Below are 282,448 nucleotides of genomic sequence, written 5' to 3' on the forward strand. Positions count from 1 at the left end.
ACCGAACAGGAGCAGAATAGTATTTCCGCAAGAACACTGACAATCTTACATGAGATCGTCAGTGTTCTTGCGGAAATTCAAGCGGCCAGTGTAGACAGCTGGCAAGTTTTTCTGCAAAAGCAGCTGCTTTTGCGGAAAAACTTGCCAGTCTAGACGCAGCCAGGGGTTGTACCATTTGACTGGAGAATTGCTAATATAGTTCCTATTTTAAGAAAGGGGAAAAAAGTGTCCTGGGTTACTACAGGCCTGTTAGTTTGACATCTGTAGTATGCAAGGTCTTGGAAAAAATTTTGAAGGAGAAAGGAGTTAGGGACATTGAGATTAATGGCAATTGGGACAAATTACACTGTTTTACAAAAGGTAGATCGTACCAAACCAACCTGATCTCCTTCTTTGAGAAAATAACAGATTTTTTAGATAAAGGAAATGTAGTGGCTCTATTCTACCTCGATTTTAGTAAGGCATTTGATATAGTACCACATGGGGAATTACTGGTGAAATTGGAAAAATGGGGATCAATATGAAAATTGAGAGGTGGATAAGCAACTGGTTAAAAGGAAGACTACCGCGGGTCATACTGAAAGGTGAACTGTCAGGTTGGAGGGAGGTTACTAGCGGAGTTCCTCAGGGATCAGTTTTGGGACTAACTTATTTAATCTTTTTATTACTAACCTCGGTACCAAAAGTGGGAGTGTGCTAATAAAGTTTGCGGATAACACAAAGTTGGGAGGTATTGCCAGTTCAGTAAAGGATTGGGATATCATACAGGAAGATCTGGATGATCTTGTAAATTGGAGTAATAGCAATAGGATGAAATTTAATAGTGAGAAGTGTAAGGTTATGCATTTAGGGATTAATAACAAGAATTTTAGTTATAAGATTAGTTATAACATCAGTTAGAAGTGACGGAAGAGGAGAAGGACCTCGGAGTCCTGGTTGATCACAGGATGACTATGAGCTGCCAATGTGACATGGCTGTGAAAAAGGCTAATACGGTCTTGGGATGCATTAGGCGAGGTATTTCCAGTAGAGATAAGGAGGTGTTAGTGCCGTTATACAAGGCATTGGTGAGACCTCATTTGGAATACTGTGTGCAGTTCTGGTCTCCCATGTTTAAGAAGGATGAATTCAAACTGGAACAGGTACAAAGAAGGGCCACTAGGATGATTTGAGGAATGGAAAACCTGTCTTATGAAAGGAGACTTTGAAGTAGGAATAAGATCCTCCGGAAAAGGGCGCTTTTTCCAGAGGATCCGGGCCAGTGTAGACGCTCTTTTCCGGCTTTTCTAAAAGCCGGAAAAAAGCGGCGGACATTTTTATTTAAATGCCGCGGGGGATATTTAAATCCCCCGCGGATTTCCCTATTGTGATCGCTGAAATTAACATGCCCCTTCCGGAAAAGGGGCCAGTGTAGACGTAGCCAAGGAGCTTGGCTTGTTTACCTTAACCAAAAGAAGGCTGAGGGGAGATATGATTGCTCTCTTTAAATATATTAGAGGGATAAATACCAGAGAGGGAGAGGAATTATTTAAGCTCAATAGCAATGTGGACACAAGAACAAATGGATATAAACTGGCTATCAGGAAGTTTAGACTCAAAATTAGACGAAAGTTTCTAACCATTAGAGGAGTGAAGTTCTGGAACAGCCTTCCAAGGGAAGTAGTGGGGGCAAAAGACCTATCTGGCTTTAAGATTAAGCTAGATGGGTTTATGAATGGGATGGTTTGATGGGATAACATGATCTTGGCAACTAATTGACCTTTCACTATTGGTGGTAAATACGCCAATGGTGGGATGATAGGAATGACTATAGAGAACTTTTCCTGGGTGTCTGGCTTGTGAGTCTTGCCCACATGCTCAGGGTTCAGCTGATCGCCATATTTGGGATCAGGAAGGAATTTTCCTCCAGGGTTGATTGGCTGAGGCCCTGGAGGTTTTTCACCTTCCTCCTTAGCATGGGCCATGGATCATTTGCTGGAGGATTCTCTACATCTTGGGGTCTTTAAACCATCATTTGAGGACTTCAATATAGGTGAGAGGATTATTCCAGGAGTGGGTGGGTGAGATTCTGTGGCCTGCACTGTGCAGGGGGTCAGACTAGATGATCATAATGGTCCCTTCTGACCTTAAAGTCTGTCTATGAGTCTGTTTATGCACCAGGAATAGAATTATTTACTTCATTCCAATCGGTGACAGCCACTTGAGAGCAAGTCTTTGGTTATCTGGTGTTTTCCTTAAAACCCCAACTCCTGGGGTTAGCTGAGAATTGAATTTTTAAGTCTCTAGCCCAGGTGGAAAAAAGAAAAAATGGGACCCCCCCCCCCCCAAACCCGAACGATGCACGCTCCGCAGATGCCAGCCTCGTGGTAACGGAGCACTTGGGTAGGGAGGGAGGCTCCACAAAAGCCCACCGAGGCCTCAGGTCCCCCACGCTGCTGTCTGCGGGGCCAGGGGCGCAGGACCCCAGAATTGCTCGCGGACGAGCCCACGGGCGGAAGGGAAACCGGATCCCTTTGCTTAGCGGCGGGGGTGACATGCGCAAGCCGCGCCCCATCAGCTCTGCCCCTTTAAGAGCAGGCTCCGCCGCGTGTCCTCCTGTACGCACGCGCGGGCGGGCAGCCTTTGGATCCTCTGGTGTTCGGGAGGCCGGCGGCGGCGAGGAGCGCTGGGTGCGGGAGCAATGGGGCTCGGATCGAACTCCTCCGTGCGGGGTAGGCGCGCGGCAGCTTGCGGGCGGGGGCGCAGCGGGATGTTGTCTCCTGGCTGCTCGCCGCCCCCTTCCGCTTGAATTGCTGTGCTCGGGCTCCCCTTGCTCTCACCTTGAGGCCCTTCCCGCTCTGGCGGGGGTGTGTCTGGACCGGGTCCTCCCCACCTTCCAGGAGGGGCCTGGCCGGAATCCCCTCTCCTCTCTTGCGGGGCACTGCAGTAGCTGCGTGGTTGGGTGGCGGTGCGGTGCAGCGTGGCGGTGCACGGAAGTGCTGGCCGAGCCGCAGGCAAGGGATCTCCTTGGCAGAAGCCTCTCGATGACTGCGAAGATGGGGCTTTCCTGAGACGTGCAGTGACCTTCAGATGCTCTTGTGTAGCTGGTACCTTCGTGCAAGCGTGTATCCAAGTTTCTGGTCTTTATTAGCTTTAAAAAAAAAAATAACCTAGCACAATGGCCTCATCCCTGGCTCTGAGGTCTGGTTTTGTGAGTTTATAATGGTATGCAGAAGCCTCGGGATCTGTCCTTGCTTGTTGTACGTGCGGTGTAAACAAAGCAAACTACCTCTCTTTTACACACCCACCAGTGCTTCCAAGCAGCCCTTTGATGGGAGTTCTTATTAAAGAATCCTTATGAGTGTATGTTTTCTGCTCCCCCTTTCCTCTGCCCATTTGCCTTGTAGTGTATGCTTGGCTTTTCTCTTGAAAACTTAGTGATTGACTTTATCTTGAAAGTTCCAGACGACTTAGTAGTTAAACACACAATTTTAAATTACAAAGTTTGGTGGCATTTCTGTAGCATTTAAAAGCACTAATCTATTAATGACCACTCATAACTAGGTTGCTACCTAAATAGTCATGTTTTAAAGTAATGCAGCAGAAAGGTGCATTAAATCTATAAACATAGTAACCAGTGCCTACCACTGTGGGTTATTGACTGGTACTGCAGTTGCTCAAAAACACTTTCTAAAAGTGAGTAACTCAGTAGTGGGGGGAGGGGAGGGAAAGCTTGTATAACCTTGGCTGTAGGGGCTCATGTGACTGAGTAGCATTTTGATGAGCAGCCAAGTAAAGGTATTTTACTGAGAGTTATAAAATGGTTACATAATAGGTCTAAAATTTGGGAGTAAGCTGAAAGGCTTCTGTAAATCCTTTAAAACTATTGTATAGTCTAGCCTGACTTAACAGTTTTAAATTTTTTATGTAGATACATAAGTGTCTACAGGCATTTAAAACTAATTGTGAGATGCAGGGTTTTAGGGTTTTTTTTGGGAGGCTTTGAAATCCTGCTTAACGGCATGGCAGAAAATTTAACTTAAAAATTTTGACTTTCAGTAGTCTGACTTGCTTAAACTAGCCTTTACAAGTGGACTTGTTCTTGTTTAGCATCTAGCATTGGCTGTGTTAAGTAGGATGGTGCAACTCTTAAAATTAACCAAAAAACAGGACTATGTATATAGTCCTGTTTTTTGTTTCAGCTAGACTAGACTAACACGGCTACATCTCTACTACTATTCTAAAATGAACCACCCTGTCGACTCAGTTTGAGTCTTCTTCCCCCATTACTCCCCTCTAGCCTCTAATAATCATGACAATAAACTGGGAGGTGGTAGCGGTGATAAGAGCTAGCATAATTATTCTGAGAATAAAGTGGTGAAGTTCATGGTAGCAGCATTTAAAACTATGCTAACAAATACTTGTTTTTTGGTGGGGAGAGAGGTATGGAGAATGGCTTGGGGGAGAAATACATTGAGGCTACGTCTAGACTGGCATGATTTTCCGCAAAAGTTTTTCCATTAAAAGCATTTGCGGAAAAGAGCATCTAGATTGGCATGGATGCTTTTCCGTAAAAACACTTTTTGCAGAAAAGCGTCCATGCCAATCTAGATGCGGTTTTGCACAAGAAAGCCCCGATCGCCATTTTTATCATTGGGGCTTTTTTGCGCAAAACAGTTTTTAGCTGTCTACACTGGTCCTCTTGCGCAAAAACACTTCTGGAAAAGGGCTTTTGCCCGAACGGGAACGTCAAAGCATTTGCGCAAGAAGCACTGATATCAGACAGTAGAACATCACTGCTTTCGTGCAAAATCAAGTGGCCAGTGTAGACCGCTGGCAAGCTTTTGCACAAAAGCAATTGCTTTTGCAGAAAAACATGCCAGTCTAGACGCAGCCTGAGTAATGTTCTCACTAACTTTTCTAACCGTGTGCAGAATAAGTTATGTACACCACTAATAGAAGTATGTGCTGCCAGCTCTTATCAGCATAATACCCGGAAGGGTGGAACCTCAGCCTCCCCTGGGCAGCTGCCCTAGTGTTCAGCTTATTCTATTACATAGAAAGTAAATTCTCCATCTGGAAAGATGAATAGTGCTAAATATACAACCATTTCCAAATGTAATGTTGGTGATCTAGGTTTGTCTCTTCTTTTAGAAGCTTTAGTAAGTTGTATCCAAATTTCTATTATGTTCAGAGGCTGTAGCCAAAAAATAGTTGTGCTGGCTAGGCAATTTTTAATGGGGGTCCACTCCAAGATTGAGTGGTCAAGGGCTGTGCTTCTGTGGAGGGGTATGTGGGGCCTGGGACAGCAGGTAGGGTGTATAAGGGATTTTGGGTGAAGGAACGGGGTTATCTGGGTTAGGGGTTTGAGGAGCTGGGTCCAGGAGGGGCTTGAGGTGCAGGAGAGGATTCTGTTCTGGAAGATGGGTGTAGAAGGGAGTAGAGGGTCTGAGGGAGTTGTGACATGGTGGGGAGAAGGGGTACAGAGTTTGGTGATGGCCTGGGACAGGTAGTTTTGGGGGGTGGGGGGAGAGAAGGGTGGCTCCCAGGCAGCAGCTTCGCAGGCACCCTACCTGTGTGCTAGGTCAGCTGTTCCATGTGGTTCTGCTCTAGCACAGGGAGGAGAGAGTAAGAAGGATTCATTAGCTGTCCCTGCCTTCAGCAAAATTTCTCCCTGCCTAGTTTGTAGAGCAATTAGCAGCTTGCTTTTGAAAGCAGCAGTTGCAGCTGCTCTATAGTAAGGGTGCTGGAGAGGTGAATATGGGCCGGATTCAGCCAGCAAGCTGCCTCTTGCCCACCTGTTCCATGATGACTACAACAATGACCAGTTGCAGAATCTATTGTGCAATGGGTTCTTCATCACAATGGGTATCACCATCTGTAACTATCTAATTAGTTCCTGTTTGTGCATAATCAAACTAATTTCTGAATGTGTGGAATGCAGTGAGCATAGAATGAGCATAGTGAGTACATTTAATGATATCAACATGATACTTCAGGAATGTCAAATTTGGCTCTTGAGGGTGAATATGGCTTTCACTACACTGACAAGTGCTAGCAAAACTTCTGTCGGGAAGGGGAGAGGGTGTAACAAAACCCATATTACTGGGTGATGCTTACTGGTTCTGGTTAACCAGTGGGGACTAGAGCAGTTCCCTACCTTCCTGAGGCACAGGCTGCTCCAACTCTATGGGAGTCCACTGTGAACTAGAGATGTAGATGAAATGATTAGCTGATAAGTCTGTGTATCAGTAGGGCTCTCAAGTGATTAAAAAATTTAATCACAATAAATCACAAGATTAATTGTACGCGCCTCCCTTTTGAAACACTGCTGTGGCATTTCAATGGGGCAGCTCTGCATTGAGTCCAGGATCAGCTAGAGTCCCCAGCTGACCCTGGGGCTCCATGAAGTGCTGTCCTTTTGAAGTGCTGTAGTGGTGCACTGCCTCTTTGATGCAACAGGGAGCCCAGGATCAGCTGGAGTGCCTAGCTGATCCCGGGCTCCATGGCTGCCCCTTTAAAACACCGCCTCCACATGGTTCAAAGGGGAACTGGAGCCTGGGGTCAGCTGGGAACTCCCCAACTGACCCTGGGCTCTGTGAGGCATCTCCTCAGAATCTCGGGTCAGTCTCCAGTTGAACTCTGGTTCCACGTGGCACTTCCCTGGAATTTAGGGTCACCCGGGGACTCCCCAGTTGATAATGGGTTCCAGGAAATGCCCTGTGGAGCCTGGGATCAGCTGGGGAATTGCCAGCTGAGCCTGGGCTCCACTGTCCCTTGAAACATGCAGAGGCTTCCTTCCCTGGCTCAGCTGTGAGGCAGCTAGCCCTTTGAAACACTGCTTCTGCGAGGGCAGCAAGGCTAAAAACCAGCTTTCCTTGCAGGCCTGTTGTGCTGTGGGATAGAGGCAGCAGCCTCTGTCTAACATGGGGATCTGAGCTCCTGGATCCAACTCAAGCTAGAATTGAGCTGGGCCACCCACCCACCTGGCTCCAAATATGCTTTAAATGCAGAGCTGCAGTAGGAGTAGGTCTTGAACCGGTTGCAAGCTGGGACTGAGCCAGGCTGCTAGCCAGCCTACTAAAAAATGTACTGGGAAGGGGGAGGGGAGTATGTGTAATCTAGAGCATTAGCAAAGGCTTATCGGTTTATCGACTACACTATTGTATCCCTAATGCTGGCTCCATGGAGCCGCCTGCTCCCCCTGTTGCTGCCTTCCAGGTATTCAGGGGCAGCAGTGTGGGGTGGGAGCAGCTGCTGCTGAATAGCCATCTTCCACTGTGAGTTGCTGCTCCATGGCATGCTGGCATAGCCTCTGTCCATGGGAAGCTGGGGGGGAGTGGCCCCTCAGGCTGCTGCTACCCTACCTCTGTTGGAGGCAGAAGCATGAGGTGGCATGGGGCTGCAAGTACATTTGCTTCCTGTCAGCTTTGCCTTGCCCCCCAGGGGCTATTGAATAAATGTATAACCACTAAAATTTGATGCAGTTACACAATTAGTCAATTAATCGACATCAACATCCTACCGTGACTAGGGGATGCTCTAGTGTCGAGAGTAGCCTCTGTCTTTAGTGAACCTGGGTGCTCCGTAGGCAGGATCTATCCTGGCTGGGCCAGACCAGCTTTTGCCTGTGATTAGGGCAGCCATGGCCAACCTTAACTCCCCACCCCCTGGCTTCCCTATGCTTACTGGGTCGGAGCTGTAGGGTTTTAAAAATGGTGCCCAAGATGGTGGCTGTCTTCAATTTTTAATATTTTTTTTCTCAATTCTGGTGCAGCTCCTTGCATTTTTTTCCACTGCTGTTTTGGCTCTTTTTTTAAATGGGTTTGCCACTCCAGGATTAGGGTGTGTGTGGTGAACTGCAGGCAGGGGCTAGGTTGGAGCAACCCCCTGTGGCTGCCCCCTTTTAAAGTAGTTATCTGGTTTAAACCATGGTATCAAACATGCTAGCATGTGGCTATTTGGCTGGCTGTGTGTGATTAGTTCACTGTAGCAGTAGTTCCTATTTCAGAACTGATTGCACACCATGGGGTTAAACAATGGTTAACCAATTAAACAGTATTTTTACATCCCTTCTCCACACCCAGTGCTTCAGTCAGCCAGGGTATGGGAAGCCCTCACTCCTGTCACCATAGCTATTGCTACTCATTAGGTGTGGCTTAATTATGCCTGTGGGAGAGCTTAGTTAAGAACAGTTATGGAAAAACTCTTCAGCCCCTTCGGCAATTGCAGTGAAAGATGCCTCTGAGCTGCTGCTCCTGTTAACAGGGACCAGATACTGAAGGAAGGGGGGGGAGGGGGGAAGAAGAAGGCAGGTTGTACAAAGCAGATGCTCATAGCCCTATGTGGATACAGAATTGGTGTCTGCCTCTGCAAAAATGATCCACAGCTATCTGCTTCCATATCTGTGGATGTTAATGTCCATGGATTTGCAGGACTTTACAAATGTGCAAGAGGAACTGGGCTCTTCACAAAGATCATTAAGAAGGGTGTAGTAAAAAGTCCCACAATAGAGATGGGGATGTCAGGAATATGTGTAAGCATGTTTTATTCTCTGATTAGAATGAGTGTTGCCTACTGTATCATGTGATGGGTATGGCTTGCTGAAATTCCTAATATGAGGTGGCTTATGGCATAGTCAAGTGTCTTTTTAAATCTGTTTTTAAATAGACCCTTGTAGGCCTCAGATGCACATCTGCTTTATAGATGAGCAGTTGAGTTACAGGTTTTATATCTACAATAGGAGAAGATCTTCCCGCAAACTGTTATGCTGCTTTGTATAGAGAGAGAGAGACACCTGCTGTTTCTAGGGACGGGTGTTATGGCAACGAGGCAGGAGAATTCTGTGACAGTTGGGCAGAAACTTACAGTGCTGTCAAGTAGAAGACGAGGCAAAACCTGAAAGCAGGATTTTTTTTAAAAAGGATTAATTACAGAGAAGGAAAATGATATCAAGTGAGACAGAGTGCAAAGACTTAGATGCAGAGATGAGCATAAGATGACAAAAGTGAGAAATGGGGAGAAACCTTTATCTAAATAGTTTCTTTGAGAAATGCAAGACCTTGGTACTGTAAAAGGTTCATGCTTTTAAGTGGGGATTTAATCTTTGAGTTTTATTTCAATTCCCTTAACTGTAACTTAAAATTATAATAGGAAACAAGTTCCTTTTATGCTGAGCATACAGTGGCTAACAATGTATTTAAGAGAATACTGTAAACCAGTTATAATAAAAATTTGACTACCTTGAAAATTTGGGTGGAGCTCCTTTCATTATTCATGTGGTCTTGAGGACTCTTAAACCTTTTCTATTAAGTTATTTAGTTATTTTTAAAGGAACCATTTTTGCTCAACCTAAAAACAGTGCTGATGTCACTATGCTGATGTCGATATTGCTAATTAACAAATGCTTGTAGCAGAGCTGTGTTTACATCAGTGATGTAGATGTCTGAACAACAAATGAATGGAAAGCCATGTGAATTCAATTTCCTCTATGGGCTTCTTGCATTTCTCCTTTAATAGAAAGGTACAAACTAGGTAGATATTAAAGTAAAACTGCTTTATTCCCATAACCCTAAACATGCCTAGTCCTGTGGCACCTTAGAAACAAACAGAAAATACAGGATCATAAGCTTTTGTGGGTAAAATCCACTTCATCTGAGTAGAAGTGCAAATAACAGAAACCAAGACATATCATATTAAAAGCAGCTACCTATCAATTGTAGGTCCTGTAATAGCAAAGCAAATTAAGTGGGCTTGATGTTTTGTTCATAGCTTTTGGTGTGAAAATGCCAATAGCTTTGTAGTGGGTTAACAAGTTAATGTCTTTATTCAAGCCCAGGGAAAGTGTCTAATTGGTAAATGAATTTGAGTTCAGCAGTCCCTCTCTAATTGGGTAGTGAAATGCCTTGTAAAAGAATAGCTACTTTTAAATCCATGGTTGAGTGTCCAGGCAGGTTAAAATGGTTCTCTACAGGTTTCTGTTACCATTCTACTTGTCCATTTATCCTTTGTTGCAGAGACTGTCCAGTTTGGCCAATATACATGGCAGGGGGCATTGCTGGCATATTTCACATAGAGGATGTACAGTTGTATGGGCCTCTGATGTGGTGGCAGGTGGTGATGGGGCAGGAGGTTGGGTGTAGTGGGGGGTTCAGGAAGCAGGCTCTGGTTGGGTACCGTGTAACTGAGACTGCTTACAGGTGGTGGAGCAATGGAGTTAAGACAGGGTTACTCCTGCCATGGCCCTGCACCACTCCTGAAAGCAGCTGGCATGTACAGCAATGGCTCCATGGTGCCATGTGAGCCCCTCCTTTATTGGAACTGAGCCCACAGCTTGTACTGGCCATGGTTCTCTGTTACTGAGCATTGGGAGCTGCAGGAGTGGTGCCAGCAGGCAAAGACTGCTTGTGGAGACCCCCAGCTCTGCCTTTCTCAGGATCTGCAAGGACATGCCTGCCACTTTGAGTAACAATTACAATAGGGATAATTACTCCAGCCATGACAAGTTAGGCATTTTAGGACTCACTACTCATTTCTCATGCTTACAATTAATTCTGAGAATTATCAAATGCACAGACCAATCAAAAACAAAAAACACACTTCACAAACAGTAAAAGTAACAACCCCCCCACATATGTTGGGTCTGGAGATGAGAATGGACTGTGTATTTGTGTGACATTTGCATCACCAAGCTCCCTTCATTCCCTTCTCTCTGTGGAGATAGAGTTCAAAAGTGAGGGGAGGAGGGACACCTTGACATCAGTGCCCCTTTTCTCCTTTCCACACCTGCACAGCAAGCAGGAGGCTTCCAGGTGTCAGCTCCAAGGCAGAGGGCAGGAGGAGCATGACAATGGGTGGAAGGGCAACTGAAGTGCCAGCACTTGATAGTTTCCTGGCCAGACCAGTCAAGATCACCTGTCAGGCTCCAAGATCTACCAGTAGATCCCGATCTACTGGCTGCCCACCACTGTAGACAATGGATAATCTGTGTCCTGGATGGAAGCTAGCGATATGTAGGTAGGAATAGTGGTCCATAGGTTTCCAGTACAGTACAGGGTGGTGTTGACAATACAAATAAATGATGGCCACATAGTGTCAAGGTGTGGATCTCTTCTGTGGACTGGTCCAGGTTGGGGTTGATAGTGGGGTGGAAAATAGTCTCCATCCTGTAGGTTTATATGAGGATGTCATCAAAGTAGCATAAGCAGAGGAAAGGTGCTAGGGAACAGGAGCTGAGGAAACATTGTTCTAGTCAGCCATAAAAGTATTGGCCTATTGTGAGGCTGTGTAGGTATCTATAGTAGTGCAGCTGATGTAAAGATATAAATTGTCCCCCAAATTGGAAATAGTTGTATGTGAGGACAAAGTCACATAGCTCAGGCACCAGGTGTGCTGTGGTATCAGGGAGTGTTCCTTTCAAAGCCTTGTGTCAATAAGTAGAACTGCCCTTTAAGCACAAATATGACTCTGGTTTGAATTTCAACCTTTGAATGATACATAATCATTGCCTTTTCTCTTGCTCCAGTTGAATGGATTGCTACAATCTCATTAGCTGCGGGAGCGGCTGCTGTTGGATATCTAGCATACAGAAGATGGCTTTCTAAAGACAAATGCTGCAAAGCACTGGTAAATCTCCATATCCAGAAAGATAACCCCAAGGTAGTCCATGCATTTGATATGGAAGATCTGGGCGACAAAGCTGTGTACTGTCGTTGCTGGAGATCAAAGAAGGTGAGAGCGGGGCGGGGGCGGGGGGGGGGGGGGGGGGAGGAAGAGTTTAATTGCAAGAATCCTCTTAAGCTCTTCTCCGTCTTACTGTTAATATTTCTGTTGAATGAAACAAACTATTCTTAATTGAAATCTAGTGTAGGAGTGAAACCCAGCAGTTACTTCCTAATTTTGTAGAGAACATAATACATCTGCAGTTGTAAAGATTCAGCTTTCTTTTATACTATAAATGGTTTTAATAAAGGAGGGCATTCACACCATGGATTAGGGATGTAAAATCCCATTTAATTGATGAACTGGTGAAATGTAATGTTTCCCCAATTAAAGGGGAGGCAGGTGTGTGTGTGTGTGTGTGTGGGGGGGGGGGGGGGGGCTGCTCCAATGCAGCTGGGCTGGTGTGGGGCTGCCCTACAACAGACAGGGCTCTGGACTGCTCAGGCTAGGCCTGCTGCACACAGGCTGCTATATCCAGCCAGAGCTGTCCCAGCCCAGGCCTGCTGTGGGCAGGGGCTGGAGAAGCCCCCTCCTTGTGGTGGATGGGAAGCTGCTCTAGTCTGAACCAGTTAATCATTCATATCCCTGCCATGGATTTAGCAAAATATCCATATAATTGTAGAGCAGGGGGTTCAATGAGCCACAGAAAATCAGTCAGGAGGTATACCCAAGTGATTGGGGGGGGGGGGGGGGTTTCCCCTGTGGCCCCTGACTGAGAAGGTGAGACACTCCTCACATTCCCTTCACACACCAGAGCTTTGGGCGGCTCAGGCTAGTAGATTTTGTGTGCTCCAGCCCCATGGGGAGACAACACAGGGAAGAGCACTGAAGCACCAGTGCAGGCTCCTCAGTCTTGGGCGGAACCCTGAGCTTTGGGTTGGAATCCAGGAAAGCTAGGGGCTGGATCTGACCCTCAGGCCTTGGGTTCCTCATTCCTGTTCAAGAGGTACCTCCTAGCTGGCAGGATCTTGTAATCACTGCCCTGGGACAGGGACCCAACACATACTAGCTGACAGTACCACTCTCAGTGAATAATTGAGATCTGTCTGCAGGCTTGAAATGTTGTCTGACTCCTGTAGGTAACATTGGAACTAGTGAGGACCCCAGTTTATTTGAGATCAGGCTGTGCATATAGCCAGTGTTTCCCAAATGATGTTCTGAGGAACCTCGGGGTTCTGCTAAGTAAAAATAAGGGTTCAGTGAGAATTCCATTACAATAACATTTTATTTTTTTAAATCATAAAATGTTTAATATTTGTTTTTTTAAATGTTGATCTCAGGACCTTGTTGAGCATTTGGTTATTATTACCTTTACTTATTTGTGGTCTACTTTTTCAGTTCCATATATTAGACTGTTAGGGGTTCCGCAAAATTCTTTTGAGTTTAAAAGGGTTCCATGGCCAAATAAAATTGGGAAACACTGCATATAGCTCTTTAATTGTCTGTTATGCTCAAGGATTCTTTCACCCTTGTGTAAGAGGAGCATGAGGGTTTGGGGAGGAGGGTGCATTGTTTGGGTGCCTGGAGCAGCCAACAGAGAAAAGTAAATGGGAGTAGGATTAGTGGGGTGGGAAATGTCAGAGCTACTGGCTGGGATCTTGTGCTAGGGTAAGTTGCTAGTCCAGGTTGGGCTATAGAGGACAGGACTTTGTCTTCCCTTGCAAAAAACAGTCTAGACTAGATCAGACCCCACTTCGCTGGCTTTGGAAGCTCTGCATCATCCCTTTCCATTTTTGACTCTTTATCACTCTTCCTTCATGGGAGGGAAGCCAGCATAAAAGGTGTTCCTCTGTTTGCCTAACCCCTGTATATCCAGACTCACCTCATACAAAGATGACTCAAACCTCCCCTCTGAACCTGCATCCATACTAAGGATGTTAAAATGGAGTTCTTTGAAATGCCTGTTGACTAGTCAATTTAGGAATGTGGAACTCCACGTACAGTCCTTTGCTGACCCTGGGCTCCATGCTACTGCTGCATGTCACTAGGAGCCCAGGGTCAGCTGGGGACTTGTGAGCTAATCCCGGGCTCCAGGCAGCTGCCCCTTTCAATCACGTGGCAGATGCTGTGCGGTGGCTATCCCTTTGAACCATAAGTCTGGTGCGTGATTCAGAGGGGCAGCTGCAGGGAGCCTGAAGTCAGCTACGGACTCCCTAGCTGACCCTAGGTTCCCTGGGAAATACCAGACATATTTATAGTAATATAATTGCTTAAATATCTCAGTTCACTAAGATGTTTATATTCTTTCTTCTCCCCCATTAAATATCCTCACTGGTGCTGTTTGACCAATAGTAGCAACTTTTTTGAGCACTGGTGTTGGCTGGCTGGTGGTGTCCTCATCACCGCCTTGATATGTTTTCTAAAATGTCAGTGGCTGCCAAAACTTGGTTCAAATTGGGGCTCTGATAGCAACAGTGGAGAGATTTTTATTTTTCTTAAGTCAGTCTTTACATTTATAACAAAATTAAAACCAACTCTTCGTCAAACAAGTTAATCAGGATTCCATCAAACACCAGTGTTTCTTATAACAGAATCCTATTAACATAACTTCAAAGTGTGTTGGAACAGGCATGTCCAGTCTAACTTCCTGAGAAGTGTTGGCAACAGTCACCTAAGAAGCTGACTTTAATGTGTCAATTCAAAAGATAACTGTATTGTCAGGGCTGAAATTCTAACAATAAGCAAGCTTATTTTCCCGATTCTGAAAAATGCTTGCCCTCCCAGATAATGGCTGCAACACAGGTTGTGGTTGGAAGGAAGCCCCTCAGAATGTTTAAGAACATTGACACAAATGTCTGTAACTTGCAGATGCTGCCTTGGTTATGATTTTTAAAAAAGGAATGAGAGCCTGCAGGTCTGGAGTTCTCCCCTGGCTTTTGTGGTTAAATCTAGGTTTCTAATCCTTGATAAGGAGGAGGGGATTACTCTTATATAAAACCATTGTCAGATGAAATTGTGGGTTTTTTTCCCACTTCATTGGTAGCTTTGGGGGGACTTAAAAGGCATTTAATCAAATACTGTGGTGGTTTGAAGTTCTGCTGAGTTAGCCAAAGTGATTTGGTGGTAAAAATGTATTGTGCAGAAATACTAGTATTCTGTAAATCTTGAACTTGGTTTTGGAAAGTTAAATTTGTCACTTGAAGCATTGGTTCTTGTCTTTCTGCACCTATCTTGTTAGAGATTAACAGCCTCTACAAACCATCCTGGAGCAATTAAACAGGGTCTAAGGTACCTTTTGATGGCTATTCTGGTTGGGCACACAAGTCAGCTGTTGGGAGGTGGCTAAATAGCAAAATTGCTATACCTACCTACCTACCAAAGCTCTGCTATGCATTTTCCTGTATGGAGTGTTTTATTTTCTCTGCAGCAAGAAGGAATTTAAAGATTGCTGCTTTACAGAAGTGTGAAACTGTTGAACAATATTATCAGATCTATTCTAGAAACTTCAGAGTCTAGCAAAGTCAATCTTTTTTCCAGTCATCTGAAGTGGGCTGTGCCCACAAGTTCATTATACCATCTACATGTTTTGTTAGTCTATAAAGTGCTACCAGACCATTTGCTTGCTGGTTTTTTTTTCTGTAACTGACTAACTCGGCTACACCCTGAAGCTCCTAGAAAAGTCAGGAATCTCAAAGTCTATAGTGGCAAAATCCCTAGTATAGATGCAGTTACACCAACAAAAGGACTTTTTTTTTTGGGGGGGGGAAGGGAGAAATAGTGAAATGGCATGGCTTACTTGAGTCTTCATTTGGAGATCTGACTAGTTATATGGACAAAAGAACTTGTCAGTATAAACTGTCTCGCCACTAAGTAGGATTTTAACTAGGGATGTAAAAGGTTAACTGGTAAGCCTTACCCTTAACTGGTAGGGGCTAGAGTCACTCTCACCTGCTTGCTTGATCCTGCAGAGCCTCTAGCACATGAGCCATTATGTATCTGTACAGGCAGTCCCCGGGTTACGTACAAGATAGGGACTGTAGGTTTGTTCTTAAGTTGAATCTGTATGTAAGTCGGAACTGGCGTCCAGTTCTGACTTACATACAGATTCAACTTAAGAACCCCAAGTCAGCTGCTGCTGAAACTGATCAGCCGCTGATTCCAGGAAGCCCGGGGCAGAGCAACTGTGCCTCTGGCTTCCTGTAGTCAGTGCTGGTCAGTTTGAGCAACAGCTGACTTGGGGACGACTGGGGCAGAGCAGCTGGGGTGCTGCTGGGTTGGTCCAGTAGTGCCCAGAGTGGCGCTGCGGGACCAACCGGCAGCGCCCCAGCTGCTCTGCTCCAGGGTCCACAACAAAAGCCTGGTCTGCTGGGGGAAGGGGGGCACACTAGCTGCGCCCCCCCAGCAGACCAGGGGAGCAAAGCTGCAGCGGCAGGGTGCCTCGCCTCTGAGGCTTTGCTCTGGCACGGGACCCGCTGCCGCTGTGGCTTTGCTTGCGGTGCCCCTGGTCTGCTGGGGACGGTTCCCAGCAGACCATGGGCACCGGGAGCAGCTTTTCTTGCCCCGGAGGTCGAGGTGGCTGACTGCTGCCTGCAAGCTCCGGGGCGAGAGAGCCCCGTTTGTAAGTGCGGATCCGTGTAAGTCAGACTGCCTGTAACTGCTAAAAAACCTTATTTCTCAACACACTTCTACATCCCTAATTTATACAGATTTGTTCTAGTGTAGGGACAAGGACCTAACAGGTTCTTGTGCAAACATTTGGTAATGTTCATTGCACTCCAGAGCCCTCCTTAGGGAATAGGGAGTTGGATCTTTTTTTTGGGGGGGGGGGGGGTGGAGAGAGGCAGTGTGGTGAGGGTGTTCATTAGGTGAAAAGGAAATTTGAGGCCAGCCTAATCTGTTGTCTTGAATCAGTCTGAGATTGGAGTGCCACAGTGTATTGAGTTGGGGTTCTTTTGATTGTTGTTGCTCCTATGTCTTACACTCAAGTCATTTTAATGAGCATTTACCCCAGGGGTGGGGAAACTAAGGCCCGGAGGCAAGATGAGACCCCCAGCTTGCCTGATCCAGCCCCTGAGGCTCAGGGCTCCCCCAGCATTAGGAGCGTATGCTGGTGCAGACCACACAATCTACTAGCCTGGCCCCCCCAGGTTCCAGTGTGCAAGGGGAAAGTGGGGAGTGTCTGTCTTCTCAGTCTGGGGTCACGTCCATGACGGTTTTTTTGTTTGGCTTCTAACTTGTGTGCGGCCTGTGACTTTCTTTTTCCCCCTCCCCCTCCCAGGGTTCAATGGCGTTCAACCCAAAAAAGGTTCCTTACCCTGCCAAAACAGATTCCTTGAATTGTATCTTTACTGAGTGAGGCTATTTTCATACTTATGGGTTATTTTTTCTCTTTGTTTTTTTTCAGTTTCCATTGTGTGATGGGTCTCACACTAAGCACAATGATGAAACTGGGGACAATGTTGGGCCTCTGATCATCAAGAGAAAGGAAGCATAAACTTGATTGCTTGAGGCCACTATTCGTCACATATGCTTATTAGTAATTGGAGTAAACAAGTTCTGTCTTAGTCACTTCACTGAAGATCTTTGGGTGTGGTATAAAGCAGGCTCCAGCATGTGTATTTCATGGTGCTTGTCTTGTTTTAAACACTACATATGTAAGTTAAATATTTGTGGCTTAAGGCTATTTTTGTTTCAACTGTATGTACACTTTCATTAAGTATGAAATTAAAGTGACAATTAGAATGTACTCAACTGTATGAAGATAATATATTAAACTATTTTCAGATACTTGTGTTCTGCTTTCTACTTAAAGGTAGATTTTCAATAGAACAAGTGTAATTAACAAATTCCTTAGTGAACCATGTTTAATCTGAAATTTACCAAAAAGGCAACTGATACTTGGATGAAAAATGTGAATCCCTTAAAGGCACTAATGGCAGAAAAGAAATCATGGTGCCAAGTGCATGAAATGGAACTGAACACTACCCTCTTCTCCCCCCCCCCCCCCGAAGTAAAGTGCATACAGTGGATAAGAATAGGGTGCGCTCTTCCAAGAGAACAGTCTTAACACTGCTTTGTGTAAGCAAGATGTAATTCTTCTGCTCTGTGCATCATTGATTAGGTCTCAACTAGAGTATTGTATCCAGTTCTGGGTGCCACATTTTAGGAAAGGTTCTTCTCTAGACCTTCTCTAAACAATGATGGAAAGTCTAGAAAACAGACCTATGAGGGAAGATAGGTCCTCTCATCTCTTCCACATGAGACCCAATTTTCTAACAGTTTCCAATACCTGAAAGGCTGTTACACAGAGGGAGAAGAATATTCTGGAACATCTGGTTAAGATAAGAAGCAACAGGCTTAAATTGAAACAAGGGAGGCTTGGGTTGGACTTGAGGAAAAAGTTCCTATCAGAGTGGTTAAGCACTGGAATAAATTGCTAAGGGAGGCTGTGGAATCTCCATTGGAGGATTAAGAGCAGATAAGACAAACGCCTGTCAGGGATGGTCTAGATCAGCAATGGCCAGCCAAAACTAGTGGGTGGGCCAGGTGTGTGGGCCTTGTTTCAGTGGGCTGCATGATTGCAGTGGTGGGCAATCTGCAGTCCACTGGGGTTCCACCTGCAGCCTATGTACCGCTTCCCTGCTACTTCCTCCATATGCAAGGCTCTAGTGTGTGGGAGGCACTTCCTACTCCACCCCCTCCCTCCCAGCACTATTGGAGCACCAGGAATCTGCTGCTTTACACTTTGTTCCTGCTTCTCCCCCTTCCTTCCAGAACGCTAACAGCCATGAACATCAGATTCCTGGCATTCAAGTTATTTGAGGGAGGGGAGAGAACAGGGAACTGAGTGAAAAATGGTGGATTTCTGGCACTCCAAATGCTGGAACAGGGAAGAGTAGGAAGTGGAGGCTCCCAGTATCTAGTGCAGGGGTCGGCTTATGGCATGCAAGTCTATTTCCTGCATGTCCCGAAGGGTGCTCAGCCCCACCTCTCCTTCCCCATGCAGCTGCTGGAGAGCACTCCCTCCTCACTACAGCAAGTTAGGCTGCAGTGGGAGAAGGCGGGGCTGGGGCTGAGGCTGCTCAGCAGCACTTTGGCTGCAACTGGAGGCACTGCAGCAGGCCCCGGAAGCACTGCTGATACAGCCAGGTGGTCTAGGGCTGGCCCCAGAGGCTGAAGGCACCACTGCTGTGGGCATGCAGTCTGGGGCTGGCCCTAGAGATGGTGCTGCTGTAGTCACATGGTCCAGGGTCAATCTGGGACCACATGGTGGCGGCAGCAGCAGCACCTCCAGTCTCCAGAGCCAGCCCCAGACCATGTGGGCCATGGGAGTGGGGCTGTGGCTGTTGCTGCAAGGGGACACCAACCCAGGTAAGGGTCCCCATATGCCCAGACTCCCCACCTGAATCCCCTCATTGTCCTGTAGGATTGTAAGACTAGTCTATTAGTGATATGACTAATCACACTCCCCCTTCCACTTTTTGCTGCCTATTTCTGACTGGAGGGCCACTGGCAACACATGTGGCTGCCCTGCAAGTCAGCAGGGCCAGCTGGAGGTGAGAAGGTGGCCAGGAAGCTGGCAGCAGGGGCTCCAGAAATTTCTCCTGGTCTGGCAAAATCCCTCAGCCAGGACTGGTCAGGGACCGAGGTTGCTGGACTGGGGAGGTACAACTTGTCCTGCATTTGCTTTGGAATTTGTTTCCTGATATTCTGTTCACTTACTAGGGATGAGATGTGGAGTGTGGCTCTAAACATGAACATGTTGAATGGCCATAAAGAATGTAAACAGGGCTGCTGTAAAGCTTTGAAGAAATTGTGTTGTAAAAGTAGTTTTCGTAGCCTGTCAAAAGGTCTGTTGTGTAACTTTCAGACTTGTGGTATGGAGAGCAGTTCTTTTGAATTGGGTATAACTCTGCTTTCTCTTTTTTTTAAAAAAATAAATCCCCACAAAACAAACTACCAGTCCTATAGTGGTTTATGTGCACGAGTGCCTACTCAGCAGAATAGGTGTCATATTTAAAAGTAGGATCAACATAATAGGGAAATGTAACTTGAGCACAATCCTTTTGCTAACACTTTCTCTAGTACAGTACAGGTTCAGCCTCTAATCTGGGATTCCCTAGTCCAGCAATACTTTTGGTCTGGAATTGCTGGTGGCCTAATGGGTGCTCTGAAGTTAGAGCACTCACAGGGGAAAAAATGGTGGTTTTGGGGCCAGGAGAGTAGCCAGCCCAGGCATCCTAGGGGCCATCAGCAGAACCTTAGCAGGCCAGGGAAGCAGAGCACAGGTAGTCACAAAGAGGGGCTGTGAGGGCCAATAAGGTCCCAAGAATGCTAGGGAGATTCAATCTGCACTCCTAAACTGAAAAAAATTAAACTGCCTAGTACCATAGTTCAGAATCTCAATCATTGTAGATGAAACAGGATACAATTAATTTTTTAAAGGTTTACAACTCCACTGTTTAATTTAAAACTTCATTTCCAAGATAGCTATACTTCCTGTAGTTATCAAACCTAATATCTGTTTTAGTGAGGACATAAGGTGTGGGATCTTCCCTTAAGATACTGTGATAAGCACAATTTGTCCTTGCAGACTTATGGAGTAAGTGAATACAGGTCAATTGCCTCTTGTCTGGCACCCTAGGGACCTGACTGATGAGGAATCAGAGAATTTGCCAAACCACTGGATCAATATTGTCTAGCAGTACTGCCAACACTTTCACTGCTTATAGGGTTCTTAGATGACATTAGGGGTAAATTAGAGCTAAATAAAAGCACAGATTACTAAAAGCCAGGGCTGTTGTCTGTCATCAAACTTTACTGGACTGTGGGACACTTGGCCACACCCATAGTAAGTGGACTTCTGGCTAACTAAAATAATGCTGAACCATGGGGCTGTGTTTACACTGGAATGATTTTGCGCAAATACTTTTAACGGAAAAGTTTTTCCGTTAAAAGTATTTGTACAAGAGAGCATCTATACTGGCATGTGCTTTTGCACAAAAGATTTGCTTTTGCACAAAAGCATCCGTGCCAGTGTAGACGCTGTCTTGCGCAAGAAAGCTCCGATGGCCATTTTAGCTATTGGGCTTTCTTGTGTAAGAAATTGATGTTACCTGTCTACACTGGCCTCTTGCGCAAGAACACTTGTGCAAAAGGATTTATCCCTGAGCAGGAGCATCAGAGTATTTGCGCAAGAAGCACTGATTTCATACAGTAGAACATCAGTGTTCTTGCACAAATACTCGCAGCCAGTGTAGACAGGCGGCAAGATTTTGCGCAAAAGCAGCTGCTTTTTGCGCAAAATCTTGCCAATGTAGAGACAGCTTGGATGTTGCCAGACAAGAGAATGCTGGATTAGAGAGGTTCAAATTGTAGTTAGATAAGCAGTAGTTAGTCACTTCTATTTTAGCTGCATATTTTGAGGATATGTCAATATATGATAAAGCTTGGAACAAAGAATACAGAGCTTATAAAAGTTTATATAAATGTAAATTAAATGCTTCAGTACCATAATTATGCATTATGCCAGGGCTACTCAACTTTGGAAGCCCTGGGGGCCACAGTGATACTCATAGCAGTTGCTGAGGGCTGAAACTTAAGTGTGGTTGCATGTATATGCATATGTATGCAAATAGCTTCTTTCACGCTGATGGGCATGAATACAAAGATAAAGGCAAAACTATATAAAACGCAGGCCCCATTTTAAGTCAATTCTGCTGATATTAATAAAATGCAATATTTACCTGATTTCCACTCATATGACAGCACTTTTAATGAGCAATACAGGCAGTCCCCGGGTTATGTACAAGATAGGGACTGTAGGTTTGTTCTTAAGTTGAATTTGTATGTAAGTCAGAACTGGCATCCAGATTCAGCCGCTGTTGAAACTGACCAGCTGCTGACTACAGGAAACATGGGGACCAACCCGGCAGCAACCCAGCTGCTGTACCCCAGGTGTTCCTACGTCAGCCGCTGCTGAAACTGATCAGCGGCTGATTCCAGGAACCCCGGGGCAGAGCTGCTCTGCCCCAGGCTTCCTGGAATCAGCCGCTGATCAGTTTCAACAGCAGTTGAATCTGGACGCCTGGGACAGAGCAGCTGGGGCGCTGCCGGGTAGGTCCCCGCAGCGCCGCACCTCGGCGCTGTGAGGACCAACCCGGCAGCGCCCCAGCTGCTCTGCCCCAGGCGTCGGCGAGAAAAGCCTGGTCTGCTGGGGGGGAGGGGCGCACTAGCTGCGCCTCCCCTTCCCCCCGCAGCAGACCAGGGAGACGCGGAGCAAAGCCGTGGAGGACGCAGGCGGCGGGACCGCGGTGCGTCTCCACGGCTTTGCTCCGCGTCTCCCTGGTCTGCTGGAGTGGGCCCCCCCAGCAGACTAGGGAGACGCGGAGCGGCTTTTCTCACCGCAGAGGACGCGGGCGGCGGGACCGCCCAGACGCACCGTGGTCCCGCCACCCGCGTCCTCTGCAGCGAGAAAAGTCTGGTCTGCTGGGGTGAGGGCGCACTAGCTGCACTCCTCCCCCCCCCCCCCAGAAACCAGGGAGACACGGGTGGCGGGACAGCCCAGACGCGCCGCGGTCCCGCCGCCTGCCTCCTCCGCGGCTTTGCTCCGCTGCCCCCCCCCCCCAGCAGACCAGGAGACGCGGAGCAGCTTTTCTCGCCACGGAGGACGCAGGCGGCGGGACCACGGCGCGTCTGGGCGGTCCTACTGCCCGCGTCCTCCGCGGCGAGGAAAGCTCCGTTCGTATGTAGGGATCCGACATAAGTCGGATCCACGTAACTCGGGGACTGCCTGTAAATGTCCAGGTATTTAACTATTTAAACGCATATCAAGAGAAGACCATTATATTAACTACTTTCTTGTTTTGGCTCCCACCCATAGGCTGTGTGTTGAGACCTGTGTAAACCCAAACTGCACCGTGGGCCACAAATAGACCGCAGGCCACGGGCCACATGTTCAGTAGCCCTGAATTATGAGCTACTGAGGTCCTAACTTGGGTAAATTCTGAAGGAATTCTGTCCAAAGGACAGAATAAGGATTGTAGGATTTGACCCTAAGTTTCTTCTTAGTTTAAATTCAGGGAACTAATAGAGTAGTTGAGAGTTTCATTGAAGCCTGCCATCACTACAATGTTTAAATAACGCTAAATGCATCAATTTTGGATGAAAGAGGTGATATACTCAGTCATAAATACATTTTCAGGTGATGGAATCCTAGATCGTTTCTTTTGGTTTTACAACGTATAAGGGTGTGAAATGTTAGTTTCCTCTTAAGAATTGCATGTATGTGGTAGAAGAGAGTGATAAATCACTTTTTAGATCAGTGAATTGGCAGGATGACGTAGAAAGTTTTTCATACAAGCCTTAAATGTAACGTTTCTAAAATGTGACAATGGTTTGTGCAGATTATAATGTCATAGCTCTTGTGAATTCAGCGCTGAAAGAAAACCTGCTGTGATTGGTGATACAGGTGCAACCTCCCTGGTCCAGCATCCTTGGGACCACTCTCCATGGAGTATGCCGTAGCAGGAGGAGGTCAAGATTTCTCTCCTGGCTGTTGGCTCTGCTCCCCTCCGCTGGGCCCTCTGATTCCCTTCTTCTGTGATGGCCCTGCCCAGGGCTGTGCTCCTGGATGGGGCTGTTTCCCACCTCCTGCCCCAGCAGAGGTTATGCTCCCCACTGCACCGCAGCGTTGCCATTGCGGCTGTGCTTACCACCACAAGCTCTACCCCTGAATCTGGCCATCCAGGGCGCTCTACTCCTGCAATATTGTAGCCAGACAGACCGCCCCCTCCCCCCGTCAAACCAATCTTGCTTGCCCTCTGAGATGTCTGTATACAGGGCAGAGAAGGAACAATAAGAAAATCAGCATAGCCATTAAGCTTTGATCTGCTTTGATGCGAGATCAGGATATGCGAGTGTTCTCTGACTCCGAGTAACGATTAAGGCAATAAACTGAGTTTAAGGCTGCAAGAAGTGCCCGGCTGGCACCCATGTTGATTCGAACACACACAGTCCCTGGGAGAGGAATTTCCCACTGAGAAAAAGAATGCCCAGTACTTCCTATTTAATCCTCTCAACTCTCTCTTACAAGTGTAAATTAAGTTCACAACTCCCTTGTAAGAACTGGTCTCACAAAAGACAGACCAGCACCATTTGGCATCACAGATAAGAAAGAGAAATACGTGACCCAATGGGTATAAAGGTGGGTACAGCAGCACACTCACTTTTGAGTGTCAAACTACCCTCTACCTGCTGGTCGGGTTAGGTGTTTTGACCTCCCGAGGTTCCACGGGGACGCCCACCTCGTATTTTCGTCTTTCCGAGGAATTGAGGGACCGATCCTGGCCTGACACGCTGGGACCGAGCAACGCAGAAGGGTGTAGACGGAGCTTGATCCTGCCTTGAGGGCGGGGGGGCTGGACTCGATGACCTCTCGAGGTCCCTTCCAGTCCTATTATTCTATGATTCTATGATTATACATTTTTATTATGCTCATTAAAGTTGGTGAAATTAGTCCAGATTTACATCACTGTAACTGAAAGTAGCATCTGACTGTTCTTTCTCATTCGGTATATGAGAGACTATTGAAAAGGTTGATTCATCCAGAGTATTGAGGAAATCTGCACTTTGATATACATGGGAAAATATGGAAAACATTGAGGGTTGTTTCTGAGATTAACCCTTTTAATACCTTGAATAATTAACTATACTCTCTTTCTGATGTCACATTGGACTATTCTTGCAAGCATACTGCAGATTTCCTTCTGCGACTGCAATGAATTATGAAACAAAATAATGCTCCTCTTCAGCAATCACAGAAAAGAAAAACAGAATTTTCATGAAAGCTGCAGAAGTGATACATGAATGTGAAAAGTTTTAAAAATCAAGCATATAGCAAAAATCAGTTCAGTAGCTGGAATGTTTTTGCAATTCAGTAAACTGTCAAAAGAAGCTGAATATGAATAAGTTGCTACTACATGACTTCTCAAATAGTTTTCTGTAGCTGGCAAATATTACCTTACATCCGCGTTTCTCAAACTGTGGGTCCCGACCCCCCGGGAAGATCATGAGCAACTTAGAGGGTGGTCGCGGTATCACAAAGTTAGAGAACCCCTGCCTTACATGGACAAAAATAAAAAACATACTGTTTGCTTCTACAAAGCTTGCAAAAAGGTCCAGTCTTTGGGTCCCATCAGATTTCCACTGCAATCAATCTTAAAACTCCTAGGGTGCGTCTAGACTGGCAAGATTTTGCACAAAAGCAGTCCCTTTTGCGCAAAAACTTGCCAGCTATCTACACTGGCCGCTTGAATTTGTGCAAGAGCACTGATGTTCTAATGTAAGAATTCAGTGTTTCTTGCGCAAATACTTTGACGCTCCCGCTCAGGGATAAACCCTCTTGCACAAGAATACTTGCGCAAGAGGGCCAGTGTAGACAGGCACCTTAATTTTTTGTGCAAGAAAGCCCGATGGCTAAAATGGCCATCAGAGCTTTCTTGCACAAAAGCGCGTCTATACTAGGAGTGTCTTAAAGTCATTTTAATGGGCATAATTGACAAGGAAATAAAGAATAGTGAAAATATCTTTCATTAAAATATCAATGTCACAAAACTTCTCTTGCCATGTTTTGGAGTTTGAGACTGGGGTTGGAGTCGATGACCCTCTAAGGTCTCTTCTAACCCTATGATTCTATGAAAAGAAAAAAAATTAAAGAATTTTAATATTTGTAGAATGATTTACTTTTGAAGCATTTGATTTCTACACTACACAAATGTATGGCTTAATTCCTTAAACTGGACTAATCAATCAGTGCTATGGGCTGACATTTACCTTTTGGGTCTTGATCCTGCAAACACATCTATATTTAATTCTACTTCCTTGAGTGAAAGTGAACAACTCACAATAGTAAAGTTAAACATGTATGTTTGCAGGATTGCTAGGTGCCTTACTCAAAAGTATGAAAAGGATTTGAAGAGCAGAATAATATTAGAGAGTTTTTGTCTATTGGTGCAATGTTTGTTGTTTTTTAAATACAAATTTCAAAATACAGATAGTTGCTATTAAATTACTAGAAGAAAAACTGGGATGGATAGAAAATAACATTTCCTTAATAATTAATAAGTTGGACTAAAAAGTCTAATCGTATCACATTACATTCTGTTACCATGTCTGTTACTCTGGGGTATGCTCATTTATTAGGGATACTTATGGGGGATGAGGTTAATCATTCTTTTTGGCTATGTCTATACTGCATGCTTATTTCAAAATAATTTATTTTGAAATAACAGTGTGCGTCTACACCGCAAGCCCATTATTTCAAAATAATTTCAAAATATTGGGCTTCTTACTCTGACTTCCGTAACCCTCATTTCACGAGGAGTAAAGGAAGTCAAAGGAAAGGTGTTCTTCCTTTGACTTCCTGCTGTGTAGACAGCACCAAAATGTGAGTTAAGGTACTTCGACTACGCAATTAATGTAGCTGAAGTTGCATATCTTAACTCAACTTTAGCCCACAGTGTAGACTTGCCCTTGCCTGTGCTCTCATAGGGAACTGCATTCTTCCTACCAATACCCACCAAATGGAGCTCTTCTGCAGGAACTATGTTCCCCAGGACTGGGTTCTTCCTAGCCTAGAATCAGACAAACACACAGACACTCACATCCATTAACAGAGCACCAGTTAATCAACACTCAAAAGCTGACCCCTTGTATGTCCCTGGATTCAGTAGGCTGCGTTGCACAGCAATGCTAAGCTGTGACCCTCATGTGTCCTTGGACTCAGTGGGCTGGGTTTAATAGCATTTTAAGATGCTACCCTCATATGCCCCAGGTTTAGGACCTCCCTTATCCCCACTTTCACACCACAATCACTGTGCTAGTAATCCTCTTGATGAGCAAACCCCACAGGATTTTTGGGTGCTACAAGGATCTTTAGTTTAGGTACAAGAAGCATTGTTGCAGAGGGAATGGGGAAGCCAAAACAACACCCCTGACAGAGAGCAAGTGAGGGGTAGAGAAAAAGAGAGAGAAGCAACCAACTTAACAATGAAAGTTATTTATTTCTAGATAGTAACCATACAAGTGGAGAGAAACAAAAGAGTTACAATATTAAAACTGATTACAAATGTTATGGCTAGCAAACCATAACTGATCACATAAGGCAGAGTCAGGCGGCTATACCTAGAGAGAGGCAGGGTGAGAAATTGCACCACACTGTGAAGCTTGAACTGATCGGGATTCCCAGATGGCGATGGTAGCCGAGGATCCAGAGTGTTCAAGACAGGCAGAGCAGAGCCCGAAGCATGATCAGTCAGGAGAAGATGAAATCCCAAAGGAACTGATGCAGACTTCAGATCCAGATATCAGAACACTTTTCTTGAGCAAGGGTAGGAGTTTTTGTAGGAATGTAACAACAGTTCAAGGGGAACACTGGATTTGTTTATGGGAAAACAGATGGTTCAAAGGAGTATTCTAAAGTTTTGTTTAGGCTAGACAATAGAAACTGATCATTTCTGGCTAGAGGTGATGTTCCTTGAGAAAGCTCATCATGCAATCAGGTAGTTTCAGTATTTTGGATACCAATAGAGGATCTATTACTAAAATTGCTCTGATAATTACTGATCTGGGTGTGAGCAGGCATGGGTTCATTAGCATCCAGAGCAGAGATTTCCCACAGGGCAGTGCTTTTCTGCATTTGATATTCCATAGTTCAGTGTGGTTCTTGCTTTGGAAGTGCTATACTCTATTAGCTGTGTCTAGACTGGCCAGTTTTTCCGGAAAATCAGCCACTTTTCTGGAAAAACTTGCCAGTTGTCTACAGTGGCCGCTTGAATTTCCGCTGAATTTCCTACTGTAAGAAATCAGTGCTTCTTGCGGAAATACTATGCTGCTCCCGTTTGGGCAAAAGTCCCTTTTGCGCAAAAGGGCCAGTGTAGACAGCTGAGATTTGTTTTCCACAAAAAAGCCCCGATCATGAAAATGGCGACTGGGGCTTTTTTGCGCAAAAGTGCGTCTAGATTGGCCACGGACGCTTTTCTGCAAAAAGTGCTTTTGCGGAAAAGCGTCTGTGTCAATCTAGACTCTCTGTTCCGAAAATGCTTTTAACAGAAAACTTTTCCGTTAAAAGCATTTCCAGAAAATCATGCCAGTCTAGACGTAGCCCATTCTGTATGTCAGTATAGATGTCTGTCTGTTCTATCTTTGATGCAGATGAGGATAGGGGTGTTTCCTTAAGTCTGCCACCCTCGTCCGGAGGGGGTTTAGGTGCATCTTCCCCTGCCTTTCTATTGCTTTATGTTTGGTTCAAGCAGAGGCCATATGTATGTGTATTCTCCATGAGTATCATGCCTTGGTTCCCCAAGAACACAGAGCTGACAGGTGATCTTTGTTCACCTCTTTGTTCCCGCAGGCCTGTGTCCTCCGTGAGCATCAAACTCTAGCTCCCCAAGAACACAGCTGGCAAGTAACAACTGTCACTACAGAGATCTAGGATCGGCTGTAGAAACTATCCCTCTATAACAGGGGCTGACAACCTTTCCAAATCAAAGAGCCAAATTACATCAACATTCAGAACAAGTGGTCAATAAAGAGCCAGTATAAGAATGCCCATTTGCATGACTGAAAATATATTTAATATTACAGATAATGGATATGATTAATAATAACATACATGAAACATCCTCACAAGCTTTATTTAATGGGATTTCTGCTGCTGCTGGATGTGGGGGTGCAGGAGTCAGGGTTGGAGTATATGAGGGCCTCAGAACAGGGGATTGGTGTGTGTGGGAGGCGCAGGAGGCAGGGCAGGATGCTGGGGAAGCAGAGTATGTGGAGGGGCTGGATTACCTTACCTGGACAAGGCTGGGCTGCTGCACCCAGGTGGCAGTGGCTAGACAAGGGACAGGATCACCGCAGCCAGATCATGGCCTTCCCTCCAACTGTGCAACAGCAGGAGGGGAGCTGCCATCAGTCCTTCCTGTGGTCAGATGAGGGCAAGACTGCAGGGCCTGCCCCAAGGACAGTATGCTGCAGCCAAATGGGAGCTGGGTCCCGACTGGGGCCTTGTTGCCCAGGCTGCCATTGCTGGAGCCCACACCGAGCCACAGCAGCCAAGCTGTTGCAGCAGTCGCGGGGCTGCCATGGTTGGGCCACTGGGTCTGTCCTGGAGCACAGGGCTGGGGACAGAGCGTGGCAGTCAGATGGGGTCTGGAACCAGGCCGTAATGGTCAGATAGAGGCATCTGCCACCAAAAGCCCTTCTCACTATCCTGGCTGGGTGCGTGCATGTCTTCCCTGTAGCATGCCCTCTGCCAGCCCTTTAAACAAGCAGAGTGCTCCAGCCAGCTCTTGCTGGAGCACAGCTGGTTCTTACCGGGTACACTGCCTTACTTTCACCTCTGGTTAAAGGTGAAATAGATAAAAAAAGACCATCTTGCCATGAGTAATTACATGTTTTTAAAATTTTGAATACATTTTCATTTCATTAATTTAAAAAGTTGCATGTATTTTGGGAATGACAATATTTGGCTCAAGACCTATATGTTGCTGACCCCTGCTCTATGAATTTGGCCAGCAAAACTCAGGCGTACTAGAGACAGGATCAGATCCTCAAAGATATTTAGGCAATTAACTCCTATTGATTTCAATTGGGTTAAGTGACTAAATACCTTTGAGGATGTATGTCAGAATTCTCAGTCCCAAAGGTGGAGGCGAGAGGGGAAAAAGTAAGTGGGCGGGACCAAAAAGGAAATGTGTCTTCTTTGACACAGCTCTGAGACACAGCATTTGGAGAAGAGTTGGAAGGCCCAGGGGGAAATCATATCCAGCAATTCTTAGTCACAAGGAGGTCTTCCTTGAGACTCTATGTTGATGTGAAAACAGCAGACAGGAAAATTATTGGATGTTATTAATTATGTAGCAACACAGTGGTCCAGTGTTTCCCACACAGAACCTTCAGATTTTCCTTCACTAAAAACCTTAAGGAATCATGGAGTTAATGCCTCGTTTTAACAAAAGATGTTTAAAAATCGTTTTGAGAGGATGAAATACAGTACTTCATCTGTGAGACTGACAGATACATAATACACAAATACAACATTTACAATATTCATAGTAGCATAAATTATGTATACTGTACATCACGTTAGCTTTATATAGGTCCTTTCCCAACTGTGGATCCTCATGCCTATGCAGAACACCATTGCTTTCGGTGATCTGTATCAGTTACCAGGAACGGGTCTATATTTTACAGTCAATACCATCTTCTGTGATCTAATTAGATGCCACAAGCTAGGCAGGACTGGACTAAATCACTACTTACACAGAATACCTTGAAGAAACATTCTGATGCCACAGGATATGGCACTGCTGTCAGATGTATTTTTCACTTTGAGTTGGTGCTGAACAAATGAATCATCATTGGTTGATTCATGGGGACATGATGCTGCTGGAGGTGTTATATTTTTATGAGATATAAAGCAAATGGCTCTGAGCCATCTGTGGGCATTAAAGACCTTATAGCACTTTTCATAAGAATATATTTGTCATGTCATATCAGTGTCTTAGGCCAAAATCCAATTCAAATAATATGCCTACCTAGAATCCCTCCTGCTCTTCTACTTAGGAATGTGGTTCTTTGCTTCCTATCCTAAATTATCATGTAATCTTAGACTTGCTGCTTATTTATAATGTCACCTGAAAGCAAGAACGTGCATCCATGCGGCAGTGCTGTAGCTGGCATTACAAGGTATTTATGTGCCAGACATGCTAAACATTTGTATGACCCTTCATGCTTTGACCACCATTCCTGAGAACTTGCTTCCATGCTGATGAGTTATGGCTGATAATTATCCGAAACATTGCAGAGTGGCACATGTTCATTTTTGTCATGAATCAGATGCTATCAACAGAAGATTGATTTTCTTTTTGGGTGGCTTGGGTTCTATAGTTTCTGCACCCAAGTGTTGCTCTTTTAAGACTTCTGACAGCAAGTTCCACACCCTTTACCTCTCAGCTTTTAAAAGGCATATGAATTTTTAGCATATCTGGCATGTAAGTACCTTGCAATGTGGGCTCTGAAAGTGCCCTGGAAATGCCTGTTCTCATTTTCAAATAAGAAATAAATAAGAAATTGGAAGCATTATCTCTTGTAATGTAAACAAATCTGCCTTAGCAATTGACTAATTGGATTTGTAGGATCTTTATATTGTTTTGTTTTTGACTGTAGCCATGTAATAACAAAAATCCACATTTGTAAGTTGCACTTTCATGATAAAGGAATTGCACTGCAGTACTTGTATGAAGTACATTGAAATTTACTATTTATTTTTTTTACAATACAGATATTTGTAATCAACATAGTGAGCACTGTACACTTTGTATTCTGTGTTGTAACTGAAATATATTTGAAAATATAGAAAAATACCCCAAAATATAATACATTTCAACTGGTATTCTATTACTTTAACAGTGCAATTAATTATTTTAATCAAGTTAATTAGTTTTGAGTTAATCACTTGAGTTGTGGTTGACAGCCCTAGTTCCTAGATTTAATATTCCTTATTAGCACTAGGGATGTTAAAATGCAACTAATTGATTAGTTGACTAGTTGATGGAATTTCCATAAAGTACTCGACTAGTCGATAGGCACTTCCGCATTCCTCCTTTAAAATGTACAAGAGTCCCCGCCGGGGCTCTTATGTATTTCAAAGCCATGGAGCCTGGGGTCAATGGGGGACCCAGCACCTCCCTTCCCCCAGTTTTCCAGCCAGAGCTGGGGAAGGCTGGGGCTGTGTGCCCTGCCCCACGTGCCATCCAGGGAAGGCTGGGGCCATGTACTGCCCCATCATCCTCATGTTCTGGCAGGGTGAGGAAGGCTGGAGATGCATGCTGCCTGTTTTCCAACACTGTGCTCCACCTGGGACTGGCTCTTATGGTCAATGTTGAGTGAAATCAGCATGCACCTCACTTCATGTGTTCTTGTTTTATGTGCTTGTCACTTGAGTAATACCAGTATGAAAAAAACTACACCAATGGAATCTGGCAACCCTTCCAGGTGGGCAACAGTAAACAAAATGTGTCACTGGCCACACATAGAACCCTGATGGGCTGCTGCTTGCCTACCACTGGCCCAAACACTAGGCCCACTATACCAGCATAACCTTTCCCTTGAAGACATGGTGTAAGTCTACATATAGAAACAATAGTTAGCAGCCTTTGCCTACCATAAGGAATGTGAGAGAAGAACATGCGCATCAGTGCCCTACAACTGAATTTAGCTGGTGGCAGCCGGAGTCTGGTTTTACAACACTCAGTTCAATTGGCAGAGGAGTAGGTTTACCTAAATTCACCTACGAAGCAGATAGGAATGTTGGCATATAGTCAAGTAAATGATTAACCAATAAGCCTAGGCATATCAATTAATCCTATCTACTACATGCACTCCCCCCACCTGCTGCCTCTGTATCAGGGCAGCAGGCAGCTGATCTGCAAAGGGAGTTAGTTTTTAAACTGGCTCCCCTCACAGATCAGCTCTCCATGGGCAGTGAGCCATATGGGCTCGTGGTGCCCATGCTCCAGCAATATCCAGAGCCGGGGCCCTGCTCCAACAATATTTGGAGCTGTGTCTCTCAGGCCCTGCTTAGAGCAGGCCCCATCCTTCCCACGTGTCCTCCCACCCCAGCCCTAGAGCGTCTCTGCCCCGGCCCCGGATCGTCCCTGCCGTGTACAACTTTCACTCAGCTCCCTCTTGCCAGCTGCTGCTGCCATGTGCAGCGTGCTCAAACAGGTGGGCGGGGAGACGCTGGGTGTGACATGATGTGACGACCCGTGACTTTAAAAGTGCTTGGCGGCACGTCACACCACGCAGCTAAGTTGCGGGTTCAGAGTCCAGGAACTTCTGGGGCGGAGCGCAGACTCTGGTCCCGCAAAGTGGAAGGCAGAAGTTAGGAGAGGGGCAGGGGAAGGGAGAAAACTAGGGGAAGGGCTGGGAGAGGAATGGGCGTGAACAGAGTGGGAGGAGAGAGGGGGAAGAAAGGGGAAGGCACCAAAGGGACAGGATAGAGGAGAGACAAATGCCAGGGGGCCAAGTGCAGACAATGAGGAAAAGGGCAGAAGGGGAGGTGTCAGTGGGAGAGGGACAGGGTGATGCGGAGAGGGTAAGGGCATTGGAGACTGGAGGGGGTGGTGCTGGGAGAAGGCTTGATAGAAGGGGTGGGCATGAGGAAGGCAGGGATGGAGCAAATCATATGTAAGGGCACAGAGGGGCATGAGGGAAACAGGGGAAGAGGATGGTGAGGGCATCAGGGAAAAGAGGGCAAAGGGAATAGGGGCAGTGAGGGAAGGGGGAGGCACCAGGAGGGGGCAGGGGTAAGAGAAGGTGCAGGTGCCAGGGGATTCAGGGGGTGAAGCAGAAGAGCAGACACCTGTAGGGGAGGGACCAGCACCAGAGGAGAGAGGCAGGGCAGGTTTGTAGAGGAAGGTGTTAGAAGAGGGGATGAGGAGGGGTAGCTCACATGATCAGAGTGGGGCTACTGGAGGAGTGGGCACAAGGGGGAGAGAAGGGCTGGTGGAGGGGGGCAGGTTGCAGGAGGGCTGAGGGCAGTGAGAAGGGCAGGAGTCAGGACAGCAGAGGAGGGTGAGGGGTTGGGGGGCAGCAGGCACCAAAGGAGCTGATGGAACAAGGGGAGGAGACATGGCAGCAGAGAGAAAAGGTAAAGGTTTAAAAATATTTATTAATAACTTGGGTGCCACAGTGGCACATCCAAACAAGCCACATGAACTCAGTACTGGTGCACAACACAAAATTCATTCTGCTCACGGAAGGAAACTCTTAGGCTATGTCTACACTGTCGTTTTCTTGTGCAAGAAGTCTTGCGCAAGAACACGTTCACACTGCCACGTGCAAGCTGTGCTTTTGCACAAGTGCATCCATGACAGTGTGGACGTGCTCTTGCCCAAGAAAGCTCTGATAGCCATTTTAGCCATAGGTGTTTCTTGCTCAAGAAATCCCTGCCGAGCATCCACGCTGCCCTCTTGCGCAAGACGCCCTCTCTTATCACGCCGTACTGTAAATTTCCTTGTGCAAGAGCAAGCGGGCAGTGTGGATGCTCTGTGGGTTCGTGCGCAAGAGCAGCTGTACTTGCGTAAGAAGCCGCAAGTGCAGACATAGCCTTAGAGGGAACACTTCCCCCAGCATCTCTGCCCCCGAGTTAGTCACACACATTGGGTTAATGCAATTGCAGGATAGCTGCACGAGGGGGGTTTGGTGGGGGCCAAACTAATCCCTGTTTGTAGGAGAATGGTGGGAAAAGCCCTTCTAGAGGGGTGACGTGATACCTTTTCCTTCTGGCCATGTGTCCCTCTTGCCCCGAGCCTGTTACCTCCCGAAGCCTGGCTAACGGGGCACCACCAAAAACTATACAAACCTGCCGCCCATGCAGCTCCCCCCATCTGCCACCTCGGCTAGAGAGGCAGGAGTGGAGTAGTAGGGGAGCCCTAGGAGTGGGGCCGGAGTGACTGGCTGCAGACCCTGTCGAATACTCGTGTAACTGATCATATTTTATGCGGTTACACGACTATTCAATTACACCATCGCTAACATCCCTAGCAGCGGGTCTGCCCACAAGAGCAGTGTCTACCACAGGGCTCCTGGAAGCCAAGGGCGGCAGCAGCAGCTTCTCCGTCCGTCCCCCGTCCCTCCCCAAGGGCCTGGCAGGGGGAAGTCTGCAAGCTCCGGTGCCACCTTTAAGGTCTAATCTCGCTACCGCTCTGTGGCGCTCACCTCGAGGGCCCGGCCCCGCGCTAGTGCCGCGCAGGCTGTCTGCAGGCCGAGGCCTCTCAGTCCTCCGAGCGCGGGCGCCCAGGCAGGCGCTGCCCCGCGGAAGGCTTCTGCAGCAAGTGGCTGTTGCTGGCTAACACCTGGCTCGGAGCCGGCGCAGGAGGCCTCGGTCCGTAGGTTGAGTGCGAGGGGCGCCAGGCGAAGCGATCGCGGGCTCGGGCCGCCGCTCCCCGGCACGCAGGGGGCCGGGCCAGCCTCGAGCGGGGGCGCGGGAGGAGGAGCCGGGCCGGAGCGGGGAAGTATCGCGGTGCTGCCGCCAGTCGCTCGCTGAGCGCTGAGGGAGGGAGCCGGGCTCCCGAGCGGTGCGCGGGGCGATGGGGCCGCGGGCCCGCCCCACCCCTCCCTGCGCTTTCGGCAGCCGGTGAAGCCCGCGTATCCCCCGGGACATGGCAACCGAGCCCCCGCGCCAAGCGCCGCCTCCGCCTGCGGGGCGCCCGGAGAGCGCGCCGCGCCGCGCTGGGGACGGGGAGGAGGCCGAGCCGCTGCGGGGCACCGCGCCCCAGCCGTCCCCTCCCTCAGTCGCGGCAGGCGGGGGCAGGCAGGGGCTGCTGAACGGCTGCGTCCCGCTCTCCCACCAAGTGGCCGGGCACATGTACGGCAAGGATAAAGGGGGTGAGTGCGGCCGAGGCGTGGAGCCCGCCCCTGCCTAGCCGGGGGGCTCACCCTGGGGTGGGGAGCACACCGGGCCCTAGCTCTCGGTCGCGCCCGGGGAAGGGGGCGTGTGTCCGGTTTAATCTCCTTCCCCTTTTCGGTGTCAGTTTGAACTTGGACCCGCTGTTTCGACTGGGTCGTGACCCGTCCCTCCTGCCCCATTCTAGTTAAAGCTCCTCTTAGTTTTCCGTGCGGGTGTAGGATTGGGTTAGCGGCTCTCTGCTTTGCTCAGGTGAGTGGCGTCTCTGGGCTCCCCTTTGGCCTGTTGGGGCGAGTGAGTCCTCGGCGGGGCATGGATCTATCTCCTACCCATACTGTGTGCAGGGATTCCTACTGACGGGTAGGTTCTGAGAGAGGGGAGAAACCTGCATTAATCTACCATCCAAGGGGCCAACAAATGTCAATTGCTCCATAAACAAATACAGGACTATGTAGCACTTTAAAGACTAACAAGATGGTTTATTAGATGATGAGCTTTCGTGGGCCAGACCCACTATGGAATTGCTCCATAGAGATTGTTCTTAACTAAAGGTTGTACAAAATTATAGGAGCAATTGCCTTGGGATTCTCTGGAGCAAAGGGCATGACCATTGATGATTGTTTCTTAGTTCAGGTTTCACTAGGATGCCTGAACAAGAGCGATAAGGAAAACATCTGAGTAAGGTGTAGCTGAATATAATAATGTTATTAATTATGAACAACTAAAGAGAGGTTTAGTTTACATGCAAAAAAGTATCTGTGGTGTAGAAAAAAACGGGGGAGGGGGAGGAATAGTAGGGAAAGAGAAGTACCCATAATCAGTGAAAAACAGGGAACAGTCATCTCTCAATAGCCAAGACTTTATTCACATTAATCACTCCGCTTTAAACAAGTGGTCCCTTTTGATGATGTGTTGGGAAAATTTCTGGGTTAGGCAAAGCAACTTGTCTCTGAGGTAATCTTAAGAGATCCAGCTTAGAAGGCATAAAAGGATCTGTGGGAAATGTCATTGTACATTATTATATAAAAGGAAATGCAAGTTACTAATCCTTTTAGCTGTTAACTGAGAGGAAATGCCTATTTTGGCTGGATGTACATATTAATAAATCCCTAATATTCTGATAGCCTCTTCTTAATTGTCTTCCTCTTCCGTTTTCTGAGATACTTTTTGTGAATATTTATTTTCACTCCACAGTAGGGATAATACTACAGCACTGAAGTTCTGGGTTGCTGGAGAGGAAAAAAATATTAGTTGAACAAAACCCAATCTTAAACTAGATATTAATGTATTCAGGAAAATTGTTACTCTACTGATGTTTTGTCTGTCAACTGAAAAGTAAGTTTAATTTAAATAAAATCTGTTTCTTTGCAATGGTTCACTTTGTAATACAGTTAAATACCTTTTCCATAATAAGCCAGGTCTACACTGGGGATAAGTTTGAATTAAGATTCGTAACTCCCATCTACGTTAATTGCATAGCTGGAATTGACATGTACCTTAATTTGAACTTTGGTGCTGTCTGCACAGCAGGAGGTTGAGGGGAGAAATGCTCCTGTCATCTTCCATTACTCCTCAGAGGAGTAGGAGCACCAGCATCAAGGGGGAAGGGGAGATGCCCTTAACAGGTTCTTACTAGACTTGCTAAATCAAATGCTAGAAAACTGACCTCTGGAGCATAGATATGCATGTAAGTATGGATGTGCCCATTCATTATAAGGTTAAGTTAAGGTGATTTTTTTTTATTCCTTCCCAAAATATGCCAGCATATAAAAACAGTAGCTACTAGAGAGAACTTTGATAACTAATTAAAAAGTTCTTGTTTCTTATATCTATATATACAAGCAACACACAAATTTGTTTGAAAAACATCCATCTGTACCACAAAGCTTACCCATTAGACACACTAATACAGATAGTCTATATATAATAACCACAGTCTTTCTAAATAACATTACATAAGCAACTGCAGCATTCTGGTATGCTTCTACTCTGGTTTAAAATACTCCCAACTTCTTCTTGTTCTTTGAATATGTGTTTTCACTTTCAGAGCAAACACATCCCCAAAAAGACATGTAGGTCCAAGTTCCTCAAAGACATTGTGGAGCCTTGCTTTTACTGGCTACATTGGAAGTTGGGAACCTGAGTGCTTTTGTGGATTTTGGCCTTAGTGCGTAGTATTAATAACGTTCATCCTTGTGAATAGTAGAACACTTTATAACTTTCTGATGTGTATGTAAAGGGAATATTAGGGATGTGAAGGGTTTTTTTTTTTTTTTTTTAAATCAAAGACCCTCTGTATAATGGGAGTGGTTGGCAGTAGGGATGTGAAAATATAATGGTTAACCAATGATACAGAGGCAGCAGCATGGGGCTGCAGGCGGGAGCCAGTATGCATGAGGAGCTGGTGTAAAGCTGGCTTCTGGGAAGCTGATTGCCACCCCATGTTTAATCATGTAACCACTGAAATTTCAGCAGTGACTTGGTTACTTACAAACATTTTAAAGTCCCTACTTGGCAAGTCTTATCTGAGAGTGAGCACAACTTTATGAACAAACTGTAATGGCATTATGATTGTTAAATATAAAATTTCATTTGTATACTAGTTTTGCAGCTTCTCAGCTTGAGTGTTTCTTTTTCATGCATGCAGTGAGCATTATGTTAATCTTGTGAGTCTATCTGAAATTGTCCATACTAGAAATGCTCTGTATGGTAAGAAAGAGTATATGTCGGATTGGGACCCCTGGCATGCCACCTTAGGGCTGAAATTCCACTGAATCAGCTTGTTCGGTCAGCCTGGGCCCCACGCTTGCTGAGCCAGGCCCTAAGGCGTTCTCTAGCAAAGCACACAGGTAGGGCAGAAAATACAGACACTGAGATCAGTTCTGGGAAGAGGCCTTTCTGCAGCACCCAGATGCTCCCTTCCCTTTCTCCCCCCTCGTCCCCCTTGGGATGCAAATACAAAGTTATAAGAAGTTTGTCTCCTCCTTCCATGTGAAGGAAGGTATACATAGCCTCTGGCCTCTTCCCCCCCCCCCCAGTTAGAAATGACATGAACTGGGTTATATTATAAACCAAAAATAAGTTTATTAACTATGAAAAGGTGTATTGTAAGTGGTCAAAGTGGCAGCAAACAGAGCCAAGCTAATTGTGAAGAAAATAATACAAAGAATGCAATCTAAGCTAGATACATTAAATCAGAGAATACTAGGACTCGAAGGGACCTCGAGAGGTCATCGAGTCCAGTCCCCTGTTCTCATGGCAGGACCAAATACTGTCTAGACCATCCCTGATAGACATTTATCTAACCTACTCTTAAATATCTCCACAGATGAAGATTCCACAACCTCCCTGGGCAATTTATTCCAGTGTTTGACCACCCTGACAGAAACTTTTTCCTAATGTCCAACCTAAACCTCCCTTTCTGCAGTTTAAGCCCATTGCTTCTTGTTCTATCCCCAGAGGCCAAGATGAACAAGTTTTCTCCCTCCTCCTTATGACACCCTTTTAGATACCTGAAAACTGCTATCATGTCCCCCCTCAATCTTTTCTTTTCTAAACTAAACAAACCCAATTCCTTCAGCCTTCCCTCATAGGTCATGTTCTCTGGACCTTTAATCATTTTTGTTGCTCTTCTCTGGACCCTCTCCAATTTCTCCACATCTTTCTTGAAATGCGGTGCCCGGAACTGAACACAATACTCCAATTGAGGCCTAACCAGCACAGAGTAGAGCGGAAGAATGACTTCTCGTGTCTTGCTTAAGTAACTAGGTACAAATAATATCTCACCCTAAATGTGGTTCTAATAATCTTCATGCCAGATACCCTTCTATTCTGGGCCCAGTTCTTTCCCCCAGTCTTATTTCCATTAGTTGTTTCCAGCGGTCATCTTGGGTGGGGATTTGCAATAAGGTGGGAATCCTCTGTTTGTAGTGTGACTCCCTCCCCCCCCTTTCCTGAAAAAGTATAAAATTCAAGATGGGTACCAGTATCAGATGACATGGTCACATGTCTCCGTAGGGCCCCTGCTGCAACCATTCTTCACAAGTTGAAAAAGTTCTTTTACAGTTCATTGTTTTTGCTGATGGGCCATCATTGTTATACCCCAAAATCAGGTGGTAGGCTTCACCCAACAATTAACACATTAGTTCGTAACTCCAGCAATGGAATGAAGCATGCATACAAATAGGCAGGGGAGCCACATCTATGCTTTGTCAAGGGGTATGGGGTGTCTCTGCACTACTGGAAGTGGTGGGGCCAAAGACAGCCCCTTCTGGTGGGTCTGCAAATAGGATAATCATATTTAGTTAATCAAACCTTTTCAGTGGTATCTTACATGAGCCATCTTGCATAAAGCATATGTCAGTTATGATTAGGGATGTAAAATCACATTTAATCAATTAACCAGTTAAACATTGGTTAATCGCTTAAATAGGGGTTGGGGAGGGCACTTCAACCTATCTGGGCTGGAGTTGGAGCAGTGGGGCTGCTGTAGCTGGGCTGAAGCACCCTAGCATGTGACAGGTCCTGCTGGGCTGGAGCAGCCCCTTGCCTGTGGGGGGTGGAGAGATGTGGGGAGGGAAACTGGTCCAGCCCTCACTGATTAACTGTAACTGGTAAGCATCATCTGGCAAGGGTGATGTTAACTGGTTAACCATTCACATCCCTAGTTAAGACAAGTTAATAGTATCACAATTTTTTCATAGCACATAGAATGCCACTTCACAGTATTTCCATAATCCAGCACACATGATTTTTTCAGTAACATCTGGTAATGAAAACATCTGGGATTCTGTTTGAGTGCATGGGAATGAGTGATTACTGAATATCACAGGTTAGTGATCTACCAGCCAGGTTGGATTCCATGGCAATGCTAGTTTGAAGAATGTTTGTAGACAGCTATTCTGTTGGTCCCCCTTATTCATGGCAGATTGATGGGACTAATCTGTTGAAAAGTTTCAAACTGAGAAAAGAACTTGTCATCCTATTTTCAGAAGTGATAACAGGTCATGTTCTTGGCCCATCTTTGAAAAGTACTTTTGAGATTCTTTCAAAGGCTCATGTCTTTCTGTTTTTCTACTTAAGAAATAAGCAGAAGTGGTTGGTGTCTTATAAACAGAATGCTCAGACTATTTACATGAAAAATTGTTTTATTTATAATTCCATCAAGGGTCAGTATTACATGTAATGTAAGAATATTTGTGTTTATAACCAAATAAGGTAGCTTTCTTGTTTTGATCATTTGAGCATTTGTAAATGTGCAGAAAGAAAATTCCATTGTTTTCCATCAGTTGAAGTCAGAATTATGATTTCCAGTGTGCTTTACTAATTGTTTATAAATCCATTGAGATATAGATCTTGTACATGAAATGAAACTCTTAACTACATTAGCATGATTCTCAGTGTTTATGTTGTTGCCTGTGTTGTTTTAGGTGGGAAAGTGAAGAATCTTGTCCTTTTGAAATGTGCTAGAACAAAAGTGCTGGAAACTCATTAGACTTACCATTTGTTAGTGGGTTTTAACACTTGGAAGTGTTCTGTATAGTTAAGAATGATTATACTAAACTCTTCACATAATAAACTTCAACATAATCCAAGTGGTAGGCAGTTTAAAAACAAACAAGCAACCCCCCCGAAACAAACCAGCAAAACTATTATATCATAGTTTGTCCTTGAATTTCAATATTACATTTCATTTGTTAATTCAGTATTGCATGTGTATTATTTTGAAAAGTACCTGCCTGGTCTTAAATACTGTATTGTCTAACCTTGATGATAACCTATAGCGCTTATTCTGCCATGGTAACTGATGTTCTGTAGGTAATTTTAATATTGAGAATTAGATTTTTTTTTTAAATGTACCTCTTGCTGTGCTCAAGAGAAGCAAGAATCTTGAAATGGAAAATGGACCATATATAAACCAATATATAAGACCATATATATACCAATATATAAGAATATTTCTTATATTAACTGCTAAAATTGTTTTGTTCACTGCCCCCATTAATACTGTTTTGTCAGCGTTTTCATCTGAATAGCCAAGTGTATGGGATAGAATTGCATGTGGGTTTCTGAGGCCAGCAGACAAGATGTGTCCCATCCTCTGTTCTTTTTGGTATGACATTTCAATGAGTTGTCACCTGCCACCATTACCTAAAAATACCCATGACAAAATAACTAGAAACTGTCAGGAATTATTAGGAAAGCTGATGCAAAAACTTCATGGGCCTCTTCACTGGTCCTTGTCTATTTTACTGCAGAATACTGCTCATTTGTCTAGAATGATGGATCTTCACACATCGCTTGTCAATGTTTGACATCCCCGTGTGTATTGCTATGGACAAAGTATAATCAGTGTTACGCAACCATGGTTTCCTGTACTGGCAGACATCAATCTAATCCCAATTTGTCACAACATGGGAATCATTCTGTTGTCTCATCATATTTGAGGGAACAAGGATCTTCCAATACATGAAGACTTTAATAACATTCTGAGATCTCCAATTAAATTTCAGAAAACCTTTTTTTGGCTTGCAGTGCAAGGGTTTGAAGACTCAACATATTTTTAATCAAAGTTCAATGGCAGGCAGGGTGGAAAAACAACAACTTCCTGAACAAACATCTCATCTAGGATCCAGCCAGAGAATCCTATGGCTTTTCACTCCGTTGGAAAATATGGTCCACTCTGAACTGCATATGCATATCATGTGGCAGGTGGTATCTCCTTCCTCTGTAAATGGAGACAGAGCTACGATCCTACTTGTGACTGTGGAAATGGATGTCAGACTATAGCCTACTTCAAATAGCGTCCAAAATGATCATCTCCTGGTGGTATATCAACTATGTATTCCATATCACCTGAGACAATCAGCTGGATAGCCACTCTAAATATTGACAATTATGTTTTTAAACCATTACACAACCTTTTAGGTAACTTAAGCCCAGGCCATGGAGTGCTTTGATGATAAGGACTGAGGCCTTAAACTTGATCCATAGTTCTGTGGGAAGGTAGTGTAGAGAGCATAGGACAAGTAGGTAGCCCATGTTGCTGAGGGGAAGCTAAGCATTGTTTTGCATTACAATAGACTTCTGATATCTGGAACCTTTGGGACCTAGGTAGTGCCGGACTATCAGGACAGACTATAAGATGGTCTGTCTCTCACTCTCACACTCACTCAGGGTATGTCTACACTACCCCGCTAGTTCGAACTAGCGGGGTAATGTATGCATACCGCACTTGCTAATGAAGCCCGGGATTTGAATTTCCCGGGCTTCATTAGCATAAGCGGGGAGCCGCCATTTTTAAATCCCCGCTGCTTCGAACCCCGTGTAGCGCGGCTACACGGGGCTCGAACTAGGTAGTTCGGACTAGGGTGCCTATTCCGAACTACCGGTACACCTCGTTTCACGAGGAGTACCGGTAGTTCGGAATAGGACCCTAGTCCGAACTACCTAGTTCGAGCCCCGTGTAGCCGCGCTACACGGGGTTCGAAGCAGCGGGGATTTAAAAATGGCGGCTCCCCGCTTATGCTAATGAAGCCCGGGAAATTCAAATCCCGGGCTTCATTAGCAAGTGCGGTATGCATACATTACCCCGCTAGTTCGAACTAGCGGGGTAGTGTAGACATACCCTCACTCTCTCCCACACACAATGCCAGTGGCAAACTGACTCGGTCCCGTCGGGTTTCACTCGGTTCAGCTGCTGCTGCTGCCGCCTTGTGACTCGTTTTTTGCCGAAGCTCACTCGGCTCTTGCCATTTTGGTGCTGGACTATCGGGAGTATTGTACTATTGGAGTTTTTCTGTAGTTGGAGTTTGCTAAGTGCTGAAGTTTTTAGACCCAGATATATTGCATTGCTGTAGTTCAGCTGTAATGACTAAGGCATGAATAGGTGAGGCCAGGTTTTCATATGCTAGGAGGGGATGGAAATTCCTAGCAAATCTGAAATGGACGAAAGCATTCAGTAAGGAATCTAAGGGCATCCCCAGATTGAATAGAGAATTTTGGATGTGAACCTTGAATCACAGAAGACTGCACTCAGCTGTGAATTCCTCAAAATACTTTAGTCTCCGCACTAGAATCACTTCTGTTTTGCTTGGGTTCAGCTTTAGTCAGCTGTTCATCCAAATGTTGATCTCATCCATGCATCTGGGTCATCTTAGTGGGAGTGGTATGGTCGTATGTATTGAAGGATACATAGAGGTGAGTGCCATCAGCATATCACTAGCACAAGAGTCCATGATATCTGAACATCTCACTGAGTTTGTGGTTGCATGTAGGTGTTGAAAAGAATCTTTGAAGAACTGTATAAATAAGGGGGCTAAAGATATGAACAGTTAACCGGTTACTTGCTAAGCATCACCCTTACAGGTAATGCTTACCGTGTACTGGTTAACTGGTACCTGTGAACAGGCCCCCTGCCTGTGGCCCACTCAACAGGGCTGGGAGCATGTGGGTGTGGGAGGAGAAGACAGCTCCACCTGTGCGCTGGGCTGCCGGCTTCTGCTACTGGCCCCCCTGTGGGGGAGATGGTCGGGACTGGGATCCCACTTACTCAGTTACACAAAGATTTAACCAGTTAATTCAGGGGTCAGCAACCTTTCAGAAGTGGCATGACAAGATTTAACTTATTCACTTCTATTTACGGATGTGTGTGCTGGGAGCAGAAGGGGGCAGAGGCAGACTGGGTATGGTGACCATATTTTCTGATCCAGCTGCAGTTAGGGAGAATGGTTCAATTTAAATTATTAAACAGACTAAGCATTTTAACTCTCATGTTAGTTTATCAAACTTCATTTTAAATAAAGTAAAATATTAATTTATGTGAAACACAAAAGGTTTCAATGTTTTCTTTCTTTATGGCAGGGGTGGGGAAGCTTTTTTGTGTCATGAGCCGTAGACCCACAGAAAAATCATTTGGGGACCACGCAAGTGAGAAGCAAAAAAACCTCTTAAAACCCCTCAACCCTCACTGATGTGGCCCACAGCTGAGATACCTCACTCCTCTGGCACGCCAGCTCACAGAGTGTTGGGAAGAGGCAGGGAGGGCAGAGATTCAGGGCTTTCCATAGCTCAGATTTTCTGGAGTTCCTGAGTTAGTGGATTTTGTGGACCCTCTTAGGCTCTGGGGTGGGGACAAAACTAAAGGGTTCAGTGTACGGGATGGGGCTGCCAGTGAGTGGGATAGGGATGCAGGATCTGGGCAGGCGGTGGGGGGCACGAGGGGGTGAGGAGGGCAGGGTCTGGAATAGAGTTTGGTGGCAGGAGAGGGGGTGTGTGGGGGTACGAGAGGGAGTTTCAGGGTGGGAGGAGTTTGGGGAATAACACGGAAAAGGTGAGAGGGTGAGAATGCAGCCAAATAACTATTGGGGGAGGGAAGCACAGAAGTGGGAAGCAAAGGAAAGTGGAGCTTCTGCAAAATAAAAATGTATTCTCCACCCCCCCCCATCTTCCCTCTGCTCTAGCTTTGCTCCCCTCAGCCCCGTGATCTGATCCCCTGCATTGCCCCATCCCCCCTCAGTGCAACCCCTGCCCCCTCCTATTCTGCCCCGCATATCCTCCTTTATACCTCCCTTCCCCCTACAACCACATCCCTGTTCCCCCAGTGTGTACACTAGCAGGGCAGCAGTGCTGGGACTCAGACAGTGCTGGGGTGAAGAGGGTCCGGGGAAGGGATAGAATCAATTCCCTACCCAGTCCTTTGTCAGCTGTAGGCTGCTGCTCTGGGTTGGGGTGGACAGAGCCCAGGGCTGATTTTGGTGCAGTGGAGTCCTGGGGAAGGGGCTCCCAAGCCTGTACACACCCTCTGGGGAGCAGTGCGGTGCAGCCTAGATGCCGGCACCATACGGAGGCGGCAGCAGCTTGTGGGCAGCCTCCCTGCCCTGGATCTGCAGAGCAGCTCCAGCCATACCCTCTCCCGGAGCAGAGCCTGTAGTGAGGGGGAGTGTTAACCCCCTTAGCCCTTGGGAGCTGCACACTCAGGCTGGGCAGGAGCAGCCCCAGGGACACAGAGCCCAGTGCAGGTACATGCCACCCACTCTGCTTGCCAGGCTGCCCCAGCCCTTTTGTGTCCATGCCTCCCCCAACTCCTCTGCTCTTCCAGCAGGAAGCCAGAGCTGGTTCACGTATGTTGTAGGTTGCTGACCCCTGAGTTAATTAACTGGGATTTTACATCCTTAGAGGGGGGACTAGTATTTCCCATCATTACTGTTTTGGGTGTATCCCTACTGGAGGGACTCAAATCTCATCCACTTTATCTCTCCGTCCATTATATTTCATTACCCTGGTGCCTTGTCTCGGGTGAGACCACAGTATCTCATGATCACCAGTGTGAAATGGTCCAGGAGGCTAAGAACGGATGTTCCGTATTCTATTTAATGTCCCTGCACCTCTGGTCACAAACACTCTCAGACCCTGCACCCCATCCTAGGCCCTCCTCTAAGTCAGAATTGTTTCTTGTACCTATGCCGGCTCCCAGTCCCTGAACTCCAGGGGCGGACTGGCAATCAAAATAGGCCTGGGAAATGGGTTGAGAACGGCCCACTTTTTCACATCAAAGAATTTTTTTTAAAATTTACTCTTTGACCCCTATTAGCCACACCCCCTGATTCCCATTAGCCAGGCCTCTGAAGGTAACACTCTCGGGGCAAGACGGACACATGACCAGAAGTAAAAGGTGTCATGTGACCCCTCTCTAAGGACTTTTCCCACTTTCCTCCTACCAATACGGATTAGTTTGGCCCCCACCAAGCTCCCCTCATGCAACTATTCTGCAATTGCATTAACCCAATGTTTGTGACATTAACTCGGGGGCGGAAGGGGTGGAGAGGCTGGGGGAAGTGTTTCCTCTAAGGCTATGTCTACACTCGCAGCTTCTTGCACAGGAACAGTCATTCTTTCGCAAAAACCTGCCTAATGTCTACACTGCACGAGTGTTCTTGTGCAAATAAATTTACAGTATAGTGTTGTAAAACAGGGCTTCTTCCTGAAGAGTTATTTCTCTCTCCACGAGGAATAAGCCTTCTTGTGCAAGAGCTCTTCCACAAGAGGGTAGTGTAAACAGGCAACATGAATTTCTTGCGCAAGAAGCCCTTGTGGTTAAAATGGCCATCAGAGCTTTCTTGCGCAAGAGGGCAACCACGCTGCCATGGATGCTCTTGCACAAAAGCACATGGCAGCATAGACATGTTCTTGTGTAAGATTTTTTGCACAAAGAGCTCTTGAGCAAGAAGCCGCCAGTGTAGACGCAGCCTAAGAATTTCCTCCCATGAGCAGAATGAATTTTGTGTTGTGCATATGGCTTGTTTGGATGTGCCACTGTGGCACCCAAGTTATTGAAAAATATCTTATAAACCTCTACCTTTTCCCTCTGCTGCCATGTCTCCTCCCCTTGCTCCAGCAGCTCCCCTGATGCCTGCTGCCCCCCAACTCCTCACCCTGCTCTGCTGTCCTGACTCCTGCCCTTCTCATTACCCTCAGCACTCCTGAGACCTGCCCCTCTCCACCAGCCCTTCTCTCCCCCTTGTGCCCACTCCTCCAGTAGCCCCACTCTGATCATGTGAGCTACCCCTCCTCATCCCCTCTTCTAATACCTCCCTCTACAAACCTGCCCTGCCTCTCTCCTCTGGTGCTGGTCCCTCCCCTGCAGTTGTCTGCTCTTCTGCTTCACCCCCAGAATCCCCTGGCACGTTCACCTTCCATTACCCTTGTACCTTCCTGGTGCCTCCCACTTCCCTCACTACCCCTGCCCCCTTTGCCTTCTTTTTCCCTGATGCCCACCCCCTCACCATCCTCTGCCCCCATTCCCTTCATGCCCCTGTGCCCTCACATATGACTTGCTCCATCCCTGCCTTCCTCATGCCCATCCCTTCTTTCAAGGCTTCTGCTAGCACCACCTCTTCCTCCCCCTCTAGCCCCCAATGCCCTTACCCTCTCCTCTCCTCTCCTAGCATCACCTTGTCCCCCTTCCCACTTTTCCTCATTGTCTCCACTTTGCCCCCTGGCATTTGTCTCTCCTTTACCCTGTCCCTTGGTGCCTTCCCCTTTCTTCTCCTGACCTGTCCTCCTCCCCCTCAGTACAAGTCCCTTCCTCTCCCACCTCTTCCCCTATTTTTTCCCCTCTCTTCCCCTCCCCCACCTTCTGCCTTCCAGTTTGCGGGGTTGGAGTCTGTGATTGGGCCCCAGAAGTCCTGCAGCCGTGGCCCCAGCTGCTTCCAGGGCTCCAGACTATGTGCCGGGCCTGGAGCTGGGCCACGTGATACGCTCTGGGTCAGGCGGTTTTAAAGTCTTGGGCTGTGACATCATGCCACGCCCGAGTGTCTCCCCTTTCAGCTGTTGCGTGGTGTTTGAGCATGCCACACAGGCACTCTCTTGGCCACACCATGCCCTGTACATAGCCGGCGCTGGGGAATTTAAAGTGCAGGGCTGCGGCGCCCCGTCACAATCCCCCTCCTCTTCCAGTTATTGCCAGCCAGTCCTTCGGAGGATGGCCCACCAGGAAATTCCTGGTATCCCGCCTGGCCAGTCCGCCCCTGGTGCACTCCCTCCTGTACCCCAATCTCCTTCCCTAAGTCACAGCCCCTCATTCACCCAAACCCCCTTCCAGACTCTGCACACCAATCCTCTACCAAACTCTTTTCTGCTCCCAGATCGTGCACCTCTTCCACTAATATCATGGATGCTTACCAAATTTTTGGAAGTACCCTCCCATCAAAAATTATAGCCAGCCCTGGACTGCACTAAAGTGTGACAGTGGCATAGCAGCAGCAATAAAGCTCGGTCACTTCAACCTTTTCTTGCTACCACATATTTTTTATGACAGATTTTTCTTTGAGCTTTAGGCTTGAGTTGTTTGTATGACTCTTTCTTCTGCTGGTGTGATATGTTTTGCCACGTGCTGATAAACATGACATGAGCTTTTTTCATTTATGATACACTCTGCCAGGAACCTACTCTACTCTGAGCCCAAAATGGGTTAACATGTTTTATGGACAATAAAGCCATCAAAGTCACATAAAAGGAGCATTTTGAGTTGCTCCTGAACTGTGAGTCAATTGTCTCTGATGCCACTATCTCTTTCATGTTGTTGAGGTATAGATGTGAATCTGTTGCTGAGCCCCATACCCTTGAAAAAGCAACATGAGCCATTCTGCAAACCAAGAACAACTAGGCATTGGGGCCAGAGGGCTTACCAGCCAAAATCAACAAGTTTGGAGGTGAAGAACTAGTAAAGGAGTTGCACAAGTTTTTACTTCATATCTGGTATTATGAGAAGATTCCAGAACACTTGAGAAACACTGACATGATTACGAGAGGCCCCAGACTTGCGACCACCCAAGTTCTGATTTCCCTGCACTTAAAACCATTTTTGTAAGTGTGGGAGGGGCTGAAACCCCCGACTTAACGTCCTCATCTCACATTTACGACAGGTGCACGGCGCCTATCGTAAATGAGGGTTCGAATTACAATGCCCCCAACTTGCAACATGATTGGTTCCCAGGGAAGCATCGCAAGTCGGGGGCCTCCTTACAATCTTTAAGAAAGGAGATAAGTCAGAGTGTGGAAACACACTAAGTCAATGGCAGAGTGTTCTTCCACCAGTGTATTCCACATTGCGGAGAGGCAGAAGCTTTGTCCATGGGAGAGCATCTCCAGTCAATCTAGAGTGATGTAGACGCTATTGTAAGTCAGTGTAACTTATGTTGGCTTCAGTTACTAGCATAACTGAGTTAGTATAGATAAGCCCACAGAATTAAATAATTTACCATGGTGAATAGCTTCTTGTGGTAGGATATGGCAACCTCAGAGGAGGCTAATAGGAAGGTTCCCTTGGCTTGTAATCAGTCTCAGCATAGGCTTCAAGGAATTTTTGTTTAACTCTGTCTGAATCAGCCTTTGTTTTCTGCCCTCTCCACTCGAGTTTCTGCCTATCATTTTCCATCCAACAGTGCATGTCAGAAAACCAAGGAGATCTGTATGGGCAATGGTAAAGAAGGAGCTGTTTTTTGGGGTAGTGATGGGTTTAGTCACAGAGTTACCCTTGAGACTGTTGAAAATATCTCGGAGCCTTCCTATTTGTCCTATTGTAATGTGGAGGGTGAAGTGGGGGTGGGGCTGGGGTGGGAGTACTTGGAGCCCTGCTGAGAGAGTCTGTTCCCCACACCGGCTAGCAAGAAGTCATACAAGCTATCTCCTTAGGCAGTTCAGTTCTTCTGTGCCACCATCGGTACCACTCTTTCTACAGATAAGAGGTTATGAAAACCAACCTCACCAAATCCAAACATGTTCTTCTGATCCCAAATGACCAGCCACATTCCCAGGTCAATTTACACCTCAGATCATACCCAAAAGAGCTTGCTGTGCCAATCCTTTAGATTCTAAAATCTAAAGATTTATTTTAAAAGAAAGAAGGATGGGATGAGAGTTAACATTAAAGGAATCCAATACATACACAAGTTCTTTGTGCAGGCTTGTAGCACAGATGGAATAATCTGTCTTTAAAACAAGTCTCTGGAATGCATTCTTTTTTAGGATGGGGCATCAGTCTTTCAGGCTTTAGTTCATAGAAGATCCTTCATAGGTGGTCAGCTGGAATGAAGACAGAATTGAAGACAAAATGGAGGAGCCCTCAGGGCCTGCTTTATACCCTTGCCCAGGTGGAGAGAATTCTGTTGATTTTCTTGTGTGAATGTATGTGCCAAGATGGAGCTTGTCACATGAGCAAGTCACCTGTCCATGTATGATTCAGTCCTTTTTAGGCAGCAGGCATCACATGCTGGTCTGTAGGTTCACAGTAAAGCTCATCAGGTGGGTATTGGCACCACCTGAGGTGAATTGTGAGGGACGTACTGATATTCATGTGACTAGCAAACTAGCAATAGGTTGGCCAAGCCTGTTGATGTCTCCTAGAAGCAAATATTTGAAATACAAATATGTGACCATTATTCCTAACTTCAAATACAAAAATGATACATGCATATGAGCAGTTTACCAGAATTGATAGACACCTCGCTTGGTCCACTTTGTACAATATTTGCCATAAAAAGATCACTTCATATGTTTAAAAACTATTTTTGATTAGCAAATGTATAGAAATCATCTTATTAATCCTATATGGTTATCAACAGGGCTTACCAAGCGGCGGCGAGCCCCGCTCGCCAGCCGCGTGGAACTGTACGCTGCGCATATGCTAACTGCGCTGCGCGGCCGTGCCGGGCTAAAATCTACTCGACACGGGCGAGTAGATTACATTAATTGTCAAGCTCTGGTTATCAAAATGGCCTATAATTGAGTCTAGTTTCTGCTTTAGTTTGTAATGTAAAGGAATTTTTAAGGTACTTTTAGCTCATATACTTGGTAGTGTCAGGATGAGGTAAAAAATATTGTACAAGTTAGAATGCCTTTAGTGAAAACTTTATTGATAGTGAAACACACACATTCTTGAATACTTCCATAAAGGAAGCAATCTGGCCATATTCAAATACATACTAATCATTATATTCACATTCTCCTGTGCAGAACAATTACAGGATCAGTAGGATCCTGTGAAATTCACAGGAGCGATAAAACTCGTTTTGTTTCTGAGATTAATTTCAGAAATATTTTGTCTACAAAGGGACCAGTACTCACAGCATGCAGTTAAAAGTTATTTTCTAATGAACGGTTTTTAAGATTAATGCCCAAACACTGCATAGTGTATCAATTAAGGCTGCTACACCCACAATATGCTTAATAAAACATCACTAGAAATGAAATGGGGTCACCATATTAGTGCATTGCAACCTCAATTTTACCCTTGTCTTCCAAACACTTTTTATCAAGCTTCTACTTTCTGCCCTTTTCCTTCTGGCATAGTACCATAAACTCACTTGCATGGGGAGTTATGGAAGACTTCCCTCTTTATTTGTGTAAAGTTAAGATTTTTTTCCCTCCTAAAAATAATTTTCTAACTTAACATACTTTCTACAAGATCATGTCTTCTCCTTTTCCTTAACCCCTCCTACAGGGGTGGCCAACCCGTAACAGGCAAAGAGCCAAGATAGTGGTGGACATAACGCAAAGAGCTAAGGGGAAAAAAGTTGTCAAACAAACAAAAAAAGGACCCTGCCCCTTTAAATGAAATTCCAGTTTGGCTTTTTGGCCACATCAGGCTCCTATCAGCTGGCGCCATCTTGCTTTGCTGCACCGGATGGCTCCCCTGCACTCGGTGAGACCAGGGAACCAGGGGGCCCTTTTTCAGGGGCGGCTTTGTGGGCCATGGAGTACGTTACACGAGCTGCACTTACTGCGGTAAAGAGCCGGGGGATGGCCACCCCTGCCCTAATAAGAGTTTGGTGATTTGGGCTGCGTTTGCTAGCTTCCACTGTTCTGTGTAAAGAATGGGAGGAGTAGTTTTACACTGAGAAGTTGGGCTACTTTTTTGTGTGTGTAATATTTACTAGCTTTTAGGGTTGCCAGATAGTTTCAGAAAAAATACCGAACCAAAAAAAAGGACCCCAAGAGTTATGCCCCCTATCCCAAAATAAACAAAACCCAACACTGCGTGGCACCTTTAAGAAACACATGGTGAGGCTTTTTGGCCCTAACAGGCTGCCGGCGGCTGCCCGCCCTGCGCGGGGCCGGACAGCTCTCCTGCAGAACCCTTTAAGCACTAGGTTACCAGGCTGCCTCCATAATGAGCCGGACAGCCTGGGATTTTCGCCTCCTGGCCAGGAAAAAATCAGAAGGTATCGGACATTTTAGGTGTCCGGTATTTTCTGAATTTTTTTTACCAGATAGGAGGCGAAAATACCAAACTGTCCAGTTCAATACCAGACACCTGGCAACCCTACTAGTTTTAAAAGACAGAATGGTTGCATTCTTTAAACTTAAACAATAAATGATATGTTTGTTTTTCTAGGTATATTGCAGCATCCAGATGGCACAGTCTTGAAGCAATTGCAGCCTCCGCCTCGGGGTCCCAGAGAACAAGAGTTCTACAACAAGGTAAGAACCCTTCATTCTTGTTGAAGGGGGCATGTTGTTTCTGATTCTCTCCCATAGCTGCCTGAAAAAGTTACAGTGGAGTGTCACGGCTTAAGTGATAAGTAATGCATCATCCATACACAATGAAGAGTTTTGTATTCAAATCCTGTTTTCCCGGTGTTGGAAGCTTGAGTGGTGTTGCATTGGCAGAATTGTCAGGACATTTGTGCACTGCCTAGTCTTGTTGTGAGTAGAGTTTCTGCTCTTTGAGTCATGTATGTAGAGCCTTGTGCAGATACAGACTTGGTATCCACATCTGTAGCTGTAAATGAGCTGTGGATATAACCATTGACAACTGCAGATGCAGATACCTGTGGGTATAAAGAGGATATTGGCTTATTTCCAGGACTCTACCTATAAGGACTATCTACAGAGGGCTTTGGGATCATATATTTGTTCCATAAACAACAATTCCACATATAACACTTAAAAAAAAAAACCAGACTAGAAAAACCTACCACCACATCTGTCTACTTTCTGTCACTGCAAAAACACTGTGTCTATTTCAGCTTCTTATTCCTTCATGTTTTTTATATTATGCCTCAAAATACTCTGTTTAGAAATGTAGGATATACGGTCCATCTCCTGTTCCGACTAAGGATGTAAAAGACTAGTCGACTATATAATAAGGTTTTGCTTATTGGATAGCATTTTGACGAATTATCTAGTCGATATCCACCCTCCCTTTGCTGCCTCTATGAGATAGAGGCAGTAAAGGAGGGGTAGGGGAGAAGGGTACTTCAAAGTGATACTGCTGCATAGTGGTGCTGCCACTTTGAAACCCCAAGGCGGCTTTTTAAAGGGGCAGCTGCTGCACAGCTGATCCGCGGATCAGATGTGCGATGGCTGCCCCTTTAAAATGGTGCCTGTGTGCCTTTCGAAAGGGCAGCTGTGGAGTCCGGGGTCACTTGGGGAGTCTCCAGCTGACCCCGGGCTCCACGGCTGCCCCTTTGAAAGGCACAGAGATGGTAGTTTCAAAGGGGAAGCTGCCGCACAGCTGATCAGTGAAGCCATCCAGGAGTCTACAACTCGACGAGCAACACCCTGAGGACAGCACAGAACACTGGGAATGGTAGGAAGTAGCCCAGAGTGGAGGATTATTGCTTATGCAGACATCACCGCTGAAATCCTCCACTGCCAACGGAGCCCTGGACTGGGACCCCCTACCTTCGCACCCCACAACAATCCAGCTCCCTAACATTCTGGGAGGTTTACCTTTGGACTAGGCCTCTAGGCCATTGTGACCCTGAGAGAAGGGAGTGTGTGTGAGATTAGGCCTGCAGAGCCGTATTTACTCTCATAGGGGGAACTGTGTTTGGAAGTAGGCCTGCAGGGCCGTATATACCCTGCTAGAGGGAACTGTACTTTGGGACTAGGCCTGTGAGGTTGTATTTACCCTAATAGAGGGAGTTGTACCTTGGGACTAGGCCTGTGAGGCCATATTCCCTCTGAGAGAGAACTATACTTCAGGACTAGGTCCGCAGAGCCATATATACCCTGCTAGAAGGGACTGTGTTTGGAACAAGGCCAGAAGGCTGTAGGTACGCTGGTAGAGGAACATTTCAGAGGAATTGGGTCTACAGGCTGCATTTGCCCTGTGGAAAGCCTGTAGGCCAGTGTTTCTTAAATTGTGTTCTGCTGCACACTGGTGTGCCGCAAAGCAGTCGGAGGTTTACTGTGAAGAACAACAGAGTTCGAAATGGCTGCATTTAAAGGAGCAGGCGACCTTTTTTTGTCTTAATAACTTTCCCCCTGACCCATTTTTTTTTTTTTTGGTTCAACAAAAAATACTTGGTGTTCCTAATGATTGTTTGGTGTTCCTCGGTCTTAAAAAGTTTAAGAAACACTGCTTTAGGGCAGGGGTTCTCAAACTTTTTGATACTGAGACCCCCTAAAATGCTCATTTAATTTGTGTGACATGCCACCCCCAAGTTGTTAAGCAAAAAAATAAAGGGGGGGGGGAGCCAAAGAAAGCTGTTAAGCAAAAAAAAAAAGCGCTTTAATCACCCCTCCTGCAGTTACTGTGCCGCGCTCCTCCTCCGGGGCTGACACCCCCTCTACACAGCTGTGGGATCCCCGGAAGTGGCAGAATCCCCAGAATTCCTGGAAGTGGCGCGAAGGACCCTGGGGAAGCCAGCAACTGTGATCCCTCCCCCCATAAGTTGGTTGCGGGCCCCCTTGTAAGTGGGTTCTTCCTTGACAGTTTGAGCTGCTCTGAAGAAGCACTGCAAGCGTCCTTGCTGCACAGCACCTGCCCTTTATGCCTGGTGTTTGGTCTGCAGCTCATGGAGAGCTCCCTGATGTCAGGTGGGGGCTGCATCTTGTGCATGTGGCCCTCCTGCAGCCCTCTGGCCACTCCTGACTCACCAGGGGTGCCAGTTCAGATGTGGTGGAGCTGGGAAAGGCACCTTTAACAATTCTAGAGGATGAAATCTCTAGGGATTTGAGTTTTTGTGCTTATTTTGTTTTGTTTGTTTCTTTGCAAATAACGTAGAAATTCGCTGATTTCACAGTATACAGAAATCCTGAAATATTTCCATCAGTAATAATTACATTATTTACAGATAGGGAAAGTAAGAAAAATGCTTCCTGAGCCCTTGTTAGAGTTAAAATTCAATGATATAAACTTCTGAATTGGTCTTGTCACAAATGGACGAGTGAATGATTAGTTAAATCAACAAATCATGTCTGGTGTTAGGATAATTATTTTGTATATCTGGACATATATCTTGACGTGATATGGTGGTTTTTGCTGTTTTGTTGTAGTCCTATTGGTGCCTGGATGAGAGTCACAAGGTGAGTGAAGTAATATCTTTAATTGGATCAAACATGGTTGATGATAGAGACAACCTCAGAGCCCTTCTCCAGGTCTGTGAAGCTCAAAAGGGCTGATATCTCACCAACCAAAACTGTTCCAAAATTATTTAAGAAAAAGATATTACTTTACCCACCTTGTCTCTCCGTTTGGGTTTTAACAGCTTTAAAGGTTGAACTCTTTGCATCTCCACTTCATCATTAAAAAATTATTGGACCTCTCTCCATAATTTCCCAATGACTGTGAAAATTATAAAAAGATGGAAAGCTTAAAACATTACACAAAGTTATAAAACATAGAGTGCATTCCACTAAGCCTTTTTATAAGCCAGAACAGCAGGGGTGTAATTGACTAGAACTTCCTGAATGCGGCTGCCTGCCTCTCGCCGCCTCTCCTCTTCCGCCGCTCGCAGGCTTTGCCTCCCTGCAACAGGAGGGAGGGTTCAGCACACCCCCACCGACCCCTATCCTCTCCTGCCCCCCCTCCAGGCAGTAGAGAGGAAAGGTAAATTGAGAGCCTTTGGCTGTGGATCCAGCCTGGGGCAGTGTAATTGACTAGAAATTTTTAAAACAGCTGCCTGCCTCTCGCTGCCTCTGTGGCTCTGCAGCTTGCAGGCTTTGCCTCCCTGTAACAGGAGGGAGGGTTCAGCACCCCCGCCCACCCGCCAACCCCCTACCCCCTGCCCCAGGCAGTAGAGGGGAAAGGTAGATTGAATATAACATAAGAACGGCCGTACTGGGTCAGACCAAAGGTCCATCTAGCCCAGTATCCTGTCTACCGACAGTGGCCAGCACCAGGTGCCCCAGAGAGGGTGGACCGAAGACAATGATCAAGCGATTTGTCTCCTGCCATCCCTCTCCAGCCTCTGACAAACAGAGGCCAAGGACACCATTTTATCCCCTGGCTAATAGCCTTTTATGGACCTAACCTCCATGAATTTATCCAGCTTCTCTTTAAACTCTATTATAGTCCTAGCCTTCACAGCCTCCTCTGGCAAGGAGTTCCACAGGTTGACTACAGGCTGTGTGAAGAAGAACTTTCTTTTATTAGTTTTAAACCTGCTACCCATTAATTTCATTTGGTGTCCTCTAGTTCTTCTATTATGGGAACTAATAAATAACTTTTCTTTATCAGCCCTCTCCACACCACTCATGATTTTATAGACCTCTATCATATCCCCCCTCAGTCTCCTCTTTTCTAAACTGAAAAGTCCCAGTCGCTTTAACCTCTCCTCATATGGGACCCGTTCCAAACCCCTAATCATTTTAGTTGCCCTTTTCTGAACCCTTTCCAAGGCCAAAATATATTTTTTGAGGTGAGGAGACCACATCTGTACACAGTATTCAAGATGTGGGCGTACCATAGTTTTATACAGGGGCAGTAAGATATTCTGGGTCTTATTTTCTATCCCTTTCCTAATAATTCCCAGCATCCTATTTGCCTTTTTGACCGCCGCTGCACTCTGTGTGGAAGTTTTCAGAGAACTGTCCACGATAACTCCAAGATCTCTTTCCTGATTTGTCGTAGCCAAATTAGCCCCCATTGAGAGCCTGTTGATCCAGGGGCGGCAGTGTAATTGACTAGAACTTCTTGAAGCGGCTGCCTGCCTCTCTCCCCGTCTCTGCTTCCGCGGCTCGCAGGCTTTGCCTTCTAAAATTGCGGAGGGTTCGGCCCTTGCGGCGCTGTTCCCCTCCGACGAGACCCGCCCCTGCCAGAGTACCTCCTGATAGTCCGGCATTTCTGATAATCTGGCACCACCTGGGTCCCAAAGGTGCCGGATTATCGGAAGTCTGCTGTAGCTCCCTCAAATCTGGCACAAGACATATATGGACATGGCTGGATTCTGGTCCTTTTGGGAAAACAGTTTTCTCCTGCTGCCTTCAGATGTGCATTTTACAGCTCAAATAATAGCATTCTGTACTGCAGGTTTGGGATTCAAATCCTGTTGATTCATGTGATAAGCTATTTGTTTCTCATACTGAAGTTGGCTTTTACATTTTTCTTTACTTTAAAATTAAAATGAATAAACTAAGGCAATGTGCACCAGGGGTGGGCAAATACCAGCCTGCGGGCTGGATCTGGTACACCAGATTTAATCCCTTGTGGGCTTCTGCCATTGTATTTACCAGCATCTCTACAGACGTGTGATTGTAGCTCCTGTTGGCTGTGGGTCACTGTTCCTGAGCTGCAGGAAGCGGTGTTTTGGTCTGTGTCACTTCCTTCAGCTCTCATTGGCTGAGAATAGCATTTTGTAATAGCAGGGACACAGGTAAATGTAGTGGCAGTGGCCTGCCAGTGGCTAACTTTGGAGAATTGTCATCATCTTATTGCCCACTCCAGCATACACACAGTCCCATTTAAAAAACATTAGGCTGCAAAGTCAGGTACCTATGCACTGAGAAGTAAGACTTACTGTTTATCATGAAATCTTAATTCTATGCTTGTGTCGGGAGGGTGGAGGAGGGAGGAGAGGAGGTGGCCAGTGGTCCCAGTGAGGTGAATACGGACCCTGGCCTAGGGAGGTTGTGGAATCTCCATCACTGGAGATCTTTAAGAGCAGGTTAGACAGACATCTATCAGGGATGTTCTAGATGGTGCTTGGTCCTGCTATGAGGGCAGGGAACTGGACTCGATGAACTCTCGAGGGTCCTTCCAGTTCTAGTGTTCTATGATTATGCACAGAGCAGCTGCAGGCACTTAAAAGGTTGGCTGCTCTATGCTCTGGATCCTGAGAAAGAAAGAGGGAGGCTTTGCACACTGCCCTGCGCCCAGCAAAATCTCTCCGCTCTCATTGGTCAGTTCGTGCCCAATAGGAGCTGAGAAATTTTTCTGGGGGGCAGGGCAGTGTGAAACTCCCTCCTCCCTGCTGACTGGAGCTGTGTAGATAAGCGCCTTCCAGACAGAGCCTGCCTCTGGAACCCTGACCCCTCCCCCCGCTTAACTACTTGACCCAGGCCACCACGTAAACCCTCTGTATCCCTTTTCCCCCCCCTTCTCTCCCATATCCTGCACCTCATCATACACCCCTCCCCCCAGGCCAGAATCCTCTCCTGCACCCATATCCCATCTCTGACCCTGCACCTCATTTCCACTGCCCCAGGGCACCACCCAAACCCTCTTTACCCCTTTCCCCTCTTTTCTCAGGTAGGGATGTCAATGAGCAGTCGACTAGATGATTAACCAATAAGCCTAGGCTTATCTGTTAATGTATTCAACTACTCGCATTCCCTCCCTTCCTGCCTCTGTATCATAGGCAACGGGGAGGGAGGAAGCAGGAGCCAGTGCTATGGGGAACTGGCTTAAAAGCCATTTTTACCCCAGCACTGGCTCTGCAGTGCTGCCTGCCTGCCCCGTACTGCTGCCTCTATCAGAAGCAGCAGCGCTGGGGGTGGAGCCACAGGAGGCTGCCACAAAGCAGCCTCTTCTCGCAGTGGGCCCTGGCTTGTCACGGGCAGAGGTTGCTTTGCAGCAGCAGCTCCTGTCCATAAGGAGGTGGGGGTGGGGGTGGGGGTGGCGGTTCTGAGCTCCCTGCAAACAGAGGCTGCTCTGTGGAATGTGGAGAAGCATCTGTCCATGGTGAGCTTGGGCCCACTGTGGACAGAGTTTGGTCCCGGGACCAGCATGGACATGTGAATGAGAGCTATCCTGCTAGTGGAAAAGTGCATTGCAATCACGCTGTGGAAGCTGGCTACTTCAGATAGCTTTCACTCGGTTACCAATCAGTCTGGAGGGTGAAAATCGACTATTGGACTCATGCTGACGGAAGTGTGTAGGGCCATCAATCTCATTCTGCTCTGAAAGACTTAGACTCAGGGCAATGTGCATGAAATTGTGGGTGGCTTTGCCCAGATGGGCGTCCCAAACTATGGTGGGGTAATTCCATGCATATTCCCGTTCTGGCACCAGATCATCTAGCCTCTGAGTACATTAAGTGCAAGGGGTATTTCTCCCTGGTCCTACAGGCGCTTGTGAATCACCATGGGTTTTTCATGGATATTAATGTAGAATGGTGTAGAATGGAGCATGATACTCACATGTTTTGGAACACTGTCATGTTCTGGAAGCTGTTAGTGGAGACTTTTTTTCTAGAAGATCACTGTGGTGGAGGTGAAAATTCCCATTGTGGTCCTTGAGGACCCTGCGCAACCCTTAATGCCATGGCTCAAGAAGGCATACATGGGGAGCCTTGACAGCAGCAAGGCACAGTTCAATAACAGGCTGAGCAGGTGCAGAATTAGGGATGTTAAATTTTGATTAATCAGTTAATTGAGTAATTGATGGAATTTCCATCGACTACTTGATTAGTCGATAAGGGGGGCACTTGCTATCCCACTGTGCCTCTCCCTTTGAAATGTTCAAAGCCTCACAGGGCTCTTATACATTTCAAAGGAAGAGAGGCAGTGGGTTCCCCCTGCCTTTCTCCCTCTGAAATGTACAGGAGCTGCCTGCTGCTCCTGTACATTTCAAAGGAGAGAGGCAGTGGGAACTGGTGTTGGCAGGGAGCAAAGCAGTCCCTGCTGGCTTAGGTTCCCCTCTTTGCCTCTTCCTTTGAAATGTACAGGAGCTGCCGAGACTCTTGTATATTTCAAAAGGAAGAGAAGCAGAGGAAACCCACTGCCTCTCTCCCTTTGAAATGTACACGAGCAGCAAGAGGCTCTTGTACATTCCAAAGGGAGAGGAGCAGCAGCGGGACTGGCGTGAATGGGACTATATCAGTCACCGCTCGTGCTGTTTCTCTGCTGTCTCCTGCCCCCATGGAGACGGCACTGGGAAGGGAACTGGCTTTTTAGCCAGCTCTCCCCAGCACCAGCTTGTGCTCCCCCCCTTGCTGCCTCTCTCTGATAGAGGCAGCAAGTGGGGGAGGAGGAAGCTATTAGTCGAATTGTTATTCGACTACCTGATAAACATTTGCTTATTGGGTAGTTGACTAGTTGCTTACATTCCTATGCAGAATGACTTTGGAGTGTGGTTTTGGCCTTTAGAAAGCATGCTGGTGATGTTTGTATGGGAAACTGGATCTGGCTGATGACAACATCCCTATGGCTATCACTGTATGCTTTATTCTCTGTAATATTTACAAAGGGAGGGGTAAAAGCTTCACTCAGAGCTGAACTGCTGAGGCACAGTGCCTAGAAGCCGAGTTTGAACAGCCCAAGGCCAGGGCTATTAGAGGAGCACAGTGTGAGGCCGTAAGGTTCATGGATGTGTTGAGGCAGCAATTTGATGTTGAAGGTCAGTAAAACTTGCGTTGTGCATGGAAGTGTAGTGGCTGTGTTGCTAGGGGGTTACTCTGGTCTGTGCACTGCACTTATTGCTACAGTGACCATAGCTTGGCTAGGGTACACTCGCTTGCTTGTTTTCATGTAATGGAATAAAGTTTGCTTTGAAACTCATCAATTTTATTCATTAAATACTGTCATAAATGTAGGAAACGTGAACCATCAAACATCTGCACAGACGGGGAGAGGCAGGTGGTGAGGCATGTCGTGAAAGTTTCATAGATTTGTATATGTTCAAGTTTCATTTGCAGCTCTGCCATCTGATGTGCTGTGCAAGTGTGGGGGGCTGCAGTTCATCAGAGCTAAACTGCACATGGATGGGTGTTGAATGCATGTGTAGCCTGTGGGTGTCTTCATGGGTGGAGTTTGGGAGGGCAGATGTGGTGTTCGGTAGATGCTGCTCAGTGACAGGATGGTGGCCAAATTGCATTGGTGGTTTTGGAGAGGGTTTATGGAAAACAGTTTAGGGACACTGGCTACAAGGGGGTGCCGGTCGCGAAGCTACTCCATTTGCAGTGCCTGCAGCATGTTCGCTTGCTGCCCTATAATGCTTATGAGCAGGGCTTGCCAAACCGCGGCGAGCCCCGCTTGCCAGCCGCGCTATCCGGCAATCTGCGCATGCGCAGATCGCCCAAACCCGGCTCTTCCAGGTTACAATCTACTCGCATTCACACACACATGCACAAGCACACTTCGTCTTGTTGTTACCAATAGTTGCTCCCCCTAACTACCCTGGCCAGGTGAGTGAGATGTGGGAGGGGTGGAGCCAGGCTTCTGCTGATCCCGATCAATGCTCAGATGTTACAAGATGCCTCATACTTATCCCTCTCATGCAGCCAGTTAGTCATCACCTTGCCTTTTTTAATGCTTCAAAGAGAGTTCTTTCAAGGGCAGGCACTTGCTGCTCAACTCCCAAGGCCTTCTGTATGTCCAGTCATCTTTTCAAAGAGCTCATTTCACAGGTATTGTCCTGGATCTGGCTCCTAGCCTCGCTCCACCCTTGCAACTGCTGCTGGAGGTGCTCACCTTTCAGTCTCCATTCACACCTCATTCATTTCAACAGGGCAATCAAGGAAAGGGGAGAGAGCTATTCTACTCCTAGAAAAAGACATTTTTCTTTGCCTTAACTATTCCTAAGACCTATAGCATAAAGAGCTGGATACAAAGTGTTTATGGGAAAGACTGGATACAAGGTTTCTCTTAATACAAGGATTCTATAAGAAAGCTTAACATAAAGATATATCTAAAAGAACAAGATATGTATATATAAAATCTCTTAATACAAAGTTATATGAGAATGATACATGGTTATATGGAATTTATCCACAGGTGTGACTTGAGGAGAGCACTGGAGTGCTTGATAGTTAATGATGGCTACTAGTTTTCCACAGGCAGTATTTATCCTGGAAAACATTTTGCTTCTTAGGGTGAGCAGGGAAGCGAAGGTGGGTGTTTTACTTGACTGCAGGTTCTGTGGTGGACCATCATGGCTTATCTTTGAGCAGTGCTGGTGTCGTGTCCCCCCATCCTGCTGACAGCACAGTGGCAAGGGAGTGTCAGCCTTCAGGGAATAAAGTCCACATTAGCGTTGCCAGCACATTTGCGCAGACGTCTGGCACAGCAGCTTCATGACACTGTGAGGCAGATTATTGTTAAGTGATTGCATCAATGCTCTGTTGAGCATCTGAGCAGCCCTGTGCTCATAGCAGCAACAGAACCAAACCTCCTCTCTGTAACTCGCTTGAGTGCTTCTGAGACCCAGACCACTTCTCAGATGTGTTGTCTTTAGCCTCCAAGTGCTGCAACTGGCTGGCCTCATTGGGGGTACAAACAGGGGCGTCTGGTAGCCGAGGCAGGGGAAGGCTTTGCCTTCCCAAACAGCCAGGCATGGCCCCGCCCACACTCCACCCCCAGAATGCCTGCTGTAGGTATTCTTGGGGCAGAGTGTTGCTGCCCCCGAGTGTCCGCCCTCCCTGAGCTCTGGTGGAGTTGGAGCCATATGGCCTCCTTCCTTTAGGGATGTTAAATGTCAGTTAATTGAATAGTTGAGTAACCTCATAAATTCTTATTGGTTACTTGACTATTCTGTAGTCCCCAAAGGTGGGGCTGACAGCCAGTGTGCTCAAAGAAGAAGCAGGGGGTGCCAGACAGGAGCTTGTCTCTGAGGGGAGCCAATTTAAAAACCAGCTACCCTCCTGGACCTGTTGCCCTGTGCTGCTGTTTCTGATAAAGAGGCAGCAGTGCGGGGTGGCAGCAGCCCCTGTCTAGGGTGGGTCTGAGCTCCTGGACCTGGCGCAAGCTGGAACTGAGCCTGGCTGCCTGCCCACCTGGCTCCTAATACACTTTAAATGCAGACCACAGCAGGAGTAGGACCTGGACCCATTGCAAGCCAGGAGTGAGACAGTTTGCTGGCTAGCCTGCTAAAAAATGTACTGGCAGGGAGAGAGGAGGAAACTGCATGTAGTTTATAACATTAATCTATAAGCTTTTGCTTATCGATTAATCAACTACACTATTACATCCCTACTCCCTCCATAGTACTCCGGGGTGGCTGGGGCTTTCCCCACCCCCTCTTCCCTTCCCTGTGTTGGAGAGGCGGGGCCTCAGCAGAGGGGGTGGGGCTGGGGGCCTGCCTCCCCCAGCTCTAGCTGCACCTACTGTCCATGGGTATAAAACAGCTCCTGACTGCAAGCATCTGTGGATGCTGAGTCCTTCCCTGGCTCTGGGTCCTCCCCCTCAGCACGCTTGTCTGACTTCCTCCTCCTGGCTCGGTCTGCTGTTAGATGACCCCTGAAGTATCCACGGGGGATATTTGGAGTGGAGGTGTAATTGCCTCTAAGTGTATCATCCAGCTCTTTGTAGTACCTGCAGGTTGTGGGTGCAGCACCGGTGCGGCAGTTTATTTCCCATGCCTTGTGATAGGTGTTTCACAGCTCTTTGAGCCTGCATACAGTGCATCCTGGTCATGGCCCCTTTCAATCCTGCATATTGAAATCTGCTCATAGGTTACATAATTCCTAGGGCTGGAGCACAGCTAGGACTGAACTGCCTTCTCTCCCCAAACACTGATGAGGTCCAGCACCTCAGCATGGCTCCAAGCAGTGGATCTCCTGGTGTGTGGAGCAAGAATGGCCAGCTGAAAAGATGCCCTGAGAACACACCACAGGTCGTTGAGCAAACAGGAAGAGGACTTTCAAATAGAACACAAAAGGCAGGTCTGAGGATTGATCACCTGATAGCAGGCCAGTAGAGTTCAAATAGATGTGCAGACAGGCAAGAACAGAAATTGTGGGAAAGCCCACCACAAGGTGGTACTATGCCATGGTATCCGCATTGTACCCCAGCGCTGTATCCATACTGCAGCAAGCACTATGCTTCTCATTGAGGTGGTTTACATAAAGCATAGCTACTGAGGAGTTAGTGTGAACTAAGTGTCTTGCCAGTGTGAACAACTTGAAAGTTAGTGACGGGCTGATTTACTGTGTAGTAACTTGCCAGTGTAGACTTGGCCTGAGTAAACTGATGATTTTTCAGGGCCCAATTCAAAGTTAAAGAGGTTGATGAGTCAACTTCATTTGCATACCCTCTACTGAAAATGTTTTGCCACCAGTTCTTCAAATTCATTCCTTTAAGAGGAATTGTACAGATAAACCTGAAGGCAGCATTTGGACTTGCATGTGGAAAAAGAAGTGTATTTTGTTCTGACCACCTGCTGATTATGTACTTAAAGTTACTACTGAAAGATTTCCTGAATAGGTCATAAACCGACGTTTAAAAGTATTGTCTAAAATATTTTAAAATCTTGAAAACAAAATCTCTTCCGTAGTCTAAAGCAGTGTGGTACGAGTACCCTTGGGGGTACTCAAGAGAAGTCTGTGGGAGGGGGTACATCAACACAACTGAAATTTGGAGAACTGAATTTTTGTTTAAAGTTTTACAGCGCTTTATTTTTGTACTTTATACACCCAAAATTTTAATTGCCTTCCCAACTACGATTAAGTTCTTTAAACAAATGTGTTGCAATGGTAGAAAAAAATGTGTCTGAATACTAGGTACTGGGGGTACTTATAAATTATTTTTAATGGGTACTTTATAAAGAAAGGTTGAGAAACACTAGTCTAAAGTGTGTGTCATTTCAGCCTGTTTTCAAAATTCCATCATATCTCCAGGTCATCATCTTGGTCTGTGTATAATCAGTGCTGTTCTTAAGGGATGTGATTAGTTAAGTAAGAAAGCTATAAGTGAATTTGAATTTTTGATTCTAAATGCTCATGACCTACTTTTCTTGTCTGGCTTGTCAGATGTAACCCTTCATAGAATTCCAGTTGTCTAATCTTCATGTTTAGTGCTGTGTTTAGAAAAAGACCATATTTTGCCAGTTTCAAGGGAGCCTCAAGCTGCTCCCCCTGTGCCTGCTCAAACAACTATCCTAGCATTTACATGCTCCTCTGTGTGGGAAGTGATGTTAGTGCTTGAAAAATGTGTGCAGAGGTATCTGTGAATGTATGCCGCTTCTTGAAAATGTGGGTTTTTTTATTCTCCATAAACAGTACAAAATATGCGGTTAGTGCCATCACATTTAGCTATGACATGGCTTATGCCATTGTAAACAATTTAATTTTCTGTACTTACTGTATAGAATTGCCTGAACCATCTAGTTCAGTGGTGGGCAACCTGTGGCCTGAGGGCCACTTGAAGCCCATTGGGGTTCTATGTGTGGCCCGCATGCAGGGTTGCCAGACTCCACTGGTTTCCATCCACATAGTTATTTTCCTGCTGCTCTTACTAAAGTGGCATACATGTAAAGCTGTGGTCTCCAATCTTTTTACACCCAAGATCACTTTTTAAGTGACAGAACAAGCCAACGTCTACCGCCCCACCTCTTCCTTGAAGCCCCACCCTCTCTATTCTCCTTCTCTCCATCACTTGCTATCCCCAACCCTTATACTGCTGCTTTTTTTTCTCAATTCTTATGTAGGAAGAGGTTTTTCCAACATTTGGCCTGTCTAGACTGGACCAAATGTCAGAAAAACCCCTTTTTTTGGAAGCCCCCTTATTCTTGTGGAAAGAGGAATATAGGGGTGACCGAAAGATCATGTTTGCTCTCTCACCAAAAGAAGCAGAAGAACAAATGCATCCCTGGATGCAGAAGAGTTTTTCTGGGATATCTCTGGAATCCTGAAAAACTCCTGCAGTCTAGCCGTACCCTCGCTGGGTTGAGACAGGATGTGTAGGCTCTGGGGTGGGAATGAGGGATTTGGGTGTGGGAAGGGGTGAGAAGGGCAAGCGCTGGGAAGAAATCTGGATGCAGGAGAAGGTGGATAAAGGGACGCTGGCCCGGGGAGGGGGCGCCAGGCTGGGCAGTGTTGGGGTCAGATATAGGGTTAGGGTACTAAGCAAGCCACAGACTTCTGGATGTGAGGGTTCAGGAATTTGGGTTGGGGTATGTGAGGGGCTTAGGGCAGGGGGTTCCAGTGTATGATAGGCTCAGATGTAGGGTCTGGGGGAAAGGGGAGTGTAGGAGCGGTATGATGCTGTGGCCAGATGGGGGCTTGGCCCCAATTTGGGGTTTGTTGGCCAGGCTTCATTTTCAAATAAAATACTATGTCAAACACAAAAAGTTTCTGCATTGTCTTTATTGCTGAGAAGGGGAGGGAACCTGTTTTGAGTCAGGGGTCATCAGTTGGGGACACACAAGTGAGATGCAAAAAAACCGTTCCCCTCCCCCCCCAGCTTCACTAATTTGGCCCCAACTGTATTGGTGGGAACAGGGGACAGTACTGGGGAAGGGTGCTAGTATGTGCTTTGGCAGGGGACAGGGTGCCAGTGGGGACAGAGTTCTGTGGCTTGGGACAGGGGAGTGGGGACAGAGTTCTGTGGCTGGGGAGAGGGAACTGGGGGGTGGGGGCAGGGGAGAGGGAACGGGAGTGGGGACAGGGGGCAGGGTGCCAGTGGACGCAGAGAGTCCCCTGAATCTGCCTCCTCCCAGAATTCCCTGCCCCCAGAGGGAAGCTGGCGCGTGCCTCCTCTGTGCCCAACTCTCCCCCGCCTCCCCCCATGGCGCAGGGAAACCCCATGCGTGGCTGCCCCGGGGCCGAAACCCCCCCGTGGCGCAGGGAAGCCTCGCACGCGCCTGCCCCAGGGCCAACCCCCCTGCGGCACAGGAAAACTCCGTGCGTGCCTGCCCCGGGGCTGAAACCCCCGCATGCACGTGCCTCAGGGTCGACTCACCCCTCCTGCGCTGGGGCAGGGAAGTTGCCATGCTCCTCCTCTGGGGCCGACGCTCCCTCCCGCAGTGTGCCCAGCAGAGCAGCCAGCGCACTTCTGGAATCCCTGGAAGTGGCGCTAAGCTGTAGGACTTCTGTCCACCCGTGGGAAGCCGACACTACCTCCATTTTCACTGGAGGTAGGTAGTGGGGCTTCTCGGGAGTGGGGGGGAGAAATGGGGTGGGGCCTGGACGCCTTGCGATCGACTGGTCGAGGCCTCGCGATCGACCTGTTGGTGACCACGGATGTAAAGCAAGGGCACGTGAAGGGAGGCGCCTGTTGATTGCATACAACATTGACTGAGAGAGCTGTGCGCTCCCTCTTCAACTAATCAAAGCACTGCTAGTGTTCAGTCAGCCCATCCTGCAAATTCTAGATACACAAGCACAGTTAGCAAAACTACTCTATCCCAGGAGACAGTCTTGATTTTAAAAAACTTGTGGCCCACTGAGATAAAGAAGGGCCACTCACTAGTCTAGGATGCCCATCGCTGATCTAGTTAGAACCACCAACCAAAGACTTTATTTTTAATACTGATAAGAAAACCCTGTTCCCCACAACATAACATGCTCAAATTACAACCTAGATTACTGCTAATTTATTCTCTGTGTGGTAGGTTTTGTTTAATCTTGCAAAGCGTGAGTGTTTTATTTTGTCAACACGACACTGAAGTTCAAGCAAAAATACAGATTTTGATGGATAATTTTCTGCACTGTAGTAACTTGGATTATAATATCAAAATAGCTATGGTAAGACAGCTACCCTGTACTTAATTTCTCTGCATCGTTTTAGAATGTAAACCTAGAATTACATGATCCACAGTCAAAATAAGGTGTTAGTACTAAACAGTAATATGCATAGTTCATTTAAAGCAGCACTGCATTTCCTGTTGTTGCTTTATTTATCACATGCTGTCCATAGACTGTGAATAGATGGTTGAGAATAGTGTGGGTTGACTTAACCCCTTTCCCGAATATGATTTCACTATTGAAAACATGAGGCTTCAGTGGTTTATTAAATATGTAAAACTTGAAAATACTTCTAGGGTTGATATGTTTCCTGTAACATAATGAACTCTTTTTAATGCAGCAACTCTGTTCTGTACTGAGGTTCTTACTATGACAGATGTTTTTGTGATTACAAATTTAGTATGACTTGTTTTTTAACTACTGTAACATCAATAAATAGCTGAATTTTAGAAGCCAATTTCATAATAATTAAAATCTTCGTTAAAATCCCTTCGTTGCTTGTGATATAGCGGCAGTGGGATGGGAGGGGAATGCAAGTAGTCACCTTGACTATCCGATAAGTCTAGCTTTATCGGGTCGTTGACTATCAGACTACTCTTTTACATCCCTAGATCCTATTTTGAGATGAACAGAAGTAGGGGTGTGTGTGTATAGTTTGTTTATATATTAAGTCCAGGATAAATTAACCATTTAAGCATTCTCTGTACCCTTTACAGCAGAAAGTTCTTATAAAGGGATTCTGCCCATCCTAGGACATTGTTTAAATAGCTGTGGACAGTGTAAAGGACTTCTGATGTGTTTCAAGTAGGCCTGGTTATACACCACAGTTAGTATATCACAAATGAAGCTGGGAACTTTTGTGGAGAAAAGCTGACTGGGTGAATTGTTGAAGGAGAGTGGTGGGAAGAAGGATTTAGTGTGTTTTTTAAATTTGGAGAAGGGGGGCACAGGGAAAAAGGGAAGACTAGCACAAGAGAAGACAGATTTGTGATCTTTTTATGTTTTTCTTAGGTTGTATGCTATTCGGGATAAGGACTGTATGTAGAGATTTTTCCTTATTCTGTTTGGAAAGAGACTGCAGTAGAACCCATAATATACTAGGCAAACTAGTAGATATTACAGTAAAACTCCATTGGTCCGGCATCCAATGCTCCGGCACTCCTGATGGTCCAGCACCATCAGGAACCCGGAAGTGCTCTGGCTGCCAGACAATTGGAGCTGCTCTGCGCCCGGCTTCCCCAATTCAGCCGCTGCTGAAACTGACCAGCAGCTGAATTGGGGAAGCTGGGGTGCTGCCCCTCGGGGTTGAGGGACTAACCCAGCAGCACCCCAGCTGCTCTTGGGGACACCTGGGTAAGAGTAGCTGGAGTGCTGCCAGGTTGGTCCCGTGGCGCTGCGGGACCAACCCGGCAGCACCCCAGCTGCTGTGCCCCAGGCGTCCCCAAGTCAGCTACTGCTGAAACTGAGCTGCTCTGCCCCGGGCTTCCTGGAGTCAGCCGCTGATCAGTTTCAGCAGCAGCTGAATCGGGGACGCCTGGGGCAGAGCAGCTGGGGTGCTGCCAGGTTGGTTACATAGCGCCGCTCCTCGGCGCTGTGGGACCAACCCAGCAGCACCCCATCTGCACTGCCCCAGGTGTCCCCGATTCAGCTGCTCCTGAAACTGACCAGCAGCAGCTGAATCGGGGACGCCTGGGGCAGAGCCGGACTATTGGAAGGGGGGCTATACTGGGTCTGGGGTGGCATCCACCCCACCCCAGACCCCTTATTAGTCCCCCCTTCCGATAGTCCGGCATATCTGATAATCCGGCACTCCCTGGGTCCTAAAGGTGACGGATTATCGGAATTTTACTGTACTAATAAGCTACTATCTGTTTGGTAGTGGGTGTCTTTGTCAAGAACTTCTAAATGGTAAGAGCTAGGACTATCAAATTCAGTATACTGCTTGTGCTTATCATAACTCAAAGTAAGGTAATGGTTTGGTTGTGCCAGGAAAATGGGATGTGCCTGGAATGAGAATGCTTCTCATAAAACAGTACAGAAAAAAGACAGAATCACCAAGCAGGTGAAAGGGGCTTGCTGGGGGTATGCACCCTACCCCTGGTCTGGGACTGGCCCAATCTTGAGCCTTCTGCCCCTCAGGTGTCCTTAAGGTGAGTGGGGTGGACTGCTCCATCTCCCCTCCTCCCCCGATTCATACAGGAACATTGCTGTCTGTTCCCCTTCGTCAGGGAGCAAGATGCAAGTGCAAGTGCACAGTTTGCTGCATTCCTCTCTCTGGCTGGGGAGCTCAAGGGGCAGGCGAAGCTGGACTTGCTCCAGACAGAGGACGTGTTCTGCGTGCCCAGCTTGTACCTGCAGGAGCTGTATCGGCCATGTGGAGGCACTTCTCATCTGGCCCCAAGCTCCTGTGGTAGGAGAGAACTGGGGTTTTCCTCTCTCCCTGGGGCAGCTAGCATACTGAGCCCCACATCCCTAATCCCATCCCAGAGCAATGATTCAAATGAAATATGTATATTTTCATTTTATTTCCCAGAAAAACAATAATTAAGGACCCAAGCAGTGTTGGGTAAACTTTTTTTTTTAAAACATAATCAGATGAGTTAGAAGTACTTTCAGGTATTATACTTACCTCTGATACCTTGCTCCATGGCAGAATACAGACATGCTTGAAGGATCCTGCCAAGAGATCCACTTTGTAAGGTGTGGGTTAGATTTTGTTTTTCAGATATGTCCTAAGTGTAAATCTGTAGTTTGTCTAATATGCTTGCCCCTTGTTAATGTTTTATTATCACATTTTCTTACTCAGGTCAGGTCTTTGTTCAGGTCACTTTTCTTTCCCCTTTCTTGTGAGAATTGTTTTGTTTAATCTTTTTTCTGACTGATTTTAGCTGTTACTTGTAGCAATAGTAATTTTTTTAAAGAACACATTTATGACCGAACTCCTGTTGAAATGGACTGTCTTTTTAATCTAGATTATCCATAAAATGGACTGGATTCTCTGAAAATTACTTAGCAGTGTGGAACTTTAAACATTCTTTTAGAAAGGGAGCTACTGCACACCCTCAGATTATTTTAAAGAAATGTAAATGAGTTTAATTTGTTTGTGTGTTTGGCATGGGTTGCTTTGATTAGAGCTTGAAAAAAATCCATTCCTTTATACTTTCTGGGTGATGGGCAAATCCAGTATCGTTACCTATATTTTTAATGTCATAGGGATTATGTCTGTTGAAATTTATAGCGGAAATGCAAATTTAGCACTCCTTCCTCTCCTTCTTTCAGCCACAGCAGGCACCTGACCAACATGGAATGTATCAAAAAGAACAACACAAACAATCAAAAAAGGTCCCATTTTACCAAACCAAAATGCTAAATTGTGCACACTTCTCTCTCTCAGGAAAGAGAACAAACAACAGACACAGATTTTAATTATGTATTGCTGTACAGGTTGGACCTGACTGGTCCAGCACCCTGGGGACCTGACTGGTCCCGGATGAGGAATTTTTTCGGACCGTGGGAGGTCATTTCAGGCCCCTTGCTGCCGCCACTCCCCTGGACTTCCTGGTGCCCTCCCTTCCCACCCCCCCGCCCAGTCCAGCTGAGCCGTGCACCGGCTACCCCCACCCTCCAACCCAGTTGAACTGTGCGCCAGCTCCTGGACCCCCACCTTCCTGCAGCTCACTGGGACTTTCTGATCCTGGAACATTCCTGGTTGTGCCAGACCATAGATGTTGCCGGACCAGAGAATCCCAGATTTGAGAGGCTCAACCTGTACTTGCAAGCTCTTGAATGAGAGAGCTCACAGAATAGTTTCTGTTTGAATAACTTATACCGGTGGCTATGGGGTAAAAACTTTTTGAAAATGTTTGCCTTGTTGTCATGGACAGACTTGTGTCTCTTGACATGTGTTGGATTTTTTTTTTAAGATTAGCCTGAAAGTAGGTAGTGTTGAGGATCTTTAAAAGATAATAAGTTTGAAGGGAGGGCAGTGAAGGAGAGGAGATTCACTGTTCCAACATGGTGGTGATGGGAAGGAAAGAAGGAGAAATCATGCCAAACTGGATTAGCAAGCTATATAGTACTGCCCAAATATAGTTTAGAAGTGGACATGAAAACCAAAATTTTTTTAAGGGTGGGGTAGTACATAAGCTATGGCTAACAAAGATTTGTTGCTGTTTGCAGTATGCTCTGGAGGTGACGTGATCCCAGTCCGACAGTTTGAGTGTGTCTGGCCAGAATACAGACATACTTGAAGGACCCTGACAAGAGAGCTACATAAGCTATTGGGCCAACTTTTTTTGGGATATGTCTTGAGTAAAAATCTATAGTTTGTTGCAATATTACTAAGCTTCTTAGCAATACCAAGCAAAGCAATGTATCTTTAAGAAAAATGAGAGTTTGAAAGTATTAGAGCAAAGGTGAGGAAACCTCAGTCCAGGAGGCTGGTTGTGGCCCCCAGCTTGCCTGAATCTGGCCTCTTGGCCCAGCAGTGCAGAGCCCACGCTGGTGCTCCAGCCCCCCACCTACACAGCTAGAGCACACAAAATCTATGAAAAGTTGCAACTCCCAAATCTGGGATTCTCTCGTCCAGCAACATCCATGGTCTGGCATGACCACGGATGTTCCTGGATGAGAGAGTTGTGGGGCATAACGTGGGAGCCTGGTGCAGCTCTGGCAGTCTACTAGCAGCAGGGCCACAGCAGCCTGGAAGCTGTCTGCTGCCCGGCAGTGTGGCATGGACCACAGCAGACCAGAAGGGGAAGTCTGGCTGGGCCACATCAGCCCGGGCATCATTGTTGTGAATGGGCTGTCTGCTTCCTGGCATTGGGGCTGGGATTGCAGCCATGACAGCCCAGGAGAGGAAGTTGGCTGTAGCAACCCGGCAGAATCAGTGCAGCCAGGGCCACGTCCCACTTGGCAGTGGGACTGAGGCTGCGGCAGCCCTATCAGCCAATCTGCCATTTGGCAGTGGGGCTGGAGCTGCCAGGCTGGCAGCAGAGTCGGGGCTGAAACTGACCTGCAGACAGTCCAACTGCACTGAAGGAGCCATCAGTGGGGAGACGCAGCAGGCTGAGGGGCTCGTATCGGGGACTTCCTCTTGACCAGAAAATTTCCCTCATCCAGGACCGGTCAGGTCTCGGGGTGCTGGACAAGAAGGTCCAACCTGTAGCCTGCCTCCCGTCTCCTCCAGGCTCTGGTGCACAAGGGAAATGTCAGGAGTGTCTTTCTCCTTCTCAGTCAAGGGCTTCTCACTTTGCTTCTCTCGTGTGTGTGGCCCCCGATTGATTTTTCTGTGGGTCAGCAGCCCCCAACCCAAAAAAGGTTTCCCACGCCCGTATTAGATGCATTCTAAAATCTACTTCCAGAAGTTGTTTTACAAAGTTAAACTAGGGAATTGTCAAATATTAGCTATGGGGTTGGCAACCTCTGGGTGCACAAACTGATTTTCACTGGCATGTGGGGTGGGAGCTCAGCTCCACCCCTCCGCCTACACAGCTGGGAGCTTCTGCTGTGGCTCCAGCCTTAGCTGCGTGGCTGAAGGCTGGAGCATGAGCTCCAAGCTCCCTGCTGGGAGGAGGGGGCAGGAGAAGTGCATGCATGTCCCTGGGGCTGCCTCTGCCCAGCTGGGGCATGCAGCTCCCGGTAACTAAGGGGTCAACCCTCCACCCCTTCCTGGCTACAGGCTTCTTGCTTAGGGAGGAGCAGGGCTGGGCAGTGGGCACACATGGTGTGCCGGTCTGCTCTCTGTGGGCTGTGTGTGGGGTCAGGGAGCCCCTTTGCCAGTGACCCTCTGTGCCTGGCTGGGCTGGAGCCAGTCTTGGGCAGTCTGGGCTCTGCCTGCCCCAGCTGCAGCCCTGGAGCTGTAGGCAGGAGCAGCCCGAGGCCGGCTGCAGCAGCTGGCACTCTAGGCGGGGTGGCACAATCGGCGCCCCTGCCTGCACGGCCGTCAATGGCCATGTTGTCACCACGGGCCAGCCCCGGCGCCACGTGACGTTGTCATCGAGCACCCAGGCCAACGGCACCCTAGGCAGCTGCCTAGCTTGCATAGGCTCACAGGCTGCCTCTGGCTGTAGGCCAGGGGCTGGTCCAGGCAGGCAGGAGACTGCTCTCTCCACCTCTTCTTGCCCCAGCGCTGCTGCCCTCCCAGTGAGCGTGCTGGGGCCACAGGGATGTGGGAGTGGGAGGGGGTGAAAGAGGATGCAGGGGCAGGATGGGTGGGAGCAGTGGTTGCACTGAGGGGCATAGGGCAATGCTGGGGGAGTTCATGGGGCTGAGGGAAGATGTGAGGGGGATACAATTTTACTTTGCAGAAGCCGCACTTTCCTTCACTCCCCACTTCTTTGCCTCCCTCCCCAACTAGCTATTTGACTGCATTATCACCCTCTCATCTCCTGCCTCCAAACTCTCTCTCTTACCCCCTGCCTCCCGCTCCTGCCACCAAACTCCCTTCCAGACCCTGCCCTCCTCACCCTGTCCTGCATTCCTATCCCACTCACTGGCAGCCCTATCCCACTCATTAATGTCTCATTTCTGCTCCCACCCCAGAGCCTAAGGAGGTCCATTAATTTGGGAACCCCAGAAAAGTAAATCTGGTCTTTGGGAAGCCCCGAACCTTAGTCTTCCCTGTCCCTTTCTCTCACTCTGTGGGGGCTGTAGTGCCGGAGGAGTGAGGTGTCTCGGTTGGGGGCCACATCAGTGAGGATTGGGGGGTTTTGGAGGTGGTTTTATTTGCTTCTCACTTGCATGGTCCCCAACTGATTTTTCTGTGGGTCAGCGACTCCCAACCCTAAAAAGGTTCCTCACCGCTGCCATAAATAAAAAACACATTGAAACCTTTTGTGTTGGACATAATATTTTACTTTATTTAAAATCAGGTTTGATAAACTAACATGAGAAAGTTAAAATGCTTAATAATTTAAATTAAACTGTTCTCCCCAGCTGCAGCACTAGCTAAATGGCTTCAGTGTAATTATGTAATTAACAATGATTTTCCATTAGCAACCGGTAGTCTGCGGAATGGTTTGCATTGACCCTGGTGGTCCACAGGGCGCATGGTGGAGAGATCAGGAGAGTGGCAGGTCCAGGGCAGGAGGGTTAAATTTTGGCACGCCACTTAGCTGTTGAATTCAGTAGAAAAATTAATGAAGTATAGGTGTCTTTATCAGAAGAGTAATTGTATATTGTTTATTAGGCACTGCTTTGCCCTGCAAAAAGATTTTACACAGCTGTGAGAAAAGACTATCCTGATACTTTAGTTGCAGTTTTCCTGTAGTCTTAGACACAGGCATCTTTTGCTAGAGTCTAAAGCAGTGGTCCCCAACATTTTGGGGCTGCCGGGCACCTGGGGGCGGGGCTGCTCACGCGCCGTGCGTCCGGGGGCGGGACCACTCACGGGCTACGGGCCTGGGGGTGGGGCCAAGCATGCGCTGTGCACCCGGGGCTGGCGCCGGCATGTGCTGCGACCCCGGGGCAGGGGCCGCCCATATGCCCAGGGCTGGCACCTGCCACACACCTGGGGGCGGGGCCAGCCCAGATTGCTCTGCGGGCGCACATAAATGGCCCGGCGGGTGCCATGGCACCCACAGGCACTGCGTTGGGGATCACTAGTCTAAAGGTTTACATACAACTGTATTTTTTATATTAAAAATAATTATTACATAATTGTTCATGAATATTTATAAACTTAAGTTTTATAATTAACTCCTTTTGTGGTTGAATGACTCTCTTCTGACATTTGTTTACTGGGGTATGTTGAGAAATACTGGAATCATTGGCTAAAAAAAATCTTTTCTGACTTTTGATTTGTAACAAGTGTATTTCTATATTATTATGTGACAAATTATATTACTTAAGAAGTAAAGTCAAGAGTAGGAAATGTTAGCTTTACCATTGCTGTGCAACTTTAATTTCTCCCCTTCCTTTGTGCTTGCAGCTTGTGAACTACATGAGATTGGGGTCCTGTGGGAAATATGGAACAGATCATATAATTAAAGGATGTATCATAATGCATTTGCAGAAAGAAGCAGAATTAAAGTTGCATACACAGCCATCAGTCTGGCATTTCTTTGCTTTTAAGTGCTTGGCTTGACAACCTAACATTCTTAGAAAAAAAATTATTTACAACTGTAACAACATCCCATCACATGTAGGAATCTCTGAACCCTGAACTTCTGCACTATAGCACAGATTGCAACCACTTAATCTAAAGGACAAGCTACAGTAGACAGCAACAGGGGAGTGGTCTTGGTAAGGCTAGTCTTATTCTTTTTAGGGATGTAAGCAACTAGTCAAGTAGTCAACTACCCAATAAGCCTAGCCAGCACCATCTCTGTTGGGGGCAGGGGCGCAGCGGGGAAACTGCAAGTGGGGACTCAGGCAGTCTCCTCCTCTTCTCCCCCTCCACCCCATGCTGGTTCCCACTGCAGCTGTTTCAGCCTTTGAAATGTACAAGAGCCCCACAGGGCTCTTGTACATTTCAAAAGCAGAAGCACAGGAAGGAGCAGGGGGCCAGCAGGGACTCAAGTAGTTCCTCACTCCTCAGTGTTCCCATTGTGGCAGCTCAGGACTCTTGTACATTTCAAAGGCTGAAGCAGCCGCAGTAGGAACTAGCACAAGCGGAGACTGCTCGAGTTCCCGCTGGCCTTGTGTTCCCTGCAGCACCCTCCCCACCTGGCTGCCTCTGAGAGGCAACAAGGGGGTGGGGACAGGAGCTGGTGCTGGGGGGAGCTGGCTTAAAAGCCAGCTCCCCGCAGCACCTCCTCCAGGGTGCTGCCTATCCCCGTGCCCCCACTACCTCTATCAGAGGTGGTGTGTGTGTGGGGAAATAGGGGAGGCTGCTGCAAAGCGGCCCCAGTCTACAGGGGTCACAGAGGGGAGCTACAGTGTGGGTGGCTCCTGGAGCTAGCACCAGCCAGGACTGCTCAGTCCCAGCTCGAGCTGGATTCTGGAGATACTTCTGCTGCGGCTCTGCAGAGTGGTCCTACTGACTAATTATGTAGTTGATAAACATTTTATCTACTATGTGATTAGCTTGATAACTGCATTTTAACATCTTTAAGCAGCTCCTCAAAAGGTATATGGGTAAAAGGTTCTAGAGAAGTGTACCCCCATTTGGTAAAATCTAGGAATTCGCAGAAGAATCCGTGATTCTGTGTCAATCTATGGGCCTGACCCAAAGCCCATTGTTGGCAGCAGAAAGTCTCCCACAGATAAACGAGACTAATTGGCACAATAAATAGCTATCCCGGAGTACTGCCACTCAATACAAAATTAGAGAGCTGGAAAAAACTGGAAAGTTTTTAAAGTGTAATTTAAGTAGTATTTGTGGGAGTGGTAGCTCATGGTTGTTTGCTCACAGCAGGAAAGATTGCAGGTTTTTTATTCTGCAGCACTGCTATGCTTTATTTTCTCCATTTAAGTGTAGACATTGAGGGGGGAAATTAAATTCTACAACTTTTAATTGATTTCATTTTCAGTGTCCTAGTGCTCCAATGTTTGGGTTTCAAACACTGCCCAAGAGTCTTGGTCTAAGCACTATTTTCAGCCTTTTAAAAAAAGTGTTGGAACCTTTTTGTAGTCTATGATTTCATAACTTTGTTTAAAACAAATAAGTTATAGATGCTGGAATTATGGGTCCTGGGGTGCAGCACTCCCTGGCTAGAAGTGATTTCCATGATACACAGGGCTAGCACAACGGCTGCAAGATCTCTAGATTATTCTTGAGCATATTTTTAGAGATCCTTCTAATGAATAACAAAAGAAATGTTCAGATTATGTGTTGTAACTGTGGTCTTTCATCACTAACGTAAATGGCTCTTTAATAAATTTTGGGTTACGAATTGTTCAGATTGGTTTGGGTTTATATGCACTAAAGGATTTCTAGAAATAGCTATGAGGATTAAACTGAAAGGATTTGAGAGAGTAAACATCACTTCAATGAAATTCATGGATGGGACTCAATTTTGTGAGACTCTGCCACCATCAGAAAGGCTGGGTCTACACTGGCATGATTTTGCACAAGAACTCTTTTGCGGAAGAGTTCTTGTGCAAAAACTCTTCCAGAAGAGAGCGTCTACACTGGCATGTGCCTTTGCGCAAGAGCATCCTTGCCAGTGTAGATGCTCTCTTGCGCAAGAAAGCTCTGATGGCCATTTTAACCATAGGGCTTTCTTGTGCAAGAAATTCATATTTCCGGTCTACACTGGCCTCTTGCGTGAGAACAGTTGCACAAGAGGGCTTATTCCTGAGTGGGAGCATCATAATTCTTGTGCAGAAGCCCTGATTTTATACAGTAGAATGTCCGTGTTCTTGCACAAGAACTCGCGGCCAGTGTACACAGGCAGGAAGTTTTGGCGCAAAAGCAGCTGCTTTTGCGCAAGATCACACCAATGTAGACACGGCCAAATATTAAAGTAAGTAAACAGGATCTAAGATGACTTACCATTTGGGGTAATGTAGAGGAGATGTAGCACAGAAGAACACAGCTATTAAATAAAATAGCTTAAGGGAAGCAACAGTTGTTTGTACCTGCATCTACAAAGGAGTAGTAGCTTCTCATAAAGTGTGCTAGGCAGGCCCGCAGATGTGGGAGGGCAGAGAGGGCAGTTGCTCCAGGGCCCAGTGTTTCCAAGGGGCTCAGGACTCCCACCTGCCTGTTGCTGTACTGTCACAGTAAATGAGTGGTATTAGAGTTGCCACATGTCTGGTTTTGAACCTGACAGTCCAGTATTTGAGCTCTCTGTTCAGGAAACAAATTGAGAAAATATAAATGAGAAAATATATATGTCCGGTATTTTCTAAATAAAATGTAATGTAGATTGTGATGTAATGTCAAGTGTGTCCGGTATTTTTATTGAAACCATCTGGCAACCCTAAGTGCTAGAGAAGAAGAAAATTCCATTCCTTTGTAGTAAGCAGTGAACACAGCATGGTTAATGTAGTGTTAACCATCATGCTATTGTATGAGCCTGTTATAGATATCTTAATTGAATTTGGTGTACTTTTGAAATGTATCTGAATATCTTTGGCGGTATTAAAACAATCTAGAAATGCAATTTCACATTCATATGCAAGATCCCCTGTTCAGTTCATATTGAGCATTCTGGACTTAGTGTCTGATTGTGTGTACTCCAGTAGGCACACTGTAATCAAAGGAGAAGATGTCCATTAGCTGCTGATTATTACTTCTGGGCTCTTTCTTATGAACAGGTATTGCTGTCCTTTTGTGCATGAGAATGAGCAATGTTTCCTGAACAATTTTTTGCAGTTAGTGCTTAATTGGGTGACTACTCCAGATCTTCCTCCATTTTGTACCAAATAAATGTTCTTGTTTAGCCCTCCCACCTTCCGATGTAATCATTCAAATGGATACTGAGATCTGTGTTTAAAGAAAAACAAGCACTCTGGATATTTTAAGCGATATTACTATAGATTACAAATAATCTGTATTGTTTCTAGAATCAGGACAGCTTTTTGGAAGCAGATTGACATAGTACCCTTCATGTCTCTCCATTGGTGCTGAAGCAGTAACTCATTGTTTAGAATGATATTAAGATACTTTTTCCATTTTAAAACACAGCTGTTTTATATCTGCTCTTCTTCACAAGCTGATAGACTAGGAAGCCTTCCTTATTCTTAGCATGATTAAGCCCTGTTTTATTTGATCTTGAAGCTGGGATATCCTACTGCATTAGTGTTCTAAATCTATTGAAGTGTATTTTTGGTACCATCCCAAGTTCATGGACATTGACTTACTTTTATGATAGTAATATCAAACTGTGATGCAGATCTTTTAACTCAACATGCTGATCCCGTCTGATCAGAATCATAGATGCTTACTTTATTGGCTAAAATAAATCTTCATTAGTATCATAAAACCAAAGCAGGACAGATAGCTAAACTCTTTTCTGAGTCATTTGTCAACAGATTTGTCATCTCAGTTTGATTTGTGGAAGATTTAGCATCAGTGTGAGCTAGGATAATCCAGATCCAGGTTGAAGTTCCGTAGCTGGATGTGGATAAGGTGAGAATTACCTGAAGTAGGAAATTACTTATTGTAATGAGAGAGCTATTCCCAGTTTCTAACCATATCCATTTTATTCTTCTTATAATTTTCCACTTCTCCACTTCAGGTATTCTCACGTTTTTATCCACATTGACCCTGATTGAATGAGCTCTGTAACACTCCCATATTATCCCTCCTGTCTGTTTATTTTTCTTTCACTTCATGTGCCTGATGAAGTGAGTTGCAAATCACAAATGCTTATGTCATAATAAAATTGTTAGTCTTTAAGGTGCCATTGGACTCCTGGCTTTTGCTGTAACTGACCAATATGGCTACCTCTGAAACCAGTTTGAGAGTGAGAAATTAATACAGGCAGTCCCCGGGTTACGTACAAGATAGGGACTGTAGGTTTGTACTTAAGTCGAATTTGTACTGAAGTCGGAACTGGCATCCAGATTCAGCCGCTGCTGAAACTGACCAGCGGCTGACTACAGGAAGCCCGAGGCAGAGTTTCTCTGCCCCAGGCTTCCTGGAATCAGCTGCTGATCAGTTTCAACAGCAGCTGAATCTGGACGCCTGGGACAGAGCAGCTGGGGCGCTGCCGGGTAGGTCTCCGCAGCGCCGCACCTCAGCGCTGCGGGGACCAACCTGGCAGCACCCCAGGTGCTCTACCCCAGGTGTCCCCAAGTCAGCTGCTGCTGAAACTGATCAGCGGCTGATTCCAGGAAGCCGGGGGCAGAGCAACTCTGCCTCGTGCTTCCTGTAGTCAGCCGCTGGTCAGTTTCAGCAGCGGCTGACTTGGGGACGCCTGGGGCAGAGCAGCTGGGGTGCTGCCGGGTTGGTCCAGTAGCGTCGAGGAGCGGCACTGCGAGACCAACCGGCAGCGCCCCAGCTGCTCTACCACAGGCGTCCCAAGAAAGCCTGGTCTGCTGCGGGGGAGGGGGGGCACTAGCTGACCATGGAGACTCGGGCGACGGGAGCGCCCAGACGCGCCGCGGTCCCGCCGCCCGGGTCCTCCGCGGCTTTGCTCCGCGTCTCCCTGGTCTCCCTGGGACGGGAGTGCCCAGATGCGCCGCGGTCCCGCCCCAGCAGACCAGGGAGACGCGGAGCAGCTTTTCTCGCCCCGGAGGACGAGGGCGGCAGGATCTCGGCACGTTTGGGCGGTCCCGCCGGCCGCATCCTCTGGGGCAAGAAAAGCCCCATTCGTAAGTGCGGATCTGACATAAGTCGGATCCGCGTAACTCGGGGACTGCCTGTACTGCAGAAATATAATAAAGAGCAGAACATTTTTTTGTCAAAATTTTCTTGCTAAATTCTAGAAAAACACAAAAGCGGAGGAACACAGATGTATCTGAATAATGTGTTAAGCCTGTGTAATTTATTCAAATGATGTAGTGGGTTGTTCTGGGGGAAGTGAAGGAATAAATCTGAACTGAATTTGTATTTTAAGCCTGATACAATTTAAAACGGCTAAAATCTGTAGTACTCCTTCAAAATCCAGCATTTAGGGTAGAAGAATGAATTCAGTCTACTCTATACTGACTTTTTAATCCCAACAATTGCAACTTAAATTTGGATAAAACAAGATTAACTATTTTTTGTTCAAGTTAGTTATGGGTTGTAAAACAATGAATATGTGTTCTGCATGTTGGAAGATTACAAATGCCTTTGAATTTCTCTCTCTATATAAAATAGTTGGAAATGTCCTAGAACAGTCTGTTAGAGGTAGCAGTTGTTTGGCTCTTGAAAGTATAAAATGCATAACTTAAAGTTCTATTTGTCTTCTTTTGTTTCAGGTTTATGCTGCTGACTGTTGTGACAGTGTTCTTCTAGAGCTGCGAAAATACTTACCAAAATATTTTGGCAACTGGTCACCACCCACTGCGCCTAATGGTATTGTTTTAATTTTTTGCTAGTTTCCCAAACTTGATAAATTTTCTGGGGAGTTAGTTCAGCAATACCATCCTTTGTGACTTCTCTGTGGCATAATCCTATTCCCTATAATATTGAACCTGACAGTTATTTAAATAGGTACTCTATTTAAGAAGAAATGTCAACGTAGGAAAATATTTTGTCCTATAGATAATCCTGAGTATCTGATTGAGACCAAGATCTGACACTTACAAAAACTTTATTTGTATAACGCTATAAATATGGTGCAATTTTTTCTCTGATCTTTCTGGTGGGTATCTGTGAACAAAGATGCAAATTTCTGTTTTATATTTAAGAAATGAACTTGTGTCCCCCCCCCCCTTTGTCTTTTATCCATATGGGAAGGTAGACCCTCTGGAACAGGACACTGTAAAGCCTATGTAAATCTTTACCAGTTGCACTCTTTTTGTATAACTCTGTTAGATGTTGCTTATGCTCCCTTAGGATAACTTGTTTTCCACTTAAAAGTATAAATTATTCTATATAGAGAAATTCTACTATAATTCCTTTAATGCCTGGTACTGTTTTGATTCACATTAATGACTTCTTGTTTTTGTTTGACAGTATCGCAGAGAGCTTTATTATAGTACCTATACTTTTTAGCCTTCATTTTTTGGTATGGAGTCAGTTCCTTTAGGACTGTCTAGAGTCCTTCTGCTGCAGCACATGGCTTATCTCCTCAGTCATGGATTCCCCTGTTCCCCTTCTTCAGCATGCCAGGCTCTTTTTTCTCTCCTGTTAAAGTGTTCCTGTGAGTCCCTCATGTTTATATGTTTTGCTGTCAAATACCTGGTTCTCTTATCTTGCTGCCAATAACTTTCCACTTTCCAAACACCTGCTCCTTTGTTGAGGGGTTGGAGAATGCTGGTTCTCATAGGCAGGAGCTAGCCCATTGTTTCCACTTGAATGGCTGACTGTAAAGGTTTAACAACTGCTCTGTCTGAGATATGACACAGCCCCTGGAATCCCCATACACAGAGATATTCAAAAAAATCAAATTATTCTTATGACAATTTCTGTAATGTCAACCAGAATTTATAAACTGTACATAGAGAGTGCCAAAATCGTCACTCCTTCTAGAAATGTTCTTTTGGAAAGGGAGTGGGAATAGGAGAGAAGATTGATCTAGTCCAGGGGTTCTCAAACTGGGGGGTTGCCAAGGCTGGTGTTGGCAGGACTCCCTCACCCAGGGCAAAAGTCCTTGGGCTTTAACGTTAGCCTGCCCCTTGGGCAATGGGGCACGGGCAGTCTCCACTTTCAAGCCCTCTTCCTAGGGTTATGTAGTGATTTGTTGTCAGAATGGGATCAAGAAAGTTTGAGAACCACCTGATCTCTACACTCTGCTGAGAATGGTAAATGAGAGTGGGAAAGAACAGTACTATTCAGAGTTGAGATTTTTTGAACAGATCTGGGAGGGACAAACAAATGTTGTTATGAAGGCCAGGAATTAAGCAAGAACAGGTGATAACCAAGATAGGACAGGATGATTTAATTCACTGGTAAAGGGTGGAAATGAGAAGTCTAAGGCTTTTTCTAGCCTCCCGAGTATGCTATTGTACCCCTTATTCTTTATAGAAATATGCCTATGAATAGGAATGAGATCTCAAATATGCTTAATGAAAAACACCTCATACCATATTATTTAAAAAAAGTAATCTGCTGAATATCGATGATGAAATTATCTGAATATTCTGTGTATATGTATGTATCATTCCTGCTTTTGAAGTTACAAATATGAAGTATAAACCTGTTCACTAATCTAGACATGCTAAGCGAGGACCATTAGTAATACTCAAGGAACTTAATGGCCTGGTACTCAGGACAATGATCTCTGAATAGTCCTTGCTTTTTCTGTAAACCTGGACTATTTTTGGTCCTGTCAAGACATATGGTCTGGTAACTTGATGCTCGAGCCCATTTTTAGATGCTGTACTTTCTCATGAGAAGTGTGAAAGTTTAAACGGAACAGAAAGGGTTCCCACATTGGGCAACAGTTAGGTACTTGCAGTAATGAGACAATGGGGAGGTGGTGGCCACAATTCAAGACACCCCTGTTTTGCCATCTAAGATGTCTGCTGCAGCTACCTGGAACTGAACTTTAAGAAGGATCAGACCCTATCAAAGATTATTAGTACTACCATTAGGGTAAGAGATTGCATGTAACAAGTTTTATAGTGCTAAGCTTTTATTATTTATTTTGCTAAGTAACTTATTTGATCTGTCTGCTATCACTTATAACTACTTAAATTTTACTTATTTAATAAAATCACTTTTGTTTATTATTAAAATCAGTGTCAATAATTGTTACCTGGGGGGTGGGAGGAAACCTCTGTCCCTTTTGCTGACAAAACACTGAGGGTGTACATGATACAATGCAACTTTTGTCTGGAAAAATGCCTGGTTTTGGCAATAAAATACTTCCACCCTGAGGAGAGGCTTGACTTTTCCCTATACAGGCAGTCCCTGGGTTACATGCATCTGACTTACATCGGATCTCTACTTACAAACGGGGTGAGGCAACCCCGCACTAGCTGCTTCCCCCCAGCAGACCAGGGAGACGCAGAGCGGCTTTTCTCAGCAGACACTTCAGCTTGAGAATAAAGGACTGAGGGAAGTGAGGTGTGGGAGAATAAAACTGAGCTCTGGAGAAATGTTTGGCTAGTTTCCCCCCTACAATATGTACCAGTTCCGACTTACATACAAATTCAACTTAAGAACAAACCTACAGTCCCTATCTTGTACGTAACCCGGGGACTGCCTGTATGTATATATTGGAAAGAAGCAAGTATCTACACTTGCTTTGATCACTTTGACCTCCACATTGTCCCATCCTAACCTTTTGATCAACAGTTTGAACTCCTCTGTCCTGCAACCGGGTGTACCAACCATCTGCCCTTCGCCTTGGTAAGCCCTGGGAATTTTTGAAATTCCATTTCCTGATGAGTTGGCATGGAGATGTCTCATTGCACCTTTCCAGGTGACAGTGGCAGACTATTACACCAAATGCTCTCCTGCTTGGACCACTGCAGAGCTGTTAGAGCTGATCAGTATATGGGGAGAGGAGCTGTGCAGTTTCAGCTGTGCTTGACCATAGGAATTGGGATATCTGTGGGCAGATTTCTCAAGGCTGTTGTGAAAATGGCTATGATCGGGACATGTGACAATGCAGAGTAAAAATAAAGGAGCTGAGGCATGTGCACCATAAGGTGAGAGGCAAACCATTGCTCTGGTGTTTTGCCTAAGACCTGCCGTTTCTGTAAGGAGATAGACGCTATCCTTGGTGATGAGTGCCTGTCCACCACCAAGAGCCCATGGATACTTTGGAGGACACAGAGGCAACAGAAAGCAGACCTACCAAAATTATTGAAGAGGAGGTGGAATTAGACAAGGATGTGCAGATTCTGGTACAGTCACCTAATAGGGCTGGCTGCCAGGAACTGTTCTCCACTCCTGAGGTGCCTAGCCAGACTCAGCAGTTGCTCTCTGGGAGCAGGAACCAGGAAATGAGACACATGGTAAGTGGCTGTGGTTTGTGTATTGTGAAAGTGGGTATAGGGCAGTGGTTCTCAAACTGTGGTCCGCGGACAACTAGTGGTCGGTGGCTGCCTTCTAGGTGATCTGTGGCTCAAGTTCAGCTCCCCCCTTTCAACCTCCCTCTCTCCGTAGCAGAGAGCCTGCGCTGGTGCTCCAGCCTTGCACACCTGGCTGTGAGGTTGAAGCGCCAGTGCTGGCATCCTTTGGGGGTTGGGGAGGAACCCCGAGCCTCCCCGCTGGATCTGCCTTACGGGGAAGAAGCAGAGCCAGAAGTGGCCTTGCTTCCACTCCCCCTACCCTGGCTGGGGAAACAGCAGCACACTGACATGCTCCCTGGAAGCTTTCCCCACTGCTCCCATTGTCTGGAGTCTGGCCAATGAGAGCAGCAGGAGGCCGTGCCTGAGACACAATGCCTGGGAGTGGCATGGGGTGCAAAAGTAAGTGCCCTTCCGTCCCTCATACTCACACTCCTACTGTGCTCCTGCACCACCCTCCGCCAAGACCCCACGCCCCCAGCCCATTCCTGTACTCTTCCCCTGGCTAGAAACCACACCACCAGCCTGCTCCTGAAGAGGGATATAAGCCACTGCTAGGCATAAACACATTGCATAGTTGAGGAGTCACTCAACTAGTTGCTTGACCCCCCCCCCCCCCCCCGGCCCTGCTGCCTCCATCAGAGAGAGGCAACAAGCGGGATGGAGCAGGAGCCAGTTCTGGGGGGAGCTGAATTAAAAGCCAGTGCCCCCCAGCAGCGTCTCAGCTGGGGGGCCACAGGTGACTCTTGTACATTTCAAAGGGAGAGGTGCAGCAGGAAAGTGAGCAACCCTCCCCCAATCAACTAGTCGATTAATCAAAATTTAACATCCCTACTCCTGAACCCACTCTTGTTCTTTCCCCCTCCCCCTTGGCCAGCCTCCCTAATTCCAGCCTGCTTCTGCACCCACCTCCTGCCAAGTCCTTGCTCCCTCACCCTGTCGTGCACTCACTCCATCCCACTTGCCAGCAGCCCTGTCCTGCACACTGAACCCCTCATTTTTGTCCCCACTCAAGAGACTGTAGGGGAAGGGTCCACAAAATTCTACTAATCCCGGAACCCCAGAAGAGTATAGCTCATAGGAAGCCCTGAACCTCAGTCCTCCCTGTCCCTCCCCTTCACCCAATGGGGCTGGAGTGCCAGAGGAGTGAGGTGTCTCAGTTGGGGGAGGGGAGGTCATATCAGTGAGGATTGAGGGTTTTTTGGTGTGTGTGTGTGTGTGTGTGTGTGTGTGTGTGTGTGTGTGTGTTTTTATTCTCACTTGTGTGGTTTCCAACTGATTTTTTTTCTGTGGGTTAGTTGCCCCGATCAAAAAAGGTTCCTCACTCCTGCCATAATAAAGAAAACATTGAAACCTTTTGTGCTGGACATAAATGTGTTAATTTATCAAACTTCATTTTAAATAATGTAACACGAGAAAGTTAGAGTGCGTAATCTGTTTAATAATTTAATATTTTTTTCTTACTGATTAAATTAAACCATTCTTCCTAGCTGCAGCACTAGCAAGATGGTTCAGGTACAATTATGTAATTAACAGTGAGTTCTTCTTCGGGTAGTCCCCGTGGGTGCTCCACGTCTGGTGTCGGGCTGGTCCCGGCGCCGCGAATCGGAGCTTGCCATAGCTGTGATCGACTGGGTCGCGCATGCGCGAGCAGTCTTCGCGCCTTTGAACAGCCGCGCGCGACCCGGTCCCCGCCAGTTTCTCTCATCCGCCCCTGGTCGCGGACGGAGTTCTATTCATCTCCTCTTACCTCAGCGAAGTCTAAGAAAGAATATAAAATAAAGTGTATTTACTACTTTTTAAAGAAACGAGAAATTAAATAACCCGGGCATGATTAATCTTAAACCGGCGGTTTAGACCGCGACTCCGGTCATTTTCGCCGCAGCCTTAGCCCGTCGGCTCACTAAAAAAAAAAAAAAAAAAAAATGAAGAAGAAATAATAAATTAAAACAATATAGAAATACAAAATAAACTGAAACCTATAAGGAAACGGGAGCAGAAGAACAACCTGCCACAGAGAGGGGCGTAAGACAAGCCCTCTCAGCCTTTTAAAATGCCGGGCTCCCCCGGTTTCAAGAAATGCTCTCTGTGCAGAGAGTCTATGCCGCTCTCAGATGGCCACTCTGCATGTGTCCGCTGCCTTGGGGAGGCACATATTCCCCAAAAGTGCATGCACTGTGCCAAGCTTACCTCTAGAGCCCGCAAGGAGCGGGAAAGGCGGCTAAAAGAAATTTTGTTTGACAAGGCATTGATGCCTTCTACTTCGGCAGGATCCTCTGCCTCAGACCCCACTCTGGAAAAGCGGAGGGCTCCTTCCCCGAGTGCACTTTCCCCAAAGAGGAAGAGAGCCTCTCCTTCTAAGTCCCTGCCAATAGCCCCGCAGCCCCGGGGCAGCGCAGGAGGAAAGCCGGGTGCCTCTGGTTCCAGGGCAGCCCGCGCACCGGCAGCAAAAAAGCCGCCCGGCACGTCAAAGCCGCGGCCACAGCCGGCACCGCAGGAGCCCCTTAAAGGGCCAGCTCCGTCGGCACCCACGCTCCCGGTGCCGACCCCGCCAGCCGCCTCACTCAGCTCTCCTCACAGGGAGCTGTCCTCAGCACCGTGCGCACCGGGAGTGCAGCCTACGGATCAAATGCCTCCTTCATCACACTCCATTGAGTCTGCAACCCTGCAGACCTCTTGTCAGGATCAGCTACCACCTCAGGCTTCTACGGTACCATCCAAGGCAGATGTTCAGGTGTTCTCTCTCTCGCCCTCTCCGGTGACATCCCCTCACCTCTCTACTCATGCTGATCACAATATGGGTCATAGGAAGCATTATAACCGCAGTGTGTCTTCTCATCATCACTACCATAGGGAACGTAGTTGTTTGCACCATAGGCGCTCCAGGTCTCGGTCTCCTTCCAGATACTCGTCACGGCGTTCGTACTATGATAGGCACGGCAGCGCTAGATCCTCGAAACACTCGTCATCTTCACACTCTGTTCGTCATGCCTTGCATTACCGTAGCCGTTATTATGATGAAATTTCTCGCTGTAGTCGGTCGCGATCTCGCTGTAGATCACCATGCTCCTGTCGTTCAATAAGTCCATGTTCCACACATTCTAGACATCAGGAACAGCCCTTGCGGAGGCCTGCATTACCCCCACGATCTCCGACCTCCAGGTCACAGCAGTCAGACCTGGAGGAGGGACAACTTTCTGAGTCAGAACCAGACAAGTCTCCTAATGCTAATTCTTCAGTATCTTCGCCTGTCAAAGCTATAACTCCGGACGAGACGTCACCCCCTGATGATCTAAAAGAGTTCCAAGATCTTTTTAGACGGGTAGCACAATCCGAAGAGGTGCAGATTACTGAGACCCAAGGAAAACAGCATAAACTGTTCAAAAATTTGCACTCGAAACAACAGCGGAGGATTGCCCTACCGATAGATGAAGCCATTATGGAGGTGGCCGAAGGTATCTGGCAAACGCCAACATCAGTGCCACCTACTAACAAGAGAGTGGACAAAAAGTATTTCGTTCCATCAAAAGGTCTGAACTTTCTTTTTAATCACCCCCAGCCTAATTCGTTGATCGTCGATGCAGTCCGCCATAAGGCAAAGACTCCGCAATTTAGAAATTCCCTTCCGGACAAGGACTCTAAAAAGTTGGATTCATTCGGACGTAAGGTCTATTCTTCCTCAACCTTACTCCTCCGCATTGCTAATTACGCTGCGCTCCTATCAAACCATAATTTTGATAACTATTCCAAGCTTCCTGAACTCATGCAACACCTTCCGGACAGTAAGAAACCTCTTCTGAAAGCTATAGTTCAGGAAGGGTTCGCGGCATGCAGAACATCCCTTCAAATCGCTGCGGACGTAGCGGACACCGCAGCGCGAGCCATGGCTTCAGGCATCGCTATGCGTAGAGCCTCATGGTTGTTGTCGGCAGGAGCTCCTAGGGAGTTACAGACCAAAGTCGAGGACTTGCCCTTCGATAAGCAAAAGCTGTTCGCTTCCACAACCGACGAAATTCTACACTAGGGGAAGGACTCACGTACTACCCTCAGAACTTTGGGTATGTACACGCCACCCTTCAGACAAAGGAGATACTATCCATTTCAAAGGAGGTACGACTATTCCTCATATAAGCAACAGCAGCGTGGACCTGAACAGCCTAAATTTCGACAGTGCCCGCAACGCAAACGCCAACAACAACAACAACAAAATCGTCCACCAACCAGACCTGCTCCTAGGCAGCAGGTTTGACTCCCATGCCAAGGACTCGAACATGCCTCCAGTGGTCATTATACAGAAGCATGTTCCCAACACATTCAGCCATCGACTGAAGCCATACATACATCAATGGGCCAGCATCACGTCGGACCGATGGGTCCTAGAATTGATAACATCAGGCCTCTTGATCCCATTCATTTCAGTTCCCCCCACTACCCCCCCAACCTTAGCTCTTACCGTGAACCCATCCCACGAGACCGTTCTTTGAGAAGAAATCCTTCACCTTCTAAGCATAGGTGCCATAGAACAGGCCCCGAAGGAGTTTCGCGGAAAAGGGTTCTACTCCAGGTACTTCCTGGTCCCCAAAAAGTCAGGGGGTTGGAGGCCAATTCTCGCCCTAAGAGGTCTAAATCGCTTCATTCGCAAACAGCGCTTCAAAATGACCACGCTGGTCAAGATCATGCCGGCACTAAACAAAGGAGACTGGTTCGCAGTCCTAGATCTGCAGGACGCTTATTTTCACATTTCAATCCATGTGGCACACAGACGATTCCTCCGCTTTGTGGTAGGCAACAGCCACTTCCAATTCAAAGTACTTCCGTTCGGCCTTATATCGGCACCGAGGGTGTTCTCCAAGACTCTAGCGGTAGAATAGGAGTCTCCAAGACTCCACCTACGCAGAATAGGAGTCGCAATTTTTCCTTACCTAGACGATTGCCTGCTCAAGGCTCTCACTCAGGCGGAGACCTCTCACATGGTGACGGTCACTCTAGCCCTATTCAAATCTCTCGGCCTCGTTGTAAACACAGAAAAATCCCGACTGCAACCGACGCAGATCCTTACCTTCATAGGAGCTCGGCTAAACTCACTCCAGGAGCGAGTGCATTTGCCGGTAGAGCGTTTCCAGGTCATAAAAGACCTGGTGACAATGACTTTGCAGTCCCCTATGCTACCAGTCCGCGTATACCTGCAGCTTCTGGGTCATATGGCGGCTACTACAATCATCGTGCGGCACGCAAGATTAAATTTAAGGTGCCTACAACATTGGCTGGCCACCGTGTACAATCCCCTCAGACGCAGCATTCGCAAAACCGTGGTGATCCCCATGCAGGTCAAACAGTCCCTGCACTGGTGGGTCAACCCCAGCAACATGTTATTAGGGGTTCCGTTTCACGCGCCGCAACCCGTAAGAGAGATAACCACAGACGCGTCTCTCATGGGCTGGGGCGCTCACATGGGTACCGAAAAGGCTCAAGGCCGCTGGTCCCCAGCAGAGTTGTTGTTGCACATCAACCTCCTAGAGCTGCGGGCAGTATTTCATGCATGCAGGTGGTTCAAGCGGCACATAAAAGGCACAACGACAAGGATTCTAACAGACAACATCGTAGCGATGTATTATGTGAACAGACAAGGCGGTGCTCGCTCCAGATCCCTTTGTGCAGAGGCAGTTCGACTGTGGAACTGGTGCATTCGAAACGACATTTTTCTTGTCGTTGCATACTTACCCGGTGCAGAAAACACTATCGCGGATGCACTAAGCAGACATTTTTATCAGGACCTCGAGTGGGCAATTCGTACGGATGTCCTTCGGCCCCTTTTTCACCGCTGGGGTCAACCGGACATAGATCTCTTTGCCACAAAGACCAATGCAAAATGCAGAGCTTACTGCTCCAGAGCGGGAGTGGGCGCGCACTCCCTGGGAGATGCGTTTCTTCTTCACTGGGGAACATCACGGTTATATGCATTCCCTCCTGTTGTGCTCATTCCCAGGGTACTAGAGAAGGTTGTCATGGACAAGGCACGACTACTGCTCATAGCCCCAGCTTGGCCCAGACAACCGTGGTATTCGACCCTCCTGCAGCTCTCGACTCGGATACCGTACCGATTCCCTCATCTACCGGATCTACTGTCGCAACAGAACGGCTCCCTTCTCCATCCCAGGCTGGACACCCTTCACCTGACAGCCTGGATGATAGATGGTTCAGCACATCCGAGATGCTTTGCTCAGACCAGGTAAAGCGCATCTTGCTCTATAGCAGGAAAGAATCGACTAGAAAGACTTATCTCTCAAAATGGTCAAGATTCACCCGCTGGTACGCTCCTAAGGACCTCGACCCCTTTATTTCACCACTGAATGTCATACTGGATTATATTCTCCAGCTGCAGACGAATGGTCTATCCATATCATCGCTTAGAGTTCATGCAGCGGCAATTGCGGCCTTCCATCGGCCCATCGAAGGGAAGTCAGTCTTTTCCCACCCTATGGTGGCAAGATTCTTTAAAGGCCTCATTAACCTCAATCCACCAGTTAGGCCCCCGCCACCTGCGTGGAGTCTTGACTTGGTCCTAGATGTTCTAACAAGAACCCCGTTTGAACCTCTAGCAACCGCTCCGTTGCCAGACCTCACAATGAAAGTACTTTTTCTACTTGCGATAACGTCGGCACGTAGGGTGAGTGAGCTCGCAGCACTGATGTCATCACCCCCATATACAGTTTTTTCTAAGGATGCTGTAACATTGAGATCACACCAAGCTTTTCTACCGAAGGTCTGTACTGAGTTTCACATCAATGAACCGATAGTTCTGCCATGCTTTTACCCAAAACCTCACACGTCAAGACAGGACGCTCTCTTGCACACGCTGGACGTCCGTAGGGCACTAGCTTTCTACATAGATAGAACCCGTGGTTTTAGGAAAACGGACCGTCTGATTGTTTCCACCTCGGGACACTTGAAGGGTCAAGCCCTATCTGCTCAACGTATCTCGAAGATCATCGTCTCTTGTATTACTACTTGCTACAGCAGGTCTAAGAAACCGCTTTTATCACAGCCTAGAGCCCATTCTACGCGAGCAATGGCTACGTCAACGGCCTTTGTCAGAGGAGTCCCATTACGCGACATATGTCGTGCTGCTACATGGTCTTCCAACACGACTTTCTCAAAGCATTACGCAATAGTGCAGCGCTTGGCTTCTGATTCGGCACTAGCCTCAGCAGTGATGCCAAACCACAACACTAGTGATTCCGTAGCCCACGTTTAGTGGGTTACTGCTCCGGAGTCACCAGACGTGGAGCACCTACGGGGGCTACCCGAAGAAGAAGAAGAGGTTACTCACCTTTGGTGCAGTAACGATGGTTCTTCGAGGTGTGTCCCCGTGGGTGCTCCACGACCCGCCCTCCTCCCCGCTACGGAATCTTGTTCTATTATCTTTTTCAGATGGCGGTGAGAGGAACTGGCGGGGACCGGGTCGCGCGCGGCTGTTCAAAGGCGCGAAGACTGCTCGCGCATGCGCGACCCGGTCGATCACAGCTATGGCAAGCTCCGATTCGCGGCGCCGGGACCAGCCCAACACCAGACATGGAGCACCCACGGGGACACACCTCGAAGAACCATCGTTACTGCACCGAAGGTGAGTAACCTCTTCTTTCCATTAGCAACTGGTGGTTCATGGAAAGGTTTGAATTTAGCAAGGTAGGCCATGGCCAAAAAGTTTGAGAACCACTGGCTTAGGGTATAAAAATGTGTGAGGCTGGCTGGCTGTGTCTAGACTGGCCAGTTTTTCTGGAAAATCAGCCGCTTTTCCGGATAAGCTTTCCAGCTATCTACACTGGCCCCTTGAATTTCCGCAAAAGCACTGACTTCCTACTGTAAGAAATCAGTGCTTCTTGCGGAAATACTATTCTGCTCCCGTTCGGGCAAAAGTCCCTTTTGCGCAAAACTTTTGCGCAAAAAGGCCAGTGTAGACCGCTAAGATTTGTTTTCCACAAAAAAGCCCCGATTGCGAAAATGGCGATCGGGGCTTTTTTTCAGAAAAGCGCGTCTAGATTGGCCACGGACGCTTTTCCACAAAAAGTGCTTTTGCGGAAAAGCGTCTGTGCCAATCTAAACGCTCTATTCTGAAAATGCTTTTAACAGAAAACTTTTCCATTAAAAGCATTTCCGGAAAATCATGCTAGTCTAGACGTAGCTGCTGTGTTTCTGAGAGCTGGATATTTGCCTAGGTAGGTAGGTAGTACAGAGGAACAGGATGTTGATATACACCACGATCTCACAGAAATCCTCCAGAGAGATATCTAGGCAAGTTTTTCCTGAAGGCTTCATGGCAGTGCAGTTTAGTTTTTTCCCCTGTTGTGGGACCTTGTCCCACATAGGCAAGCTGATAGATTCACTGGCCCCAGGGCAAGGTTGAGGGCAGGGGGTTGGCACCAGGCACTTTACTAGTAGCAAGAGTCACAGCTTACTGAGCCATCCTCATCATAGGTATGTCCAAGGATTGGGGTAAAGCCCCTCTGTAGTCCTGGTCTTCCTTTCCAGGGGCAGACTCTGCAACGGTGTGGAGAGGCTTGAGGGGAACCTGTGCCCGTCCACTAGTCCAGGCTCCAGCCCAGAGACTCTTAAGGTAGCTACAGCTGACAGGATTTTTCCTTTTAGCCCCAGACCAATATCCTCTTCCTTGGGTCACTTCCCCAAATGCTTCCCTGAATACCATCTTCCTGGTACCTGAGTGAGTCCTCTCCTGATTCTGCTCAGCACATTTCCCACCTTGCAGCTGTCAGCTCTCTGGTAGTGTACCACTTACTCTCAGCACTTGGCTTTTCTCCTCTCCCTTGCCTTTCCTGAGGAGAAGCCTTTTAAACTAGCCCCAGCAGGCCTTAATGGGCTGCAAGTGCTCTGATTAGCGTGCTGCTTCAGGCAAGTGCTTAATTGGCCTCGGGTACCTGCATTAATTACCTGGCCACTTCGCTTAGGTAACAGAAAACTATTTACCTAGCTCTCTCTATGGCTGTGTCTAGACTGGCAAAAACTTGCCAGCTGTCTACACTGGCTGCTTGATTTTGCGCAAAAGCACTGACATTCTACTGTCCGAAATCAGTGCTTCTTGCGCAAATGCTTTGATGTTCCCGTTCGGGGAAAAAGCCCTCTTGCGGAAATGTTTTTGCGCAAAAGGGCCAGAGTAGACAGGCAGCAAGACGTTTTGCGCAAAAGCAGGCTAAACGGAAAAAACCCTGAGTGGACGCTCGGAGGCTTCGTAGCCACAATCAGCTCTTGGACTTCCTGGTAACCCGAGCCTCCTTAAAGCAGACGCAGGCTGCTGAGGTCACAAGGCAGGAGCCCTCTGGCCACAGCTCTGCCACGTGGCCCCTGCCATCCAGCAGACACCCCCCTGAGCACAATGGCAGCTCCAGGTGGGGATCAGCCACTCACACCCCCAGCACAGGAGGCCCCCAGGGCCAGAAAAAGAAGGGCCCCATCCTGGTCCCCGGGGGAGCTGGAAGCCCTCCTGGATCTCTGGCAGGAGGAGGAGGCCCTGCACAAGACCCGCTCCTGGCGCCGGAATGCCGACATTTTTTCCCGCATGGCCCAGGCGCTCGCCCAGCAGGGTCATCCAGCCCGGACCCTGGAGCAAGTCCGGGCAAAAGTCAAAGAACTGCGCCTGGGCTCTGTGCGGGCCAGCGAGGGCCAGGGGACAGGAGCCGACACTTGCCCCCATTACCAACGGCTCCACACCATCCTGTGCCAGCCAGCACCAGAGGCACCAGATGTCCCGGTGGACAGCAGTGTGTCAGAGGACGAGGCCAGCACTGCCACCCTGCAGGCCCCCTCCGGCAGTCCTGATGTCTCCCGTGCATCCTCAGAGGCCGGGGAAGGATCCACTGGTGAGTGTTGCACTTTGCACTCACAAGGGCGGGGGTGGGGTGGGGAGAGGAGGGATAGCACGTCACTCAGGCCACGTGAGCTGCACGCTGTGTAGCATTAGGCAGGAAGCAGCACGTGCCACCACGTGCAGCCTGGTGACCAAGCGGGATGTGGCCACGGCAGGCAGCTACAGGGCACGCCTGGGACCGTGCTGCTCACACACATCCGGCGGGACCAGGGGGAAGGGTGGATGCCGGCTGGAACCAGCCAGGGCCCCAGGGACTCAGGCCAGAGCCCGCACTTCCGCAAGGGTGCAGCACACAGAATGGCAACACTGTGCCATGCCTGGCTGTGAGGCACAGCCAGCTGCTCCTGGGAAAACCGCAGCATCACAGCTCTGTGAGCGTGGCCCCCACTGAGCCCCTCGCCTGCTCCCGGTGCCTTGGCTGGCTCCCCAAGGGAAGTCCCCACTGCAGCCACACATGTCCCCAGGCTATGTGTGTGAGGGCTAACGGGAGGGGAAGTGCTCGGGCCGGCCCTAGGGCCACCTGAGTTTTGCTGCAAGGATGGTACACTCCCCAGTCACCCCTGGTTCTGTCCAGGAGACATCCCACGTGATGGGGATCTGAGAGCCCAGACCACGTCTGCCAGATGTGCTCCCAGGCACTGTGTGGGGATTCATCTCGCTCCCTGTCAAACACCAGTGATTAGCCCAAAGCCTCACAGCCTCCACCGGCAGGGAGTTCTACAAGTGAACACAACACAAGCGCCCTCCCATTCTCCACGGGGCCAGGACACAGACCGGTTGTTCCAATACATGGAGGAGGACCCTACTCCAGGGGCGCTCCTGTATGCAAACATACAACACAGGGGACGGGGGTAACCGAGTGTGCCCAAGCCACACTACTGTGGTGTCACCTGGACTCAGGGATGGAGGGCATGAGGTGTGGGGACAGTGGTTGGCCTGCCTGTCTGACCCATCCTTTCTTCTCTTCCCTGCAGCAGGACCAAGCACAAGCCAGGGACCCTCTAGTCCTGCAGCAGCGGCAGCAGCAGCATCCCCAGCCGCCCAACCACCGAGGCAGCGGCTCTGCAACCAGGACCAGCTCCTTCGGCGCCACGTGCAGGCCGTCGAGCGCATCGAGGCAGCCATCACTTGGCGCATGGAGGTGGACCTGCAGTGGGTCCAGGAGACCTGGGCCGCCTTCCAGGCCCAGTGCATCCGCATGGCAGATTCTATTGTTACCGTCACCGCCCATATTTGCCATGCCGTCCACTATGGCATGGCCTTGCCCCATGCCATCCCTCCCTTAGCACTGCCCCTCGCCCCTCCTGCTCCTGTCCCTGCCCCTCCTGCAATGGCCCATCCTGCCGCTGCTTCTGCCCCTCCTGCCCACCTCTCTGTGCAGCCTGCCCCGATGTGGCCTGCCCCCCATGTGCAGAGGCCACCCCTCCCAGGAGTAGCTCCTCCCCCTACCTGTTCAAGGTCTCCTCCCCCTCTCTCCTTTGTAAATAAAAACATACAAGTTTTTCTGTTGAAAACAAAACTGTGTTGGTGTTTATTGGGAGGTAAGGGAAGGGGAGGGAGTTGTACAGGGAGACTGAGGCGACCCTACTAAGGGACCTGTGCTAACATGCCTGTCAGGGCCTCTCAGATGTGCACCCCATCCTGGTGCGCCTGGCGGATGGCAGCTGTGTGGGGCTGTTCGTAAGTCTGGGCCTCGGCTGCCATCTCTGCAGGGAGGAAGGCCTCCCCACTCCACTCCACAACGTTGTGGAGCACGCAGCACGCTGCCCCTGGGCATGGAGTGCAGCATCCTCCCCCCTACCCCACTCCCCTGGGACTTAACTCCATGACGATGACACCAACGGTGGATCTGCCCATCCCAACTGGTGTGCCACCGATCGGTAGCTGTCCGAGGTGGCCAGCTTCCATAGAGCGATGGCGACCTTCTTGTTGACGGGGATGGGTGCCTGCAGCTGGGTGGTGGCTCTCTGGAGCGCAGGGGTGAGCCAGGCACACAGCTCCAGGAACGTCTGCTTTCGCATGCGAAAGTTCCGGAGCCATTGCTGGTCGTCCCATTGCCCCAGGACCAGCCGGTCCCATCAGTCCATACTGGTGTCCAGTCTCCACAGTGGCCTCTCCACCCTGGGGTGGTGATGCCACAGGGACGCCATGGCTTCCCTGGTGAGGGAGTCCAAAGCGGTCTGCGCCTCCTGGTCCTGGAACAGGAGGGCACCAGCCTGGAGCACCAGCTGCAGGCACTCCAAAATGGCTGGAAGGGGCCAGAGCAGGCACATGGCCACCCCTGTCTCCATGGCAGACAAAACAAGGCAAAAGAAAAAAAAAACCAGGCAAAAGCACTAGGTGGCAAAAGGCAGTGATGTCCAAAAGGCAGAGGGCAACCACCAAAACTGCTACGGTGTCAGTCCCTGCAAGTGGTACTAAAGCACAGAGCAGGAGAGAAATGGCTGTCCAGGGAGATCCCTTTAAGCACGTGTCTCAAAGGATCTCCATCCCTCGCCCCCGGAGAGGGCTGGTGCCCTTTTGCCCTCTGCAAAATGGTTCCGGGCTTCTGCTTTTGTGCAAAAGCGCGCTGCCAATGTAGACACGCTTTTGTGCAAAAGCGCATCGTTATAACGATAACTCCGTGCCAATCTAGACACGCTTTTGTGCAAATACTTTTAACGGAAAAACGTTTCCGTTAAAAGTATTTGCGCAAAATCATGCCAGTCTAGACGTAGCCTATATGTGCCCTCCACCAAACTATTGTAGCCAGCTGCCCTGGGTCTGTCACAGCTCTAATTTCTTTTCTCCTGCACTCAGAACAGGCTAGATCAATATGAATTATTTTAAAATTTCACCTTTGTCACTGATAGACATTTTTTCCCTCTGAGTTCTTCATTTATTTCAAAATGTGTTTATGTAAGTTAAGAAAAACAAATGAAATGCCTCAGTTAATTATGCCACTATTTCTTCCAGTAAAGTCTGAATGCTTAAGCAAATTCACACTAATGCATCTGTGAGTGAATATTGCTAAAAGAACCAGCTGAAAACAATATATTCAGTTTCTATACCTCTTAAAATATCTAAAGGAACTAACTTTTATTATAAAAATGTTTCCTTCATAATACCAGGGCGCACAATTATGGAAATCTAAACATTTTCCACATTGGTTTTTGATCCAAGGTATGCAAAGTCCCTTCATGTTCTGTTTTGATACTTGTTTAGATATTGTTAATACATATCATCTTTGTGTATATCTATGTTATAATTTGAAAAAGAATTTGGGAGTAACTGATGTACACATTTTTTAGAAAATTTTGTTTTAAATACTTGCTATGATTTACTTTGCTGTTTTGGAAATTTGCATTGTAAAATACGATTAGCTTTTTTTAATAGGACAGGAAGGATGATCCAGTAGTTAGGGCACTAATGTGGAACTTGAGACATAGACTTAGTTCTCTGCTCTGGTACAGACTCACTGTATGAATTTTGGGAAGTCATTTTGTGTCTCTCTCACTTCCTCATCTCCCCAAGAGTACTGTGAGGTATAATGATGATTATGTTCACTAAAGGTTGTGAGGTGCTCTGATACTACAGTTATGGGAACTATATAAGTAGATGTATTGTAAAGGTCTTAGATAATAAAGTGTTGAAGAGAATAGAGGTAAAAATTAAACATTTCAGAAAGAAAATATAGGCAGTCCCCGAGTTATGCGGATCCGACTTATGTCGGATCCGTACTTATGAATGGGGCTTTTCTCGCCCCGGAGGATGCGGGCGGCAGGACTGCCCAGACACGCCGCGGTCCCGCTGCCTGCGGCCTCCGGGGTGAGAAAAGCTTCTCCGCGTCTCCCTGGTCTGAGGCCCCCCCCAGCAGGCCAGGGAGACGCGGAGCAAAGCCACAGAGGACCCGGGCGGCGGCACCGCGGCGTGTCTCGGTCCCGCCACCCGCGTCTACATGGTCTCAAAAGAGTTGCTTTGCCCCGGGCTTCCTGTAGTCAGCTGCTGGTCAGTTTCAGCGCGGCTGAGTCTGGATGCCAGTTCCGACTTAAGTACAAATTCAACTTAAGTGCAGACCTACAGTCCCTATCTTGTACGTAACCCGAGGACTGCCTGTACATACAAACAGATAAGCAAGACACTTTGTGAGCATATAACACGGAAAGAGAGCTTAAGCTCGTATTGCAGTACAAGTAAAAAGCATTAAAAGCCTGATTTTGGCAATAGGAGATTCTAGTGGATGAGAGAATTGTTAGTTAAATCTGGATAGTCTGAACTATCAAGTACTGTAGTAAGGATACAGGCGTCAGAAATAACTCAAAGGAAGAGAGGGAGTATGGAAATACCAGGACCAAATACATGAGATTGGAGGCATATGGCTGAGTCTTTGAGGCCCCTTTTTGTGAACATGGCATTAATGAAAGACAAAAAAGTACTCAGTTTGTGACTATCATGTCGTCTGTATTACTGAATAAAAACTAAAAGAAATCAATGACAATGGGCCGGTTATAGGCTTCCTGGATAACCATAAAAAGATGAAATGCTTCAGTCAGAAGAAGTGCAGTGTGTTTAAACTGGCATCTTGTGATGGGGTTGCTTGAGTTGGTTCTGGCTGAGTAAGGTCTTTGTCCAAAGTTGACTCAAGTCAAAAGAAAGACTCTGCACAGCTTTTCAAGATAGTTTCTGGCTTTTTTCCCTCTTCTCATAAGGCAAACAACTATTAAATGCACTTAGTGTCACTTTTATAGTGGTAATACAGTTTTTATTTTCTTTCATATTCTGATCTTGTGCCTAATCTGTAGATTATTTGAGAAATAATGTGTCTTGCTGCAGCTGGAATGTAGTTAACAATTCTTCTTGATGAATGAATCAGAATATAACCCAGTTCTCTCTCCATTAGCAGTGTTGATTTTGCAGTGCTCATAGGAGTTAAAAGCAATAAGAGCTGTCAGTAAATAAGATTGATTAAAGTCTCTGCAAAAAAAATGAGATCTCTTGAATGAGAGTGCACTTTTGATATGTTTTCCTGCATAACTGCACTTCAAGAAACATCATCGGAGGTGATGGTTCTCTGCTGGGTCCTGGAGTTCTAGGGCTCTCCCCTGTCACCCCCTGGCCCAGCCTTGATCCTTCTCTGTAGTTTGAGTTTGTGTTCCCTGCTCAGCACTAGGGATGTTAAAGACTAGTCCACTATCAGATAAGCATATGCTTATCGGATAGTCTTTTGACTAGTCGATTTTACCTTCTCCCCCTCCCCCGCTTGCTGACTGTATGAGATAGAGGCAACAAAGGGTGGGGGAAGGGGTACTTCAAAGTGGCAGCACTGCACAAACCCGAAGGCGGCGTTTCAAAGGGGCAGCCACCGCACAGCTGATCTGCGGATCAGCTGTGCGGTGGCTGCCCCTTTAAAAAATCACCTCCACACATTTCAAAGAGGCAGCAGTGGAGCCCAATGTCAGCTGAGGACTCCCCGTGTTCCACAGCAGCTGCCCCTTTGAAATGCCAGAGGCTGCCCTTTTGAAATGCTGTGGATCAGCTGTGTGGCGGCTACCCCTTTAAACGCCACTTCTCGTGTTTCGAAGGGGCAACTGCCGTGGAGCCCAGGAGCTGACTCTAGGTTCTGGGGAAATGCCACTCAGAGCCCGGGATCAGCTGGGGAGTCCTGATCCCGGACTCTGCGGGGCACTTCCCCAGAACCCTTGGCTCTTGGGCTACATCTACACTACAAGTTTTGGCAAAAAATATGTTAATAAGCAGGGCTCGCCAAGCGGCGGCGAGCCCCACTCGCCAGACGCACAGTTCGGCACGCTGCGCATGCTCAGACCATGCTGCGCATGTGCTTATCGCACTGCATGGCTGTGCCGGCTTGTAATCTATTTTCCACGGGCGAGTAGATTACACTAATTGTCAAGCCCTGCTAATGAGACTAATTTGAATGAGTCATGATCTTGTTTGCATATTTTCTGCCGATCCTTTTTGCGGTAGGTGTTTTTGCAAAAAACAAGCAGTGTGGATGTTTTACTTTGCGCCAAAACCCCTTTTTCCGCAAGATTGGTATACCTCCTTTTTGGGGGCATAAGGATGCAGCGGGGGCTCTTGTACATTTCAAAGGTGGAATGTGGAAGTGCCTATCGACTAATCGATGGAAATTCCATTGACCAGTTAATTAGTCAATTAACCGCATTTTAACATCCTTACTCAACACTCCTTCTGGGGAGACAGAGCAAATATACTGTTGATACTCAGGCTGATCTTAAAGACTCTCTAACCCACGATATAGTAACTAGTATCCATGAAAAGTGGAGAAATGAACACATGCAAGCATGCCTGAAAATGCTCAGAGAATATTTCTGGTTGGATAAACTTACAAACTAGATATAGGACCTTGAATGTGATTCAGTCCAAAAAACTTGTGAAATTGTAAACATCTGGAAAGTTTCTGTTATTCCAGTTAAAGATTGTATTGCACATCCTGGGCCAAAATGCTTTGTTGCTAAGTACAGATGGAAGCTTCAGACTTGAGCTAGGTTGGTCAAACTGATGAGAGAAGTGGGTGGAAAATTCTCATCTTGTTGTGGCAAGGATATAAAATGTCTTTTTTCCCTAAAACCGCAGTTGCAGTTGTTTTTAATTCCACTTGTTTCATGTTTAAAAATAATATTTAATTTGACGATCCTGGATACTAATCTTAAATTAGTTGAAGAGTCATGTGAATCAAACTTCTAACTTCCTTTTCAGCAATAAATTGGAGTCCGATTCAGTGACAGCTATGCTGCTATAATTAGTGTGCTTTCCTGAGGCAGGGAAGATTGATGTCTACCATTTGAGAAATAGGTGTACAATGTTAGTGAGGTTTTTTTATACACTGATACAGATTTGTTCTCCCTAGTCTGCAACTTAACCTTAACATCTAATGTGTGCTTTGGGTTTTTCCCTCACTGATTCAGGCATAACTTACATAATAAAGTGCTTTGTTTCAATCTTTTGTTAACTAAGCTGTCTTTTTATCAGATCTGTACCTGAAACTGGAAGATGTTACCCGAAAGTTTAATAAGCCGTGTATAATGGATGTGAAAATAGGCCAGAAAAGTTATGATCCATATGCTTCAGCTGAGAAGATTCAACAACAGATCAGCAAGTACCCATTAATGGAAGATATTGGGTTCTTGGTGCTGGGCATGAGGGTAAGACTTAGTCTTTTGTCGTATTCAAGTTCAGTTTATGCTCTGATCGATTGCCAAGAATTAACAAGATTTAACAAGTAGTTTTTAAAAACACACTTCTATTGCTCTTGTGTCATTAAAATGTTATCTGAGTAAATTCATGAGTACTGATATGTCATATAAAATGTATTTAAAACCAAAACTAATATTTAAAGCAAGCGTTTGTACAATATTCCTTCCAAGATCTAGCCTTACATTGAAAATGGAAATGAGAATGATATAGAAATTTGTCAAACTAGAAATTGGTTGTTTTAAAACTGAATTTAAATGTCCCAAAGATTTATTTTTCACTCGTTATATAATTTATGGGGATTATCAAAGCAATTTTCCCTTAAAAATAATTTATAAACAATGTATTAGTTACTTTGCATAGTAATAAGTCCACATTTTAATGTGTTTTTATTATTTTGGTACATGAAAAATAAAAATATTTAAAAATAGAATGTTTTCATGGAACATCTTGTCAGTAATATACACATTAAGACAGCTTTTGGCTTTGCTTTCAACACTATAGATCCATCATGTAAATGTCTACATTAGCTCAATTCTGCACACGAATAGTCCAATAGTCAGCTGTACTCATGTACAGTGAAGAACATGCTTAAGTGTTTGCAAGGATCAGAGCCTAAGATATTAAATAAAAACAGATGCTATATTTCTGAGATGAAAAGAAATTTGATGTTGAAATTTCAAAGAAATTTGTTGTACATGGACAGATGCACACATTACAATCTGTTTTTTTTAAATGTTTTATTTATGCTTCTAATACTTTCTGAATTTTCAGTTTTTACTATTAACAATAAACAAAGTCACATTTTTTGGCATTGTTGGACTTTAGTTCATGAAGATATTGATTAGATCATGTGGAGAGACACATGGTGCACTCCATCACCAAAGACAGTGCTCTACAGCCTGATTGACTTTTTTATCTTCACGATTGTTTCAAATAGGAATTTTTTCTCCCCTATCCATGTCTTTCTTCCGGTTTATAGAAGTAACATTTCTTTATATTGCCAAAACACTTTCCAACCCCTTTGCACTAATTATTGAGCTCATGACAGAGACTGATAAACTAAAATAATTGACAAGGATTTTACTTACAAACATTTTTGCTCGTTTTTACTAATATGAGGTAATTTTGAATAGATTAATTGCATCAGTCTTTCCTTCACGATCATGTTTTGGTGTTGATCCAGAGGGTCTAAACTACACTTCTCTGTCGGCAGAGAGATGTAAATTAGATGTATCGAAAATGCAAATGAAGTGGGGATTTAAATATCCCACGCTTCATTTGCATAATGTTGGCCGCCACTTTTTTTGAAACGGGGCTTTTTTTAAAAAAAAAAAGGCAGTTTAGATGGGGCATTTTCGATAGAAATGCCCCATTTCAAAAGATCCCCACTTCATTTGCACTTTCGATGCGTCTAATTTACATCCCTCTGCTGACAGGGGTGTAGTTCAGACTGAGTCTTAGTGTAATACCAAAGAATTACTCTGGGGAGAAAAAATAATATAGACCATGATGCTGCTCCTTGTTACTTATGTTGGGGACCAAAAACGCACGTTGAGACTTGTTCTTGAGTATAGATGGATAATCTATTAATGATCGGTAGTCTCCTAATCTGAAATTTTGATTTGTTAGTTTCTGATGTGTGCATTTGCTTACGCTTTAATGGACTGAGGGAAACAGAGTAGGCAAAAAGTAAATACAAAAAAAAATCACTAGTTTCTTGAGTACTGTATTGAGTGTGTTCTCTATCAGAAGCAAACTTTTCAAACACCAACCACTCAAGCCTTTGTATACTTGTATCTAAATAGAAACTCAGTGTAATGCATGTTTGAGATGGGAGAAGGGAAGGCTGGGGTTACAGACCTTTAGAACATCTGAGCTAAACTGCTGCATCTTTTTTTCTCATCCTTGCCTGTCTCACTCCAGGTTTAAAATAAGGCTTTTTTCACTTATATTATTACTAATCCTGGAAAATGTACTTGTAACGATCTTGCACAATTTCTCTTTATACTGAAATGTTAAGCTGCTTATTCTGGATCATGAAGCATTTTGCTCTCAATTCTATAAACCAGATCATGATTTTGGAGTGCATTTAAAAACTAAGCTTTATAGCTTTGGGGGCAACAGAGAGCTCCTTTGCATTAGAAGAACTATTGCATGCACTTAGATCTTCCCTAATCTTCTCTATACAGTAATTTTGTACATCGATTGACATGTTTTGTTGCAGCCTATCAACCAGATTATCCTTTTCAGCAAGACTTTATTTTTCTATGGATTTACTACACATTTCAATTTGTCATGCATTTTTGTCTGTGTTTATAGTAGATGAAAAGTGTTACTCCTCGAATCATAGAATATTAGAATTGGAAGGGACCTTGAAAGATCAAGTCCAGTCCCCGGCAGTCATGGCAGGACCAAGCACCATCTTGCTCCGTGGTATCTAACACACTAGCCACTAGCCACACATGGCTGTTTGACCAGTTGAATGTGGCTAGTTTCCTATAGCTTCTGCTTCAGAGCTGGTTGGATACCATGGATCTAGAACATCCCTGACAGATGTTTAACTAACCTGTTCTTACATATCTCCAATGATGGACATTCCATAACCTTCTTCAGCAACCCCCCTGACAGAAACATTTTCCTAATGCCCAACCTAAACTTCCTGTGCAGCAATTCATACCCATTACCGCTTGTCCTATCATTAGAGGTTAAGGAGAACAATTTTTCTCCCTCCTCCTTGTAACACCTTTTTAGGTGCTTGAAAGCTGCTATCATGTCCCCGCTTGTTCTCTTTTCCAAACCTTCAAGAACAAACTTCAAAGAGAAACTGCTGAGCTACAGTTCATCTGCAAATTTGATACCATCATTTTAGGATTAAACAAAGATTGTGAATGGCTAACCAACTACAAAAGCAGTTTCTCCTCTCTTGGTGTTCAAACCTTCATATCAGCTGCTAGAAGTGGGCTTCATCCTCCCTGACTGAATTGACCTCATTATCTCTAGCCTTACTTTTGATTAGAACTCTTTTTTTATGCCTGTAATTTATACCTGCCTCTGGAATTTCCACTACATGCATCTGACGAAGTGGGTCTTTGCCCACGAAAGCTTATGCTCCGATAAATCTGTTAGCCTATAAGGTGCCACAGGACTCCTCGTCACTTTTGCAGATTCAGACTAACATGGCTACCCTCTGATACTTGGGTTTATAATGATTATTTTGAAGATAATTCCCATATCTCTGATGCTTTTTACTCTAAATTACTGACATCAGCTCTTAACTGCAATTCCTTTTCTAGGTATTGTTTGGGGTTTTTTGTTTAGGAACTGTAATATGGACAGGTAGTACTTTCGTAACAATATATAAGAAACTGTGCAGGAAGAATAAAATGACTAAGCTGAAGCAATTGGATTCCAGTCCCAGAAGGAAGGATGGAGATTACAGCTCTGCTGGAATGTGGCTTTTTAAACTATTATTGTTCTTGTTATATAACCTCTCTTTTCTGATCTGTAAAACACTATAGTTTGTGTTTGTATAGTTCACTGACAGTGTAAATAGAATGCTTATTTTTACATTATTTTATAGTTGTGACAGCTAGTGTTTACATTCTGTCGTTAATTGAGGTAGTCTTATTCACATGGAAAATTCGTTCCACTTCTTTCAGTTATCTTCACAACTGTAGTTCATCTGCGCACCAGGCTTTCTTTGTCTAGTGGCATTGCAATGCTGTATCTGGATTGTGTACAAAAGTGGCAGGGTAAAATAGAATTTCTGTTTTGTACTTATGTGTACATTTGTTGTCTAATACTCAGCTGATAAGGGATTCACAAGACTTTCCCCCCATACCCCAAACTCCCATGATTGGTTAAGTTTTTCCTGTGTTCCTGTTTTATTTTTGGTAAAGAGCTGATTTTAACTGAATACTTGCTTATGCAGTCATCTCTCATGTAATATGCCAGCTGTTGGGTGCAAGGGTGTTACCCTCTGATAGAGAAGCTGATAAACTAAGGGCATTATAATAAAGAAAGTAGGCATTTCCTTGTTCTTCAAGAATGATGATCTCGAATAATAAAAATTGTTGAATAATTCAGTAGATTGCAGAGAAGTGCTTTAAAGGATCATGTTTTTAGTTTCATCAGCCAAGTTACCAACCGTGCTAAATATCTCTTGGCTTTAATGTACCTGGAAGGGCAATTATGAGGAAAGATCTAGAGACATTGAATTTGTGCGATTGTGAATAATTCAAATTACATGCCATACAGAATAGGCTTTGCAAAACGAAACATTTTGAGAGCCATTAGGTGAAGGATAGGAAGTAGGGAATCCATAGGGGATTTTTCTCTTGTGTAGTGGTCTACACAAAAAAAGAGCTAGAGAGGCAATTCCTTAGAGCAGGGATTCCCAAGCTGTGGGCCCTGACAATTTTAGGTGGTCCACCGGAATAACTATATTATCCAATCAGGCTCTTAATACTTTATGACTCATGTAATGTAAGTAAAAGCTATATAAATGTAATGTTTTGAGGTGGATATGTTGGACAGAGTACAGGAAAAAAAAAAGTATATTAAAAAAAAAACACCAAGCCACAGCATGTTTTAATTATCACAAGTACAGAGGTACATATCACTGCAAGATAACCTAGCAACATATAGCCCATTTACAACTGTAAAAAATGGCAAACAGTATTTCAGTCTGGCATGAATTTAACATAGGGCTGTCAAGTAATTAAAAAATTGGAATTAATTTTGAAGTTAAATGCATTTGTGTGATTAATTGCATTGTTAAACAATAATAGAATACTATTTATTTAAATATTTTGGGATATGTTCAAATATATTGATTTCAGTTACAACATAGAATAAAAAGTGTACAGTGCTCACTTTATTTTTAATATAAATATTTGCTCTGTAATAAACAAAAGAAATAGAATGTTTCAGTTCACCTATACAATATTTTAGTGCAATTTCTTTATCATGAAAGTTAAACTAACAAATGGAGAATTTATGTACCAAAAATAACTGCACTCAAAAATCAAACATGTTAGAGACTATTAGTCCATTGAGTCCCATTTCTTGTTCAGAGAATCATTCAGACAAATAAGAGATAATGCTTCCCACTTCTTGTTCATAATGTTACCTGACAGTGAGAATTGATGTTGGCATAGCACCATTGTAGCCAGCATCACAAGATATTTACATGCCAGATATGCGCTAAAGAATCATATACTCTTTCATGATTCAGCCACCATTCCAGAGTACATGCATTCATGCTGATGATGGGTTCTGCTCAATAACAATCCATAGCAGTACAGACTGAGGCATGTTCATTTTCATCGTCTGCGTCTGATGCCACCAGCAGAAGATTGATTTTCTTTTTTTGATGGTTTAGGTTCTGTAGTTTTCGCATGTCAGTGTTGCTTTTCTAAGGCTTCTGAAAACATACTCCACACCTTGTTCCTCTCAGATTTTGGAAGGCACTTCACATTCTTAAACCTTGGATCGAGTGCTGTAGCTATCTGTAGAAATCTCACATTGGAACTTTCTTTGCATTTTGTCAAATCTGCAGTGAAAATTATCTTAAAACGAACAATATGTACTGAGTCATTATCTGAGACTACTATAACATGAACTATATAGCAGACTGCAGGTAAAATAGTCAGAGACATACAGTTCTCCCCAAGAAGAGAAATTTAATTAACAGCCACAAATTTACTTAACACATCTTTCTTAACAATCATCAGAAGCATGTCCCCTGGAATGGTGGCTGAAGCATGAAGGTACAGACGAATGCTTAGTGTATCTGGATGTTAATTTGCCATGCCGGCTACAATAGTGCCATGCAAACTCCTGGTCTCACTTTTAGGTAACATTGTGAACAAGAAGTGGGCAGTATTATCTCCTACAAATGTAAACAAACTTGTCTGAGTAATTTGTTGAACAGGAAATAGGAATTCAAGGATTTGTAGGCTCAAGTTTCTTTGTTTTATTTTTTTAATGCAGTTATGTTACAAAAAATTTACATTTGTAAGTTGCACTTCCACAATAAAGAGATTGCACTACAGTACTATGTAAGGTGAATAGAAAAATACTGCTTCTCGTGTTTATCATTTTTACAGTGCAAGTACAGGCAGTCCCCGGGTTACGTACAAGATAGGGACTGTAGGTTTGTTCTTAAGTTGAATCTGTATGTAAGTCGGAACTGGCGTCCAGATTCAGCCGCTGCTGAAACTGACCGCCAGTTCTGACTTACATACAGATTCAACTTAAGAACCCCAAGCTTCCCCAAGTCAGCTGCTGCTGAAACTGATCAGCGGCTGATTCCAGGAAGCCTGGGGCAGAGCAACTCTGCCTCGGGCTTCCTGTAGTCAGCGCTGGTCAGTTTCAGCAGCGGCTGACTTGGGGACGCCTGGGGCAGAGCAGCTGGTGTGCTGCTGGGTTGCTCCAGTAGCGCCGCTCCTCGGCGCTACTGGACCAACCCAGCAGCACCCCAGCTGCTCTGCCCCAGGCGTCCTGATTCAGCCACTGCTGAAACTGACCAGCAGCAGCTGAATCAGGACCTGGGGCAGAGCAGCTGGGGTGCTGCCGGGTTGGTCCAGTAGTGCCCAGAGCGGCGCTGCAGGATCAATCGGCAGCGCCCCAGCTGCTCTGCCCCAGGGTCCAAAACAAAAGCCTGGTCTGCTGGGGGGGGGCACACTAGCTGCGCCCCCCCCCCCCCCCCAGCAGACCAGGGACACGGGGAGCAGAGCCGCAGCGGCAGCGGGGTGCCGTGCCTCTGAGGCTTTGCTCTGGCAAAGTCTCAGAGGCGCGGGACCCCGCCGCTGCTGCGGCTTCAGTCCCGGTGCCTGTGGTCTGCTGGGGATAGTCCCCAGCAGACCACAGGCACCGGGACTGAAGCCGCAGCATCGGCGGGTTCCGGCGCTTCTGAGGCTTTGCTCAGAAGCGCGGGAACCCGCCCGGTGCCCCTGGTCTGCTGGAGACGGTCTCCAGCAGACCAGGGGCACCGGAGCAGCTTACGAATGGGGCTTTCTCGCCCTGGAGCTCGCAGGTAGCAATCCGCCACCTCGACCTCCGGGGCGAGAAAGCCCCGTTCGTAAGTGCGGATCCGACATAAGTCGGATCCGCGTAAGTCGGGGACTGCCTGTATTTGTAATACAAAAAACAGTGAGCACTGTACTCTTTATTCTGTGTTGTAACTGATTGAAATTAATATATTTGAAAATGTGGAAAACATCAAAAAAACATTTCCATTGGTATTTTCTCTCTCTATATATAAAAATTTTTTTCCTGATGGATAGCAGAATGTTCCTGCAGGGTGATAGAATGACATCATCATGTCATCAGCGTTAACAGATGCATGCTATACAGCAGAGGTTCCTGAAGTGCATTCTGCAGTTGACTTGTTGGTGAGCTGCATGAGATCAGACGGCCGTCATGGTGCTAGGACTCCTTGTGTGCAATAGAGAAAACAGATGGTTGGAGAAATAATAATAATAAAAAAGTAGAAGTAGAAATTGTGATTAACAGTCATTGAAAAAGTACTGACCACTTACAATAGCACTAAAATACATAAAATATTTACCTTTTACTTTTTCTATCTAAGGCATTGCTCTAATTGATACAGTTATGAATTGGAGGATGGGTGGAGAGTGTCCATGAGATCTGTTTTAGTAAGGTTTGTCCTAAAGCCTGGATGTGAAAAGAAGCACATGTTCTATAAACTAAACCTGTTGTTCTGTAGGAATATTTCTGGGAGTGTTTTCCACATTGTACTAACATAAATGCATTTTATTTCAGTGAATAGGCATTCCACTGCATGTGCACACTTGTCTGGGGTATATGAAGAATAGATTGTGAATGTGCATTCACTTTAGTGAAACAAAAGATGGTACTCCAGATAGATTCATAGCCTCATTTTGAACGTTGTATGTATTTCACTGGGGGATTAGGATTTTTGTTTTTTTAAAAAAGAATGTGTGCACAATATGGAGATGATCTATGACATAAGTCATTCTGCACAAGGACAGTGTGTTGGGGTGGAGTTGAGGGGCTAGGGTATAGGTGGGGGTTCAGGGCTGGGGTAAGAGGGTTGTAGTTTGGAGTGAGGGCTCTGGCCGGAGGATATGGGCCCTGGAATGGGGCCATGGATAAGGAGGTTAGGGTATAGGCGGCCTTGCGGAAAGAGGACTATCTCCAGCTCTCTCTTATCTCTGCAGTTAGGTACCAGATGAGAGGTGCCTCTCTACAGCCAATGCAGCTCCAGCGGCACCTCTGGGGCCGCTCCAGGCTGGATGCCATGGTGTGCTCTTCTGGCCCCAGAATGGAGCTGCCATGGCTAGGAGGGAGGAGCTCCTCCTCTAGCCCCAGCATGGAGCTGCTGGGAGAGAGGCTCCCCTCCCAGCCAACATTAGCATGAAGCTGCCATGACTGTTCCGTTGCAGCTATGTGCTGGGGCTGGTGGACAGAGGCATTGGCACTCTGTGCAGCAGCCCGTAAACTCTGCGCGGGGCTTGTTAGGCAGCTGCACAGCTTAGAGGGATAGAGTGTCACCCTGTGACAAGGGAAGTTGTTGATTTTAGGATCTGTAATTTTAAATTTCTTGACTTCTACGAGATTAAATTTTCATCTATAACAGTGCACTCAAAACTTGTCCTTAGTGCTAATGTAATTTACTTTTAAAACGTATGGCTAGGGATGTCAAATTTCAATTAATTGGCTACATTTCACTGTTGCTACACTTCAAAGGTGAAAGCGCTGCAGGGAGCATGGGGCAAGTGTGGGACTCAGGCAGTGCCCTGCTGGCCCCGTGCTCCCTGTGGTATTTCAAAGCAGCAGCTTGTATGAAGCCCAGGGCCAGCTGGGGACTCCCAGCTGTCCCTGGGCTGCACGTGGCATTTCAAAGTGGCAGACCCTGGACTCCATGTGGAGCTTCCGCTTTGAAACGCCAGGGTGAACATAGCATTTCAAAGCAGGAGCACTGTGTGGAGCCTGGGTCTGGCCCCAAGCTGCACACGGTGCTGCCACTTTGAAGCACTCCTTCCTCTTTCCCCCACCCTTGCTACTTCTTTAGAGGCATCAAGACAGGGGGAAGCAACTAGTCGACTAGCGTTCACATGCCTACATATGACAGTAAATTAATCTTCACAAGTGTTATCTGTCCCCCAGTAATAGATGTTAATACAGTTAGTACATAGATTAAAGCAGGGGTTCCCAAACATTTTGACATGGGGACCAGTAAATCCATTCACAAACTTTTGGAAGACCGGTAATGTTCATTTGCATATTCATTAATCAAATGATGAATATTCAGATAAGTTGTTTCTGGTCCTCCCAAAGCCCCCAGTGCCAGCTTTAACAAAGCTTTTGATATGGTCACCCAGAATATTCTTGCCAGCAAGTTAAGGAATATGGATTGGATAAATGGACTGTAAGACAGACAGAAAGCTGGTTAGACCAGGGTTTCCCAAACTTTTTACTTTAGTTGGAACCCTTTTTTTTTTCAATACTGCTTTTTGCAGCCCAAAAATATAAACACATAAAAAACAAACTGAGAAAATACCAGACATATAACATGTCTGGTATTTTCTCATTAGGTAAGTTGTATTATTACTAGATGTATCAGTTTGTAGTTTCGAACTGCCTGGCTGGTAAATGTGCTCAGGCTGCATGAGTGTGTCTACCAGCCAGACAGTTCGCAACTACTCGAGGGGTGTGTGTGAGGGGACAATAGAATCCCCGGGCTGGACTAACTCATCCTTTGTGCTTTGTGGGGGGGACGGGAGAACGGGGGCAGCGCCCCAAGATCTACATATGGACGGGTCAGTCCCACTCCCCGCAGGCCTATTCATGCCTCCCCTCTGCTCCCCCTGCTGCGCCTCTGGCCAGCCCCACTTCCCCCAACCCCCTCCCGGGCAGCCAGTTCTCCCCCGCTTCTCCTCCCAATCTCCCTTGGCCAGTCCTCCTTCCAGCGGCTGCTTCTCCCACTCCCTCCACATCTTCCCCAGCCAGATCCTTGCCCCCAACCTCGCACCCCCCGGCAGCCCTGCTTCAACCGGCCCCCCAATCTTCCCAGCCTGCCCCGATTCCCCCATCCAGTGCTGCTTCCGGTGGCTAGCTCTCCCCTCCTCCTCACCCCAGAATCCCCTGGCACCTGCACTTTCCCCTGCACTTTCCCTGCACCCTCCTGGTCCCCCTTCCCTTACTGCCTCTGCCCCCTTTTTCCCTAATACCCACTCCCTCACCACTCTCTGCCCTATTCCCCTTCTGCCCCCTGTGCCCTCACACATGACTTGGTCCATTCTGGCCTTCTTCATACCCACCCCTTCTTTCAAGCCTTCTCCCAGCACTTCCTCCTCTAGTCCCCAATGCCCTTCCCCTCTCCTCTCCTCTCCCAGCAACACCCTGTCCCCCCTCCCACTGACACCTCCCCTCCTGCTCTTTTCTTCATTGTCTGCACTTGGCCCCCTGGCATTTGTCTCTCTCTCCTGCACCCTGTCCCTTGGTGCCTTCCCCTCCCAAGCCCCTTCTCCTTCCGCCCTTCGCCCCCGCCTCGTTGCCCAAGCCCGTTCCCTGCCTTCCACATTGCGGGGCTGGAGGCCGCGCTCAAGCCCCAGAGGCTGAACACGGAGCCAGCGTGGCCCTGCCACGTGCCTCCGAAGTGTTTTAAAATCCCAGGCCGTGACATCACGTCACACCCGGGCGTCGTCCCTGCCCACGTGCAACGCTGCACATGGGCAGCAGCAGGCAGTGAGGGGGAGCCGTGCACGGCGGGGACGCTCTGGGGGCAGGGTGGGAGGACGCGCGGGGGGGCTGGCGCGGGGGCCCGGGCCCACTCCAGGGAGAGCCGGGGGAGAGACCCAGCTCCATGCATTGGTGGAGCAGGGCCCCCCGGCTCTGTAACTCGCCAGCACTTCTGGGTTCAGGGGCGCAGGGCCCAAATCGGCCTAAGGCCGGCCCTGCTGGCAGCCACCAGGTATGCTGAGGCCCGGTATTTACCGGGCCGCGGCCCATAGTTTGGGAAACGCTGCATTAGAGCTTTTTTGATGGCTTTTCTTTCCAGTATATGGAAAGTTTCCATGACCCATATATTCTTGCTAGTTACCTTGACAGATTGCAACTGAAACCATTTTTGTTATGGTTGAATGCTCTCTCCAGAGGTGATTGTCAGCCTCATTGTATTTAATATGCTATAGCAAGATCCGATAGGGGATGAAGGGGGACTAGTGATGGAACTGTTGAAAAATCCCACACCCACTTTTCATACTCTTTTAACAGTGTAAATGTGTGATGAAAACCATAGCAGGTCACATTCTCCTACATACTAATGAGTCTACATTTCTGATACTAAAACTCAGAGGAACTTACTGCAAGTTAAATCCAAGATGATTGTTTAAGGCAAGTAACAAGCCAAGACTTTGATTTGCTGCCAAACTCTTTAGTTAGTTAGTTTGTCCTCCGACTTCCCCATATTTGTTTGTCACCTGTCATTTTCTCTGACAGCTATACTGTAAGTCATAGATTTTAAGGTCTAATGGACCACTATGATTATCTAGTCTGATTTATGGAAGAATGTAGGCCATACAATAAATCCAAAATGTCAGTCCAATAAGTTGTAGTTGAACTAAGATATCTTTTAGAAAGACTTCTCTTCTTGATGACAGATTCTGAGTGTTTCGTAATCACTACATTGCCTGTTAAAAATTCCAAAAGTTAATTATCCTTTGACTGTTAAAATATATATCTCTAGTTTTTCTAGACGGTTGCCATTATTGTCTGTAATGGGACAGGGCTTTGATCATTGTTGGAGATTTCTATGTGCTACCATAATAATATAAATAATAATAATGCATGAGGCAAAGAGACTGTCCCCAACTACCCCTCATTTATGGAAAGGCTATGATGCAATACAGATGTCTTAGTTGGTCTTGAAAGTTTAGCTACTTTGTGGAATAATGTTCTGGACTCAGATCTTCTGTATTTCAGAAAACATTTTAAGATTTCGAAATTTGGAGGGTTTTTCATAGGAATCCTCAATTATATTCTGCTTTTTCACTGAACTAATTTAAATCCATTCTGATTCCATAACTTGTTATTGAAATGTTCTTTGTTACTTACAGGAGGAATGAGTTAAAACTGTATATTCAAAGTATGTATCTTCAGGTTAATTGTATGCTTACTCAGAGCTCTTCTCCTAAACCAGTGTGTACTTAATCCAGAACTACCGTTTATAAACCAGAGAACAAACTGTACACTGTGTCTTTGTGACTCTCACTCAGCAGCAGTGAGATTTTGCACAACAAAAGGAACCTATGTTAACATTGCTAAGTAAATTTACAGTCCTTATCAATAACAGTAAAATATCAGCCATTATTGGCTCGACAAACCGTTGCGAAATCCACTCTCCAGACCTGCGCTGTGCATGCATGCATTGCTGGTGAACGGGGCAACTGGCTGAAATCTACTCGCCATGGGCAAGTAGATAAATGGATTTGTCAAGCCCTGGGTATTAGAATGAGAGAGTTAAAAAAAAAAATCCTAGAGTTTTTCTAATCCTTAATTCTCCTGCTCCCCCAATAAAAAGTGCTTATCAAAACTTGGTGTTAAAGGTCCTCTGCTGGCATAGTGGAATTCGACTGATTTGCATCAAAAGATGTTCTTAGGTTGTTTGGTTGCTATGTTTCATCATGTCACATACTCCTTTCTGACGGGCTTTTCCAGTCTTGAGAAAGCAGGCAGGCTATTGATATTTAAGATAGGGGTGTTTAAGATAGGGATGTTTATTCTTGTAAATGTGTAACCACTGAAGTTTTTAGCGGTTATACTTTTACATGCTGGGGAGGAGGCGGTGAGCACCAGCTCCTGCCTGCCTTCCACCCACCCCACACTGCTGCCTTTCACACAGGTGGCTCCATGGGAGCTGGTACATACAGCAAACCAGCTTTCCGGCCTCCCACATGTCCTGTCTTCCCACGCACCACACTGCTGCACCTGTATCAGGAAGCAGCGCATGGGGGCCAGGTGGGTCTGTGAGACCTGGTGCTCATGTGGAACCAGCTTTTAAGCCATCTCCCCACCAAGCAGCTGTACTGCCTTTCCCCTGGCACTACTGTCTCTGTGGGAGGCAGTGGGTGGGGAGGTGCAGACAGCTCCCCATGTGCACTGGCTTCCCTCTTCTGTCTCTGATACAGAGGCAGCAAAGGGGGGGTGTATGTATAATCATTAAGATTAACTGATGAGCCTACGCTTATCGGTTAATTGTGGAAACAAGTACAAACTAACATCCCTAATTTAAGATTTTTATGGTAAGAGCTGATATACCTTTATATATAATTTTATGTATTTATATTTTATAAAATGTTTATAGAAGTAAAAATAAATGAGATACACCAAATAAATAAAAGCACTCCTGAACAAGTGAACATCCTTTAAATGTTTTCCAAATCAGTAATGAAGTTTACACATTTATAAGACTGATTTTTGGCAGATGTACAAGAGGTCTGAAAAATATTTAATCAAAATATTTATTTTTGAAACCAGAATTGTACTTGATAAATATTTAGATGAAAGTATTTAGAGGATTGGGAGAAGGGATCAGCCACAGATTATGATTTTCAACTGTGTATATATTTCGCTGTCTTCCCCTAAAAATCAATACAGGGTGAACCTCTCTAATCTGGCACCCTTGGGACCTGACCAGTTCTAAATGAGAATTTTCTGGACAAGGGGTGGTCAATATTGTCTAGCAGCATTACCAACATTTCCACTGATTACTGGGCTGTTAGAGGACATTTAGGGGTTAAACAACAGCACAGAACACTGAAAGCTAGGACTGGTGGCTGTAAACAAACTTTTTGGACCACGGGATACTTGGCGAAACCCATGAAAAGTGGACATCTGGCTAACTAAAATCATTCCGGATGATGGATGTTTCTAGACCTGAGAGTTCTGGACTAGTGAGTTTCAACCTGTACTGGATGAAGATAATGTACAGGTTGCATCAGACCATGAATGCACCGGGACAAGAGAGTTCAGGAGGCTAACGTCAGGAGGGCAAGCAGCCTGCGCAGGGCTGGAGGCAGCGGGGCCAGAGCCCCACAGCAATGCTAGAACCAGGGTCATAGAACTCTAGCAGTATGTGGCAGCACTGAGCCAGGGAAACCTGCCCACCCACAGCAGCGCAGGGCTGGGGACTGGAGAAGCCTGGCAGCATGCAGCAGTGAGGGGCTAGGGAGCCTTAGCTGCCCATGCAGTGTGGGGCCAAAGAAGCCAGGCCTCCTGCAGCTAAGGATGTTAAGTATCAAGTAAATGACTAATTATGTACTTGATACAATTTGTGCAGGCAGCCTGGCTTCAACTATATTTGATCTGCAGAGCTGCAGCAAGAGCAGGCCTGGGACTTGGTGCGAGCCGGGACTGAGTAAGACCAGCTTAGTCCCGGCTCAGGAACTATCTCCACTGCATCTCTGCATTATAATTGTAGTAGGAGCTGAGCACACAGGCAGCCCAGATCTTACTTCATTTAAAAAGCAGAGCTGCAGTGGGAGTAGGTCTGGGACCCAGTGCAAGCCAAGACTGCTTCAGTCCTGGCTCACACCAGGTCCCATGCTTATGCCTAGGCTTCAGTCCCAGCTTGTGCCTAGGCTTATCGGGTAGTCGACTACTCTTTTACATCCATACCCTCAGGAGCATGGAGCTGGGGGCTGGAGAGCCTCAGGTGCCTGTGGCAGCATGGAGCCAAGAAAACAGCATGAGGCCAGTGCCGAAGCTGGAGAACCCCAGCTGCTCATGGCGGCCTGGAGTCGGGGAGGCAGTGGCAGCACGATGTGCAGCCTAGCTGGGGAGGGAATAGAGGGGGCCAGAGGCAGGAGGTGGCAGGGGACACCTCTACTGGTCCAGCAGATTCTCTCATTTGGGACTGGTGAAGTCCCAACCGTGATGGACCAGGGAGGTCCAACCTGTAATATGTTTCTTGACTTCTGTAAATCAGTTTGTAACTTAATATCTGACATTGGGTTAAATTTTTAACCCAATTGTTTTATTAATGTAGTCAGTATTTTAAAAAGAAAATATTGGATCCACCTTTTCTTTTGAAATTGAGGTTTACATTAAATATGTAAAGTTAACTAATGCTGTACTTATAAAGAGATTTCACAAATATATGGCTGTTTGAACTAAACAGAAAGAAGATAACACATTGACACACCTGGAAATAAGAACAAAGTCCTGGTTAAGTGCATATCTGGATGGTTTTCTTTGGAAGTTAATCATTATTTGGATTTCTTTGCCACCTCCTCTTGTAGAATCCATGTTACTAGCATCTGTTTAAACAGATGTTAGTGTGCTGGGCCCCATTTCTGTATCTGAGTTTCCCATGTGGAAACTGATTAACTTGGAGTACCTCATTGATGAACAGATATGCTGACAAAAACCAGATGAATGGGCTTTGTTGCGGGTTCGTGGGGGTCAGATCCTTGCAGTAATTCTTGCTTGCATGGATAGCACAACAATGGCAGTTAACTTTGAAGGGAGGAATTTTCTTAGGTAATTTTGGTAAGGGCCTTGATTTTACATTTCCCTGGGATGCTGAATGAAAATCATGTGGGCATGCTCCTTGCAATTGGTGAAGTATAGTTGCAAAGAGGAGGATAGATGGAGACCTTTCCCATCTAAATGATCTTTTTGCATTAAAGTTTATAAGTTTGGCTTGTCATATGCCTAGCTAATATATTTGACAGAATTGAGCTAGTACTGTTAGTTGCAACAGCTGGGTTGAAACAGTTTAGTTCAGAGGAAAATACATTTGGGGAAAGGAGTCTCCTTGTTAACAGCATCTAAATGGGAAGAAAACACGTTCAAATAAGAATTCAGGTTGTTTTAATTAATTGTGTTGAGTATGGAGAAGGAGTTGGTTATACAGAGGAATATAGCCACAACTATGCAACTGTTATTGTTTGGCAGCAGCTAATGATTGAGAAAGGTTAGGTAATGGGTATAATGGAACATTCCTATTGGATCCTGAGTTTCAACTGATGATCAGAAAAGGAACTGATGTATTTGAGACGTCAGACTTTTTTTCCTTGAACATTCAAATAGATAATTTCTATTGAATTCAGAAAAGATGTTTTTGAATAGAATTGAGAACCATAGTCATGATTAACTGTTTTTAGCTATTGGAAACAAAATTCCTAATGAAGTTTATATATTGCTTTCAATTAGACATTCTTTTAACACATTTTTTAAAAATATAGGAATTGCAGCTAAATCCATTTTTAATATGGATAACCCCCGTAGTATTTATATTAGTGTAGAGGGAGATTGAGAAATGTATTGGTAACTGTAACACTCTGGTACACTACAATGATAAAATATCCATTCTCCAGGCCTGGTGTTTCTCTTCTTTTCTTTTGAATTGTAGGGATACTGTGTACATCAAGGCTGTGTCTACACTGGCGCAATCTTGTGCCAAAGCGGCCGCTCTTGAACAAAAACTTGCTGCCTGTCTACGCTGGCCGTGTGTTCTTGCGCAAGAACACTGACGTTCTACTGTATGAAATCAGGGCTTCTTGCTCAAGAACTATGGTGCTCCTGCTCAGGAATAAGCCCTTTTGCACAACTGTTCTTGCGCAAGAGGCCAGTGTAGACAGGCAACATGAATTTCTTGTGCAAGAAAGCCCTATGGTTAAAATGGCCATCAGGGCTTTCTTGCGCAAGAGATCGTCTACACCGGCATGGATGCTCTTGCGCAAAAGCACATGCCAGTGTAGACGCTCTCTTCTGGAAGAGTTTTTGCGCAAGATCATGCCAGTGTAGACATAGCCCAAAACTCTAACTCAGGAGTCTACAGCCTATGGCACGCATGCCATAAATAGCATGCAAGCCAATTTTGAGTGGTATACTCAGCAGGAGCTCAGCAGTGGCTGGAGCCTAGGGTTACCAGGTGTTCAGTTTTGAACCGGACAGTCCAGTATTTGAGCTTTCTGTTTGGAAAACAAATTGAGAAAATATAAATGTCCGGTATCTTCTAAATAAGATATAATGTAGATTGTGATGTAATGTCAAGTGTGTTAGGTATTTTTGTTGAAACCATCTGGTAACCGTACTGGAGCTTGCGTTGCCATGCCGCTGCAGGCTGGAGAACCAGCTACGGCTTCCTGCTGGAAGGGCAAGCATCGCAGGGGAAACATGGGCATATAGAGGTCAAGGTGGGCAGAATGACCCTGCACTGGACTCCATGTCCTGGGGCTGCTCCTGCCCAGCCTGGGCATGCAGCTCCCAGGGTCTAAGTGGTTAGCACTCTTCGCCCCCCCCCCCCCCTCACTACAGGCTCTGCTGCCTGCTTTGCAGATCAGGGGTGGAGCAGCTGGTCACAAGCTGCTGCTGCTTCTCTGGGGTGCTGGGGCCTGGGCTGTGTTGCATTTCTCCCTGCGAGATGTGCGTTGGGAGCAGGGAGCCCCTTCCCCAGCACCCTGCTGGGCTGGAACTAGCCCTGAGCAGCCCTGGGCTCTGGCCATCATAGAGCAGCAGCCTGCAGGTGAGGGGTAGGCCCTGGGAAAGGGCTGGGCCAGGCAGGGTAGTGACTCTGTTGCCCCCCCAACCTGTCCTTGCCCCAGCGCTGCTCCTGGGGGGCTGCAAGTCCCAGCACTGCTGCCCTGCAGGTGTGCACGCTGGGGGCATAGAGATGTGGGCGTATGGGGGGGGGGGTGAAGTAGGATGGGAGGGGACAGGGGTTGCACTGAGGGGGATGGGGTGCTACAGGGGATCAGGCTGGGGTGGATCATGGGGCTGAGGGGAGTGAGGTTGGAGCAGAGGGAAGATGTGAGGCGGGGGGGATACAATTTTACTTTGCGGAAGCTGTGCTTTCCTTTGCTTCTCACTTCTTTGCCTCCCTCCTCACAGTTAGTGTGGCAAACTGGTGGTGTGTTGTCTCTTTAAAGGAGCCAATGGATCGTATTCCAGTGTATGTTACAGGAGTGGGCTGGTTATATCAGAGCACAAATGTCTGGGGAAGTTCAAGAATGGGGTGTGTTTGGGTCAAGGCTGGTGGAATCCAGTGTGAAGCTGATGTGGTGGTGTCAGGCTGCTGGTTCAGGGCTGCAGCTAGGGTTGCCAGATGGTTGAAACAAAAATACCGAACACTCCCCCCACCCCCAAAAAGGGAAAAAATTTTGTTGAAAGGGGGGGGGGGGGGGAAAGGGGAGGTGGACCACAATTGTTGAGCTTAAAAAAAGTCTCCAATGATTTAAACCAAAAAAAAAAAAATTAAAATAAAAGAGCATGTCCCTTTTAAATGCAGGGATAGGAACAGGGGAGCGGTTGAGCACTAAGACCCGGGGGAAACTTCCCCTAGGTCTTTTGGCTGGCAGCCATTTTGTGCCTGTAGCCTTGCGAACCAGGTAAGCATGGGGACTGGGCTTGGGGGGGCCAGAGGGAGGCTCGGCACTGAATATTTGTAGGGTTGCCAGGTGCCCGACATTTTCACTTCCTGGCTGGAGAAAAATTCAGAAAATACCGGACATCTCAGGTGTCCAGTATTCTCTGGTTGTTTTTGTTTTTTACCAGGCAGGAGCCGAAAATACTGGACTGTCTTGGTGAATACTGGACACCTGGCAACCCTAGCTGCAGCTCTACATAGATATTCAGGGTAGGCAGGTTGTGAGCAGCACAGATTGGAAGCAAAGCATTGTGAGGCACCAGGGTTACAGTGTGACACAACCCATCACTGGTCTGAATTGCACTCCAGACTGTGACAATCACTGCTTTTTCTTCCAAAGAACACATCTTACCATTGTTGTGAAACAGCAGCAGCTCTCCTTAATTTTTCAGTTGTCTATTTTGGAGTCTTACTGATAAAACAATAAAATGAACAAAATTAGTAGCAAGAACGCAAGATCCTGTCAAGGGGTGCAGCCCCTCAGTCGGGATCTCCCTCAGTCTGGCCTTGCAGCTCAGTCTTTACACAGTTCCCCACTTGGGGTCACTACGGCCTTGCAGCACAGTCTCTATAGGCGCCCCTCCTGTGGTATATACGGCCCTGTGGCACAGTCTTTACAGTCTCCACTTGGAGTAAATGCGGCCTTATGGCACAGCCTTTATAGGCTCCCCTCCTGGGGAATATACAGCCTTGCAGCCTAGTCCTCAGGCTTTGGGCCTTCCTCTGCTTCCAAGTGCTGCAGAAGGGGAGGATAGGGGGATCCAGGCCCTCCCACTCCACCGGGTCCCAACCCAGGGCCCTGTCGACAGTAGAAGGATCAGCTGCTTGCTCATCAAGGAGACTTCTCCCCTCAATCAGCCGAGCATTCCGGGGACTATCATTCCCTGCCCTGGGCTGCTTCCTACATTACTCCGGACAGCTCTGCTGTCATACCTCTTCCATCTCTGGGGTCGGGGCTGTGGCTGCAGCTGCAGCTGCGGTAGTTGCTACTGCAGTTGTAGTGGCTGCTGCGTTGGCTCAGGCTGCGTGGACTCCTCTGACTCAGGAGCTGGCTTTGCAAGTTCTGACCCGTTGGCCGTCAGCCCCAAGTGAGCTGGCTCAAGGCCTTTTATAGTGTGGCTCCTCAGGGAGCATGCCCGGCAAGGCCATGGGTGAGGGGTGCTCTTGGCCAGCTGGGCTATGCACACAGGTTGATTTACAGTGCGGGGCCGGGACGCCCCATCACAGATCCTAAGATGAATCATTTGTGAATTAGAGAATGAATGACTCAGAGAATGTCAGTGGGTATGTATGTGTACTGGAGGTCATGTATAGGATCCACTGGGAGGTACTGTTGTCTTGTTTCATGGATCATGTTGTGGATGGGTGCACAGTTATTGTACTGTAGAATATATAACTTTTAAAAACCAAAAATGATCAAAAGGCCCTCATTTGGAAAGGACGTTGTGTAAAGAGGAGACAAATATAATGAGTCTCTTTGAAGCAAAACGCTGAGGTCATTTGGCATTTTGGTGGAATAACGACTGATGAACAAGGCGTAATGGCAATAACAGTATTTCTTCAAAATGTTTTAACGCTTTGCCATTGGGGGTCATGGCACTCAGATTAATTAAGGAGACAGAGTTTAATGCACTAACCTTTAGCCAAGTAGGGTGCTGATGTGGTGTTACAAGCTGGAGGTACGGGTTCTACTCTTCCTAATTAACGGGACTAAGGCTTTTTAGGGAAGCAGTGTTTTTCTTCACAAGCTGCTGCCAGGGAACTTTGACAGGGGTTTCAGAATCTGTTCTGGAGCAGAGAAGACTCTTCTAATTTGCTATTAGTAGTAGTACATCACCCAATGTAAACAGAGCTGATGCAGTTTTAATGATAAATGATCCTTGTGTAGATTGCCACTTCTGAGCTAAGAACAGAAGCACACACTGGGGGACCTAATTGTGATGGAAACATAAGATAATCAGTAGTGGGCCCAGCACTTTCACATGAAGATAAATTCACGGAGCTGTGGGGGGACCTTACCCTGGCATTTGCATGGGTAAACAACCATATGAGAGAACAAGAAAAGGTTCAAAAGTGTGTTGCTACCACCCTAGAGAAACTGGCAACCCAGACTGCTTTATAGATTTGTTGGTGACCCGTTCAGGGTTAGGCAATAGACAGTTAGTGCAGTAGTAATGGAGATTTCAAGGCAGCTAATGCTGTGCTGGCCTACATTCAAATAATGGTGGATGGGCTTCCCAAACTAGATCATTGATAGGATAGACATATCATTTCATATATTAACTGGGGATGTAAAAATGTAAACGTGTACATGGTTAACCGTTGAGCCTGATGTATTGGTTAATATGTATAGTTAAATGCAAGCCCCTCCCCCCCCACTCCTGCCTCTATCAATGGCAATGGGGGGGCAGGTGGAAGCAGGTGTGCATGGGGAGCCACCTACCCTGAAAATGTGTAACCACTGACATTTTCAGAAGTTACATGTTTACCTGAATAAATACATTTTAACATCCCCAATTGATGCCAATTTCAGTTCCAAATGGAAAACTTACCTGTCAGGCCTTGAAAATCTGCTACTACTTGTTAGTAAACTTGTAGAAATAGTTCATACTTTGAAAACTATACAACTATAAATTTAGGATTGATTTGTATAAGTTTGTTGTGTTTTATTGGTTTACTCTAGAGTATTTTACTGTTGCAATAACTTACTGAAATAATTAAACCTGTAGTGAAATGTTAGTTTCTGGTTTGCCAAATAACTCCACATTCATTATTTTCCCATATATTAGTAATTTGTTGTTAATGATCTAGTTGAGGATGTTTCATCACTACAAAAGTCTGTGTTCTTAAAAAGGACAGTTGGGTCAGATTGGTAATTGACATAATAGAGCACAAGAGGGCAGTGTTGACCTCTTAAAATCTGATATGACCCAGTAAAACAAATGCATCAAAGATGTTTTAGTATATCTTTTACATGTCTCATAGCTATATAAGAACATCAGTTGTCCTGCATAAGTGCAGATTCAGATTTTCCTTTGTTTTTTGCAGGTTTACCACATCCATTCTGACAGTTATGAGACACAAAACCAGCACTATGGAAGAAGCTTAACAAAAGAAACAATAAAAGATGGTAAGTGAATTAGTGTGTGTGGAAGGATGTGCACATGCATACAGTATTAAGTGAAAAGTAATTTCAGACTGTAAATTTATTTTATTTTTGTAGGCCCTTGTGCAATGGATAATCTGCTAGATCTGCAGTAGCCTCAAGTGGCATTTGAATTAGTCAGTGACAGTCTAAGTAAACCTGAGTCATTATGGTAAATGTCCCAGAATATTTGTGAATTTCTTGTGAATAGGGAAGTAGTTTAACTACAAGTAAATACAAGTAAATTGCTCTGTGCAGATATGATTTAGTAAAATAAATTCACAAGAGTATTAAATATGCAGCATCAGATAAAAAAATTACCCTTGTAAGATCATAGAACATGGATTATGTACTTTTATAAGGCTGCTGTAAATGTATATTTACTTCAGTTTTCCTGAGTTAAAGCCCACCCTTACCTTTTAACCAGTATTCCCTCTAAGCCAGGCCTGGGCAAAATCTGGCCCGCCAACATACATGTCTCATAGCTATATAAGAACATCAGTTGTCCTGCATAAGCCTGCAGAGGCAGCGGGGAGCCCCAGGCAGGCTCCCCTGCTTGCCCCGCAGCCCTGCGCGCCATGCAGAAATGTGGCTGCAGGTCTCTGTTTCTGTTTTTAAACTGGAAGGGACGGGGAAAGTTTCAGGAGCCGCCCTGCCCCCAGCACAATCCCATTGGCCAGTTTCTGGCCAGATGGGAGCTGCTTGTTGGAATAACAGGCAGCCAAGAAGAACTATGCCCCCTCTCCTCAACTCAGTTATTCAGTGAAGCATGTGGCCATGCAAGCAGGCAGGCTGTCTGTCTGGGAAACGTTTTAAGTTCTGCAAGCCTTAGCTCTGCAGCCAGGCAGGCTAGTTTGGCAGCTGGCAGGTAAGTCTCTTGGCCACAGTCTGCTTTTGGCACCCCAGCCCTTTCTTCCCCGCTCCCCCCTCAACATACTCAAACCCTCTGTCCCCCTCTTACACCCATACCCCCTTCCAGATCTGGGACCCCAATCTCCTGCCCCAGATCACAATACCCTCCTACCATAGGTCACATTCCAAAACCCTGCACTCCAGTCACATGCCCTAGGTCAGAACTGGCTCCTTCACCCAATCTCCCTCCTGCACCCTAATCCCTTACCCCAAGCTCCCTTCTGTACTCTACCTCCATCCCAGACCCCACATCTTTTCCATTAATATCATGGAACAGTGCGGTCCTCGACCACTTTCCAAAATCTTGGAGTGGTCCCCTATCAAAAATTATTGCCCACCCCTACTCTAAGCTGAGCAGCGGCATAGCTTCACAGGTGATTAATCAGCCTTGCCCAGTCAGTCAACTCCATGCATGAGTCCTGAGCCTCTGACTGGGTGGGGCTGATTAATCACCTGTGAAGCTGTTCAGCCTTTCAGCTTGGGGGGGGGGGGGGGACTGCTTCTAACCATGCAACTTTAGCAGCAATGAGCCTTTAGCAGCCTCCTAAATAACGGTAACAAAAAGGTTGGGGCTGTGGCCTTGGTATATTTCAAAATAAAATATTTCTCTCTAAAACCAGTCTGTTCAAAGCTAGACATTTAATTGACATCTGTACATTTAACAAAAGTGCCTACACTAATTTGCCATCTTTGTTGACAGTTACGAAACTAAGGAACTGCTTGAGCATGGAGACCAAACTTCCTGCTCTTTCTGGGACATTGTTTTTTCCACAAAAAGATTGATGTGCATTGGTAGTATAACATGGTTGAAAATTTATTTGGCTGGTCTTGTTGTACTTGTTCTGTGAAGAAATGTGTCAGTTTTGAGTACTTTCAGTTTTATACTTATAATGAGTGCTGGATATATTGCCAAAAAACTCTATATGGTAATTAATTTAATATGAATTTCAATATAGTTCTAATTTGAATTTTAAGTGTGTCTAGAAAGAAATACGCTGGATATATCTTGATTTTTGAACACCTGAAATTGGTGAGAACAAATTAGTGTGTGCCATGTAGCTTATCACAGTAATAGAAAATAATTTTTAATATTGATTTTAAAATTATTAAACTATACCTTATTACTTATCCTGAAAGTTTGTTTCCTTTTTCAGGAATGTCCAGGTTTTTTCACAATGGGTATTGCTTGAGAAAAGATGCTGTTGCTGCCAGTATTCAAAAGATTGAAAAAATCTTGCAGTGGTTCGAGAGCCAGGAACAACTTAACTTCTATGCAAGTTCATTACTGTTTGTTTATGAAGGTTCATGTCATCTGGCAGCCACAAGGTTGAGTGACAGCACTTTAGCAGAAAAGAGAGTGGTGTCCAAAGGACTGTTACAAGATGGAGATTTACTGGAGTATAATAATAATATTCATGTAATAAATTCTACAGAAAATGGAAAAATAGAGGCCTCTGTAGGTAAAAGCTTGCCCAAAATTTATGCATTTCATAAAAAGGTGTATTCAAAGAGGCACCACAGTCAGATCTCACTAAAAGCTGAAAACCTGAAACAAGAGAATGAATGGAAAAACAGCACTCGCATCTCTCAAGAACATCTAAATGGAAATGTTATACCCCAACTGGAAAAAGTTTTCTGCCATATGCCCACAGAGACAAAGGAAAATGCAGATGTAGAAGTCAGAATGATAGATTTTGCTCATGTGTTTCCTAGTAACACAAAGGACAAGGGCTACATATATGGTTTGAAGAATTTAATTACTGTACTTCAGAATATTTTGGATAACTAAATTCTTTGTTATAGGTTTCAGTAGGGGCCAATGATAATGAAAAGCAACAACATAAAGAATTTCTGCACTTGTAACGTGTATAACTGGGTTTGTATTGTTGTACTATATTTTATTTGTCTTTGTACTTTTGGTAGAAGGATTTAACTTTTTATACTCTTACTCAGGAAAATTAATTGGTAGTTGATTAGTGAAGTATGAAAGGATATAATTCTTAGGACATTTAAGCAGAAGTGATAGTGGATAAATGATTTAATGTAATGAAACATGCTTTACCCAAATCAAAGGAAAAGTGCTATCTCATAATCAATGGTTGAGGTAGCTCCCCCTAACTTCTTTAGGTTAGATGATGTCTGCCCACCAAGCCTTGACACTGAGCCATATCTAAATTAACAGGTTGTTAGAAGATAGGCAGAAAACTAGAAGCACAGGCTGATATCCTCAGTATTGCCCTTGTGTGATTATTGCATTTTTAAAACTGGAGTAACCCTACTTTGAGAGAAATCCTATTTACATGCTGAATTTTAATTTAGCAACCAGCATATCAAATGGTGCTTTTTAATGAAATGGCATGATATTGCTACATTGTTAAAACTAGTAGGAGATTCCTCTTTCTCTGTGTAGCCTCTCTCAGGCTACAGTGTACTTAATGTGTAAGTACTATCGAAGTGCTGGACTAAAGAATCATAAATGAAAATTACTTTAATTGTATAATTGCCTGGGAAGTCTTCATTAATGTTTTAAAAGGAAAAAGAAAAATTTAGAAATTCCATCTTGTGTTTGATGTAAAATTCCTAAGCCTGATCAGGTTGTCTTCAGAAACATATTTTTAAGAAAGATATTCCATGGATAAAACGGTCATTATGACTCAGTGGATGTCTAGAGAATTTCCATTAGACACCTTCCTTCTAAAATGATATTATAGCAAAAACAGGCAAAACAAAACATGACATTTTAAAAAGAAAAAAATGGTTACATATTGTGGTTTCCTTTGTCTGTTGGGTTACACAATCAGCAGTAAGAGATATTGTGAGGAAGAGGTGTTTTGAATGTTGTGGTTGGTGCCATGAAAGGTGCTTTATGCTGAATTAAAACCCCATAATAAAATGGCTAGAACTCTGCTCTTGGAATTACAATATTTATTAAATCTGAATATGGATTTAAAGTGACCTTGCTTCTCAATATAGTGTTATGCACTGTGCACTCATTTGTTCAATACCTTTGCAAATTTTGTTAGAAACAGGTTTTGTACATTGGAAACAGATAGTTGCCTTTTTGATCTAACTCATTTTTATATTAGGCTGTCTTAACATTTAGATTTTGAGATACTTATTTAATTAGAAGCAAACTAAAAGTATAACACAATAGGTTGTAAACGAAATTGTTTGATTTTTTTTAAAAAGTTCGTATTTGATAATATTTGAGTGTTAAAACAAGCAACTTGCAAGGCAAGATATATTCAAAGCATGGTAAAATAATTGTTCAAAAGTAGGAAGATAGTCATTTTAATGGAAATGTTACGCAAAGTATAGTGAAGGCTAAAGGAAAATAACAGATATTTTATGTTTTGGTGGCATTTTATTTACAAGGTTAAATTTAGACTCTCTGATGCTCACCAGAAGTTAGGAGTACTGATTTTAGTCATATTCCTGGTAAAGATTCCTTTTGTTGCAGTTGTGCTCTTTTCTGTGCGTTACAGTTTTGTTCTACCCTGCAAGTAGTTAACACTATTCTAGCCTCTTTTTGGTAATTAGACTGCCATTACCAAGCTAAAGTAATTTCTCCAATTATATTAAAAAAGCTTTATAAAAAAAGCAGTAGAGATCCTCTTCATAGCTTTGAGTTTTTACCTGTAATTCATCTCTGTTGCATATTACTCCATTTATGCGAGGGAAATCAGGTTTTTTATTCCAATGAGCCTGTTGCTGCAAAAATGATCTGTCTTCTCTGTCAGAAATGTGAGTACACTGTTGTCTATACAGTAGTATATGTGTAAGTGTTGGAATGCCCTTTTAGTGTTGATTATGGCTGTGTTGATTATGGCAGGCCGTGAATCTGGAATATTCTTAACATGTCTGATTATTTTGAATAAAATTGAAATATATCCTTTTTTAACAGAAATTACAAATATATTTTCTATTAATTAAACAAGAATGCAACAAAGAAGATATAACTAGTATTTTTAATCTGAAATTAGGTATAGCTGAATGCTTGTTGTGGAAGTGCTTCAGCATAGTATCAACTGAGAGTTTGAGCCTAAAAAATTACTACAGACATTCAGACTATTTTTGCACATTTTAGGTTAATATATAAATGTCTTGTGCAGTTCAAATAAACATTTACAGTTTTAGCTGGAAATGCAGTTGGGTTGCTGAAACCAGTACCTTGCATCTTTCATTGGCAAACTGATTACAAAAATCAACAGTAAACAAAAGGAAGACACATTGACCAGTATGTGTGTTTTTAATATTGATTTTTTTGGGGCCTAATTTTTCACATGATCTGTGTCTCCTCTTTATGATCCTCATATTATACATGTATGAAATGTACAATATATAGAGAACAGTTACTTAGTAGTTGTCACTTAAAAATTAGTGAAACTTAATGGGTATTTCTCCTAAATAAAAACAAATAACATCTGATTGGAGTGTTACCTGATCAGTATTATCTATTGATTGAATTTGACTAAATGAGTGTTTTGATTTAAGCAATAAGCATAAAAGACATGTGAACTAACAAAATAGTCAGTTGTCAAAAGGGAAAATTCATTAAAATTTTGCTTTAAATGTACTTTTTGTGAATATAGTCTAAAGACTTTATGCTATGTAATTATAGGAATTGTGTACAGGTTTACCTAATAGGAATTTCAATTGTATACATTTTTATAACAAAGCATTTACATTCTTGATATTTTTGAATATTTGTGGAATTCATTGCATAGATTGAAATGAAGTTGGAAATTATTATGCCATTATGAAATGTTGAATAATTTATTCAACTAGTTTTACAAGTTAAATATAAAATTTTCTGTATGAACGGTGTTTAGCGTGGAGCTTATAATATTCTTAAACAGTTAATTATTTTTCTCAAGTGTGCAGTTGGACTGTATTTTTGCTTCTTCGTAACACTACATTTTCATGTGGGGGTTTAGAGATTGTCAAATAGGAAAATTACATGTTTTGGATTAACAGAGTAATGAAGTTATTGGCATAAGTCAATAGACTGGTTTCCAAAGTGATGTCAACATGTATTGTATGTCTAGGGTGCCAATCATGTAACAAAAGGAAGACGCATTATGTGTATGGATAACTCCTGTTGACTTAGGTGGGAGCTCTGGATATGAAAGTATTCAAGACCAGGCCCTTAGTCCATGACCAAAAAAAACCCCCCCAAACCAAAACAAAACCCCCAAAAAACCCTATTTAAGATTGAGAGCATTTGTTACTTGCAGCCTAAAAACTTTTGAACACCATTGGACCTATTTTATCTTCTGTTTTAACTGGAAGTAATATAAAACCTTAAAGTCTAAGAAGAAGAAGAAAGGATAAAACCACTAACATGTTTGGTAGGAGCTAACAAATTTAACTAGATTTGTTGTGGGCTTTTTAAGGACTTGGACTAGTTTAATAGTCTTCTATATAAACATGTCTACATCTGCTATTCAAAACTATTATTTGCTTATTTAATTGTTTAAATTTTTTTTTTTTTTTTTTTTTTTTTTTTTTTTTTTTTTTTTGCAATAATCTTCCTGGCTGAGTGCCTTCAGCTCCTCCTTTTATACCTTTGGTGACCTCACATATGTAGCATTTAATTAAGCACCATAATTAAACACTTTAAAAAGGATTTTGATGTCCTAAAATATAAAAGTCCCATATCCATATACCTAAGGTACACATATTGGTAAGCATTACCCAGATATTTTAAATAATATGGACATGAAATTGTGTTAACATTTTGTCACCTTCAAAAAAGTAATGGAATTATGATTTTGAAATATAATCTGGTTCAAAACTAGTTATTTTAGGGTTTATTAAACTAGCTGTGTCTGTGTTTGAGAGAACCTTTCAAAGCATGATGCATGAAAACAAAACTGTTGTTTTAATGTAATCAGAATTCAGTATTGGCCCCGGGGGTGGCTAAAATAGCTGGGTGTGGCTGAAAAAAGTAAAAGATTGTCATATGCAATGAATGGAACATCTGCTCTAACCTGCAATGCAAGTAGCTATTACAGATTGTCCAAAGACTATAATCTTTCATGTGTCTCATTGCTATAGTACTTGCTCATGCTGTCCATTGAATTACAACATATTGTAATTAAAGGTTACTGTGAATTTGATTCAATTACATATCCACAGGCTAAATACTGCACATTTGCCATTGTACATAAATTGTTAAAGTACCAGCGAACATTACAACTTACAAATGGCAAATGTTTCTAATAATTGACACAGTAACATTTAAAAAAATCAATTATAGGAAAAGTGAATTTCAGGCAATATTTTGCCACAATTTTATTTCATAAAGATGGGCCCTACGGTTAACTCTTGTTGGAAATCATTTTGATGATGTAAAATCCAACAGAAATAAGGGGGTTATGTAGAAGAAGGTAACCAGGAACAATTGTACTTTAAGAACACCTTATTTTAAGTTGTATAAACATTGAGACTTGATACAAATCTGTTCGATGAGGTAAATAAATCTGCTATGGAATAAGGTTTTCCATGTGTGATGTATATTACACCTGCCTATAAATGAAACTAGAGTGAACAAAGGCGCACTTTATTACTCTGGGATCTGTACTGGAAGATATATGAAAGCATGTGAAATTATACCTAAAGCTGTGTTATTAACTGGTGACTTTAAAAACTACAGTGCTAAATTCATTGTACTTGATGAATGAATGTACCTAGTCTGATCTCAGTTTCTTTGGTTCAAATGTCTAAATTATGTCACTCTACCTTCCTTAATTTGTATATGTTTGAATGTGGTTCATACTTCGTTTTTTGCCATTATTGGACTGCAGGGGGTATTGTGGATGTATAACGTGTCCATTATTTTATAGAAAATATCATATGCTATATACCAATTTTATAAATTTAATTATGAGTGATATTTAGGAAATTGTAATAAGCTGTATATTTCGCAAACTATTAAAATTTTCAGCAATCAACATTGTGTGTGTAATGGTTTCTTTTATTAATATGGTCTACTGTCAACAAACAAAAATCTGTATATCTATATTCTTTTTGCCACTGCTTACACTAATTTATTGTCCAGTTCATTCTCATTCTTTTCAGCATTACATACCAGATAGTATCAACAAGAATGATACTGAGATATTTCTTTGGATTTAGCACCATTGATGAGAGAGAATTTTTTCTCTTGTATGTGGCACCCATGCCTGGAAAAGTCTGCCTTCCAGGACTAGGAAGTCAGCTCTGCTGAAACTGGGATTTTTCCCACAGAAGTCAATGTTCTCTACTGGAAAGAATGCTGTGCTACTTCTGAGGTACAGTTCTCTGCTTCCATCAATTAGTGTTGCTTTTAGTTACTGCTGCTATCCATTGAAAGCCTTTTCCCTGTAGAAGAACTACTTTCTGATTCCCTGCTAAGAAGCAGCTTTCTGAGAGAGAAGACAAATGAACCCTCTAGATGGGGAGAGCAGACAGCAAGGCTTCTAACAAGTTCTTGAATTTTCAGACCTAAATCTGATGGTAAGGAAATTGATACTTGGCAAATACTAGACTTATGTTTCAGAAGACTTGCAGTAGAACCGTGGTCACCAACCTGTCGATCACAATCGACTGGTCGATTGTGAGGGCTGGACCAGTCGATCGTGAGGTATTCGGGGAGAGGGGCCCTCCCATTTTCCTCCACCCCCCCAAGAAGCCCCACTATCTACCTCCACAATGGAGGTAGTTCTGGCTTCCTGCAGGTTGGACAGAAGTCCTGCAGCTGGCGCGCCACTTCTGGAAGTGCGCTGGCTGCTCCCCACTCCTAGGTCTGTGGCGTGCTGGGATACTTGCGAGGGGTGGACGGAGTCCCCAGAGGAGGCGCTTGCTGGGGCTTCCCTCCTTTGTGGGAGGGGGGAGTCGGCCCTGGAGGAGGCGTGTGCCGGGGCTTCCCTGCTCTGCGGGGGGGAGGAGAGAGGAGTCCTGGGAGGAGGCAGGATTGGGGGACTCCCTGTCCCCTGTACCCAGCAACACCCTGTCCCCACTGGCATCCCTGTCCCCTGCTGCAAAACCCTGTCCCCTGTTCCCACTGGCACCCTGTCCCCTGCCCCTCCCCCGGCACCCTGCCCCCTGTCCCCCACTGGCACCCTGCTTTCTGTCTCCACTGGTACCCTGCTCCCACTGCAGCACCCTGTCCCCTGCCCCCACTGGCACCCTGCCCTCTTCCCTAATACCACTGTCACCCTTCCCCAGTACCATGTCCCCTGCTCCCACCAGCACAGTTGGGTCCACATTAGTGAGGATTGAGGGGTTTTTGGAGAAGTTATTTTTTTGCATCTCACTTGTGTGGCCCCCAACTGACTTTTCTGTGGATCAGTGACCCCAACTCAAAACAGGTTCCCTGCCCTTCTCAGAAATAAAGACAATGCAGAAACCTTTTGTGTTTGACATAGTATTTTATTTAAAAATGAAGCCTGGCCAACAAACCCCCATTTGGGGCCAAGCCCCCATCTGGCCGCAGCATCATAACACTCCTGCACACCCCTCACCCCCAGACCCTAGATCTGAGCTTATCATATACTGAGCTTATCATATACAGTCCAAATTCCTGCACCCTCAAATCTACAAGTCTGTGGCTTGCTTAGTACACCGACCCTCCATCTGACCCCAACACTCCCCAGCCTGGAGCCCCCTCCCTGAGCCAACGTCCCCTTCTCCACCTTCTCCTGCATCCAAATTCCCTCCCAGAGCTTGCCCTCTCACCCCTTCCCACACCCAAATCCCTCATTCCCACCCCAGAGCCCACACATCCTGTCTCAACCCAGTGAGGGTATGGCTAGACTGCAGGAGTTTTTTGAGAATTCCAGAGATATCCTGGAAAAACTCTTCCGCATCCAGGGACGTGTTTGTTTTTCCGCTTTTTTTTAGTGGAAGAGCAAATATGCTCTTTCTGTAACCCCTACCTATTTTCCTCATTCCATGAGGAATAAGGGGGCTTCTGAAAGAAGGGTTTTTCCTGACATTTGGTCCAGTCTAGATAGACCATATGTTTGAAAAACCTCTTCCTACAGAAGAATCGGGGGGGGGGGGGGGGAAAGCTTCAGTGTAGAGTGTATACCGGCTGGGGATAGCAAATGATGGAGAGGAGGAGAATAGAGAGGGCAGGGCTTCAAGGAAGGGGTGGGGTTTTGGGGGAAGCATGGGTGGTAGATCTTGGCTTGTTCTGACATTTAAAAAGTAATCTTGGGTATAAAAAGGTTGGAGACTGCTGCTCTAGAAGATCTGTGTTTTCACTAGACTTCCTGAATCCCAGTTGTCCTTTGCTACCACTTCCTAATATTTGCCATTCCAGGTAACATTTAAAATAGGATAGTCATACTTTTAACCTTTTCTAGACTTGGAGGACATTTTTTAAGCTGATTTAACAGCTATTAATAAAATTCATAAGGACATTATTGGCCTGACTAGCTAATAAAATACAGTTTTGTTGAAAGAAGCAGCCTTCCACCCATTACAGATGGCCGAGCCGTCCAGGCATCACAAGTTCATTTGTAAATCTAATGGAAATGCGATTCTGCCTGAGGAAATAGTTTGAGAAGTCACTTCTCAGCCATTTTGGGAACATTTTGCCTTTTGAAGTTACAGAAGATAGGATGCCTGTTTTTTTCTCATACAGTGAAACTTTGGAAGCCTATATTGGAACACGAGTAGAGGGCAGCTTTTTAGCCAGTAAATGGAGACAGGACTTCTTGTAATAAGGAAAATTTTTAACAAGATAGCTTTGGCAGAAGTGCCTCATTATAGTAAGAGGCATGAAATGAATTATAAGCAAGATTAAATTTTCAGTTCTATAGAGACTTAAAATACTTAGGAAACTTACCTTGAAGGTTAGATGCAAAATTGCCAGCTTTTATATGCAAAGGATCTAGGACTCCAAAGGCACACATGCTCTGTCTCTATGGCAAGCACTTCTAGAGAACTCATTACATTATATTAGAAATCAAAAGCATCTCACACATAATGGAGATCACAACTGTAATTTCTTTTTCTGGTGCTTTATTTCATTTGGGTTTTCAAATTTGGTGTGGATATGATGATTGAAGTTGGTTTATTGTGTGGATAAGTGTTCTGGCAGCCACTGAGACTATCAAATCCATTAACATTTAATAAATTATAAGATTGAGTTGTATTAAATTTCTGTGCTACATATTTCCTCCTCATTTCTAGATTCAGCTCTGATATTTAACATTTTTTAAATGTCTATTCTTCCTGCACCCACTGTTTCAAAGGCAGAATGCATCTCAGGTAAAAAGCTCAATACACTATCCTTGTGTATTTCACAGTCAAATCTTCACTATAGCTGTCTGAATTTTGCTGGTGTCTTGGAGGTAAGGAAAATTTGTATCAATTATACAGTGCCTTTCAATGCAGCAAGTACCTGTTACTTTTAAGGATAATGGAAAGAGACATCCATATTCCAAGGCATATGAGCTATTCAGCAAACAAGTACTCAAATATGCATGCAACGATGTAGCCATGAGAGTCCCAATAGCACAACATTCCAGTGTCACGTAGCTCAGCTTGGGATTGCAGATGACCTGTCTGACTTTTAATGCTATATGGTGTTAATCAGGGGTTCCCAAACTTTTTGACACGGGGACCAGTAAATCCATTCACAAACGGTTGGAGGACTGGTAATGTTCATTTGTATATTTATTAATCACATGATGAATATTCAAATAAGTTGTTTCTGGTCCTCCCAAAACCCCCAGTGCCAGCTTTAGCAAAGCTTTTGATATGGTCACGCACAATATTCTTGCCAGCAAGTTAAGGAATATGGATTGGATAAATGGACTGTAAGACAGACAGAAAGCTGGTTAGACCAGGGTTTCCCAAACTTTTTACTTTAGTTGGAACCCTTTTTTTCAATACTGCTTTTTGCAGCCCAAAAATATAAACACATAAAAAACAAATAATATGTCTGGTATTTTCTCATTAGGTAAGTTGTATTATTACTAGATGTATCAGTTTGTAGTTTCGAACTGCCTGGCTGGTAAATGTGCTCAGGCTGCATGAGTGTGTCTACCAGCCAGACAGTTCGCAACTACTCGAGGGGTGTGTGTGAGGGGACAATAGAATCCCCGGGCTGGACTAACTCATCCTTTGTGCTTTGTGGGGGGGGGAAGGGGGAACGGGGGCAGCACCCCAATATCTACATATGGACGGGTCAGTCCCACTCCCCGCAGGCCGATTCATTCCTCCCGCTTCTCCCCCTGCTGCGCCTCTGGCCAGCCCCAATTCCCTCAACCCCCTCCCGGGCAGCCAGTTCTCCCCCGCTTCTCCTCCCAATCTCCCTTCGACAGCCCTCCTTCCGGCGGCCCCTTCTCTCACCCCCTCCACATCTTCCCCGGCCAGCTCCCTGCCCCAACCTCGCACCCCCCGGCAGCCCTGCTTCCACCGGCCCCCCAATCTCCTCAGCCTGCCCCGATTCCCCCGTCCAGTGCTACTTCCGGTGGCCAGCTGTCCCCTCCTCCTCACCCCAAAATCCCCTGGCACCTGCACTTTCCCCTAGCCCTGCACCCTCTTGGTGCCTCCCCCTTCCCTTACTGCTCCTACCCCCTTTTACTCTCTTTTTCCCTAATACCCACTCCCTCACCATCTCTGCCCCATTCCCCTCCTGCCCCTCTGTGCCTTCACACATGACTTGGTTCATCCTGGCCTTCTTCATGCCCACCCCTTCTTTCAAGCCTTCTCCCAGCACTTCCTCCTCCAGTCCCCAATGCCCTTCCCCTCTCCTCTCCTCTTCCAGCAACACCCTGTCCCCCCTCCCACTGACACCTCCCCTCCTGCTCTTTTCTTCATTGTCTGCACTTGGCCCCCTGGCATTTGTCTCTCTCGCCTGCACCCTGTCCCTGAGTGCCTTCCCCTCCCAAGCCCCTTCTCCTTCTGCCCTCCGCCTCCGCCTCGCCACCCAAGCCCGTTCCCTACCTTCTGCCTTCCACATTGTGGGGCCGGAGGCTGCGCTTAGGAGGCCGAACCTGGAGCCAGCATGGCCCTGCCATGTGCCTCTGAAGAGTTTTAAAATCCCGGGACGTGACATCACGTCATGCCTGGGCATCGTCCCCGCCCACATGCAACGCTGCACATGGGCAGCAGCTGGCAGTGAGGAGGAGCTGCGCACGGCGGGGATGCTCTGGGGGTGGGGTGGGAGGACACGTGGGGGGGCTGGCGCGGGGGCCCCGGCCCACTCCAGGTGGAGCCGGGGGAGAGACGCAGCTCCATGTATTGGTGGAGCAGGTCCCCTGGCTTGGTAACTCGCTGGCACTTCCGGGTTCAGGGGCGCGGGGCCTGAATCGGCCTTAGGCCGGCCCTGCTGGCAGCCACCAGGTATGCTGTGGCCCAGTATTTTTTTCCTGTGGCCAGGTACCGGGCTGCGGCCCGTAGTTTGGGAAATGCTGGTGTTAATGATACCTCATTTGATTTCATTAATAATTTTATCACTTCCTTACAAACAAAAATTGCCACCCCCAAAAAGTGATTTCACTTTAAGAGAAAAATGCCATCTAGTAGAATTTGATCATATTAGCCAATGCTTTTGTGCACGAAAAGTGCAGTCCTGAGTCCTAAAGAGCTCTGAGAATGTATCCAAGAAAGAAACATTTTTCTGTTGTAAGCAGCCAGAAATGTGAGAGCCATGAAATCTGTTTTAAAATAATCACAAAGCAAAATGGAGATGTACTTTCATAGTGTATTTTCTATAAACTTGAAAGAATTCAGCCTGATTTCCTCTTAATTACATTACGTAGAAATTGTTTAATTTCTACTTCAAGCATTGTACCCGGAGGCTTGCTGTGTGTACAACACATTTTAAAAATGACTTTTCATTAAAATTCCTTTTTTTCCTCCTGAAGAGTCTGCATTTTTTTGAAGTCTTGCTTTATTTTTTTCAGCTTTTCTTTCGCCATCTTATAGCTTTACTTCTGTTTTTATACATTGTATTTCCTCTTTATTCTCCCTTACTGTTATTTTTCGAGCACTGACAATGTGCTTAGTATTGTACAGGCTATAAGGGAATATCAACTCCCAGTTTCAAAGAACTTACTGAAATCCTAATCCTACAAAGGGGTTCATGTGTGGCCCCTTACCTCAGGGGTAGGCAGTAAGTTTTGATGTGAGGGCACTACAAGAATTTGGTAAATGGTCAAGGGCTGCACTCTTCCATGGTATTAATACAAGGGGTATGGGGTCTGGGGCAAAGATTGGGTACAGAAGAGAGCTCAGGATAAGGGTTTGGGATGCAGGAGAGGGAGTGGGGTCTGTGAAGGAATTTGGGTGAAGGAAGGGGTTGTGACCTGGGGCTGGGGTGCAGGGTCCGGGAAGGAGTATGGATTCAGGAGAGGAACCTGAATTGGGGAAGGGGTGTAGGAAGGGGTTGTGACCTAGGGCAGGGGTTCAAGATTTTGGGGTGTGACCTAGGGCAGGTGTAGCCAGACATGAACCCCATCTTGTCCTCCCCCCCCCCCCGAGAGCATTAGAAAGGCAGTCAGCCTTTGATGCCCTGGGAACACAGGTGTGCTGCCTGTCCCTGGCTCTACCATAAACAGAAACCAGACAGTAAATGGGCAAGCTGACGACCTGAAGCCACCTGTCGCCCTGATGGCTAGTACCAGTAATTGACACGCCTGCACTGTCCCAGAAGAGGAATCTTCGCCCATCACATACCAGAGGTGCCCATTGTCTGCATTTTCCCAGGTGTGAATTATGCTTTGCACCCTTCGTGGGAAACTTGGTGTTCAAAGCCATTTTTCCTAATTGGCCACTTGAGACCAGGAAGAAGCCTACGTGACCCAAGGGGTATAAAGAGGGGTTTAGTAGCCCACCCCATTTGAGCGCCAGTCATCTACACCTGCTGGCAGGTATTGATTGTCTCCCGAGGTTTGTGGGACACCCAACCTCGCCCTACTTCTTCCCGAGGGATTGAGAGAAAGACGCTGGCCATGCCGAGTCTGGAACGCAGGGGTGAGAATATATACCTGCTAGGTGTCTTTTGCATGCATTTAATCAGAGCTCAGAGAACCAAAAGGTTTCATGGTACCTGTAAGTGACTTATTAGTGTAATTTCTGTCCTGTCCTTTGTAGTGGCTGTGTTATCTGTAACACAGTAGTAGCATTTAACAGCTAAGTTTACCCTGTAACAATAAAATAGTAACTGTTTAAGCTTTAACCTGACTCCTTCAGTTGCTGTAACAGAACCAAGCACAATTTAAAAGAACTTCAGCCGGTCATAAGGGACAGATATAGGAAGAGCTTGGGCGTTTTGGATCGTGTCACTCCCAGGTGACAGATCCGTTGGGGCATCTCTCAGTCTTCCCTAGACTGCCCGCTGCGAAGGGATTCTGTATCCTATCAGCTGAAATCTGAGATGTAATAAGCTCTTCCTATAAACTCTGGGGCGTCTGTCAGCCTGTTGGCTGCCCTCCACGATGGGACCCCGGTCCTAGCGGTAAAGTCACGAACGTTAAACCTTTCCCTGGTAACACACACACATACACTGCCCTGACCATTGGCTGACAGCAGGGGATTAGGAGGGGAAATAGGTGCAGGAGTGGGGGTGCAGAGGGTTGGGCTGTGGCCTGGGGTAGGGATGCAGAGGATTGGGGGGAGGGAGATGGTGTGGTACCAGGTGAGTTTCTGTTTGGGAGTTGCTTACCTTAGATGGTCCTGGCCAGCAGTCCAGCAGGACCCTCAGGCAGGCTCCCTGCCTGCTGTACTCTTGCATGCTGCTCAAAGTGGCTGGCTGCGGGGACCATGTGCATCTCTGCATGCCACGCATCCCTGGGGAGGCCCCTCTGATCACTGCCCATGCCACAAACATGGTCCAGGCAACTTCCATTGGCCAGTTTCTGGCCAATGGGAGCTGTGAGATTGTGTTAGTGTTGGGAGCAGCATACAAAGCCTTCCCTTCCTCCCAAGGGTGTGTGGCTCTCAGAGAAGCACATGGCCCCACAGCTGGCTGCTTTGAGTGGCATATGGGGATGTGGTAGACAGGGAGCTTGCCCAAGGCTCCCACTGGGCTGTGGGATGGAGGAAGGCTGGATATGGTGGTTTGGTGGACTGGATTTTGCCTGTCCCGGCCTTACAAACGTGCTTAGGGCCTTACCAAATTCATGTCTGAGAGAAACGCATTACAGACTGTGAAATCTAGTGTCTCCTGTGAAATCTAGTCTTGTGAACTTTTACCTAGGTTATTTCATGGAGGAGACCGGGGTTTCTCAAAGTGAGGGTCATGACACAAAAGGGAGTTATGGGCAGGTTGCAAGGTTATTGTAGGGAGGTCATGGTATTGCCACCTTAACTTCTGTGCTGCCTTTAGAGGTCGATGGCCAGAGAACAGCAGCTGCTGAAGGAGGACCCAGCTCTAAAGGTAACAACACAGAAATAAGGGTGACAATACCATGCCTTGCTGTCCTTTTTTCTGCACCCCTGCTGACAGTGGGGCTGCCTTCAGAGCTGGCATCCCTACCAGAAGCCACCATACTCCAGCCATCTAGCTCTGAAGGCAGCACTGCTGTCAGCAGCATCACAGAAATAAGGGTGGCAATGTTATGACCCTTCTTAAATAATCTTATGACCCTCCCCACCCACTCAGTTCCCTTTTGGGGATTTAAATAGCTGTAATTGTGAAAATTATTATTTTAAAAATCTTAGAACTGAACTTGACTAAAATGAACCATGAATTTGGTAGGGCTGTAGACGTCATGCTACATCCCATTGCCTTCAGCAGGACTGCCCTATGTTGGTATCGGGTAGGGTGTGACTTGCCAAAGTAAATCGAACTTGTTTATAAGCTTGGGCTGCTTTATTGTTGAGGACCTAAGTCTCTTTCTTTCTTTCTTTGCTTCTCAGTCCCCCTGCTACATTTCTCTCTCTCCTTTCTCCAAGTTCATGCTTCCACTCATACTACAAAATATTTTTTAGTTTCAATCTTTCTTTGAAGCAAGTTTTGAATGCAGTGATAATCAGTGGTTTTTATGATATAGGAGCCACAGAAGGACAACAAATATATCTAAGCTGCTGTTTGAATCAGAAATAAAATATTTCTAACTGTCACTTGCTCATGGCATCTGATGTACAAGCAGTGTTCTTTCACACAGCATCACCATTATCAGCAGCAATAAACATTGTGGCATCGAAATCAGCTGACAATTTTGTTGAACCATAATGAATTGAGTGCAGTCCATTTTCCCACAGCTGTATTAACTTTCAAATGTGGGCAGCAGTAAAAACTTGGTTTTGTTATCAAATTCAGAAGATGTAATTGAGCAGCCAGATGGGAAGTGATCAAATAGATGCTGTGACAAAGAGCCAGTTTTGTAGAATCACTTTTTCTAAAACCATCAAATTTATGATTTGAGCTAGAACTTCTCACTTTTAGAATAACTTGACTCCTTGGATTACATAGCTCTCAAAATGGAACAGTGTATAGTTTCCACAATGCTCTGATCACGACCTTTTCTCACATATGGAAAAGCCTACCTCCACATCCCTACCACCCTAAGCACTAGATTTTCTCTTTCACTTTAAGATCCAATGCAAAATTTCCCTTGTGTTGAACACCTTTGAATTGTTTAGTTCTAGCCTGCCTCATAAACTATGTAATTCTCTGCCCCTTTATCGTTCACCTTGCCAAGTACTTCCCTTCCTTTGTTTAGTTTCACCAAAGCTTATTTATAAAAAAGTCTCCTTTGCCGTTTCTGCCACAAGGAATAGCCATCCTGTGTGCATATAGCTCATAGAAGCTCCATCTGACTTTGTTTCATCTAAAACTCTCTTGCCTGTACTTCTTAATTTCTTTTTTCTTCTGACTTGGACACTGAATTTATTACCACACTTGAGGGTGTGTCTAGACTACACCTCTCTGTTGACAGAGAGATGTAGATTAGGCACATTGAAATTGCTAATGAAGCAGGGATTTAAATATCCCGTGCCTCATTAACAAACATGGCTGCCACATTTTTTCGAAACGGAGTTTTTTTTTAAAAAAAGGCAGTCTAGATGCTGATCTGTTGAAAATAAAGCCTTTTTTGACAGATCCTGTAAACCTCATTTTTTGAGGAATACAGGACCTGTCGAAAAAGGCTTTATTTTTGACAGATCCGTGTCTAGACTGCTGTTTTTTTAAAAAAAACCTCAGTTTTGAAAAAAAGCGGCAGCCATGTTTATGCTAATGAGGTGTGGGATATTTAAAACCCTGCTTCATTATCAATTTTGATGTGCTTGATTTGCATCCCTCTGTCTACAGAGATTGTTTAGACTGAATAGCCATTGCTTCTTATAGAGGGCGGTGTACTATTTCAAGGTAAAGCATTTTGGGACAGTATGTATGAAAAAGTACACAAAACAAAGCTGAAATGCTTACCAAAGACATTTCCTAGAAACTTGCTATTGTCTTTATCCATTTACACATTTTGAAATCCTGTAATCTGTAAAAGTACATTGCTGCATGCTGTATTTTTTTCATACATTGGTGTGCTTTGGTAGGGTAGAAACCTTGTACATAAAGATAACAGGATGACATTTATTATGCTTAAAAGAAGCACAAGGGATCTTTTTCAGGCAACATACTGCATTTATTGATAATGTAACAAAGTAGCATATGCTTTCTCTCTCTCTCTCTCTCATGGAATAGTTAGCTGTCTGTTGCTCTGCGCAACCTATTGGCCAGGTAGGTCGGGTGCGAGGAAGGAGCTGGGTTCTTGTCAGTCCGAACTGATGCTCCATGGTCTTAGCAGCTCAGGAACCTGAAAAACCATACAAGACACCCCATCTTTTATAGGATTTTCCTTCCACGCAAGTCTATGCATTTTGACTTGTCAGGCCTTAATCAGTCACTCAGCATCACAATCAATCTTCCTATGACATATGTTATCGGGAAGAAGTTGTTCTTGCAGTGATTTGATATCGATATGCTGACAAACAGTTCGAGGTGTTAACTTTCACCAGAAAGACATCATCAGTTCCCTATCAAGGGGTGCTTGCCATTAACTTCAGGGTTCGTCAGTCTGCCTTGGTCCAGTTTGCGTCTTCAGTGTTCTTTCTCTTAGTTTAGGCATGTCAAACTTGAAGCCTACTGAGGGCTGCACAAATGAAAACTGATAGCTTTCAGGGCCACCTAAAAAAAAAAAAAAAAAAAAAAAGGTACATTTAAAGTGCCAAGCAGAAGGCACCAATACCAGATATTTGGCACCCTAGGGCCACCAAAGAAAATGTACTTTATTGGAAAGTCATAGTTATTTATTATTATAGATTATGTTTTAGGAATATTTTATATTATTACAATAATTGGATGTGTAAAATTTTTATTTGCTCATATTAAATAATTTTTAAATTAATTTCACATTTTTAAATTTAAATAGAAATGTAAGGTACTTTTAAATTTAGTATATGATACATAACTTGTTTTGTTGAAATAAAAGCAAGTATAGACCATGGTTACTCAAATAAAACAGGCTTCTGTGAAAATTGCAGATACTTTGTAAGTTTGAGATTTTGCATAAAGATATAATTATTCATGGAATTGCAAAAAATTGACATTTATTGATATAAAATTAATATACATTTTGTGATTTTATTTGGGAATAAATAAATAAAAGACAAAATATTAACAAAATAACCCCTTGCTTTCCCCCAGACCAACCTAATGCCCTCCCCTTACTCCAGAGCCAGGCACTCCCAGTCCCCCAACCCAATACCTCCTCTCTCCACCATAGCCAGGTATCCCCAACCTAATGCCTCCCACTGCCCCAGAGCCAGGCACTCCCAGCCCCTCCCAACCTAATACCTGTGTCCCGGAGTCAACATTGCCGCCTGAGGCGCTGGTGCGGCATGAGTACAGCGGCCAGCTATGAGTACCTGCTGGAGTACCCAGCGCAGAGTACCCAGCCGGCCGTGACTAGTTGCTGCGGTGCAGAGTGGCCCAGCCAGCTGTGAGCAGGCACTCGGTCACATGCTCCAAGTGGCCAGAGGGCCTCACTTCATTTTTTTATAAAAATGTTCTGGTGGGCCACAAAAAATTTTGATCGGGCCGCATGCGGCCTTCCAAATGCCAGTTTGACATACCTGGCTTAGTTGATAATTATTTGGTGCTTCTCAGTCAACGGCCCCTCCTCTGACCATTGGACCTCCTCTGACCATGCAGTGGCCTTCACTCTTATCTCTCCAAAACATTCTCTCTCTCATTCACACAAGCAATACATTTACACAATTGCACCACAGAATGAAGAAGGGTACGTCTAACTAGCCCCCTAGTTCGAAGCGTGGGATTGCTAATGAAGCGTGGGATTTAAATATCCAGACTAGCCTGAAGTTTTTTTTTTTTTTTTTTTTTTGCTCAACAACTTTGGTTTCACTCCCCTTCCCCTTTTTTTCCCCCTTCAACAAAATTTTTTCTTGGTGTTTTTTTTGGGTGTGTGTGTATTCAGTATTTTTGTTTTAACCATCTGGCAACCCTAATTACAATGTTCCATCTCATCGCTTCAACATGCTAACATCAAACAGAGCTGGAGCTAAGTTAACAAAGCTGCCTGGCCTGTCTGAAGCCTACATCTTGGCTGTGTCTACATCGGCAAGATTTTGCGCAAAAGTAGTTGCTTTTGCACAAAATTTTGCCTCCTGTCTACACTGGCCATGAGTATTTGTGCAAGAACACTGACGTTGTAATGTACAAAATCAGTGCTGCTTGCTCAAATACTCTGACGCTCCCGTTCAGGGATAAGTCCTCTTGCGCAAGTGTTCTTGCGCAAGAGACCAGTGTAGACAGGTAACATCAGTGTCTTATGCAAGAAAGCCCGATGGCTAAATGTTCTTGTGCAAGAGAGCGTCTACACTGGCACGGATGCTTTTGCGCAAAAGCAAATCTTTTGTGCAAAGGCACATGCCAGTATAGACGCTCTCTTGCACAATTACTTTTAATGGAAAAACTCTTCCGTTAAAAGTATTTGCACAAAATCATGCCAGTGTAGACGCAGCCCTTGTGTTTAAGTTTAATCCAAACCTTTTTCTATAACATACATTCATTATAACTGACTGACTTATTACTTACAAAATTACAGGGCTACACATTACTGTAAGAGGAACAGAAAGCTGGAAGTAATTTTGTTTCTTGTCGTCTGGACTCTCCAGATTCTATTTGGTATAAAACTGATTTAAATTTCACTTGTAAATGTATTACACTTTTTTTTAATTGTGGACTGAAAATAAATGCTAGGATTGCATATCACAATTTCTGCTGTCAGTGAAATAGTTCAATTTTTGTGCTCTGTTTAATCAACAAAACAATATGGACATCAAAGCAACAGTCGTGGCCTGTCTCTGTCAGTAGATGCATTTTTGTGGGTATATATTAATCTTTGTAAATTGGAAAACCGTATCACATTATGGATAAATCTGTACAGTTTGCACAGACTCTTCTTTGCATTACTAGACCAACTGCAGAAAAGCAATGGCCATGAATCTGTTCTATGAATTTGCAGACATGCTTAAAGCTAATGAAGGCTTATTTAACATGATTTTTGATGCAGTTATCATAGATTCATAAAAACTGCTGTGTAAATTTCTGAAGGCACTCATCGCACTTAATTAAGATATCACTGAAAATTCCTATATACAGAAAAAACAAATGAAGTTAGTTGCAATAGTAGAGTTTCTAAATTTGGCCTAAACATAAAAAATGTGACTTCTTTATAACCCATTCAGTGAGCATAAAACATCTAATCCTAACCCCCTGTACATCATTTTGCCCTATATGGACAGCCATAGGGAGACTGATGTTGCTCACCTTTGTGATTCATGTGCCTAATGCCAGAACAATGAAAAATCTGATTTGAATTGTAGATAAATTATCTTGGCCAAATGTTCTGTGATGTGTCCAACATGCCCATAATATTTCAGCTGGTTCTCAATTATACATCTGTGAACATTCCCAGAAACGACAGGAGGAGACATACAACAGCTGCAAGCAAGCTTTTCTGTTTAGTAGATGTATTTAGTACCTGCTAATAATGCCATGTCCCAGTACAAACTGCTGCTGGTTAGCTGTTTGACAAGTACACTGGGAATCTTGTCACTCACTGAGTGGTGGTGGGGGAATGCCAGATACTCCTTTGTGGATATTGTTTTTCATTGCAAGGGGGAACTCAGTCTCACTCTGCTGCTGTGAATCTAGTATTTTGAACAAAGGCCAGAGAAGAAAATCTTGGAACGAATCCACTGTGGAGCAAGTATCACATAGTGGCACTGCAACTGTTTTCCAGCATTTTCTGTCGTATACGGGCTTTCAAAAGACTTGGTCTCCTAGTCTTTGGACACTGTCAGTTCTGCCAAAAGGGAAGCTTTAGTTCTAAGGCAAGCCTCTGCCTCTAATTCTTTTCCTGCCAAGGGTAGTGATGGGTAACCTGTGGACTGTGAGACATTTTGTTTACCGTTGCCCACACGCAGAGTTGCCAGATTCTGCTGGTTTCCGTTCACCTACTATTTCTCCTTCTGGTATTAATAAAGTGGCACATGAAGTGAGGTGCATGATGATTGCACACAACATGGACTGTGAGAGCCGTGCATCCAATCAAAGCACTGCTAGTGTTCAGTTGGGCACATCCCACAAATTCTAGGTATGCAAGTGTAATTAGCAAAATTACCCTATCATGGGAGACTGTTTCGTTACAACAGTCTTGCAACCCAGTGAGATGGAGGGCCCAAGGCCTAGGAGTACAACCCAAGGTTGACTTAGGATGGTCACTCTCGTCAAACTTTCTTGTTGGCATGTGAGGACAATATGCACTGGTTTATCTAAATCTAAAAGAGATCAATGACTCTAGAAAGAGCCATCATTGAGCTGGGCATGAATGTAGCAATGTGTCCGAGACCAGGCTAGCTGATGCAGGTTCTCTATGCAACACACATTACACTGTCCTCTAGCAAGGAAAAAGCCAAGAAGACTGCTGTAGATGTGGGTGGGTTTTACAGTCAACTCATTAGCTAGCATCCCTGGTTGAATACCCTGTTGCGACATTGGATTGTATTTTTTCCCTAAGAATATTTGACCACAGGTGGCTTGCCGGTTAGATGTAAATAGGAATACCCCACGAAACAAAAGATATCAACATAATGTTTTGAAATCTATAGGCAATGAGAGTAATAGCAACAATGATGAAAGGAAGTCTCTCCTTGGTACTTTAGGGTAAGACAGTCATAAAGGTCATGCCTAAAAGAATCTGTATACCCAGAGCCTGTGCAGCTTGCTGGTAGATCAACTATCAACATGGTCTTTGCATTAAGAAAACTACAAGACAAATGTCAAGAACAAAGAAAACCTACCTACATAGCTATCATGGATCTTTCAAAAGGTTTTTGGCTTGGTGAGTAAAAAGGGCCTTTTCCAGCTGCTAGAGAATTGTTTGCCCCCGCAGTCTCTTTCAATCTATTTCTGTCCTTCCTTGATGGTATGAAAGCTGTAGTCCAATATAAAGGTGATCTATATGACCACTGATATCTGCAGGGGTGGGAAAGAGGGATGTCTTTTGCATTTTGTATATTCTGTCTGCTGCTTCATCACTCCTTTTTATCTAGCACCATAGGTAAACCTCTCCATGCAAGATTAGCTTGAAAATCTTTCACCACTGGACATCTAAAAGCAAAGAGCAAACTCAAACACCTGCTGTAAGAGTGTTTCTTTCCTTTGACAATGCAGGGCTTGTTGCACACAGTGAAGAAGAGCTCCTGCAACTCTGTAAGTATTTTGAGCTAGCTCATAGTGAATTAGGACTAATCATCAGCCTAAACATGATCATATTTCTGCCATAAGATTTGTTTACTGTACATGTTTTAATCGCAATGCATTAGAAGTTGTGCATAAGCCCTGCTATCTAGAATCAACTATATCATGTAACTTATTTCTACATGGTAAGCCTAATTCTCACATTAGACAGGTAGTCACCACATTCAGCCAAATAGCAAAGTGCATGTGGGATAACGGGAAATTAACAGTGAGCTGGGTTTGTCAGATGTGCATTCTGAGCATGCTGCAGTATGATGACAAGACCCTGGACTACCTACAGCAGGCCAGAGCAGGCCAAACCTCTTCCACGCTCACCATCTTCACTATATTCTAAATATCAAGTGGGAAAGCAAGTTCCTTACACTGAAGTACCTGAGATAGCAAATTTGCCAAGGCTAATCACTACTCTCATACACAGACATCTCTGTGGCATGACCACTTGGATCAGATGGATGAAGTCCAAAGGGTGTTTTGAATGGAGAACATGTAGATCAGGGGTTGGCAATAATTTTTGATGGTGAGTCACTCCAAGAATTTGGTAAGTGGTCAAGAGCTGCACTTTTCCATTCTGTTAATGGAGGACGTGAGGGGTCTGAGAGGAAGGCTGGATGCAGAAGGGAGCTTAGAGTAGGGTATTGGGTGCAGGAAGGGGTGTGGGATCAGGGAGGGAGTTTGGGTTGAGGGGGTTGTAACCTGGGGCAGGGATTTGGATTGTGGGCAGGGGATTGGGGTGCAGGGTCTGGGAGGGAGGTATTCAGGAGTGGGAATGCAGAGGGTTTAGGTTACATGGGATGGGGGGGGCAGAGGGTTGGAGGCAGGGTGGGGCTGAGGTGCCAGAGGCAGGTTTTGGCTGTGAGGCCCTTACCTGGGTGGCTCCTGGCCAGCAGCCTAGCAGGTCCCTCGGGCAGCTCTCCTGGCTGCTGTAGCTCTCTCACACTGCTCAGAGAGGCCGGCTGTGAGGGGTCATGTGCTACTCTGAGCACAGTGAGATGGAAAGGAAGGTACTTCATGCACTGCCTGCCCTGAAAACAGGCAGTTCCCATTAGCCAGAAACTGACCAATAGGGGTTGTGAAATTTTGCTGGAGGTAGGGCAGCACACATAGTCCTCTGCCCTCCCTGGCTTGTGGCAGTGCTCAGAGATGCACTGGCCCTATAGCTGGTGCTGTGAGTGGTGTGTGGGAATGGGGCAGGCAGGGCTAGGCTGGTGGCTTGGTGGGTTGGATTGGGGCCATTGGCCATGTTTTGCCTGGGCCTGATATAGATGTAACAAAGCCAAAGGGCTGACCTAGGTCACACTCAAGGACATTTGCAAAAGAGACTTGAAAACTTTCAGCATTGGCGCCAGAAGCCAATAATGGGGGGCCATAATGGAGGGCTGTGCTGCACTAGGAAGTCAAAGGGTAAACAGAGGTGATTGAGAGAGAAGGAAGTGAAGAAAACAAAGAGGAAGGTGCAGCAGGCCCCATGTGCTAGTAGACCCCCCTGGCTTCTCTGGCCTTGCACTCATGGATGGCAAGTAAAAGACCAGCTTGGCTTAACAGTGAAATCCTTGGCGAGCTTAAACACAAAAAGGAAACTTAAAGGAAGTGGAAACTTATTTGACTAGCGTATAGATGTATTGCTCGGGCATGCAGGGATGTAATCAGGAAGGCCAAAGTGCAATTGGAATCACAGCTAGCAAGGAATGTGAAGGGTAACAAAGAAGGTTTCTGTGGGCATGTTAGCAATAAGTTTCACGAGGCATACCTGCGCCAGTTGACAAAGGCTTCCTTGTCGACTGCGGCACGTCCAGACTGTCCTGATCTGCCGACAAACAGCTGATCATCAGCTGGTCAGCAGAGCGTGGCTTCATTTCCTTTGCTGATCAGCCTAATCTACATGGCTCCGTCGACAGAGCCATGTAGTTTAGACACACCCAATGAGTGGTCAAGGAAGGTGTGGGACCCTTACTGGATGAGGGAGATAACCTAGTGACAGATGACGTGGGAAAAGCTGAAGTACTCAATGCTTTTTTTGCCTCTGTCTTCACAGACAAGGTCAGCTCCCAGACTACTGCACTAGGCAACACAGTATAGGAAGGAGGAGGGCAGCCCTCAGTGGAGAAAGAACAAATGAAGAACTATTTGGAAAAGTTAGCCAGAAAAAAACATGGAAGGGATCCTCAGGGAATCCATTTTGAAGCACTTGGAAGAGAGGAAAGTGATCAGGAATAGTCAACACAGATTCATTAAGGGCAAGTCATGCCTGACCAGCCTGATGCCATTCAATGACAAGGTAACTGGCTCTGTAGATATGGGGAAGGTGGTGGATGTGATATATCTTGACTTCAGCAAAGCTTATGATATGGTCTCCCACAGCATTCTTGCCAGCGCGTTAAGGAAATATGGATTGGATAAATGGACTGTAAGATGGCTAGGAAGCTGGCTAGAGTGTCTGGCCCAACGGGTAGCGATCAACAGCTCAATGGCTAGTTGGTGGTTGGTATCAAGCAGAGTGCCCCAAGGGCCAGCTCTAGGACAGATTTTGTTCAGCATCTTTATTAATGACCTGGATGAGGGGATGGATTGCACCCTCAGCAAGTTTGCAGATGACACTAAGCTAGGGGGAGAGGTAGATAGGTGGGAGGGTACGAATAGAGTCCAGAGTGACCTAGACAAATTAGAGGATTGGGCCAAAAGAAATCTGATGAGGTTCAACAAGAACAGTAGCAGTTCTGCAGAAAAGGTCCTGGGGATACAGTGGATGAGAAACTGGATATGAATAAACAGTGTGCCCTTGTAACCAAGAAGGCTAATGGCGTATTCGGTTGCATTAGGAGGAGCATTGCCAGCAGATCTGGAGAAGTGATTATTCCCCTTTATTCAGCTCTGGTGAGGTCACATCTGGAGTATTGTGTCCAGTTCTGGGCCTCCCACTATAGAAAGGATGTAGACGCATTGGAGAGGGTCCAGCGGAGGGTGACCAAAATGATTAGGGGGCTGGAGCGCATGACCTATGAGAAGAGACTGAGGGATTTAGGTTTGTTTAGTCTGCAGAAGAGAAGAGTGAGGGGGGATTAAAAAGCAGCCTTCAACTTCCTGAAGGGAGGTTCCAAAGAGGACGGAGAGAGGCTGTTCACAGAAGTGAGGGATGGCAGAACAAGGAGCAATGGTCTCAAGTTACAGTGGGGGAAATCTAGGTTGGATATTAGGAAAAACTATTTCACTAGGAGGGTGGTGAAGCAGTGGAATGGGTTACCTAGGGAAGTGGTGGAATCTCCATCCCTAGAGGTTTTTAAGTCTCGGCTTGACAAAGCCCTGGCTGGGTTGATTTAGTTGGGATTGATCCTGTCTTAAGCAGGGGGCTGGACTTGATGGTCTCCTGAGGTCTCTTCTAGCTCTCTGATTCTATAGGTGATGTGCTTTGCCTGCCTTTCAGCTGGATCTCTTGTGTGTTTGTAGGTGGTGTGTTTACATGGCATGAACAAGGCTTGGCATGAAATGTCTGGACTATCATTGGAAAAGGGCTTTGGGGATGAGGAATGCAGGGTGGACTTGGGGTCTGTAACATTCTCTCAGCTACTGAAGGAAAGAGAATCTTGTCAAAATCAAGTAAGAGTTGTGGTTGCCAAACAGATCAATTTGCCTGTGAAATTGTTGCAAAGTTATCAACCTCTGACATTTTGAAAACTTCCCAGGGAAGGACATAAAAGTAGGTACTTAAGTGAAATGAAATGACCTTTGAAGCTGTCTAATACCAATGAAGAAGTTATGAGGAATATGAAACCTATTTCTTTTTAGGGCCTATAGCCTCATGTTTAATGGGCTTTTAAAACTTAACTGTTTCATAACCCCTTTGCTGTTGTAACACGTTTTATCTCCATTCTCTCCTATTCTTGTCAGCACCTGCCTCACTTTTGTCTAATAAGATTCTAAGGGTCAGTTCCTGTCTTTTAAATAGTTTTTCAATTTCTGCATGCCCCCCTTACCTATGTAGATGGATGGGGTCAATCCTAGTGCTCTGTAGAAATATTCATATAGGCAAGAGGGCACTCTGCAAAGTCCCTCTGTCAGTGTCATCTCTGTTCTTTTGCTGGTTGAAACGGGGGAGGACTGTTGCTTCTTCTCCTCATTGTGAAATAAATTAGATGTCTGGCTCACAGAAGCTATGTCTACACTACAGAGTGTTTTTAGAAAAATGGCCGTTTTTCCAAAAAAACCCTTCAATTACATCCACACTGCAATTGTGTTCTTTTGAAAGAAAATTGAAAGAACAGAGGAGCTGTTGCCGACAGTGGTAAATCTCTTTCTACGAGGAAGAAGCCTTTTTCCTAAAGAGCTCTTTCGGAAAAAGGCGTGTGTGGGGACGAGGAAGAAGGTTTTCTTTTGAAAGAAGAGGCCTCCAGGAAATAACACAGGTGTCCTGGTGGCCACTCCACAGAAAGTAATCAACTCTATAGTTCCTGTCTCCTGGCCCCTCTTAAAGCTACAAGCACCCTGGACAAGCCTTGTGGCAGGAAGCTGGCCTGGGAGCAGCACCCTGACCGTGCGGCTCTCCCTGCCACAGGCATTCAGAGCTATGTCTGAGCCACAAGCCCCCTGACCCACCTGGCCACAAGGCTCCCAGGACCCACCCAAGGGGACCAAGAGGCATGCACCCTCCTGGTTTGGAGCGGAGTTCCTGTCCCTCCTCGAGCTGTGGGGCAGGATCTCCGCTCCAAGCAGCAGAACACTGACATTTTTGGGCACATGGCTGAGTCCCTGGCAGAGCACGGACACCCACCCTGGACCCTGGAACAGATCCGGAGTAAGGTCAAAGAGCTTTGCCTGGGATACATGAGGGCCAGAGAGCGTAGCACATGCTCCAGGGCAGAACCCCACATCTGCCCCTCATACTAGGAGCTGTACCAATTCCTGGAGGGTGGGAAGCCGTTTCCCCACCCGTTGTCATGGATTCCAGCCTCAACACTCCTGTCATTGCCCGGCTGGAGCGGAGGTCACGGCGGAGGAGGAGGACCAGGGACAGCAACAGGGAGAGGAAGAAGTGGATGATATGGCCACTGTCACGCTCTCCTTAGAGCTGATCCTGTGAGCCTGGACATCTCCCAGGTCTCCTCTGATGCCAGAGAGGGATATTCAGATGAGTGCTCTCAGTTTGTCACGCACATAGGGCGGGGGAGGTGGGTACAGAGGGGGAGAGGTGCGAGCATTGATCTGCCAGCTCGGGCTGCACATTGTGCTGCAGTCCATACACATGGAACTACGTGCAGCGTTAGTGTGCGCCATGCAGACACAGCAGGCGGCCCTGAGCATGCCCATGATCCTGCTCGCAGGCTCGGGGAGGCCACACATCTGGCTCCGGGGGGTGGGGATGTTCTCCCACCACCTGCCACGGCTGGAAACAGGCTAGCCACAAGGGTGCAGGCACGACCCTAGACATACATTGGGCAGTGCTGCCAGGCACAGGTGTGTGGGCCCCAGGGAGAGCTCCCAGCTTCTCTACCTCCCATAGGATCCCACTGCGGCTGGACACTTCCCTTGCCTGCTTGTCCGTGGGCCGGAGGTGGGGGTGGTAAGTGGGTAGCATGGTCCCCTGGGCACCTCGGGGCCCCTGTGAGGCAAGTTCCCTCATTCCAGACTGGTCAGGTCCCAAGGGTCCTGGACCAGGGAATTCCAACCTGTACCCAAACAGTGACAAGAAATGAGGAATAGCTGTATGCACCTGCCCAAAAGCTTGCATGGCAAGAGCAGAGCAGACAAGAATAAGAACAGCTACTGGAAATTCCCTCGCTATTATGATTTTTTTTTACCTTCATAACTTTGAAGCTTCCCAAAATCTTTTGAAGTTGCCTGATGCTTTATCATACGAAAGTAGCTGCAGTACATTTCAGAAAGAGCAGTCAGCACGACAACCCAGTGAGAAATGTTTCAGAGAGATGAATCACTGAGTCTGTTTAAAATTTAAACTTTTTGCTGGCAGGAAATTAAGGTGATTTGCAGTGTCACTTATAGACCTCAATTATGTTAGCTTTGGTCTAAATGAAAAGAGTTGCACTAAGGCTATAAAAATCAATGTGCTTGAAGGAGAGAGAGAGAGAATAAAAGACAGAGGAGAACTTCTCAGAAGAGTTGGAGCCAAGTAGTGGGGAAGCATGAATTTGTCCTTAAAGAAATGTTCTGTGAAAAGTAGAAGAGGTTTAATGAAAGATAAGTGTGTTTAATGCTCAAGAAAGATATGGCAGGTTGGTGGCCCATTAACTGATGTTCTCTTATTTATCAGCCCAACAATTACAACATGGAAGTTGCAGTGCAAACTCTCTTTCCCTCTCTTTAAAACGCTAACCCCAAGTCTCTTCATAGGAAGAAATTGTTCATATATTCCATAATGACGTATAATGGGAAATTAAATAAACTGAGATTTTCTTCCTGAGTTTCCCCATCACTAGACCCACTAACTGAACCATTGTATCTCAGTGTCTTGGCTGTGTGATCCAAAACCTCTGACACATCAAACATGCTTTTGGTTAATATAAGGGACATTCTCTCTCCCTTTTCTAGAGGAGCATGTGGATGACAATGGGAACTGTTTTCATGGGGTTGGTCTGCACAAGACTCCTCTCTCTCTTGCTTCTGTAATCTATTTCAGTTTATCACAGTCAAAATACAATACTGTCAACAATCCCCATTGCAGTCAAAGAACCACAAACCATCTTTAGATTTCAGAACCTGTGATGAGAGGTTGGGGAATCCCCAGCCAATGGAATTAAAATCTTCTTCTCTTTTTAAAATAACTCGCCTATGTACTGCATAGGAAATTAATGAGTTCCCTCTAATACAAATGTTGCCATATTTAATCACAGCTGTTGAGATGATATTGAATGGGGTTTGTTCCTGTCTATGCTTGCAGGTGAGTCATGTTCAGCGTTTGTTCTGCTGCCCTCCTTGCTGATACCAGTTATTAGCAGCAGCTTATTTTTCTTGTGCAAACCTTGTCTGTATATAGGCACAAACAATCCTCCAAGAGAATGTCCACCTACTTACATAAGTATATTTCTTAAAAGACTGAGGAAAAGGTGAGATGGCCTTAAAAGCTTTGTCTGTACATGCCTCTAAGGCATTCCTATGGAGACAAAAGCTAGGGTAAGCAACAGCTCCCCCCTGTTGCTGCTTGGACTGATGCAGAGACAAAGGTATAGTTCAGAACTAGCGATCAGTAAGAAATAATACATCTTTAAGTTACCCCCGTGCCTTCTCAAGGCTGCCCAATAAAAAACCTGTGTGCATAAAGCTATTTTCCAAAAAAACCAACCAACCAACCCACCCCCGTCTCTCCCAAACCCCAACCTATTTCTAAACTTCACAGGTCTGAAATCCCCAGAGCCTTCCACACATCCTATTTACTGAACTTGTTCTCTGCCATGAGCCTCATTCCCAGATGTGCTGAGCACTCCTAACTCCATTTGAAGTCAGAGGGAGCTATAAAGCAGTGTTCCTTGTAAGCAGTTGTCATAATCAGGAGTGGTGACTGAGGGGTTAACTCAGGTACTGAGGCAAGGTGTCAGGCAGTCAGCCAATAACAATGCAGGTAGGAATTTCAAACTGGAAGAGAGGGGTTTTTCTCTCTCTCATCTTTGTTTGAGACCAGAGCAGTTTTTTCCATGGCTTGAGGGAGATGGAGATGGGTTCGCTCTCCAAGAATGGATTTCTTAAAATGTGTAAGTAGGGAAAAGTTTAGGTAGTCTGTCAGAGTTTATTGTTTTCCTTGTTTGGGGGGTTGGAAATCATGTCTGAGCTTGCTAATTGTTTTTCCCCTCTTTTGTTACAAAGCATTACAGCCCAGGGTTTTTCCCTGAGTATTTATATCAAATGGTGGCTCTTTCCATCTAGCCAATTTACTATACTTGCATCTGTAGTTTTGTTCTGATAATAAAAGATTGGGTTTTTTTCTAATTAACTGGCATTGGTGATTGTTGTGTTCTTAGGACTTAATGCCTAGATGGAAGGGCAGAGTCCATTGTTGTCTGTGGATTCCCTGTTTTTTCCCAACTCCAAGCAAAATTGAGGTTGGGGCAGAGGAAAGCTTTGCTTTAGGGAGGGGATTTCCCAAGTAATCTCTTCCCTGGTTTTCTTAGAATTACTTGGGTGGTGGCAGAGGGTCCTCCAAAATCTGGGTATTAAGATTTTGTGGGGGAAGTTTTTATACCAGAGCCTGTAGAGGCAAGGTTTTGGAGTGCTCTTGCAGGACCCCAACTTCTGCATTCATCGTGCCAGAACAGCGTTGACAGCAGAGCATTTGGACAGCCACTCAGGAGAGATTCAAATGCTATCCTGATTAGCAGAGTACTTGCATCTGGCAGCATGTGATTCTATTGATGGTGCACATAATATGCCTCAGTGCACATAACAAAATTTATTCTGCACATGGATGGAAAAAATAAAGGGAACTGCTCAGTGCTTCCAAAAATCAGGCTCTGAGGGTTTCAAGATATCTCCAGGATATCTCAACCTAGCAAAAGGAAAATCCTATGTTGAAAAAACCCAAACAAGCAAACCCCAAGTATTCACCTTTACCCACCTCACATTCTTACTGTGTTGTCTTTTACATGTATTTCTACCCCTCTATCCAGGAAGTTAGTGGAAGCATTAAGACCACAAAAAGATATGTGGTTAGGGGGGATCACACAGGTTCTCCTCCCTCATGCCAGGCTGTTCAAGCATGACGTTTCTGAAATTTGCATTCAGCCATTTGCTCAGTATTTGTTTTTCTGTATTTGGTGCTGGATGTTGTCAGCTCATGTATGGGTAATTTGGCAGCCTTTGTTGCTTTTTGGATACTGTTGCCCTTCTTAGCCTGAGTCAAAGTTTGGGACCCTGGAGATGTTCCTGCTGTAAGTATGAATAGATGGAATCTGGTATTTTCTTTGATGCAATCTCATTTATTTACTAGGAATGTGCAACATCCTCCTTCTTCAAACTCAGGAGCCAATAAGAGCAAAAGAAGAGAAGCAGTTTCTTAGCTTGCAGACTTACCCCTCTATAGCAGCAGTGGCCGGGAGCCTTGGGGCCCAGCAGCAGATTTACGGCAGGGCGAGTGGGGCTGCCGCCCCGGGCCCCACGCTTCCAGAGGCCCCGCACATGTGCCGTGGCACCACGGCGCATGTGCCGTGTCAAAGGGGGGATCCCGTAAAATTGTGCTGCCCTGGGCCCCGCGGCACTCTCATCCGCCCCTGCTGGGGCCCATTAAATTACCAGGCTCTCAGGCAACTGCTCCCTATGCCCCCCCATCAGAGGGCTTGGTACTACATTTAAAGAGGTCTGCAACACTGCCTTTGTCTCCTGGAGTACAATCACTGGCGTGCGTACCGAGTGTGCTGGGTGCGCCCAGGCACACCCTAATGTCTTAGGGTTGCCAGGTGTCCAGTTTTCTACAGGACAGTTCAGTTTTTGGGGGCTCTGACCGGTTAAAAAAAAATCCAGAAAATACCAGACATGTATAATGTCCGGTATTTTCTGGTTTTCCGACTGGGCGCCCGGAAGCCTGGTGGGGGGAGTGGCTGGGAGGCGGGGCGCGAACTAGTTCGAACTAGGGTGGCTAATGTCATTTGAACTTGCAAATTAAGCCCGGGATTAAAATATCCCAGGCTTTATTTGAATGTTTCTGGGCGCCGTCATTTTTAAATGCCTGGCAGTTCTAACTCCCTTCCCGCGGCTACACGCAGCACAGGCTAGGCAGTTCGAACTAAAGCCCCTAATTCGGACTACCATTACTCCTCATTGCAGGTGGAGTAACGGTAGTCCGAATTAGGGGCTTTAGTTCGAACTGCCTAGCCCATGCTGCGTGTAGCCATGGGCAGGGAGTTCGAACTGCCATTTAAAAATGGTGGCACTCGGGAACATGCAAATGAAGCCCGGGATATTTAAATCCCGGGCTTCATTTGCAAGTTCGAATGACTATATTAGCCACCCTAGTTCGAACTAGGGTGGCAGGGTAGACATACTCTAAAAGAGTATAGATTTTTGAAAGTTTTCAGAGGGGTAACCTTGTTAGTCTGTTTCAGCAAAAACAACAAGCAGTCCTGTGGCACTTTAAAGGCTAACATTTTTTAAGGTATTAGCGCACAAGCTTTTGTGAACTACAACTCTCTTCCTCAGATGCTGAAGAGAAAAAGAAAGAGAAGAAAAAAACATGGAATCAGAGATGGGAATTTGACATCTTTGTGAACTAAGTGAAAGTGGAGGTGGCTCATCTCCAACTATGGTGAGAAGCTGAGAATACCTGAATGGGAAATTACCTATTGTAATGTGAGAACCAGTCTATGTATTTAGACCTTGGTTCAAGTGTCAAATTTGCATATGAATTCCAGCTCAGCAGTTTCTCTCTGAAGTCTTTTTTAAATTTTTTTTCTGTCTGAGAATGCAACTTGCAAATCTGAAACTGTGTGTCCAATGAGATTAAAGTGGTCTCCTCCTGACTTTTGGATGTTGCCATTCTTAATGTCTGATTTGTGTTCCTTTATTCTTTTGTGCAGAGACATTGGTTTGTCCAATGTACATGGCAGAGGGGCATTGCTGGTACATGATGGCATATATCACATTAGTAGATGTGCTTGTGAATGAATCTTTGATGGTATGGCTGATGTGGTTAGGTCCTGTGATGGTGTCACTAGAGTAAATGTTTGGACAGAGTTGGCAACAGCGTTTGTTGCATGGATAACTTCCTAGATTAGTGTTTCTGTTGTGGGGCCATATGATGACTCTGTCTGAAAAAGGCTGCTGATTGCATTTCTAACAGAGGCTTGCAAGAGCCAACTAAGAGTGTTATTCAAATGGTCTTGGATCAATGTTTGTGTGCATCTTTAAAACTAATTGGAAGGGCTGTTTGAGTGATTTTGCTACATCATGGACTCTGAAAGGGAATGGCAGCCTTAAAAATATAGTGAAACATTAATGCAATACCACCAGATGGCACTGTTACAGAGATTATTTGGTGTTCTGGTCGTAAAATCTTTTGATTAGAGCTAGAGAAATCTTATGAGGATGTTTGTTGCCTGCACTAATACATTTTAGGGCCTAAGTTTTGCTCTTAGAATCATTTTCTAAGGTAGCACCTAACGATTGCTTAGAGTAAAAAGTTATACCCCATTCTCCTAGACGTTACTGACTGTGCATTAAACCTGGCCACGATTGGCTTACGTTGATATAATCGCAAGCAATAAACAGGAGTATCGGGAGCACCATAATAATATAAATGCATAGGGTTACTTCGAAGGCAAAAAAGAAGTAATTGAGCTCTTATGGGTCTGTGGTAATTAGTGTTAGGATTAATTATTCAGTGTTAATGAGCAGTGGAATTTTTCGGTGGAAGTTATTGCACATTCTCATTGGTGTGCATTACTGAAAAACACTGACCTCTTTTCAAGTGTTTTTTTAATGGGATTTTAAGGATATTAGTTAGTTGTTCCCTTATTTGTAAAGCTATAATGGCTGAGTAGCTGAAAATTAATAAATATATAACTTTCTCTGTAAGCATCCTTCTTCTACAGAATTCCTGATTATGGCCAGCCCTTCACGTTGGTAATGTAGTTATCCTCATGCAGTCATTTATTGTTAACTGTTGTAAAATAAAATTGGTCTGGCATGAAAATTCCCCTGAAAATTCATCCCAAAGCAAACTAATAGCTCTTCAAGAAGTACTACTGCAGGAAAACAGCATGGTCCCAGCCATTCAGCATTTCAGCGTGGTATTGTCATTCCTTGATGTTTCTGCCTTCAGCTTTCAGACCCCAACAGGAGAAATCAGGAGCACCCAAACTCCCTCCCAGATCCCACACCCTCTCCCACTACCTTACTGCAAGCTCACTTTTGCACCCAAGCTCCATCCCAGACCCTGCACCTCCTCCATTAATATGGAGGAGTGAGGCTCTTGACCACTTTCCAAATTCTTGGAGTCCCCCCTCATCAAAAATTGTTGCTCATCCCTGACTTACAGGCTAAGTGGGAAAGTGAATTCCAGAGCTGTGCACAAGGAGAGGAAAGATCTCTGCAATGGCAATAATAAAACCACATATGTTGAAGAGGTCCCAGAGGCAAATGTATAGTCAGTGCAGACTAGAGAACATGGGGAGAATGTGCTCAGCATGAGAAGGACTTGTATAAAACGGAGTGGTTGCATCTGCATTAGGTGAAGCTTTCAAGTGGTCTGTAAGGGTAGGCCCATGGAGAAATCAATGCAGCAGCCAACCTGGGCTATGTCTAGACTGCAAGCCTCTTTCGAAAAAGAGCGTCTAGACTGCAAGCGGAACTTTTGAAAAAGCAAGCCACTTTTTCGAAAGGCAGTCTGGATGCTCTCTTTTGAAAAACCCCTGTTTGCATTCAAGAACGCCTTTTTTCGAAAGAGCACTTTCGAAAAAAGGCGTTCTTCCTCGTAAAATGAAAGAAAAATCGAAAGAAAAGCCGCGTTCTTTTGATTTAATTTCGAAAGAACGCGGCTGCAGTCTAGATGCAGGTGAAGTTTTTTCGGAAAAAGGCTACTTTTTCCGAAAAACCCCCTGAGTCTGGACACAGCCCTGGAAGCCCCATGTATGTAGGCAACTGACTAGATCTGCCTCCACAAGGAATGGTCACAATATGAAAGATAGACACACATATGAAAAAGCTTCTCTGGCTACTGCTGCTATCTGGGACTCCAGCAACATTAGAGATTCCCCAGGCTTCAAATCACACTAACAAAAAGCAGGTTCACACTTCTTTGTTGTGCCCCTTCTTGTCTAGTTTCACCTTCAACTATCTGGGGCAGACCAGTCTGTGCCATGGCCCTCTCTTGATCGGGCACTGGGCAAGTAAACGAGCTGCAGTATCTGGAGCTTGTGAAGAAGACATGCAGAATGGAGTGTCATCAGAGCACTGATGGAACTGCTGCCCAGATGAACGAAAGTGTGCAACTGATCAGGGACACTAACTTTATTGCTATGTCACAATCAGGCCGAACAGTCAGGTAGGGACTCTAGGGAGTGCTAGAACTGCTTAGTCATAACATGCTCAATAACTGGGCCCAAAACACAAGATGAGATGAGGGCTAGAACCTGGGAAGATCATCAGGGTCGAAGGAATTATTTTTAAAGCAAACACTGGACAGCTGTTTATTTGAGCATGGCTTCTCTTCTCCTATAGGAATGTGGTGGCAATCTTTGGCCACAATGACATATCCCAGCCCTATTGAATGAAGTCACATTGGAATATTTAGCTGGATCAGACAACCCAGAAATCTAACTGGACTATTTGAAAACATTACGTTAAGATTCTTACTCTCAGAAAAAGCACAAAATGCTTGTTTATCAAAATCTCCATATTTATTTTAATACATTTAGGCCTAATCCTGTTTGTAATAAATCAGTTTGTTTAGAATAGGGTATAGGTGATGCTTCATGTATCTTAACACATGTAATGAATGATGAAAGTCCATTATAAATAATAGCTATGTTTCTAGCTCTTAGTGTTATAGAGTTGCTGTTCTTTGAAATGGAGGGTGGCAAATGAAAGCTATTTTATCACTCTTATGCAATGATGACTCAATCTTGATGAAGAAAATGTGGAATTGTAGTTCTCCACTCTGTTAGATTGTTTTGAGACAGAGCCCATTAAAGAGGCATCAGTAATCTTAAAATTTAATGGGGGCAAATGAACTCTAGGCTTGTGACTACTATCATCTCCCTTTTTTAGTACACAGACCAAAGTGTGGCAATATGATTTCACTCTAAGGAAGCATGGTTATTTACTTGGATCAGAATACTTATGCACATCATTTGTTTTTAATCCTCTTTTTATTAGACAATCTTTCTATTAAACGGCCATCATTCAAGTCTGTCTGTCATGGGATTTTCAACTTTCACACACACTCCTGCACATGTGCCAATGCAGCCTGGCTCAGTACGGTGCTGCATGGCTCCGCTCATGGGGCGTTGCCACAGTGGCCGATGCGGCAGGCGTGCTCTACCACTGCCTCTTGCCACCACCACTTCCCCCTCCCCCGCTGGCCAGCAGCTCCTGTGGACGTGTCAACATGGCCTGCCTCGGTGCAGTGCTGTGCAGCTCCACTCGTGGGGAAGTGCTGTCGCTGTGGCCGACATGGCAGGCATGCTCTGCCGCCGTCCCCCACCCCCCCGATCCTGGTTCCTTTAAAGGAATGGAAATTGAGCCCAGCGCTGCTACGTGGGACAACTGCAGTCCCTGCATGTCACAAGCGGGCAGCCAATGGCAGCCGTGCTGGTGCAGATCAAAGAAGAATGGGAGACTGCAGAGGAGCAGGAGCATCCAACCGCCCCCAGCTCCCCATGTGCCCCCTGTCCCCACCCAGACTGTGCTCCTGTAGACTGGGTCCCCAGCATGCAAACACCACCATGGATGAATCAGGCAAGCCCCACCCTTGGCGCAGGCAGAGCCCCAAATAAGCCCCACAAAGAGGGCTGCTGGTGGGGGGGAACGTCTGCCCATGCGGGCAGGCTGAGGGGTGCAGGGACTGGCATGGGGTGCCCTGCAAGCCACAACAAATACTTTGCACTCAGTCGAGTCCGTTCTTTGGAAGGTGTAGAGATCGATGAAATCGATCCAAACAAATTCATGGGCGACAATGTTTGTCATAAAGACGTCTTTGAAGAATTACAGCATCTTTGAAGTCTTCTTCCTTTTCTGATCAAGAAAACAATTGATCGATCACCTCAATTCCTTTATCCCTTCCTTAAACACAACTGATTTTAATCAACAATGTAGATACCTAGTGCAAAAAACATTTTGTAAGACAGTCTAGCTAAAAATACATAAAAAATTCCATGGTTCATTTTGATATGTTTATTAGTTGAAACACACTACATTTAAGACCAAAAATACAAACTAAAAAAACCCTTTCAAACAGACAGTCATTCTAAAATTACACCAAAAGACTAAAAATAATAAAAAGTGCACAAAAAACTCACAAATAAAGTTTTAAGTTAGCAATTTAGGAGAAAGATTGGATGGCTAAGTATGATTCACGGCAGTTGCTAACTGTTAGCCATCCAAACTTTCTCCTACATTGCTAGCTTAAAACTTTATTTTTTACTTTTTTGGTGCACTTTTTTAGTATTTTTAGTCTTTTGGTGCACTTTTAGAAAGATTGTCTGTTTAAAAAATTTTTTATATAATTTTTTTTTATTGTATAGTTCTCAAGGAAGATTTGTAAAAACTTTCCAGGAATTCTTGAAAGCACAAGACATACCTTCGAGAATGAGGATGTACATTCCTTATCATTTTTCCCTCTTCCTGTGCCACTTGTCTTCAAGACTTCCAACAGTCTTCACTTCCCCTTCTATCATGCTTAGAAAATCTTCAGGTTGTTTCTTTTGTTTTGTTTTAAAATGATAGTTTTTATTTACTATTAAATATAGGTTCATACCTTCACAAAGAGGATAGCTACTGTTTTCTTCAGTCTCAGTCCTGCAAAGAGATGTTCACAGGTTGATACTTACACCCGCCATATAGAATGTTATAATCACTTCTTCCCAAATGTTGCATGTTGGCTTTGATTAAAAGGAGATTTAGATATTAGAGCACATTTCCTGCTCCTGTTGCCTGTAAAAGCAAATAATAAAAAGTCATTTGTGAGGTAGAACTGTAGGTTTAATGGAGGACTCAGTTACTTAAAGCCTGAGAGTGTAGTGGGTTTTATAACAGCAAGAAAGGATTTGGTTTTATGTCATGTATCTGATCTGAAATTGTTGCTACGCCAGACCTGCTGGGGCCATGCCATCCATCCTTTGTATGAATTGATAAAACAAATCTTTGAAAACTATTGGTCATATCTTGGCTTATAGCAATCGGCACACATTTGCTTAATTCCATGCTCTGAAAATTAATACTCTAGCACATAAGGATTTGTTCCCTTTCAAAATGTGATGCTCATTTTCTAAAGCAGTTGTGTTTAGCAGGGGTTCTCAGACCTTTTCACAGGATGGATTGCATCTGACTCAATAGATTGTCCTATGGCCACTGCACCTTATTCACTTGGGATCACATAGACACCTTCTACCTCACCCCCCCCACTGACGATCGAATAACATCCTTGTGTTAGCTATAGAAGGTGCTATGTGGAAAAGAAACACACAGAGGCTATTTAATGTGTGTTTTAGCTTCCTTTTAATGTGGTGTAGTAGCTGGAAACAGAAGAATCCGCATCATGTGACCAGGCCCAACAATGGGGGTGGGGGTGGGAATACAGGGGGTAATTGCCCCATTGTCGGGTGATTCAAAGGGGCCTGAGGCTCCTGTCTGTCCCCACTGCTACTGCAACAGCAGTGGTGGCTGGAGTCCCAGGCCTTTTAAATTGCCACCGGAGCACTGTGTCATGCACTCCATGAGGCTGTGAGGGCTACGAGGGTGCTGAGGGCTACCTGTGGCTAAAAGGATGGAGCATTGAGGCTGGCTGCTCTGGCCCTGTCCCTTCTGCCCAAGACCCTGACCCTTCTGGGAGTGTAGAGCCAGCCCCCACCCCTTTGCCCAGGAGCCTGCACGGGCTGTTGGATCCTCTACATGTGGTCAACCAGATTTCCATGGGTGACTAACAATGGTAATAAATGAACCAGTTTAAGTACTACTGGTATATGCTATAGAGTTTGATTTTTAGATGTTACTGTAGATATATCAAGAAAATTCTTAAAATGGTAAACTAGAACTTTATCATTTAGTTACAGAAGTGACCTGAGAATAATATTTTTTATCAGCGATGTAGTTATTTATTTTTTATTTAAAAATAGCTCTAAATGTGCTGGTAGCAGGTGCAGGAGTATCTCTGGGAAGACTGAGAATGGCCTATATGAAAGAAATGTATTGATGCCTGGCTTTGTTTTTGCAGTAGCTGCACACATTATGGAATGCTGGGTTGAGAATCTTAGGTCTGTTTTGCTTTGTTGAAGGACTCTGGCAGGAATAGTTGCCATCTGGCAGAGCCCTCAATACCTGTCACTCTGCAGGCATTAATAGAAATTCAATATACTTGGATTCAATTGGATTGCATTAGGAGCACACAGTTACTTCTGGCTGAATTTTGGTTTTAGCTGCTCCATGTTCAGGTGAAAAGTAAAGGAACTGTTAGTCTTTTTTGTCCTTTTTGTTTGCTCTGAAGAGGTGCAAAGGAGAGGAGTTCCTTTGCTATGGAGCATAAAAGATGCTAGCTCAGTAAAGCTCGTGATCTCCGAGGCAACAGAAGCCATGCTGTTACAAGAAGCTTGAGACTCCACAAAGGCCAGGTCTGCAACAGGGGGCAATGTCAAACTGAAGTACGCATCTCCAGCATTGCTGGAGTCGACCTACTTTAGATTGAGTTACCACGGCAGGAGGTCACCTTCCCTCACTCTTCTCTCATTGACTCCCCTTAGGCTTCTCAATCCAGTGGAGTACTAGAATTATTGAGAGCACAATCACCAGCTGATTTAGTGGGTCTTTATTAGACCAAAATGTTCTTGTGGGATCTTCTGCTGCATCAACAAGGTTTTTCTGAAGATTGTTTTTGTTTGGAACTAACTCAGACATAAGCATTTGCATGCCAGACTCCAAAGTGAAATATTTCATCCATCACTGGTTCACGTTATTTATTTTTCATCTTTCAACAAATATACTTTTCTGTTGGCTTTCAGGGTGGGGAGAGGTATAAAGCTGGTATCTTTGCTGATTTTGATTTAAACATTTTGCCCACCCATAAAATTTCTTTGTTTGGAAAATATTAGATGCTAGCCCTATAATTAAAAAACACAGGCTTTCACTCCTTCAGCAACCTCAACGATTGACTGCATTTGTGTGAAGATTGCCAGAGAATTCAGTCTTTTGGTGCATGTGAGTAATTAGTTTTCATCCCTAATAAAGAGATTTAAATCTCACTTTAAATTAAAAATCTTCCAAAACAACAACGAAAGAAAGTGCCCCAGAGTAACTTTAACTGCAGAGCCGCATCATGTTCTCTCATCACAGGTGGTCTGGATTTGTGGGGGAGGTAGTGGCCTGACACTCTGGAGATGTGGGTTCTGTTCCTTGCTGTGTCACTTATGGCTTAAAGCCCCTTTTGTGTGTGTCATATAGGGCCATTTTTTTCAAATGCTCAGGGAGCTCACAAATGTGGCCAGACTTTCAGAGGAGTATTGAACTCAACACCCAAAAGAATGGAGCTCCTTAGAAACTCTCTGTGCCTTATTTCCCCACCTGGCGAATGGGGTTAATAATACTGCCCTATCTGACAGGGCATCATGTAAAAGTAATGCAGTTACTGACACTGGAGGGACTATTACCATAGGAAAACTTGTAACAAATAAATACAAGTTCATTCTTGGGCTCACCTATGTGACCGTGACTCCTTATTCCCTGGCATCGGGGCTGGACCAAGCCATTCTGGTGCCCCAAGCAGACAGGTTAATTGCGCCCCGGGTTGGGGGAGGATGCATGTGCAGTCCCGCCCCCGGGCCGGCCATGGGGGAGGGCACACGGAGCTGGCGGCAGCAGGACGCACGTGCCTGGCCCAGCCCAGCCTGGCTACCGCTGCTGGTGCACAACCCAGGGCCACCCGGGGCGAGCCGAGTCTGGCTGTGCAGGGCCCCGCAGCCGCGGGGGGAAGGACGCTGCTGGCCGGTGCTGTGGGAGTTAACACGGCTGCTGCAGGATGGCCGCTGGGAGCTGCTGCAGCTCTTAATCCAGGAGCCGGGCGTGTGACGCCTGATGGCAGCTGTAAGGGGCGCTGTGTGCCTTTTACAGCTGCCATCAGGCGTCCCCTATAGCGCCTGATGGCTGGCCCCCCATAGCTAGCTGCCCGGTTAGCCCATGCCTTAATCCGGCCCTGCCTAGCATAAACTGTCTTCAGTGGGTGGAACGAAACAAAAGGGTATGAAGGGGGAACACATCAAGCAGATACTGACCCTGCTGTGTAGTTGGGTGGGGAGTGGTTGGAGTCTTGAATCCACATCCAGCATTCTGGCTGGTGGTGCAATTGGAGAAGCAAGTAATATGCTCTAAGATAAGGGTTTGCAGAGTTGATTCTCCACTGGGTGGCAATTGGGGAAAGAAAGATCAAAATGTGACTCTCAAGTTTGTCCCCTGCTGTGCTGTAGAGGCAGTTTAGCTATATGCTGTTCCTTACTCAGGGTAGACTGCAAAGTGCCAATTCATCAGTGAAAGAATAAATGAAAATGGTAAAGCAAACAAGTAGCAGCTGCAAAGGAGGAAATCATGCTGAAGAAAGATCAGGACTATAGTGCTGCTGATCATGTATTCTTTTTTTCATTGATAAAATGTAATGGACGTGTTTACCGTACTGTTGGTGTTTGCAGTAAGCCTTCCAATCTAGCCCTAGGAATACAGATTTTCTTTATAGGGAAGTCTATTAAGGTTTCTAAGTAAGCTTTCATAGTATAGCACTGTTTTGCTATTCTGACTTGAAGTCTAAATTGAGCTTTTAAAGGGGTAATGTGTAGGACAGAAAGGGATATGAGGTTATTAGATTATTTCCCCCAAAGTAGAAGCAATTTTATGGTCACTTTGGTTGAATTCCTGTGCAGTATTCACATATATACCACTGGCTTCTTGTAACAGGTATGCTACTTCATAAGTGGTCCCTCATGGCCAGAGTTCCCTTTGCAGCAGTCTCCTATGGTTCTAAGATATTGTAAATGCTACTGCAGCCAATACAGACCTCTCTTCTTAAATAGCGTAGAGCTGGATTTTTTGAGCCAAAAGCCCTGTGGGCTCCATCCTGAAGTCATGAGTGTGATACAAGAGATAATCACAGTGACTGCAGATTGCATGCATAGCATACTGATTCTGTACAATATGCCAGTGGATCAGAGCTATACTTTGCCCATACTGTGTTGAATAAATCTTTTCCCATGCCTCTCAATCTTTGGACTTTGTGAGTATTGCATGATTTATAGTAACACACCAAATAAAAAAAAAACATATCAAGGTAGCTGAGTTGCTAAGCAACAAAATAGATTTTAGTATCAGAATGTGTCTTTGATAAGGTATATATGATAGATTCAAGGTTCACTTATGTCAAAGGCTGCGTATGACATATATGCTGTAGTCTTCAAAAGGCTATGTAGTTTTAGAGCTGATTCACAGTATGTCGGTGCTCCATAGCCTCTGCATTTCAGACGGTGAATTTTTGTTAACATGTTAGAAGTCATGCTATACTTGCTATCTGTACTCTTTTAAAAAGAAAAACAATCCCCCAAACCAAAACCACTAGTCATTACTATGTATGACCCACTTCCTCTTGCTAGAATGTCAGACCTTCTGAAGTGCTGCATCCCCTGCTCGCTACGCTTGCCAACCCCTCCTCTGGGGGTAGGCAGCCCTGACTCTCCCCCTAGTCACTGGGGAGGAGGTGTGACAGCCCTGGCCTGCCCCGGCTTTCTCCCCCCGGCCAGCCCTGGTTCTCCTCCCCCATATCTGCCAGAGGATTAGGCCAAGCAGAGGCCACGGCAGGCCTAGCTCTCTCTCTCTCTGACCACCGGCCCTTGGGGGGTTGGGCTGGGCTGAGGCAGGCCTAGCTGTCTCACTGGCTGCTGTGAGGGGCCAGGCTGAGGCTCCCCCCCAGTCAGGGAGGGTCCGAGGTTGCCCTGGCCCCAGCTTGCACCCCCATCCCCGCCGCTCCTCTTCCCTTGCCGCTGGCCGTGGGGGGGGGGCGGCACATTGCTCTCCCCCAGCGGCTGGATGGGAGGGGCTGCTCTGAGGCCTCACTGGTCCCTGTGCTCTCCTCCCAGCCACTGGAAAAGGGGAAGGAGGGAGACCTCGACATGGCAGCCAAGCACTGGGGAAAGGGGAAGGGGAAGGAAGGAGTGGGGCAGGATGCAGAGTGATGTGATGATGTCACTCTGTTGTCCTGCAGGAAAAGGGTTTTTTTATATAGAGAGAGTGATATACACTTGCAGGCTGCACACTGTGCTTGCTATGCTCGCCTACCCGTCTCTTTCTGGCCGCTTTCATAGCCAGAAAGCGTGATAACATCATTTTCTCACCGAGAGCGAGTGAGCTATTGATTGATTTTCCAAGTTTTATTCAGCATCTGAATATTCATTAGTGTCACTTTTGTTTCTGCAGGCAGTCCCATTAGATAAATTCTATTGATACCATAAACAATGGCAGTACTCATCAAACTAAGGGTATGTCTACATTGCAACACTATTTTGAAATAACTAGCTCTATTCTGAAATAAAGCAGTCCGTGTCTATGCAGCAGGAAGTTATTTCAAATTAATGTCAAAATACTGTCAAGCTGGGAGGCTTCTTACGCCGACTCCTGTAATGCTCATTGTACGAGGAATAAAGGAAATCGGAGGAAGAGTGCTCTGTTTCGAAATAAGTGCTGTGTGTTGATGCTTCCTATTTCAAAATAAGCTACACAATTCCCGTAGCTCAATTTGCATAGCTTATTTCGAGTTAAGCCCTGCAATGTAGACAAACCCTAAGTAATCATCTTGGCCTTAGGCATGAAGTATCTTTAATGTAACCTGTCAATTGGGGAAAAACGTCAGCTCTCTGAAATTGCAGGTGAGGACAGAAAGGAGGACATTTGTGAACTCCCTTCAGATTTCTTGGGCCTTAGTTAATTAGAACTTAGCAAAACACTTTATGTTGGTAGCCCAGCTGTTGCCTTAGGTTCCCCCAAAGCTTAAGATGGATCCCAGACTCAACACTAAATAGATACCTTTGAGGGTGTGAGAGGTGGTTGTTGAGGGGCAGATTGTGGAGTGTATTATTGCTAATTGTTCTTCAAGTCCACTGCAGACAAGACCTAAATGGGTTAATTTGCAGTAAGGGAGATTTAGGTTGATATTAGGAAAAAACTTTCTAACTATAAGGACAGTTAAACCCTGGAACAAGTGACCAGGGAGGTTGTGGAATCCCTGTCATGAGAGGTATTTAAGAACTGGATAGACAAACGCCTGTCGTGGATGGTTTGGGTATATGTTGTCCTGCCTAACTGCATGGGGATGGACTAAATGATCTTTGGCAATTCCTTCCACCCCTACATTGGCATGCAGAGCCCAAGTATAATTTTTTCGGGTCCATTACAAACTTATGTGCCTCCTCCCCCACATATACCACAATTTGCAGCCTGGGCCAGGGCCTCCAGCTCCCTGTAAAGTGCACTCTCTTTCTCCCCCCATGTGGGAACCCTGTAAATCTGATGTAACCCGATTATGATACTTTCTTGTACATGTCCTGCATTTTTCATATGTATTTTCAGTAGAACCTGATGTTTTAGGTCCGATACAATCCACATAACACTTTGTACAGTATATGTACAGTGTGGATATAGGCAAAATCTTTCCAATTTAACTTCTGAAACATACATACTGTTACTTCAGAATCTGCACTGTTCTCTTGTATTTCCCTATAGGAAATGTTTTGTATATTATCAATAATCAAGTCAGCTAAGTGTGAATTTGACGTAAGAGAACTGACAACTTCACACCACTATGTTGCTCAGAGAAAACCTCATTCTGCCTTATGTGTCTTGAACATTTAAATATAAAGAAGACTCCTGCAGGGGCAGCTGCCATTTTGTGATTCATTTTGTATAGGGTGACCATATTTCCTTATGCTGCATAGGGGACACCTGGTAAAATTACTCAGATTCAGGTGAATTCAATGGCAATCATTCAGAACTATGCAGTACAAATGAGCCCAAGTTAAAGAGAAATATTGCATAGCTGGAGTCTTTATTTACATTCTTATCTTTAAGGTTTGCATGGGGAGAGGTGACACACACACTCCCATATAACCCTCTCACATGGGGATGGGAGTGACTAATAGCTAAATTAATAGAGATTGCCTATCTCCTAGGACTGGATGGGACCTTGAAAGGTCATTGAGTCCAGTCCAGTCCCCTGCCTTCACATCAGGACTGAGTACCATCCCTGACAAATTTTTGCCCCCAAATCCCTAGGTGGCCTCCACAAGGATTGAACTCATAATCCTGGGTTTAGCAGGCCAATGCTCAAACCACTGAACTATCCCTCCCTGCTACTAGCTACCCTCCCTGCCTGGCTGAGCCACTGGGGTGGATCCACCTCCTCCGGTACCTGGTGTCGTGCCTTCTCAAGGCAACATGTGAGGGGTAGGGAGAGTCACAGGACCCCCTCCCCAGATTTCTGCCCAGAACATGGCAAGCCACAGCCTTTTGGCACTGTGCAGGGGGGAAGGGATGGGAGCTGCTTCCAGTGGAATAGGGGTGGGAGTAGGGATGACCTGGCCTGTGTTTTTCCAGTGGGCCTCTCTTCTCTTCCACCTTGCCCCCAGTCCCTTATGTCTTGAAGCAGCTTGTCCCTTCCTGCTTGAACAATATGGAAAGGCAGCTAACACCTCTAAGGTGCTACTGGCCACTGATGTAACCCAGCAGCCTCTGTCCCTGGCTCCAGTATGAGCCAGGAAAGGATTAAGCTGTAAGGATGCACTGAGCATCAGGGCCCAAAGAACCTGACTGCAGAGGCTTCAGCCAGCCAGGCCAGAGAGGTGGCTCAGCAGGGGAGCGTGCCTCAGGGACAGAGTAGCCCCACACTCCCCGGGGGCAGAATCTAGAATGGGGGCAGTATGCAAAGAGCGTGCTAAGCCCCTGCCTGGAGATCTGCAGCATTGGGTCACAAACAGGATGGAAAGAGCTTCCTCCTCACTACTCCAGAGCTGCGCTGAGGGATGGAGAAGCTTCCCCTTGCCAGTGCCGTGTGGGGCTTTGACACACGCAGGGCTTGGCTCCTCCTGGCCGGTGCCCTAAGCCAGAGGGCTTGAGCTTTTCCTGGGTGCCAGCCAAGTCAGAGGCAGTGGGGGAAGGAAGGAGCCTGAGCACTTCTCTACATCCCCCTCTCCCCGCACAAGAGAAGCCCCAGCCCAGCCATGCCTCTGCTCCCTTCCCCATACCCAACCTGCTTTAGGGAAAAGTGGCTCTTCAAAGCTACTTCCAATATACCCTGTGCAGTTCCCGGGACTGTTGAGTAGCCTGGTTTCAGGCTGGGTAAGGGAGGGGAGGTGTGGCTGCAGCTGGCATGGGGTTCCTCTGGGCAGGTAAAGGACAGGGTTGCAGTTGGCTGGGTATCCTGGCAGGTAGGGGACAGGGCAGCAGCCAGCTTGGGGCTCCTCCAGGCAAGTGGAGGATGCAGCTGCAACTGGCTAGGAGGTCCTCTGGCCGAGGGGTCGCTTGGGATTTCTCTGGGTGAGGAGGGGGCTTATGGCTGCAGCTGAAGGAGGGGTTGGGGCCCCATTGATTGTTTTGTCCTGGGGCCCGGAATTCTTGTCAATGGGCCTGATTAACTACATATGCTAAACAGTTAATTTCGTCTTGTGTTTAGCTGTAAAACTCTGAGTGAAGCCTGGTCTGCGCTACAGGGCGAACTGCCTTATGTCAACCTAACTATGTAAGCATCTACACTAGAATGTAGCCCCCACCAATGTAACTCGCCTACTACAGTGGCTTAATAACTCCACCTCCATCAGAGGCGTGGCACTCAGGATGACATAGTTAGGTCCACATATTGTCAACATAAATGGTTGCTGCCTTTCAGAAGCCACCCCACAATGTTCCACACTGATAGTTAAATTGGCACAAGCGCTTCTAGTGAGGATGTGCACCACTAACACAAGTAGCACAGTGTGGATATTCAAAAGCAATTCAATTACTGCGGTGGCTGTGCATCAACTTAACTTAGGTCAACTTAATTTTGTAGTAGACTTACCCTTAGTTTCCCAGACCTGAAGAAGAGCTCTGTGTAAGCTTAAAAGCTCGTCTTTCTCACCAGTAAAAGTTGGTCTAATAAAAAATATAACCTCAATCATCTTGTGTCTCTGAGCACCATTCTTATTTTAATACCATGGACAGCAAATGACATATATTAACACTAGATGTCAGTAGTGATTCAGCTATTTCTTGTTCTATACACTGTGGATTGTACAGCTAACCTTCTGGCACACTGATATGCTCTCTTTATTGTGTATCCTCTAACATAAATAGGTAGAAATATATTTTCTTCAAACAGATATTTTCCTTCTACTTTGCAGTCCTTGACAAATATGTGATTTAGGTCAGTGATGACTTGCACAAAATTGCTAAGGACGTTTTTGTGACATTTCAATAAATTCTTCAATATTTTTTTTCTTTTCATTTAAATGGATAGACCTTTATGACTATTGGAGATAAATTCAATCTGGATTTGCAGCACTGAAAATATTTAAGGAAGATCAACTCATCCAGTAGTTGCTTGTAAAACTTTCATTTTAGAATTCTCTAAGTAGCTTAACATTTCTAAACAAGAGGTACTTTTAGAAAAAATTAATATCTGTAAACTCTGATTTATTCAGAGTCTTTCCCCCACTTTATTAAATATCAACTATAGCCACTGCCAGTCAAATGCTTTAATAAACCGTCCTTTATTACTCTGAAGGAAACCAAACATTGAAAGGAACTAACATAATGGACTGGAAAAATACTGACATTTAGAATTCTCTTATTTCTCAACTGATCTTAAAAGCATATGATTTTGAAACACCCAGAATGGGAGCCACATCTTTATCACCATCTAGATCCAACTATTGGTTTGTCAACTGCTTCATAATAATAATAGGGGAATAAAATTCTATGGCCAATGATGCTGAATAAAGACAGTAAGTTTTTACTACCACATATATTGTACAAAACCCCAGACAAATATTAAGTATATTAACATTATATTTTGGTACCATATCTTTGTTATTAAAGTAATTTATGAGGCTTTTAATTATTTCTCAAAGGAAAACTATCATAAATATTCGATTTGCAGATGATAAAATACTTATTCTGTTCTAGTTTTGGCTTGGAGATGTAATTTTTAGAAATGTAAAAATATTTGTGACATTGGTGCGATGGATTGGATCACAGAGGCCATGTCTACACTAGGAAACTATTTAGAATAACTAAATTTGACTTAACTCTCGATTTTACAAAATTGAAAAAGCATGTTCCTGGTATGGGGAAGCCATTAATGTGGATACGCTACCTCATCTTAGAGCCCCAGGAAGCACTAGGGAGTAATTAGTTCAAATTACTCTGGTGAGTAGTTATTTCGAAATAGCAGCACTGGAGTGTCCATACTAACACTATTTAAAGTTAGCATTATTCCTCAAGAGAGGCAGATTTCAAAATAAGTGGCCCTTTATTTTGAAATAATAGGCTTGGTAGTGTGTATAAATTTGACCTAAGGGGGGTTATTTTGTAATAAAGCCCTAGTGTAGACCAGGACAGAGATCTCCTTGATATTGTCACCTGATGGGGTGATCATACAACTAACCTGCCTACCTGCCCTCTGGGGTGCACCCTATCACCTGGTCTGGCTAAGCCAGATGCTCTGGCCTCTCCCAACAAAAGCAAAAAGTTGAGATAACAGCCCCCCCACAGAGTAAAACAGACACGGATAACAAATCAGCTCTGGAAAGACTCAGTTACAGGAACTTGACAGCCACCTAGGAGCACAGCCCCAGTGAGACCAAAACCCCAAATATATTCATCTTATTCTGCATAAATGTTTTACAAAGAGAAAGTTCCTAAAGTTTGCTCCTTTTATCAATGAAAGAGAGAGACGTACATTGGGTTTGATAATAAACAAAAGTGATTTTAATAAGTATAAAAAGAAGGATTTAAGATGTTTGAAGTGATGACACACAAATCAAAGTAAGTTACTAAGCTAAAATACACAGAACATGCCAGCTAAACCTAATACAATAAGATAAATTATTACAAATGATAATTTCTTACCCTAGTTCTTATTTCAGATAAAGTTCATCAGGCCAGAGCTGATCTTTTTTCTGACCTTGGTCTAACAGTTTCTCCCCTTGTTAGAGTTCTTTCTTCTCCAGGTCCTTTCATGTGCCCTCCTGAGGTGGAGAGCAGTTTGTGAAGCCAGCTGAAGGCAGTCATCATTTGCTTTCCATTCTTTAAATAGCATTTCCCCAGAGTGGGAAGTCTTTGTCCCTTTTCTCCCATCCCTGTGGAAAAATACCAAATTCAAGATGATTCTAGCACCAAGTGGCCTAGTCACATGGCTTTGTAGGACCAACCACAGTTTTGGCTTACAGGAAAAACAAGACTATTCACAGATCTCTGTCTTGAGCATTCAGCCATTAAGTTCCTTTAGTACCACTAATGGCTTTCACTAGAAGACCTAGATTAATAAGCAGGTTTACACTTTATCTTTTTAACTTCACTCAGAAGAATGATACATGCACACCAATAGAATATACACATTCAGGGGGTTCCAGCTCTTGAATGATAGGTTACTTGATCCATTTTGCATAAAGCACATTTAAATTATGCATATTCATATTCAAAACCACATTCCCATAAAAATATGGGACACAGTTTCACAACTGGTTTCTGAATTTCCTTTTTCAAAATGGCAAGAGCTTTGTAATAGACCTCATGTAGTGATTGTCTTTTCCCTGTGTTTGTACAGTGCTCAAAATGATGCATGTTATCATATTATAAATATTTACTATTATTTTCTGTTTAAAAATGAGACAAACATGGCTAAGTCCTCATACACTCAGGAAACCCAGGGTAATGGGAACATTATAAAAAACTTACTACAAGCAGCTGGAATTCTTACCATGTTCCTAACACAGTTCATCTGTTTACTGCATGAACACACATTGGTTTCTGGGCAAACTTAGGGATAGACCTGTGAGGGCAATTTTACAGCAACTAGTTCCTTATCCCTTTGTGAGGTTTGGCTTCATCATTAACTTGAACGACAAAATATAGAACACAAGTTTTGTCCTCAGCAGGGCCGGACTAAGGGGTGGGTGAGCTGGGCAGTTGCCCGGGGCGCCAACTGATGGGGGGCGCCTGATGGCAGCTGTAAGGGGCACGCAGAGTCCCTTATAGCTGCCATCAGGCGCCGTGCGCCTGGCTCCCACAGCACCGGTGCCTCCCCCATCCCCACGGCACTGGCCAGTAGTGCCCTTCCCCCCATGGCCATGGAGCCCTGCACAGCACAGTGCGTGCGCCAGCAGCGGTGGTCAGGCTGGGCTGGGCTGCGAATGCGCTGTGTGCCCCGGGGGCGGGCCCGTGCATGCGCCGTGCACCCGGAGGCGACGCTGGGCACCCAGGCCCGGGGCGCCAAAATGGCTCAAGCCAGCTCTGGTCCTAAGTATGGCTGCCACTAGTTCCCTCTGTCTCTCAGGCACAAACTTTTAAAAATTGTTTTTAAATTGGAGTAAATAGGAGCCAACTCGCTGCAAGCATAAATCAGCATCCTAGAATCTGATACTTTGTTAGTAACTTGCAGTGGTAAGACACTGTGATGATGCTGATTCACAGTGAGAATCTAAAAGAGAATCATTAATGTTCAGTGATACTGTAAATATTCAGGGTAAAAGAAAAAATAGGAAAATCAAAACCATTTGTGTATGTTCTTACCTAATTCAGTTTCCTATAGAATCTATCTAAGTTGCAAGCAATGGCACTTAGTATTTTATAATGACAGTATATTGAACTATATTACATATTATATGATGTATCTACCTATTGATATTTATAACGTTGACTTTGTGGATTGCATCCAAAAATGAAACACTGGTTGTCTGTACCATTTACTTACAGAGGCAAGGATACTATGGGACATAGTGTTAGTTATATTGCAGGGGTTCTCAAACTTTATTGCATGGTGCCCCTCTTTTGACAACAAAAGTTACTGCATGATCCTGGGAAAGGGGATCTGAGCCTGAGCCTATCCAAGCCCCACTGTCCTGGGTAAGAGGGGAGCTCAAGTCCAGATCTTGCTGACCTGAGTGGGGGAGCAAAAAGCCAAGATTTGCTGACTTGGGCGAGGAGCCAGGGCAGGCCAACCAGAGTCAAAGCTCAAGGGTTTCAGCCCCAGGTGGTGGGCCTGTAACCTGACCCTGCTGGCCTGGGCTAGAGCCCTTGGCCTTTGGCCCTGGAGCTTGGGCTTTGACTCTGAGAGCTGGGGCTGAGGCTAGGGTTGAGGATGAGAGCTGGGGCTGAGGCCAGATGGTTTAACCACAAATACTGACAACCCTCCCCCTAAAAAAAAAACACCAGGGAAAAAATTCTGTTGGGGGGAGAGGAGGAGGCCAAAGTTGTTGAGCCAAGAGTTAAGTTAAAAAAAAACAACAGCAGCATGGCCTCTTTCAGGCTGTGTCCAGACTCAGGGTTTTTTTCGAAAAAAGCCTTTTTTCGAAAAAAACTTCACCTGCGTCTAGACTGCAGCGGCTTTTCACGAGGAAGAACGCCTTTTTTTGAAAGTGCTCTTTCGAAAAAAGGCGTTCTTGAATGTCAACAGGGCTTTTTAGAAAGAGAGCATACAGACTCACTCGCTGCTTTCTTTCGAAAAAGCGGCTTGCTTTTTTGAAAGTACTGCTTGCAGTCTAGACGCTCTTTTTCGAAAGAGGCTTTTGAAAGAGGCTTGCATTGGAGACATAGCCTCAGAGTGCCTGCAGAGTCAGAATAGGGATAGGAACAGGGAAGCGGTTGAACACTAAGACCCAGGGAAAGCATTGCTTCCACTTGGTCTTTAGGCTTTTTGCTGGTGGCCATTTTGTTTTCTTGATCAAGCCAGAACACAGCTTCCTTGTGGAACCAGGTAAGCAGGGGGTCCGGGGGCGGGGCATGGGGGTGTCAGAGGCTGGGGGCTGAGCCCAGTTGCTGAGTGTGTCATAGAGTTGCCAGGTGTCTGGTATTTTTGCCTTCTGGCCAGGAAAAAAATCAGAAAATACTGGATGTTTTAGGTGTCCGGTATTTTCTGAAATTTTTTTACCTGACAGGAGGCAAAAATACTGTACGGTCCGGGTCAATACCGGACACTTGGAAACCCTAGGACTTGGGTTTCAGGTCTGGACCCCAGAAAGTCTAACACCAGCCCTGACAATTCCATTAAAACTGGGTTGTGACCCACTTTGGGGTCCTGTTCCATAGTTTGAGAATCGCTGTTCTAATGCATCCTCTCCAGTCACCTATTCTCCAGGAGTTTGTATTGTTCTAAAGCACTCTTATTTCACTAGAAACATTACTCTAGCCATCTTGCAGCATACTATGGATTCCTGACTGGCTGGGATGTAGAGTAATTTTCCTTCCGGGGCAAATTCAGCTATATTTCCTCCAGGGGTGATTTGGTGATTTATTTAGACCTACGTATACACCAGCAAAGTGTGAAAGCGTACTCATCCATATATAGCTAATTAAAGGGAATCTTTTTATGGCCTGATATTATCATTTTATTTGCATTGTAATTGCCAGAGATGCTTGGATTTGCTTTGCTCGTTTGCCATCTCAGTTATTTTATGTACATTTATCCTGGATTGGCATTTATTACAGTTTGTACAAAATTAAAAAAAAGTTTTTAAAAAAATCTAAACTCTTTAGGGGTCACAGGCAAATGTGCTAACATCTGTAGCCCGAGGCTAAAGGAGATTAATTAACTCAATGCAGGTATCACTCATTCCAACGAGTAATTTATGGCCTGTCCTCTCAAAGAAAACATTTCACTGTTCCTTAAAGTGAAGAAATAATTCATGTTAAGATGATGCAAAGTGTCTGTAGAATCTCCTTAACAGCTTTACTTACCACACTTTAGCCATTTCAGCACATAAAATGTGTTCTTTCAGTAGGTTTAACAACTTGATCATCAGGGAATGAGACAGCTTCTGGGGACAAAATTCAACCATTCTAGTTCATCTAAATCAAAACAGGGAAAACAGCTCTTGAGCTGACATAGGTGAATTTTAATGTGTTTTTAAGTTAGTTTAAGACCATGACTATGGCTCACAAGTGTAAATGTACCCAGTAATATAAAAATGTGATTGACTGATATTGTTTTGCAAGAGTCTGTATCACATTAAATTATGCACGCACACTGCAGAGTAGCTTGCTGAGGAACCCGATGAAAGAAGTAAGCATTATCAATATAAATGTTTTTCCAAAACATAAATATGGCACCTATTTCCTTGGAAATAGAATCAGTGAAACTTCTTTTTCTAGGGGATTCTCTAGCTTTTTTGTGATCTTTTTCCTTTTGTTCAGGAAATCGATGATTTTTTTTGAGATTTGAAAAAGTATATTAAACTCATCTTAGGAAAAGCATAGTGTAGTTTTAATAATTGCTTTTGTTTTAGCTACTTTGAGTAGATTTCCTAGGAGGAGAGTTGTAAGAATATGATAGAATATTCTGGTGCCAGGGTAAAATTTACCTCTGTGTGGAGGCTAGTCACAAGAAATGTACACCAGCTAAGTCTCATGTAAAACCTGTTTGTTTATAGACTTGAATGGGGGCATCACTGAGCTTTTGTTTGACCTCTGTACATGGGAAGGTCTTCCAAAGCGTACTAGTGACACAGGTCTGGTGAACTGCTCTGTACTGAATTATGAATGATTTATGTTGACCTGATTATTGGGATGTTTACTGTATGAACGTATTGAGTTAGTTTAATTGGGGGCTGCTGAGGAAAAACAAATAGGAAAGAAATAATGGCTGAGGAGAAACTACTTTTTAGCAAACAGGTGTATTGTTAGACACAATGCCAGCACAGGAAAAAGACCCGGAATACAAGACATCAAAAGAAGTGTGGCAGGTTAACAAAAGGAATGTTCTGTCAAGTAAGAGAGTAGGTATGCAGGAGAGCCAGACTGAAGGCACAGCTACTTTAGAGAGTTTACAGTGGCACAGCTCTCGACTATAGCCCCTCTAAGCTGACAAGAGAAAGCTCTTCTGTTGACACCCCTGTGAGTGGCTGTCCATACCAGTCCTTGTATCGGTGTAACTTATGTTGTACGGGGCAGGGGTAGGTTAAGTGATTTATTCTCAAACCTGAGTGATATAAATATGATGACATAAATTATTCTGACATCAGTTGTAGTGTAGACATAACCGGGGTGGCCCGTGAGCCTAGGCCGACTCGGCAGTCTCATGGGGTGCCCAGGCGCCCGATGATTAAGTCACGGTCATTGATGGCAGTGCAGGTGGGGGCGCCGATCACGCCTTCTGCTTGGGGTGCCAGCTGCTGCAGCTGGCCTTTGGCCACTCCTGGATATAGCCACAGACATGGGATCTGATGAGATATCTGAAGAAGTTAGGTCTGTGTAGCTTACCAGCAGGGGATCACAAGCTGTTAGCATAGATAAACATGCATACAGTGTGTTGGTTGTTTTACAATCCCTTTTCTCTAAAGACTTTGCTCTTAAAATAATTAATATGTTTGGCTATTTGGTAACTATACATTGGTCACAGACTCCCAAAGAGAAGATCTGAAAATACCTGAACTCGGTCAGACCTGTTGAGTAAGTGCTGTTAACAGCCAGGGTGGTGTTGCCCAAGGCCCAGATTAAGGGTGAGGAATTCCACTCCAAGAGAGGTAAACATATGAGGCCTGACATTTGAGGGGTGCCCTCAGAGGAACCAGGAATGACAGCTAGCCCTGTAATAGTAACTGGTGTCTGAAGAGATGAAAGAACTACAGAATATTGACCTTGCCTGAGGTAGCTCAGGCAGTGTACAATTTCTTTACAGAATCATAGAAATGGTGGAATGGAAGAGGCCAAGAGGTGTCATCCCTCCACTCTGAGGCATGATCTCAAATACATAGCTCATCTCTGACAGAAGTTTGTCTAACCCAGGGGTTGTCAACCTTTTTGAACCAGAGCCAAACTTCATCAAAATTCAGAACAAGTGGTCAACCAAGAGGCAGTATAACAATGCCCATTTGCATGACTGAAAATATACAATTTAATATTATTGATAATTGACATGATGATTAGTAATAGCATAACTGAAACATTGTACTCAGACTATTTAATGAGACTTCTGCTGCTGCATCTTTTCACACATTTCTTTGAAGTTTTCAGCAGAACTGGTCAAATTCAGCTCCATGCATGCATTCAGGCTGTCTTCTGTCAATCTTGAGCTCAAATTTCCTTTGATGTGATTCAAAGAAAGAAAGCCTGCTCACACATATAAGTGGAGCCAAACATTGAAAGTAAGGCCAAGCTGACATTTTGCATGATGTTGTATATGGCGGGAAGTTCTTTCCAAGTTTGCAGAGTCACATTATCATCATGCTCCTGTTGTGAGTGATTTTGTAAGTTGTAAGGTTATGTTATGTGATGGTTTCTGTAAAACTCCATTTTGGGAGAGAAACTTCATTTTGAAATGGCCTGATCACATCAGCAAGAGCAGAGCTGGGTCAATCTGGCTACAGCTGGATTTTCCCGGCAGAAGCTCCTGAACATTCTTTTACCTCAGAAGTTGTGTACTTCAGGGCGGTCAATCATATGAACTTTCATACCACTGAGGTAATAAAAGGCCCCTTCACCTATCAGTCAAAGTGTGTCTCTCCTCCTCATTCCATCTGAGACCAAGCGAAGACAGTGAGACTCCTCAGGCAGCCCAGGCCGGTAGCCCTGAGGAATTCCATCAGTGCTATAGTGAAGAAAGGAGCAGATAGTTACCATCACAGGATCCACAGCTGTCACCTTTTTCTCCACTGGGATCTCCCTGGTGTTCCTCCTCACAAGCTTTCAAATAGCTCAACGGTTGAGATCTCAGGCTTCACACTGTACTTTACTTCCATCTACCCCATAATATAAACTTCCTTATTGTCCAGAGTTTGTACTTCCGCTCTTTTCTTCCTAATACCACCTGGGAATTGTGCTATAGTATTGTGTGTTAAAGGCTTCATGCCTGATTAATAGTTCCTGTATAGAGTTTTAAGGTGTTATACTTTACAGATGCTGGCTGTTTATTATTGATTGTTTAATCATTTCCTCCATTTTCCCTAATTATTGTTAATTATCCTGCAAAACTTGTGGTAACTTATTTTAGTGTCTGTTTTTAATTTACACTAATTGGGTAAGATCCTTGTCAGTGATAGATACAGTATTGGACAGGAGGCTTGCACTTCTGAGACAGGGACACTCCAGATTTTTATAGTTGCCTTTGTTCCTGAGGTAACACTCCAGTTCCTTCATATCAGCCCCAATTCTGCACGTTGTCAAGTAATACATTTTAAATCAGAATTCAGCTTGATGAATTTTTCCACCCAGATATCTGACTCCTTGAAATCTGCTATTTCTATTTCCAAATGGCTGACTGAGATGTGTTTGTTCTTTATCAATTTGATGGGCGATTTTCACAGCTCTGTCATGAACTGTTTTTGCCAATAATGCCATGTCTTGAATTTTCTGTAAGAAATTTGTCCTTGTTGTGAAACTCATCAAATAGTTCATGACCAATTTTTACATGCATCCCTTCACGTAATCCCCATTAGTGAAAGGCTCCCCCTTTCAAATAATGCCATTCGAACCCACATAACTTGGGGAGTTTAAGCTCCCACCTTTTTTTGACCATGCCAGCAGGCTATTTTGTCCCATGTTAATTTTTCCCTGCAGCTCCTGTCAGGCTTTTTTTTTCACGTGTCATGCACAGGGTATTTTGTAGTTAATGGTGCATGTTTTGTCATGAAATGCTGTTCTAAATTCGATTTTTTTTATTTGAGGACAGTTTAGCTACAAATGAGATGGATGGAGATCAGACCTCTTCACAAATGCATAGAAGTCTGTCCACTCTTTTTGAACATTTTGGTACTTGTCATCTCTCTTTTTCTTCACTATTTTTACTTTTAGGGGGTCACAGAGTTCATTATCATGTATGATGATGGAAAGATTTCTTGACCAATCAAATAAAAAGAGAATATACAGGACCCCCAATGAGTAGAGAGGATGGATGGTGGTTATAATGAACAGTTAAAGGTGAAATAGATTTAAAGAAAAGACCATCTTGACATGAGTAATCACATGTTTTTAAAAGTTTGAATTAATTTTTCATTGTACTTGAAAATGTTGCATGTATTTTGGGAATGACAAAAGAGCCATATTTGATTCCATACTGAGCCATATCTGATTCTATACTGAGCCATATTTGATTCTAAAGCCATAGGCTGCAGACCCTTGTTCTAAACCATTCTTTCCAGAATCTCCTTTGGAAGTCTTTCCCAATACTTAACTATCTTCACAGTTAGAAAGTTTTCCTTAAACAGCTTCCATATGCAGAGTAAGTCACTTACTTTTTGTCCCACCTTCTGAGGTCATGGAGTACAACTAACTGATCACTATCCCCTTAAGATATTTGGAACCTGTTATCAACCATCCTCCCCCAGTCTTCTTTTCTCAAGACTAAACTATTTTTTAATCTATTCCCATGAGTCAGGATTTCTAAATCTTTTATCATTTTGGCTACTTTCCTCTGGATTCTTTTCATTTGGTCCAAATCTTTCTTAAAGTGTAGCACCCAAAACTGGACACAATATTTCAGCTGAGGCAGTGACAAATAGAGTGGAATAATTATTGCTTGTGCTTCCTTTTAACACACACCAGAATATTTGCCTTTTTTTCATCTGCATCACATTGTTGGCTTGTATTCAGTTTGTCGTCTGCAATAACCACCAGCTCCTCATTTACAGAACTGCGGCCTAACCAGTTTTCCCCCATTTTGTAGATGTACATTTGAATTTTCCTTTCCAATTTTGACATTTTGCACTTGTCTTTATTGAATTTCATCTTGGTGATTTAAGAGCAATTCAATTTGTCAAGATTATTGTGAATTCTAATCCTGTCCTCCAAACCCTTTTTAATTTCATGTTAACTTCAGATTTTATAAGCATACTCTTCACTCCATTATCAAGTCATTAATGAAAATACTGAACAGAACCAGATCCAGGACAGACCCTTTGGCCCACCCGTGATAGCAATGGTTTGCTATCCTGGTCTGATAGCAAACCATTGATAGCTACTCCATGAGTATGGTTATTCAACCATTTGTGCACCTACCATGTAGTATTGCCATCTAAAGGACATTTCCCTAATTTGTTTAAGAGAATGTCATGTGGTAAAGTGTTAGGAGCATTACTAAAATCAAGATATATTATAACACATCTACTGCTCCCTCCCCCATCCACTAGTAACCTTGTGAGGGCAGGAAATTAGGTTGGATTGGCAACATTTGTTCCTGATCCATCCATGCGGTCTATAATTTACAATCTTACCCTCCTCCGGGTGCTTACAAATTGATTGCTTAATAATTTGTTCCGATATCTTTCTGAAATTAGGCTGACTGGTCTATATTTCCCTGTGTCCTCTTAGTACCAGTCTTTAAAAAGGGAACAATGTTTGTCCTTCTCCAATCCTCTGGAGCCTCATGCAACCTCCAAGAGTTCTCAAAGATAATTGCTAGTGGTTCTGAGATTGCTTCAGCTTGTTCCTTAAGTACCCTAAGGTGAATTTTGTCCTTGAATACATCTAACTTATCAATGTTCTTTAACCATGTTCAGCACAATATAGAAATGCTTTCTAAACTATGTGCTCAAACACCATAGACAGGAGTGCAGTATAAACATCTTATTACAATGCAAGAGGACTGAGGGTAAGCTTCTGCTGTTGTGTGACATTTGTTCTTCACAGCTGAGGTGGAGTTTGCCCACTCTTGCTGCTGAAGGCAGCACAACAGCTGATGAGGGCTTAAACACCCACTAATCTGCCCCTTGAGAGTGGATATTCTTATAGCATTAGCTGTCTCTTTGAAGGTAAGTCTACACTACAGAGTTTTGTCAGGAAAATGGCAGTTTTTCTGACAAACCTGTGTTATGTCCACACTGCAATAGCGCTCTTCCAAAAGTAAATTGAAAGAACAGAGGGGTTTTTCCAATATTGGGACTCCTCTTTCTATGAGGAAGAAGTCTTTTTCTGAAAGAGCTCTTTCGGAAAAAAGCGTGTGTGGACTGGGAGGAGGGGTTTTTCCAAAAGAAGAGGCCTCCCCAAGTCAGCTGCTGCTGAAACTGATCAGCGGCTGATTCCAGGAAGCCCGGAGCAGAACAACTCCTGTAGTCAGTGCTGTTCAGTTTCAGCAGTAGCTGACTTGGGGATGCCTGGGGCAGAGCAGCTTGGGTGCTGCTGGGGCAGAGCAGCTTGGGTGCTGCTGGGTTGCTCCAGTAGCGCCGCTCCTCGGCGCTGACCAGCAGTGGCTGAATCAGGACGCCTGGGGCAGAGCAGCTGGGGTGCTGCCAGATTGGTCCAGTAGCACCCAGAGCGGTGCTACAGGACCAACTGGCAGCACCCCAGCTGCTGTACCACAGGCATCCAGAGCAAAGCCGCGGAGCACGGGGGCAGCTGGACAGCCCAGACGCACCGCGGCTGTCCTGCTGCCCCCATGCTCCGCGGCTTTGCTCCCCGTCTCCCTGGTCTGCTGGTCTCCAGGTCTCCAGGTCTGGTCTGGTCTGCTGGTCTCCGTCTCCCTGGTCTGCTGGTCTCCAGGTCTGGGCTGTCCGCTGCCCGCGTGCTCCGTGGCTTTGCTCCGCGGCTTTGCTCCGCTTTGCTCCCCGTCTCCCTGGTCTGTTGGTCTCCAGCAGACCAGGGAGACGGGAAGCAAAGCCACGGAACACACTGGCAGCGGGACAGCCGCGGTGTGTCTGGGCTGTCCGCTGCCCGCGTGCTCCCCGGTTTTGCTCCCCGTCTCTCTGGTCTGGGGAGACGGGGAGCAAAGCCGCGGAGCACGCGGACAGCCCAGACGCGCCGCGGCTGTCCCGCCGGTGTCCTCAGAGGCTTTGCTTCCAGTCTCCCTGTTCGTAACTGCGGATCCGACATAAGTCGGATCCGCGTAACTCGGGGACTGCCTGTACTTGGAAAATATTTTAATGCAATTATACTTTCTTCTCTTTTCAAATGTCTTACCATGTATTAGCCATCCAGACTATATCAAAGTGGTCAATCGTGTGGGTTTTTAAAAGGACAATGGGAAATGAAAATAGAACAATTCTATACATTTTAAAATAGCTCATTGAAATGCATGCTTTATCCTGTTTTCCAAAAATAAGATTATAAATCTTAAAGGATTTAAATCTCTCCTTTCAAATTTCCTAACAAATGACAATTGGCAGCTCTATTTTATTTTTCCTTAACTTACTATTCACTGACAAATTTTAAAAAAAAAATCAGCAGAGGCAAGAACCTAACAGTAAAATTCAGCTATGTTAGGAAAAAAATTGTTTATTCATGTGGAACTTCTTGAAAAGGCTTTCAAAGTAAATGTTCAGAGAAAATCTACTTCTGTTTACCCTACATTTGCATCTCTATGATAATTTTTCGGTTTTAGGTGTCAAATCGAGTGAACTCAACTACATTACTGACAAGTGCGGTAGAATGCTGGTGTCTGACTTTGCTGAACACCTCAGTACTTGGTAAATTACCTTGGTAAATTTACCTTCAGAAATTTTGTACATTTTAGTTACTGCATCCTTCTTTATAAAGCTATAAGCTCAGTATTATTATGACTAGGAAGTAAACCACTATTTGATCTGCCCTGATACCGCTCTCCTTTCACTTTGCAAAAGACCTTTGATACTGGTCTAGAGAGAAAAATGAGGTTGCAAGACATGTAATGAACTTTGATAAGTGGTGCTATAATTAATAACATTAGAAAGAATGAAGTACAGTTGTGTTTCTTGGCAGGACTATTCCTATTGTGGTGCAGAGTCCAGGGCGCATCACCTGTATGGGGGCCCCCCCGTAACATTTTTTATACAGGCAAGGGGGCCCTGATCCATCTCCGTCCTCCATCTTCCCCATGCCCTATAATTAGGAACCATTAGTGATCCTCAGTGCGATTAATTCCTGTCCCACTAACCTCCCCCATTCCCAGACCTCTAGAGCAGGGATCTTCAGGCTGCAGTACACAGTACATTCCCCTCTCACTCTTTCCCCTCCTGCACCTACCACCATTGTTGCTTGCTGCCCAGGAAGCATTCACATGTCTAATTTGCCCCTCCCGTCACAAAGACTGATTACATTCTCATCAAAGCCAAATTGCCACCACCTATAATGACTCTCAAATTGTAGCAACCTCCAGCAGGCAGCTATTCCGAAACTCCTTTTGTCTAATGGGGTTGTGATGTGATTGACTTATCTTCATTGAGACAGTGGTATGAATGAAGCCAGTGAGGTCTGGCTTTGATTCATCTAAATATTTAGTTCTTCTCTCACTGTAGTACAGAGGAAAACCGTGTGGGTTTTTTTGGGGTGGGGGAAGCAGACTGTAGTCCTTCAATTAAATGACTCAAAATTTGCATCACTAGTGATGCTGCATCACCAGGTCAGGATCAGTTTTCCCCTTACAGTCTGCTGGAGTGGTACTAGTGGACAGGATAATGGGGAGTATCAGGGCCCTGTGGCAGCCCACATGAGTTGGAAGAGCAGAAACTGACCAGTGGAGCCTAGGAGGGCTGCAAGCAATTAAAAACTTAAAAGCCTGGCCGGGGAGGCCCCACATTAGCCCCTCTGAAATGCAGCTCCCCCCAGAGTGCAGGATTTGGGACAGTTGTCCCTGGGGAAGCTTTTTGCTAGTAGTGATGTTTGAGTTGCAGGCAACTCAGATTGGTCAGGACCCCGTTTTCAGTTCAAATGTGATTTATAAATAAGATAGAATTGCAGGAATCAACCAAGTACATGTACACTGCTTGAACTTGCATTAATACTACATACAATTATTTCCTGGGAATGGGCCACGGCTCCCAGGACCCGAGAGGAATAATTTGGGAACTCTATTCCCTAGTCCACGCTCGCTTGCCTTTTGTATCACTGGATTTGAGTTTTTCCAAAACTTTCAGGCTTTCTCATGAACTTTTTCATAGTCATCCCTCCCAACCTATCCTGGTCTGCAACTGAAGCCCAAATAAAGAGGCAGTAGTGGATCTCAAAAGACAAATACAACTTCACACAAAATATTCATTCTAGACTCGTGACCAAACTAAGCACAGCATCAGTATTAATTGTATGGCACTCTTTCCTACTGGTACAGGCGATACATTGGTAAGTAACCCAGAATAAATGACTAACTATTCCAATGATTTTTCATTATGAATTATCCCTAGGTATAAGGCTACTAAATTCTGACTCTCAACTCCACTGAAGTTCATAATTTAAATCATCTCCCCTTTGCAAATTTCCACTTTGCTATAAGCCATATGGTTCAACTTAATGTTTCATGAAAACCATCCCCAAATGTTTTATGGAGTTAAATAATAATTGCAGTCTTAAAATTAAATAATAAAAAAGAAAGCAGGTGGAAATGGAAATAGGGCAAGAAAGAACAGTGATGGCCTCAAGTGACATTTATAAATATTGATCTGAAACAATGTAGAGATGGAAGAAGATAGTCCCAGGTAACAGGAGCTTCAGGAAAAAACAGTCCTCAAATCAACACTTTTAAGATTGTTTTGAAATGCAAGATAGGAAAGAGAAGAGTGGTAGACCTGTGAGTGGCATAGGAAGGAGATAGAAAGAAACAAATTCCAGAAGGCAGGCTGCAGATATTCCACAGTTTTCAAAATGAAGCAACAGTGTGTTCTAGTCAATAGGGCACTGAACTGGGTTTCAAGAGACCTACTATCCTATTCTTGGCTCTGCCGTTGATCTGTTGTGTGACCTTGTGCAACTCCCTTCACCTCTCTGTGCCTCCCCTTCTCTCACTTTTTCTCTGTTTTGTCTATTCAGCCGGTGAGCTTTTCATATAGAGACTGCCTCTTATGGTACTTGTACAATACCTAGCACAATGGGGCCCTGATCTCAGTTGGTGCCTCGAGTTGTTTCTGCAATACAAATTAATAATTCTGAAATGAATGGAAAACTTTGGGGCTAGGATGAGGTCACATTTCTTTGTACTGCAGGTGAAAGGTTGGCAGCAGCATTCTGCATAAAACTGTTTTCCAAGAGCAGCCTACCAGTGGGGCAGGAAGGAATTATGTTCAGTGGCACAAATGTATGAAAAAATGTGTAACCATCACAAATAGCTGAGACTGTCAAAAGTGCTTTCCATGAAGGAAAATTTATTTTGCAGTCATCAATGACAGTTTTTCAGCTAAAGGGGCAAACTGGGAATTGTGATTTCTTCTAACAAGATTTTTATGCTATGATGCTATCAATAATATTGCAAAATACAACCCTGGTGTGACATCCTGCATGTGACTGCAGGCAAGAAACAATTCCATTGCAAAGAGTGCTATTTTAACTGTTTCAGAAAAGCTAATTGCTAGTTGCACTGAGGCTATGTCTACACTAAATACCTTTTAGTGACATGGCTGTATCGACACCGCCGTGTCCCTAAAAGTCAGGCAGCATAAACACTGTATGTCTGTGCTTTTTGCTGACAAAACTTTCCACCCCCTACAAGCATAGTTTGCAATGTTTATATAGATTGGACCTCCCTGGTCTGGCGCCCTGGGGACCTGACTCATCCCAAATGAGGGAGTTTTCCAGACCAGAGGAGGTCATTTCTGGCCTCCCTGTCACCTGCTCTCCAGCCCAGCTCTGCTCCAGTCCAGCTGCTGGCCTCTTGGCTGGCTCTCCCCTGCCACTGGCCCTGTTGCCCTGCCAGCCCGCCAAGCTCCCGGCCCCACCATGTCTGCCACAGCAGCCAGTGGTCCTACTGCCGGACTCCCAGCCTCACCATGGCACACTGCTGCTCCACTACCATGGCCCCAGACCTGTTGCAGCAGAATTGGTCCTGCCTTTGGGGCTCCCATCCCCACCGGCTGTGCCACAGCAGCTCGCAGTCCCACCGTCGGGTCTCCTGGCCCCACCCCACCATACTGCTGCCCCAGTGGAGATGGCTAGCACTCGGGCCTCCCTGCTGCCATCTCAGCCAGACTCTCACAGAAGGGTTCCTGGCCACTGATGTCCCTGTAGCCAGCCCAGTTAGGCTCCTAGCCCCTGTAGGGCTCCTGCCTCTAGCTCTCCACCTGGACTTTCTGGTCCAGCATCATCCTGTTTCTGTAATACAAATTGCTAGACCACAGATGCTGCAGGACCAGAGAGGTTCAGCCTGCTATTATTTGCCTTGACAAAGCTTTTGTCATTTGGGAGGAGGGCGGAGGGGATTTGAGCAACTGTGAACAACAATAGTCACTCATTTGCCAGAGCAGACAAAGCCTGAGTCATGCTCATGCCTCCCTAATGATGTATTGAAATAGTCTGAAAGAGCAAAGCGTGGAGATTTTTGCACTGTAAGCAACAGAGAAAAGCCACTAGGTCAGTTTCAAAAAGAAGGAGAGAGAAAGAGAGAGAGAGAGAGGAAGAAGAAGAAGAAGAAAAAGAAACTTGCAAAAGTTCAAAAGTTTTAACAAACTGACTTTTCCTATAAAACACAGAAGATGAAATCACCTGCAGGTAAGGAACAGAGAGAGCTCATGTGTAATGGAAAAGGGGAAAATAATTCAAAACCACAGAATTCTTTGAAGTAGAACATTCAATTTTAAAGGACTGCTTATCTTGGAATGTAACCGAACCGGCACATTAGTGTGAGCGGCTACTACAAATGCTTTGCATTTGGTGCACCATCACTATGCTAGGCAGTGTCGGTGAGGGCTGCTGCTGCTTAGCCGCAGATAGAGGGTGTCGCTTTTTCAAGTGCCTAACACCTTGCTTACTCTAGGACTTACTTCAGTGTAACTTGTGTCAATAAGGGCTGTAGATCATCCACACCTTGAGTGACAGATGTTACACTGACCTAAGCACCAGTGGGAACAGTGCTATGGCAGCAGGAGAGCTCCTCCTGCCAACATAGCTACTGCCTCTCGGGGGGGCTGGAGTAATGAAGCTGAAGGGAGAGTTCTCTCCCATTGACTTAGTGTCTTCACCAGAAGTGCCACAGCAGCACAGAGACAGCATTTCCACATGTAGCAGAGGCAACCGGTGAGGGGCTCCCAGGGGTCCACTGGCCAGGTGTCCCCTTCCCAGTTAGGGGAAGGGCTGGGACACCCCTCCCCACATCCCAGGCTCTGCCTCTCCTCACCCTTGCTCTGCTCTTCACCATCCTTGCTCTGCCCCTGCCCTCCTCTTCTTCCAACTGAGCCAGCCTGGTGGACTAGTGGGTCCAGGGCCTGGTGCCAGCAGCAGGGTTCTGGCTCCCCTGTACTCACCAGCAGTAGCAGAGGAAGTGAAGCTTTGCTCCTCCTGGCTGTGCTGCTCTGCTTCCTGCTGGGAGCACAGAGGCAATCCAGCTCCCTTCCTCAGAGTGGCATGCTGGGAGAGCAGTAAACTTGGGCTGCCTTGCTCCACTTCTCCCACCACTCCTGGTGAGTGTGGCAGAAAGAGGGGGGAGGGGTTGGCAGCTGACCCTCCTGCCAGCTGCTGGCCAGCATCTCCCACCCATAGCATTTAGGACACATGACCCCTTGTGTCCCCCTGAGCATCACCCCTGAGATGTAGCCTAAGACTTTGTCTACACTATCAAGTTTTGTTGCCAAAAATTGGCTTTTGGCGAGAAAACAGCGAGAGCATACACACTGTAATGGGACTTTTGTCATGACAAAAGACTTCCTCCCCATGAGACTTTTTTTTTCTTTTCTACTCCCTTTATTGCTGACAAACATCCCGTGTGGATTGGACACCATGAGGCATTTTTTGCTTTTATTGGCCTCTAGGAATTGTCCCACAATCCCCAGGCTGCCATTCTAGTCAGTGGTTTGACTCCACTGTCCTACAGACAGGTGAACAGTTGTCTGCCCCTCCTCCTTGCAAGCTCCGGGAATTTTAAATTCTACTTTCTGCTTGCTGGCTTAGAGTGGAGAGGTCTTATAGTGTCTTCCCAGGTGTCCATGGCTGGCTATCGCACCAAATGCTCTCCTGCCTGGACTACTGTGGAGCTCTTGGATCTGTTCAGTATATGGAGAAGAGTCTGTTCAGTCATAGCTCCAAGTGACCCTGGGCTAGGAAATGGGACACGTACAGGTAAGTTTCTCAAGCCTTGTGCGAAAAGGGCAATGATTGGGACATGCTGCAGTGCAGAGCAAAGATAAAGGAGCTGAGGCAGGTGCACTATAAGGTGAGAGAGGCAAACCATTGCTCTGGTGCTTCACCTAATAAGGAGCTAGATGCTGTGCTTGATAGTGACCCCTCCTCCACGGCCAAGAATCCAATGGATGTTCTGATGGGCAAGGAGGCAGCAGGAAGAGGATCTAACCTGGAGGAGGAAATAATTGATGAAGAGGGGGCGCTAGACAAGGTTGTGGCTCTTCCAGTAGGGTTTCTGGGTGGGGCAGGCAGTTAGTAGCTATTTTCCACTCCTGATGTACATAGCCAGTCTCAGCAGCTTGCTCTCTGTGGTGCAGGAAGCAGGAGATGAGAAGCAAGGTAAATGGTTGTGGCTTGTGGAGTGCAGAGGTGGGGGTAGAGAAAAGAAAAGTGGCTGCGTTTCTTTGAGCTAGTCATTGGCCTGTGTGGCTTCTCAGATATGGCCAAGCAGGGTGTTGCTGAATGCTGAGATCACAATGGAATCCTTCAGAGAGGTGTTCTGGAAAGTTTCCTGGAGGTACTTGTTAATCCTCTGCCACAGATTCTGTGGCAGTACAGCTTTGTTCTTCCCCCTACTGTAGGACACAGCAAAGAATGGCAGTTGAAAAACTGGTGCAAAAGGAAGCTGGAAATCTCTGGAGTACCTGGCAGGATATTTGGCACCGTCTCAAGATGTGCTGCACTCCGTCATGTTCCCACAACACAAAGCAACAGATAGTGTCACCCAACACTGTGGGATATGTATCCACAATGCATTGCTTATGCTGTTACTGATGATGCCCTCAACATGGACACAACCTGTTGACAAAGGGAGCAAGTGTGAACACACTTTAGTGATTTGGCTGTTGTCGGTTTTTTCATGTTGACATTAGTTTCCAAACTCACCTTTTTTCCAGCTAACCCTCCAAACCAGGGCTGTCTCCCCACCTTGGGGTCTTCAGCTCCTTCCTTCAAGTGCAGCCCAGACAAAAGACCTACCTTCCTATTCTTTTTAAAGAATTCCCTTATTACCAATCACTGCTAATCCTGAAGGACAAAAGTCTATTTGCATATGACTGTGCAGATGCTGAGGCCTCCCTTGATGACTTTCATTCACACATTTAAAAATCATAAAGCATTCCCTACTCCATATGTCTAATTTTACACACAAGAATCACACACATATCAAAATAAGACAAACAGAACCAGAACATGTCAGGATCATGACATGAAGATTGATAGGTTACAGGCAATTGTTTGCTCAAAGCACCTTTGAGTTATGTATATTCATGACCATAGGGGTTGGTCCATCACATACTCCTTCTGGAGACCACTTAATTTCCTTTGACATTTCCTACCTATCCCTGTTATTGAGTTTTTCCATAATCTCTAGTCCATCAATGTCTATGATTCCTTTGTCATGCTCAGTCCCCTCAGCATAATTGTTGACTCTCAGCTGCAAGTTGGATCAGATCTATGGCTGCTCTAAGTTGAATGGGGTCAAACTGGCCTTCACACAGCCCCAGGTCAGGGAAATGCAAAGATTTCAGTGTAGAATTAGCCAAGCTTTTTTGTTTCTTTTGGTTTGTAATCACTTTGCTCTTCCTGTTCTCACTTACTACCACTTAAATCCTACTGCCTGTACTTAATAAAATCACTTTTATTTTCTATCAAACCCAGTGTAAATAATTGTTACCTGGGGGAGTAATCAGTGTGTACATTCTCCCTTTTGTTGTTAAAGGGAGCTTACCCAGGTAATTCACTGGGGGGTTTTTATGCCATTTGGGGAGTGCTATCCAAGTAAGCTGGGCCCAAAACTGCACTCTCCTTGGATCTGAAGAGGTTCAGTGTCTGTGCTGCTTCTCAGGGGGGCAGGGATCTCAGCTCAGAGCCTATACTGGGGGAGACCAGGGAGCTGGTCCAGCAGGCCGCGGTGGTGAGAAGCCCAAGAGAGTGGGAAGGTTAGTGGCAGTAGCCGTGTCAGCACTCTGGGAGTTACCCTCAAGGGGTCTTCTGTGACCTCACCCCGTCACAGAGTGTACTCACCAGGTGAGAGATCAGAAAGGAAGCTGTATCCATTCTGTGTGGCCATGTTGGAGTGGAGCAGTTGTTAAATGCAGTTGTGGAGCAGAAGGTTAAATGAGGAGGTATGAACAGAGATGTGGGAGGTCTAGTCGGTCCAATGGAATATCAGCATAGATGTTAAAGTCACCAAAGTTGAAAGTGGAAAATTTTGAGGAGAGACAGCAGAGTTGTTGACTCGAGTCCCATGACTTGAACTCAAGTCCGACTTAAGTTGCCTAGGTGACTCGACTTGAGACTTGACTCGGGTTCATTGTTCGTGACTTGAGACTTGACTTGAGACTTGCTAATTTTGTTAAATCGACTTGGTGAAAAAATTGTCAGAAAATGCCGATATTGATGTTTTGTACAAAAGTGACTTGACATTTTTTAAATTAAGACTTGAGACTCGAGTTGGGACTAGACTCAAAAGTGACTTTAGGGACTCAAGACTCGACCTGACACTTGAACTATAGTGACTTGAGACTTGACTTGGACTTGACAGTAACGACTTGAAGACAACACTGAGAGGCCGATGGAGAGGCAATGTCAAAGTGAAAAAGGAAGGTAGCTAGGAAAGTGCTAGATGCCATGATAGATGATAGCTTCTGGGATAAGGAAAAGGGGAGAGAGAAACACAATGGTGAGTTGTTCAAAGGACTGAATAAGTAAGAAGAGGAGAAGGAGCTTGCAAGCAGCATAAACAGGAGTGGAAAAGATTTTTGTCTCTTCCACAATTGAATATTTAATTTATGAAGTTGTAAATTGCTGAAAACCAGAATTCTTCCTGGATGGCTTGGCTGATGCTTAACTAAAGGGACTAAAGTGGGTGCTATTAGGATGTCCATTGTGGCAAAACCAAACAGAATGTAGCAGTAGCAAAGTGTGGTATATATGTCGCTCTGTAATTTTTTGTGTGTACTTCACTCTTACATTTCAGTGGAACTGCCTGGTGCTGCATGTAAGAGAAAAGAGATGCCCTGTGCCCTTTCAAATGGAGGCTTTCCTTTTCTCCTGTGTTTTGGTGCTGCTTTTACTCTTGAACCAGCCATTCTACATGGCAGCACGGCAGCTTTGTGTGTGGGAAACAAGATCCCAAAGTGATAAAACTATTTTAAGATTATTGCCTTGAACCTCACAGTAAGGTTTCCTTTCCACTGTCTGCATCAAGCTGTTTTTTAATTTTAGAATCAAGCTCTTTGCTTTTCAGGTAATTAGCATGATCTTGAAAATGACTGGCAGTGCTCTTTTGGCACAACTGAAAATTATACAGTGAACTCTGAACAGTGACGCTCTGCAGAGTGCCAGACACATGAATGCTGCTGAATGTGTACAGTGCACATGCTCACAGTTTCCAAAACATCTTTGTGATTAAAAAAAAAAAGATTAATTCACTATATCCTTATGACATCCTGGACCAGTGAGTGGTTGTGTCATCACCTACCCTGCAACTGCATGTACCTCACAATGCTTTACTGTTGTCATTTCCAATCTGGGCTCCTCACAAGCAGCCAAAGAACATTCAGGTCCCAACTTGAGTCTGTTTATAGCTGTAGCCTGTCAGTGCAGTTCAGACTCTGTCCTCTATCAGCCTAGGGTACCACTTTCATGGTGACCTCCAAAACATTCCTAGCCATTTTCAGAGCTGTTCAGATATTTTAGGTTCTTTGCTTCTCAGAGAGATCAATATTCAATAGTTTGCTCCTTTAAATGGCTTTACCTGCAAAATTCAGTTTAAACACAACATTGGATTAGTTTTTATGAAAGAAAGAAAACAAGTTTATTTAACTATAAGGAGATTTTAAGGAAGTATTAGTATAAGGCATTAAAGTCAAATTTGGTTACAAGAGAAATAAAATTTAAACTCTTCTTAGTACTAACCCTTAACAAACTTAGATTTGCTTCAAGGAGAAATCCCTTACCACGTTACCAGTGAAATTGCTGACCAAATCCTCAGGTCAAGACATGTTCCCAAAGTTCAAAGGCTATTTCTTTTGTCTGCCTAATGTGAGAGAGCAAGAGATGGAATGGGAAAGGAACCTTGGAGAGTTTTTGCCACTCACGTTTGTAGTCCATTCCCCTTTGAAAGGCATTTCCATTCCTGCTGTGAGGACAGAGACGAGTCTGGTGGTGAAAGAAGTTTCACGTTGTCGTTTGCCAAAATGTGAATTTTCCTTGTCTTCCTCTTGCTGTCTCAAGGCCCTTGTTTACTATTTATATGTAACTTGAGGTAAACACATTTTTTTTTGCTTCAGAGGGATAGCTGAATTAGTCTGTAACTGGAAAACCTTAAAAAACAATGAATAGTCTAGCAGCACCTTAAAGACTAACAAAACATGCAGCTGGTATCATGAGCTTTCATGGGCACAACCCAGTTCTTCAGATGAATGGATTATGATTATGGGAGTGTTGGGAGAAAGGGGGGGAACGGGAGAGGGAAAAAGGAGAAAAAAATCAATCAATTAGAGAGTTAATGTTACAGGAAGTTGATAGAGAAGGTGCAAATTGTTCTTAAGTACCCACTCTTTGGATTTTTTTTCAAAGTCACTGTGATGTTTTAGGCCAATTTCACAAGCCAAATACACAGGGAAGCCTTGGAACTTAACTTCATTTACAAGTTTGGGACCCATCACAAAGGTATGAATAAAGACATTACCTGTCTAACACACTACCTTCCACATCCTAATGATTTAGCCAACAGAACAATAGGTACTTAAGAACAATCTGCACCTTCTCTATCAGCTTCATGTAATATTAACACTCTAAGGCTACTTCTACATTATGAGTTTTGCCGGAAGAGGCCATACAAATGAAGTGCAGATTAGCATTTTCTCATGCTTCATTTGCATAATCTCTTTTTATCCGTTTTTGTGCAAGGGGTTTTTGTGCAAACACAAGCAGTGTGGATGTTTCCTTTTTGCACAAAAATCCCCTTTAGCGCAAGATCATTGTACCTCCATTTTGAGGCATAAGGATCTTGTGCAAAAAAGATTTTTTGCACAAAAAGGAAATGTTCACACTGCTTGTGTTTGCGCAAAAACCCTTTGCACAAAAACGGATAAGAGATTATGTAAATGAAGCATGAGAAAATGCTAATTTGCGCTTTATTTGCATGGCCTCTTCCGACAAAACTCAAAGTGTAGATGTAGCCTAATTGATTGATTTCCCCCCACACATTTCCCTTCCTTCTTCCCCCCCATCCCCTACATATTCTTTTGTGGTTCCAGTGGTCCTCTTTAACCACTCCTGCCTAACTGGAACTAAGTGGGTTTGAAAATGTGCTACCAACATCATAGAGGGGAAATTCACTTTACATATAATACACATTTTGCCATGATATTAATGACCAGCAAGTAATTAGTTTTCAAATGTTACCTCAAAATGCATTTTTTTGTAGAAATATTGTTACAGTGGGGTGTAGTGCATTCAGGAATAGTACTTTTAGAGGTGCCCTTTCAAAGATGCCCTTGTGCGTGCACATATGAATACTTTCTACTGTGCTTGGCACATTAAGATGTGATATAATCTGCAAGGCTAAGTCAAAGACAGATAGAAATTCACATGCTACTACCTCTAGAAGGAGGAGGCAGGCACTTGAGGCTGGAAAAGGAAAAAAAATACTAAGTTCTCATTTAAAAAGTAAATTAGTCCCAAGTCTATAAGTAAGACCAATCCTGAATCCACTGGCAGAATTCCAAGGACTTGGGACGAAGAGCCTTAACTTTAATAAGTGTCTTGTTTTTTACTTGCAATGCCATTGAATACTATACTCCACAGGCTGCTAATAGACAGAGGGGTCTCTTCAGCTGTTGGATTACTGGGGTGGGAAGCACTTGTTTTTACTGTTCAGGAAGATTAACTGCTATCCTTGTTGGCTCTGGTTCACAAGAGAAGAAGCTGCAGGCACAGCATCTACCACATCTGCTTCTGTTCCGCTTAATGTTGCTCTCATTGCTGCCCGGCCCCTGCCTGTCTTGTTGCTGCATCCACCGCTGCTGACATAACTTCACTTGCAGCTGTGTTTGTTGCAGCTGTGACTCCAGCAGCAGGTTTCCCTGTCTTTGGCTCTTTGAAATTAAAGGAAGTGGGTCTATGTGTGTGGAAGGGTGCTCTGCTTCTTGTAGGTTATCCTCCGAGAAAGGGTTCACTCAGTACAGAAGCATCTCCCTGTGGTCAGGTGCAGCACAGCAGCTCTAGCTCTGTATGATGCCCCTTGCCATTTTGGTAGTCTCTCTTCTGGGCACACTCTCCCCATATCAGTCCAACTTCTGCCACCCCAGGACTGCTTTATGCCTCCTCAGCTACTTGCCGCCTTGCTATAGTCAGGGAAGGATCCAAGGACTTATTCTTTCCTCTGGACTTCCTCCTCACTACCCCTCTATTCAGGCAGTTAGATTCTTTCTCTCTCTCTGACCACCATCTGGTTTCTTGCAGTATCACCCATTAATACTCTCTCCCAGTTGCTGTCTGAATGGTTTGTAGGCATTGTGACAATAAAATAATAAATCATAATTTTGGGACCTTATAGGTTCATCTCCTGTTGGAGGAGAAACAGATAACATTAAGTCACCGTATTTTTTTAATATGAATTGTTTTATTTACCTTATAAAGATCTTTCTTTGAACAGCGGTGGGCACAAACATCATGAAGGTAATCTTTTCCTTCTGGAAACTATGCTAAAACCAATATCCATTTTCCATGGAGCAACTATACCCCAATAATTCACTCTCATTAGAGAGCTTTAGGAGTGAATAAACTCACCTGCTGCTTGCCACAGTGCCCCCAAAAGAAATGGAATTACAAATAACTAAGTCTTTCTTCAAAAATGGAGCTGTGCTTGCATGCTAAGAAATAGAATTTATAAACTAGTTTGTAACTTCCATCTGGTGACTCCCACCCTAGTATTATCAACAGAAACTTGATTACAATTCCCAAGAACACCTCCACCATCATGGGCAAGACACTCTTCACTACCATTTTTTGTGCTTCTTTTCAGATATAAACTGTGGGAAAAAATCTGGGTTTCCTTAATGCTAAATGTAGATGAGGTATCAGTCTTGCCACTTAGATACAATTCTGACAGTGATATTTCTCTTTGCATATTTTAATCTTAAAACTTAAAAGTCCCTCACAGGTAAATTGCTCTTCGAGTCAGAATGTTGCATGCAATGTTGGTGGCACATGACCTTCAGAAATATTTTAATGGAGCCCACAGCTGGAGGTTTTCATGAGTGGTGTAGCACTTTAGCCTCTCTGATGTCTGCTAGCATGCTGTGTGTGCCATGAATTTGGAGATAAGTTTATGAAGGCATTCTATGCCCTAGGGCCTTCAGGCTTCAGCCTCAATGGGTTCCCATAAACCTGGGAACTCAGCTGCTCAGCATATTCCACTAGAGGGGTATGAAGATGGGTCTCCTTCAGCCTAGAGCCAGGCTTAATCCTTTCTGGATCTAATCATGCACTGCCCTGCAGATCCACTGTCCAGGATTCTACCCTTTTGTCTGTCTTACTCAGAACTGTCTGTGCAACACTCCTGTTTGCAGGCTGTTTTCGAGTATCTGCTTGCCGAAGATATCACTGCCTTCTTCCAGCATCAGGCTGCGTCCCAGACCACCTCTCAGCCTTTCAGGCCCAGGTTCCTTCTCTCTATAGCCAGCCCCCAGGCTGCTTGCCTCTGGCATGTGTGACTGCTCCCATGTTATGTTATCTCTGATTCAGTCCTCAGCCATGCCTCCCCTGTCCTCCAAGGAGTCTTCCCTTTTCTGTGACTTGGAAAGCAGGGAGTGCTCTGCTGGCTAGATGTTGAAGTGTGCAATAATGACTCAGCAGTCAATACCTGCTCTGTGGCCTGTCTCATTAATTCCTGGGATGCTTTCAATTTGGTGAAGATCTAGGGAAGGCAAAACTAGGTGCTGGGAGTGGGGCTAATAGTTGCAGAATAATAATTAAGGCTTGGGGAAAAATTCAGGCTCCTGTTTCTTTAAGGGCCCAGCTCTAGGGATGGTGGTGCCACTTACCCTCTCTCCATTCAATTAAGACAAGCTCTGGGGAGGGCACGCATACAGCTCTTTTCATTGTGTAAAAGGCCCTTTGTTTGTGATTTTCATTTTTTTTAAATTTCCTGGGAATGTATTGGTTCGTTTACTACAAAAAAAACCCTAATAAACAGGTAAAAATCAGTGCAAAAATTAACTGCAGGGGTTTCTGGATAAATATTGGGGTTAGTGCTAGGAAACACAAGGACAGAAAAAGGCAACAAATAAAGAGAAGCAGGAGTACTGAAAGAGAAAGCAGTTTAATGATGTAGTAGTTTATTTAACGAACTGTGTATCAACAGTGCGTACATGTATGTATGTGCTTGCATGTGTGCATCTTTCACTATACTGCTTACTTTAACAGACAGCTTTGCATTTATACTTAAACTGATTTATTATAACAAACACAGGTGCCTACTATAATGTATTGGCTTTTCTAATGTAATCAGTATTTTCATGTACTTGAGTGGTCCAAAATTTGGGTAAAAATCTGTCAAAATTGAATAATAGCTTTTTTAAAAACTGGAAATTAAAAAACCAGTAAGAACTGAAAATGAAGACTCTTAAATATGTTGCAGAAACCAAATTCACCCTTTGGACTTTCAGTGCCCCTTGCAGAACACATCAGCTCCATCCTGAGTGATGTGCAAGCTTTGATTTTACTGCACACAAACTGATTGTGCTGGAAAATTAGCTTTCACTACAATGTCAAATCAAATTAATCTTTTTGGGCATAAGTAGATTGTTTTTGGCTTCCTCCCCCTCTCTCCACAGATTCCACCTTTCCATGAAACTGCAAAGGGCAGTTGTGAGGACACATTCTTCAATATATGTGAGCAGCTCCCATACCTTGATGATAGGAGCCATAAGGGTAGAACAAAGGAAGCTGGAAGGAGGAACTATGCATATGTATATGTCTTGCTCTTCCTTGGCTTGCAGACTATGTTCAAATTTTGCTGCTTCTTCCTCCATAAATTTTTTAAGATCTGACCTTTTCTGTCCATATAATCAAAATCCTCTTTTATGCTTTTATCATTATTTCTTTTCTTAATCACTGCAGCTTCCTCCTCTATGGCCTTCCTACCACCTATGTCATCCCCCCATCCATTCACAATACAGTACAGCTGCTAGGATCATCTTAATTTTAAGGAACAATATAATATTAAATCCATCCACTATTTAGCCTACTGCATCAAGGTACAACTTCTGAACTTCAGCTTTAAGCTCTACCCCTCTGTATTCATATTTTAGGGAAGTCTGGCTTTTTAGAGAGAGGAAAATGAAAAAATAGTCCTAATTAAACCTTTATAAACACGGTGTCTTATGCTAAAACAAGTGGCAATATTTGAATACAAGATGATGCAGGAGTATAAAGATTTTGTCTGATTTTGGGATAAGCACAGTATTCACAAATGATAACCTTTATATTAACCATGCCTTGTATTCACCCATTTCACGTTATGACTTATCTGTAGTTGAAAAAAATGAACTAAAATATTCAGTGTATGTCTCTTTGTTGAGTACACTTGTTATACCTCACTTAGTCATACAGGAATAAAACTCTACCATATTACAGTAAAAACATCCAACCTGTCATTTTGTTGGATAGATCCTTTCTGCTCCTTAGATTAAGAAAATCACTGAAATCAATAGACTAACTTGTAATGTTTGCTTTCTTTATACTTTTCCATTGTTGCTTTTAATGCTGGCTAGATAGCATATTTGCATAGGAAATGCAGAGAAATTATTCACTTCAAAATTATGGTGTTTGCCCCTTGATACTATATTGATCTTTCTCTCTAACGAAGTTTTATAATAAATCGGATTCTCTTAACAGCAATATCAAAGTACTTAGTGTTCTTCCTGTAAAGCACTAGATCTACGAGGCAGGATATTGTATCACATACAAATCCCACTGCACAGGATAGTTACTCAGTTTGTGCAACTTGGCTAAGTGAATCACTATCTGCTTCCAAAGTCAAAGTTAGGAGCAGAATAGCTTCCAGAACTTCCTGCCTTCAGCAGGCACCAAAATATGTACTGAAGTTGCTATTTGTAAATCTCTCTTTATAATGAGCTAAATGATATGTAAAATGTAAATCATTGAGGATGTTTTCTGTTATGGTGAAGCAAAATGCAGGACTATGTAGCACTTTAAAGACTAACAAGATGGTTTATAAGGTGATGAGCTTTCGTGGGCCAGACCCACTTCCTCAGATCAAATAGTGGAAGAAAATAGTCACAACCATATATACCAAAGGATACAATTAAAAAAAATGAACATATATGAAAAGGACAAATCACATTTCAGAACAGGAGGGGGATGCGGCGGGGGGGGGGGGGGGGAGGAAGGAAGGTAAGTGTCTGTGAATTGATGATATTAGAGGTGGGGAGAATGGGATGTTTGTGAGCTAATGGTATTAGAGGTGATAATTGGGGAAGCTATCTTGGTAATGGGTAAGATAGTTTGAGTGTTTGTTCATTCCTTCTTGGAGAGTGTCGAATTTTAACATGAATGACAGTTCAGAGGATTCCCTTTCAAGTGCAGATGTAAAAGGTCTTTGTAGCAGAATGCAGGTGGTTAAGTCATTTAGAGAGTGTCCTTTCTGGTTAAAATGGCAAGAAACTGTTTTTTCTTTGTGATCTTGTCTGATATCTGTTTTGTGGGCATTAATCCTTTGCCGAAGTGTCTGAGATGTTTGTCCAATGTACATAGCAGACGGACACTTTCGGCACATGATAGCATAAATTATATTTCTGGATGCGCAGGAATATGTGTTCTTGATCTTATAACTCACTTGGTTAGGTCCAATAATGGTATCAGCAGAATGAATATGTGGACAAAGCTGGCAACGGGGTTTGTTGCAAGGGAAGGTACCAGGGTTGGTATTAGTGTGGTATGTCCTGTGGTTGTTGGTAAGAATCATCTTGAGGTTAGGTGGTTGTCTATAGGAGACTATGGGTCTGTCTCCCAGAGCCTCTTGGAGTATGGTATCCTTTCCACGAGGAGTACAGCTAGTTTGGATTAGAAGCCCAATCCGAACTAGCTACTCAGTGCCGCGTGTAGCCGCGCGGCACGGGGTTCGAACTAGCCGGGATTTAAAAATGGCGGCGCCCGGCTTATGCAAATGAAGCCCAGGAAATTCAAATCCCAGGCTTCATTTGCTAGTGCGGTATATCTACATTACCCTCCTAGTTCGAATTAGGAGGGTAGTGTAGACATACCCTAGGTTCCTTTAGGATCCAAATTCCTAAATCTCATTTCTGTAATCCCTGGGCCATGACATTTTCTCTCACTCTGAGTTCCAGCTGCGCCAGTCTAGGCTAAGGATGTTAAGTATCAGGTAACTGACTAATCGAATAGTTGATGCATTTTTGCATGGACTATTCGATTAGTCAATAGGGCGCCCCCTAGGGCTGTTGCTACACTTCAAAGGCAAAAATGCCAAAGCTTGCGGTCACCTGAGGACTCCCCTCCTGACCCCGGGCTCCAAGGTGGCATTTCAAAGCAGCAGTGCCTCACAGAGCCCAGGGTCAGCAGGGGAATCCCCAGCTGATCTTGGGCACCACGCGGTGCTGCCACTTTGAAATCCTCCGAGGAGCCTGACGCTGGGCTCCTCGCGGCATTCAAAGCGGCAGCATGGCATGGAGCAGCTGACCGTGGGCTCCGTGCAGCACTGCCACTTTGAAGTACCGCTTTCTTCTCCCCCGCCTTGCTGCCTCTATCTGGCAGGGGCACCAAGGTGGGGGGCAGCGACTAGTCAACTATCCTGTTGACTAGTCCTTCACATCCCTAGTCTAGGCTTGTGTGAATAAAGATGGGTTAGAGTTGCTTCGTGACATCTTTTTCTTAGATACAATGATCCAGAGGAAGCCTTCTGCTGGGATTGTTGCCTCCACAGTAGGTGTGAAATTGGGAGGAACAAGGCAAGGAGGATGGCTACTCTCTGTAGCTTCATACATTGCCAGGCCTGCCAAAGAGGGGTGGGGAAGAAACAAAGGGGAAGAATTGCCTGGAGGCCCACATGAGCAATTTGAAAAGGCCCCCGGAGCCCTTTTAAATCACCAGGGTGGGCTGCAGGACTCTGATGTGTGCATGAGATGGTAGTTGTGGCAGTGAAGGCAGCTGGGTGTGTGTGGAAGCCCTGTCCATGCTGGAAGAGCATGTCCAACAGTGCAGCTGACTACTTGCTGGGCGCCAGCTGGCACAGATGCAGCACCGCTCAAGTGTCAGTTGGACCATGTCTGTGCAGGCGCAGCTTGTGTGAGCCTGGGGCCAACTGTTGGTTCTGTGGGGTGATAGATTTACCACATTATTCCTTATAATGTGGCTATTTTTTGCTCCATATTTACTCCAGGAATAGACAGTACTACAGCTTATTTTTCAGGATACTTTTGTTCCATGTTGCATCTTCCATTTGCAGGGTTATTTTGAGGTGTCTATAAATGGGAACAATTCAAGTATCTGAGTAGATACCCTCAGCCTAGTTAAGGGAAATCAATTTGAAAATCATCTGAAATCTGAATCTTCCAGCGATGCGAAAAACATATACGGATACAGGGGCCTCCTTGTAGATTATGGGCCTCTATGCGACTGAGATTCTCCCCAGCATCTGCTGGAGTCCAGGTGCTTCCTTCTTCCCGCAGCACGGCTCGGCCTGGCTACCTGGTGCTTTCTCCCCCAGTCCTTCTCGTGCAGCTCCTGCCAGGGTCCTGGGGCTTCTCCCACCAGCCCTTCCCTCCATGCAGCTCTTGCTGGGGCCCTGAAGCTTCTTTCTCTTTCAGGGTTACCAGATGGGTTTCAAAAAAATACTGGACACACATGAGCTCTGAACGGGAGGGGGTGGGGACCAGCCGGGAGGGGAGTGTGGCTGGTCGGGAGGAGGTTGGGGGCAGCGGGACTGGCTGGGGAGATTGGGGGCAGAGGGGGAACTGGCCAGTGGGAAGCAGGGCTGGCCAGGAGGGGGTTGGGGGTAGCAGGGCTGGCCAGCGGAGAGTGGGGTGGGCCGGGAGGGAGTCAGGGGGAGCGGGGCTGACTGGGGCAGATTGGGGAAGGGGGGGAACCGGCTGGTGGGAATCCGGGCTGGCCAGGAGGAGGAGGAAGGGAGGGGGGAGAAACCAGCTGGTAGGGAGCGTGGCTGGCCTGGGCACACGCAGATCCCAGGGTGCTGCCCATCCCACACATGGTCCCAGCGGGGTGCACATGCAAGTCGGGCCCCGGGAATTCCATCCTGCCCTAGCTCTGCCCCTTTTCCCCCACTGCATAGTTGCGTACTGCTGGCTGGTACACATGCTCACACAGTGTGAGGATTTCTACCAGCCAGGCAGTATGCAACTGTGTACTGATACTCATGATAATAATACAACTTACCTAATTAGAAAATACTGGACATTTTATATGTCCGGTATTTTCTCAATTTGTTTCCTGGACAGAAAGCTCAAATACTGGACTGTCCGGTTCAAAACAAGACACTTGGCAACCCTACTCTCTCCCCCATCCTTGTGGCTCGGGCCAAGGGTCTGGAGCTTCCCTTCTTCCCCTTGTGTGGCTCCTGTTGGTGTAGCCAGACAGAACCCCCCCATCTCATCCATCTTGCTTGCCCTCTGAGATGCCTGTATACAGGGCAGAGAAGGAACAATAAGAAAAAATCAGCATAGCCATTAAGCTTTGATCTGCTTTGATGCGGGATCAGGATATGCGAGTTTCTCTGACTCTGAGTAAGCTGAAAACATGGATATGAGGAGAGAATGATTAAGGCAATAAGCTGAGCTCGAGGCTGCAAGAACTGCCCGGTTGGCACCCATGTTGATACAAACACACACAGCCGTCCCTGGGAGAGGAATCCCCCACTGAGAAAAGAATGCCAGTACTCCCAATTTAGTTATCTCTCTTACAAGTGTAAATTAAGTTCACAACTCCCTTGTAAGAACTGGTCTCACAAAAGACAGACCAGCACCATTTGGCATCACAGATAAGAAAGAGAAATACGTGATCCCCATGGGTATAAAGTTGGGTCCAGCAGCACATTCACTTTGAGTGTCAATCTACCCTCTACCTGCTGGTCGGGTTAGGTGTTTTGACCTCCCAAGGTTCCATGGGGACGCCCACCTCGTATTTTCGTCTTTCCTAGGAATTGAGGGACCAGCCCTGGCCTGACACGCTGGAGTCGAGAGGCACAGAAGGGGGTAAAAATTGTACCTGGATGTGGGCCTCTGTCTTAAGTGTACACATAGACTTAGAGCTCTTTAAAGATTAAGCTGTTACTTGGTACCATTATTTCTATTTTTCTATCTTTATCTTCTTTGTAACCATTTTAAAAATCTATATTTGCTAACAGTTAAGAAATAGAGCAATAGCCATTGTAACCATATGATTTATAAGCTTCTTTATTAAACCTGTAACTGTTTGGCTACATCTAGACTGGCCCCTTCTCCGGAAGAGCCATGCAAAGCAGGCAAGTCAGAATAGGGAAATCCATGGGGGATTTAAATATCCCCCGCGGGATTTAAATAAACATGGCCGCCGCTTTTTTTCCGGCTTGGGGAAAAGCCGGAAAAGAGCGTCCAGACTGGCGCGATCCTCCAGAATAAAGCCCTTTTCCTGAGGATCTCTTATTCCTACTTGAAAGTGGCTCCTGTTGGTGTAGCCAGACAGAACCCCCTGAAAGTAGGAATAAGAGATCCTCCGGAAAAGGGCTTTATTCCGGAGGATCGCACCAGTCTGGACGCTCTTTTCCGGCTTTTCCCCAAGCCGGAAAAAAAGCGGCGGCCATGTTTATTTAAATCCCGCGGGGGATATTTAAATCCCCCACGGATTTCCCTATTCCAAAGTTAGAAATTAGCATGCCTCTTCCGAAGAAGGGGCCAGTGTAGATACAGCCTTTAAGTTTTAACCTGACTCCTTCAGCTGCTGTAACAGAACCAAGCACAATTTAAAAGAACTTCAGCCGGTCATAAGGGACAGGTATAGGAACACATCCTGCCCTGACCATCGGCTGACAGTTGGAGATCGGGGACTAGGGCTTCCCTTCACCGCTCTGTGTCGCTCCTGCCAGGGATCTGGGGCTTCCCTGCCCCCCACAACTCCCCCTGGGGGACAAGGGTCTGGGGTCTTCCTCCCCACTGTGCAGCTCTTGCCAGGGGCTTGGGGCTTTCCTCCCCCCTGTGTGGCTCCTGCTGGGATCTGGAGCTTCTCTCCTGCCTCCTCTCCCTGCACCACTTCCCTTACTTTCATCAGCTTACCAGGACTCAAGGGCTTTCCTGGGGCCAGAGAGGAGATGCAGAGGCTAGGGACCTCTTTCTGCCCTCAGTCTGGCAGCAGGGAGCCCTCTGCAGGCTGAGAGGAGCACATGGGGGTGGGGTGCAGGGAGAAGTCCTGAAACAGCTGTGGGAATAGAAGAGCACACAGCTGCATAGAGACACCCAAAAATTTGGTGCCCAAGTTTTCAGGTGTCCTACACTGCAGCCATGCAGAACGCGAATGCCTAAGGATGTCCCTGTATGGATATTCTTGAGTTTGTAAAGAGTTATTTAAAATATATATGTTTACCACATGAGTAAATGTGACAGAACAGGGATAATATACTTTTGGAAGTAGATGTTAGTATATTTTTGGACAGCTGAAATAGTTAATGCAGTTCCATATGCATTGTTCATCGGTCTCTCCTTTTGTCCAGATGTTCAGTGTATTTTACGCATACTATATGGCTTTTTGTATTACTGTTTCATTATTTAACACAGCGTTTCTCAAACTGTGGGTCGCAACCCCCGGGGGTGGGGGGTCGTGACCAACTTACAGGGGGGTCGCAGCTGGATCTGTTTTTTTTATGCAAAAATTTCTCTCTCCCTGGCATCTCAGTTGCCAGGTGTCTGGTTTTCACCTGGACCCCTGCCGCATCTGGTGGGGCGGGGGAGTGAGGAACGCCACAGAGTCTAGTGAAGGGGGGGCAGGAGGGGGCAGTTGCCAGGTGCCAGCCTAGGGGGGCACCGGGCTGGGTGGGAGCGGAGCGTGTGCTGCTCTGGCCCACGTGACCAGCAGAGACCGGCAGTTGGCTACGTGATGTCTCCCCTACAAGCTGCGACCTGAGGCAGCTGGGCCGGGTGGCAGGAGCAGCCACTTTAAAAGTAAGATCGTTCCTCTGTGCCTGGCTCTGTGGAAGGGAGGGGGGAGATTTGATTGGAGCAGAGCTCCCGACACTGAGGATGCCTGCCTCGGGGTGGGGGGGAGTGAACTGGGATGGGGGGGTTCTAGGGAGGCCTGGATCTGAGGCTGGGGGGAGTACACTGGGATGGGGAGTGCTAGGGGGGCCTGGTTCTGAGGCAGGGGTGAGTGCATTGGGATGGGGAGACTGGGGGGTATGGCTCAGGGGAAGGGGTGGGTGCATTGGCGGTTAGTGTGCAGTCCCAAACTGGACAAAGTGGTGCAACTTTTGCTTAACAACTTTGGCTCCCACCCCCTCTTTTTTTTTCTTAACTTTGGTGCAGTGAGGGGGGGGGTCACACAAATTCATTTAGCATTTTAGGGGGTAGCGGTATCACAAAGTTTGAGAACCCCTGATTTAAGAGACTCCTAGATTTTCTTGAAGGTGGAGAAGGAAATACATTATTGTTGCATATAGCAGAATATGTAATTCGTATCTTTATCTTTTGCTGTAGAAATAAATCATGTTTCTGTTCTGTCAGGAAAGCATGTGGTTCTGATTAGGATGTGGAAAAATTCTAAAGAATTTTTATCAATGAATTATGATTTATGTCAAGTGTTGGCTCACTTACAGCATCAAAAACCATGATGCTCAAGAAAAGCATGAAAGATCTTCTGTGAAATAAAGGCAGTATCGTCTCCTCAGCTGTTTTGTTTCCAGGAAGTTAGGCTTCATCTGAATAAGGTTGTACTAAAATATGTTGATAATATATGGCCATTAACCCAGATCCATTATAGAGTCTTAAGAACTGACTTAAACGAAAGTTAAAGCTGTCTTTATTGGTAAAAAAAATGCATTTTAGCCATAGGATAGCTAATGTGTAGTAACAGTCCTGCTGTACAAAACATACTGGAGATGAGGCGCTCTAGTTTTACTTGCTCTAGTTTTGCTGTAAGGACTATTGGTTGAGATGAGCCAGTAGTCAAGAGATATAGTATTGACCTCATCTAGCTACATTTAGCTTTTGACTGTTCGCTCATTACATGTGCCTTGTCTCCATTTTGCTTTTTAAACAGCAGATGATAATATACAATAATAATCTTGCTATAAAATCCTAACAAATAAACTCAGCCCAAACACCACTTTCTATAATTGAAGACAAAGACAAAAAATAACCTCAAATGCTTTCTGATCAAGAGACATGCATTTCAATTCAAGGTTAGGTACTTGTAGATACCTGAGTTTCTGATTATATCACTCTTAAAGAAATATCTTCCTTAATCACTGAGTTTTCATTACTTTGGTTCAAACATGCACCTTGACTCTCTGGTCTTAGAGTGTTTTGTTGAGAGGTTGCATGCAAATATGAAGTGAAAAGCAATGATTCATATTAACCTTTCTTTGTACTTTACCATAGCACAATACATATTTACAAAAGAACCACACACAATCCCTCTTTTCAAATGAGAGCTAGAATTGAGTGACTCTGGCATGCGCATTACGCAGGACGCTGATATGCTGGTGCATGAGATCTTCCTGGACCCCGGCACACTTTCGGGTCCCCCAGGCTCTGGTGGCTGGCTTGGCTGGTGTGGCTCGCCCCTCAATCCTGGCTGGTTCAGCTGTGGAGAACACAAAGAGGGAGAGGCAGTCAGTCATCCCTGCAGATACTGTCCCTGAGGCTGTGATGTCCTCTGTGAGCAGCAACCAACAGTCCTCGGGGCAGAGGAGGTGGATGTCCTGGGAACAAGTCCATGTGTGGCTTGCACAGTGCGCCATGCCACACAGGGACTCCAAGGTGCCCAGGGGACTATGCTGCCTGCTTGCCAACCTCCCGCCCCAGCCCTCAGAAAAGCAGGCAAGGGAAGTGTCTCATCACACTGGGATCCCCTCATGGGTGTCAGAGGAGTCAGGAGCAGCTTGGCCTTCCCTGGTGTCCTCACATGCACCTGCAGCTCACAGTGTTGCACGCAGGAGTGGGTAGTGCCTTCCACGGACAAGCTTGCCCATGTGCTGTGTGCGGCACTCCTCGGTGTGTCTGGAGTCGTGCCTACGCCCTTATGGCTAGCCAGCTTCCAGCCATGGCAGGTGCTGGGATGGCCACCCTCTGTGGCAGGATGTGTGTGACCTCCCCTGAGCTTGGCAGCTGGATCCCACCCATGCTCAGGGGCTGCATACTGTGTCCAGGTGCTGCACAGTAATGCTGCATGTGGTTCCATGTACGCGGACCGCAGCACAATGTCCAGCCCGAGTGACACTCGCCCCTCTGCATCAGCCTCCCCTGCCCTGTATGTGATAAACTAAGACCACTCACCTGAAGATCCCTCCCCAGCATCCGACGAGGACTGAGAGAGATCCTGGCTCACAGGCACTGGCTCCAGGGACAGGGTCACGATCTCTGTCATCTCCTCCTCCTCCAGCTGGCCCTGAACATCCTGCTCCTCCTCCTCCATGACCTCCGGCCGGGTGACAATGTGGGTCTGGAGGCCAGAGGCCAGCACGACGGGTGGGGAAGATGTTTCCCCACCCCCCAGGATCTGGTGCAGCTCCTGGTAATAGAGGCAGGTGTGGAGGCCTGCCCCTGAGCACGAGCTACATTCTCTGGCCCGGACATATCTCTGGCTGAGTTCTTTGACCTTACTCCAGACCTGTTCCAAGGTCCAGGGTGGGTGTCCGTGCTCCACCAGGGACTCGGTCACGTGTTCATAGATGTTGGTGTTGCGCTGCTTGGAACAGAGATCATGCAAGGTATCGTCCTTTCCCCACAGCTCCAAGGAGGGACATGATCTCCGCTCTGGACCAGGAGGGTGCCCACCTCTTGGTCCCCATGGGTGGGTCCTGGACCTCTGAGGCTACTTCCTGTGAGGGGGTCAGGGGAGTCGTGGGGGGCTTGAGGTTGGGCCATGAGTGGCAAGGCCTGTGGCAGGGAGAGCCACGTGGTGAGGTGCTGCTCTCAAGCTGGCTTCCTGCCACAAGGTTTGTCCAGGGGGGGTGCCTGAAGCTTTAAGAGGGGCCAGGAGACAGGAACTATAGAGTCCTGATTAATTTGGACAGAGTGTCCATTAGGGCACCTATGTTATTCCCTGGAGGCCTCCTCTTTCGAAAGAAAACCCTCCTCCCCATCCACACATGCCTTTTTCAGGAAGAGCTCTTTTGGAAAAGGCATTCTTCCTCATAGAAATAGGAGTACCATTGTCAGAAAAACCCCTCTGTTCTTTCCATTTTCTTTTGGAAGAACACGATTGCAGTATGGATGTAACGCAGGTTTTGTTGGAAAAACAGCTGTTTTTCCGACAAAACTCTGTAGTGTAGACATACCCTCAGAGATTTAATGAGAAATTCTTTCAATTTTATCAGAGTACAACAGGAAATTAAATTGATTTCAAAAAGTCCAAACAGGTCTATTCTTTTATATTAAATTTTATAGTTCTCAAAAAATTAGGGTGAGCATATTTCCTTATGCTGAATACAGGGCACGTAGTAAAATTACTCAATGTCAAGCGAGTTGAATGGCAATGAATCAGAACTATGCACTACAAATGTTCAAATTAATATCAGGTTGACTGAAACCCTGTTTAAAAGAAATATTGCATAGCTGGAGTCTTTTTATTTACCTTCTTTAAGGTTTGCACGGGGAGAAGTCACACACACACCCTCTCCACCCCCCATACAACTCTCACAGGGGGATGACCCAAACATCCCTGCCCAGTGCTCTCTACTCTTCAGCTGTGTCTAGACTGGCATGATTTTCCGGACATGCTTCTAATGGAAAAGTTTTCCATTAAAAGCATTTTCGGAAAAGAGCATCTAGACTGGCACGGTGCTTTTCCGCAAATCTAGATGCGCTTTTGCACAAAAAAGCCCCGATCGCCATTTTCGCGATCGGGGCTTTTTTGCGGAAAACAAATCTGAGCTGTCTACACAGGCCCTTTTGCACAAAAGTTTTGCACAAAAGGACTTTTGCCTGAACGGGAGCAGCATAGTATTTCCGTAAGAAGCACTGATTTCTTACAGTAGGAAAGTGCTTTTGCGGAAATTCAGCTGGCAAGTTTTTCTGGAAAAGCGGCAGATTTTCCGGAAAAACTGGCCATTCTAGACACAGCCTTCATGTATAAACAAAAGGAAAAACTATGTAACACTTTAAGGATTAACAAGATGGTTTAATAGGTGATGAGCTTTCTTGGGCCAGACCCACTTCCTCAGATCATATTTTGGAAGAGAATTGGCATGACCATATATACCAAAGGAATACAATGAAAAAAGTGAACACATTATTAAACTGACAGATCAGATTTAGTACAGAAGGTGGCGTGAGGGAAACGGAGGGAGGGAATAGCTATTTATGGAAGGTGGAGTGAGAGAGGGAATAGCTATTTAAGGATAGTGTCAACAATGTCCTTCTGCTATGTATATTGGACAGACTTCTCAGACACTTCGCCAAGAATTAATGCCCACAAATCAGACATCTTCACAAGGAAAAACCATTTGCTTGTGAAGACCTACCTGGATATAATCTTAATGACCTTACTACATGCATCTTACTTCAAAGAGACTTTAATACCAGATTACAGAGGGAAACTTCAGAACTTTCTTTCATGCTTAAATTTGACACTTTACAAATGGGCCTTAACAAAGATGCTAATTACCTTAACCATTACAAAGATAGTTTCCCACTTATCACCCCTGATTAGCCATTCATTGACTCAAATAGCTATTCCTTCCCTTCCTCCCCCTCACCTCACCTTCTATACTAAATCTGATTTGTCAGTTTAATGTGTTCACTTTTTTTAATTGTATTCCTTTGGTATATATGGTCATGCCAATTCTCTTCCAGAATATGATCTGAGGAAGTGGGTCTGGCCCACGAAAGCTCATCACCTTGTTAGTCTTTAAAGTACTACATAGTTTTTCCTTTTGTTTTTGCAAGAGCAGACTAACATGGTTACCTCTCTATTACTACCCTGCATGTATGGCTGGGCCCAAGATAGATTCATTTCTCCTGACATCTGATGCTGCATCTTCTCCAGACAACATGTGTGTGGGGGTACCCCATGTTTCTGTTAGGATTTCCCCCAGAGCATTGCCAGCAGCAGCTGTTTAGCACTGTGCAGGAGGGAGGGGAGGGGAGCTGTTTCCAGCAGCAGTGAGATGGGTATGAAGTGTAGGAATGATGTGGGCTGTGTATTAGTGAAGTCATTTCTTCCCTCCTACTGCATCCCACACCCCTGGAAGCAGCTTAACCCTTCTTGCCTGCATGAAAAAGTCAGTTAGTCTCTCTCCAAGTTGCTGCTGGCCACTGACACAACCAAACCACCCTCTCTTCCCTGGCTAAAGCACGGGCAGGAAGGGGTTAATCCCTACGGATGCATTGTGCTCCAGGACTCAGAGAATCTGACTGTAGGGGTTTTGGTGAACCTGAGCAGAGTGTGAACCCTGGCTCAGTGCGGGGAGGGTGTGTAAGGGACAAAGCAAACCTAAGGCAGGAGGGAGCAGTGTGAAGAGGGTGATATGCCATTGCCTGGATGGCTGTTGTAGAGCCTGCAGGGCTGGGGCACAAACAGGCTGGAAGTAGTTTCCTTCCTGCCAATGCAGAGCTTAGCTGAGGGGGCAGACAAACTTCCTCAGGTCAGCACTCTGCATCAGTATTGTTATTTCTGCATCAGTATTGAGGTCTGTCTACCACTCCTTTGCCTGAAAAAATGACAGCTCCCTATCAGCTAGAAAGGCTTTCATTTTTATGAAAAATTTGAGGCAACAAAAAATATATATTTTGCTAACTTTTAAAGGACTCAGCTTTTCACATTCGATACAACCATAGTCCGGAAATAACTTTAGAAGTGCTGGAGGGCTACACTTAGGCTGCCCTAAAACACAATTCTCACTTTTGGTTATGTTCTTCATGCCTCAACATCTCTACCACTAGGTCAACTCCCTAGCTTGGTTCATTTCCCTCTGTGTGTAGTATTTTAAGCATACACACATACAACCCTTCCAAAAGATTCAAAGAGTATTTTGTAAATAATAATAGTCCCTAACTTGCAACTTAAGTGTAATGTCATTAGCATATTGGAGCAATACTTGTAAGCATTGTTGTTATATTAGTAGCTTGAGACTAACTATGTCAATAAGGGGCTGTCATGGCATATGAATGAGTAGGCTAATTTCTGCATTAAACTTCTGCACACAGCCAATTTGGACTAGATGTTTCTATAGTCCTGAGCAGAATGCACTAGTAGTTAAAAGTGCTGTGCTTTCTCTCTGATCAAACCTGAGTATATTGTAAACAATGTCAAGACAATGCTAGGGGTGTGTGCATGGTGGTTTTTGCTTTGTTTTGTTTTTTAATTTAAGGCTTGTCTTTGAAAGGGCAGTATTATGGTCTTTTACAGAATTTTTAAAATTAGTGCCTTTTTATTTGCTATCCACCCCTGTAAGCCGTTGACTTTTTTTATACTCACTGGTGTATAGTCATAGGTAACATGATAAAAACCTTAAATTTTGGAAACTTAACTCAGTGAGGAAAAGTACAAAGCAGGAAAGTTGATACACAATACCTAGCACTGCATGCCCATAGTTCATTGGCTAATTTATGTGATTGTCTCCTTTTGGTGTCAGGATTGTGATGCGGATGAGAAGCAACTAGCATAATTCAGATGGTATGAGCTTTTGATGTCCCGTGTTCTATCTATATGGATGCCTGTGCTTCCTGCAGATATGTGGCCATGGTTTTGTTACATGTGGATACTGCCTTTTGGCCTAATCCTGCATGCCCCCTAATTGTCCACTGAAGTGAACATGTGTTTTGAGTAAGCAAGGAATAAAGGACTGGATCCATTCTGAAAACATCTGTAGCAGGATGGAGACTATCAGTAAATCCTGGTATTGTTTGTAATGCACTATAACCTCCATATTCTGGGTGCCCCTAAGTTGGGAACACCCGCAGGCAGAGGTGCAAGTGGCTCTGTGTGCTGCCGCTTCCCCCTCCTTTTCTTGTTTCAGCTAGCGGAATGGCAGTACAGTGACACTCTGGCTGCGTCTAGACTGGCAAGTTTTTCCACAAAAGCATGTGCAAAAACTTGCCAGCTGTCTACATTGGCCGCTTGATTTTGCGCAAAAGCACTGACGTTCTACTGTCCGAAATCAGTGCTTCTTGCGCAAATGCTTTGACGTTCCCGTTCGGGTAAAAGCCCTTTTCCGGAAATGTTTTTGCACAAGAGGGCCAGTGTAGACAGCTAAAAACTGTATTGCGCAAAAAAGGCCCGATGGCGAAAATGGCGATCGGGGCTTTCTCGCGCAAAATCGTGTCTAGATTGGAACGGACACTTTTCCTCAAAAAGTGCTTTTGCAGAAAAGCGTCCATGCCAATCTAGACGCTCTTTTCCGCAAATGCTTTTAACGGAAAAACGTTTCCGTTAAAAGCATTTGCAGAAAATCATGCCAGTCTAGATGTAGCCTCTGTGCTGGAGGCTTTTTCCTGCCACTACTATAGTGGCAGGGGCTGATGCCTGGGTGTGATAAAGGATGCTGAGTGCCTGGTAAGCACCCAGCCCCCATCTCCCTTGTCCTTCCTTTGCCCAGCAAAAACTTTAATCAGGCATACACTGTTTCCCAGGGTTGCTGAATTAAAGGGGTTCAAGTCTACATTTATTCTCAAGAGCTATTAACATTACAAAGGGGTTAAGTAACTGGAGGAAGAAAGAAACTAGTCTTTCTTCTAATGTCTGTAATGTCTTTTTAGCTGTTAAGGTAGAATGACATTTAGCTGTGCATCATTTCTCGGGGCTAAAACTCCTTAAATATTTCCTTAAAACTATCCCTATTAAAAACAAAACAAAACAAAGCCACCCCATTGTATAAATCACATGGAAGAGTCTGTAACATGAATATGCTATGGAGCCAAGCTTTTCACATCTCTCAGAATCACCTTTTCACCTGCTTGAAGTGGGGCAGTCACCCTGCTCCAGTGAAATAAAGGTTAAACTTAGCCTTGGGAGAGAATTGGGACCAATCAGAAAAGGACTAAAGACAGCCAATTAGGCCCTGACTAAGCCCTATAAGGAGTGTTCCTGGAGAAGAAGAACATACTTCAGCTGCAGCTGTGGATCAAGAAGGACACAGCTGCCTACTAAGCTAGAGAGGGTACTTGAGCTAGGGCAGTGCTGGGGAAGGGTGGGCAGTGCTGGGGAGCTCTAACCAGGCAAATTCCGAAGTTGGGGCCTTGCTTTCAATTAGGAGTACTAGGGCTGCATGGAGGCAGTCAGGGCAGGAGAAGGCAGAAGGTCCATCCCCACCCCCCTTGCCAATGATGAGTGGCATTTCAGACTGCAATTTGTCCCTAAGATAGATGCTAGATGATAACTGGCAGTGAGTCACTGAGGCAAGGTAACTATAGAAATTGGGCTTCCCTTACTGCTGATATGTTAGTGCTTTGTTTAAGCACTTAAAGGGGTTTGAACAATTTTTAACACTGGACAAACTAATTTACTAGATGAAGTGTGAAGATTTGTAACTCTTTTTATTTAAATTTAGTAATTTTGTATTAAACAACCCTGGGTTCAGCTTCTGTTGCTATCGTTTCTAGCTCAACAATGAAATTCACATCTGATGCTTGTCTCAAATTTGAAGATGCCAGGATCACACAAAGTCAACGGACAGCACCCACAGGCACAGTCATAAGTACAAGTCTGATCTGTACTTCAGTTTCACTAAAGCAATAAGTAAAGTTACAATTATCCATGCATATATAAATCACCCTCCCTCACATGCAATGACTAAGACTGTAGTCATGCTCATATCCTCTAATATTCCAGGCTCTGATGGATCTCTGAAGAGATTATCATCAATAGAGGGATAATTTCTTCTGGGGTTTCTGTGGTGTCTTCTCTTGGAGGTGTCTGGTGGGGTTTTCCCACTTTGATCAATTCGGAGAACCTTTTATATTGTTCTGACCACACCCCACACTTATGCATATGCATGAGGGTTTCAACCCTCTTTTACTTATCTGCACTTCCAAACCACATGAGTATTGGGATGCCCTATTTTACATAGATTGTTTCTAGTTCTTATTCTCATTAGCATCTACACACAACGGCTGTGTCTACATTGGCACCCCTTTCCGGAAAAGGGATGCTAATGAGACCAGTCGGAATTGCAAAAGCCGCGGGGGATTTAAATATCCCCCGCGGCATTTGCATGAACATGGCTGCCGCTTTTTTCCGGCTCGGGGTTTTGCCGGAGAAAAGCGCCAGTCTAGACGGGATCTTGCGGAAAATAAGCCCTTTTCCGCAAGATCCCTTATTCCTATTTTCAAAAGGGTTTATTTTCCACAAGATCCTGTCTAGACTGGCGCTTTTCTCTGGCAAAACCCCGAGCCGGAAAAAAGCGGCAGCCATGTTCATGCAAATGCCGCGGGGGATATTTAAATCCCCCACGGCTTTTGCAATTCCCACTGGTCTCATTAGCATCCCTTTTCCGGAAAGGGGTGCCAATGTAGACACAGCCAACATGTATCCTGAAGTCATGACAGGACAACATATGATGTTACAGTCAGGTGTCTAGTGCTCTTGGACAATACAGAAAATTAGATTGCAATAAATCAGCATGTAACGTTATCTATTAGCACATCTTTTACAGTAATCTTGTGCCTTTACTGGCATAAGGTTATTCCTAAAAAAAACTACTCATGTCACCTGTTCTTAAGCCTATGGCCTAGTCAAGCTAAGCTAAAATCTTACAGGCCTCATTCAGTAGGCCTTGTATTCCAGACAAGTTTTACTTATGTACCTAATACACAGTCATCACTCTTAAGTACATGGCAGTCTTCTACTTCTATAATTCTACAAATCACATCTAGTTAGCATACATTTTTGATATATGAATTGACTCTAACACCAAATATAATAATAAATGGATGATAAAATGAACTAATTGGCCACAGATTCAATTAATCTCATATGAGGAGAGAAGCTACTAGGTGAGTATTGATTTTTGTGGACTAGCCTACATTGTAATCAAGGGTGTTGTCAGAAAGCTATGGATCTATACGAGAAATGCACACTACAGAAATAAATAGCCATGGTGAACTGGTGAAAAGGTCATAGTAACATCTACACTCAAAGAACTAGATGTCTAAGCACTATAAAATAAGTCTATATTTATGGGCATAAAATATGGCTGCAAAAATGGAAGATATCAAGCCCAGGTGATAATCAGGATTTCTGTGTTTTTAAGTGATCACTTATGCTTGTCCTGGTCCCTAAAGTGTGCTTTGTCCTTTTCCTTTCCAGCCAAGCACATGTGCCTTGTATTCCCATGAGGTGGAAGCACTTAATGTTGCAGCTTCCTTCAGCTCCACTGAATAGAATTATTTTGTTTGCATATTTTTGACATGCCCATGGAACATTCATTATCTAACAGCAGTTATGGACTGTTTTCATACTAACTCAAGAGCCATGACATAAACGTACATGGTGCATTCAGCTTTTATTGTATTTTCAATTGAGCACACACTACATAGATGTGGATCCTTTTAAAACTTTGCATCGTGGCATCTGATAGTTAAAGGAAACAAACTGGTAAATAGCTCTCTAATTTGCAAGTCAGTCAAATTCAAATTTAAATTTATCCAGGAAGAAATTCTTGCTGTTACACTTTGTGTATGTAAATAACATAAAGTGTTGCAAATATTTAAGGAGTGGAAAATATTACTGAGCCATATTTGAAATTTTATTTCATAGACACTTTCCACAGTATTATTTTCTATCTTTCGAGAACAAGAAATCTTTGAAAGAGAGGTGATTTTTACAGATATGCCTCAAATCCCCCTGTATTTTTACACTCATCTGTCATGTTGCTCAGTATCATACAGAAATCTGTGTTCCTAAAATAGATTCTGCCCTTGAGCTTTTATGCACCCAAGTGCATGTCATTTGGCAATATTTTCACAGAAGAATCTTGCAAGCTTTGAGCACCGTTGCCATTTGCTATACTTCTCTTCCGTGCAGTGCATACAGCCACCTGCACCCAATTTCACTGATCAGTAGCTTGGGCTTAGCTTAGCCCTCATAAATTCAATAATTCATTTGCTAGGCAGAAAAAGATCTAAGAAAGCTGAATTTTATGGAGACTAGATTAGAAATCACTGATTTTCTTACTTCTTGATATTTGATAATACGAAGGATCAAATATTTGCATGATACTGAGATAGCACACATATTAAGAGAAAATCTTAGCAGAGCATATGTGTTGGGATATGTAAAAATTAATAAGGGTCTGGGATAGTGGTAAAGAGTCCAGCTACAGCAGGCATTGCCCTTTAAGCATATTTTCCTCTTTGTCTTTGTAGCCTAGAAATATAGTTACACTGAACAGTGTCTTGTTTTGACTTACCACTTGCTCTGTAAAAATATGTTCAGGGTCAGAGCTCTTTTCTCCTCTCTATAAGCTGCTGATTAAGACAGTATGTAAAGCTGATTCAACTAAAAACCAGTAAACAACGAACAGGAGCAGGTATAATTGTATTCATCACCTGCTTATTAATATTCAGTGTATGGGAGTTAACTTTGCTAACTTTGCTAAATAAGGGTATGTCTACACTACCACCCTAGTTCGAACTAGGGTGGTTAATGTAGGCAACCGGAGTTCCATGAAGAGTAACGGTAGTTCGGAATAGGAAGCCTAATCCGAACTACCTAGTCCGTGCCGTGTGTAGCCACAGGCACGGAGTCCAAACTAGCGGACATTTTAAAATGGTGGCGCCCGGCAATATGCAAATGAAGCCCGGGAAATTCAAATCCTGGGCTTCATTTGCAACTCCGGTTGCCTACATTAACCACCCTAGTTTGAACTAGGGTGGTAGTGTAGACATACCCTAAGGGTTTAGGGGAAGTAATGATAGACGTGTGAATTAGTGTACTAAAATGGATAAAGGAGTGTAACTGGTGCCAAATCATTGCCACTCGGAACATTGTGTTGGCTGCCCGAAGTAAAGCAGTCCATTACCCCATCTGATCCTTGGTCACCTGTTTGTTCTCTAACACTATGCTCCTGTAGTGATTAGAAAACTCTGCACATTAGCTTATGAACTGGCTAGTCTATTGCATCAGAGGAGATAAGATTTATTTCTTTATGTATATTACTATAGGACATAGAAATCCCAATGGGCCCCCTTCTGCTAGATAAGAGAAAGGGTAAGTCTTTGCTCCAAGGAGCTTAAAATCTAAAGACAGTAAGTCTACAAATAGACTAAAACAAATGGGATGGGACAAGGGGATAAGCGCATAGAAAAGTAACCGGTTTGGTATGAAGAGCAATGATGTTGGCACATCTGCTCTTTACATATATAGACACTGCCGTGGAAAGCATCACAGAAGTATCATTTTACATTCCTCCCTTCACTTTCAATCTGTGCTGTGAACACCCTCACCATATGTTTGTGTGGAAATCTCAGCAAAGGACAAGGCACATTATGCAGAGATCCAGGGAAGTACATTGCTCCCTAGTCCTCTGGAGAAACAGTACCTCTTAAGCTACTAAGGATTTCCCCTCGGGGAAGGGACTTGTCATCACAGAGAACAGGAGCATGCAAGAGATGAGGTTGGCTGCGTTTATCATGTGTTGTGGAGAGTAGCCAACCTCCTCTTATGTTCCTGGTTTGTCCTTTCCACAAGCAGGGAGTGCCCCATGGAATTTATGTGGAGACTGAACCACTGCCCCCCTCTTCTGTCTCACCTTCAGCTGCTTTCTGCCACCTTTATTTCAGTGGAGGGGAGAAGAGTTCACTGCAATCTCTAAATTTTCCCCCTACTAGACCCTAATCTCAATTGCTACGCCCTTACCTATTAACATACCAATGGACTAAATGAGGCTGGAACACAGTTGGTATATTTACCAGTACAGCAAGTATACAAAACCTGATATTAGCCAGAGTACTAATGAGATAGGCCTGTATTTACTGCAACTTATCTCATTGTGAACCACATAATGTGTCAGTAAAAATAGATTAACTGTTTTTTAGTTCACAACAATTCAGTATCATATCCTTTAAGGTCTCTTGCATACATCCCAGTATTATCAACTGAGCAGAAAAGTAGTGTGAAAGGGAAAAGAGACAGTTTAGGGGCTGAATTTTAACTCTACAATCTAGACTAAGGAAAGGGTAGTACAGGATTCTGATTGTGACTTTAAGGCCTGTTTACACAGGGAATTTACTTGAGTCAGCTATATCTTTTTGGTGTGAAAAATCCACATCACTGAGAAATGTAGCCATATCGACCTACCTCCCAGGGTAGGTCTCTTAGGTTGATGGATCAATTCTTTGGCCATCCTAGTTAACACCTGTCAGGGAAATGGATTGCCTATGCCAATGGAAGAAGCCCTCTCATTGGTGAAGGTTGTATTTACAATGAAGCTCTTCAGTAATGCAGCTGTGCCACTGCAGCATTTTAGGTGTTCCATCTGGGTTGCCAGGTGTCCGGTATTGACCTGGACAGTCCAGTATTTTTGCTGCCGGTCCGGTAAAAAATTCAGAAAATACCAGACACCTGAAATGTCCTGTATTTTCTGATTTTTTTTCCCAGCCAAGAGGCGAAAATACCGGACACCTGGCAACCCTACAACACACTCGGCAATGGCCCAGCCCCCGGCCCCCTACCTTTCTGGTTCCGCAGGGAAGCTGCGTTCTGGGTCCATCAAAAAAACCAAAATGGCCGTTGGCAAAAATCTTAAAGAACTGAAGCAAGGGGAAGCAATGCCTTCCCTGGGTCTTAGTGCTCAACTACTCCACTCTTGCTATCGCTATTCTAACTCTGCACAGACTTAAAGCTGTTCTAATGCTGTTTTATTTTTTAATTTTTTTTTTTTGCTTAACTCTTGGGGATCCTTTTTTTCCTCAACATAATTTTTTCCCCAGTGGGTTGTTTTTTTGCGGGGGAGTGTTCAGTATTTTTATTTAAACCATCCTGCAACCCTATCCATCTCTGATCCTGCATCCCTCTTGTTTTGAGGGAAGTGATCTATGCTAACTCTTACTTTTGTACTCACTAGCACACTCTCAAACAGCTAAGGAGCTGCCCACTCCCCACCACTCCCTGCCCACTTCTCTCCCACCTGTGTCCAAGGGGGCTAGCAGTCTGCTAGTGGCTGCTCTCCCCCCTGTGTGGGCTCCACTGATGGCACTAGGTTCAGCCTTGTACCACCATACATCCTTGTGTGAGTACAGAGTAGTGTTCACAGAGGAGCTCACAGCAACTCCTGTGAACCACATGTACTTTTCCAAGCAGCACCCATCTATTTTGCTTGACGTGTGCAGCCTTAGAAATGCTTCCTGGAGACGTTTAGAAAACAATTCAAATATAAAGGGGTTATCACAAATGAATGTAATTCTTTTGAGATCACATAACTTATGATCAATGTCATTGAAACAATGTAGTATTTCATTTGCAGTGCGCTCTTTACCTGTACTGTGCCCCTATAAAATAAAATGCGTAGACGGAGCTCTCCCTAATTGTATTGCTAATATCAGATATATGACTATCTGCTCAGTACATGGTGTCTCTTGGGAATCTGTGAGCTGTGAGTGCTGCAGAGCAATCAGCCATATGTCCTGATTTGAATGACTGCTGAGAGTAAGAAATTATACAAAGGGCCAGCAATGACAGGGACAGCCAGTGCCAGCATTTCTAATGTGTAAAAATAAAACAACTTGGTTTCAAAGTGATATGAAAGGCATCAGACAGACTACAAGGTTCAGTAATAGCAGTCTGTCTTCGGGCTTGTCTTCACTACATGGCGGATTGATACTCCAACAATCAATCCACTGGTCAATTTTTCGCATCTGCTCAGATGTGATAAATTGACCTCCAAGCTTGCCCGTCGACTGCGGTACTCCACTAGGATGAGGAGAGTAGGCAGAGTCAAAGGGAGACTGGGAGAGTATCAGCTGCTGACCTGTCTGCATGGAAGACACTGCAGCAAATATGTTGACTTCAGCTAGGCCTTAGCGTATGAAGAACTTTTAAAAAACAGTATGATCACACTGGAAGAACATCATCTTTGGCCATGCATATGCCTTATGGGGATCATGGAAGACTAAGGTCAATAACAAATCTGTAAACACACGTACAGTGAAAACATAAATCAAATGAAATAAAAAACAGGACTGTGTAGCACTTTAAAGACTAACAAGATGGGTTAATAGGTGATGAGCTTTCGTGGGCCAGACCCACTTCAAGCTCATCACCTATTAAACCATCTTGTTAGTCTTTAAAGTGCTACACAGTCCTGTTTTTTGTTTCACCTGCCCCAGACTAACACGGCTACATTTTTACCACTATAAATCAAATGAAACTCACTGGATTTAGGGTTCTGTTATAACTTGAAACTCAGAACAAGTTTCTGACACATGTCAGTAAATGTAATGAACATTAAGTGACTGTGGAACTATAGATGGCTTTGAACTCAAACCAAGTGAACTCAAACTCCATTTCAATGGAGTTTTGCTTTGTGTGTCTGGATGAATTAAAATGAAACTCAGTGAGAAAAGTAAAGAAGTTTTTAAATCTCTAATTAGAAATGGCGATTAACCTCTAGAATGTAGTTTCACTTCTGAGTAGAACGAACCTAGGGGTATTTCTAGAGGAGTATGAAGTTCTCCAATTGGAACAACCAATAAGTGGCTTATCTCAGTAAAAAATAGCGTATACTGTGGTCAACAATATGTGATGTGGAGGGAGGAAGGAACACTATTCCTTTTTGAAGCAGCAGGGGCATCTCTGATGAGATTTTCCTTAGGCCTCCTTGAGACACCCTAGACTGTGCCAGCAACACAGATCTTAGATCCTTCACTTGACTGTTACCTGTGAGCCCATCATGTCCCCAGCTTTAGCTTACCATTGAGTAGGCAAAATCCTGTGCTTGTGGCCTGCAGAGCAGCTGAAGTAAGCTAACCTCACTGTCTGTGCTACAGTCTTCATGCCTGGGCCTGAGTGATGCTGAGAACTCACATTTCCCACTGAATTGTGCAAGCCATGGATGCTCATCACCGGTTCAACAGGTCCTTGCTACACATTTTCCACTTATAACATGTGCATGCTGCTCCTTAGTGGCCTTAGTAATTTGAGAGCTTTATTGGCTAAGAACCTTCAGTGTGCTGGTCACTTTCATTTATAGTTAGGAATTTCACTTTTATTAATTGTCTACACATTCCAGCACATAAGCATAACCCATTGAGTATGGCTAAAGCTTCTTTTCTGCTAATAATTTTCACTTTCAGCTGTTTTTTATTTTTCTTCTTAAACAACGGGGGGTGGGGGGGATTAAAAACCTCCTGCCGCTCCCCCCGATTTGGTTATTCATCTGTTGGGAATCACCTGAAAAGGTGTTTGCCTTACTCCAATATTTTGTAAAATGAACATCATAACATCGTCGTGGATTAGCCAGTTCCACAAGCCTCTGAAGAAAACAGCCTTTTCCTAGCACAAGCTTTTATAGAATGAAATGTCACTTTTAAAAAGATGGCTTGTATGTTTGTACAGCACTCAGCACACTGGGGAGCTTAACTGAACTCCTAGATGCTACCACAATACATATACACTATAATAAGCTGAAATGCACGTAACTGTGGAATTTCTTTGTAACACTAAGTGGCGCTCCCTACCTACATGGGCTTGTGTATTGCCAGTGCTCAGCACTGTTGCCAATTCCTGTATCATCTCGCAAAGGCTTTGAATCTTTTTCATGTTGAAGCTCCTAATCAGGTAAGATTTGGTTAACATGATTTTTACAAATATCATTGGGAAAATTCCATTTTAAATACTAAGAACATTGTAAACTTATGATATTATCAGAGAATCTCAGAGTAACTTTATAAGACTGAATTAACCAAGTCTCACTGTGCCCCTGTGAGGTAGATAAGCAGTATATCCATTTTATAGATGATTGGATTAAGGCACAGAGATGTTCTGTGATTGCCTGAGTTCACACATTGAATCAGGGGAGGAACTAGGAGTAGAACCCAGGTGCTGCCTCACAGTCCTGTTATAACTGTTCTTAGACAAAACTTCATTTAACTACTTAAAAATAGAATTGCAAAGGCTATTGTGAGGCTAAACATCATGTTTAGCTTTATATTATAAATGATTAAATAACTAGGTTGGATCTTACTATGACATTGAGCTTTTTTTTTTTTTAAAGTACAGAAGGGATTGTTAATAACTGTTGACACTCTCAGGTCAATAGCTGTCATTAGCAGAGTTCTGTGAAACAGCTAGTATGGGTACTTCATCCTGCTCAAACTGACTGTGGGTTTGTAGTTTCCAGCATGATACTCACAGGGAGAATTCCTGCAAAATCCTCCTCATTTGCCCAGCTAGCTGGCCATCCTCCCAACTAGCTGTTGCTCTTCTCGCTTACTCACAGGGCCTAGCGAGGGTGTTATGCACCTGGGAGCAAAGGCAAAATTTGAGCCCCCCCCCCCCACATCATTTGCGTCGGGGCCCCAGTGCAGTAGTCCCAGGAGCAGCAGCACTTGCACCATCCCCATGCCCATGGCGACCTGGAGCCACCTGTGGGGGAGGAGCGGAGCAGTTGGGTGCACGGAGGGGCTCGGCCCTTGCTCTGCTATGTTGCAGACTGGCGAGGGGCTCTGGGTCCTGGAGTAACTAGTTCCAGGGGGCAGGCAGTGCTTCACGGGCTGTTCCCCCCGTGCTGGCTAGAGGTGGGATCCCTGGCCTGGACCTGTGCCTGCTATTCCACAAGCAGTGCAGGGTCTGGCGGAGCCGCTCAGCCCCGCTCCAATGAGCAGTGAGGGTAGTGCCTGGGCGTAGTGCTCTGGGGCTGGCATCCAGATGTTGTGGCGGAGCTTGGGGGAGCTCGGCTTTTCTTGGTGCACGGACTTGCTTTCCCATCCCAAACCACATGCCTGACAGAGGGGCATGGGGAGCCCGCTGGGGGCGTCACCGGTGTCACGTGCCTCTGCTCTGCTGGCTCCCACCTCAGGTCCTGTCCAGTCCGGGTGCCAAACTTCATAGAGGGGGTGGCAGCGGCTCCCGAGCCAGGGGCAATGGGCTCCCGGGCAGGCCTTTGAAGTGCCCACTCCTGCCGTCTGGCCTTGCCTCGGAGGCTTGTCTGCAGGTAGCAAGTGGCCCACCAGTGCTGGGCTCGCCGTGTGGGGCTGTGTGCTCCCACCCCACCCTAGTGCCCCCCTAGCAACTGCCCCCGGCCCCTCCTCGCTATGCCACTGCCTACTCAAGATGTTGATAACTCCGGTTAGCACTGAGACCTTCAGTATAATTGTCCTTTCCACTATCCTGCTATCACTAGGATTATTCCCCTCAGTCTTCAGGATATTCAGAGGGCCTCCCGACTTCTTTCCTTGAGGAGCCATCAGCCCAGGTCACTTTTCTGTTCTTGGCACCAAAAGCCCTTAGTGGATCAGACAAAAAGAAACATGAACCCTTTCCTTCCCCCAAGAGAGCAAAACCCTCTCCTCTTCCTTCAGATATCTTGACATTGCACCCAGGGGGAGGAAATATTTGATCTGGATAATAATAGAACTTCATTTCCCAGTAGATGGTTGCTAGGGAGCACCCGTGGTCATCTAAATTAAGGATTTATTATGGATTGTTCACTGCCCTTCAGTTTAATGCAGAGATGACTGGATTAGAAAAGGAAAGAAATTCCTTAGAGTACTTTCTGAATGTGTATGGGGTTGATAGCACCAGTTTCTGGTGGCTTGAGAATGTACAACCACCACCTATTCCCTCAGGAGGCAGCCAGTCAGGAAGCAGGAGGGAGAACAAAGATGCCATTGCATCCAGTTATTGAAGTAACTAGTGAGAAGTTTCCCAGAGCATAGTGGAGTTAAGGACAGCGGGGAGAGTGGTTAGGATGCCCTAATATGGGGTAACTTTGAGTTAACCAAAGTCTGTGTTCCAGGTGACTGCAAAACTGCTGGCTTGTGGCTAGCTGCTTGTGAATCAAGATAAAGGATTCAGTTTGCAAACAACATCACAAATTGAGATCTGCAGCGAGGGACTTCTACTTACCAGCTGATGGCCTTTCCATCATTATCTATCTATCTATCTATGAAAGGAATTGCTGAGCTTGCTCCCATTTCCAGCATACACACATCTACATCCCCATCTGCCACTGATATGCAGTGTTAAACACACTGTACTGCTATCGATCATTTTGTAGCTGTTTTGTGGCCACATAGAGGACTTAAATCTCTAGTTCAACATACATGGTTCCTTTCTCAGGCACTGTATGTGTTTATTAAAACAAAAAAATCTAGTCCTTACCACCATGAAGCAGTATTATGGTGACCATCACCGTTACTTGCACATGTGGTTACATTTTCAAAGGTGTGCATGTGAATAGGCATCATAGCTAAACACCTATGAAGGTATTGGGAAATGTAACTCTTGAACTCTAGCATCATGGATATTAAGAGCCTCTTTCCCACCACATGCTGTTAGTATCGATGTAAATGTGACTAAACTGGGGACGATGTAATTTATGCAGAATACAAAAAATCAGATTTAGCATTCTGTATGTTGCATACTTTATATGTATATCAGTTGACAGTGTACTTTCACATGCAATTGTACAGCTGACTAACATTCAGTGACCTACTGAATGCTTTTATATGGAATGCTTTTATATGGTTCATCTATGCACATGGCTATAAAGTCTGCAGGATCCAAAGCAAAATTTACTATAGCTCTGGAGGTGTAACTCATAAAATGATTGTTACTTTTATAAGCAATTTGGATGAAGAGTGATGGTTCCTAACAAGATCCACCACTGCTATGTCCATATTGAAGGTAATGAGATGATTATGTCAACGTCATATCACGGTAAGGACTTACTGCCGTGGTCCCCAACACGGTGCCCGTGGGCTCCATGGCGCCCGCGGGGGCATTTCCATGCGCCCGCCAGGTGCTCGGGGCTGGCCTGGCACCGGGCACATGGCGCTGGGCGGGGGGGAGCGCCAGCCCCGGGCGCGCGGCACTGGGCGGGGGGAGAGCCGGCCCCGGGCGCGCGGCGCTTGGCGGGGGGAGCGCCGGCCCAAGGGGGGGGCGCTGGGCGGGGGGAGCGCCGGCCCAAGGGGGGGCGCTGGGCGGGGGGAGCGCCGGCCCAAGGGGGGGGCGCTGGGTAGGGGGAGCGCCGGCCCCGGGCATGCAGCTATGGGGGGGCCCACCCCCGGGCATGCGGCTATGGGGGGGCTGCCCCCGGGGCGCAAGTGTTCCCGCCCCCTGGCGCCCGGCCGGCGAACGGCCACGCCCCCTGGCGCCCGACAACCTGGAAAGGTTGGGGACCACTGACTTACTGTATCTTTAAAGAAGGTTTTATTTTATGTAGCAAATAAGCTTAATTTTCAGAAGTAACTTTTTGACAATTGAGAAATATCTGAATTGCATGAGTTTGTATGAATTATTGTCCTTCAGACATTCCCATCTGCTAGTGTCATTTCTGTTGCTGTCACAGATGCTGTGGTGCAATCTGTTAATGCCCATTAGAAAACGCAGTATTTGGGGCTTTGTGCCTTGGTTGCTTTGAACTGCAGTGCCTTTGAATCTGGTAACCAGGACTCCATGTGGTTTTGTTTTCTCTTGCTTTGGCAAAAGCTGTGTAAGTGAACCATACAGGTTAAAGTGCATATATTTACCCAATATCAAGTTGGTTTTTTGTCTCACACACAAAAAAAAGAAAACTAAAAATGCTGTAATGTAGTCAAATACCTAGGATCTGGCAGAAAAAAGGTGGAATGGAAAAGGAATCTGATTTTGTCGAGTCTGAGATTTCAAAGGTAAAATAATAATAATAAAAATAATAATGAGCAGGTGAGAACTGATAGAGACTTTGTATAATTTTATTATCCTAATTCCATAGTTATATGCTTCCCCCAATGCCCTCATGCAGATTTCCATGCAAGATTATTGTAAGAAAACAATTTAAATATAAAAGGAACCCCCCCATAATGAAGTAATGGTATTATAGAGTCACATGGTACTGAATTTCAATGGCAAAATGTTTCAGTGAAAGTCCATGGAGACTTAGTGTCAATGCCTTGGTGAATAGTGAGTATTATATCAATGTAATTTTAATGCAAATGTATGGACAGCCTATTACAATGTCCTTACAATGATGTTACAATGTGAAATTACAATGGCAAAATATTTCAGCATTGGAGCTTAAGCTAATGATGCTATTACAATGTGCAATTAATGTTATGGGAAACCAATTTCAGTACAAATCTGTAGATGTCTAGTGATATGAAATAATAACAAGGCAGACCATGCCACCATTTTAAAAAAAGAAACTGAAAAACTATCCTAAAATGTTGAGGTTCATAGTCAAACTCATGTGATAAAAGAAATTCAGGATTGCATAGTAACAAAATCACTGTAGCCACTTTATTCATTGTATATAGCAACACAATATAATATTATTACAAGGTAGGCTTCTTTATGGGAGTAAATACTGAATCAATAGCAGTCTTTGTTCCAAACACAGGCCTATGACACTACTCAAAACAAAGAAAGGCCTATGTCGGTGTAGGGGTTTTTGGTGGGCTGTTTTGTGAAGATTTGTATGTCCAAAAAAAAAAAAAAAAAAAAAAGAGAAGCTGAGAGAAGGCAGTGATAGAGGTAATGGTAGTGTAGCACTGAGTGAGAGCTTTTGGGCTGAGTGCTGGCTGAAAGGGACTTGGAGATGTTTGATTCTGGCTAAGTTCAGTGAGACAGAACTTTATATATTCTTAACTAAAAAGGAATGCATCAAAGATACCTGACTTTGTTATCAGTGTCTTCCAATGGAAACAACATGCAGGACCCTGAACTTTGGCTAACCATTCATGCCAAAGAGAGTAACCATACTGATGTGCTCTGAGACTCTTTCAGAGAACTTGAGGGCAAATTCTGGTTAGTTTCAATGAATCACTAAAGGCCAAAATGCCATTGAAATAATGGTGTATTTAGCTTTTTATATAGCATTTTTCATCTTTAATCTTTACTATAACCATCCTCACATCATACCTGTGTGGGTTGTGCTCATGATACCAATCTACATGTTTTGTTAGTCTTTAAGGTGCTGCTAGACTATTTGTTGTTTTTTAAATTTTTCCAGTTACAGACTAACTTGGCTACCCCTCTGAAGGTAGGGGAGTGTTACCTCAGTTTTACAGAGGGGCTCTGAAGCACAGAGATGCTAAATGACTTGTCCAAAGTTGCCCATGGAGTCTGTGGCAGAACAAGTAATTAAACCCAGGTCTCCTATGTCCTAACTCTTGGACTATCTGTTCTCAATGCCATGCTTCTCTGAGATTCTTTTAAACATAAGCAAATGCCCTAGTTCTCTAGTTTAGGTGCCTATTGGAATACTTGTCCTGTTACTAATTCCACAGTGTAGCAAGCAAAATGACATATATTGTGAGTGTGTATGAGAGAGACTATTCATTTTAGTTGTCTGCTTGGGATACTATCCTTACCCAGCCTCTACAGTTTGCTTTACATCATTTCTAGGGATAATCTTTTACTCATAGAGCTTCAGCTACCATCTTCACACTGACTTGCTAATCTATCTCACTTGCCTTCCTCCTTCCAATATTGCTTCTCATACTGTATTTCTGACATCTTCTGTTTGATGCATCTGTCAGCTTAAACTTAATATGGATAAAACTGAACTCCTTAACTTCCATTCCTTGTCCTCCCATTCACTATCTGTCACTCAGGTCTATTACCTATGAATCGTCTCCTATCCTTGACCAACATTTGCCTCCAGTCCTGCGCTCTCCTTCAACATTTTTAAAATTCTGACCATTTTCTTTTTGTCTGAATTGAAAAAGCCCATGTCATTTCATACAAATTTGAGCAGCAATTGAGGATACACATTCAATTTTTCAAATAATACAGAATTATCAAGCCACTATTAGTTATTTTATTTAACTGTAACATCTTACTACAGTACAGATTAATCTTGTCCGCCTGACTTCTCTCCTGTTGATTGTCTTATTATATTACTAGCCAATTAGCCAGTCATAAGACAGGATTTTCAGGTCTTCTCTCCTGAGCTCTCTCGCTCTGTCTCTCTCTCTCCTCCTACTGCCTCCCCCCCCCACCTCTCTCAGCTCTCCTCCGCCTCCTGCCTCTCTTTCCGTCTCTTTCTTTCTCTTCTCCCCCTGCCTCTCACTCTCCCTTTCTCTTCTCCTCCTGCCTCTCTCTCCCCTCCGTCTCTCCCTGCCCCCCTTCTCCTTTCCCTTCCCTCCCACCGTGGCGCTTGGCTGAGTGCTGCCTGCTCAGCCAGGCTGCCACAAGGGAGGTGGGTGGGGCAGTGATGTACATGGTCAGGGGGTGGGGCCGTGTATGTCACCGCCCTCCCTTCCCCTCCCACCCCGGGGGAGCCCAAACAGCCCCTTGCGCTGCTGGCTCCCCTGGCAGCCCGGCTGAGGGGCGCAGCACCCAGCTGAGTGCCACAGCGGCAGGGCAAGGGGGGCGGTGATGTACACAGCCCCACCCCCTGGCCGTGTACGTCACTGCTCCACCCCCTTCCCCTCCTTCCGTGGCGGCTCGGCTGAGTGTTGCGGGAGAGGAGGGCCAGGGGGCAGGGCTGTCTATGTCACCACCCCCCCATCCCGCAGTGGCTCAGCTGAGGGACGCACCACTCAGCGCCACTGCGGGAGGAGGGGGGGCTGTGACGTACACGGCCGTGTACATCATCGCACCACCCCCCTTCCTGTCCCATCGGGGCTCAGCTGAGCGGATCGGCGCAGCGCCACTCAGTTGGGCTGTGGTCGGGGAGCAGGCGGCGGCAAGTGGCCATTTGGGGGTCTGGCTGTGGCCAGTGGCTGCACCCCCCCCGCCAGGTCCACTTTCTGCCCCCCTCCTCCCGTTCAGCCCCATGGCTCCCGATCCCTCCCTGCCAGTGCTGCTTCCCTCCCCCCTTCCTCCAGGCCCCCCCATCCTCCCCTCCAGTCCCACAGCCCCCGATCCCCCCCCAGCTCTGCTTCCCACCCCCCTTCCAGCCAGCTCCACCCCCCATTCCCCTCCCTCCGTGGCATGCTGGGCTGCTCAGCTGGGCCCGGCAGGAGCGCCGCTGCTCCGTTGAGCGGCGCAGCGCGCCACAGAGGGAGGGGAAGGGGAGCGGGGCGTCACGCAGGGAGGGGAAGGGGGGACACTCAGCTGGGCCCTGGGCGGCAAGCAGCTGTTTGGGGTCAGCGCTCCCCATGCGTGGAGTGCGGACCCTAAACGGCCGCTTGTCCTCCCGCTGGGGTCCAGCAGAGCGGCGCAGCGCTCCGCCGAACCGCCATGGAGGGAGGGAAAGGGGGGCAGGGCGCTGACATACACGGCCAAGGGGTGTGGCCATGTACATCAGCGTTACAGACTCACAGACAATGGGCTACTATATATATATATTATATGATTTCAATATAGATTATGCTTTGTTTGGGACAGGGGCTGGGTTTCCTTTCTATTTGCATCCATACAATGCCTAACACAATGATTAAAGCCTTTAGGTGCTAACAAAGTATAAATAGTAATAGAGGTGAAAAACAGATCTTGCATTTGGAGTTTTTGAGGCCTTCACTTTGACCCCTTATAAAGGCCACTTTTAAGCTTCCCCATTGAGCAGTGTTGCCAACTTCTGCTATTTTATTGCATGTCTCGTGATACTTGGCGTGTGTGTTTTTTAAACCCAGAGTTTCTGTAGTTTTGGGTCTACATGAGAATTACATATTAAAAAAAAAGTTCCTCACACTTTATTGTAGAGAAAATGTTGGAAGTATGAGCCGTTAAGGGTAAAACTGGAAGGCAAATAGAAAGAGCTACAGATTTATTATTTTTAATATGTCTTTGATATGTAATTCAATCTAATGATTTTGGGGGCCTGACTCATGATTTTTTGAATGCTTGAGGTTGGCAGTCTTGCTATTGTCTACTGGATCTCTCAAACAAATAGTTTGAGGCTTTTCTCAAATACTTGCCTCCTTACATCATCAGTAATGTATTCCACTGTCACCCTCAAATGTGGGTTCTATCTAGAAAAGGGTTTCAGCAAAGTGAATGGAGCAGCAGTTTCTTAGCAGGAGGGAAAACCAAACACATTGCTCTGGGCACCTGTATCAAGCACAGTGTTTCTGTTCACTGCAGAGTCATTGATTTCCTTTTCTGTGAGGCAGTCTGCTATTTGGATCACTTTGGAAAAGCCTTTCCCCCCAGTGCTGCAGGCCTCTTTATTTTTGGAATTAAGAAACAGGAGGATTTTTCATAGAGAATTAAAAAGCAAAGATGCAAAGATTTTTTTTTTAAGCCCAACTCTTACCCCCAAACCTCTGATTAATAAAGAAGGTTGACAGAGCAGGATTTCCCAGGATATTAATAAAATATTGAGAAATTATTTAAAGTACATAGGAAGAAATTGATGAGGGAAGCCATTGCATCACTAAAGAATAGTGGAAGCAGTTTAACAAGATGAGGATAGGATCATATAAGAGAACATTTAAACAAGCTCTATTTCTTTATATTCCAGAGAAGAAGCAGAGCTTTGATACCAGCAATGGAAATCATATTTCCAGGAAAGAGTGAAAACTCCAGGACATTAATCATTTATCCACCAGAACAAATCTGGTGTTGGGCAATTTAAAATTGTGGCTAAAGGAGTGAAAGTTTAGTTCAACTGGGGTGTATCTGCAATAATTCAACTTTCTGCAAATTGGAATCCAAAAATTAAACTATTAAAACATCTGTCAACATAAATAGCATCCTCATTAAATCCAGATTAAAAATTGACCTATTTTAATGAGTATTTCTAATGTTTTTTGCTGACTTTTCCCTTGGCTATTTTTTTCCTGCCGCGAGTGTGGGTGCAAGACTGATAGACCTTGTCAGGCACTGGGGAAGAACTGGTCCAGGCTCCCTGGAAGGTGAGGGTCTTGGGCACAAGGGGCAGGGCTGGAGGCTAGCCTCTCCCAGCCAGCCCTTCAGCGCCATTGTGTCTGCAGGGTGCATGACGATGATTTAAAAGGTGCAGGGTTGTGTATGCCATTGGTGCGGAGAAGGCAGTGGCTGGGAGCCCCAGGCCCTTTTAAATATCTGGGCCCTGGGCCATTTGCCCCCTTTTGCCCCACTCTGTTGGTGGGCTTGTGTGTGTGTATTTTGCCTGGGTATTAACAAATTAAACCCATGGGACTGTTTAACAGTGTTAAAATTTAAAGGATCAAAACTGTCTCTTTACTTAACACCAAATAAAACTTGATAGAGGAAGTTCACATCTCAGTGGCTGACTAGCTTCTGACTAAAAGAACGAATCACCACTCATAAAAAGATTTGGGTCTGGTCTTTACTTAGGCCACATCTATACTTAAGCAGAAGTTCAAGCCATTTGACCACTGACCAGAGCCGGCCCAAGGTACGGGCCAACTGGGCTACCGTCCAGGGCGCCCCATTGTAGGAGGCGCCGCGCGGGGCTGCTGGGCTGGGTGGGGGCAGCACTGCGCATGCTCCGCACACCCGGTGGCGGGGCCACGCATACGCTGGGCGCCCGGGGGTGGGGCTGTGCATGCGTCGCACTCCCGGGAGCGGCGCCACGCTCCCGGGGCGCGTGAATGGTTTGGGCCGGTCCTGCCACTGACTCATCTACTATTTGCTGCTTTCTCACATTATCTCAATTTAGATTCTCCTGAGCGTACTGCCCTTCATTCTAGAACTTGAACTTCTATTTTGGTTACTATTAAAAGTTGTGAAGATCTCAGCTACACCAGAAATGCTCTGCCTGTCAGTATATCTATCCTGGCAAACCTCCTGGTGGAGAGGCAGCATATAGACCCCTCCCATTCCATTACCTGGAGGGAGAGGAGGGCTCTGTGCTACTGTTGCTACACCCTCTCCCAGGCAGTGTGGCAAGGAGAGGTTCTGGCCCTGCCAGCTGCTCTCTCCTGCCCCCATGGTGTCTGGGAGGGCACATGACCTTTCCTGGTTCCCCATCACTCCTGTGCACATGCAAAATCCAGCCTGTTTTTCCATATTCGGACATAGTACGGCTGTCTGTAAAGCTACTTTTGTTCAATAAAGCTTGCATTCCACATCAAATGTATTTCTCCTTTCTTATTTTCAAATATATTATTTTTAAAATCATGTGTCTCAGTCTAAGTCTGTTACCTGTGTATCGCTACTCTAGTTCAGTATAGTAAGACCCAAAACTCTTAATTTTTATAGTATGTGCATTATCTGTGACTGTAATGATTAGGTGGTATCATTTCAAAGAGCCATTGAAATGCCTGGAAATATATGGCCTGTTAATTCTTTTCAGTTGTAAATATGAAGTAAAAAGTACTCCTTGGCATTTAACATGGCAAAGTCCTAACCATTAATGAAACCTGGATCAGCTATTCAAAGGTAATGCATTGGAAACTACTACCTGATAAAATGAGAAAAGTGTTAAATATAAAAGCAAAATGATGTTGGCTCAGAAGCTATCACAGCAGGTTCAGTTTGTACCGCTATGCTTGTGTGAATCCCATACTAACTTGATACTTTGTGACCTAAAAAGGATTAGAAACCGAAGCATTGCCAAATATCAGACAAAAGGCAGATTAGTTGATGGAATTACACTACACTGGGAAAGAGCAAACTAATAGACATTGCATGCTTTCAGATTTAGACAAGTAAATAACTCAGGCTAAATACAATGGAAATAAGTCAGCAAGCCAGTTCTTGGAAAACCTGCTGCAAAGTTTGTGCATATTTCAAATGAGGCGAGAAATGTCAGGTGTGTAAAGCCCAGATAATACTGAAATGGGATTAAGCCCATGAACTGAAACCAGTTAATTTCCTATGTACCTCTTTTGCAAGGTGACCTAGAGAGAATAAGATAGCAAATTTGCTATTAATGATGTTGACAGAGGCAAATTAGGAACGGATGTGGTTTAAAAGATAAGAAGGAAGAGGTTACTTATATGTGAGGTTAATAGACTAAGTTGGTACAGTCAAAGAACCTTGGTGCATGAAGCGCAAGGACTGTGAATATTCCTGATTGGCAGGGTAAGGCAAGGGTTTCAACCCCCTCTCCTGGCACACCTCCAGAATGGATGAAGACAATCTAGACATGACTTTACTATATGGAATAGGAAGCAGCCTGTGAAGAAGGAATCTTTGCTAGCCATCAGCAATTTGAAGTTCTTGGAAAAAGGAATATTTTCAAGCCCAATCCTAGTGAAGCAAAATGCCTACTAAAGAGTAAATGGAGCACAGTTTGTCCTTTAACTGCCAAAGTACCCTTGGAATAAAATTTTAAATGTTTTCTTATAGATACTGAGCAACATTCAACCCACCTTTCATAGTTTCTTTGGGGGACGGAGGCAGTGGAAATGCCAGTTGGGGTGCCTCCAAATGTTACATAATAGGAGGCTAACGTCTTCCCCAACCAGCGCTACTGACTTTTTGTGCCTTCTTTGGTGTGGGGAGCTTGAGGCTTTCATATGCTTCTGTAAATTTGCTCATGATGGACTTTCTGATGCTTACGTTGGTTGAAACTTTGTCTTTGAAACTTTTTTCAACAGAAAATTGGAATTTCAAAGAGAAAACTTCACAGGAATTACCTACTTCTAAAATAGTCTTAAAAAAAAAAAAAAAAAGATCTGCCCCAAACAGAATCTCTTGGACTTGACCAGCTGAAAATATGTTCATGTTTGATTTGCCAAGTCAATCCCTCCCTCCAACAATTTTTTTCAGGTTTAAATTTTTTTTTGACAAAGTTGGAATTTTCTGTGGAAGTTGGGAGAGACCTATTTTCTGACCAGCTCTAGGTCCTAGTCCAAAATTAACACTCCTAGGCACTACAATAATACATATATTAATAGCTGTGATCTCTGCATCCTGTTGGATGTTGGAGTAACCATTACTATTTGTTTTGTGGCAGCACATAAAGGCTGGCAGCAGAGGGATTGAGAAAAGGGCATATGGCAGTTTGGGCCAGCAGTCAATTCACAGACAGAATAATGTTCAGCGTTTGAATGGTAAAAGCCATCTGGTAGCTGGTGTCTCGGGGTGTGTAATAGAGGGACCCTTGGAATGATAATTGCCTACCTCGCTGCTGCTTCTCTAAGTTGTGGCTGGGGCAGTTCTTCCTACTTCAGAGAGGCCTGGGAGAAGACCAGGTGAGAATTTGGCCCCACCGTATCACAAACAGAATCCTTAGAAAAGTGAAGTAACTTTAACATGGGCTACTTTACAATGTTCAGTGTCCAATAACTCACTACAGTACATATACTGGCACTCACTGTAGTTACCAATCAGGGCGTAGATGAGTTAGTCTGTTACAGAAAAAAAAAAAAACAAACGGTCTGGTAGCACTTTGACTAACGAAAGCTCATGATACATGTTTTGTTAGTCTATAAAGTGCTACCAGACCATTTGTTGTTTTTTCTGTAGTTACCAATGTGAGGATCAACAAGCTGTGGCTAGATGGTTTGGATTGCTCCATTTATTTACGTTTGAATAGGATTTAAACTCGCATAAAATGTTGACGTGTGATTTGGTAACATTAGTACTTAAAACAACTCCTTAGATGTTCAGAAGCAAATCAAAGTTGAAATTCAGTGATAAATTGTTTAATGCTGCTTTCCTCTGACAAGACAGAAGTAGCGAAAAGCTTACCCTCTCAGTGTACAGCCTTTTCATCTGTAAGATGTACTACATTCCAATTAAGGACTCTGTTAGGAGTCTGACCTGCTTTGACTAGGTGCTTATTAAATTCCTTTGGCTTCAGTCTCTAACTGTGATAACACAAGATAAAATTTTTACTTAAATGCTAATAAGAATTCTTTTTAGTGGGTAACTTTGATGTTATGTCTGCAGCATAGATAAGGGATTTTTAATTTAATGAATAATTAAGGTCCAGTTTGTTTGAAACATCAACATTTTTCTTCAAAATTGTCAGGTTTTTTTTTCAAGAATATGTATCCAATAGCAAAGAATTCTATTAGCAGTAGTGGAAAACAGGAAATTCAAATAAGAGGGCCAACAGGCTGATCATGTGGGTAAAAAAATATCAGGGAGATGAACAAGTGCTGAGAAGATCAAATGTCATATGGAGTGATGTAGGGACTGAAGTCATTGGAAAATTTGCCATGGAATTTAGGGGAACCAGACCGGGCCCAAAAAGAACTTAGAGGTGAGTGAGGATACTGGTGGTGATGAGAGGAGGAAGTGTTGGTAACTCAGAGAATGATTATGGAAGCCCAGTAACAAGAATGTTATGTCAGTGAGTCACAGATAGTCGCCTATGAGCAAATTACATTTTCTTGCTGAAACCAAGACTAAAGTGAGAGGTGATGATTGGCTATAAATAGTTGAAGTGTGAATGCCAAGGAAAAAGGAGGAATTGCTTTGAGTGAGAAATTGGCTACAGCTAGGAACTACAGCTATAGTTACCCTGGAATAATGCTCAAATAATAATTTTATACTGACTATTTTATTAATGATGAAAGCTGTTGGTGTGCATCTACACCACTGAGCCAGCTTTCCACCTCAGGTTTGAGCCCAGGCCCTTCTTCTGTCCACATAGCAAGAAATCTTCCTTGGGCCTGGAACCCCTCTGGACTCAGGCCTAGGGACATTGCTTTGGGGCTGGGTCAGAGTCTTAGACCCACTGTGAGATGGGTCAGAAGAGGAATTTTGCAGTGTGGATGAAACTTGAGTCGGGATCATCAGACTTGGCTGTGGAGAGTCTGTCGACGCTGTCACACAAGGACTGTGCTTCTCTGCCTTGAAATCCCAGTTTGTTTCCCAAGAGCCATAAGTGACCTCCTGTTTCAAATGCAGCCTCCGCTGGCACTGTCAGAGGAGAGCCAGGTGGTGGAGGAAGAGTAAGCAGTGACCTTGAGATGAGGCCAGTTATGGAAGAGGCTATTCTCCCAGAGCTGCTACTGTACATCCGGAGTCTGTATCCAGAGGAGCAATTTGGGGATGGCCTTGGGAGCAGTCCCTTGTGGAGCTGGTATCAGAATAAACATGGGAACCAGAGCAGGAGCCTTGTATGTTTCTGCCAACATAATGATATTTTGAATAGTTGGATGGGAAGCATTTCCTGCTTATGGGCCTGTTGAGTTACTAACGCAACCTGTGCTTTTGGTATATTTCTGTTCAAGGTGGAACCTGGTCATTCCCCTCATCCTTGTCTTCCCGCCCAGGCCACCTGAAACAAGCAGTTATTGTGAATCTTTTCCTAGTTACTTCTGGTCAGTGCTAATTATGGAGGCCCCACACATATTAATAACCGTACAATAATCCTCTCATTTAATACAGTGCATATTATCAGCTACTGGACACTCCTGCAGTTTCCCAACCTGCCTGAGAGTCCCCCAAAGCCTCACTGTTGTGAGTGCAAACAAAACAGGAGTATGCATTTGGTCCACTGCTGGCTACAATACGTGCCTCCAAATAGCAGTGGAGAGTGGCTGGTTTGCTAGTACTCGCAGCTGAGTTGGGCATGCGCATAGATGCAGGATGCTAGTAAGGAGGCTTTACTGCATCTCCAGGCTAAATCAACATCTTTATCACAAATTTTCACCCATTGCTAGCTGGTATTAAAAGTGAATGGCATTGAATAGGAACTCCAGACAGTCTGTTAAGTTTCTGGACAAGACATGTCTCCTAGGGCCATCCCATACCCCCTTCATTCTGACATATGTTGGCAGGTCACTAGACTGCTTAATATCTGTTTAGCATATACGGATGGCTGCCCTGAGTCAGATGTTCATGCATTCACCAAGGGGTATCCAGAATATCAATGATTTTCAGCGCTTGCTCTGCCAGACTGGATTGAAGAGGTATAGCTAGTAACTAGACCACTTGTTTGTGCCCTTCCTCTACTCCCCTCCCCCACAAAGATGAAGCAGATACAAAATTCAACTGATATTATTTCTGTATGTGTGCCTTACTGTGATGCTTTTCAGTGCTGCTCCAAAGGGCATCTGATGGTCTACCTTTTTCCTTGCAAGGCCATACCACCTCTACAGGGCAAATACATGTCACAAATAGCCTGTGTGGTAAGGGCCCCTCTTACCCTGGCCACCAATGGGCTGGTCTCTTGCTCCTAACCCCAGAGTTTGGGGTTCACAGCAGGTCTCTGTGGTAGGGAGCCCAGCCATGCCTCCTCAGACTCCTTCCCTGGCTAGGTGCAGATGTACTCTCTCTACCCAGCCTCCAACTGCTGAGGCTTTTAAAGGCCCTCAGTCAGCCAGCAGAGGAGTCAGCTGGCTCCAATCAGCCTGAGCCAGCTCCCTCCCAGCTGCATCTAATTGGCCTGCAGCTCTCTGCTTCTACTTACAGGGTTTTTTTTATCCTTTCGAGTTGCCTTTTCCTCTCTCTGCAGCAGCTCCCTGGTCTGACCCTGCCACACCTGCTAGGAAAGAGTTGGAGATGAGCTGTTTTGGAGAGTTGTTGGATAAAACTGCTTGGCAGACAGAGTTCCAGAGTGAGCAACTAGACAATCAGAAGGATGAGGCTGTGTGCGGGGGACAGAGGTTGCAGAGTGTGAGGAGAAATCGTCTGACAGATTAATAGAGCATGACGGTAGGTTGAGGAAGGAAAACAAAGCACAGAAGAAGGAGCTATTTAACCAATTACTAGCATTCATGGCTACCAGATTGCTTGTTCAGTGCCACATTAAGCTTCTGCCTCACTGCCTGAGTCCCATCTATGAAATTGTGCCCTGCAGAATATGCTACCTTTGGACAATTCAGGTGGTGGCTGGAGAACATCACAGCAATGAACATTGCAGACAGAGCAGAAAAATGTATCCTGTGCCTTCATCTTCTCCTGTCACAGACCACAGGTGTGAAATGTATCAAAGACCAAGGAGGACAGAGGAGGAAGGAGCACCCAGGAATAGTTGGATATGTTCTTTGGCCACATGGACCTTTGATCATTTTTTGGTACAGAGTTTGTTTGTTGTGCTGCTCACTATCATGGCAGCTGGTTTACATTTCTGGTTATTACAGCGTATAACTACTTGTGTAAAATAAAAAGTTGAATTTGCACATAAGGCTGCAATGCTTTTTATTATTTATAATAGTTGAAGTGGTGCGAACATAGGGCATGCAATAACATTCATTAATCTCTGGATTTCAAAATAAAAAATTGCAAACTGCCTTCCCAGTAATCCATAAATTGAATTCCAGTACATGGATTGTACGGATAAAATGTGTAACAGCTTCATGTTTAATGAAAGTGTAAATTCATAATACTCAATACCAACACATTTACATTCCCCCCCCCCCCCCCCCCCCGTCAGCTGCCCCTCACCCCTTAAAGCCTCAAATATTATTTCATTCACCCTTGGACATGGTACCATACCAACCCAATTGTGTGGATGCACAAAGCATCCCTGATTTCTGTTGTGTGTTTGGTCCTGTGCTTATTGTGGCCTGTCTGGTTCTGTATGCCTGTTCAGATAGCCAACACTTTATCGAATCCACTCCCGGTGAACCAGTTCCCTCTTCTCTTTGCAGACAGTGTACAGAACACAGTGGGCCACAATGGTGTATTGACAACACTGGCATCCAAATGGCTTTGAAGCATTCTGCTTAAAAGCGTGTCCAAAAGCTTTTTATGTATTACACCATGACAAGGAGGCAATTACTACTGTCAAATTGTTCCTTATAATACAAACTTTCCCTCCTTCTATATGATTGATTGATTGTCTTGAGCATGAGAGACAAACATTGAAGCAGTTACTTAATTTATATCTGCTGTTAAGCATCAATCTCAGTGAAGCACGGTGTGGGTGAGGATGTGGGTTGGCCACATTTCAGAAATGATGTCTGCTGGGAAGGCTCTACCAGTAGGGATGCAACAGCCAGCTAACTTTTCCTCAGCCAAGTAAATACCTTTGGAGGAAATTATCCAAGGCTCAGAACACCAATGCTACATAGTGTTGAAAGAGGAGGGTTATTGATAACTATTCACTTCAATAAATCAGGAGCTGCAAAAAGTATGTCATATGCAATCAAAATCACAAATGGCTGGATGATCTTATTTAATTACATTGATTTTATGTGCACAAGAATTAAAGTTTGTTAGTGATACAAATTAGGCTGCAGAGACGTGCACGGTTTTGCTTATTGTTAAATTATACATAATTTATAAATCATATACAATCAACATGACAGCAAAGGCCTTAGCGGACAACTGCTTGTCCATCATTAAGCACATCTAAGATCGAAGGGAACATGTGAGGGAAGATCACCGCAGCTGTGGAGATCTCTACAAGACAGTAAAAGAAATAATTGCTGCTTTGGATTTAAGCACAGACATCAAAGTCCTTATTCTCAGTTACACCAATGTTCCTCTACAACAGTCTATTTTACATTTGGGTGTTAATTAGCAATTAGCTGATCTATAGTGATTAATGTAAATCTATTGCTAATATTTAATTTATGAGCAAACTCAATACATTGTCAGTTGAAAGATCAGTCTAGATTCCAAACTTAGACTAACATGTTTATTATTATTGGCCTTTCAATATCCTGTTGTTTTGAACTGCACTTGGTAAAACAAGCATTTTCTAATAAGTGTGTACCAGCCATTAAAATCTCATAACAGTAATGCATAGTCATTTATTCTATTATTTCTGGTATTAAATGTAAAGTTAATTTTGTAATATAAATATTGAAAAAAGTATCACTGCTGCTGTTATCTGAGCTGCTAATGATTCATTACCCTGCTTGTTTTAGTAATTGTTTCATAGACATTCCTTTCAGAGTTTCTGTGTGCAAACAATATTTTCTGCAATCCAGAGGTGGTAGAAATAAAGATCTACAAAATAATTCTTCTGAAGCACAAGGCTACTAGTGAAGAGGCCTCCCTTTTGGATGCCAAAGAGGGCAAGCATTTACACAAAAACTAACAGTAACTATTTTAGTGAAGCATTGTGAACATAACACTTTGCACAGCTGGTTTTTAATGTTCTGCTCAGTCTAGTTTTGAATGTCTCATGCAATGTAGCGTCCATCCCTTTCCACGGGAAATTTCCACGGTCTAAGGGTACAGCTACTCAGCACACTAAACCCAGATCTGTGTAACCCAGCTTTGCAGACTTGGTGTTTCCAAGCCCTCACCTGAGCAATCACACTGCAATGCGAACCTGGGCTGCATGGCCCTGGTGGCACATCCATGCTGTATTTCACATTCAGCTCAGAACTTCTGCTTCTGTGAGTATATAGTATATTTCCCAGGGTTCCTAGTGACCTCCTCAGCTGAAGCCTCTGTGGGGTTTGTTTCACAGTGTGTTGTGGAAGAACATGTATGTCCCGCTGGAGCTGACTGGAAGTGGTTTAGAGTGCTGTTGGAGTCAGCTCGGAAGCATATTGTATGAACTGAACTCCTAACACCTTGTGATTAAGGGAGAAGTGGGAAGGTGTCAGAGTTCATTTATTAGAAACATAAAACACGCCTACACATTTTATTTATTTAATTTTAACAGGGCAGCTTGGAAAGAGACAGATGGGGAGCAGGATGAACAGGCCACTTGCTGCTAATTTGCATGGGGCCATCTGCTCTTCAGAAGATATGGTGTATGTGCACCAAGTTAAGTTTAGGTTTCTGCCACCAATATAAAAAGGATAAAAATATTGACACACAATCCTTTAAGCTCAAGTGCAAATCATCAGACTGGGTCTGGAGAGTCTGCCAGTGCTATTCTACAGTCCCCTGTGGCTGTGCTTCCAAGCCCTTCAATCCCCAGGCTCAGAGATCATCTTTATCCATGCACAGAATATGCAGTTGTGTAGGGCACCTGAAGATTTCGGGCACCGCTGGGTTTTAATATCCACCCATCTGCCTCTTCTTATCCCTTCTCTGTGGCTCTGCTTCCTCTGGAGAGGATCTAGTTAATTTAAAAGTGAAAAAGCCTGCCAGAGCTATTAGCAGAACCTGTGAAAGAGCCATTCAAGTGGAATGAAGCCATTTAACAGACATTTGCCAACCCCTGTCAGTTTCTGAATTTACTGTTAGTGTACAGGACCTTAATTTAAAACTTGTTTTAAAAATATTTCATTCCTGTGTTGCTGAAGATTATAAAATCACATTTCTAATAATGGCAGCCAGGAGGGATGACATCAGGTGTAGGGGCGCCAGTTTAACAGTACTGTGTAGGGTCCCATACATCCTAAGGATGGTCCTGCCAAAGCTTGCTATTCATTTCCTCGGAACCAGACCTCTTGGTTCACATGTAGCCATTGCAGGTACTGCTGGAGGATAGCCAGCTGGTGGATGGAAGGTGAGATGTGACCCTGGAGATGAGGCAAGTAACTGAAGAGGCTAGGCTGCTAGAGCAGTTACAGTACCTCTTGGTTCTGTACTCAGAGGATCTATTTGGGAATGGCCCTAGAGAGCAGCCTCCCTGCAGAACACACACAAAGCCTTAGCCCAAGGTTGGGCAAGAAGTGGCTAGTGGGCTAGATCTGATCCTCCAAGCTGCTGGATCTGGCCTGAGGCTGCCTCACCAGTACCCTTACTACAGTGCAGGGCAGCTGTTTTAAACATCAGGCTGCTAATTGCTCTGCAAGCTGGGAAAGGAGGAGAAAGCTTCATGCACTGTCCCCACTCCTTAGCAAAATCCCCAAGCTCCCATTGGCCAGTTTCTAGCCAATAGGAGCTGAGAAATGTTACTGGAGGCTGGGGCACCAAATTTAGCCTCCCTGTCTTCTCCCTCTCTGTGCTGGAGCAGAGCCATGTGGGGCAGCCCAGAGGCAGGGAGTCTACAGAACTACTGGTTAGGAGCTGCATATGTAAGCACCTCCCAGCCATAGCCTGCCTCTGGCACCCCACCCTCTCTCTCCCCCAAGCTACCTGTCCCAGGCCACCACCCAAACCCTCAGCTACCCCTCTCCCCGCCTCCCTCAGGTCACAACTCCCTCCTAGACCCTGTACCTCCTCCTGCACTCCTCCCCCAGGCCAGAATCCTCTCCTGCACACATACTCCTCCTAGACCCTGCACTCCATTTCCGTGCCCCATGTCACCACCCAAACCCTTTGCATCCTCTTTAACTCCCTCCCAGACCCTGCATCACCTCCTGCACTACAACCCCAGGACAGAATCCTCTCCTGCACACATACTCCTCCTGGACTCTGTACCCGAAGGCCCTGCCCCAGATTATAACCCCGTCCTTCACCCAAACTCCCTCTTAGACCCCACACTCCCTCCTGCACCTCCATCCTCTATCCCAAACTCCTTTCTGCACTTCACCCACTGTCCCTGACCCCATGCCCCCACCATAAAAGTGCAGCCCTTGATGACTTTCCAAAATCTTGGAGTGGCCCTGTGTTAAAAATTATTGCCAACCCCTGCCTTAGCGAGAGCCTAGTGCTTTTGTGAATGGTTGGATAGGAAAGATTTCCAGTTTATGGGCCTGTTGAGTTACTAATGCCACCTCTGGTTTTGGTGTGTTTCTGTTGAAGGCAGAACCTGGGTCATTCTTCTTGGCCCTGTTTTCTGCCAATGCCACTTATGATTCAAAATAAACATGGCAAAAAGAGGAAAAAGGTAAAACAAGCAGTTATTGTGAAACATTTCCTAGTTATTTCTGGTTGGCAATAGTAGGTGTCGGGCCTCCACAATTAATAGCCTCACAATAATCCTCTCAATTTATGCAGCAAGTCTTATCAGCTAGTGGACATACTGCACTGTCCCAGCCTGCCTGCGAGTCCCCCAAATCCTAACTGTTTTGTGTGTAAACAAAAGAGGAGTATGCATTTGGTCCATTGCTGGCTATAATACATGCATCCAGATAGCAGGGGAGGGCAGCTGTCTGCCTGCGTTAGGGTTCTCAATGCCGGCAGTGAGTTAGGCATGTGCGTGGATGCAGAGTGCTTGTAAGGAGGCTATACTGCATCTCAGAGCTAAATCAACATCTTGTTGATTTTTATCACAAATGTTCATCCATTGCTGGCTGGCTGTTAAAAGTATATGTCTCATGGACTTGGAACTCCAGAAGGTTTGTTAGTTTCCAGGACAGGGGTATTGTATTCGGGCTACCTCTGAAACTTATGAACCCTCTTCCTTCTGAAATATGTGGGCTGATCACTAGACTGCCAAATATCAATTTAACATACATGGATGACTGTCCGCTGCTGGCCTACTCCAGAAGTCCATGCTTCTGTAACCCCCTTTTTCCTCCCCAGGTTACTCAGGAGCAGGTCACACTCACAGGTGTGCCTGGGCGCCTGATGGTTATAACTCAAAAGGACATCCTGAGCATCCCAGTGTTGATGGTGTTTAGTTGGGGAAAGCCCTATCCACCCTCTTGCTGCTGTCCCTTGCTGTAATGAATGTAAAATGGTGGTGCCTCCACCTGGCTGGCCTTCCACACACTTACTGGTGTGCCTTGAGAGCCTCCAGGAATATACTAGTTCCAGCTATAATATGGATCTAATTTCAATTCAACAACTACAAATCATATACATCTAATAGAATACTTTAAAATAAACAATCTTTACTTAATTTAAATAAACAAGGATTAACAGATTTAGCAATGAATAGCATTAACAAAACACACAACAATAATTGAAGCGTATATAGCTAACATTTGTACTGACAACAGTGACCCCACCCCAGAGTGTGCACACCCCTGGACTCACAGTCCCAGACTCTTGCTTGCGTTGGCGCGCTGATGTTGCAGCTGTAGTGGAGATTCCGTCCAAGCTAGACAGCAGCTCTGTCCCAGGCAGCACTTTCCCAACAAGGCCCAAAACTTACTGCCTCATGTTGTGCCTATTGGAAGCAGCCTGCTAAATCTCAGTTCCAACAGGCATCTAGTCCCGGTCTGTAGCTGCACTCCAACAGCCCCTGGCCTGGATCAATCTCTTTGGCAGTAGCCTGGCTCCTCCTTCGGTTCCAAACTCCAAGGCAGAGTCTCAGACTGCTAGGCCTCTTTTCTTCATGCACATGGAGAGAGAGTCCTCTCTCCCCAAGAGTCCTTCCTTCCTGTATTTCCCCAGGGCTCATAGGAATTGTAGTCTGGATTGCAGCACACAGGGTCTTTCTGGAAAAAACAGAGGCCCCTTTAGTAAGGGAACTACACTTCCTTTGAGGGACCTTCAAAATATCAATGCTTTTCAGAGCTTTCCCTGCCAGCCTACATCGAAAAATGAGTAACTAAACCCCCAGAAAAGTTTAATTTCAGTTGAATTTTGCATGTCTGTCTTACTGTTATATTTGAACGCTTTTAGTGCTGCTCAAACGATGTTTAGCGAGCGAGAGAGAGAGAAATAGTATACAGCCCATTAATAAAAAGTATCATCTTTTGACATTGAACTAAAGGAGCCCCTTTAATAAAATTGGAGTTGTAATTATTTATCCTATCTGGACAGTCACCTTTTTAAGGCACCTTTTTAAGGCCCTTTCATCTCCACAGAGCAAACACATGACACAAGGAGCCTGGGAGTGCAGACAACCTACTTCAAGCAAGGAGGAAGCCGATGAAAAACCTGCTAGCTAGAACTGATAAAAATGACATAAAATCATCACTCATAAAGTTTGCAGGTGACACTAAAATGGGATGAGTGGTGAATGAGGAAAAAGACAGGAAAGTAATTCAAAGCAATTTGCAATGTTTGGTAAACTGGGCACAAACAAACAATCTACATCTTAATATGCCTAAATGTATAAATTAAGTAAAGACTAACAGATTTATTTGGTCATAAGTTTTTGTGGGCAAAATCCCACTTTGTCAGATGCATTTCCACTCCACGCATCTGAAGAAGTGGATTTTTCCCCCACAAAAGCTGTTAAACTATTAAAAACAAGTATTTCTTTGAAAACAGAAAGTGGGTAGCAGGCAAAGTGTTCTCAGTTCACTGCTACATCTCAAAGAAATGCAGAGGAAAATGAATTTTGGAATTAAAATTTTATCATAAAGAACAGTTATAATACTTATGTATTTGGGTCAAAGTTTCCACCGCTTGCATTTTGAGTATATCCCATGACATCCTGCATATGTGCTAACAGGCCTGGGGATTGACAAATTGGGGACTTCCAAATGGGTTTATGCACAAGTGCTTGATTTATGCATGCAATTTTTTGAAAAGCAACCTCTCCACACTCCGTCTATTGTAGCACTAACTTCCAGGGGTTTTGAGGCACTTTAGTTGTAGGTGCCTCAGAGAAAGGAACACCTGATCAACTAAGGACCTGTCTTCCATACTATTAGCATTTACTAAATGATCATTAATTAATTAGCAACTTAAACAATGGATATCCAAATGAAAGGTCTACTGCAGTAATATTGCTTCAAGCAGTTTTGGTTGCAATTTACTGACAGGTATATTCAGAAGCCTATTTGAACTCCAAAGAAAGGTGGAAATCTAATGATAATCCCATCAGGCTGGGGTCATGACGTAGTCTCCTTGTGGAACCAGGAATTGCAGTTTTGCAAAAGAATTTAGGGCAATTGTCTCCAACCAGCCTTCCGCCCCTCGTCAGATGTAATATTAATTCTGAACAAAAGTGTTTCTTAGGCCCCAATTCTGCAAACAGATATGCAGATGCTTCACTTTATGTTCATGACCAGTCCCACTGAAATGAATGGGGCCACCTACAAATGTGAAATTTAGTGCTTGTTTTTGCAAGATTGAAGCCTCAGCCTGTTCTGCCCTGATTTGGCATTTGTTAGTCTCATCCCCCAACCAATCACTTTAGGTTGCCCCTCCACACCATAGTAGTTGCCAGTTACCTCCATCACTCTCCACATTTTCGAGTGTAGTTTGAAGTCGACAGCATGAATAGAACAGATAGTACTTCTGGTTTCTGCAGCACAGATTATTTTTTATTATGCTCTTGAACTTATTCAACTTGAATTACATATGCTGCTTCAGTACTTCTAAATATGGATCTTGAAATTACAGAAGGAACAGAAATGTCTGATGATTTTTATCCTTAAAAGCATTGTGACTGTCTCCAAATCCAATGTTAGATAATAAGTTTAATAACATTCATTGAAGGGAGATAACATCCTCTTCTGTGCTCGCTCCCAACTTTGAAAAATGTCCTTTATTTCTGTTGAGTTCAATTTTATACTATAAATCAAATGTGCATAAGTGAGATTTCTAAGAAAAAAGGCAACAAGATTATAGTTAAAATGACTCTGTTCAACACTAAAGAGACAAAAGAGGTGGTTATTTTAAACATTATTTTAAATTTACAAGGATAACAAATGTACAAAGCAGTTTGAAATTTCATGTACAGTATATTTTGGCCAACCTATTTTACATTTTTATTACAATAAATTTAACACATTATCCTATTGAGTATGAATAATTTAGATAGAGCAAAGGCTGTGCATTCTTTGTCCAAAATACATTCAGGAACAGACATAACAGATAAGTTATTGGATGTATCCATTAGACTGTTAAATTCCTCAGTGCATACCGTGCAAACTCTGTAATCCCCCAGCTGCATTTATCATCTTTTTTTAGCTAGTGGTGATCCAATTAAAACCACTTCACATGTAATTAGAAGAAACAGTCCAGTTATAAAAATGTAAGGTGAAATTCCGGTCCCACTGAAATCAATGGGAGTAGAGTTGGGGAGAGAAAGGAAATTCTATTTGTTGGAAGATTTTGAGATTTTTAAAATTTATTTTCATTGCAATTGGGAATGAAAATTGAAAATTCCAAAAGTTTTGCTTCAATTTTGAAAATTTTCTGGTATGTATAATTTAAACAACCAAAGCAAAAGATTGTTTCAAAAGGAAAACAATTCAGTCTGAAGATGTCAAAATGAGACACGCTGACATTGTTGAAACCGCCCCCCCTCTCTGAAATGAAATTTTGGTGAAATCAACACAGTTTATGAAGAGTTTCAGTTTTGATGGAACTGCATTTCCAAAGGAAAACTGTTCAAATGCAGTTTTTCCAACCAGGTATAAATGGGAATTTTAGTATCAACTTCAACAGGGACAGGATTTCATCCATGGTATCTATAAAAACAGTCACGCTTGAGGCCTCATCCTGTACAGTGTTGGGCATCTCCAATGTGGAGAGGAGAACACTATCCTCATGGAAGACCATCGGAGTTGAGGATGCTCAGCACCTTAATAGGAGGCACTTTGTTTCTGGAGAACTGGGCCAAGTCTTAGTGAGATGCTTAAAGATACGGTGTCATTTTTGATAATCACACGTGCAACTGAAAATCTTGTACCTACCTCCTGGGGTCGCAGAGGTCAGGTTCCAGTTCGAAAAGTTTACAACCACAGCTGAGCAGCCCCATTCCTTGAGCCCTACAAGCCAGGGTCAGCTGGCACAGGGCAGCCACAAGTGTTTTATTGCAGCGTAGATGCACCCTTAGAGGACATTTTTATTTCTGTGTTGTCCAAGGTTTTTTTTTTTTTTTTTTAAACTTTTGTGCATGTGATTGTACTTTTGTGTACTGTCAGTTTGACTGGTCTGTTGAATGCCATTTGCTCCACATTCATGCCTTGCTCAGTTGGGATGTTGTTCCCTAGACCCTGCTTGAGAGTGTTTACCAGGAGCAGGAGGAGCACAGCAAAATCTGAAGTGGTAGCAGACAGGTGTGTGCACAGAGCAAAAGGCAGGATGAGCGAGACTATGCATGTTTTATGGTGTTGCTCTTGAGCTCACCCAAAAGACTCTCATGAACACAGCAGGAAAACTTTGTAACATTTATTTAAAAGGAAATTCAGGGTGATAGACTTCATTGCTTATATACATCAACTGTATATACCGAATGAGAGACTCCCAAGCATCATACGAAGCTGTTGCTAATCAGGAGTAAGAGTTACTTGCTAGATTAGCTTCTAAGCAATCTAATGACCCCAGCTGGGATGCCTGACTGGCCAAATTACTTGATTGCTTGAGGGGAATCAATGGTTATCTTCTTAAGGCTGCCACTACCAGCAGTGGGGTGCTAGCTGCTCAAATCTTCTTCTCCACCTCTGCTGATGTCTTGGCTCTTTCCAAGAAATCTATCTCTGACCATCAGCTAGCATTCCTCACTTCTGACTCTTGTTCTGATCCTTGGCTTTTGCATTAGCCTCTGATGTGAGCTCTGACCCTGAGCTCATATTCTTGGCTATTGACTTCTGCTCCAACCACAAGATAAAACCACCCACGGTCTAGTCCCTAACCCTGCCTGAAATGTGTGTAGGCAGTGGCTGGTAGAGGTGCTTGCAGCAATTTTACAGGGATAATGAACTGTGTAGGGAGCAGGGGGAAAATAATTACAGGGGCAGAGGGGGAGATTGTGGGGGATTACTTAGACTCTCAACCTACTCACTCAATGCTTTCACCTTTGTCTCATGGGACTCTTGCATGTGTAACAGGAAACTAGTGAGAAAGAGTAGAGAGGTGATTTTACGTCTCTCTATGGGATGGTTGAGAGGGATATTTGTGTGCTGTGTACATTTCTGATGTCCAGACCTTAAAAATAGTGCTGGAAAAATGGGGGTACAGTACAGAAAAAACCTACAACAATGACTCAAGGACTGGAGAAAATGCTTTACAGTCAAGATTTAAAGAACTTAGTCTGTGTAAATAATTAAAAGATGACTGACTTGATTACAATCTATAAGCAATGTTATGAGGAGGACAAACAGGCTTTTTAATCTAGAGGAGAAAAACATAACAAGAACCAATGATTAGAAAATTCAAATTAGAAATTTGTCACAATTGTTTAACAGTGTGCCGGATTGGGTCCTAGAGGTAAATATAATTGGACCGCTTGGAAATAGTGACCATTATGTAATAAAATTTAACATCCTGTGGTGGGAAAAACACCTCAACAGCAAACACTGTAGCATTTAACTTCAGAAAGGGAAACTACACAAAAATGAGGAGATTAGTTAAACAGAAATTAAAAGATATGGTGACAAAAGTAAAATCTCTGCAAGCTGGTAGAGTGGGCCTTTGGATTTGTTGGTAATGCCCTATTCTGGAGTGAGTAGCATGTAGTAATTCATGATGTTATGAACTTTGATATGCGCTGGGAAGACAGTGGTTTTCCCTTGGACCTTTCAGCGAGGGAAACCATCAATCTCTGGGATGATCAAAAGGATTGAGTCCTATCGAGATAGAAGGCAACTACCCTTCTGATGTCCAGGGTGTGTAATATGGTTTCTTCCCTGCAATGATGTGATTTTGGGAAGAAAGTGGGAAGGATAATCACTTCATTGATATGGAATTCTGAGTTCACTTTGGGTAAGAAGGACGGGTATGGCCGCAGGATGATCTTGTGCTTGTGAAAGGTTGTGTATGGAGGCAAGGCTGTGAGAACTGCAAGTTCGCTGACGTGCCTTGTAGAAGTGATCACCAGAAGGAACAATGTTTTCATGGTAAGAATGATAAGTGATGTGGTTGCCATTGGTTTGTCTTATGTGTAGGACCAATTCTAAGTCCCACGTGGAGGGAATGGATTTTAGAGGTGGGTGAAGGTTCTGCAGTCCCTTCCAGAATCTTTTTGAGATGGGGAATGCAAATATTGAGAACCCATCAATGGAAAGGTGGAAGGCCATAATGGTGGCCATATGCACCTGGAGAGATGAAATTGACAAATGTTGTTGTTTCAGGTGCATGATGTACTCCAGTTGGTGGAGTGGCAACCTGGATGGTTCTAGTGCCCTGTGTGTGTACCACTGTGTAAACAGGTGCCACTTGTACAGGTAAGTCTTGAGTGTCGCTTGTCTCCTGCTATGCAGCAGAACATTTTTCACTTGTTGGGAACACTGTTGCTCTGCTTCTGAGAACCAGATAGGTCCCATGTTGTCAGGTGCAGCATTTGTGGTTGGGGGTGAAGTATTGATCCCTGGTTCTGGAAGAACAGATATGGGCAGTTTGGAAGTGGGTAGGGAGTTGGTAGAGACAGGTGATAAAGACATGTGAACCATGTCTGTTGGGGCCAGCTGGGGCTATCAAGATCCTGTGGACTGTCACCAAACCAGCCTCCACCAGGAGCTTCAAGATACAACCTGAGAGGTAGAACTGTGCCAGAAAAGACCTCCAGGTAAGCCTGGCGCCCTGTAGCTCTCACAAAGGGAAATCCATTCCAGTATTGAGTGAACTAAGAGACTACGAAATCTTGAAGAATGCCTGCAGAGGCAAGCCAAACAATACTAACTGATTAAGTTTAGTTAAAAGACTGCTTTGCTAGTTGCTAGCTAATTACTGTATTATTATCTTTCTACTTTAGAGACTTAAGATACTATAATTGGATGAAGCAAAATGCAGGACAATGTAGCACTTTAAAGACTAACAAGATGGTTTATTAGATGATGAGCTTTCGTGGGCCAGACCCACTTCCTCAGATCAAATAGTGGAAGAAAGTAGTCACAACCATATATACCAAAGGATACAATTAAAAAAATGAACAAATATGAAAAGGACAAATCACATTGCAGAACAGAAGGGGGATGCGGGGGGGGGGGGGGGGAGAAGGGCGAGGAAGGAAGGTAAGTGTCTGTGAATTGATGATATTAAAGGTAGGGAGAGTGGGATGTTTGTGAGTTAATGGTATTACAGGTGATAATTGGGGAAACTGTCTTGGTAATGGGTGAGATAACAAGAATTTGAACTATCTCACCCATTACCAAGACAGTTTCCCCAATTATCACCTGTAATACCATTAACTCACAAACATCCCACTCTCCCTACCTTTAATATCATCAATTCACAGACACTTACCTTCCTTCCTCCCCCCCCTCCCGCATCCCCCTTCTGTTCTGCAATGTGATTTGTCCTTTTCATATTTGTTCATTTTTTAAATTGTATCCTTTGGTATATATGGTTGTGACTACTTTCTTCCACTATTTGATCTGAGGAAGTGGGTGTCAGCCGACGGCCAGGGCAGTGAGTCCCTTATGACCGGCTGAAGTTCTTTTAAATTGTGCTTGGTTCTGTTACAGCAACTGAAGGAGTCAGGTTAAAGCTTAAACAGTTACTATTTATTGTTACAGGGTAAACTTAGTTGTTAAATGCTACTACTGTGTTACAGATAACACAGACACTACAAAGGACAGGACAGAAATTACACTAATAAGTCACTTACAGGTACCATGAAACCCTTTGGTTCTCTGAGCTCTTATTAAATGCATGCAAAATAGACACATAGCAGGTATATATTCTCACCCCTGTGTTCCAGACTTGGCGTGGCCAGCGTCTTTCTCTCAATCCCTCGGGAAGAAGTAGGGCGAGGTTGGGCGTCCCACAGACCTCGGGAGACAATCAATACCTGCCAGCAGGTATAGATGATTGGAGCTCAAATGGGGTGGGCGGCTGAACCTCTTTTATACCCGTTGGGTCATGTAGGCTTCTTCCTGGGCTCAAGTGGCCAATTAGGAAAAATGGCTTTGAATGCCAAGTTTCCCACGAAGGGTGCAAAGCATAATTTACACCTGGGAAAATGCAGACAATGGGCACCTCTGGTATGTGATGGGCGAAGATTCCTCTCCTGGGACAGTGCAGGCGTGTCAATTACTGGTACTAGCCATCAGGGCGACGGGAGGCCCCGGGTCGTCAGCTAGCCCATTTACTGTCTGGTTTCTGTTTATGGTAGAGTCAGGGACAGGCAGCAAACCTGTGTTCCCAGGGCATCAAAGGCTGACTGCCTTTCTCTTGCTCTCTGGGGGGGGGGGGGGGAACAAGATGGGGCTCGTGGAAAAACAAGATGGGGTTTTGTGTCTGGCTACAGTGGGTCTGGCCCACGAAAGCTCATCATCTAATAAACCATCTTGTTAGTCTTTAAAGTGCTACATTGTCCTGCATTTTGCTTCAACTACCCCAGACTAACACGGCTACATTTCTATCACTATAATTGGATGGGGATTGTTCTCCTTCTTTTAGTAGTAAAAATAGCCTTAATATATAACTTTCTCCACCCTTATTGGGAAGCCCTGCAAAAGATTGTGTCCCTCACCAATACAAGTGACTGTTGGATATGTGAACAGCTTATCAAAGGTTCTGAAAGCCTTTTACACTGTGCCAGGAGTACATAGTCATGGGGGGAACAGGCAGATTTGGCATAAAAATCTGATTGCCTCAGGGATTCCCCTTACTCAAGCATTACATCCATCAGGGACTATGTTTCCATTATGTTTTGAAAGCAAAATTGGCACTGGTAAAGATCTGGGGGTAAATGGGCAGTGGGTCATTTACCCAACTGATAAAGAAAACCTCCCTCTAAGATGAGAATTCATACTAGCAAAGGAAAAATACCTAAAAATGTCCAGAATAAACTTTGAGTAATACTCCAATAGGAATATTAAAGGGGGGAATTGTGGGGAAAATCAAATAACTCCAATTGTGTCTAAGGGGGGACTGTGCAGAAATCAAAACTCTCTAAAAGAAAACTGCTGTAAGGGTTAAAAGTTTTCCAGACCTCTCTCCCTGTATCAGAGTGAAATCAAATTAACTAATCAAAGACCCTTACAAATGCCTCTCTCAAATTCATGGATACTCCTAGTCTGTCACAAATTATCATGTATACGCTTATCTTTGTCACAGTTTGCCTTGTAAGACTACTCACTCCACATTCTCATGTGCCTTTGTTTTGTAAAACTTACTTCTAGCACTCCTGGGGTAAACAGAAGTCTCAGAGTACTTCTGCTGAGACTTTGATATGTTAAAGAAAAACTATCAACAACTGAACTGTCTAAGCATTCTGTATAAAGGATCCAAAAACCTGTAACTCAGGGCTGACTGTGCTGGCTCTGCTGTCAGCCTGCATGCATGCATAATAAAGTTTTCCTTTCTAGGTTTCTCTCCTGCCTCACTGATTTGATTTAACCTCCGGCCTCGGACCCTTCTGGGGGCTCTGTACCCCAGGGGTGCCGCCTCGGTTCGCTGAACCTTGTCCTCAGGTGATTTCTCCGGGGAGGGGTCCTGGGTGACGGGGTCAGTCAGCTCTGTTGGATCTGCAGTTCGGCGTACATGACTTTTGTGGATCCACGAGTGGCCCTCCTTCACCTTTACTGCTGTGTGGGTGATGAGCAGCAATTGGAACGGTCCTTTCCACCGGGCTGTCAGGGAATTCTTTCTGAGATGTTTCTTCACGAACACGTAGTCGCCTGGTTGGATGTTGTGGCACGGTACATCAGTAGGTACTGGGAGGGCTTCCTTTACCTGCAGGTGCAAGCTCTCCTAACCGTCATTTTATGTCTAGGTTTCTTCTTTCTGTGTGGCTGCTAGCCTGTGGGCCTCCTGCAACATTAAACTGCTTACAAATCACACATGAATTAGATATTCTTGACAGCTTCTAGGTGCATGCCTGGGGCATACCATTGTTTTGGGATCTGGGAGGCCAACCCCCTTTTGCTTATGTGTGTTATTTGATGAGACACCTGAGCAAGCTGCTGTGTGAGAGATTTTTGGGGCAACTGGGCAGCCATTAGGTGCAACCATTATCCCAGCTGGGGATAAGGAGCAGCCTGTTTTTTTCCAAAGGTTTTTTTCTGCAGGTTGAGCAGCTTGCTGTAGTTTTATTAGGTCCTGCAAAGAAACAGGGAGAGAAAGAGAGACCAGAAGTTGAAAGGGAGTTAGAGGTCCATGTGCTGCTGCATGTCTGGCTGCTGCATTAGCACTTCCATTACCCAGAGAAACAGGATTAGTGGCACCTGTGTGGGCCGGGCAATGGGTAATAGAGAGGGATGTGGGTAGCTGAATGGCATCAAGGAGTTGGGAGATAAGGGGACCATGAGAGATAGGGGAGCCAGAAGAGGTAAGGAAACCTTGTTGTTTTCAAATTTGTTCTGTGGCATGACAGAGAAAGCATACTTTGATTCAGTATAAATGGCAGCAGACTGTCTGGAAGCTAAAAGGCAAGCATGAATTAAAGCGATGAGCTCAGCAGACTGAGCTGATTTTGATTTCTGGAAGAGAAAAGGCCTTTAAAACATTATTATTTGAGACCACTGCATATTTAGCCTTTATTTTACCAACTAAATTTTTTTTACATGAGCCATTAGTATACAAGATCTGCATTTTCCAGCAGTTGATTAGACAAATTTTTGGGAGGTTTTACACAGTGCTTACCCATAACTGTGAAGAATTGCTTATGTGCTTTACCATTAGAGGGTAAAGGAGAAAGAGTAGCTGGGTTAAGTACACTACATTTTACATCTTTGAATTACCACATTTGGGGAAGAGAGGATAACATTCTTATACAGGGTTTGTCTTTGAACAGACAGGTGCTGGGTGCGGTGTCGCTGTAAGAGAGCGGAGACAGCATGAAGGACCTGTAAGGTCAGCAGTAGCTGCAACTGCCATCAGGCAATGTGGGAACCCACGGGCTACTGAGTCCAGTGTTGCAGAAAAATAAGCTACTGGACGAGGTGTGGGTCCAAAAGGGTTGACAGAGAACTCCAGCTGCAATTCCATCCTGTTCATGACAAAACAGAGTAAAGGTCTTGCTATAATTAGGTAAGAGTTTTAAGGGAAAGGAAAGCAGATTCACATTCTGGGGACCAGGTTACTGGGTCAGGAGCTGAGTTTAACAGTAGAATACTAAGGGGTCTGGTGAGTCCAGAAAAATTAGGAATCCATTGTCTGCAATATCCTGCAGTACCCAGAAATTTGTGTACCTGACTTTGGTGAAAGGGAAATGGAAAGAACATGTGAGATTTGCTCAGGTGTTAAGTGGCGGCCATCTCCTGAAAGTAAATGTCCCAAGTACTGAACTCTTTGTTTTACAAATTGCAATTTGGCTTTGGAAGCCTTGTGAGCCTTTTTAGCAAGACACTTTAATATATACAAGGTATCAGTTTTACATCCTTCCTTAGTTTTACTAGCAATTAGCACATCATTAACATACTGAACCAACACAGAACTGCAGGGGCAAAATGCAGGACAATGTAGCACTTTAAAGACTAACAAGATGGTTTATTAGATGATGAGCTTTCGTGGGCCAGACCCACTTCCTCAGATCAAGTGGGTCTGGCCCACGAAAGCTCATCATCTAATAAACCATCTTGTTAGTCTTTAAAGTGCTACATTGTCCCGCATTTTGCTTCAGCTACCCCAGACTAACACGGCTACATTTCTATCACAGAACTGCAGGGAAGAGAGAGAGAGAGAATTAAGGTCAGCTTTTTTTTTAAAAAAACTGAGAAAACAGAGTAGGTCTTTCACAATAACTTTGGGGAAAACATGTCCAGGTTAATTGATTACCCTGAAAGGAAAAGGCAAAGAGAAATTGGGAATTCTTATGCACTGGAATAGAAAAGAAGGCAGAACATAAATCTATTACAGAAAACCATTTAGATGTGGGTGGAATAGAGGAAAGAATAGTAACAGGGTTAGGTACTACTGGAAATCTAGGGATTACAAACTTATTAATGGCTCTTAGGTCTTTTACAAATCTATAGATTTGCTTTTTCACAGGTAGTATACGTGTATTACATGGTGAAGTTGTATAAACAAGTATCCCTTTTTCAAGGAGGGAAGAGATTACAGGCTTAATGCCCTCTTGTGCCTCCCTAGACAATAGATACAGGGGTACCCTTGGGAAAGGCTTGTTGTGTCTGTATGTTATTTGCACTGGTGTTGCAGAGGCTAGCAACCCTACTTCATTCACATGGGCTGCCCACAATGTCTCTGGGACATCTGAGAGGTCCAGGAGGGGTGTATGTCCTGAGGTCTTATCAGATTCCTCTGAGAGTAGTAATGCCATCACATTTGGAGCCTGGTGGGGGGAAGGTCAACAAATATCCCTTCCTCTCTACAGAGAAGGTTTGCACCCAATTTACTCAACAAGTAACATCCCATAAGGTTTACAAGAGAACAGGGAGATAACAGGAAAGAATGTTCAGCTGACAAGGGTCCAAAGGGGGTGGGGGTGCAGATGGCACATCTGGGGAATCAAGCTGTTTCTTTAGAGTAGCCAATTCTTGCTGCAGCATTTCAATAGAATCTTTTTGGCTAGCCATAATGCTCTGATTCTTTTTTTTTTTTTTTTTTTTTTACTGCCACATCCTTCCAGAGGCACCAATATTCCATCTGGTTAGGATGTTTTTCCTCGAGGAAAACTCTAAGATAAGCAAGCTTTTGTAAGTTAAAGCTTTAGTTGCCATTTATTCTGGGAATTCCCCTGAGTATAGCCATTCCAAATGCTTAATAATTCCTTAAGTCTTCTTAGTTTTAAACCTGCAGGCAATACCTAGCTGACTGATCATCTGAGACAAGGGAGTCCCAGGCTGTGAGAAACCTTTCCCCTCAGTCAGAGACAGACTTGAGGGAGCAATCTTATCCATGTTAGCACTGTCCTGTCCAAGGACAGCGCAGGAGCCGAACAGTACTACCCTCTCCAAGGATAGCACAGGTGTCCAGCAACACTACCCTCTCCAAGGATAGTGTGGGAGTCCACACAAACTGTCAGCTTCACTTACACTCCTTATGTGCCGGGGGAAACCGCCCTTGCTTTCAGCAGCTGTGCAGTGACACTGACAGCATTGGTGCGGCTGCGGTCCCCCTCCGGACTTCACTTACTCAAAACCATGCGCTTGGACTCGCCACCAAATCAGTCAGCAACAACAACAACAAAATCCAACCCCTATTTGGCTATACCCAGTGTTTTCGTTTTAAATTTCCCTCAAGCCTCTTAACAAAAAATTTTAAGTAAAAGATGACTCTTACCGCCAGCTGGTGACGAGAACAGGGAGGCGGACTGGGGGATTTTAAATGGATCCCTTATCCTCCAGATGCGCGCTGTAGTCCATTCCCATTCCCTGTCATCAGCCTTTCCAACTGGAGTTCCAAGCCATCCCACTTCTGACAAATTGTGGGGGAAATCTTGTTCCCCTGGGGTACAGAGCCCCCAGAAGGGTCCGAGGCCGGAGGTTAAATCAAATCAGTGAGGCAGGAGAGAAACCTAGAAAGGAAAACTTTATTATGCATGCATGCAGGCTGACAGCAGAGCCATCACAGTCAGCCCTGAGTTACAGGTTTTTGGATCCTTTATACAGAATGCTTAGACAGTTCAGTTGTTGATTGTTTTTCTTTAACATATCAAAGTCTCAGCAGAAGTACTCTGAGACTTCTGTTCACCCCAGGAGTGCTAGAAGTAAGTTTTACAAAACAAAGGCACATGAGAATGTGGAGTGAGTAGTCTTACAAGGCAAACTGTGACAAAGATAAGAGTTTACATGATAATTTGTGACAGACTAGGAGTATCCATGAATTTGAGAGAGGCATTTGTAAGGGTCTTTGATTAGAGTTAATTTGATTTCACTCTGATACAGGGAGAGAAGTCTGGAAAACTTTTAACCCTTACAGCAGTTTTCTTTTAGAGAGTTTTGATTTCTGCACAGTCCCCCCTTAGACACAATTGGAGTTATTTGTTTTTCCCCCACAATCCCTCGGGCTCCGTCCATCTGTATCTTCTGGAGGACTCTGGGAATGAGAGGAATGGGTGGGAAGGTGTATGATAGGTGATCCCACAAGTGAGAAGAATGGCATCACCCAGGGAGTCGTGCCCACTCAGACAGTGTTTTCTCCAGGAATTGAAATGGGGGGGGGGGTGTTTGAATTTACGGTGTGTGTGTGTGTGTCAGGGCCGATGAGGGGGTGAGACCGTGAGGGTGAAGGTGGGCTGTATGGCACCAAAGTAAAAACTGAAAAATGTTTCATGATAATTTTATTAGATTTGACTCATGTTTTAAAAATCACACCAATTAAAGTTGGCTACTCAAGCCTTCTACGAAGCACTACGTCTACATCCTTCTTGGTTTCTTGTTATAATTTTGCACAACTCTGTTAATGAACTTCTCGAATGCAATGTGTTCATCTTCGGTGCCTTCTCGTGTGTCCGGTACTTCCATCCTTTCAATTTATATGCTCATTAGTTCATTCACATGATCAGGCAGAAGGTGACTTCTTTCGGAACACAAAATTCTATTCAATGATGAAAAAGAACGCTCAGCTGTAGCTGTTGTGACTGGGAGTAGCAAGAGATGAATTCCTGCTTCTTTCATCCCAGGAAACATAGCACAAAGATCTGGTGAAGCCACTAGTGATGATAAAAAAGAAGTTGAAGTCAACTCTTCATTTATTCGTTGTATGATATTCCACTCTGTGTTCAAATTCTCTATTCTGTCCCGAGCACATGGCAGCCCCATTGCTGGTAGTGCCTCACTCCACCTAACTGTCAGTGTTTTATAGGACAGGCATCTGTAAATGCTACGTAGAGGTTGAGTAGAATCCAGAAGTTGCTGTTGTAGATTTTTAAGAATCAAGTCTGTGTACTTTCAGTTGTCTTAACAAACACTTCTTGTCCTCTTCACTTAAGGATTCAATATAAATGCCTTCGTTAGTCAACTTCTGGACTGAAATCTTTGTTTCTTCCAGTACTTTTTCAATGGATAGCTCCCTGATTCATCCAAATGTAGCTTCTATTGCTGGCCAAAGATCTACTACTGTTGTAGCAGATGCCTGGATGGCATTGTTTAATGACCAAGTGGTTTCAACAGTAGATTTACGAGAGAGAGAGAATGGCAATAGTCTTCTCTGAATGTAGTAGCAAAAGTAATCCACCAGCCTCACTACAGTAAAACTCCATTGGTCCAGCATCTGACGGTCCGGCACTCCTGATGGTCTGGCATCAATCAGGAACCTGGAAGTGCTCCAGGCAGCCGGACCATTGTAGCTGCTCTGCCCCCGGCTTCCCTGATTCAGCCGCTGCTGAAATTCACCAGCGGCTGAATCGGGGAAGCCGGGGGAAGAGCAGCTGGAGTGCTGCCGGTAGGTCCCGTAGCGCTACCCCTCGGCGCTGCGGGACCAATCCGACAGCACTCCAGCTGTCCCCAATTCAGCCACTGCTGAAACTGACCAGCGGCTGACTCTGGGAAGCCCAAGGCAGAGCTGGTCAGTTTCAGTGGCGGCTGACTTGGGGACGCCTGGGGCAGAGCAGCTCGGGTGCTGCCGGGTTGGTCTGGTAGCGCCGCCCCTTGGCGCTGTGAGACCAACCCGGCAGCACCCCAGCTGCTCTGCCCCAGGCATCCCCAAGAGCAACTGAGGTGCTGCCGGGTTGATCTTGCAGCGCCAAGGGGCGGCGCTACCGGACCACCCCAGCAGCACCCCAGCTGCTCTGCCGCAGGCGTCCTGATTCAGCTGCTGCTGAAACTGACCAGCAGCGACTGAATCGGGGATGCCTGGGGCAGAGCTGGACTATCGGAAGGGGAGGCTATGGAGGGGTCTGGGGTGACATCCCCCCCACACCACCCTAGACCCCCTCATAGCCCCCCCCTTCTGATAGTCCGGCATATCTGATAATCCGGCACCCCCTGGGTCCTAAAGGTGCCTGATTATCGGAAGTTTACTGTACTTAGATACTTTCCAAAGCCAGTAATATCGGCTGGAGTAATTTTGAGACAATAGCCAAGGATCACTCATGAGAGAGCCTGTGGGTTTTCCCAGGTTGGACTAATTTGAACTTCAGTCCCAGTGTATCTTCTATAGTTTCCAAGCTATTCAGTCTTTTGGACTCTTACTGAAAAAAGAATATAATGAAGAACATCAAATTTATAGCTTTTTTAATGTCTTGAAGATTCTGCAGCTCGTACTAGTGCTAGTTGGAGTAGTTGGCCTCTGCAGTGTGTATAGGAAAGATTAGGGTTATACTTTTCTGAGCAAAGCTTGTACTCCACCATGTCTTCCAGAGAAGTTTGCAGCTCCATCTAATGCACAAGCAACAGTCTGTTTGAGGTCCAATTGACAAGCATTAAACTCTAAGATGTGGGTTGTCACAGATGCAGCCGATGTGTTTTCTATAACTTGAACATCTAGAAATGCATTTACTGGCCTACCACTGACATCAAGATAACATACACAGTGACTTAATACTTGATGCCCATTTCCATTGGTGCATTCATCAGCCATGTATGCAAATTTTTTGAATGTGGTGAAAGAGTTCTTCACTTTTTCAACTGTTGAGTCTTTCACTGTTGCACCGCATGCTTCTAGCCAGTCAGCTGAGTTTCTTGCAGAAAGATAGTAAGCATTTGCTGGTCTTGTTTGGAACCAGTGTTCAGCTTCAGGATGAACAAGTGACAATGCACTTAACATTGGCCTCCAGTTTGTAGTGTGTGGTATTTCTTGCTTAAATAGAAAGTATGATGCCACAGCCATGTTTGTTTGCATGAACTGTGTTGTGTCTCCAGCATTCTTAACAGCCTCATTAAGTACTTCTAAAATTGGCTTTGAAAGTGGGTTTATAAGGCTTTCTGCATGTTGATACAGTCCAGAGGCCTGGTGTTTTGCTGCCTTTTCACGTAGTTTGTCAGCATTGGCTTTGCTGATCGGTCTGACAAACCAAGCTCCTCCACTTTTACCAGTTATAGCATTGGAAAGCTTTCCTTCTTCGTAAGCTTTTTTGCAAGAGGTGCACCAGTAGCCATCTTTTGTAACTTCAGTAAATGGGAACACTTTGATCAACAAACATCGGGAACTACATTTAGGTTTTGAAGACACTGTTTCTTCAGTAGGAAGCTGTATTTGTGCTTCGGGCTGGTCGGATGTAGATACACCACTTGACCCTTCAGATGACATGTTGATATATTCTTGGTTCTTGATATGTTCTTCACCTTGGTTAGTTTTTGAGGCCTTTGAGTGGAAAAATTGTTGTATTGTTTTTTGTCTTTTCATTTTCACTTTGACCTGCAATGTATAAAAGAGATATGAATAAATTAAATGTTTTGTTAGGATAATGCAAATTTAACATAAGGATAATACAAAATAAATCAAAACACATAACAGAAAATATCATATTGCCTTTATGTAAATCCATGGTACGCGCACACCTTGAATACTGTGTGCAGATCTGGACACCCCATCCCAAAAAAGATATATTGGAATTGGAAAAGGTACAGAGCTGGGCAACTAAAATGATTAGGGGTATGAAACAGGAGGAGAGATTAAAATGACTGGGAATTTTCAGCTTAGAAATGAGATGACTAAGGGGGCATATAAAATCTTGACTGGTGTGAAGAAAGTGAATAAGGAAATGTTATTTAATCCTTCACATAACACAAGAACTAGCAGTCACCCAATGAAATTAATAGGCAGCAGGTTTTAAAAAAAAACAAAAGGAAGTACTTCTTCACACAACATAAAGTCAACCCATGGAACTCTTTGCCAGGGGATGCTGAGAAGACCAAAACTATAACAGGATTAAAAGAAGAACTAGATAAATTCCTAGAGAATAGGTCCATCAGTGGCTATTAGCCAGGATGGGGAGGGCTGCAATACCATGCTCTGAGCCTGTTGCCAGAAGCTGGGAATGGGTAACAGGGGATAGATTACTTGATTACCTGTTCTGTTCATTCCCTCTGAAGCACCTGGTCTTGGCCACTGTTGGAAGACAGGATACTGGGGATATATGGACCACTGGTCTGACCCAGTATGACCATTCTTATGTAAAAATTAATTATAATAAAAATGTTTAGTACAGAAACTCCCCAACATAATGACCTCTCAAGATAGCAATGATGGGAGATGATAAACTTAGCAAATAATGCATTTTAAAAATCTTGGCCTACTAGGAAACACATTTATACAAGTTTCCATTCCCAGTCACAAATCTAGCATTCTGGAGCAAAGTCACTAAAATATAGTCCAACAAACAAATGTTTATTTAACGTGCCCCTCATTTTCCCCTCCACCTCACCCCACTCACCGGTGTTGTTCTTGGTCAGTGGAGACTCAGAGATCAGAGGTGCATTCACGTGAGTGTACCTCCCAGGTAGGGGACAAGAAGGCACCTTGCTTGTTCATCCAGCTGCTCACTGTTTGCTCTGGCCATTGTTGTTCATTGTGCCACCGTTCACTCCATCGCCCTGTTGCCAATAGCCCTGCACTGTCACCTTCTGCTGCCACCTGCGAGTTGGTCTCTTGAGGTTCCACCCAGCTCTCAGTGATTTCAGCTGAGCTCTCAATGGGGGAACCTTGCTTCTAGTGCAGTCTTGGCTCTCTCTTATGCAAAAACAATGTACCCACAGCAGGACTAAGCACTTAGAGCTGATTATCAGTGATTTCAGCTGTAGTGGTCACTTAACAAAACAAAAGACTATATATGGAGCTTAATCAGCTCTGTCTTTAAACAGTGGAGAGAGGCAGGTCAAATAGTACTTGTGACTCAGACCATCAAGTGAAACACCTGTCCCCACCCCCTCTCTTGATGCCCTCAATCAGTACAGGTTAAGTACAGTTCTACTGCCCTTTACTCATACAATAAGAACAACAACATTTCATTGCCCCTCCCCCCCTCCCCCCCAAATGATTTGTAACCCAACCCCAGCCAAAATCTATCACTTGGGCAACACAGCTCTGTTTGCTGGATACCTAGGTAGATTAGGTGTGAATGTAAATACAATCTGGTCCTGAAGCCTTTTCCCCCAACCCCCGCTCATCACTAGCTCTCAGGGAAAGCTCATTTTGTCTTTGCTTACAAATCATAATTTGAAATTATTAGGTTGGCCAACATCTCCAAAATGAATGCACTGACATTGTCATAAAAAACAACAGCTGTATAAGGAAGCTAGTCTATGTTCATACTTTTCAAATCTTTTATACTTTTTCAGATACACATATCTTATCATACACTGTATATGCTTTTAAAGTGTGTATTAATGTTTCAATTTCAATTCAAATTTCCAAACAATCACTAAATTGGCATGTAACCAGTTCACAAAACTGGGGGGGGGGGGGGGTATATGCCCCTCTGGGAGCGGGGGGTAGGGAAATCCCTGCATTCAGGAGCAGTAATAGGGACATTTGGGCTGTGTCTAGACTACATGCCTCTGTCGGCAGAGGCATGTAGATTAGACACATAGGCAAAGGCAAATGAAGCTGTGATTTAAATGATCGCAGCTTCATTTACATTTACATGGCTGCCGCGCTGAGCCAACAAACAGATGATCAGCTGTTTGTCCGCTCAGCGCGCTAGTCTGGGCGCTCCCCTGCCGACATCAAAGCCCTTTGTCGGCAGCCCCGTTATTCCTCGTGGGATGAGGTTTACCGGGGCTGCCGACAAAGGGCTTTGATGTCGGCAGGGGAGTGTCCAGACTAGCGCACTGAGCAGACAAACAGCTGATCAGCTGTTTGTCGGCTCAGCGCGGCAGCCATGTAAATGTAAATGAAGCCGCGATCATTTCAATCGCGGCTTCATCTGACTTTGCCAAACAAACAAATCTACATGGCTCCGTCGACGGAGCCATGTAGTTTAGACATACCCTTGGAGTCCTGCCTGGTAGCAAAGAGATCTATCTGTGGTCACCCCTCTGGGTGGAACTGCTTGTGGGTGATCTGATCATGCAGTTCCCATTCATGTTCTGTGAGGAAGTTGCAGATGCGGGTATCTACCGTAATATTCTTGTCTCCAGGCAGGTATTCTGCTGAAATGGTAATATTGTGGTGGAAGAGTAACTTCTCTTTGTGATGTCTGACTTCTTTCAATCTATCTGATAAGTTTAAGGATTCTATCTGTACTGTATGAGGATTTGAAATGATATAATTAAGTTATATTCATAAAAGAGTTTGAGGAGTCTTTAAGGTTGCAATTACACACTATGGCTCACCAACCTCAGCTGCAAATAGTTCCTGCTCAGAAGATTGGTAAGACGATTGCATGACAGGAGAGCAATCCCCCTTTGTTGTGGAAAGATACTACTTATGCCTGCACATGAGTGACAGCCATTGATTGCCTTGCTGCATGGACTGCCTCCAGGAAGGAAAATATTGAGGCCATTCTTATTACATCCTTTTGACATTTTAGTGCAATAATTTCATACCAAATATTACAAATATTCAAATCCTCACTAGAGGAATAGTTGAGCAGTAAGTTGATATCAGATATATTTACCTGTGGACTATATTGGCAGAGATCGTGTTTTCTAAATGCACCATTAGTGGCTGCATAAAGGTTAGCCAGTATTCTCTGGATTGTATTAGACAACTCTGACCAAGAAATACACTTGCTGGATTTGATTTTACATTTGACGGTGATGTTTCCCATTATGACTTAAATCAAAATCCTGTTTTTTGACTTTTCTGTGATATGGCAGTCAAAGTGCAAAGTGTAATAATCTCTATTACACTTAGCAGTTGGAGGTTTGTTGATACCAGTAAATGCTTTATTAGACAGAAAAATGTTCCAGCATCACCACTTCTGAGAGGCTGCTGAAATTTTCCCATCCTTGCTAAGGAGATAGCTCTGACAGTACTTTTATTAAACAACAATATTGAGTTATATCAGTAACAGTAGCAGGGGACAATGATTTCATTTTCTGCAGAAACATCACTTCAAATCAGTCATAAGTCCTGCGAACATAAATGATAGCCCGATATTGTCTTCTATTCTTATAATAGAGTGGAGCTGGTATGCGCTTCCATGAAAATAAATTTGTGCCAATTTAATAGGTACAGGTATTGAGGAAAGACAGAACAAATTATTTCATTTAAATACTCCAGCAAAACTTATCTATAGTTCAAATATGAACTTGGGGTTGCTTCTCACTTTTGTTATAGAGCATTGTGGCAAAAGAAAAATGACTTCATGTTTTCTATGATAGGTAAATAAATAGCCCATTGAAGAAACCCTGTGAAATTACTAATGTTGCAGTGAATATGTGCTACCAGAATTCAGTCAAATGATTTTTTTGGGTGGGGAGAAAAAGGAAGTGAAACAGGGCCAAGAGCTACACAAAATTATATAGTGATGTGTGTAAAATATGGGAGAAAAATATGTATCTGAGCAAATAACAGGTTCTATAGCCCATGCTACTTCCCACTGCCTTCCTCAGAAATTGATCTATAGTTTAGTTATTCTTGCTTTTTACATGTGATTGGGATCTTAGATGGTATGGACCAAGGCCATATTTGCTCCTTTCTCCCAAGGGTGAATCTTTCTTTCCCCATTATGCAACTTGGAGTCTATAGGTAGTAGTGAGGCTGCACACGCATAGAGATAATCTGTATGACACACATCTACAGCCAGGGCAGCCAATAGATTTTTCCAGGTCCTGGGCAAGGTGGAGGGGGTGTGACTCAGGGCCCCCCAGAAGCGGTGGGAATCAACCAGAATGGGCAGGGCTGGGAGCTAGCTTCCCCCGGCAGCTCTTCGGTGCCTCCTATTTAGGGGCGTATGCTTGTGGCGTCCCTTTAAAAAGATACAGAAGTGTGCAAATCCTTTATGTTTTGCTCCTTCTGTGCCAGCCAGGGTAGTGCAGGATCAAAACCAGGAGTATTTACATGCGGAGACCTGAACGGTACAGTGGTAATACTGCTGTATAATACCAGGCTATTGTTTGAATGGTTTCATTTCCTGCTTCTCAACATGGATTCAAAGTGACATTTTTTTCCAAAGGAAATGCTCACAAAACTGTTTCATATTGGATATATCCATTTTTATTGCCCTTTAGGATTGTTTGCCTCTCAGAGAGCCTGCCGAAGATGATGAATTGTTGGTTTTCAGCTCAGGAATGGCACCATGCCCAGTTATGTAGACACATTGTATGACATTGCACTGAACTAACATGTCTGAAAATGTAAAGAGACATGAATAGCTACAGAAAAATATATTTTAATTAAACTATATTTTAATACTTCATGTGTTGCGTGTAAGTTTTTTAAATTAACCTATCGCAACCTAACTTTAAGGCGGTGGATGTATTTTGTCTTTTCTGCTTGCAGCAGGTAATTCACTGCAATATTTGTGTTTTGCCTTTTTTATGTGCATTCACACCATGTTCAGAATAAGATTATCTGAACTTTGGTGGGCAGAATATACCTCACTATTCTTTGATGGAAATCTTTAACTTAAAATTCATGATGAGAGACTACATATGCATATTGGTAATTGGCTAGCCATGTGGCACATTATGTACTACAGCAGTCACTTTTGCAGTGCTTGGTGTTTCCAGCTTTTCAAAGAGTCTTTAGGGACTGATGTTTAAAGCCTCAGACAAAGAGCCAGGCCTATATTCTGAGTTCAGACTACATATAAGAGCTGTAGTTGCCCTTTTATATAACAGTTCAATAACTTTCTTGATTCTCCAGAGACTTGTCACAGAGAAATTAAAATAATGTGACCAGAAAGATCTGTTTTAATGCATTCATGTTACCATGTGCTTCTGTGAATTTAACCATTACACTTTTATGGTCTTCGAGAGGGATTACAAAGAGGGCATTTGATCCCCATAATGATCAACTCTAATAATCTCTGTTCTAACATAAATTCTTACTAAATACAGTCCTCTAACTTCTACACTTACTGCAAGTTTAAAATTGTTGTCTTTCTAAAGTTGTCATAATTTTAGATATTTTGTGTTTTCAGATGACCTTCCATTTCAATTCAGTTCAATGCCTTAATATAATAATACACAATTCCTCTTTCTCCATGATTTACTGCTCATCAAAATTCTGATTCGGTATTAGAAAACTTTGAACAATGTAAGGAACTTTTGCTGAGTGTCAGGGGGTGAGCCCCGGTCCTAGAGCGGACTTGCCCTGGCTCAGGGGAAAATACGGCCCTCTGGCCTAATCTCAAAGTTCAATGCCCCTTGCTCAGGGGAAATATGGCCTTCTGGCCTAGTTCCTAGGTAAGCCCCTCCCACAGTCTTGGAGGCTGCATTGTGGTGGGGTGGGGAAGTAGGGGGACCTGGGCACTCCTACTCCACCGGGTCCCAGCCCAGGGCCCTGGTGGCAGCGACAGTTTTCACTGCCTGGTCGGGTGCCTGCTGGAACACGCCGACCTCCCGGAGGCCAATCGCCTGCCCTGGGCTCCTTCCTACCTCTTCCCCCCACTGTGCAGGATCCTCTTGGGGCTGCTCACCGGGTCAGACCCAATCCGGCACTCTCCATGCCTCACGCTGTCGCTGAGGCTGGGGCTACTCCCGGGCGTCTGGGGCTATGGGTGCTGCTCCTGGGCAGGTGCGGCGGCGGGCGCTGCGCCTGGGGTGACAGCGGTGGTAGGCATGGCTCCTGGGGTGGCGGCAGCAGCAGCAGCAGGCGCGGCTCCTGGGGTGGCTGGGGCAGCTCAGGAGCTCCTCCTTGAGCTCCTGCCCCTCTGGCTATCCCTCCTGCCTGCCCGGGATTTTATCTCCAGCTTAACTCTCGACCATGCCCAGCAGGGCCATGGGGGTGGGGCCCATTCAGCCAGCTGGGCCAGGGGAACTCCTTGGGCTTCAGTGCGGGGCAGTGCTGCCCCGTCACACTGGGTATGTCTACACTACAATGTTAGTTTGAACTAACAGAGGTTAGTTCGAACTAACATTCATAGCCGCTACACTAGCGCTCCGCTAGTTCTAATTTGAATCGAACTAGCGGAGCGCTTAGTTCGAACTAGGAAAACCTCATTTTACGAGGATTAAGCCTAGTTTGAACTTACTAGTTCGAATTAAGGGGTGTGTAGCCCCTTAATTCGAACTAGTGGGAGGCTAGCCCTCCCCAGGTTTCCCTGGTGGCCACTCTGGCCAACACCAGGGAAACTCTATGCCCCCCTCCCGGCCCCGGACCCCTTAAAGGGGCACGGGCTGGCTACGGTGCCCGTGCCAGGTGCAAGCCTGCCAGCACCCAGCCAGCAGACCCTGCACCTAGCACGGCATAGAGCCACCCACTTGATGTCCCCCAGCCCACCCCCTCTTCCCGGGACCAGGCTGGCGGCTCCCGGGAGCTTGCCCTGGACCGCAAGAGGCGGGCACCTTCCTGGGCTAGTGCGGACATCGTGGACCTCGTCCACGATTTCCGCACTAGACACAGGAAAGTGGCCGTCTAGGGCAGGAGAGCTGCCAGCCTGGCCACCCAGGAGCAGGTGTGCATGAAAATCAAGGGGGTCCACTGAGACCCCCGACCCTGAGCCCTGAGCTTACAATGGCCGTCCTGGGTCAGACCAAAGGTCCATCTAGCCCAGTAGCCTGTCTGCCGACAGCGGCCAACCCTAGGGACCCTGGAGGGGATGGACGGAAGACAGTGACCAAGCCCTTTGTCTCGTGCCATCCCTCTCCAGCCTTCCACAAACTTTGGGCAGGGACACCACTCCTACCCCCTGGCTAAGACTACTCCATGGACCCAACCTCCATGACTTGATCTCACTTCCCTTTAAACTCTGTTCTAGTTGTAGCCTTCACAGCCTCCTGCAGCAAGGAGTTCCACAGATTAACTATTTGCTTTGTGAAGAACAACTTTCTCTTACTAGTTTGAAGCCTGCTACCCATTCCTTTCCTTTGGTGTCCTCTAGTCCTTCTTTATGGGAACTCATGAAGAACTTTTCTGAATGCACCCTCTCCACCCAACCCCTGCTTTTAGAGACCTCTATCCTGTCCCCGCTCCATCTCCTCTTTTCTAAGCTGAACAGTCCCAGTCTCTGTGGCCTCTCTTCATATGGGACCTGTTCCCAACCCCTGATCATGTTAGTTGCCCTCCCCTCTCCCAGCCTTTCTCTTCCCCTCTCTCACCTCCTTTTCCCAGTCTCCCCCAGTTTTGTTCAATAAAGACAGAGTCAATGTTGGAAGAAACGTTATCTTTATTTTGTACATCAATAAGAAGGGGGGCTAGGGAAGGGTAAGTGGAAGGAGGTGAGGGAGGAATGGGGTACGAGCCCCCGATGGGGAGGCCTGGGCTGGCTCTGTGGGCTTCTGGGGGTGGAAGCTCTCCTGCAGCCCCCCGATTGCCCCCTCTCCCCAGATGGCAGCCTGCGGCAAGTGCAGCCGGGCTGATGGCCGAGTGGTGTGATGTGCCCAGTGTGGGTACTCCGGGCAATCCAAGCCAGGACTGCTTTGCAAGCGGGGCACCCCTGAGAACTGTCTGTCCGGGGTGGGGGTCGGGACCCTTTAAGCGCAGCCCTCGGCTAGCCTGAGACAGCATCTCCATGCTCTAAGTCCTCCTCTTATGCCCTGCCGGCACTGCTTCCGGCCATCCTTAAGCCCTGTTCAGGGTCCACTCAATGTGGACTTGCTAGTTCGAATTAGCAAAACGCTAATTCGAACTAGTTTTTAGTTCTAGATGCGTTAGTTCGAATTAGCTTAGTTCAGATTAACTAATTCGAACTAAGTTAGTTCGAATTAACGTTGTAGTGTAGACATACCCACTGAGACTATGGGTACGTCTAGACTACATGCCTCTGTCGCCAGAGGCATGTAGATAAGGCTACCAGGCATAGGAAAATGAAGCGGCGATTTAAATAATCGCCGCTTCATTTAAATTTACATGGCTGCTGTGCTGAGCCGATCAGCTGTTTGTCGGCTCAGCGCGGTAGTCTGGACACGCGGGTGTCGACATCAAAGGCATATGTTGACCACCCAGGTATGCCTCCTGGGATGAAGCATACCTGGGTGGTCGACAAATGCCTTTGATGTCGACCGCGGAGCGTCCAGACTACCGTGCTGAGCTGACAAACAGCTGATCGGCTCAGCGCGGCAGCCATGTAAATTTAAATGAAGCGGCGATTATTTAAATCGCCACTTCATTTTCATATGCCTGGTAGCCTTATCTACATGCCTCTGGTGACAGAGGCATGTAGTTTAGACGTACATAATGTACCTTTACTAGGAATGCTAGATTATTTTGGTTTTTTTTTTAAACCAAACTTCTTTGTGTTAGAATGATAAAGTAAATCTAATCTTCCTCTAAAATCTGGGGTTATGATTTGGATCATTTTAGAGATAGGATAGTGCCACAAGATTTGACTCACAATACATAGTTTGGGATTATTTGATTTTGGATTTTGGGTTGGATCCATTTTTGTTGAGTAGCAACAAGAAAATTTCTCTAGAAAAGCCAAGTTGAAAACTGTGTAAAGAGATTATCCTCTGGCTCTAGCAATCACATATAAAGTTGCTGTTGCTGCTTCTTTAGTAATGGGAAACTGTATTACTACGGAAACCATGCAACACCGCCCCCCCCAAAAACCCAAAACCAAAACAACCCCCTTATAATCCCCCCAAAAAACAAACAACAACAACAATGAAACAAACAAAAAAAAGTTATTAGCATACCTGCTAAAGGAAATGAAATAACAATTTCCAGGCATAATCACCTCATAACATCACAAATTTCACATCTTGAAGTCAACACATGTTGTAATTCCCAGCTCTCTAGTCACTTAGGCTACGTCTAGACTACAAGCCTCTTTCGAAAGAGAGTGTCTAGACTACAAGCGGATTTTTCGGAAGAGAGAGCCGCTTTTTCAAAAGAGAGTGTAGATGCTCTCTTTTGAAAAAGCAGTTTGCATTCAATATCGCCTTTTTTCGAAAGAGTTCCATGAGGAGTAACGGTAGTTCGAATTAGAGTGCCTAATTTAAACTACCTACTCCGTGCCGCGTGTAGCCGTGGGCACGGAGTCCGCACTAACGGGGATTTAAAAATGGTGGCGCCCAGCAAGATGCAAATGAAGCCCGGGATATTTAAATCCTGGGCTTCATTTGCAACTTCGAATGCCTACATTAGCCACCCTAGTTCGAACTAGGGTGGCAGTGTAGACATACTCTAAGGGTATGTCTACACTACCCTCCTAGTTCGAACTAGGAGGGTAATGTATGCATACCGCACTTGCTAATGAAGCCCGGGATTTGAATTTCCCGGGCTTCATTAGCATAAGCGGGGAGCCGCCATTTTTAAATCCCCGCTGCTTCGAACCCCGTGTAGCGCGGCTACACGGGGCTCGAACTAGGTAGTTCGGACTAGGGTGCCTATTCCGAACTACCGGTACACCTCGTTTCACGAGGAGTAACGGTAGTTCGGAATAGGACCCTAGTCCGAACTACCTAGTTCGAGCCCCGTGTAGCCGCGCTACACGGGGTTCGAAGCAGCGGGGATTTAAAAATGGCGGCTCCCTGGTTATGCTAATGAAGCCCGGGAAATTCAAATCCCGGGCTTCATTAGCAAGTGCGGTATGCATACATTACCCCGCTAGTTCGAACTAGCGGGGTAGTGTAGACATACCCTGAGTGAGCTGCAGCAGCCTGTGACCCACTGGGGTTCCTTCTGCGGCCTGCAGACCTACCATCTGCCCCCCTCTACCACGTGTCTCCTATGCACTGAGGCACTGGAGCCTTACAAGTCCTACTCCTCCCTCTCCCCCCCAGCATTTTCAGCGCACCATAATCACCTGATTTGTACTCCGTCCTTGCTCTCCCACTCCCTCTCAGAGCTTGAACAGCCACGAACAGCTGATTTGCGGCATTCCAGCTCTCGGTATGAGGGGGAGGAAGGGGGATGGAATGTGAATCAGCAGATTCGTGGTGCTCTGAAAGTGCTGGGAGGGAAGGGAGAAGGGTAGGAAATGTGGAACTTCAGTGCTCCAGTGTGCAAGGCATGTAGGGGAACAGGGCAAACACGAGGTCTGTGTACCACAGGTTACCTACCACTGGTATAAATGCTTAGACAGAAACAACAGTTGTTTTAAAACTCCACAGTAGGCTACATTTGCTAAATTGCACTGTGTCTACATCAGGGATTCTCAGGCCTCTCCATAGCGTAGATTTCATTCTTGATAGCGGTTTCCTTGTGAACATGAAGGGTGATGATGCGTCATGATTCCATGCCATTTCTTTAGCAACTACAGACATTTTCTATATGAAAAGTAATGCATTTTAGTGGTCTGCAAAGCAGTACAGCAAGTGTAAATAAGATGAAATAGCATCAAGTGACCAGAGAGTATTTTGGGGACAACCAAATGCTCTATGGAGCATCATCTGGGAATCTCTAGTCTAAAAGCATTTGTTGTTTAAATTCTTCTGTTTCCTTTGAGTATTTGTTCATAAGCCTTATCAATGTGCTGTGTGGGCCTACCGTGAGGTTTAACTTCTCTTGTGAGAGAGCATCCCCAGGCTGTAAAGCACTTGTTTACAAATGTATTAATTACACATCTTTGCCACAATTTATAAGAAAAATGCATTGAAACAGGGAATAGGATTTTCTTTAAGCCCATACTCACCTGCTTGGGGAAGGACAAGCAAAGCCCAATGCTAAAGCTCAGTTCTACATCTTTCATCAGGGCAGTTTATTAAATAGTATAAGACATAAAAAGCTTAATATAATACAAAACACTTGGTAATAAATACGTTTTGGAGGAGACATATTCTTTCACCTGGCTACCTCCTGCTGGCTACTATACGGAGACATAGGTTTCCCTACCCCAGGTCGTCTTCTATGATCCCTGCCTAAGAGAAAGAAAGCTTTAGATCTACCTTCCTGTTAGTCACCTGCATGCTATTCCATGTGCCCTGTAATTAGAGCTACCTCTTTTTAAAAAACTACAAAGCATCAGAGGCACACTGAGGTGTGCTTGTGTGGCCCAAGGGCTGTTACATGCACACATCCTTAACTAGAAGAGACATATATTACTCAGCATGAACTGAGAGTACCTGAATTGTTGTCTTTAAAAAATAATTTCTAATATAGAAAGAAAAATCATAATACAAAACTTCCAATAATATGTGGTTCCAAGGTTCTTAAAAGTACATAGGACTAAATGTCAAAACTCTCCCAGCAAAATTCTACAGGATTTGGTCCACAAAGTAGAACTACTTGTCTCCTCTGTTTTTGAATCAGTTCAAGCTCTTTGGTAAACTGTCAACAATCCTATAATTTTCATTTGAAAATAAATCAAATTGTTTTTATTAACCCTCACCGTGACTTATTTTAAGAAATAATGAAATCAACATATATTCTCATTCTTTCGTGTTTAATCATTTCAGTATAATTAGTGAATTAGCATTTTAATTGCATTGTCATTTTCACCCTAAGACAGGGTCAAAATGTGTAGCAGATGCTACTAATTCATCTAAAGGAAACTGAGAAAAGGTAAAATGGGAAATAAGATTAACGGAAACAACAGAAATATGCTAGGAATTACACATAAATTGCTAATGCTTAGTGGAGGAAAAGAATAGTCTTTACAAAGCCAATTGAAAAGTGACAACTCTTTTAAAAGGATGTGTTCAAATGCAATTCATCTGGCAGATGCGAGGGTCTGGCCAAATTATATACAGGAAGTTATGCAACAAAAGGAGAGCATGGTCTTGACAAGGAAAATATCTAATAGACAAGTACAACTTTTCTGAATTGAAAAGAGAAGCAAGTGATTAATTACTGACTCTATAGCAAAAGAGCTGAGAGAAGCATTTCTGATCAAAAGCAAAACTTCCAACGTTAATGTCTGCAAAGTTTTCATTAACAGGTGTTCTCATGAAATACACTTTCCAGCAGATTATTTTTTGACAATTTTACCACAATGAATATGAATTTTTCATAAAAAATGCTATCTGAAATCATTTATGTGAATATTGCAGCAGAGATGGAATGGAAGGAATGATACTGAATATGTTGCTCCTCTTGGTCTGTAGCTAATTGTTAGCTAAGTAATCAGTGCTGAACTCCCATGTTAGGGAGGAGGTTAGACCTCTGCCAGGTCAGGCTAAGAATAGACTAAATAAAAGAGGGACAACACATATCAGCCAGACAATCCAAAAAGTTAATTCACATTATTGGTGAAGGGATATGATCATATTAGCTATAAAGCAAAATAACTGTAACAATATTGCTTACACATGAAAGTGATAGTAAGGTAGTATGGTATAAGTCAGTATTTTGGTTCTAATGACGTACTTTGTGTGTAGATTTGAGTGTGTAGATTTGTATGTTATAACCAGTAGTTTATTATCTCCATTACACTTGTGTAAATTTGGAATAACTCTAATGAAGTGCATTGACATTTATGGAGTGGGTGCTCCATACTGGTGTAACTGAGATCAAATTCCAGCCTTATATATTGAAGGTCAAGTGGTGATAGTGTTGGACCATGTTCAAACATTCATTAGAAATTAACTATGATTAAGATACTTGGTATTTTCAGTTGGGGACAACTTTAACATGAAGTCAAGTCAATATGATATCAATATTTTACTTTTCATAAACTTCTTGGTAACATTATATTTCTGGTATAATTTTGTGGATTGAAGAAGAGTTATACCAAGGATTAATTTGGCCCAATGTGTTTGAAATGCAGCATGTACGCCACCTTTAAAAAATGATAAAGCAACAACCAAATACACAACCCACAGTCTCATCCAAACCCCTGTAATTGCATGAATGATTGTTTTCCTTCCTTCAATTAATTGAGATCCATGTGTATCTAATTTTGTGGCTTGTGTCACATTATCTAACCATTTCTTAGAGGTATGCTTTTTATTTCTAGTGTTGCAGATGATGTCTGGCAAAGTTAAATATTACACCTTTCTGTCTGGCTAGCGTATGAAATAATGTGGAACTGTATCATACAGTTATTTTGCAATGCATTAACTTGCTGTTTAAAACACTTTATTATATGAGGGGAAAAAGGAGCATAACTTTTTGCAAAAGACTCTGAAAGACTGCACAGGGCTCTTTGACTGTCTAGAAATGTGTGCCCTTTAATTGGCACCTTTGGGAACACAATAGAGATGGGCAAACCAGGATGCATCTGAGCTCTTGCCTCAGGCTTGGCAAGTGAATGGAAATATCTGATGAGCCTGCAGAAGTCTCTGGGCTTATTAAATTTTTCAAGACCACTGTAGAACCCCCCCCAGATTTGTGATGCCCCAGAGAACTGACTAATAAGTAATAATTTTAAAAATAAAAAAAAGAAAAAGACCCTTCTGTTTGCTTTTTTAAACTAGATCTGGTGAATTGTAATGCAGCTTTAAAAAGTATCTTAGTATGGAAACTTTAAAAAGTATCTTAGTATGGAAACTTTTAGACTAGCATTTAGGTTTATGTGGCTATGCTTTATGAGCCACTTCTCTGCAATTGCGCCACAAATATATGACCTATATTTAAACAATTTGTTTCAAACTTTTCAATAAAGTAATTGCATCTGATTTTTTAATTAGTAAATTTAGAGCGCTCAGATTGACAATCCACTACCATACGTAAGATGGGCATACTGACCTCCTTTATAAAGTGCTTTGAGATTTAAAAGTGCAGTGGGCTACGTAAGAACTAAGTATTATTCATTCTATTTATATACAAAACAGGTACAGAAAGGACATCAGAGTCCCTATACCATACTGCCAAAATATTTCAACCCTGTCCCAACAGTGGGAAAGGATAAAAAGATAATTCACTCCCCTTAGTCATTGGACCTTGCCTTTCTCCTATCATTATCAACCAAGCATCCAATTGTGTCATTTGATTTTTGCCATCTAGTTACTATGAAACAGATTGAAACCATCAGCCTTTTTCACCAAAACCACTAACTGGCTACGAGGTGATAATTCTTCATAGGGGATGGAATACTCCCATTCAGCCAATGTTAGGACAGAAAATATCTAGGTAGATTTGTATTGGGGAGGTAAAAATGTTTGTCCCAGTACTATGACTGGTGTACTATAGGCCCAAATGTCTATATGGGACATGCAAGCATTTGTGAAACCATTCTATGCCTGGCCCCCAAGATAGCAGTAGAGTAGATGAAATTTCAATATGAACTGAAAAAAGAAAATAGACCTAGCACAGTAAAGATGCAGCAGCAAAGATGCTTGGGAAAGCTTTGCTGTGAGAGATGCCCTTGGATGGTAATTGGAGGGTAGAGACAGACAGGTAACTTCACCCAGCACTATGTGAAATGAAATGGAAAATAATGGGTCCTGAGCAATTGCCAGTTTTAGTCAGGGATGAAAGTAAGTGAATGGACTTACTGGTACGCCAGGGTCCTTATGGACAAGGTTGCGGGGGATGAGGGTGGGGGAGGGGGAGCTCTGGGCCCCTGGAAGGGGCGCAGCCTCAGGTGTAAGGGACAGGGCTGGGGACCAGACTCTCTGAGTCTGCTGTTCGTGACTGCTGCTATTGTGGTGGTGATTTGAAAGTCCCAGGACCCCTGGCCACTGCTGGTGCAGTAATGGTGGTTTAAATTGGTGGGCCCTGGGTCAACTGCCCCTTTTACTCCCCTTCATCAGCAGCCCTGCTGGTAGTCTCTAACAGCGCTGCTTTTGCCTGGGCAAAGGGTCAGTGAAATACTGCTGCAACAGTGATGCTGGACCCTACCAGTAGGTGGAGGGGACAGCAAAGGGAGCAATGACATTAAAGTGCATTAATGTGTAGGGGATAGTACTGGTGGCCAGTTTTCACTGGTATGCCATACCTGCCCATACCGGCCCACTCTCACCTCTGGTTTTAGTTGTGGTAAAATAATCAAAATGCTCTTCACAACCTGAGCAACAACCTAAAACCCTCATCTTCGTCTATAAGGGTACATCTACACAGCAGTGTTATTTTGGAATAACTGACATTATTCTGAAATAACATAGTCCACATCTACATAGCAGGCAGTTATTTCCACATAATGTCAAAATAATATCAAGCTGGGGGGCTTCTTACTCCGACTCCTGTAACCCTCATTTTATGAGGAGTAAGGGAAGTCAAAGGAAGAGTTCTCTTTCTTGGACTTCCTGATGTGTAGATAGCACCAAAAGCTGAAATAAGCTATTTTGACTTTGGCTACACATTTGACGTAGTTCAAGTTGCATAGATTATTTCAGCTTTAGCCCTTCTGTGCAGATGTACCCATGGGCTGTGTCTAGACTGGCAAGTTTTTCCGGAAAATCAGCCGCTTTTCCGGAAAAACTTGCCAGCTGTCTACACTGGCCGCTTGAATTTCCGGAAAAGAACTGACGATCTCATGTAAGATTGTCAGTGCTTTTCCGGAAATACTATGCTGCTCCCATTCGGGCAAAAGTCTTTTTCTGAAAGATTTTTGCGCAAAAGGGCCAGTGTAGACAGCACAGTACTGTTTTCCGCAAAAAAGCTCCGATCGCAAAAATGGCGATCGGGGCTTTTTTGCGGAAAAGCGCGTCTAGATTGGCCATGGATGCTTTTCCGCAAAAAGTGCTTTTGCGGAAAAGCGTCCTGCCAATCTAGACACGCTTTTCCGAAAATGCTTTTAACGGAAAACTTTACCGTTAAAAGCATTTTCGGAAAATCATGCCAGTGTAGACGTAGCCTTAAGTGAAACAGAACAAGATGTATGTATGTCTTCCATCCCTGAATAATCACAGAATCATAGAACATTAGAATTGAAAGGGATCTCAAGAAGTCATCGAGTCATTTGATTTTTGCCATCTAGTTACTAGATTTCAAACTATGAAATAAATTGAAACCGTTAGCCTACCTCATCGAGTCCAGTCCCCTGCCCTCATGGCAGGACCCAGTACCATCTCTAGACCATCCCTGATAGATGTCTATCTAACCTGCTCTTTAATATCTCCAGAGATGGAGATTCCACAACCTCCCTAGGCAACTTTTTCCAGTGTTTAACTACCCTGATAGTTAGGAAGTTTTTCCTAATATCCAACCTAAACCTCCCCTGCTGCAGCTTGAGTACATTGCTTCTTGTCCTATCCTCAGAGGCCAAGGAGAACAATTTTTCTCCCTCCTCCTTGTGACACCCTTTTAGATACCTGAAAACCGCTATCATGTCCCCTATCAGTCTTCTCCTTTCCAGACTAAACAAGCCCAGTTCATGAAGCCTGGCTTCATAGCTCATGTTCTCTAGACCTTTAATCATTCTTGTTGCTCTTCTCTGGACCTTCTCCAATTTCTCCACATCTTTCTTGAAATGTGCTGGCAGGAGCACATCAGGTTAGATATATTATGAACACAGGGCATTCTCCTGAGATTTCTGGTATTAGATTTGTCCAATTTGTAGTATTATGAGGCAAATCCCTTCCTCTTCTCATGTGGTATCTCTGCTTCTGATCCCAGAATTATTAGGAAACAAGAATAATTGTTTTCTCCTTTTTCCTCCATTCCCCCTCCCGTGGAGACTCAGAAATTTTACCTTAGTTTAGATAGAAGAAATAAGAGCTCAGAAACTTCCCTCTGTGCATCTAGTGGTGCAGTAACATTGTAAAAAGTGAGGGGGGCTGTGTCTCCTTTCCCCTGCCCACCTCCACCCCCAATGGAGGCTGAGTGCAAAGCCCCAGCATGTAGGGACAGCAGCCAAGACCCTGGGATCTGGGTTCTCAGCTGCCACCCTGCACTGGGGCTCTTCAGCATGTGGGGCTCAAACTGGTACCCCATCGTTCAGGGCTGGCAGCAGAACCCCTGGTGTGGGGTGCAGCAGGTGAGAACCCAGTGCACAGGGCCAGCAGCTAAAAATCTGGTGTGCAGGGTGGCAGCAGGGACTGCAGCACCTCTACATGCCTAGTTCCCATGTCTATGTATGCATCCCTTCAAATTTGTGCCCAATCAAATAGTAAGGAAAAAATTGGCCTAGTAGTAGCAAATCTGGGACTCAGTCCTGTAAATATTTATGCATAAAGTTAAGCATTTGCATTAAAAACTCCATTGAAGTCATAGAATCATACAGTTAGAAGGGAACACCAGGGTCTTCTAGTCTAACCCCTGCCAAAATGCAGGATTTCTGCATCCCAGAAATCCATCCCAGACAGATGGCTAATCAGTCTTCTTTTGAAAGCCTCCTTTAAAGGAGCTTCCGCAACCTCTCTAGACAGTGTGTTCTTTTGTCCTATTGTTTTCACAGATGGGAAGTTTTTCCTGAGTTTTAATCTAAATCTGCTGTGCTATAGTTTGAACTCATTATCTCTTGTCCCACCCTCTGGGGCTAGAGAAAACAGCTTTTCGCCATCTTTTTTTTAAAAAAATGGCATCCTTTCAAGTAGTTGAAGACTGCCTTTTCTGCAGCCACATCACGTTGATAAATCATGTTAAGGTTACGATCCACCGCACCAGTTATCCCCCATTTACTATTTGTGCATTTGGTTGTTACTCCTTTAGTGTAGCACCTCCATTTGTCTTTACTGAATTTCATTTTGTTATATATAGCCCAGTTCTCCAGTTTATCTAGATCCCTCTAAATTTTAGCTCTATCCTCCAAACCATTGGAATTGCTCCCTCCCTCCCCCCAGCTTCATGTTTTCTGCAGATGTGACCAGTGTGCTCTCCAGTTCTATGTCCAGGTCATTAATAAAGATGTTAAACATCACTGAACCAAATCAGATTCCTGTGGAATCCCACTTGAAACCTCCCTCCAATGTGACATCATTACGTTGTGGTTGTTTCAGTAATTATGTATCCACTTAATGGTAGTTTGACCAAGCTCACATTTCTCCAGCTTACTTACCAAAATGTCACATGGAAGTCCATGTATATTACATCCACCACATTTCCCCTGTCCCACTAAACCAGTTATCCTGTCAATGTCATGGAACTAGTCACAATTTGTCAAACTAACATGCTTAAATATGTGCAGGACACCAACTTTAGTTGAATTCTCAACATTTTATTTATATTAAATATACCAAAGAAGGATTTTTTAAATTTCCATGAAAGATTTCTGTTCAAAGTTAAATACTGTTTTATTTAAAAAGCTCTAGAAATATTTCCTGTATTATAAATTTCTGTGGTTTAGTTTTCAAAAATTCTATGCAAAATGAAGCCTGGCATGAGGATTAGGTAAATGCAAGGATTCCCCTCCCTCCCTCCCATGTGGTGGAATTACAGGATTGGCACCCAAATAATTACATGCTGTTGCTCCAGCGTGTTGATTAACAAGCTCACTCTGATTTAGAGTTGCTTCATCCATAGCTCGGCAGAGATTGGAAACATTTCCTGTCCTGATGTACAATCTATCAGATTTCTCTGTTAAAAACTGACCAAACTCCTAAAATGTCATTGATATATATTTAAAACATAATAAAATAAATGAATAATTTGGATCAATTACTAGCAACATCCACTATTTGATCTAGGAAGTGGGTCTGGCCCACGAAAGCTCATCACCTATTAAACCATCTTGTTAGTCTTTAAAGTCCTGTTTTTTGTTTTAGCAACATGGTGACTGCCTACTATGTGTAGAAACTGGAAATCCCAATTTACATATGCATGGTTAATTTATTCCTTTGTAACATTTTAACATAAAGAAAAGTAAAAAAGAGAAAAAAAATCTATATGCTACTTTTAAACCTAGTAGTTAACTTTCCCTCCTTAAATGAAACATAAACCTCTTCCCATACCTCACATGAAGGAGTATAAGTACAAGCAATCTAATTTGTATTGTGTTTTCTAATTAGCATAATGGGACACATCAGTGAACAAGGCCTTTCTTTATACTCCCACAACACCTATAATACAGCAGCTAGTCATAAGCACTATATTCCACTGTACTTTTTTTTCCAGTTAAACAGCCCAACAAATAATCTGTCAGTCTTGATGGCAGCTAGAAACAATGCTCGTTATTTTAATCAAATCTATCTCTAATTCCAGCAGCAAGGGAGGCCTAACAGT

At 44.9% G+C, this 282,448-nt stretch overlaps 2 protein-coding genes and 1 long non-coding RNA gene across 4 annotated transcripts; 2 read left to right on the forward strand and 1 right to left on the reverse strand.

Moving 5' to 3' along the window:
- Positions 1 to 2,577: 2,577 nt before the first annotated feature.
- CISD1 (CDGSH iron sulfur domain 1) lies at positions 2,578 to 17,427 on the forward strand. The gene is made up of 3 exons (XM_006131979.4): positions 2,578 to 2,711; positions 11,504 to 11,709; positions 17,045 to 17,427. Exons 1-3 carry the CDS (start codon positions 2,681 to 2,683, stop codon positions 17,132 to 17,134), a joined length of 327 nt encoding a protein of 108 aa, XP_006132041.2. The 5' UTR covers positions 2,578 to 2,680; the 3' UTR covers positions 17,135 to 17,427.
- Positions 17,428 to 34,717: 17,290 nt separating this feature from the next.
- On the forward strand, positions 34,718 to 131,270 carry IPMK (inositol polyphosphate multikinase). Of its 2 annotated transcripts, none has more exons than XM_075935027.1 (6): positions 34,718 to 35,091; positions 52,005 to 52,090; positions 81,037 to 81,133; positions 101,612 to 101,784; positions 123,306 to 123,387; positions 125,469 to 131,270. In XM_075935027.1, the coding sequence occupies exons 1-6, from the start codon at positions 34,866 to 34,868 to the stop codon at positions 126,101 to 126,103; spliced, it is 1,299 nt and encodes a 432-aa protein (XP_075791142.1). In that variant the 5' UTR covers positions 34,718 to 34,865; the 3' UTR covers positions 126,104 to 131,270. The 2 variants fall into 2 exon arrangements, with proteins under 2 accessions (XP_075791142.1, XP_006132040.2); XM_006131978.4 differs by lacking the exon at positions 34,718 to 35,091 and adding an exon at positions 49,264 to 49,761.
- Positions 109,152 to 121,325, reverse strand: LOC142830402 (uncharacterized). The gene is made up of 3 exons (XR_012905611.1): positions 121,191 to 121,325; positions 120,610 to 120,669; positions 109,152 to 109,276 (listed from the first exon to the last, which is right to left on the reverse strand). It is a non-coding gene; the product is annotated as an uncharacterized LOC142830402 (long non-coding RNA).
- Positions 131,271 to 282,448: the final 151,178 nt, after the last annotated feature.

Source organism: Pelodiscus sinensis, chromosome 8 (assembly GCF_049634645.1).
Source record: "Pelodiscus sinensis isolate JC-2024 chromosome 8, ASM4963464v1, whole genome shotgun sequence".
In the NCBI taxonomy this organism is placed as follows: domain Eukaryota; kingdom Metazoa; phylum Chordata; order Testudines; family Trionychidae; genus Pelodiscus; species Pelodiscus sinensis.

Coding starts and splice junctions, on each gene's coding strand:
- CISD1 (XM_006131979.4), top strand. CDS start 2,681: ATGGGGCTCGGATCGAACTCCTCCGTGCGGG. Junction 2,712..11,503: donor ATCGAACTCCTCCGTGCGGG/GTAGGCGCGCGG, acceptor CTCTTGCTCCAG/TTGAATGGATTGCTACAATC. Junction 11,710..17,044: donor GTTGCTGGAGATCAAAGAAG/GTGAGAGCGGGG, acceptor GTTTTTTTTCAG/TTTCCATTGTGTGATGGGTC.
- IPMK (XM_075935027.1), top strand. CDS start 34,866: ATGGCAACCGAGCCCCCGCGCCAAGCGCCGCCTCCGCCTGCGGGGCGC. Junction 35,092..52,004: donor GTACGGCAAGGATAAAGGGG/GTGAGTGCGGCC, acceptor TTGTTTTTCTAG/GTATATTGCAGCATCCAGAT. Junction 123,388..125,468: donor AAAAGAAACAATAAAAGATG/GTAAGTGAATTA, acceptor TTCCTTTTTCAG/GAATGTCCAGGTTTTTTCAC.